The 263,669-nt window shown below is 35.5% G+C and overlaps 61 protein-coding genes, 1 long non-coding RNA gene, 4 other non-coding genes and 1 pseudogene across 88 annotated transcripts in view; 33 read left to right on the top strand and 34 right to left on the bottom strand.

The window, feature by feature from the left end:
• The window catches only part of LOC105953171 (uncharacterized), a 4,482-nt gene extending 1,121 nt beyond the window's left edge, over positions 1 to 3,361 (top strand). For both annotated transcript variants that reach the window (XM_012976805.2, XM_088824834.1), the window contains exons 2-4: positions 1 to 951; positions 1,357 to 2,363; positions 2,970 to 3,361. The exon at positions 1 to 951 is cut by the window's left edge. In XM_012976805.2, the coding sequence (XP_012832259.2) occupies positions 1 to 951; positions 1,357 to 2,363; positions 2,970 to 3,105 (2,094 nt within the window). In that variant the 3' untranslated portion in view covers positions 3,106 to 3,361. The remainder of the gene's footprint in view (positions 952 to 1,356; positions 2,364 to 2,969) is intronic.
• An 838-nt stretch (positions 3,362 to 4,199) lies between these two features.
• On the bottom strand, positions 4,200 to 6,959 carry CIPK15 (CBL-interacting protein kinase 15). 3 transcript variants are annotated; one of them, XM_012976804.2, is made up of 2 exons: positions 6,774 to 6,959; positions 4,200 to 6,134 (listed from the first exon to the last, which is right to left on the bottom strand). In XM_012976804.2, exon 2 carries the CDS (start codon positions 5,772 to 5,774, stop codon positions 4,419 to 4,421), a length of 1,356 nt encoding a protein of 451 aa, XP_012832258.2. In that variant the 5' UTR covers positions 5,775 to 6,134; positions 6,774 to 6,959; the 3' UTR covers positions 4,200 to 4,418. The 3 variants fall into 3 exon arrangements, with proteins under 3 accessions (XP_012832258.2, XP_088680961.1, XP_088680962.1); XM_088824835.1 differs by lacking the exon at positions 6,774 to 6,959 and adding an exon at positions 6,648 to 6,771; XM_088824836.1 differs by lacking the exon at positions 6,774 to 6,959 and adding an exon at positions 6,478 to 6,771.
• A 1,547-nt stretch (positions 6,960 to 8,506) lies between these two features.
• Positions 8,507 to 11,285, bottom strand: LOC105953169 (uncharacterized). Its single transcript, XM_012976803.2, has 6 exons — positions 11,091 to 11,285; positions 10,132 to 10,241; positions 9,708 to 9,877; positions 9,229 to 9,426; positions 8,961 to 9,020; positions 8,507 to 8,874 (listed from the first exon to the last, which is right to left on the bottom strand). The coding sequence occupies exons 2-6, from the start codon at positions 10,238 to 10,240 to the stop codon at positions 8,731 to 8,733; spliced, it is 681 nt and encodes a 226-aa protein (XP_012832257.2). The 5' UTR covers position 10,241; positions 11,091 to 11,285; the 3' UTR covers positions 8,507 to 8,730.
• A 258-nt stretch (positions 11,286 to 11,543) lies between these two features.
• LOC105953161 (WEB family protein At2g38370) lies at positions 11,544 to 14,083 on the bottom strand. Its single transcript, XM_012976795.2, has 2 exons — positions 13,663 to 14,083; positions 11,544 to 13,203 (listed from the first exon to the last, which is right to left on the bottom strand). Exons 1-2 carry the CDS (start codon positions 13,828 to 13,830, stop codon positions 11,740 to 11,742), a joined length of 1,632 nt encoding a protein of 543 aa, XP_012832249.2. The 5' UTR covers positions 13,831 to 14,083; the 3' UTR covers positions 11,544 to 11,739.
• Positions 14,084 to 16,650: 2,567 nt separating this feature from the next.
• On the top strand, positions 16,651 to 17,788 carry LOC105953167 (uncharacterized). The gene has a single exon (XM_012976800.2). It carries the CDS (start codon positions 16,836 to 16,838, stop codon positions 17,532 to 17,534), a length of 699 nt encoding a protein of 232 aa, XP_012832254.2. The 5' UTR covers positions 16,651 to 16,835; the 3' UTR covers positions 17,535 to 17,788.
• Positions 17,789 to 23,562: 5,774 nt separating this feature from the next.
• On the bottom strand, positions 23,563 to 25,302 carry LOC105953165 (cationic peroxidase 1). Its single transcript, XM_012976797.2, has 4 exons — positions 24,951 to 25,302; positions 24,542 to 24,733; positions 24,267 to 24,432; positions 23,563 to 24,170 (listed from the first exon to the last, which is right to left on the bottom strand). The coding sequence occupies exons 1-4, from the start codon at positions 25,161 to 25,163 to the stop codon at positions 23,785 to 23,787; spliced, it is 957 nt and encodes a 318-aa protein (XP_012832251.2). The 5' UTR covers positions 25,164 to 25,302; the 3' UTR covers positions 23,563 to 23,784.
• Positions 25,303 to 29,312: 4,010 nt separating this feature from the next.
• LOC105953164 (cationic peroxidase 1) lies at positions 29,313 to 31,108 on the top strand. The gene is made up of 4 exons (XM_012976796.2): positions 29,313 to 29,720; positions 29,929 to 30,120; positions 30,213 to 30,378; positions 30,485 to 31,108. The coding sequence occupies exons 1-4, from the start codon at positions 29,505 to 29,507 to the stop codon at positions 30,868 to 30,870; spliced, it is 960 nt and encodes a 319-aa protein (XP_012832250.2). The 5' UTR covers positions 29,313 to 29,504; the 3' UTR covers positions 30,871 to 31,108.
• A 1,359-nt stretch (positions 31,109 to 32,467) lies between these two features.
• On the top strand, positions 32,468 to 34,304 carry LOC105953166 (cationic peroxidase 1). The gene is made up of 3 exons (XM_012976798.2): positions 32,468 to 32,942; positions 33,259 to 33,616; positions 33,723 to 34,304. The coding sequence occupies exons 1-3, from the start codon at positions 32,730 to 32,732 to the stop codon at positions 34,106 to 34,108; spliced, it is 957 nt and encodes a 318-aa protein (XP_012832252.2). The 5' UTR covers positions 32,468 to 32,729; the 3' UTR covers positions 34,109 to 34,304.
• LOC105953168 (transcription factor BHLH3) lies at positions 33,611 to 35,808 on the bottom strand. 2 transcript variants are annotated; one of them, XM_088824979.1, is made up of 4 exons: positions 35,496 to 35,806; positions 35,226 to 35,399; positions 34,623 to 34,747; positions 33,611 to 34,089 (listed from the first exon to the last, which is right to left on the bottom strand). In XM_088824979.1, exons 1-3 carry the CDS (start codon positions 35,643 to 35,645, stop codon positions 34,646 to 34,648), a joined length of 426 nt encoding a protein of 141 aa, XP_088681105.1. In that variant the 5' UTR covers positions 35,646 to 35,806; the 3' UTR covers positions 33,611 to 34,089; positions 34,623 to 34,645. The 2 variants fall into 2 exon arrangements, with proteins under 2 accessions (XP_088681105.1, XP_012832255.2); XM_012976801.2 differs by having other exon boundaries at positions 33,963 to 34,089; positions 35,226 to 35,402; positions 35,496 to 35,808.
• A 3,777-nt stretch (positions 35,809 to 39,585) lies between these two features.
• LOC105953160 (D-mannose binding lectin protein with Apple-like carbohydrate-binding domain-containing protein) lies at positions 39,586 to 41,256 on the bottom strand. The gene is made up of 2 exons (XM_012976794.2): positions 40,678 to 41,256; positions 39,586 to 40,588 (listed from the first exon to the last, which is right to left on the bottom strand). Exons 1-2 carry the CDS (start codon positions 41,089 to 41,091, stop codon positions 39,608 to 39,610), a joined length of 1,395 nt encoding a protein of 464 aa, XP_012832248.2. The 5' UTR covers positions 41,092 to 41,256; the 3' UTR covers positions 39,586 to 39,607.
• Positions 41,257 to 42,340: 1,084 nt separating this feature from the next.
• LOC105953159 (DNA N(6)-methyladenine demethylase ALKBH1D) lies at positions 42,341 to 44,652 on the top strand. Its single transcript, XM_012976793.2, has 4 exons — positions 42,341 to 42,566; positions 42,977 to 43,666; positions 43,749 to 44,093; positions 44,199 to 44,652. The coding sequence occupies exons 1-4, from the start codon at positions 42,450 to 42,452 to the stop codon at positions 44,472 to 44,474; spliced, it is 1,428 nt and encodes a 475-aa protein (XP_012832247.2). The 5' UTR covers positions 42,341 to 42,449; the 3' UTR covers positions 44,475 to 44,652.
• A 6,082-nt stretch (positions 44,653 to 50,734) lies between these two features.
• LOC105953158 (alanine--glyoxylate aminotransferase 2 homolog 3, mitochondrial) lies at positions 50,735 to 53,694 on the top strand. Its single transcript, XM_012976792.2, has 9 exons — positions 50,735 to 51,448; positions 51,552 to 51,782; positions 51,863 to 52,033; positions 52,135 to 52,278; positions 52,413 to 52,592; positions 52,688 to 52,913; positions 53,005 to 53,118; positions 53,235 to 53,321; positions 53,411 to 53,694. Exons 1-9 carry the CDS (start codon positions 51,206 to 51,208, stop codon positions 53,452 to 53,454), a joined length of 1,440 nt encoding a protein of 479 aa, XP_012832246.2. The 5' UTR covers positions 50,735 to 51,205; the 3' UTR covers positions 53,455 to 53,694.
• A 2,897-nt stretch (positions 53,695 to 56,591) lies between these two features.
• On the top strand, positions 56,592 to 68,898 carry LOC105953157 (regulatory-associated protein of TOR 1). 4 transcript variants are annotated; one of them, XM_012976791.2, is made up of 23 exons: positions 56,592 to 57,504; positions 58,213 to 58,315; positions 59,613 to 59,695; positions 59,853 to 60,011; positions 60,114 to 60,230; positions 60,310 to 60,467; positions 61,141 to 61,295; positions 61,397 to 61,541; positions 61,645 to 61,723; positions 61,883 to 61,984; positions 62,410 to 62,493; positions 62,583 to 62,693; positions 63,831 to 64,184; positions 64,504 to 64,687; positions 64,870 to 65,484; positions 65,680 to 66,012; positions 66,094 to 66,217; positions 66,631 to 66,755; positions 66,845 to 66,990; positions 67,118 to 67,219; positions 67,780 to 67,865; positions 67,992 to 68,076; positions 68,192 to 68,898. In XM_012976791.2, the coding sequence occupies exons 1-23, from the start codon at positions 57,166 to 57,168 to the stop codon at positions 68,528 to 68,530; spliced, it is 4,128 nt and encodes a 1,375-aa protein (XP_012832245.1). In that variant the 5' UTR covers positions 56,592 to 57,165; the 3' UTR covers positions 68,531 to 68,898. The 4 variants fall into 4 exon arrangements, 3 of the variants coding, with proteins under 3 accessions (XP_012832245.1, XP_088680126.1, XP_088680129.1); XR_016033817.1 differs by having other exon boundaries at positions 56,708 to 57,504; positions 66,094 to 66,271; positions 66,354 to 66,755; XM_088824000.1 differs by lacking the exons at positions 67,992 to 68,076; positions 68,192 to 68,898 and having other exon boundaries at positions 56,715 to 57,504; positions 67,780 to 67,869.
• A 1,404-nt stretch (positions 68,899 to 70,302) lies between these two features.
• LOC105953156 (TOM1-like protein 6) lies at positions 70,303 to 74,438 on the bottom strand. The gene is made up of 9 exons (XM_012976790.2): positions 74,039 to 74,438; positions 73,369 to 73,447; positions 73,091 to 73,189; positions 72,396 to 72,509; positions 72,120 to 72,283; positions 71,952 to 72,033; positions 71,780 to 71,865; positions 71,392 to 71,685; positions 70,303 to 71,305 (listed from the first exon to the last, which is right to left on the bottom strand). Exons 1-9 carry the CDS (start codon positions 74,173 to 74,175, stop codon positions 70,567 to 70,569), a joined length of 1,794 nt encoding a protein of 597 aa, XP_012832244.2. The 5' UTR covers positions 74,176 to 74,438; the 3' UTR covers positions 70,303 to 70,566.
• A 2,019-nt stretch (positions 74,439 to 76,457) lies between these two features.
• On the top strand, positions 76,458 to 78,263 carry LOC105952820 (uncharacterized). The gene has a single exon (XM_012976398.2). It carries the CDS (start codon positions 76,569 to 76,571, stop codon positions 78,111 to 78,113), a length of 1,545 nt encoding a protein of 514 aa, XP_012831852.2. The 5' UTR covers positions 76,458 to 76,568; the 3' UTR covers positions 78,114 to 78,263.
• A 127-nt stretch (positions 78,264 to 78,390) lies between these two features.
• LOC105953155 (protein LURP-one-related 10) lies at positions 78,391 to 79,922 on the bottom strand. Its single transcript, XM_012976789.2, has 3 exons — positions 79,567 to 79,922; positions 78,778 to 79,005; positions 78,391 to 78,687 (listed from the first exon to the last, which is right to left on the bottom strand). Exons 1-3 carry the CDS (start codon positions 79,816 to 79,818, stop codon positions 78,541 to 78,543), a joined length of 627 nt encoding a protein of 208 aa, XP_012832243.2. The 5' UTR covers positions 79,819 to 79,922; the 3' UTR covers positions 78,391 to 78,540.
• A 1,091-nt stretch (positions 79,923 to 81,013) lies between these two features.
• On the bottom strand, positions 81,014 to 82,292 carry LOC105953153 (protein LURP-one-related 15). The gene is made up of 2 exons (XM_012976787.2): positions 81,785 to 82,292; positions 81,014 to 81,621 (listed from the first exon to the last, which is right to left on the bottom strand). Exons 1-2 carry the CDS (start codon positions 82,031 to 82,033, stop codon positions 81,250 to 81,252), a joined length of 621 nt encoding a protein of 206 aa, XP_012832241.2. The 5' UTR covers positions 82,034 to 82,292; the 3' UTR covers positions 81,014 to 81,249.
• An 846-nt stretch (positions 82,293 to 83,138) lies between these two features.
• Positions 83,139 to 84,448, bottom strand: LOC105952819 (protein LURP-one-related 15). The gene is made up of 3 exons (XM_012976397.2): positions 83,942 to 84,448; positions 83,548 to 83,775; positions 83,139 to 83,461 (listed from the first exon to the last, which is right to left on the bottom strand). The coding sequence occupies exons 1-3, from the start codon at positions 84,191 to 84,193 to the stop codon at positions 83,327 to 83,329; spliced, it is 615 nt and encodes a 204-aa protein (XP_012831851.2). The 5' UTR covers positions 84,194 to 84,448; the 3' UTR covers positions 83,139 to 83,326.
• A 316-nt stretch (positions 84,449 to 84,764) lies between these two features.
• LOC105952754 (pentatricopeptide repeat-containing protein At2g38420, mitochondrial) lies at positions 84,765 to 86,393 on the top strand. The gene has a single exon (XM_012976335.2). The coding sequence runs from the start codon at positions 84,812 to 84,814 to the stop codon at positions 86,249 to 86,251; it is 1,440 nt and encodes a 479-aa protein (XP_012831789.2). The 5' UTR covers positions 84,765 to 84,811; the 3' UTR covers positions 86,252 to 86,393.
• Positions 86,394 to 87,267: 874 nt separating this feature from the next.
• LOC105953152 (uncharacterized) lies at positions 87,268 to 88,084 on the bottom strand. The gene is made up of 3 exons (XR_016033893.1): positions 87,790 to 88,084; positions 87,665 to 87,716; positions 87,268 to 87,594 (listed from the first exon to the last, which is right to left on the bottom strand). It is a non-coding gene; the product is annotated as an uncharacterized LOC105953152 (long non-coding RNA).
• A 3,124-nt stretch (positions 88,085 to 91,208) lies between these two features.
• On the top strand, positions 91,209 to 97,209 carry LOC105953150 (D-alanine-D-alanine ligase family). The gene is made up of 24 exons (XM_012976786.2): positions 91,209 to 91,978; positions 92,074 to 92,145; positions 92,230 to 92,273; positions 92,351 to 92,462; positions 92,574 to 92,645; positions 92,807 to 92,869; positions 93,049 to 93,126; positions 93,208 to 93,300; positions 93,388 to 93,507; positions 93,643 to 93,729; positions 93,830 to 94,039; positions 94,128 to 94,175; positions 94,286 to 94,525; positions 94,624 to 94,730; positions 94,812 to 95,056; positions 95,144 to 95,212; positions 95,292 to 95,356; positions 95,465 to 95,634; positions 95,718 to 95,796; positions 95,890 to 96,145; positions 96,286 to 96,331; positions 96,464 to 96,572; positions 96,662 to 96,724; positions 96,998 to 97,209. Exons 1-24 carry the CDS (start codon positions 91,640 to 91,642, stop codon positions 97,076 to 97,078), a joined length of 2,868 nt encoding a protein of 955 aa, XP_012832240.2. The 5' UTR covers positions 91,209 to 91,639; the 3' UTR covers positions 97,079 to 97,209.
• A 518-nt stretch (positions 97,210 to 97,727) lies between these two features.
• Positions 97,728 to 98,469, bottom strand: LOC105952818 (Nuclear transport factor 2 (NTF2) family protein). The gene has a single exon (XM_012976396.2). The coding sequence runs from the start codon at positions 98,381 to 98,383 to the stop codon at positions 97,916 to 97,918; it is 468 nt and encodes a 155-aa protein (XP_012831850.2). The 5' UTR covers positions 98,384 to 98,469; the 3' UTR covers positions 97,728 to 97,915.
• A 1,946-nt stretch (positions 98,470 to 100,415) lies between these two features.
• On the bottom strand, positions 100,416 to 101,686 carry LOC105953149 (short-chain dehydrogenase reductase 2a). Its single transcript, XM_012976785.2, has 2 exons — positions 101,468 to 101,686; positions 100,416 to 101,347 (listed from the first exon to the last, which is right to left on the bottom strand). The coding sequence occupies exons 1-2, from the start codon at positions 101,554 to 101,556 to the stop codon at positions 100,531 to 100,533; spliced, it is 906 nt and encodes a 301-aa protein (XP_012832239.2). The 5' UTR covers positions 101,557 to 101,686; the 3' UTR covers positions 100,416 to 100,530.
• A 2,521-nt stretch (positions 101,687 to 104,207) lies between these two features.
• On the top strand, positions 104,208 to 111,359 carry SCAR4 (SCAR family protein 4). 3 transcript variants are annotated; one of them, XM_012976783.2, is made up of 9 exons: positions 104,208 to 104,791; positions 105,666 to 105,829; positions 106,081 to 106,204; positions 106,288 to 106,411; positions 106,910 to 106,971; positions 107,067 to 110,523; positions 110,622 to 110,705; positions 110,788 to 110,892; positions 110,985 to 111,359. In XM_012976783.2, exons 1-9 carry the CDS (start codon positions 104,637 to 104,639, stop codon positions 111,033 to 111,035), a joined length of 4,326 nt encoding a protein of 1,441 aa, XP_012832237.2. In that variant the 5' UTR covers positions 104,208 to 104,636; the 3' UTR covers positions 111,036 to 111,359. The 3 variants fall into 3 exon arrangements, with proteins under 3 accessions (XP_012832237.2, XP_012832236.2, XP_012832238.2); XM_012976782.2 differs by having other exon boundaries at positions 104,289 to 104,791; positions 106,075 to 106,204; XM_012976784.2 differs by lacking the exon at positions 104,208 to 104,791 and adding an exon at positions 105,059 to 105,162 and having other exon boundaries at positions 106,075 to 106,204.
• A 472-nt stretch (positions 111,360 to 111,831) lies between these two features.
• On the top strand, positions 111,832 to 113,594 carry LOC105952817 (uncharacterized). The gene is made up of 4 exons (XM_012976395.2): positions 111,832 to 112,255; positions 112,452 to 112,521; positions 112,608 to 112,681; positions 113,368 to 113,594. The coding sequence occupies exons 1-3, from the start codon at positions 111,965 to 111,967 to the stop codon at positions 112,655 to 112,657; spliced, it is 411 nt and encodes a 136-aa protein (XP_012831849.2). The 5' UTR covers positions 111,832 to 111,964; the 3' UTR covers positions 112,658 to 112,681; positions 113,368 to 113,594.
• Positions 113,595 to 113,845: 251 nt separating this feature from the next.
• Positions 113,846 to 117,590, top strand: LOC105953147 (solute carrier family 40 member 2). 2 transcript variants are annotated; one of them, XM_088823987.1, is made up of 9 exons: positions 113,846 to 114,192; positions 114,561 to 114,711; positions 114,812 to 115,008; positions 115,107 to 115,595; positions 115,677 to 115,848; positions 115,995 to 116,132; positions 116,279 to 116,389; positions 116,488 to 116,615; positions 117,344 to 117,590. In XM_088823987.1, exons 1-9 carry the CDS (start codon positions 113,990 to 113,992, stop codon positions 117,348 to 117,350), a joined length of 1,596 nt encoding a protein of 531 aa, XP_088680113.1. In that variant the 5' UTR covers positions 113,846 to 113,989; the 3' UTR covers positions 117,351 to 117,590. The 2 variants fall into 2 exon arrangements, with proteins under 2 accessions (XP_088680113.1, XP_012832235.2); XM_012976781.2 differs by lacking the exon at positions 117,344 to 117,590 and having other exon boundaries at positions 116,488 to 116,802.
• Positions 117,365 to 120,502, top strand: LOC105953146 (solute carrier family 40 member 2). Of its 2 annotated transcripts, XR_016033810.1 has the most exons (9): positions 117,365 to 117,500; positions 118,025 to 118,175; positions 118,286 to 118,482; positions 118,566 to 119,015; positions 119,097 to 119,268; positions 119,357 to 119,494; positions 119,599 to 119,709; positions 119,822 to 120,028; positions 120,431 to 120,502. XR_016033810.1 is itself a non-coding variant. In XM_012976780.2 (8 exons), the coding sequence occupies exons 1-8, from the start codon at positions 117,394 to 117,396 to the stop codon at positions 119,969 to 119,971; spliced, it is 1,476 nt and encodes a 491-aa protein (XP_012832234.1). In that variant the 5' UTR covers positions 117,365 to 117,393; the 3' UTR covers positions 119,972 to 120,149. The 2 variants fall into 2 exon arrangements, 1 of the variants encoding a protein (XP_012832234.1); XM_012976780.2 differs by lacking the exon at positions 120,431 to 120,502 and having other exon boundaries at positions 119,822 to 120,149.
• Positions 120,503 to 122,283: 1,781 nt separating this feature from the next.
• Positions 122,284 to 125,681, top strand: LOC105953145 (RNI-like superfamily protein). The gene is made up of 8 exons (XM_012976779.2): positions 122,284 to 123,274; positions 123,624 to 123,749; positions 123,862 to 123,966; positions 124,082 to 124,475; positions 124,562 to 124,691; positions 124,791 to 125,085; positions 125,167 to 125,418; positions 125,511 to 125,681. The coding sequence occupies exons 1-8, from the start codon at positions 122,624 to 122,626 to the stop codon at positions 125,559 to 125,561; spliced, it is 2,004 nt and encodes a 667-aa protein (XP_012832233.2). The 5' UTR covers positions 122,284 to 122,623; the 3' UTR covers positions 125,562 to 125,681.
• A 3,754-nt stretch (positions 125,682 to 129,435) lies between these two features.
• On the top strand, positions 129,436 to 132,099 carry LOC105953144 (putative WRKY transcription factor 26). The gene is made up of 5 exons (XM_012976777.2): positions 129,436 to 129,941; positions 130,018 to 130,167; positions 130,555 to 131,078; positions 131,168 to 131,329; positions 131,444 to 132,099. The coding sequence occupies exons 1-5, from the start codon at positions 129,579 to 129,581 to the stop codon at positions 131,841 to 131,843; spliced, it is 1,599 nt and encodes a 532-aa protein (XP_012832231.2). The 5' UTR covers positions 129,436 to 129,578; the 3' UTR covers positions 131,844 to 132,099.
• Positions 132,100 to 132,568: 469 nt separating this feature from the next.
• On the top strand, positions 132,569 to 135,807 carry LOC105953143 (Transducin family protein / WD-40 repeat family protein). Its single transcript, XM_012976776.2, has 11 exons — positions 132,569 to 132,746; positions 132,883 to 133,046; positions 133,364 to 133,442; positions 133,748 to 133,927; positions 134,032 to 134,130; positions 134,233 to 134,508; positions 134,604 to 134,743; positions 134,832 to 134,904; positions 135,047 to 135,162; positions 135,255 to 135,372; positions 135,465 to 135,807. The coding sequence occupies exons 1-11, from the start codon at positions 132,699 to 132,701 to the stop codon at positions 135,594 to 135,596; spliced, it is 1,425 nt and encodes a 474-aa protein (XP_012832230.2). The 5' UTR covers positions 132,569 to 132,698; the 3' UTR covers positions 135,597 to 135,807.
• Positions 135,808 to 137,638: 1,831 nt separating this feature from the next.
• Positions 137,639 to 139,974, top strand: LOC105953142 (methyltransferase). Its single transcript, XM_012976775.2, has one exon. The coding sequence runs from the start codon at positions 138,238 to 138,240 to the stop codon at positions 139,801 to 139,803; it is 1,566 nt and encodes a 521-aa protein (XP_012832229.2). The 5' UTR covers positions 137,639 to 138,237; the 3' UTR covers positions 139,804 to 139,974.
• Positions 139,975 to 140,966: 992 nt separating this feature from the next.
• Positions 140,967 to 143,254, top strand: LOC105953139 (Protein phosphatase 2C family protein). Its single transcript, XM_012976773.2, has 5 exons — positions 140,967 to 141,520; positions 141,603 to 141,926; positions 142,110 to 142,227; positions 142,343 to 142,566; positions 142,662 to 143,254. The coding sequence occupies exons 1-5, from the start codon at positions 141,278 to 141,280 to the stop codon at positions 143,076 to 143,078; spliced, it is 1,326 nt and encodes a 441-aa protein (XP_012832227.2). The 5' UTR covers positions 140,967 to 141,277; the 3' UTR covers positions 143,079 to 143,254.
• A 1,760-nt stretch (positions 143,255 to 145,014) lies between these two features.
• LOC105953140 (SEC14 cytosolic factor family protein / phosphoglyceride transfer family protein) lies at positions 145,015 to 147,443 on the bottom strand. The gene is made up of 4 exons (XM_012976774.2): positions 146,454 to 147,443; positions 146,245 to 146,369; positions 145,948 to 146,089; positions 145,015 to 145,475 (listed from the first exon to the last, which is right to left on the bottom strand). Exons 1-4 carry the CDS (start codon positions 147,255 to 147,257, stop codon positions 145,212 to 145,214), a joined length of 1,335 nt encoding a protein of 444 aa, XP_012832228.2. The 5' UTR covers positions 147,258 to 147,443; the 3' UTR covers positions 145,015 to 145,211.
• Positions 147,444 to 151,540: 4,097 nt separating this feature from the next.
• On the top strand, positions 151,541 to 153,806 carry LOC105953138 (vacuolar ATP synthase subunit D (VATD) / V-ATPase D subunit / vacuolar proton pump D subunit (VATPD)). 3 transcript variants are annotated; one of them, XM_012976772.2, is made up of 3 exons: positions 151,541 to 151,903; positions 152,551 to 152,589; positions 152,675 to 153,806. In XM_012976772.2, exon 3 carries the CDS (start codon positions 152,696 to 152,698, stop codon positions 153,479 to 153,481), a length of 786 nt encoding a protein of 261 aa, XP_012832226.1. In that variant the 5' UTR covers positions 151,541 to 151,903; positions 152,551 to 152,589; positions 152,675 to 152,695; the 3' UTR covers positions 153,482 to 153,806. The 3 variants fall into 3 exon arrangements, with proteins under 3 accessions (XP_012832226.1, XP_088681061.1, XP_088681060.1); XM_088824934.1 differs by having other exon boundaries at positions 151,726 to 151,903; positions 152,536 to 152,589; XM_088824935.1 differs by lacking the exon at positions 152,551 to 152,589 and having other exon boundaries at positions 151,701 to 151,903.
• On the bottom strand, positions 153,796 to 159,279 carry SIEL (ARM repeat superfamily protein). Of its 4 annotated transcripts, none has more exons than XM_088824933.1 (11): positions 158,489 to 159,278; positions 158,323 to 158,403; positions 157,620 to 157,853; positions 157,306 to 157,497; positions 156,906 to 157,046; positions 156,700 to 156,789; positions 156,179 to 156,488; positions 156,007 to 156,100; positions 154,546 to 155,629; positions 154,298 to 154,380; positions 153,796 to 154,178 (listed from the first exon to the last, which is right to left on the bottom strand). In XM_088824933.1, exons 1-9 carry the CDS (start codon positions 159,131 to 159,133, stop codon positions 154,708 to 154,710), a joined length of 2,709 nt encoding a protein of 902 aa, XP_088681059.1. In that variant the 5' UTR covers positions 159,134 to 159,278; the 3' UTR covers positions 153,796 to 154,178; positions 154,298 to 154,380; positions 154,546 to 154,707. The 4 variants fall into 4 exon arrangements, with proteins under 4 accessions (XP_088681059.1, XP_012832224.2, XP_088681058.1 ...); XM_012976770.2 differs by having other exon boundaries at positions 154,298 to 154,403; XM_088824932.1 differs by having other exon boundaries at positions 156,007 to 156,488; positions 158,489 to 159,279.
• A 1,655-nt stretch (positions 159,280 to 160,934) lies between these two features.
• LOC105952816 (uncharacterized) lies at positions 160,935 to 162,224 on the top strand. The gene is made up of 2 exons (XM_012976393.2): positions 160,935 to 161,164; positions 161,919 to 162,224. The coding sequence occupies exons 1-2, from the start codon at positions 161,054 to 161,056 to the stop codon at positions 162,144 to 162,146; spliced, it is 339 nt and encodes a 112-aa protein (XP_012831847.2). The 5' UTR covers positions 160,935 to 161,053; the 3' UTR covers positions 162,147 to 162,224.
• Positions 162,225 to 162,659: 435 nt separating this feature from the next.
• Positions 162,660 to 164,228, top strand: LOC105953136 (uncharacterized). Of its 2 annotated transcripts, XM_088823877.1 has the most exons (4): positions 162,660 to 162,865; positions 163,507 to 163,707; positions 163,797 to 163,855; positions 164,048 to 164,228. In XM_088823877.1, exons 1-3 carry the CDS (start codon positions 162,755 to 162,757, stop codon positions 163,848 to 163,850), a joined length of 366 nt encoding a protein of 121 aa, XP_088680003.1. In that variant the 5' UTR covers positions 162,660 to 162,754; the 3' UTR covers positions 163,851 to 163,855; positions 164,048 to 164,228. The 2 variants fall into 2 exon arrangements, with proteins under 2 accessions (XP_088680003.1, XP_012832222.1); XM_012976768.2 differs by lacking the exon at positions 163,797 to 163,855 and having other exon boundaries at positions 162,663 to 162,865.
• A 1,262-nt stretch (positions 164,229 to 165,490) lies between these two features.
• On the top strand, positions 165,491 to 166,614 carry LOC105953135 (PRA1 family protein B4). Its single transcript, XM_012976765.2, has one exon. It carries the CDS (start codon positions 165,701 to 165,703, stop codon positions 166,361 to 166,363), a length of 663 nt encoding a protein of 220 aa, XP_012832219.2. The 5' UTR covers positions 165,491 to 165,700; the 3' UTR covers positions 166,364 to 166,614.
• Positions 166,615 to 168,407: 1,793 nt separating this feature from the next.
• On the top strand, positions 168,408 to 171,315 carry LOC105953134 (putative leucine-rich repeat receptor-like protein kinase IMK3). Its single transcript, XM_012976764.2, has 2 exons — positions 168,408 to 170,359; positions 170,454 to 171,315. Exons 1-2 carry the CDS (start codon positions 168,748 to 168,750, stop codon positions 171,065 to 171,067), a joined length of 2,226 nt encoding a protein of 741 aa, XP_012832218.1. The 5' UTR covers positions 168,408 to 168,747; the 3' UTR covers positions 171,068 to 171,315.
• A 74-nt stretch (positions 171,316 to 171,389) lies between these two features.
• LOC105953133 (BRISC complex subunit Abro1-like protein) lies at positions 171,390 to 173,609 on the top strand. The gene is made up of 3 exons (XM_012976763.2): positions 171,390 to 172,353; positions 172,479 to 172,561; positions 173,389 to 173,609. The coding sequence occupies exons 1-2, from the start codon at positions 171,523 to 171,525 to the stop codon at positions 172,524 to 172,526; spliced, it is 879 nt and encodes a 292-aa protein (XP_012832217.1). The 5' UTR covers positions 171,390 to 171,522; the 3' UTR covers positions 172,527 to 172,561; positions 173,389 to 173,609.
• LOC105953131 (MATE efflux family protein) lies at positions 173,587 to 178,274 on the bottom strand. Its single transcript, XM_012976761.2, has 13 exons — positions 177,756 to 178,274; positions 177,402 to 177,523; positions 176,829 to 176,969; positions 176,562 to 176,692; positions 176,334 to 176,469; positions 175,838 to 175,934; positions 175,628 to 175,728; positions 175,147 to 175,310; positions 174,812 to 174,883; positions 174,596 to 174,712; positions 174,423 to 174,518; positions 174,218 to 174,339; positions 173,587 to 174,046 (listed from the first exon to the last, which is right to left on the bottom strand). The coding sequence occupies exons 1-13, from the start codon at positions 178,028 to 178,030 to the stop codon at positions 173,983 to 173,985; spliced, it is 1,638 nt and encodes a 545-aa protein (XP_012832215.2). The 5' UTR covers positions 178,031 to 178,274; the 3' UTR covers positions 173,587 to 173,982.
• Positions 178,275 to 183,927: 5,653 nt separating this feature from the next.
• LOC105953130 (protein BREAST CANCER SUSCEPTIBILITY 2 homolog B) lies at positions 183,928 to 190,716 on the top strand. Its single transcript, XM_012976760.2, has 19 exons — positions 183,928 to 184,215; positions 184,327 to 184,479; positions 185,243 to 186,334; positions 186,415 to 186,539; positions 186,625 to 186,779; positions 187,114 to 187,236; positions 187,311 to 187,508; positions 187,581 to 187,662; positions 187,762 to 187,812; positions 187,903 to 187,978; positions 188,092 to 188,203; positions 188,268 to 188,339; positions 188,697 to 188,892; positions 188,959 to 189,141; positions 189,272 to 189,414; positions 189,503 to 189,565; positions 189,645 to 189,855; positions 190,209 to 190,376; positions 190,463 to 190,716. The coding sequence occupies exons 1-19, from the start codon at positions 184,059 to 184,061 to the stop codon at positions 190,523 to 190,525; spliced, it is 3,423 nt and encodes a 1,140-aa protein (XP_012832214.2). The 5' UTR covers positions 183,928 to 184,058; the 3' UTR covers positions 190,526 to 190,716.
• A 1,677-nt stretch (positions 190,717 to 192,393) lies between these two features.
• TBL35 (TRICHOME BIREFRINGENCE-LIKE 35) lies at positions 192,394 to 194,793 on the bottom strand. Its single transcript, XM_012976759.2, has 6 exons — positions 194,251 to 194,793; positions 193,821 to 194,106; positions 193,569 to 193,740; positions 193,249 to 193,445; positions 192,989 to 193,144; positions 192,394 to 192,867 (listed from the first exon to the last, which is right to left on the bottom strand). Exons 1-6 carry the CDS (start codon positions 194,468 to 194,470, stop codon positions 192,534 to 192,536), a joined length of 1,365 nt encoding a protein of 454 aa, XP_012832213.2. The 5' UTR covers positions 194,471 to 194,793; the 3' UTR covers positions 192,394 to 192,533.
• A 1,265-nt stretch (positions 194,794 to 196,058) lies between these two features.
• Positions 196,059 to 198,359, bottom strand: LOC148767201 (protein trichome birefringence-like 34). Its single transcript, XM_088823865.1, has 6 exons — positions 198,335 to 198,359; positions 197,346 to 197,580; positions 197,049 to 197,223; positions 196,769 to 196,965; positions 196,519 to 196,680; positions 196,059 to 196,413 (listed from the first exon to the last, which is right to left on the bottom strand). The coding sequence occupies exons 1-6, from the start codon at positions 198,357 to 198,359 to the stop codon at positions 196,071 to 196,073; spliced, it is 1,137 nt and encodes a 378-aa protein (XP_088679991.1). The 3' UTR covers positions 196,059 to 196,070.
• A 275-nt stretch (positions 198,360 to 198,634) lies between these two features.
• Positions 198,635 to 199,686, bottom strand: LOC148767202 (protein trichome birefringence-like 34 pseudogene; annotated as a pseudogene). The gene is made up of 3 exons (XR_016033794.1): positions 199,484 to 199,686; positions 199,226 to 199,387; positions 198,635 to 199,117 (listed from the first exon to the last, which is right to left on the bottom strand). The product of XR_016033794.1 is annotated as a protein trichome birefringence-like 34 pseudogene (transcript).
• Positions 199,687 to 200,959: 1,273 nt separating this feature from the next.
• On the bottom strand, positions 200,960 to 202,622 carry LOC105952751 (protein trichome birefringence-like 34). Its single transcript, XM_012976332.2, has 5 exons — positions 202,252 to 202,622; positions 201,995 to 202,169; positions 201,714 to 201,910; positions 201,469 to 201,630; positions 200,960 to 201,332 (listed from the first exon to the last, which is right to left on the bottom strand). The coding sequence occupies exons 1-5, from the start codon at positions 202,620 to 202,622 to the stop codon at positions 200,987 to 200,989; spliced, it is 1,251 nt and encodes a 416-aa protein (XP_012831786.2). The 3' UTR covers positions 200,960 to 200,986.
• Positions 202,623 to 203,201: 579 nt separating this feature from the next.
• Positions 203,202 to 204,967, bottom strand: LOC105952750 (protein trichome birefringence-like 34). Its single transcript, XM_088824138.1, has 5 exons — positions 204,604 to 204,967; positions 204,338 to 204,512; positions 204,030 to 204,226; positions 203,783 to 203,944; positions 203,202 to 203,705 (listed from the first exon to the last, which is right to left on the bottom strand). Exons 1-5 carry the CDS (start codon positions 204,957 to 204,959, stop codon positions 203,378 to 203,380), a joined length of 1,218 nt encoding a protein of 405 aa, XP_088680264.1. The 5' UTR covers positions 204,960 to 204,967; the 3' UTR covers positions 203,202 to 203,377.
• A 489-nt stretch (positions 204,968 to 205,456) lies between these two features.
• LOC105952749 (protein trichome birefringence-like 34) lies at positions 205,457 to 207,081 on the bottom strand. Its single transcript, XM_088824015.1, has 5 exons — positions 206,720 to 207,081; positions 206,446 to 206,620; positions 206,157 to 206,353; positions 205,918 to 206,079; positions 205,457 to 205,796 (listed from the first exon to the last, which is right to left on the bottom strand). The coding sequence occupies exons 1-5, from the start codon at positions 207,067 to 207,069 to the stop codon at positions 205,457 to 205,459; spliced, it is 1,224 nt and encodes a 407-aa protein (XP_088680141.1). The 5' UTR covers positions 207,070 to 207,081.
• A 1,073-nt stretch (positions 207,082 to 208,154) lies between these two features.
• LOC105953128 (protein trichome birefringence-like 34) lies at positions 208,155 to 209,984 on the bottom strand. Its single transcript, XM_012976758.2, has 5 exons — positions 209,552 to 209,984; positions 209,295 to 209,469; positions 209,006 to 209,202; positions 208,768 to 208,929; positions 208,155 to 208,682 (listed from the first exon to the last, which is right to left on the bottom strand). The coding sequence occupies exons 1-5, from the start codon at positions 209,899 to 209,901 to the stop codon at positions 208,343 to 208,345; spliced, it is 1,224 nt and encodes a 407-aa protein (XP_012832212.2). The 5' UTR covers positions 209,902 to 209,984; the 3' UTR covers positions 208,155 to 208,342.
• A 372-nt stretch (positions 209,985 to 210,356) lies between these two features.
• Positions 210,357 to 212,111, bottom strand: LOC148767203 (protein trichome birefringence-like 34). The gene is made up of 5 exons (XM_088824802.1): positions 211,640 to 212,111; positions 211,382 to 211,556; positions 211,087 to 211,283; positions 210,849 to 211,010; positions 210,357 to 210,745 (listed from the first exon to the last, which is right to left on the bottom strand). The coding sequence occupies exons 1-5, from the start codon at positions 212,008 to 212,010 to the stop codon at positions 210,406 to 210,408; spliced, it is 1,245 nt and encodes a 414-aa protein (XP_088680928.1). The 5' UTR covers positions 212,011 to 212,111; the 3' UTR covers positions 210,357 to 210,405.
• Positions 212,112 to 212,318: 207 nt separating this feature from the next.
• LOC105952747 (protein trichome birefringence-like 34) lies at positions 212,319 to 214,094 on the bottom strand. Its single transcript, XM_012976327.2, has 5 exons — positions 213,601 to 214,094; positions 213,346 to 213,520; positions 213,041 to 213,237; positions 212,773 to 212,934; positions 212,319 to 212,668 (listed from the first exon to the last, which is right to left on the bottom strand). The coding sequence occupies exons 1-5, from the start codon at positions 213,963 to 213,965 to the stop codon at positions 212,338 to 212,340; spliced, it is 1,230 nt and encodes a 409-aa protein (XP_012831781.2). The 5' UTR covers positions 213,966 to 214,094; the 3' UTR covers positions 212,319 to 212,337.
• Positions 214,095 to 214,844: 750 nt separating this feature from the next.
• Positions 214,845 to 226,130, bottom strand: LOC105952815 (protein trichome birefringence-like 34). Of its 2 annotated transcripts, none has more exons than XM_088824225.1 (5): positions 225,548 to 226,130; positions 224,701 to 224,875; positions 224,410 to 224,606; positions 224,111 to 224,269; positions 214,845 to 215,178 (listed from the first exon to the last, which is right to left on the bottom strand). In XM_088824225.1, exons 1-5 carry the CDS (start codon positions 225,943 to 225,945, stop codon positions 214,860 to 214,862), a joined length of 1,248 nt encoding a protein of 415 aa, XP_088680351.1. In that variant the 5' UTR covers positions 225,946 to 226,130; the 3' UTR covers positions 214,845 to 214,859. The 2 variants fall into 2 exon arrangements, with proteins under 2 accessions (XP_088680351.1, XP_012831846.2); XM_012976392.2 differs by lacking the exon at positions 214,845 to 215,178 and adding an exon at positions 223,180 to 223,686 and having other exon boundaries at positions 225,548 to 226,127.
• Positions 215,809 to 217,573, bottom strand: LOC148767204 (protein trichome birefringence-like 34). The gene is made up of 5 exons (XM_088824226.1): positions 217,167 to 217,573; positions 216,906 to 217,080; positions 216,606 to 216,802; positions 216,357 to 216,518; positions 215,809 to 216,264 (listed from the first exon to the last, which is right to left on the bottom strand). The coding sequence occupies exons 1-5, from the start codon at positions 217,514 to 217,516 to the stop codon at positions 215,925 to 215,927; spliced, it is 1,224 nt and encodes a 407-aa protein (XP_088680352.1). The 5' UTR covers positions 217,517 to 217,573; the 3' UTR covers positions 215,809 to 215,924.
• LOC105952748 (protein trichome birefringence-like 34) lies at positions 218,896 to 220,519 on the bottom strand. Its single transcript, XM_088824127.1, has 5 exons — positions 220,164 to 220,519; positions 219,899 to 220,073; positions 219,598 to 219,794; positions 219,349 to 219,510; positions 218,896 to 219,243 (listed from the first exon to the last, which is right to left on the bottom strand). The coding sequence occupies exons 1-5, from the start codon at positions 220,517 to 220,519 to the stop codon at positions 218,904 to 218,906; spliced, it is 1,230 nt and encodes a 409-aa protein (XP_088680253.1). The 3' UTR covers positions 218,896 to 218,903.
• Positions 226,131 to 229,712: 3,582 nt separating the features above from the next.
• On the bottom strand, positions 229,713 to 230,616 carry LOC105952814 (abscisic acid receptor PYL4). The gene has a single exon (XM_012976391.2). It carries the CDS (start codon positions 230,544 to 230,546, stop codon positions 229,911 to 229,913), a length of 636 nt encoding a protein of 211 aa, XP_012831845.2. The 5' UTR covers positions 230,547 to 230,616; the 3' UTR covers positions 229,713 to 229,910.
• Positions 230,617 to 233,982: 3,366 nt separating this feature from the next.
• On the top strand, positions 233,983 to 235,838 carry LOC105953127 (uncharacterized protein At5g01610). The gene is made up of 3 exons (XM_012976757.2): positions 233,983 to 234,267; positions 235,075 to 235,129; positions 235,331 to 235,838. Exons 1-3 carry the CDS (start codon positions 234,181 to 234,183, stop codon positions 235,702 to 235,704), a joined length of 516 nt encoding a protein of 171 aa, XP_012832211.2. The 5' UTR covers positions 233,983 to 234,180; the 3' UTR covers positions 235,705 to 235,838.
• A 99-nt stretch (positions 235,839 to 235,937) lies between these two features.
• Positions 235,938 to 236,008, bottom strand: TRNAG-GCC (transfer RNA glycine (anticodon GCC)). Its single transcript has one exon. It is a non-coding gene; the product is annotated as a tRNA-Gly (tRNA).
• A 348-nt stretch (positions 236,009 to 236,356) lies between these two features.
• LOC105953126 (ferritin, chloroplastic) lies at positions 236,357 to 238,795 on the top strand. Its single transcript, XM_012976756.2, has 8 exons — positions 236,357 to 236,966; positions 237,377 to 237,460; positions 237,562 to 237,622; positions 237,752 to 237,839; positions 237,959 to 238,020; positions 238,134 to 238,199; positions 238,417 to 238,480; positions 238,589 to 238,795. Exons 1-8 carry the CDS (start codon positions 236,587 to 236,589, stop codon positions 238,621 to 238,623), a joined length of 840 nt encoding a protein of 279 aa, XP_012832210.2. The 5' UTR covers positions 236,357 to 236,586; the 3' UTR covers positions 238,624 to 238,795.
• A 3,814-nt stretch (positions 238,796 to 242,609) lies between these two features.
• LOC105953125 (small ribosomal subunit protein eS4z) lies at positions 242,610 to 245,139 on the bottom strand. The gene is made up of 5 exons (XM_012976754.2): positions 244,960 to 245,139; positions 244,002 to 244,079; positions 243,708 to 243,888; positions 243,429 to 243,526; positions 242,610 to 243,248 (listed from the first exon to the last, which is right to left on the bottom strand). The coding sequence occupies exons 1-5, from the start codon at positions 244,960 to 244,962 to the stop codon at positions 242,817 to 242,819; spliced, it is 792 nt and encodes a 263-aa protein (XP_012832208.1). The 5' UTR covers positions 244,963 to 245,139; the 3' UTR covers positions 242,610 to 242,816.
• Positions 245,140 to 245,675: 536 nt separating this feature from the next.
• On the bottom strand, positions 245,676 to 248,258 carry LOC105952811 (plectin-like protein). The gene is made up of 5 exons (XM_088824575.1): positions 247,787 to 248,258; positions 246,760 to 246,902; positions 246,567 to 246,667; positions 246,133 to 246,206; positions 245,676 to 246,005 (listed from the first exon to the last, which is right to left on the bottom strand). The coding sequence occupies exons 1-5, from the start codon at positions 247,962 to 247,964 to the stop codon at positions 245,911 to 245,913; spliced, it is 591 nt and encodes a 196-aa protein (XP_088680701.1). The 5' UTR covers positions 247,965 to 248,258; the 3' UTR covers positions 245,676 to 245,910.
• Positions 248,259 to 248,588: 330 nt separating this feature from the next.
• On the top strand, positions 248,589 to 248,670 carry TRNAS-CGA (transfer RNA serine (anticodon CGA)). The gene has a single exon. It is a non-coding gene; the product is annotated as a tRNA-Ser (tRNA).
• A 70-nt stretch (positions 248,671 to 248,740) lies between these two features.
• On the top strand, positions 248,741 to 248,822 carry TRNAS-CGA (transfer RNA serine (anticodon CGA)). The gene has a single exon. It is a non-coding gene; the product is annotated as a tRNA-Ser (tRNA).
• A 67-nt stretch (positions 248,823 to 248,889) lies between these two features.
• On the top strand, positions 248,890 to 248,971 carry TRNAS-CGA (transfer RNA serine (anticodon CGA)). Its single transcript has one exon. It is a non-coding gene; the product is annotated as a tRNA-Ser (tRNA).
• On the top strand, positions 248,896 to 255,115 carry LOC105953124 (ubiquitin-activating enzyme E1 2). 4 transcript variants are annotated; one of them, XM_088824028.1, is made up of 7 exons: positions 248,896 to 249,234; positions 249,445 to 249,751; positions 250,827 to 251,044; positions 251,538 to 252,332; positions 252,443 to 253,311; positions 253,400 to 253,832; positions 254,313 to 255,115. In XM_088824028.1, the coding sequence occupies exons 2-7, from the start codon at positions 249,559 to 249,561 to the stop codon at positions 254,907 to 254,909; spliced, it is 3,105 nt and encodes a 1,034-aa protein (XP_088680154.1). In that variant the 5' UTR covers positions 248,896 to 249,234; positions 249,445 to 249,558; the 3' UTR covers positions 254,910 to 255,115. The 4 variants fall into 4 exon arrangements, with proteins under 4 accessions (XP_088680154.1, XP_088680153.1, XP_088680155.1 ...); XM_088824027.1 differs by having other exon boundaries at positions 248,918 to 249,234; positions 249,417 to 249,751; XM_088824029.1 differs by having other exon boundaries at positions 249,030 to 249,234; positions 249,455 to 249,751.
• Positions 255,116 to 255,921: 806 nt separating this feature from the next.
• LOC105952746 (DELLA protein RGL3) lies at positions 255,922 to 256,946 on the bottom strand. The gene is made up of 2 exons (XM_088823867.1): positions 256,152 to 256,946; positions 255,922 to 255,996 (listed from the first exon to the last, which is right to left on the bottom strand). The coding sequence occupies exons 1-2, from the start codon at positions 256,944 to 256,946 to the stop codon at positions 255,922 to 255,924; spliced, it is 870 nt and encodes a 289-aa protein (XP_088679993.1).
• Positions 256,947 to 260,737: 3,791 nt separating this feature from the next.
• On the top strand, positions 260,738 to 263,421 carry LOC105953123 (xylan O-acetyltransferase 1). Its single transcript, XM_012976752.2, has 5 exons — positions 260,738 to 261,288; positions 261,384 to 261,555; positions 262,438 to 262,637; positions 262,705 to 262,851; positions 262,951 to 263,421. Exons 1-5 carry the CDS (start codon positions 260,888 to 260,890, stop codon positions 263,306 to 263,308), a joined length of 1,278 nt encoding a protein of 425 aa, XP_012832206.2. The 5' UTR covers positions 260,738 to 260,887; the 3' UTR covers positions 263,309 to 263,421.
• Positions 263,422 to 263,478: 57 nt separating this feature from the next.
• Positions 263,479 to 263,669, bottom strand: part of LOC105953121 (ARM repeat superfamily protein) — a 4,007-nt gene continuing 3,816 nt past the window's right edge. The window contains exon 3 of the mRNA XM_012976751.2: positions 263,479 to 263,669. This exon is cut by the window's right edge and continues 301 nt beyond it. The gene's annotated coding sequence lies outside the window, so the exon portion shown is untranslated.

Here is a 263,669-nt window from a genome sequence, read left to right on the forward strand (position 1 = left end):
TGGGGTGGTGGTTCTTTTGTTAGAAAATCGAGTTACTGGAAGAATGGTGGTGGCTTATTTGGTGGAGATGATGACCATTGTTTGGCGGAAAAATCTTATTCTCGTGTTTTTATTTTTGCTTGCAAAGCATTAACAGCAGTTATTTTATCTGTCATGTGGCTTTGGAGAAAGATTTTTAGGATTAGTTCTTCCAGCGATGATGCTTCAGCTGATTCAGAACGCAGATTGTTGGATAATCAGGGCGAGAATGGGGGGAATGGTCAGGAGAGTAGAGGTGAGAAAGCTAGGAGAAAAGCCGAGGAAAAGAGGCAGGCTAGATTGGAGAAGGAGCTTCTAGAAGAGGAAGAAAAAAAACAGAGAGAAGAGGTTGCAAGGTTGGTAGAGGAACGAAGGAAATTAAGAGATGAGATAATGGAGGCTGAAAGAGAACGAGGAAAGGGGTCCCCTCGTGCTAAGGAAAGAGACGGTAAAAAACAATCTGAAAGGAAGCGTCAGGATAAAAAGAAGGAAAGGGACAGGGGATCAAGTAAAAGCAACTCTGATGTTGAGGAGTTGGACAAGAGAGCAGGAAAAGAAAGTGACCAAAACAAGAAGAGTGAAAATAGTAAACGAGAGCAACACAGAAATACACCAGAAAATATGAAAGCTCATGGCATAGAAATGGGGCACGGGTTTAAGGGAGCTGCTGCAAACAATTATAACCGTGGCACTGGTGGAACAAGATACCTGGATCGCATGAGGGGCACCCTTTTATCTTCTTCTAGAGCATTGACCGGAGGTGGTTTTTTTGGAAAGAGTAATACTACGTCTAGTGTTGTAAGAGAACACAAACCTAGCACATTGGTAGAAAATGCTCAAACCTCGACATATAGGAAAGAAATAGTAACGTCAGACAGAGGTGTTTCTGGGAAATCAACTGTAAATGGAGATGACAAGAGTGCTAGCCACCCTGTAAGTTGCTTCATTTTGTGAATCATGTATACAATGCATTTGTCCGGGGAAATGCTATAAATGGCCTGGCAGTATTTTGTCCACAAAATAATTCAGTTTACACATGTTGTTCTTTACCTATATATCAAGGTATGCATGATAGAGTAGTTCTGCTCATGAGAGTCAGTTATATCACAGATTCACGTCCCTTCCTTTGATGTGATGGACTCATATTTTGTTGCATCTACTTAATCTACATTCTTTAATTGCTACATGGAAAACTTAGTTCATTGGTTTGTCATGTGGCTACTGTAGGGAGAAAGTTATGAACCCACTATTAGTGTCTATTACTGATTTTTTTTCTTCTCTCCCTTTTGTAGTTCCGTTTTCATGATAGACTTATTTATGAGAATGGTTTTACTGCAGGTGACAGTTGAACCTCAACCTACAGCCCCTAAAAAATCATGGCAACAACTGTTTACTCGTTCATCTGGTAGTTCTCCACCTAGTTCGAATGTTATAAGCAGACCAACTGGGAAGGTTAATGATGATCTCCAGAGCCCACCCTTATCTCATCCTACTTCAACTCAATCATTTAACAACCCTATTAATTTTGGACTGCCAACTCCGTTCAGTTTACCTTCAATTCCTTTTGGATCAACTAGTAGCAGTACAGTTCTTTCATTATCCTCCGATCCCATGCTCCCTAAATTGAGAGGTTCACCTCACCAGTTTTTACCAGAGGAGTCGGAGATATTTGAAGATCCTTGTTATGTTCCAGATCCAATATCCTTGCTTGGACCAGTTTCTGAGTCGCTCGACAACTTTCAGCTGGATGTGGGTTTTCTAGCTCGTACAGGGTTCGAAAAATCATTTGCTGTGAAAACTAAAGCTGCACCTTCCGAAGTTACGAAGCCATCGCCGATTGAGTCTCCTTTGTCGCGATCACGTGTTTCGGAGGAAAAGAATGCTAGTTCTTTCCATTTCTCTAATACTCCCAAGGCTCAGGATAGTTCCAACAATGTAAATGACAATGGAACATGGCAGATGTGGAATAGCACTCCTCTTGGTCAGGATAGTTTTGGTTTAGTTGGCGGTCCTGCTAGCTGGTTTTTGCATCCAGATATGAACTTGCCAAACAAGGAAGATAATAGTCATCAAGTGCCTCCTAGAACAATGGCTTCCCTGTTCAAGAAAGACGAGCAAACCATTTCCAGCACTCATGCTCCACAGAATGTTTTATTTGGAAATTCGCACAATGCTGGAACATTTAATACATCTGTTCCTGCTAATGGTCCGTGGGTGCCTACAACTTTTTTTGGGCCAACTTCAAGTCCTGAAAACAAAATTCTGATGAAGCCTAAGGAGGAAGCTGTTCGGAATCCCTTGATTTATGGAAATTCCGCTGGTCCTGCTGCTAATTCTTGGGCTAAGTAAGCACAACCTGCTCAACTCTATTCTTTACTTCTTTGTTACAGTTGCCATAAAAGGCATAGTTAAATATCAGAACGCTACTTACCGAAAGATATCTCGACAATATCTTGAACCATGATATTTTTGTTATTGTTTATGCTGTTGTATGTATATTGTTTTTGACGAGGGATAGGTCATTGTGGAAATAATGTCTTTTCAAATAATGAAGTAAAATCATAGCTTAAAGTTGTTCTGGGCAATTGGCAGAAGGAAAACCTGTTCAATGTCGGTGGTTAGTCTATCTTTTTTTGCGATTTTTCTGAAGGAAGTAAACGCTGCCTTTTTTGGGATTCTTCTGTAAGCTTGTGTATTTAAACATGCATGTCTCTCCATCTTCTGGTAAGAGTAGGATACATAGCTGTTATTTTCTGTTAGCTAGAGATGTATTGTAGGCCAGAGTCTCAACAGAAGTTGGAGAGCGATTGCAATTAAATTGAGGTCTGATAATGTTGGTTAGAACTATGTATTTCCACTTTTCTGTTGCTTTCCGATTTGTTTTACTTGTATTAACTCTTTAAATGGCGTAAATTTGTATATTGATATCCGGGTGTTGTTTCTATTTGCAGAAAAGAATGGAATCCGCAGGGTGGTCCGCAAGATGGATTTGCAAACCCTCCTCCAATCAGTAGGCCACCTCATATCGGAGGGCTGTACCCACCCTCAGATTCACAGTCTCTTTGGGCATTCGCGGATTCTTCATAGGAAAACCAAAAAAGAAAAAAAAGAAAAGGAAGGAAAATGACAGGGTTTTGAGGGCACACCTTACGAGGTAAAACATCTTCTTCTTCTTCAAGGAGATTATTATATATAATAGGACATTGTATCTTCCTTCTTTTTCTATATAAGGGAGATTTTTTTAATTTTAGTATGAAAGAAACTATCCATGGTAATATGCATCTGCTGTTGTCAAAAGAGTATAATTGATGTTAACAGGACCACTAAATTGATCTGTTTCTCATCTCTGCATGTGAGAAAAGAGAGCCCACTACTATGTATATGATACGATGATGCCCGGTTTCCACGTAATCTATACATACCATTTCTATCCTTCACCGGACATTTCACGTAAAAAAACTATTATTGATCTTAACTTGAGATAAAATGAATTCATCCAAACGAACAAATAAATAGTTTGAAATGTTTCGATCTAAATTATGGGTGGTTATATGTGGTTCCAGTTCCATTCGGTTTGATCCGTAAGGATCCGATACACATTATGTTTACGTAGAAATGAACAGGGCGCAAATAATATTAATAAAAAGTTATATGAACCTTTCAAGTATTCGTTGCAAGCATACGATTGTGATTTTGCTCAACTAATAAAAAAAATATTGAAACCATTTTTAGATGAATTATTTATTGATGGTTTATGACAAACATTTTCTTTACTGTATATTTGAGTATTAAAAAAAGATAAAACAATATAGTTGAATATTTCAGCTATTTTTAGAAGAAAAAAAAACGTGTGTTATATATAGTACACAATTTTTTTTTTTTTGTGATTTGGTAGATTATTCAAAAATTAGTGAAACAGTTTGCGAAAGAACTAATGCTTGACTACTCATGGATAAAAATTTTAGATACTCGATATTTGAGTGTTAAATAATATGTAAAAAAAATGAATATTTTACCTATATTTCGCAAAAAGCTGAACCATATCTTGACTATTTATGGATAAACATCTATTATACTATAAATTTGAGTGTTCAAAATTCATAAAATAAGATTTGAATATTTCAACTATTTTTACCAAAAAACGTGTACTGTAGTATACAATTTTTTGTGATTTTGCTAGATTGTTAAAAAATCATTGAAACAATTATTAAAGTGGGTTGGCAGGGACTAATAAAAGACTTACAATATGTAAAGAACATGATCCCAAATCAGTGGTTCAAATCTAAATAGCTAAACATCAGAGCGAAATCACAAAAAAATTCATTAAATAGATCCAAAACAAAAAAAAAAAAAAAAAAAAAAAAAGGAGAGAAAAGTTCAAGGTCATTCATCCATGAATTTTAAGGTAATTCAACATCCAACAATGGAACATCGGATGTCTGAAACTCCGGTAGCTGCTCCGAACGAGGCTCCTCGCCTTGCCATGTCCAAACAATGTCTTTCAAAGACGGCCTTATTTCCTGCTTCATTAGCTTCTGATACTCCAAAGTGTCCCCATTCGATTTTTTCATCTCGACTAAATGATAATTTGGGCTCACCTCGAATATCTCTGCATCAATACACACCACTCCTTTCCTCCCTTCTTTCGTTCCTTCAAATTTCAACAACCCTCCATTCTTCTTCGCAACCTTCATCTTCAAACGTTTCCCCAATTCCTCCAACTTCGAAACAATCGTCTTAGCAGATTGGTTCGACATAAATTTGCACTCTTTCTTTCGATCGTCACTCTCTTCAAACAATCCCGATAAATCGAAACCAGCCGAGAGCGAGATTATTTCAAAGGCATTCAAATTTACCGGCTCAATCTCCACCATTGGATCAACTGTTGCATCTGCATCAACAACTTCCTTCACCTTCCCACATTCAATGTTGGATCTGGATTTGTTGAAGCCTCTTCTGAACCAAGAATTCTGCATGATCTTCGATATGGAAATCCTTGTGTTTGGATTCGGATCCAATATTTTCGAAATCAGCCTACGAGCATCTGGATTTATCCAATTAGGACATTTAAACTCCGCCTTGCCGATTTTTTTATACATCTCCATTAAATTGGAATCACGAAACGGTAGATAGCCGGATAACAGAACAAATAAGATGACCCCACATGACCAAATATCGGCTTTCGCCCCATCATAGCCTCTCCCGTTAATAACTTCCGGTGCCACATAAGCAGGCGTACCACAAGTAGTGTGAAGCAGCCCATCTTGCCGCTTCGATTCCGCTAATGCACTCAACCCAAAATCGGAGACTTTAAGGTTTCCATTTTCGTCCAAGAGCAGATTCTCTGGCTTAAGATCCCTATGATAAACTCCCCTACTGTGGCAGAAATCTACAGCACTGATCAACTGTTGGAAATACTTTCTTGCAGCATCTTCTTTCAGTTTCCCCTTTGCCACCTTGTTGAAGAGCTCGCCTCCTTTTACGTATTCGATCACGAAATATATCTTTTCTTTGGTGGCCATGACCTCGTAGAGCTGCACGATATTCGGGTGCCGAACGAGACTCATGACAGAGATTTCTCGCTTGATTTGATCCATCAAATCGACTTTCAAGATCTTCTTTTTGTTGATTACTTTAATGGCTACAGTGGCTCCAGTCTTGATATCTCTTGCATGGTACACCTTGGCGAAGGTGCCTTGTCCGAGCAATTTCCCCAACTCGTACCTTTGCATTAAGATACTTCCCTTTTTCTCCATCTCTAGGTATGTACGAATCTAACTAAAACTCGAATGTAATAAGTATTTGTGTGGAGAAATATGATCTTTAAGAACGCAATAATAACTCAACCATCTTCAGAAATGTCAGGATATGAAACAATATGGTTTCTGAGATATTTTGGGGGAGTTTGCCTCTGAAAGCGGATTTGTATAGGGCTATGAGTTATCGGTCCAATCTCATCGAGGATAAAGGAGAGTACATCAGATGAAGCTTCAACTTCATCAAACTCAGGGAAATAGTGTCTCACCGGCAAGCACATCTTTCAGCATTCCCTGGTTCTTTTTTTGTTTTGTTTTTTGAACTAAGAATGCGGAAGGATTATGCTTTCGAAACTTGACCTGAAAATAATCAAGAACAGTATCATCAGAATATAAGAAAAATGAACATCTAATTAAAATGGAAAGTTACTTTGAGATTCAGAATCATAACAATTTCTCCAGAAGGCAATGACAGCAGATATTCTTAATAGTTAGTACCCATTTAATATGATAAAAGATTCACAAACTATAGAGATTAAATCCCAACAAACGTGATTAGTGATTTGTAGAATCATGTTTCATGTATATCAGAAAACAAACACCTCAGAAAAAATTCTACCAAAAAACAAATCACGTTTCTTCCATGAACAGGATTTCATCTCAGAAACTTAAATCTCTGAAAACCTCGATTTCTCCGTTTTACCTTTTCAACATTAAAAAAATAATATAAAAAAAAATATTTGTTTCGATTTTCTTCGACCAGGAATTTATGCGAATGAGAGAGATGCAGAACTCAGATTGAAGAAAAACCTAATAAACCCTAGCTACATTAAATTAAAAGAAGAAATACACCATAAAGAAAGAGATACGTACAGCAATCAAATTTTCCGAATAACAGAAATCGTAATTGCAATCAATAAACAAAGAAGTATTTAACAAAAAAAAGAGAGAGAGAGTGGAAAAGAAAGAGTGAATCTGCAACTTTTTTGTTGGGGTTACCTTTTGGAAGAAAATGAATTGATGATCGAATTGGTGAGGTGTGTTTGTTTAGAATGACGAACAGAGACGGCAATACATAATACTACATATTACAAACCCACCATTATATACTAATTCCGCCTTGACACCTAATTTTTATTATTATTAATTAAATCTTTTACATATTCAAATATTTCTTTTTCTTAATTTAATTAGAGGCCAGCCGGTTACTTACCAAGTGACCTGATTGGTGGAGGAGTAAGAAAAAATTGATTTATTTTGTGCTATATTTCTCCTTCCTCAAATTCGTATTTCCTTGCAGATTTTGTTTTTGGGAAAATATATAAATAAATAATATATAGTAAATAGTTTATGATGATTATAGTTTGATAATTTGATTAATGGTTTACAAAATTGCTAGGTTGGGTGGTGAGTGAATGGAAACGACAAATCTTAATTGAAAGCATTAACAATAATTAATTAGCTACACCAAATTATTATTGTTACTTAAAAATAAAGATTCTCAAGGTGCAACCGAGGAAAATAGTCAAAACCATTGCGGTCAAATATATATATAATTGAATTCAAAGAATAATTAAAGGGGAATTAAATTTATGTAAAGTTGTGGTGAGTTGTAGCATTTGAATTGTCAAACATATTACAATAAATAAAAATTTCAAATAAAATTATAGTTTTCATCTTATATAAAATTGATTCAACCTTGGCCTACTCGCACAATTTGCACATAATTATGTGAGTGAATGAGGAGGTGTTTGTTAATTGTAAATTATAACAACTAAATAAATTAAAAGCAAAGGAAAGGTCAACATATTTTTTTTTTAGAAATGTGAAATAAGAAGGCGACCAGTTTGTTAAGAGGAGATGGTTTGATTAGCTTTGTGCTTTGTCTTATGTGGGCACACTTGACACTCTTATCATATCATACACGCGTCATTAATTTTGTGTTAATCTTTCACTAATTGTGGCTCATAAAATTTTAATCTTTTCTTGTTTCATGAATTCCAGAATATTCCACATGCTTGTTTTCTCTTCTTCTTCTTCTTTTTGTTAGGGATGGGAACAGATAAACATGATATGTCAAGTTCAATTAATTTCTGATATCTCGTTTTCTCAATTAATTAAATTACACGATCGCTCTTTTACTCCATCAACCAATTACGAAGAAGATATACATATACCTAACTTTCGATTATTGTATAGATCGATCAAGATATACACATGCATGCCTAAACCTACGATTTTAAAATGGAACAGGTACCCAACTCGTCCCAATTAATTAATTAATTAATGTACTATTATATATACAACTCTTGATTAGACCACCCAGTAATTAACTTCAGTTATATCTAAGATGAGATCAAGACAATAAACAATTGTTAATGTCATTTCTTTAACAACGTGCAATCTTCTCGTCTTCCGTCTTAAACCCGGAACTTCGAATGAGACAGCAGGTCCCTATTACTTCACAAGTTAATCGAAAACACGTTTTCAATTGATAGCAACCGCAGAAATAGGTAATAATAATGAAGATGGATTCTGAATAAAATTATTTTAGATGAAACCGGACACCTAAAAATCAACCTAATTAATCTACATATGTAACATTATTTGGTGGGTACATAATTGATTTCCAGCAGTACATATGTGTAACAACTTGCCTTATTTGGGGATTGCAAATAAATCAGACAGATAACTGAACCAGAATCAAACCCAAAAACCATCAATACCAAATATCACAGTTTAAAATGTAAATATATTTACTCATTAAACATCAATTGACACAATTAAAAAAAAAAAAGTAGAAATTAATTACAACGTAGCAAAAGTTTTGATCTTACGAATGAAGCAAACGGGCTTAATCTTGGTTCAATTATAATGTACAACTTAGTAGAACGTAATAACACCGACATTCTTATAGCATTAACAAGATCAAAGTGTGCCAGTAAGATCACATCCCCTAAGATGCAGCATGCATGGATGCCTCTGCAGAAACTGGCTCTGAATCGCAAGCATGCAGTATTGTGCAAACGTCATTTGTTTCCAGGAATTGCTCGGCATTAACGAGAATAATAGGCGCATACTCGAAGACTAGTCTCTTGCACTACAAAAAGATCACAAAAAACAAATTAACAAATATTATTTGTATTATATTACGACTTCTACTGTGTGTGGTGAAGTGTTTATTACCTTTGTGACATTTTTTCCAGCAGAGCTGCATGCCTTCAGAAGTAGCTGAACTATTTCCAACTGAAACAAAGAGCAGAAATAAAACTGTTATTTATGCATTACATAATAATGATATAGCCGTAAGGGAAAACTTATCACAGGATGCGAAAAAACAAGTTTTAACTATGTGATGAGCAGAAAACGATTGAATCGGATGCATGGTCAAAAACTTTAATAATACTATCCATGTTTTCAAGAAAATCTACGTGAGCAATTTTAGAAAAGTTACCTCAGTGTCGGGATCTTTCAACTTGAGTAAAGCCTCTGTAACAACGTTTTGGCATAAATCACATTTATCCTTAGTGAGATGCTGAGCAACGGAAGCTTTTTTCTCACAAAGGTCAACCTTTAGACAGAAATCCTCAGCTTGGAGTGTGGAAACCTCTAAGAAAAATAGAGGGGCATAGTAATCCACCAAAACAATGCACTGCAACAACAAATTATCAAAAGATGGTGTCAGGATTACTTTTTGTACTAAGTAGCTTTCCCTTTGCAATATCATTCTCGTAACCTAACTTGCAGAGGCTAGCTAAATAACAATTACAAGATTTTTCGTTTTCCAACAGTCCAACTCATTTGAAGGTCTTAAAATAATGGTAGCTAATTTCGCATGCATGAAGTTAGATTTATACAGGTAATTCGACGCGGTAACTATGAATGGATTAATTTAAAAAAAATCCTATTTGAGAAGACAATCATGTTCAGTACCTGCTGCTTAAACGAAGGTACTTTAGAGCAGGATTTGTGAAGTGTGCTAATGATTTCTGTTTGGGTTTTGTTCTCGGCGAGGTAATTAAGAGCGTCAGAAGCAAACTCTTCACACAATGTACACAAATTCTCGTTCTTTCTAACTTCTTCCACATGCTGAGCTTCGCCGCCTGACATCGAAGAAAAAAAACGTAAAAATGTTAAGTTTCACGGTGGGATAAAGACCCAATTTAGTCCTATGTAGAAAACTATGGTTAAGTAGTCAATTTAAAAGCTACTGGATGGATTTCTGGTCAAAGTATAAGGCAGAGTAATTCTGTTTTCATTACAAAAATTATAATAAGTCATTACAAAAATTCTCTCTTCAATTTTGCCCGATTGTTAAAAGCTTTCAAGGAATTACTGAATAAATAAATATAACCACCTGTAACAATGTCACTTTTCTTGGTGTTATAATTAGCTGTGAGATCTCGAGCGTTGCAGCACCAGAAGCTGCTGACTATGAATAGAAGTAAGAGCACCCTTGTATCCATGCTGCAAAAAACGTAACGTTTATCAGCCTAACAAAACGAAAAACATTGAAATACATAAAAGCAGATATCAGAACATGAGAATCACATATTCAAGAGAGCAACGAAATCGCCCATGGCATACTTAGATGGAATCTAAACTATTTTAACCAAATTGAAAAAACATAGATAGTTGTCATATTGCGCAGTCGAACACGCAGATGATAGTCATTACACCAATGTTTCAAACCTATTGAACATCACCTCGTTGTGTTACTTTAGATACGAGCTCGACACAATAACACATTACAAGACAATATCGAAGTTATAGTTAACCACAGGTATCTTCCTTCGATCAATTTGCCATTTTTTTTTACGAATGAACTGATCCAGAATACATAGTCTACAACAAAGCACCAACCTTAGCAAATTAATACTCATTCATACTAATTGATTGTATCGAATCGCTACAGAAAAAAGAGGAGTTGACCCATAATAATAATAACAATCGGAAGCCGGAAAAAAAAAAAAAAAAAAGAAGAGGACAAAAGGTTTTCCTTGTTATGTAAATTGTAATACCCTAACGAAAAATCTTCACTCAGCCAAATTCAGAGGACATGATCGAAATTAAGGCTGAGTCAACTCGATTACGAATATAAATCTGTTCTAGTAGATGAAACAGCTTCCTCAATAAATTAGTCAACACGTACCAATTACCCAACTCTTTCCCCAAATCAAATTATGCTTATAAACAGATTTTATCGCACAAAAAACATAAACACAAGGGGGAAAAAAGGGGTAAATAAGAGTATTAAATAGACATCAATAAATGTAAAATTGGGCGAGGGAAAAGCAAGAAAAACAGGATCTTCACCTTATCGTATGAATAAAATTCTGAACAACAAGAATGCAATTTCAGGTCAGCGCGAGAGAGATAGGGAGAGAGGAGATAGTTGTTTGTTCCTTTAAGCAACGGGGTTCTTTATAAAGATGATTAATCAGATACATATTAGAGCTAGGTAACTGACGTGGACCATTTAGATAACGACACGTTAGCATAGGGTTGTTCGGTTCATAAACAACCAACATCGTGGATATTTATATATATAAACAGACGCAAACAAAGCATATTCCGATAATAATAATTGTAATTATTAATTAGATTAGAATAAGAACGAAAATTAAAGTCCATGACCATGAGAGCAACTGGTGGCGGTGGCGTGATCAACCCCATAAAATATATATTTATTTTAAAGGATAAGCTTTTAATTTAAAATATTTAATTTAACCCTGAAATATATTATACGATAATTCGAATTGGAAGTACTTTCGATGAATTAAAGAATTATGTTGATACTCATTCAAACCATACACATATTCATTGTCTTTCCCAACAAACCTAAGACAACACTCAGCACAAACCACTTATCTAAGACAACACACAAATATGCAAACTAAATACACAAAAGTTAGCCAATCAAACAACTAAATCACAAGACAAACAAACACTAGTTGAGAATGATTCAGGTCAACTTTGAGGCTAAATTCTTCTTGTTCTTCTTCTTGCTCTGTTTTGCCACAAGCAGAGATATCTTACCAAAACCGAACTTCTTTCTCTTCACAGGCACAACTACTTCACTGTTGTTATTCTCTTTCCCAGATTTCTTAACACAAGAATGCGAATGTATTTCACCGCCACTTGAAGGTTTGCTCAGCATTTGACCCAACGAAACCTTTCGTTTCCCAACGATTTTCTCCGTTTTCGTCACTCCATTCTCGTACTCCTCTGTCAGCAGCAATTTCCTACTCAATATTTGCCCAATCGACAGGGTCGATTTCAGAACCGGCTTCACCCCATCACCCCCAGCAGCAAGATTCAAACCATTCACATCGAGCATACGAGACGAGTTCTTGAATTTAGTCGTGTTCTGTACGGATCTTCGTTTATGCCCATGCTCGGATCTCCACACTCGAAGAGCCTCCTCGACAGCCAGTTTACCCGTGTTTGCTATTTCCACTCTGCTCAGTGCTTCCTCCAAGGCCCTCTTGCTCATCTTCACCTCCTCCGTTGCTTCTTCCACACTCTTCAGTATCTCACTCTTCGACACATTTGCTTCATCGATTTGTAGCATCGCATCCACAACTTTAGCCTTACATTCCTGCTCTGCCCCTCGAGCCTTACATACTAACGAAGAGTACTCCTTGAAGGAAAGAGTTACTACATCTTCGGGCGATTTTTGCTTCTTCCCAGTGCTTGAGAGGGCTTTTATTTCCGCAAACGCCACTGCCTCGGAGGCTCGTGCAGCTTCCTTCATTTTCTTGGCAGCAATCAACCTAATCTCAGCTGTCCTAATCTTAGTCTTCGTTTCTTCGATTTCCGACATTGCCCTTAAAACTTCCGATCTTGCAGCCTCACCTACTTTCTTGAATTGTTCGGTCTCGGAGCTTAGTTTTTCTAGCTCCTTCGTAATGTTGAAAGAATTACGAGAACTATCTTGGACTACTACCTCGGCTGTGTCTTTCACCTCCTCGAGCTTGTGTCTTGCCTGATTTAGCTCCTCCTCGAGACAAGAAATTTTCAAAGTGTTTGAAGACAACCTCTGACGTGTCTTTTCGAGAGACAGTCTCTCCTTCTCGATTCTCTTGTTGTACACATCGACTGTGGCTCGAATATCGGCAAGGTCGTTTGTGGTTCTTGTTAAGTTCAATTTAGCCTGCTTAAGCTCGAGTAGGATAAAACCAGGAGCTGCTGAGGGGCAAAGGTCTACACCACCACCATTGTTGGTAATTAGTGAAGTTTCTTTGATTGCAGCATTGATTTCGGAAGATTCTTGCTGTAGCTTTAATTTCAGTTCTTCGACGAAATTTTTGGTGGTCTCGAGTTCTTTCAAAACGTCGAGTGTTTCCCTTTCTTTAGCGATGAGATCTCTTTCCAATTGTGAAGCGTGTTCCTCCAATGTGACAACATCAAACACTTCTCCTTCATGCTACACCATTCACAAAAACAAACAGAGATTTAGTCAATTAAGTTAACCATAGAGTCATAACTTTGATTAAAATCTACTTTCCACATTCGTAATATTTAATTGATAAAATTAATGAACATAACTTATGCAAGTGAATCAAAGATGCATTGTTGTAGAAAGAAATTGCAATTTCGAGACTTCAATTTCAATTTGGGGTAAAGGGTTTTGTCATATATTCTCCACATAAACCCTTGTCTTTAAACCCTAACTCATTACAGTGAACTCTGTAATGAAATGTTGAGGGCATTTATCAACTCCAAAATTCGATATAGCTTATCCCCCAAAAAAATTAAAATTATAAAAGCAAAATCAGCAATATTTCCCAAAATGACAGTAGTTTTTTTCAGGCAAATATCACATAAACAAACATTAGTAAAAAAACAAACCCAGAAAAGCAAAGTAGCACACAATTCGGACAACCTCAGATTGAGAAGAAGGCTTGTGAGAAACGGGTTTCCAGAAACCCATTCCACCAAAGCGGTTCGCCGCCTCCTTAACCGACTCGAACGGAGCGGAGGTGTCGATTTCTGACCTCGCCGAATCAACCGGGTGAGGGGGTTCGAGAATTTCGGAACTTAGGGTAGCCATTGCAGAAGACAAGAGGAAACTAACAAGAAATTTATCCTTAAAAAAACTGAGAATATTATCTACTTTGTCTTGAGCAAGACCAGATTTGATAACGGCTTATAGAGTTTGTAGTGTGTGTGTGTGTGTGGAGTGGAGAGAAAACTGAAGTACAGTTGTGGGAGAGTACGGCCAACTGAGGAGAGGAGAGAGTAACGTTATATTGGGTTTGGTGATGATAATGTCCATTGTCCTGTCCTATATTGGAAACATAAATGTCTGATTCTTTTTCCCTAATTAATTATTATTATATTAATTCAATAAATGAAATTTTGTTCTTACCCCCCAATTTTCTAATTTTGTTTATAGATTTTTATTTCCTAAAACTATATTTCATCTAGATTCATTTCTATATTAGCAATTCAAATATTGAATTGTTTTTTGGTTTAAATATGAATAAATATATTGAGGCGGGGAACATCATTACTTGACCGTTGCAAAGAACAAATTGGATTAGAGCCGTTGCCCCCAAACACTGCTTTCATTCAAACCTATACTCCGCCTACTACAATATCTAAATATATTTAAATAAATAAATAAAACTTCAGAACTGACGCAATAATTTTTATTTTTCCTTATTTAAATAGAAAAAAATGTGGTATGTCGGTGGAGTTTTTTGTCCTTCATTGTTTAAAATTTCTAATTATTATTACATTTTAGAGTTTGTAGGTTAATAATTTACAATATAATGGTTATTAATATGAATTTTTTTGTACTTACAGCGGACAAATTTAAAGCTTATGATGCAAAGAAAAAAAAATCAAATTAAATCATATTCTAACAGATAAATAAATAAAAGTTAAAAAGTTTTATTTATCAAAATCCCAAGTGTAACGGGCTTTAATTTTTGTGTCCCTATGTAGTGTCAATAAAAGCAAAAGCAGTTGGGCCGGGGAATTTAATCGAGGCCTATGTTGTGTTAGCGTGTAAATTGCGCAACATAGGGTTTCTGACATGCAGAGCTGACTTGGCCCATCTTCACCACTATTCCCATTCAATCCCAAACAGCAGATTTTTTTATTTTTTATTTTAATGAAAATAAATAAATATTATTTATTTATCAAACAATAAAAATTACTCCTAAAATTGTTTATATCTTTTAATTAATTTGTAAATTATTGGAGCGAGTAGGGATGGAGATTTAGTATTTGAAATTGAACTATATAGTTGGTTGGTATAATATTCTTATATTAATTGACCTCCACCAATTTTTTCACATATTAAATTGAAGCTAGAAAGTAGAAAATGAAATAACAAATTACTATCTTTTAGGCAAAAAAGATAAAACTTGTCACATTAATTTCACTATCAAATTAAATAAACCAACCCCACAATAAAAACTTTTCATCGGAGGGTTGAGACGCAAGAATGAGTCCAATCTTCAGGGCCCATCCCCACCATATCTATCTCTTCATTCTAATTTCTCATGTTTTTTTATTTATTTTTTCACATCTATATTTATTAATTATATTATTCCTTATGCATTATATGGTCTGTATTTAATGAACATTTACTGTTAATTTACACATATATATAAATATATAATGTTTAAGCATTTTGGTCAATTCATAGATAATTATTATTGCATAATCTTAAACAATCAGTTAGTCAACTCTAACTAGAACATCACCACATTTCAACTAAATAATAAAATTTAAACTTATAACCAGTTGGGGTACTTGAATATTGATTTCAATACAATACATATTAGAATTTACATTATTGACTTCTAATGAAATGTTAATGGTATCAATTGATTTATTTACTTGTTTGATCAAAATGTTCTTAAAAAAAAAAAAATCAGTGATCATCTAAGTAACAAACTCGAAGGGTAGCCTTCACAATTTAATTGGAAATTAACTAATACCGTGGCATAATAATAAAATATAAAGGACCACATATAATATTACTATAAGTTAAATCATTTCATTCAGCCCCACACTTAGGACCACAACATCATAAATTAGAGCAGCAACTCCCTCACCTTGGCTTATAATTCTAGTTGTGATGAGTAGTCGACAAAAAAAATAAAAATAAAAATTATAATAAAAGGGCAAAGTTGTCTTTTGCACAATCAAGAAGTCTAATTTGAATTAATTAATACCTATTTGTAAATGAATTAGCGTACACCTTGATATACGGGTGTTGAAAATCAGAGCCTGGGAGAAAGTGTACATTATTAATGGGATATTCGAGGATATATATTTTTCTTATGAAATATAATTAATTAATAATTAAACATCCGTCTGACGATTAATTCGTTATAATCTGGTTTAAGATGACTAATGCATGGCCGCAATTTGGCATGATGACGATCATCAAATGCTAGTTGACTCGCCTTTGGCACCTTTCATGCTGTTTTAACTTTTAATTACAACGAATAGGCAGCAATTTTTTTTTTAATTTTTTGTTATTATTAATATTAACACTAATTAACAGTATTGAGCTGTGACCCAACTTCATATATCCCAAATAACAACAAGGCTAATAAAACCACTTCAAAACATCTAAGTGTCAACTCATTTACTTTATTAATTAATAATATATGTAAAAAATAATCATTAATTAATTATTAATTGTGCATATTAAAAGTAAAAATATCAAGTTTGAAATGAAATAAATCTAAGTAGTTCATGAAGGTAGCAAGTTGGTGGCAATTAATTAAAAGCCCTAGAGTACTGTGGGGTATACGTACCACATGTTGACACAAATCTTGATGTGTATAAACCAATCCCCCCATTTGCCCTATTAGCTTCTACTAGTATATATATATATATATATATATATATATTATGAACCCCAATGTGCAATTTAATTTAATATGATCCCCAGATTAAATAAATAAATAAATTTTGAGATCCCCAACTCTTATTTAAATACTACTGCGCCCAAGCTCTCTATTCAGTATTCACTAACTCCCACTATAGTACATGATTTGATTTTATCACTTCCAAAAACAAAAACAAAAAATGCCTCAAAATTGCGCATCAGATATAATTGAGCATGATCAGAAATCATTCAGAATAAAGCATGAAGATGACAAGTTCTTCACAAGGCTACTATCAAAGGAGAATTCAAAGTCATCTTTCAGGGTATATTACGGCGACGTTTCGAGTGCAGTTCCATTTACATGGGAAACTTGTCCAGGTACACCTAAGCATAATTCTTCTGATTATCATCATGTAAATTTGATGCCCCCTCTCACCCCTCCCCCCTCCTACTACAACAACAACAATTTGGATAATGATTCTTTCAAGAGAAATTCCTCGAGATCCAAGATTCTTCTCCATAATTTACTGAGGAGGATGAATCCCAAGAAACTACCTTCGTCGTGCCACGTGGCGCCAACGTCATCGTCGCCGCACGATGTGATCTCGTCGTCTTCTCTCTCGTCGCTGTCGTGGTCGTCGTCTGCTCGCTCCTCGTTTTCCGATCCGATTTCCACGCCGAATGTCTACGTCCGCAAACGGCGCCGTTTCTCCAGCTGGGGCTCGTCTTTCGACGACAGGGCGTCTGCTATCAGTTCCGTTCGTAATGATGACGTGTCCCCGCCGGCGAATTCGTGCTTCGGGATTGGCAAGGATAAAAGCGACGGCGGTTACTCGGTTTTCATAGTTAAGAAGGCTTTTTTGTCCATCGTCGGCCGCGGCCGTGCCTCTTCCGCCTGAGGTAATTAAATTAGTTACTTCATGTTGCACGTGCGACGTCGCACGCTCGTGATTTAGTCTGTCTTTTTTTTTTTTTTTATAATTTAAATTCGTCGTCGTGCTGAATTTTTATCCGCCTCGTGTTGTAATATAGTTAAAATTATATTTGCTCTGATTCGACTTCAATAATCCCAGTTGAAATGTATCGTACCTACTGTGAGTTTATATGTAAATTCATCTCCCAATTACTGCATTATATCACACCTTATATATAATATGCTGAGTTAATAGCACAGACCCCCCTGTGTTATTTCTAATTGGTGAAAAAGTCCTCATGTTAAAAGAATTAGCAAAAACCCCCTTATGTTTCATTTTACGAAATACACCGCCCCTTACTTTAAAATCAGTTGTTGACTTATATGAAATGTCCAAAGTATCCTTAATAAAATTTTAATATTATTTCAATTGTAAACAAAGAAAATGAAAAAATATAATAAATTATAATTATAAATAAATAAAAGAAATAAAAGAAAAGGAAAAAAACACGTCACCTCTTCTTCTACCTTCCCGTTCACCCCACTCAACTTTTTATATAAATTTCACCGGGGATTGAACTTTTTATATAAATTTCACCGGGGACCGGCGACCACCACATCTGCCGCCGCACCACCACATTCGCCGCTATAATACCACTTGAAAGTTGCCAATGCTCGAAAATATCCACCATTTGGGAACACGAATTTCAGATATTGAATAAGAGAAATTGAGAATCGTCATAATCAAACAACTTTAGCAACAACAAATTAGAAAAAATGAAAAAGAAGGGGTTTTATAATTTCTGTTTTTTCTCCGTTGCGATTCAAGCAAGGAGTCGGTGGTCCGTCGGTTTCTCCGGCTGGTTTTTGCTGGAAAATCAAGCTTGAGAAGATGGCTTTTCTGGAAATACGAAGGACTGAATTGAAAATTTCAAAACTTTCACATTGGTGCGGAAACTTTTAGGGTGAATTTGTAATTTTCAAAATTTGTAACTTTAAGGGTATTTAGGTCTTTTTTAGTTAAAAAAATGCACGCCAACTCGCATATATGGCGAGTGTGGTTCGCGATAAGCTGCTAGGGACCTATTTGGCTTTGACTAATTTTCACAGGGAGGTTCTTGCTAATTTTTTTAACACAAGGGTGTTTTTGGCAATTAGAGATTTCACAGGGTTGGTTTTTGCAAAAAACCCATAATATGCTTGTTTCTTTACTCACACATTTATAATAATTAATATTTTATATAAATAAATATATATATAAAAAGTAGTTTCTTTACCCATAATATATATATATATATATATATATATATATATATATATATATATATATATATATATATATATATATATATATATATATATATAGTTACAGATCTTCTTTTTGAGGGAAGAAAAAAGTAGGAAAGAATACACTTTGTACTAATAAAACAACCAAAAGAGACAAGTGTACCACTATTCATTTATTTTACTGTTGAGGAGAAATTAAAGAGAAACCCTATTTATTTATTTCTATTATATTCCGTTAACCCTATATATGAACACTACTATTCATTACGTACTTTGTCAATTTCTTTTTACTACTATTGTTTAAGTGCAATGCACTACTCAAATTAAGAATCTTAATTCCATTTTATGAAAGCTATCTTTTCTTGTTATATACAAATACGTACTCATTAACAATATAGGGCAAATTAATTTTAACTAGAAACATCGTAAAGTGACACTTAATACGAGGAAAAAAAAATTACGACCATAGTAAAGAACAATGAGATGTAGGAACTGCATGAGCCACTTAATCATCACCACTAACACGAGGTTGGTATTTTAATTTCAGACAGAGATAAAATTAATTTGTGGTTTAACTAAATAATATATAGCATTCATACATACATGATATAGTTGTAAATAAAAAATATATGAAGTAGTTATAGTTGGTGATCAAAGACAGAGGTGTAGCTTGTGTGAGTTACTGATCTTGTCTTCAGTGTAGTGTGACTATATTTAATGTAATAGAAACAGTTGGTTGAGGGTTTCTATCTACATTTAATTTTATATTTATATTTGATTTAAAATTGGAATCTTTTATGCTGTGTTGTCTTCTTCGTGTATTGAAGGAAGGAGGAAGCTTCTGTAGTTATCATACATTAATGTTGATTATCTGTCCCAAATTAGCACTTTTTATTTTATTAATTTAATTTGTCTCTAATGCACCGACGCTCATTTCAGATCTTCTCTTTTCACATATAATTACTGTTTTATTACCTGTACAATTTCAAAGTTTAACCAAAAAAAAAAAAGTAGAAAAAATAGTAAAAAGTTTTACATATATATGCAGATTCACCAACGTACAACTTTGTCGGTAATGAAAACATGAGCTAGATAATTAATTTGATATATAAACCTTAACACAAATAAAAAAGAATGAAAGAATTTCTGCATCTGCCCAAAGGACCCATGCATATCCATTATATTCAAAAATCTTAAATATGTCGGAACTGCAGATTGATATGAATTTATTAAAAATAAATAAAGATTATTGATATATATATATATATGTGCTTGAATGAAATATCTAGCATCTCGATCTGTATGTAGATAAGAAGTATCAATATCATGATCGACCCCCTCATAAATATTATCGTTTTTTTATTATGATCAGTTCATAAATTATATGTCCAAGAATAAAATAAAATTTAAAGAATAAGCAATGTAGTAGCTAGACTGATCAATCGACAAAGAAATTTGATATATTAATGGCACAAATTGCTCAGAAAAAAATGTATTGTAATAAACATTTTACTAACAAAAATTACACAGCACTTGGATTTTAATTAGTTATATATTTAGTATATCTGAATTCAATTGTATCCAATCTGATGCAATTGTAGCGAAAGCATCAGAATTAAACAACTCATGAATCATGATCAGAATGCAGCAGGCCTTTTCAATTTTCATCACCAAATTTAGTTACAAAATTATTTTAAAAGAGAACTACGACTATTCAAATAGGCTAAGTTATTTGGACTTTTATTCATGGCCCAATTGGACCATTTTGCTCTGTAAATTAAATTGAATTATTGAAGCTACGGCCCAACTAATATTGCTTCTCAATTGCTGTGACTGTATATATAGGACTAATTTTGGATCCTCAAAGTTCAATGTTGAACAAAACGAAACACGATCCAGTGAAGAATATTGGTGTACGTCTACTTAATAATTAGGGTAAATTCCACTTTACCCCTCGTACGCTGTCCAAGAACCACTTTACCCCCTCGTACTCTTAATTTCGTCGATTTACCGACTTGTACTTGTACAATTTCCCAATACAACCCTCTTCGTCAATTTTTTTCGATTTTCACTTTGACGCCATTTGGTCAAGAGTCAAAATATTGACGTAAATATTGAATTTTTTCGATTTTGACTCTCGAGATTAGAAAAGAGAAAGTTTCACACATTCATATATTTTTTTTCTTTGCACTGGGTGGAATCGATCAATTTTTGGGTCTTGATTTTTACTAAGTTAGGGGTTCAATTTGGGGATATCTTGGAAGGGGAAGTGGTGGGAGAAAAAGAAATGACAATATTGACGGAGGAGAAACGACGCTGATGATGCTAATTGTTTAGATCACCTGAGGTAGTGTAGAAAACGAGCTGGGAGAGCAAAACGGATCAGTAGCTTGACAACTTGATGATCCTGAGGTCCCTGCGAAATGAGCACACGTGAACTAAGTCGGGGGTTGATCCTGCGGAAACCCCTCCGACGCTCAAGTCAGATGTACGGATCGTGGAAATGGTAGAGAGAATAAAATTCTAGCTTGCTCGTGAATAATAGAATGTACCTTAACGAATGAATTCAAACCTTTATTTATAGCTTAGTTGAGATTTTCGGGTCCAAACCTTACTTGAAAGTGATTGGGCCTCGGTGATAGTGGTCTTCAATATTGGGCTTGTGGCCCATTAGGTAAATAATTTGTAGGCCCATAGGGTTGGCCCAATTAGGTATATCATTAAGCCCCCCACTCTCGAATCGATGTGGGGGCCATGTCGGAATGGATTCAAGATCGTGTCGAGAATAGAAATTGTAGTAGTCGCTCGTTGGCGTATGGTCTGATGGTGTGCGAAAACGCGGTGGAGCGTGTGTCGGAGGGGCGTGAAGGCGCGTAGCACAACTAAGTTGCCGTGATATAAGTTACTTGAGTCGTCGGTGTTGTCCCGCGACGATGTAGTAGCGAATTATCTCCTCGTGGGAGTTGTCTCGTCTACGGAACCACAACAAGATAACTCTCACGAGGAGACCACTCGCTCCGTCCTATAACCCGTTGCGAGGCAACTCCCACGAGGAGCCAACTCCCTCGGGTCTACGAAACCACAGCGAGATAACTCCCACGAGGAGACCACTCACTCGGTACTACAACTCGCAGCGAGACAACTCTCACGAGTAGCCAACTTGCTCGGTACTACGAACCCGCATCGAGACAACTCCCACGAGGAGCCAACTCGCTCGGTACCACAACCCGCAGCGAGACAACTCCCACGAGGAGTCAACTCGCTCGGCACTACAAATTCGTTGCAAGGCAACTCCCACGTGCAACCACCTCACTCGATAAAAACACTCGCTGCGAGACAATTCCCACGAGGAGACAACTCGCTCTGAGCGACCTCAATCGGCACGCTCCTCAGTCGCGCGTCATCCAATGCTCCTACAACTTCGCTGTAAGATAATGCTCTCGAGGAGACAACTCGCTCGCAATTCACTACACAATCGCAAGCTCAAGTTAGCACGATTACAATCTTAGAAACACTTAGAGATATTATGGGAATCTATATAGCCTGGCCAGCTTGATTACTCAAATTTCTCTACTTGCTTTCGACGGGTCCTTCATTAAAACGTGGCCACGGTCCAAACATACTTACAACCTACGAGGTCTAATAAGGGGCACGATCCCCATAAAAAAATCTTGAGAGCTTGATCCCCTCCTCAAGTACATCACGCACAAGGCTATATGTAAACACATACGAGCAACACGTCGAAACATTGACAATGTCAATAAATAACAAATCCCACGAGGAGATTACTTGATCCGTGCTACTACATTATCGCGAGACAACTCCCACGAGGAGATAACTCGACCAACTCTATTACCCACGACGAGACAACTCCCACGAGGAGATAATTCCCTACTACATCGTCGCGGGACAACACCAACGACTCAAGTAACTTACATCACGACAACTTGGTTGCGCTACGCGCCAACGCGCCTTCACGCCCCTCCGACACACGCTCCAACGCGTTTTCGCACACCATCAGGCCATATGCCAAAGAAAGACTACTACAATTTTTACTCTCGACACGATCGAGAACCCATTTCGACATGGCCCCCACATCGACTCGAGAGTGGGGGGCTTAATGATATTCCTAATTGGGCCAACCCTATGGGCCTACAATTTCTTTATTTAATAGGCCACGAACCCAATATTTAAGACCACTATCACCGAGGCCCAATCACCTTCAAGTAAGGTTTGGGCCCGACAATCTCAACTAAGCTATAAATAAAGGTTTGAACTCATTCCTTAATGCACGTCATATTATCTGAGTAATACTACAAAATGTATATTCTCTGGACTATTTCTATGATCAGCACGTCTGACTTGAGCGTCGGAGGGGTTTCCGCTGGATCAACCCCCGGCCTAGTTCACGTGTTCTATGATCGCAGGTATCTCAAGGACATCAAGCTCGTGAGCCAGTGATCCACTCTGTCCTTCCAGCTCATCCTACTTCTACTCACTAAGGTGATCTATCTCTAGCATCATCAGACGCGTTATAGGCAGTGACAATTTTGTAATTTACAGAGTTAACCAAACGGCGTCAGAGTCAAAATTGACAAAAGTTGAAGGAAATGACTGTATTGGGAAATTGCAAAAGTACAAGGGGGTAAATCGATGAAATTGAGAGTACGAGAGGGTAAAGTGGAATTTACCCTAATTATTAATGACATAAATGAAATTTCATTAAATATCAAAATATATTTCCATTTCTTTATTGAAATACTGAATGATGACACAATTACAGAATAATGAAACAATACTTATTAGGAACAAATTACACTTGAAAATAAATTACACTTGAACAACAATTTTTATTCATTTTGTCTCGGCAAATTATTGAACACACACAAAATTCGAGAAGAGGATCGGAAGAAGAAGAACACCAACTAATGAACGACGTCGTTAATTAATTAGTTTCTGAGTCTGCAGTTTCTCCTGATCTGGCCATTGGTGCCGGTGAGTGGGGTGAGGTTGGACATCTTAACCATAGCAGCGGCGAAGTCGTTGAAGAAAGAAGCGGAGTTTGTACTGTACGCTCTCACCTGCGCGTCTGTGGTTCCATTGTTGAACAGTACCTGGTCGGAATTGAGCAGACCCCTCAGATTCACCAAATTGGTGTAGTAGTCGTTGTTGAATGTGGTTGGGCTGACGGTGTCGAGCGGCGCTAGGTTGTTGTTTCCGCCGGTTGGCGGACAATTCGCCCTCCTTGTGGTGGCAAAGGCGGGATCTATGTTGGCTGCGTTGTAGATTCTGTTCCTGAATGTACTGCACCTCGCCAATCCTATTGTGTGCGATCCTGTATAATAGTTACAAAAATAATAATTAATTTATTTTATTTTAATTTGTTTACTACTATAATTAAATTAATGAAGTAATGAAATATTATAATTACCAGAAAGGGCAACCATTTCCCTAGTAGTGAAACCTTTGTTGGAGAATGAAGTAATAAGGTTGTTGAGACTGGATCCGGGTCCGGGTAGTTGACCGTTTGCTCCGGTCAAACTCGCGGTGGTTGAGTCTCTCCTTCCGAGTGAAAGCGCCCAACTAGGACCGCTTCGCTGTAATTATTTAAAAATAAATAAAAATTAGCATTATACTAATTAAATAATTGAAACATGCATGTGTAATGAATTTAATTAATTAATTAATTAATCATTAATCACTTACTGCAACAGTGCCGTCACGGGCGGCAACCGTGAGAATATCGGCGCATGAAACGATGCCGGGGCAGGCAGCCTCGACTTGGGTTTTGATGGTGTCGATTACATCAAACCCTCTCAATGAGTTGGCGTTGGGAGCGGCGGTCTTTTCTCCGGTGAAACCTGTTACGTCATCCAGTAATACTGATCCATCGCATCCCTGTTTAAATATATATTTAAAGTTTAGATATCAATAATCATATAATTAACAACGCTAAATTTACTAAATAATATCAATTATGTGATTTATAAATTGAAGGAAGAATGAAGAATAAAAACATCTCCCATATGCATGCACAGACACGAACATATTCGCATGCATGCATGTGTAGTAAATCATGAAATTAATTAATTAATTAATTAATTAATGATATTACCTGCACAAAGCAATCGTGGAAATGGAGACGAAGCAAAGAGGCGCCCATACGAGGGTCGTTGTTCACCGCAGTATTGACAGCTGTTCTAATAATGGTAAGAAGGTTAGGGCATGTTGTACTATAGAAATTGGGAGATAACTGTGCATTAGCTGCTCCAATTAGAACAAGAACAAACATTAACCGAGCCGAAAAAACACAAGTAGAAGTAGACATTGTCTAAAAATATATATATAATCTTAAGAATATATTTGTAATAAGAAAAGATATATTTGAAGACAAGCTGTGTTTGTGAGTTATGGTTTGCTATGAGAATGATAAGAACTTCCTTCATGTTTATATAGTGGCTGATCGATCGAGGTTCGTTTTTGCAACACTTGTTTTTTTTTTTTTTAAGTCTTCAGTCAACCCAAAATGATAGTTGCATTATTTAAAGATGTATACTGAGAGGGACAATATTGACTTTTTCCCTCATTTTGACATATAAGGGTAAGTGGAAAATTTAATGGGTATGTAAGAATTTTCATCATGTTTTTTTTTTTTTTTTTGGTAATTAATTTAGTATGTATATTTCATGCTATATATGTACGTACTAGCTAGGTGAAATAAATCGAGTATATTTGGAGTAATTAAGAGACCATAGATGGGCAGCTAAGAAATGACCCAATGAAAAAAGTAAATACTAAATAAAAAAAAAAATACTAATAGTAATAATAATAATCATATATAAATAATAATAATAATAATAATAATAATAATAATAATAAATAAATAAATAAAATTTAGCTAGCCATATAAACTTTTAAAATTCAATGATTTGCATATTTTATGGACACGCGCCATCTCTTTTTTCATAACTAAAAAGTAGCAATTTTTCTAATAGTTCGAAAAGAGTAATTGACTTTGTCTAAAGCTTAACAAATATAATGAAGCAATGATGGAGAAGGAATCTTCAAATATAATTGATTTTGAACAGTTCGTGTGTTATTGATTCATTCAAATAATTAACTGTGAATTATGAATATTTTAAATTCAATATAAGCAGTGTGTAAATTAGTTTATTTGCCTTATTTTATTTTTCTTATTTTTTTATACTCGAAAACCATGGAGTTGAACTACTCGGGCAGGACTTTTTGTAACCCAATGGCCAATTATTCTTTGCTACATCAATCTTTTTGTTATTTAACAATGTTTTAATTGTCACGGTATCAATTGGTTATATATATGTCCAGTCAATCAATATAGTATATATATGTGACAAGGTTTAAACAAATCTATTTAATTAATTAATGAAATTAAAATCACGAATTCTTACTTATTGGGACTTATATTCAAAGATAACAGCGGGCCGGGGATATATATTACTTAGACTTTCATTTGATTTTTGCTTCCCATTGATGGAGATCGATCAGACAACATGACAAAATCTAATTATTAATGTATACAGATTTGATTTATTCAAGAATAGTTGTTGCATTTGAATAATTCAATTTAATTTAATGCTCATTGAGAAGATTAATCAGCGAAAATGCTAAAATAAATAAATAAATAATATAAGAGGATAAGTTGAGAAAATTAGGAGTGAGAAAGTGTGATTAATTAGTAAACTATGCAAAAAAGTCTCTGATGTAATCCTAGTCAATGAAAGCTATGATTGCGACCGCGATCTCTAAATAGAGTTAAATTACAAACACCTTCTTCAGGTAAGATTAACTTAAAAGAAAATCCCCTATTTTTAGAAATTACATCGTCCAGACCCCTGTTGTCTGTAATTTACGAGCTTAGATAGTGACAAAAATAGTGTAGCACATGCAAAAGCTATACTTTTTTACTAATTCGTCAAATATTAATCTCAATCAGGACTAATTAAACGAACATTTTGATTAAGTGCGGTAATTAGTAATAATACTAGGGGGTATCCTGTTAACAATTTTCAATGGCATAACTAATTTATATCTTATTCAGTAAACGCATTATAGAAAGAAGAATAATGCAATGGTTGGCTAAATAAATCAGTGTTTTATTTAATATGTTCATTTGCTTAACTTAATAATGGGTGGGTGCAATATTAATTGTCGATCAATATTGGGCGACTCGTACACTCTTGAAAAGTCCAAAAAAATTTACCAAACCTATGAGAATGACACTTATTTTATTCAGTGCTGGCGTGTGCCCGACTCGTTTAAACATATCCTAATTTTGTGTAATCTTCAATTTATTATTAATTAATCAATTATATACTTTATTTTTTTGAATTAAAGATTATCAGAACATATCCTAAAAAGTAAAAACACATATATTTAGCTATCGATTTGGTAAAAAAAAATATATAATACGAGGATCTCAAATTATAAATTGTATTTATTAAATTAAAAAATATATATATATTAAAAAAAAGAATTAAAATGATTAATTAAGTATAGCGGTGATAATATATATACATCGGGAATTAAAATGTGAAGGCATAATTAATTGTATATTCTTGGCTGCATTAGTCAGGTCCACCGATCTAGAAAACACGTTTAGTTTTGCATGTGGAATTTTGACTGAACTTGTATACATGCATGCTACTTTAACTTAAGCTCCACTATATACAATATTCGTTATGCGTTATATATATTTTATATTTGAGATTTGAAAAGTAGGTTTGTAGTCAAAACTTTCAAACTGATATTTATTTATTTTATTGTGGGGTGGGAATTTAAATATTAGTTTGATAAGTACAAACTTGACAAAATAATAAATAATTCCAGGACATATCGATTATTTGAACTATTACTACCGCTAGGTAGATCTAAGCTTGGAATAAGTACAAAATCAGTTAATGAATCAAGGGTCGTTTATCTGATTTTTTTTATTTTTTAAATATGGATTGTTTGATTTTATTGGTTATGTGATGAGTCGTATAAAGTTGAATTTAAGCTTAATTTAATTAGTTAAATAGTTGTACTCAGACCTTTTCAAGATAACGTTTAATTTCAAATTCCCTACCACAGTTTAATCTCTTTACAAACAAACTAGGGCTCTGTATATTTTGCCATTTTCGGGTTCGTACTTACTTTTCGATATGACAAAATGTGTTTCGCGTAATTTCTTTTTTCAAAATTAAAATAATGTTAGTTTTATATATCGGGAAAAATATGTAAATTATTGTTTATAGAAAATGGGGTGTTTTTTTTTATTGAATGTAAGTTTTTGAAATATAGGGAAACATTGGCTGAATATGGGTTCTCCACTATTACAATGTTCACACTTATTACTGAAGAAAATTCAGTTTCTCTTTAGGAAAATATATATGATGCCTGCATATATGTCTTTACTCTTTAGACTTTTCTTATATGTCTGTTTTCAGAATTTCAACTCTCACTTTATTACTACTAATTAACTTAATTAGTCTTCGTTCAATTATTTTTTGAGATTAAATTCTGAGCGGATCAGCCGATATTTAATGTAAATCGGATTCCTCTAATTTTTTGACATGTGACACTCTTAAGTCTTAACTCTTAATAAATCACGCTGATTATAATTAGGGTTACGGGTTATGTTGGAGTTTTCTTTACTTTTCTTTTTTTTTTTCTTTTTTTTTTTTTTCCAATTATTAGAATCCTAATTATATTTTTATTTAAACTATCCACGTGTCAATCATTCTATGACATCCGATTTCCTTATTAAAACAGGCCATCCGGTCTAAATTTGCACGCTAATTTTTTATTTATTTTTTTTGGAAAAAAGAAACCCCACAATATACAAGAGAAGTCATTGCTTTGTGCAATGCGGATTCTTCCTCTAGTATAATTATAAAAAAAAAAATAACCTTAAGTTGTAATTTCGAGATGACGGTGAATTTGTTACATACTTTATATAATATACGAACGTCGATCACATTCATACATGTATAAATATTTATTGATTATAAAAAACGATATAAATATATATATAAAAGACGTAATTGAATGGAATGGAAATACTTCTTTTCCCGACATATTTACAGCTGGGAACTTACATACATACATAGAGTAAGCACATTATCTCATAACAAAAAATATTGTCAAATCTTATTACCACATTCGTTGAAATTGTATCGAGTATAACATCATCATCCATCTGTACATTAACATATACGCGCACTTTTAATTTGTATGTAAATCCATGGCCGATGATGTATATTTATACCCGATTTATTTCACCCAGTACGTGTATAATGGCATGATATATAAATATATATATACATTACCAAAATAAAAAAAACGTGATGAAAATTCTTACATACACATTACTTTTTCCACTTTCCCTTATATGCCAAAATGAGGGAAAAGTCAATATTGTCCCTCTCAGTATACATCGCTAAATAATGCAACTACCATTGAGGGTTGACCGAAGACTCAAAAAAAAGAGAGGCAAAAACGAATATTGAAAACATTATCCGCAACCCTTCCTCGATCACCCGCGGCTACTATATAAATAAGTGAAGGAAGTTCATCATTCTCACAGCAAACAATAACTTACAAAAATATCTCTTCTTATTACATAATTCTTAAGATTTTATATTTTTTAGCCATGTCTACTTCTTCTTATGTTTATTCGGCTCGGTTAATGTTCGTTCTTGTTCTAATAATTGGAGCAGCTAATGCACAGTTATCTCCCAATTTCTATAGTACAACATGCCCTAACCTTCTTACCATTATTAGGACAGCTGTCAATACTGCGGTGAACAACGACCCTCGTATGGGCGCCTCTTTGCTCCGTCTCCATTTCCACGATTGCTTCGTGCAGGTTATTAATTAATTAACTTCATTACATGCATGCATGAGTATATATGTTCGTGTCTGCACATGCATATGGGAGATGTTTTTATTCTTGATTCTTCTTTCAATTTATAAATCACATAATTAATATTTAGTAAATTTAATTAGGGTTGTTATATATATGTGATTATTGATATCTAAACTTTAAATATATATAATGTTATATATATAAACAGGGTTGCGATGGATCAGTATTACTGGATGACGTAACAGGTTTCACCGGAGAAAAAACCGCCGCTCCGAACGCCAACTCATTGAGAGGGTTCGACGTTATCGACACCATCAAAACCCAAGTCGAGGCTGCCTGCCCCGGCATCGTTTCATGCGCCGATATTCTCACCGTCGCTGCCCGTGACGGCACTGTTGCAGTAAGTGATTAATTTCATTAATTACACATGCATGTTTCAATTATTAATTAGTATAATGCTAATTTTTATTTATAATTTTTAAATAATTACAGCGAAGCGGTCCAAGCTGGGCGCTTTCACTAGGAAGGAGAGACTCAACCACCGCAAGTTTGACCGGAGCAAACGGTCAACTACCCGGACCCGGATCCAGTCTCAACAACCTTATCACTTCATTCTCCAACAAAGGTTTCACTACTAGGGAAATGGTTGCCCTTTCTGGTAATAATTATAATATTTCATTATTACTTAATTAATTTAATTATAGTAGTAAACAAATTAAAATAAAATAAATTAATTATTATTATTTTTGTAACTATTATTATAGGATCGCACACAATAGGATTGGCGAGGTGCAGTACATTCAGGAACAGAATCTACAACGCAGCCAACATAGACCCAGCCTTCGCCACCACAAGGAGGGCGAATTGTCCGACAACCGGCGGAAACAACAACCTAGCGCCGCTCGACACCGTCAGCCCAACCACATTCAACAACGATTACTACACCAATTTGGTGAATCTTAGGGGTCTCCTCAATTCCGACCAGGTACTGTTCAACAATGGAACCACAGACGCGCAGGTGAGAGCGTACAGTACAAACTCCGCTTCTTTCTTCAACGACTTCGCCGCTGCTATGGTTAAGATGTCCAACCTCACCCCACTCACCGGCACCAATGGCCAAATCAGGAGAAACTGCAGACTTAGAAACTAATTAATCAACGACGTCGTTCATTAATTGGTGTTCTTCTTCTTCTTCTTCTTCTTCCGATCCTCTTCTGGAATTTTGTGTGTGTTCAATAATTTGCCGAGGCAAGATGAATAAAAAATGTTGTTCAAGTGTAATTTATTTTCAAGTGTAATTTGTTCCTAAATAAGTGTTACATTATTCTATAATTGTATCATTGGGTGTTTAATTCAATAAAGAAATGGAAATATATTTTGATATTCAATGAAATTTCAATATTGAACTTTGAGGATCCAATCCTATACAGTCACATAAATTGTTTGGTTGAGAGATTAATCATAATTAATTAATTAATGTTTGATATACCATGTAATTTCATAGGTCGGACGATAAATATTATATTGTCATGGTTATCTTGCCTTTTTTCGAGATTTTTATTTTATTGAACCATCCATAATCCAATATAAACAAAAGATCTATGTAAAAGCATTATTGGGTTGCAGGAAGTCTGCCTGATTAGTTCTACTCCATGATTTTCGAATATAAAATGCTAAAAATAAGAATAATATATAAAATAAGGCAAGTAAACTATTTTACACACTTATTCAATTTAAATTATTAATATTTCATAATTATTTTGAATGAATCAATAGCATGAACTATTCGTCAAATAAAACTAAGATGTGTTCAACAAAGAGATTTGAAGATTCGTTCTCCATCATTGCTTCAATTATTAAACTTCAGACAAAGTCAATTACTTTTTTGGAAGTATTAGAAAAATTGCAACTTTTTTAGTTAATAAAAAACAGATGGTGCGTGTCCACCACATATGCAAATCATTGCATTGCATGAATTAAATTCAATATTTTAAACTAGTCAAATACGTGTCTTTTTCTAACTTTCCGATTTTTTTCTGCTGGATTTTTTGGTTTTCTTGTCAATTAAATTTTTTTATTTTTTTATTTATTATTATTATTTTTTATTTTTATTTTTATTATTATTATTTCCTTTTCTCTTTGGGTCATTTCTTAGCTAACTATGGTCTTGAGTGGTCGGTCCAATTTGGGCCTCTTATCATATTTACTGCCTTAAGAAATAGGCGGGCCTTATTATCTTTTTGGGCTTTTGCGTACAATAAATTAAGTGTAAATTACAAACTCGCCCCTATGGTAAGCTTTATTTATGAAAACCTCTCATTTTTCCATAATTACATTCACAATTTGTAGATTTTTTACGATAACACCCTCTTGTAGGGTGTCGAAGTAAAAAATTACTAGCTATAGGGGGTGATTGTAATTTCATAAAACAATAAGGGGTTTTCTCGCAGATGCAACCTTAGGGAGATGGTTGTAATTTAACCAAAATTTAACTTCATCCTATTGCCTTAGCATTTTCGCTAAATAAAAAAGTAAAGAATAAAAAACAATATTTTGACAATTTGACTTAATGCCCCATTGATTGTTTCAAAAAAAAAAAAAAAGAGAGAGAGAGAAACACTTATCCTCAATTGTTAGGTAGTTTACATGTTCAAATGTCATCATCAATACATCTCTGTATATCTATATATACATTATATAATTCCTGCATATATCTCTGTATGTAGACTTTTCTTCTATATATATATATATATGTTTAATTGAGAACATCAACTCTCAGTATATTACTACTAATTAACTTAGTCATCGTCCAATTAAGTAATGCAACTGTGATTTAGGGTTGACAAAAGACTCAACCACCCTCGAATATTGAAAACATCATACGCACAACTCTGCCTCGATCACCCACTATATAAACACATGAATGAAGTTCATTATTCTCACAGCAAACCATAACTCACAAACACAACTTGTTTTCAGAAAAATATATTCATAAGATTATATTTAGCCATGTCTACTTCTACTTGTGTTTTATCGGCTCGATTAATGTTCGTTCTTGTTCTAATTGGAGCAGCCAATGCGCAGTTATCTCCCAATTTCTATAGCACAAGATGCCCTAATCTTCTTACCATTGTCAGAACAGCTGTCAATACAGCTGTGGCCAATGACCGTCGTATGGGCGCCTCTTTGCTTCGTCTCCATTTCCATGATTGTTTTGTGCAGGTAATATTATTAATTAGTTTCCTTCGTCAAAACATAATTATGAATTGATTTGCATTTTGATTATGTACTACACAACTTAATGACATGCATGCATCGATATATATATCTTTGTCTGTTCATCATGCATATGGGCCGCCGGATCGGATTTATATTGATTCTTTAATCTTAATTTTTTTTTTTCATTTTGTCATACACTATATATATAGTAAATTGTTTTGATACCTAGTGGACCAACTTTTAATTTGTATAATATAATTTATAACATGTAATTAATGATTGGTATCTAAACTTTAAATATATATATATATATAAACAGGGATGCGATGGATCAGTATTATTGGATGACGTAACAGGTTTCACCGGAGAAAAGACTGCCGCTCCGAACGCCAACTCATTGAGAGGGTTCAATGTCATCGACACCATCAAAACCAGGGTCGAGGCCGCCTGCCCGGGCATCGTTTCATGCGCCGATATTCTGACCATCGCTGCCCGTGACGGGACCGTTGCTGTCGGCGGTCCTAGTTGGGCGCTCTCACTAGGAAGAAGAGATTCAACCACCGCGAGTTTGAACGGAGCAAACGGTCAACTACCCGGACCCGGATCAAGTCTCAACAACCTTATCACTTCATTCTCCAACAAAGGCTTCACTACTAGGGAAATGGTTGCCCTTTCTGGTAATTATAATATTTCATTAACTTAATTAGTTTCCGACCAAATTAATTTAATGATAGTAAACAAATTAAAATAAAATAAAATAATTTGTATTTTTGTAATTATTAGGATCGCACACAATAGGATTGGCGAGGTGCAGTACATTCAGGAACAGAATCTACAACGCAGCCAACATAGATCCCACCTTCGCAACCGCCAGGAGGGCAAACTGTCCGAGAACCGGCGGAGACAACAACCTGGCGCCGCTCGACACCGTCAGCTCCAACACATTCAACAACGACTACTACACGAATTTGGTGAGCCGAAGGGGTCTCCTCACTTCCGACCAGGTACTATTCAACAATGGAACCACAGACGCGCAGGTGAGAGCGTACAGTACAAACTCCGCTTCTTTCTTCAACGACTTCGCCGCTGCTATGGTTAAGATGTCGAATCTCTCCCCACTCACCGGCACCAATGGTCAGATCAGGAGAAACTGCAGACGTAGAAACTGATTTATAACGACTTCGTTCGTTCGTTGGTGTTCTTCTTATTCTTACGATCCGATCTTATGTAATTTTGTGTGTTTTCAGTAAAATTTGTTGTTTAAGTTTAATTTGTTCCTCATAAGTTGTTGAATAATTTTATAATTGTATCATTTCAGTGTTTTAATAAAGAAATTTCGAAATATATAATCTGATGTTTAAGGAATTTTCATTTTCATTTGATTATATTTATATATCTATATATATATATCATGTTGCTTCAATCGATTATATTTGTATATCATGTTGTACACAAAAAGAAAAATCGTGGAAAAATAACGGGATATGATATATAAATATAGAAGTACAATTATGCCTCGTTTGGTTGCCAAGATAAAATAAAAAATAATCTAATTAAATGCCAATCATGAACCTAAGTGAGATCTTATTGGAGACTTGTTTTCTTTAATTTGCTTGATCGATCAAATATCGGAATGAAAAAGTAGAAGATCGAATATATATATATGTATATATGTATATATACCAATTATATCTGACAGAGATTTACTAATCCTGCTCGTCCTTATGATGAACACTCCAATTGTTGATAGCTTGCAATACCGCTTGTTTAACCACCTGTGCATCTATGCTATCAGACTGCCCTTCAGTCTGCATTATATTAATCAAAATTTTAATTTATGTTTTTCTGAGTATATATATTAATAATATTTCTTGTACTTATACTTAATTAGTAAAAAAATAAAATAAAATGTAAGAATTAATTGGTTAAAGAAAAATGAGATGATCTGGATCGGATTAGCAATTAGCTAGCTAGTTACACAATACAAATCAACTTGTCAGGGTATGCAAAAAAAAAAAAAAAACATGCATACTTATAAAATGTGTGGTTCAAATTATGAGGCAGATTTTTACTTGTGGGTTGCACGTGATGATCTTATAACTATTATTATTTTATGATCCTTTGCATGATTTTTTATTTATTATTATGATATGTAAATTAACAGAGATAGGATCAGATTGTGTAATTATTTGATTAATTGGTTCATTGGGTGCATTTCTCAGATATTAACCCAATGAAAAACATAATTATATCGAAATATATAAACAAGTATTTAATTTTATTTACCTGAGTACTAACAGCTTCGAGGTGAAAATTGTCGGAACAAGAAACCCTAGCGTCGAGTACTTCAAGGCCTAAATCCTCAAACGCTTCTAGTACAGAAACAAGCAAACTCGGGCTATTTTTCCCTGAAAACACGTTTATTAGGAACCCTTTTTCTAGGGTTTCAACTTTAACAACCTGCTGTAATAAAAAAAATAAAAATAAAAGAATTAGTAATTAATGTATGTTTAGTGATATATTATCATACTTAATTAGTAATTAAGTGTAAAATACCGGGGGGAGTACTGAATTTTGTTGGGATGAAGAGGTTTGTAAGGTATTGACATCTTGATTTAGTTTTTCCACCCTTTCCTTCAGATCTTTTATGTATCTCGTTGCGTCCACTATTATCGATGCTTTCTTTCTCTCTCTAGAACCTGCCATCTTCTTCTTCTTCGCCTCAAACACACACCAAAAACACACACCAAAAATACATAGATATTAATTAATATTATATATATATATATATATATATATGTATTTAGACCAGAGACCAATGGATGAGAGTACTGGAGGATTTAATTTTGTAAAGAGAAGAGGAGCTCTCATATATATCAAGCATATATATAATATATATATGAGTTGCTTTGTTTGTTTCTCGTGCATGAGTACCACAAGTTTCACAGGAGATTATGACGTAACTGGAGTACCATAGTGCTGCAATGTCCATTCTGCCCTCCATCTGCTATTTACATTTAATTCAGAATAATATTTTTAATATATATATGATATTTCTCCATCACAAGACTTCAAGAGTCTTCCTTTGTCATCCATTCAATTATTTTTTATAAGTTATAACTCATTGCCAAATATTAAAGTCTTATATTTTTATTTTTATTTTCATTTATTTTGGTAGTAAATTATATTAGGTAGGCAGTGAGGACAATAAGGTAATTAATGGGAATGAGAAAATGAAAAATGTTGTATGCAAGAAGATAAATGGCGGCTAGCAGAGAATTGGGGTTGTCTAGAAATCCCCCGTGAGATGTGTTTGGACCTATTTGACAGCTAATATTAATTATTACTCCAATTTTACTACCAAAAATATAAATCAAAGTATGAAACCACACAACAAATACAATAGTATATACTCCTTTGCCCTTCAACGAAACGTAATTAAATACTAGATATAAAATTAAATTTTACATATATGCAGTAACAGGTTCCGTTATAGACTATATATACTTGCATTAAACGGAAACATCAATATATTAGGGTTAAAAACTGGCTTTTTTTATTATTATTTTATTTTGTTAGGACATACTATAGTTTATAGTTTATTTTTTTTCATTTTTCCTTTTGAATTATCTCCCACGTGCTTTCACAATTTACCAAATCTTCATTTCAACCATTAGTCAATTTTCTGTCTGTCATCGTCCGATGTGGCTCCTAATTAATTGGCGAAGCTTATAGCTAGCTCTTGATATTTATTTAAAATAAAATAAAATAAAAATAAAAATAAAAAAAATACTACGTTTTCCGGTACAAGTAATATAAGTGAAAAACGGGACATTATCCGATTATTCGCTTACTTTATAAAAGAGGCAACCACGTAATTATCAGTGACAACTGTATATTGCAATTTTAATGTAACATTTTTAACGTAATATGTAATATGTAATACAAAGAATGTAGGAGATTCCTGCTCAACTAACAGTGCTAAATTAGAAGACAAGCAACTATCAATCAATCCACAACTAAGGTTAACAACATCACTAATTTCGTTTTAACTTTTACTAATGAATTATGAATCATTCCCCCACCCAAAGGGTCCACGTGTTATTTAATTATCATAAATATTCATCATCACCCCCACAAAATTAATATTCCAATTAATTATTTCTTATAAATTATGGGAATTAATAAATTCAGATTTTTTCTAATTAAGTGAAACCCTAAATCTCATATAAAGGGAATTCGAAAGGTCTATTCTACGGTACACCGGGTGAAATATATCGGGTAGATCTTTACCATTCATATACACATAAACGCACACACATTCATATTGGTGTGTGTAGATCAACGGTAAAAAATCACCCGATGCATGCAATGCAGTCTTCACCGGATGTAGCATAGAAATAACCAATTCGAAACGACTCTACATACATTGAAAAGATAGTAAAAAATTCTCAATAGTTCATCACTTTAATTATTCTATAAGGGCAATTAGGGCATGCAAAATTTATTGATCTCGGTCTCCTTCTCCCGGTCAACTCTTCACCTCAACTCTCGAGCTACCGTGCAAACTCGAGTAATCTAATTTATTACGAACCAAAAGAAGACTATTGAAAAATATAATGAACTTATATTTGAAGATTTTGCAAAATTCCGAGACAAAAAAAAAATAAAAAAAAATGGAAAAGACATATGAACGAATTTTCGTGATATGTGCAAATATTTTTATAAATTTATATGTATATGTTTTTGTAATAATATATATAAAATGAGAATTAGATTATTGTCAAGTATCCACAAAGACAAAGAAGCAAGTACCCACCTACTCACATGTGTGCATTAATCATCGCAACAAAACAATTCACCCTTACAAACACATATCCAGCTCCAACCTTGTCTCTTCCCCTAATTCCAATTTTCCATTTGTATATAGGCCGCTGTAGCCTCTCCAACAAAAATAATTATTATTATAATAATAATATTAATAATTCCCTCTAATTTTCCGTATAATATTTTAGATTTTTATTCTTCAAAAAAATTGACACCACTAAAATTATTGATGTCGTCGATTTATTAATCCGTCGTAATTAGCTATACGACGATCCATCGATTCTTGCTTGTGTTGATGGCTACAAAACAACCAAACATGCTAATTGCATTATTAATTAATATTGATCTAAATGATACTAGATATTCAAGTGTTCGTTCGATCGTTTCAATGAAGATGACTTGTTATGTACAATTCTCATTATCAACTATATACTGGTATATATATTTAGGGTTTTGTCTGAAACTCTAAAACCCCAAACTCAAGGGATCGTAGTATTGATCTCCACTTAATTCGTGTTTTATATTTTTGTAACAGAGGGAATTATATTTTCTCGTCCTCGCATGCGGGTTTTCCGGAAATAATTTTCACGTAAATCTTACGTCATCTTTCTTATTTTCTTAATTAATGCCCAATGGTTATGGCACTTGCTCTAGATAACATTTTCTGACAATGTTGATCGACAAGTTCATTAATATTCACTCATTATATTACACCAATAATTAGTACTTTCTGGTAGATAATCTGATTGTACGTATGTGCAGAAAATCACGGGTTTTAATTTTGTGAATTATATAATAAATTAAATTAGACAGTTTATATTTGCATACGCCCTAGGCTAAGCGGTTATGGCGGACCAAGCTTAGTAGTTCAAAAACATAATTAAGGACGATGTACATGTGTGTGTGTGTGTGTATTTAATGTAAGAGAGGTCGATATATAAATGACCCATTCTAAATTTGGAAGTGTATCTCGTGACAAACCCTAGTTAGCTCTTTTACCTCACCAAAAGAAGATAGTTCTACTTCTCACTCACCTTCATATATATATATATATATATATATATATATATATATATAGCTGGCACATATAAATCACATTCGATTCGAGAAGAAAAAAATTTAAAATGAACATATTAAATGTATATAGGGAAATTGAAAAATAAAAGTGCATTTATTAATTTAATTATTCCCTTTAGAACGTCGTATATAATACTACTATACTGCAGGTGGATTCATTTTTGTAACCCGAATTATTTTTTTGGAAAAAACAACCAAACGTGTGTTGTCCTGATGTAATAGTTTTTACTCCAAGCTAAGTCACGGGCTATAAAATTCAAATAAGGATGAAAAATATTATTTTTGGCCTGGTGTATATTAATATGATTTATATATGGAAAATCAGAAAATAATATTTCTTGTAAAAATATAATGGTGAAGAAATTAAATTAAATTGCAGTCCCTTGTCCCTGAGTCACATGATACACTACAAGAATCCAAAAATCAAAACTCCCATAAACTCAACAATATTTTCCTAATTCATATAATGAAGTTGAAGAATTTTATTATTAGGTGGGGAAGATTTAATTTGTACGTTTGGATGCATGTATATGGACGGCTGAGATCTTAGCTGGCAGATGATGTCTTCTTCCCCAACAAATTTGGAGAGATTATTTCCAGGAGTTGGGCCACTTATTTAAGTGGGACCAATCCGAAAATTCATATTTGGGCCCAAAACTTTAACAGCCCATCTTCAGATAAAAAAAGCCCATCTTTGAAACAAAATCAAGAAAACAAATTAATCAATTTCAGAAAAATCCGATTGTAAATGTAAATCAATTAGATTAATCATTAACAAGTGAGTCCTTTCTTCTTTTCCAAATTACAAAATAATACCCAAGTCCTCCCAACACAAGTATAATAACAAACACATCAACCACTCCCACAACTATAATTACCCATCTCTTCAACCCATAATTACTACCATAACCCTCAATTATTGTTCCTTTAGCAACCTTAATCATGTACTTAATATCTCCACTCCCTCCTTCAACTTGCTTAATCCCTCTAACCATTTTATACAAATTACACTCCCCAAAATCAAACTCTGCTGCCACACAATTACAATCATCCAAACACAACTCTCCACACTCTTTTTTACCAACATTATTATAATTACCACTTCCATAACTAGAAACACTCTTAATTACACTAATCACACCTCTTAATTCAACCATTTCCGCATTCTTTTTCCCACAAAGCCCCTCGATATTCCCCTCGAAGCAATCGGATCGATGCGCGTTTACTCGAATACACGAGCATTCTCCCGACAAAGTGCAAATCCCGTAAGGCTTATTACACGACAAAGGAAGATCACAACTTAAGCTAAGTGCTTGATATGTAGCTTCGAATTTGCCCTTCTCTTCTGAGTAATGATAAATCTTTAAGTTGCCTGTGCTCTTCTCTAGCGAAAGAAATCGTGGGGGGTCGTTCGATTTTATCGAATCGAATTCGTTCTTGCCGTTGAATATTCCGAGCCCGGTTGAAGTTAGCTGCATGAATGTGATGTTTTTTTTAATTGAAGGCTGATATTCCCAATATGAATACTTCCACTTGCCATAGTTTAAGTATATTGCAATCTTGTCATACTGAATTTCCATTGAATAGAATAGTGTTGAGTTGACTGGGAAAGAAGTTAACCGAGTTTGCGAACTCAGTCTCTGCCCCCACAGCATTATATCAGTCGGAAAATTGAAGCTCTGCCATTTAATCAAGTTTAATGCGTCCACTAAAACCAAATTCCCTGTCCTTAGCAGATTTAATCTCTGCATTAATTAGTATATTTTATTTCAAGAATATATCAGAGACCTAATTACAAAAATAAAATTAATTAAATAAATAATTAATTAAATACCGTAACGCCTTGTCCGGAAGTGCCACTCCTCCATCCGACTCGTTCATTCTGACCCTTTAATCGCAAGTCGCCGTACTGAGTCAACTCGAGGACGCATTTTCCGGTGGTGTAGAATCTTGATAAATGGCCGGAAGTCCATACTCTAACATCTCCGAGCAGGATATCGAGTGAGCAGGAGTAATAATTATTTTCTTCTTCGACGGTGATTGCTGCCCTAAAATGCGGCGGCGCCGCCTGTTGTACTTCCGTCAGAAAAGCTCTCCCGACGAACCCTTTTGTGTACACAGTTGGGACGGCGAGTGTCACCTCGTACCCGATTTGTATGTATGATTCCGACAAGGCCAGATCAGCCATAATTAGGTTTAAGATGATGACAAGTGGTAATAATGTAATAAACACAGAGATGATTTTCATGTCAAAGTGTGTGAGTTTGGTGAAATAAACACACAGATTATATTCGCCGGTGATATTGAGGCAGCAGCGGAAGAAAGTTGTGGTCTTCCATGGGGGAATAAAAGTTTGGCAGAAGCATTAGCTGCTCCTTAATTAAAAGGTTTGATTTTATTTTTGCATATATATATATATATGCAAAAGTAAAATAAATAATGTATTTATTTTATTTTGATAAAAATAAATGATTTTATGGGTTATTATGGGCTTACTTTACACTCTGTAATGAACACATTGCCAACCAATTATTTATTGGATAAATTACGAAAATCCCCCTAAACTTAGATTAAATTACAAAAATCAACTCCATCTATTCGTAACTATTAAAAACACCCTGAGGTTTGTTTCCATCTTACACCAACTATTTACAGTGTGACTTTTCACGGATTTTGTTTTGATTTCAGGGAATAGACTATTTAACAGAAGGTATAATAGATTGTACATATTTTCTGTTAAAAAACTCAATCAATAGTTAATCAGAGGGAATTTTGGTTAATAGATATAGTGGGGGTGTTTTTCGTTATTTAGCACAAGTTCAGGGGTTTCTCGTAACTTTCACTTACTTATTTCCTTACTTCCCGTACTGCAAGTCTGCAACAATTTTGACCTGTAAAAATTTAGTGAAACGGTGTCGTGGAGAGAGTATTTACCAGTGGACCCCTATCATCAATTATGATTATTTACGAAACGTACTTATTAATATACTGAAATGATTTGTGCAGGCACAAGCAACAAAAATGAGTGCTCTGTTACTTTTTTCTGGTGGTAGGCATGCGAATCATCGAATTGCAGAGTCCTTAAAATCCGGATATTGGATGCCACGTCGGATACTATGATGCTTACCTCACGTATGAATGACATAGGATTACATGGATGCGTTTTGGTAAAATTCGGATTTCGAATAATAAATCAAAAAAATTAAAAATATATAATATAATTTCAGTGATCCGTAGTTATAAATTATTTATAATATTATATAAAAATACATGGATCCATGTCATCCAGACCCAAATGAATAAAATTCAGGCCCACACATGCAAAAATTATTATAGTAAGCCCAGAAAAAAGTCGGTCCAGTTGTCCACGCGCCAAATCGTTACAAATTCTAATTTAATTTGGTACCGGTTCACATTCGAGCCGCATTAATTTAATACGAAAAAAAAAAAAAAACCAAAAGTCGTTTGAGTACTGAAACAGCGACTATAAGATCAACGCTGCGACTTTTTCCTTGACAAAAAACGCTTCAGTTAGAACTCTGAAGAATCTCCCGATCGACGCTGCTACTCTGTGATTTGTCTGTACTGCTGGTGAAGAGTGGATTCATGCAGTTTGGGTTGTACCGTACAACACCTTTAGCAGCAGCAGCTAGGTTGTCTTCAGTATTGGGAAAGATGACCACCAACAGAGGGATGAAATCGTCACCCGATGCCAGGAAATCGGTAAATTCAAATAACCACGTGGAATTATATGAATCGTTTTTTGGCTTTTTGTGTGGTTTTTTTTTTTTTTTTTATTGATGCTGTCTTACAAGCAATTAGTCGAACACGTAGTGTGCAAAACTAGATTGGTGAAGTGAAATTTGCTGATCTCCCAACTGTTTGTGAAACTTAGATGAAGTGATTATGAGTTGAGCTAATTTAGTATTTCAGATGTGTTCAAAGTTCAATTTTGGAGTGTTGCGTTTACAGAGATACTGATAATGTAAAATATTTGTGCTTGTGTTAAATACTGATTGGGGTAACTTATATTTAACTAATGTATGTTATGTTTATGATTCAAAATGCTCTTTCTTTTTGGTTTATTGCATTTGTATTGATTGATGATGTAATGTCTGGAGCAAATGTTGCAGTTGACGGACAATGAACGAGGACAACCGTCGATATTGAATATGGAAGAATTTCCTTCACTTTCTGCTACTAAATCCATTCCTTACAGTAAAAGGAGAAATAAAATAGATTTAATCACTACTTCGGAACGAAGAACAGAGGCGATGGTGGTTCAGAACATTGGTCCATTGCATGGTGAAGCATCAACTTCGATAAACGACTCGTACGACACATCGTTGCCCGCCAATTTTGGAAAGACTCCCCCACCTTCTTTTTCTAGAAAACCGAAGGCTGGTCAAAATTACCAAGAACATGAAGCATCATCTTCGATAAACGACTTATACGACACCTCCTTGCCCGCCAATTTTGGAAAGAAGGCTCCACCTTCTATTTCTAGAAAACCAAAGCCTCGTCAAAATTTTCACGAACATGAAGCGTCAAAGAGAAATTCAAACTTCTCACGTGGAACCGACGTAGATGAACCTTTTGATATATGCTTCACCGAGCCTAGAAAATCCAGTCATCGTAGAAATTCATCACATGATAAATATAGTGGAAAGTGGGTCCAAAAGGTACAATCTTCTGAAGAGAATGTGCATTCGGAAGATAATACGGAGAAAATTGATGATGTGGAATACTCGGTTATAGAGTCGGGGAAAGTGTTGAGACCTGGAATGGTATTATTCAAGAGTTATATACCCCTTTCTGAGCAGGTATTTATTTACATTGTATTTTTTAAATCTTACGTTTTCCCACCAAAAAATCGGATACTAGTAATACATGCTATTCTTACAGGTGGCAATTGTAAAGAGATGTCAAGAATTAGGTCGTGGTCCAGGTGGTTTTTACAGACCTGGTTATGAAGACGGTGCAAAACTCCGCCTTTACATGATGTGCCTTGGTCTCGATTGGAATGCTCAAACAAGAAAATACGGAGATATACGCCAACACGACAATGTTGTACCACCTCATATTCCCGAAGAATTTGCTTCATTAGTCACCAAAGCGCTCGACGACTCTCATACTCTAATCAAACAAAACTTTCCGACAGAAAATGTCGAAGACATACTTCCTAAAATGTCACCAGATGTGTGTATAGTCAACTTCTATAACACTAATGGCAGACTTGGTCTCCATCAGGTTCGTTGTGAATTATTACATCCCGTGATTTTTCACATGTTAATTAATTATATGAAGAATTTAAAATAGATGTACTTACTGATGATTTTAATTTGTTCGTGAAAGGATCGTGATGAAAGCAAATGGAGTCTTCAAAAAGGGTTGCCTGTTGTTTCTGTATCTGTTGGTGATTCAGCTGAATTTTTATATGGTGACGAGAGAGATGTTGATGTGGCGAACCACGTCCTACTTGAATCAGGTGATGTGGTGATATTTGGGGGTGAATCCAGGCATGTTTTTCATGGGGTGAAAAGTATTATTCCGAATTCAGCTCCTCGTGAATTGCTGGAAAATACCAATCTTCGCCCTGGACGACTCAACCTTACCTTCAGAAAATATTGAAATAAATTTTCTTCTATTTTTTTTATCTTTTAATAATTTAATTGATGTTTAATTGTTCACCATTCTTGGTGTCTTTTTGTTGGTGTGATTTAGGTTGTTATATAACATTTGAACAATATTTATTGAAATTCTCATTATCCACAGTTTCAAATAAATTGACAAAATTATTTCTATTATTTGCCATGACCATTACACAAGTTCCAGTGTATAAGTTGTTTTCTCTCGCCTTATGTAACCACTTCCATTATTATTAATCAAAACTCGAACCACAATCAGCCATGAAGATGTCCGCTGTATCCAAAGACTTTTACGACTTCCGGGCAAAATCTCTTCCTCTCTAATTTCAATTCTTCTTTGGGCAAAATCTCTTCCTCTCTAATTTCAATTCTTCTCTCTTTTGATGGCTGGTTTTTTTTATTGCTGGTTTTCTGAACATCAGGCCTTTCAAGAAAGTTAAAGAAGATGAAGCTACAGAAGCAGTTAGAATGAGTAATCTACCGACAATTCTCTGAACATCAGGCCTTTCAAGAAAGTTAAAGAAGATGAAGCTACAAAAACAGTTAGGCTGAGTAATCTACCGACAGTTCTCTGAACAGGCCTTTCAAGAAAGTTAAAGAAGATGAAGCTACATAAACAGTTAGACTGAGTAATCTACCGACAGTTCTCTGAACATCAAGCCTTTCAAGAAAGTTAAAGAAGATGAAGCTACAGAAACAGTTAGACTGAGTAATCTACCGACAGTTCTCTGAACATCAGGCCTTTCAAGAAAGTTAAAGAAGATGAAGCTACAGAAACAGTTAGACTGACATGCTTCATCGATGAAAAAGTTACGGAGTTCCTCTCACAAGTTGTACACTCTCGCTACATTCACTTGTAACTTCTTCCCTTAACAACTTGTTCCCTTAACATTATTACAAATGAGGACCCTACTCTATTTATACTAGGCTTCTTCTTAATGGACGGTGGAGATCTATTTTATCTAACGGCTAGAAGTTGTTCACTAGAACTCTCTAAAATATTTCTACAAAATATCTACAAGGTAGGGTTCTAGAAAGCTTTCTAGAATCCTCTAAGAAACTCTACCTATCTCTATATATTTGGATCTAACCCTATTTGGATCTAACCCTATGTTCGTAACCGAGTTTCTTCAATGCGTTGTCAGTTTGAACGTTAAACATCTACTATAGATCCATGTATTTCTAGAGTACCTTCTTCATCTTCAGTTGTTCATATATTTTCTCATTCTCTAGGAAATTCCCAACAATTCCTTGGAAAGAGAATGAGTAAGTGAAGGAGTTCACCGCCATGCCAATTTTATTTTCACAGGAAATAATAATAATAATAATAATAATAATAATAATAATAATAATAATAATAATAATAATAATAATAATAATAATAATAATAATAATAATAATAATAATAATAATAATAATAATAATAATAATAATAATAATAATAATAATAATAATAATAGTTTTGTTTATTTTCTTTTAGGGTTTATAATAATACTAATAATAATGTTTTTCTTTTTAAATAAAATGTAAATATTATAAATCAAAAAAAAGTCGTAGATAATTACAACGGGTATACCCGAGGAAATTGCAGAACCTAATGCAAAAAGAAATAAACTAACATAAAAGCAGAAATAAAAGTGGGGAAAACCCACGAAAGCCTAGCATCTAGATCACACCTCATGGGTGCATAAGGTTGTCCGGTTGTCCGTTCGTCCTTGAAATCGCTAGCTCTGGGTGCTGGCTGAACATAGCCGAGTAAACATGTAGCTGAATCTTCCTTGTGAGGTCCTTCGGAATCGTTCCAATTTTCTCAAATTTCCAATTGTTCCGAGTCTCCCAAATGTGGTACACGAGACTTGCTAGTGCACATCGCTACGTCTTGCTGCGGTACGACTTCCCTCGTACGTCTTTCTTGAGCCATTTAAGTGCGGCATCCAATGTGGTTGGTCTTCGGCGGATACCTAATCATATCCGTATGTTGGTCCACACCTCTCAACACATGTTGCATGCAAAAAAGAGGTTCTTCCTAGTCTCGTTCTCCACACCACATAAGACGCATTTGGAGTTGACGACTTCACGTGAGCTTTTCTCCACTCGGTCCATTGTGGCCAGTCGATCCATGGTTGTCATCCATAAGATAAATGAGTGCTTTAGAGTCATAGATGGCGTCCAAAGAAGTTTACCCCACGGTTTGATCGGGGCCTTAGCCCTAATCCATTCGTATACATTGCTCACATTTAATTTGCCAAGCTCCGTACAAGATTCCAGCTTAGCAATAAGTAACTGAGTAGTCCCCGCGCTCTCCACCAGTTCGCCCCGGATCCGAATGATGCTCTTGAAGAAGGGTGAAGCTGTAAGTGGCGGATCCGAATAAAAACGTTTTGCATATTGTCTCTATACGATCGATAACTGCATGTGGGATCGAAAATATGGATAACCAGTAGCAGCACGTACCTTGAACCACGGTTTTCAAAATCTCCAACCGTCCGGCATAAGAGAGAGTTTGGCGAGTCCACGCTCCTATGGCTTGCTCGATTTTGTCGAGCAGTGGTTGATGGTTGAGCACTCGTAATTTAGATGCAGCGAGTGGAATCCCAAGGTATCGAAACGGAAACTCTCCACTGGAAAAGTGAAACTCGTTTCCGATCTTTAATCGGTCCCCCGGTTTAACTCCCGCTAAGAAGATATTAGACTTCGCATGATTTGCCTTGAGCCCCGAAACATGCCCAAATTCGTAGACCGTCTTGGCGAGGATACGGATCGATTCCACATCTCCTCGAGAAAATACCATTAGATCGTCCGCAAAGATCAGATGTGTTAATTGTGGAGTGGCACATCGGATGGTAGTTGAGTTCTTGTTCAATCGGACGTACATGGAGTAGTCGGGAGAGATACTCCATGCATATAACGAACAAGTAGGGCGATAAGGGATCTCCTTGCATCAATCCACGCATGGCTGGAAAAAACCCCTTCGTTTCACCGTTAACCGAGATCGAATAAGATACAGAAGTTACGTATTGCATAATCCATCCCGTGAATTTAACTGGGAAACTCAAGCCCTCCAACACAGCTTGGAGAAATTCCCAGAGTCATATGCTTTGTGTAAGTCCATATTCAACAAGCACCTAGGCGAAATACGCTTCCTCTCGTAATGTCGAATAAGATGTTCCACCAAGTGTATATTGTCCGTGATCGATCTCCCCCCACGAACGTTGATTGTGTTTTATCAATAATCTTTGGTAGAACGCTGCCTAAACGGGTCGTGAGGACTTTTGCAATGACCTTATAGATCACATTGCATCAAGCTATTGGTCGAAAATCACCCACTTCTTGAGCCTGTACTTTCTTCGGAATAAAGACAAGTACCCTGTTATCCCATTGCTTCAGTAAAGAGCCACTCCGAAAAAATTCATGCACTGCTTCCATCAAGAGTGGCCCAACCGTGTCCCATGAGTGTTTGAAAAAGTGGGCGGAAAAACCGTCCGGTCCCGAAGCCTTGTCGTCCGAGATATCTAACAACGCATCCTTTATTTCTGAGTTAAGGATTGGTCCCATAAGAGTAGCGTCATTATCCTCCTGAATCCTTGGCTCCAAGTCAATAGCTTCGCAAGGCTGACGTGTTCCTAAGAATTCCATGTAGAACTTCAAAAATTCTGTATGGACTTCCTCACGTGAGGTGGTCATCGTCCCGTCAGCACGGCGAATAGATGCCACGTGGTTTCGTTGAGCATAATAATGTTTGATCATGAAAGATATATATATATATATATATAGATAGAGAGAGAGAGAGAGAGAGAGAGAGAGAGAGAGAGAGAGAGAGAGAGATTGTGAGAATTGGAGTTGTAGGAATACAAGTCCGAAATTCACTTTATTCTGAGACTGTCCTACTTCCAAAGGAATACTTTTGATTGGCTAGATATATAATTTAAACCTACTAATTAATTACTCAAAGAAAAAAAAGAAACCTACTAATTAATTATGACTCCAATTGATTTCAATCATTCCATAATTCTACTGAGCCCAATTGGATATATTTTTCCATAATTTTTTATTTATTGTTTACATCAACAGAAGAGGAGTATAAATTTGTGTATCTGAGGTATTTGAGTATTATTAACAAATAACAATACATAACTACAAGTGCACGCTAACTTTTTTGAGATATCAAATTAACATTAACATACAAAAGTTAGAGGATGTTCGGCTGAGCTTATTTTAAACAGCTGATAATCTCATAAGATGTTTTAAGAGCTGATAAGTTGTTACATCTTATTTTTATGATTAATTTTTAGACTGTTTGGATAATGAGCTTATTTCCTATTTTTATTCATTATAAGATCTTAAATAAAAAAGTGGGATAGGGGTACTTATTTAAAAAGATCTTATTTGCTCTCCAACAGCTTATTTTAAAAAAAATTAAGATCTTTTTCTAAAAATTTACCAAACTCTTTGGAAGAGCTTATAAGCTCTTAAACATCTTATAAACTCCTTTTAGCATCTTATAAGCTTAGTCAAACACCCTTTAAGTATATGAAGCATCTAATAAACATATAAATTATGTGTATTCCAAAGATATGCTTCACAGAACCTAGAAAGTATAAAGCATCTAATACTATGATTTTTCACATGTTTATTAATTACATGAAGAATTTAAAATAGATGTACTAGCTTATTGATGATATTAATTTGTTCATAAAAGAAGCAAATGGAGTCTTCGAAAAGGGTTGCCTGTGGTTTCTATATCTGTTGGTGATTCAGCTGAGTTTTTATATGGCGACGAGAGATGCTGACGTGGCCGGACGGGGTCCTACTCGAATCGGATGATGTGGTGATATTTGGTGGTGAATCTAGGCATATATTTCATGGTGTGAAAAGTATTATTCCGAATTCAGCTCCTCGTAAATTGCTGGAAAATACCAATCTTCGCCCTGGTTGACTCAACCTTACCTTCAGAAAATATTGAAATAATTTGTCTTCTGTTTTTATCTTTTAATATAATTGAATTTGAGGATAATTATTATTTCATATTATTATTTGCCATAGAAATGTGTAGTGTAATCGTTGGGAGGTGATATGCTTAACTATGTAGTTGATAATAGCAAACATATTTATAACATTTATATATTGTCTGAGATAAGGTTATGGTTTGTTCATTAGTTTGAGTTTTGTCCAATATAATGATGCTGGATAATCTTTTTCTGTCATGCTATTGGTTGATGATTTGGATTACCACTAACTACATTTATTTAATTATATAATTATGATTCCCCTCTTTGGTTTGGTTACTGAATACAAAAGCTCTTTGTACGTCGATTGGTTGAATCCTATACGCTGGCAATTTTTTTTCCCTTCTTATATAATATTTTTAATGTGACTATAAAAGCCTTATTCTATTTAGTCTTTAATTTAACATTACTGTAATTAAACCTACTAATTGTGTATTAAGTGAAGTTTCATTTTCATATTTCGATTAGAAAACTAATTCATTCGATAGATGAAGCCAAATCAACACATCAATCATCAATCAATGACGTCATGACGTCAATTTATATTAATAAATTAATTAATAAATTATATTTGAGATACCACCCAAGAAAAAAATGTTCCATTTCTTGGCTAAAAGTTGCATGGCATCTTTTGTTGTTACGAAAAAACCGGGTTTGAGTACCAATATTTGTTGAATATATAACATGTAATTTGGCTACAACTTGGCATATATATTTAAAAATAAAAATATAATATTCAATAAGAGGAATAAATTAAGTACCATATTTCTTCACGTTGTTGTTTTGTCTAACATTACATAACTTGTAGTAGTTGATTGATTGGGATAAGTGGGAATCCTACAAGTGAATAAATCCAATTTTAATTTCTTAGGAACGATTGAACAAACAACTTGTACATGACTCATCATAGTTATCACTATCTCAGACATTACTTAATTAAGTCGATTTTAATATTAGTTCCAACCATTAATTATTGCAGCAAAACTAGAGCCACTAGTTCTCTAATCTTGTTTTCTTGTAGGGTTAAAATTTAAGTACAGTAAACACCATTATTAACCACGTTTACTTGCCTTTAATTACTTACTAGTGTATAAAGACACCACTTATTGGGTGCAAGTGGTGCAGAAACCCGGCCAAATTCATTGAAAATCATGTTTTACCTAAATAACAACAAATTTAATGATTCCTCCAAGTCATCACTCACTACTTAGCTTCTCAACTTCACTTAACATTTCATATACATTGATAATTTTGAAGGTATTTTGGGAATATTTTCCAATCTTCGTTTATATTTGACGAAATTACCCTTTGTAAATTCGGACAAAATAATTAAATTGATTGGCAAGACGCAAAGTACTACCTAATCCCCTACCCCTACCCCACCCAAAAAAACAAAATGAAAAAGGAAGATAACTAAATTAATGGAGGAAACAGTAATCCAAAAACCCCATACGTAAATAATGAACCTGGCATATATCAAGGGGCGGTTCAACTTTAAGTTATTATTACCTATACATATATGAAACGTCTATATATACAGGCACCCATACCTACATTCATTCAATATAATCTCCAACCGCACTTCTTTTTCTTCTTCTCTCTCTCTCTCCTGATATATATATCCTTGTCTATATAAACACTTGTGTAGACATATATACATACATATATTTACGTGCATAGTTCTTTACAATAATACCGAGGAATTAAGATGAAAAGTGTTTTGATGAGAAGGGCATTATCGGAATCCAGACATTTTCGGAGCTGCGGGCGATCGTATTCCCGGAGCGCCGATGCATGCGCCGCTGCCGCAGACGACTCCGCCAACACACTCCCTAAAATGCCAGCGTTCCGCTACACCCCTCCGCCGTACACCGGTCCCTCCGCCGCTGATATATCGGCCAAGCGCAAAGAATTCCTCAGCCCTTCTATGTTTCACTTCTACAACAAACCCGTGAGTACTCATAATTAATATCTTTAATTAATTTTCTCCTTATTTCAGCTATAATTAAATTCTTCATTTTGTAATCAAATAAACAACAAACTTATATATACAGGTAAACGTGGTTCATGGGAAGATGCAGTATTTGTTCGACGAAAACGGAAGACGATACCTAGATGCTTTCGGCGGTATAGCCACCGTGTGTTGTGGCCATTGCCACCCGGATGTAGTCAAAGCCATAGTCAAACAGACACAAAATCTACAACACTCTACTATTCTTTATCTCAATCATGCAATCACTGATTTCGCCGAGGCTTTAGCTTCTAAACTACCCGGTGATCTTAAGGTATATATATTTTTATTTATTCTTTTTTTAAATGGATTATTATAACATGGATTGATAATTTGATATATGTACTTATGTAGGTTGTATTCTTTACTAATTCCGGAACAGAGGCGAACGAGTTAGCAATGATGATGGCTCGTTTATATACGGGCTCTCACGATATTATATCCCTTAGAAATGCTTATCATGGTAATGCAGCCGCTACTATGGGCGCAACTGCACAATCTAATTGGAAATTCAATGTCATACAGGTTCAATTTTTTTTATTATTATTTAATATCTCATCAATTATTAATACTTCACTTAATTATGTTGTGAAAAATATTTATTCCAAGTCTCTTGTTCTAAACAGAGTGGTGTTCATCATGCCATAAATCCGGACCCGTATAGGGGTCTGTTTGGTTCGGACGGTGAAAAGTACGCTAACGACGTCGAAGATTTAATTCAATTCGGAACTTCTGGTCATGTTGCTGCTTTTATATCTGAAGCCATACAGGTTTAACAAAAAAACCTTACAAATTCTGCTTTATATATATATATATACACACACACACACACACACACACATACATATACATATATATAGTATATAATTTTTTTCGCATTTTTCATATTCAAATATGCAAACAGGGTGTTGGTGGAATAGTTGAGCTAGCTCCGGGATATTTGCCAGCTGTATATAGCAGCATCAGAAAGGCAGGAGGCCTTTGTATAGCGGACGAGGTTCAATCTGGATTCGCTCGAACCGGGTCCCACTTTTGGGGGTTCGAAACTCAACATGTTGTCCCTGATATTGTTACAATGGCAAAGGTGATTTCGATTATCTCACGTACATCAATCTTGATTGGGAATTGAACGGTGATTCGCTCATTATGAATTTTTTTTTTTTTTTTTTTTAAATGAAGGGGATTGGAAACGGGATTCCACTCGGTGCAGTAGTGACTACACCGAAAGTTGCCGAGGTTTTGACTCGAAGAAGCTACTTCAATACTTTTGGAGGAAATCCCGTTTGTACTGCAGCTGGACTTGCTGTGCTTCAAGTTATCGAGAGAGAGAATCTTCAAGAAAACGCTAATATAGTCGGTTCTTATCTCAAACAACGCCTCATTTCTCTCAAAGACAAGCATGAAAGTAAAATTATATCCTCCCCTCCTCATAATTTTTTTTCTCCAAATATATGAGTAATAAATGCAAGAGCATCTTGTATATATCGTATATGTAGTTATCGGTGATGTGAGAGGACGAGGATTAATGCTCGGCGTGGAACTAGTCACCGATCGCCAGCTCAAAACTCCTGCAAAGGCTGAAATTCTTCAAGTCATGGAGCAAATGAAAGGTAATTAATTAATAGTAGTAATATATTCTGTTTCTCGATTTTTTAAGCCCCGAATACACGATTAATCATATAATTATTATTATTTTTTTTTTTTTTTTTTTACATTTGTTATCAAGATATGGGAGTACTGATTGGGAAAGGAGGATTCTATGGAAATGTTTTCAGAATCACGCCTCCACTCTGCTTCAATCGAGAGGATGCCGGTAAAAAAGTTATTCGATATTATCTATTTTTGGTACTCTCAGCATCATACGAAAATCGACTTCCGATCATTAATTAATATTTATTGCAGATTATCTGGTGGATGTGATGGATTATGCAATGTCCAAATTATGAAGTTGCCATCACAGCATTTCTTTGAAGATCACTTAGCATTATTACATCTTCAAATGTTCATATAACTGTGGAACAAATATATATGTGTCAAGTTCCATCTTATATAAATATATATATGTATGTATGTATGTATCTTAATTCTTAGCTACAAATCTTGAAATTATTGTGAAATGTATAGCCCCTATTTCAATGTACTGATCTTTACATTCAAGAAAACAACCTTTTTCGAGTCTTTTTAAATGGACTATAATGCCCCTACAAGACCTGTAAAATTTTCAAGTTCATCAATCCTAAAATTGTTAAAGCAGAGTTATAATGTACTTATAATATCTATCTTATTAGCAGAAAAAAACACAGATCAAAACTCAAAAGTCACATAACTAAGCACAAATGATAAGATATATAACAGACGTAGCACAAATGAAGAACAGTACGAACACTAAACTTACATTGATGCTCAAGATAAAAGACTAATCTCACCAGCATAATTACGAAAAGGGGATGATCTATTAACGAAGACGAAAGTTGAAATTATCGGTTCGGATCTTCCCATATTGTACGAACCAGATCTCCCTACGGACAAGTCAGCAAATCGAAAAGAATTTATCGTTGAAAACACGTGGGCAGCCATTAATGCAAAATCACGATACATTGTGATGCTCTTCCTCAACATTACATGTATCATTGCAGACAATGCATCCACCAATATTCTTGCCATTCTTTTTTTTTTTTTTTTTTTTTTTTTTTTTTGCAATTTGATGTGATTGAATCGTTGGCAATACTAATATATTTTGAGATATGATGAAGATGCATTATTGTTAATAGTAGATCAAGAAACTTTAGGGTTTGTAGTTTACTGAAATGCCCCGTGTTTGCTTTTACTTTTACGAGTTGAACTCTTTCACTTACCTTGGAAAAGTACTATTTCCAAATCGAGATCGAAAGAACACGAGTTTTTAGGCTCTTATTTATTTATTTAAATTTTTTTCTAATTAAACTATTGAAATACTGAGGGATAGCATTGTCATTACAAATAAACTATAGGTAGTTGGTATGGTAAATAAGTGATGAGCACATTGTGTGGTCATCGTACGGTGGACTATATGCTATCTCATTCAATCACCCGTACTTAGCATTTTAATTAAAAAAAAAAAGTTAACTACTATATGGATTTGCGGCCAAAATCTCAATAATTAATTTCAAATTTACAGAACACGACCAACTGTAAAAATTATCATAAAATTTTGTCGCACACACCAAAAAAATCGATAAAAACCTGGCCTCGTTTGATTGATTAGATATGATTAGACAAGTAAAATTATAGATTTATACACTTTTTTTATCTACAATTTTTCGTTGGTTTTAAAAGTTATTCGACCAATTGACATCAAATAAATTTCAATTGTCTAATACATGATTATGATTAATTATTTTTTATCAGCCAAATAATTACCAGAAATGGAGAAGTTGTGAATTATTGTGCAACTGACAATAATATTCCTCCCATCATAAAATGGTGTCCTTTTCTATTGTAATCGTTTTCGATTTGATGTCCCAACTCAGAATCGCTGCATACAGCACATTATCAAAATGGTGCTAATTATTTGCTAATCATGTGTTTAATTAAGTAAACACAATTACCAAAATGTGTTTATTTTGGTGTCTTGTTTACACATTAATCAGTCTCTGTCTGTAAAAAGAAAAAGAAAACATATATATACATGCACACACCCCACAACAAAGACACGCCAGCATGAAATATTGATGGGCCCACACCACAGGCCCATGTCCACAAGTCCATAGAGCACACAACCCAAATCGACTAATAGTTGGCTAAGATCCAAACTGACCATGATCTAAATAGTTAGGCCCATATTAAATCATTTAGGCCATGAGAATATGCCTTCATATAAATAACTGGAAACCTCACAGTTAAAGTTACGTAATTCATAACTCCCGAACAGTTACTTAAAGTCTATGAATTATTCTTATCATACAAAGCTAACTTCAGCGTCGGAGGATTTTCTCCCTAACGACTTTTTGTGATACATGTAGTGTCCATGCGATGAATCAAAAAATGCTAGGGAGGAATTGCAAAACATGACGTGAAATCGTATAACGTCAAATATATATATAGAAGCTAACAAAAATGTGGTGTCATTGGTAAATAATTACTGTTGTACTTAGATGCAAGAAAGCAACATAATATTAGGTACAAGATAAAAGAGAAACACAACCAATGACAACATTTTCTTTAGTTATTTGGAAATATTCGATTTTTGAGAGATTTTAGTTTCGACTTATATGCATATATCTATAATAATATCAAGTGCATGAATAATGCACTTTGCAAGCATGCACCCTGTTGGACCACGTTAATTAATTTAGTATTAAAATTAGTTTTTAACATAATTAAAAAAATAAAAGTGATTTAGCTAGGTGTGGTCCTTGACCTTTTTTCTTTAATTAAAAAGTTCAAAATCATAATTTACCCTTCAAAAAGGAAATTAACAAATTTTCTCTTTATTTTTTGAAGATGATGGTCAATCACACTAAAATAAATAGAACTAAAAAGAATACTTCGAAAATAATTAACAAAATTTAGCTATTGACATTTACGACACGTGGTTAAGCGACACGAGTAAATAATAAATCCGTTAGCTAAGAGTTTAAAATACTTCGAGTATGCATAGATTACAATTGGATAATAATTTACTTTAGAAACGAGCTAGGGGAAAGATGTCCGTCTCTAGAATCTAATCGGTGACAATCTACTTTAGACGGAGAACGAGCTAGGAGAAAGATGTCCGTCCGTAGAATTTAGTCGAAAATAAATTAAGCCACGTATGTTATATTAAAAAAAAATATATTTATTTATTTAGGTTTAATTGTAATATATGAATTGTAAAGCACACAATATATATTTCCAGTGTACACAGTAATGACACCTGACACCTACCAAATGTAGGGCAGTGCGTGTACCAGTCGTCCTTCTCTTTGGTCAAACCATTTGCCTATTAGCCTCAATCCTACAACTAAATTTCATTAATTAAAAAACGTGTTTAAAATACAATTACACAATTAGTGGAAACATTAGCAAGAAAATTAAAACAAAACAATAATTTTAGGGTAAATATGGAACGGAAATAGGATTAAATGAATTTACTTACTAACTATTATAGGAAAAAGAAATAAATCTGATTAATAACTTTCAACGATTCTTATTAAAGTAATTAATTATTTACACAATATTGAATTTTAAACAAGGAACTGTGGAGTAATAAAAACCCCCGATATTACACTTCGCAGCCCCTATTTTGATTTCTCTCTCTCTCTCTCTCTCTCTTGGTACATATGTATATCTGCGCCTCCATCGTCTCATCTACCTATCCCGCCGCCGTTACCGCCACCACTTGAGCCACCGGTGTTCTAGGGTTTCACAGAGCTCGATTTCAATTTCTTTCTGCGCGTTAATCTCTTCACGCCGCTCTTTCACCGGCTTCGTCGATTAATCGTCACCGATTTCCCAAACCTAAATCTCCCCCGCTCCCTTTCATTTATCTTTTAACTCAACACTGGAAGTGAAGAATATCTAAAATCTCGCGTTTTTCTGATTAATCGGTGTGATTAGGGTTCTTGGTATGAGTTGCCCTCCGAAATCAGTTCGACTAGGGCAGGGCTGAAAAAAATATTAGATTTGAGGTACTTTTTATGGCATTGGGTGATTTGATGGCGGCATCGCGGTTTTCACAGTCTGGGGCGGAGGTTTCGAGTCATTTGGAGGAGTTCTCCGCCAACGGGAATCATGTGGAGGAGGACGGAGATATGAATGTTTATAGTAGCAATAACATTAATAATAATAATAGCAATGCTCGGGATTTATCTGAGATGGCAAGTAGTAGCTATGCTGCAATGACCACCACGACAAGCATGGCTTACTTGCCACAGACTGTTGTGTTGTGCGAGCTTCGGCACGATGGCTTCGAGGATTGCATGCCCTCTGGACCGTCAGACAGTGGTTTAGTCTCTAAATGGAGGCCTAGGGATCGAGTAAGTTCCCGATTCTCGTAATTTTCTGGTCAAGTTATTCTTTATTACACTGATAACTAGAGTGATTAGCTAATTTTGTGTGGTGTTGACATGATTTGCAGCCAGTGCAACTATTACTTCTACAGATTTAGTAATCACATTGTTGTTGTTTATGAGAATGTAGTTGCTTCACATTCTTGCTATTAACTGGCCTCTGTTTATTTGCTATGTGCCGAGGATGCAATAAAGGCATCGTTGAAGTTGCTTATTTAGATGGTTATATGTCTAATATTCGTGGAGATAACGACAGTTATTTCTAACATGTGATAAATGATTATGTCATTGATTGAAGTACTTATATTTTTTTTTCTGTTATCTGTTTGCCAACGTGTGAAAATTCCATCTACTCGAAGAATGCAAATAGTGTTATCAATATCATGGCATATCTTCTTCATATACTTCAGAATGTTGCCGTATTCAGTTTACTAACCTTCCGGTTATTTCCCATTAATAAGCTCAAATGGCAGAAGAGCTTCATAATATCGTTGTGTTCATACATAAGAAAAATATTTTAGTTGTATCAATGTGCATCAGATAGCATTTCCCGGAGAAGGCTTATAAAACCATACATTGAAGTTCTGGCTATTTTTGTTGTTATTTGGCCTTCTATTTAATGAAACATACTCTTCTTATATAATTGTTTGTGTTGACTTCTTACATTTATTGCAGATGAAGACGGGATGTGTTGCTCTAGTTCTTTGTTTAAATATCAATGTCGATCCACCTGATGTGATTAAGATATCTCCTTGTGCCCGGATGGAATGCTGGATCGGTATAATATTGTCCTGCCTCTTTTTGGTGATATTTACTGAATTGTATGATTACAGCGATGTGATTTAGTGGTACCTGTTCAAATTTGCTTTCTGTTTAGGTGGTCGTGTTTCTTAGTATAGAATCCCCTTTATCTTTTAACTTCTTGGATGACACGTGGATTTTTCAAAATCTTCTTTGAGCACTAATTTTTTTTCCGTCATTCTTATCCGTAGAAACCTCCAAGATGTAGCTTGTGCACATTTTACATATTTTTATGGGTCATCCATACACTTCCATTTATGGGGAAATGCCAGATATATGTATCATCGAGTGGTTTTTAAATCCATCTGGGCTGGTACGATAATGGAAAAACACCTTTAATGACAATGCACATCTTCACGAAGTACTCTGATTGTTTATATGTAACTAGATCAGGGTAATCTGTATAAATGATATTTCTGATGGGAGTTTGACCTTGGAGTTCGGCTATTAAATCTGCTTTAAGAAGTATAGCTCTTCATAGGAAGTTTTAGTAACTAAAAATTGATAATTAAAAACTTGTATAACAACCTTTGTAGATTAATTCACATGGAAAAAAGTGAAACTATGTCAATTTAGATACAAGACGATCAGATTTTTAGTGTGGATAACTTATCGATAGGCTGAGACGTCAGTTGCTCTTCTGGCTAGGAATCCCTTCAATTAAGACCCCGATTACTGTGGGTAAGGGCTGAAGAGGGTTCATGTTAGTCTATTCAAGAGAACTGATTTTATACCGGAGTAGGGAATGGGTCATAGGTATCGGAATATTGGAATAAGGAATAATAAGTCACCATGTCTAGGGAAAAGGGTTCGTGCACACCTACTTGCTTGCCATTGATTGGGATCCAACCTTACTCACCTTGAAATTGTGCTGAATCATGGTGAGATTCCACTATACATTTTATCCTTAGAAAACTCTCTTTTACATCCCTACAGTCTACTCTACTGATGCTACGCTGCATATGAATAACAAAAAACCCTGGTCTTCTATTATTCTAAGCAGCAATACATATGATTTATGAAGACTGACCTAGACAATACAGCACGATTAGTATTTGTAGCTTGATAATTTACGTGAAATATATATTGCATGTTATAGGGGATATGGAACAATGTACAACTTTATTTGCATTGAAATGGGCACATGATTTCTTGTCTATGGATTCTATTTGATTTCCTGTTTGCCTTGTGTGGCATGAGAAATAAGCTAATCATTTTTACGAATGTTATATAGTAGGTTCTCTTGTTGACGTGCTTTATCACTCTCTTTGTAGACCCATTCTCTATGGCACCCCAAAAAGCTATTGAGGCGATAGGAAGGAACTTGAATCAACAGTATGAGAGGTGGCAACCTAAAGTATGAAAAGTTGTATATTTTTTTTACATTTTTATTTGATTCTGTAATTTACTCTCTACTATATTATTTATTTTAGTTAACAAAAAAAGGCAGATAAAAAGGAGTGAATATTTAATATATCTGCAACCATAACTTAATATTGTGGACACATGGGCAGGCCCGTTATAAATGTACGCTAGATCCTACTGTTGATGAAGTCAAGAAACTGTGTACAACATGCCGCAAATATGCAAAATCTGAGAGAGTCCTATTCCACTACAATGGACATGGAGTGCCCAAACCAACTCCGAATGGTGAAATTTGGCTGTTTAATAAGGTCCTTCTTTTAGTAATTTCTTACGCACTTCTTCCTTAATACCCTTTCCCCTCTTCTAGCAAACCCCTCAGATTTTCTATTCTCATTTACCTATATATATAGAGTTATACACAGTACATCCCGTTGACGCTCAATGATCTGGATTCATGGATGAAGACGCCTTCAATATATGTTTTTGACTGCTCTGCTGCTGGGTTGATTATCAGCGCATTCGTTGAGGTGTGTTTTCCGTGGAAGACCACTAATGTAGTTATGATATAGTAAGTTGTTATTGACAATTTATCTTGTTTAATTGCAGCTCCTGGATCAGAGTACTTCAACTTCTGGACCTTCCGCGAAGGACTGTATTTTGCTTGCAGCCTGTGAAGCTCACGAGACACTTCCTCAGAGTGCTGAATTTCCTGCTGATGTATTTACATCCTGCCTCACGACTCCCATAAAAATGGCATTAAGATGGTGATTCATAACTCAAAACTCATATCTCTGGAAAAGAACTACCGTTTCTGTTTGCATTGTTTTTTTCTCACTAAGATATTCAGCTATCAGTATTGGCGTGTTATCTCTTCTGTGAAGTATCTTGCTAAATGCTGCCTGTGTTTTGGTGGATTATAAAAAGGATCAATTATGTTTCATGTAATTGTTGACATCCTATGTTTTTCCATGATGCCCCAAAAGGTGCCTTGGCTAGAAGTGCTATTACAGAATTTCTCTGAGTATTCTACTTAAAATGTTCAAAAGAGAAGATAAAACCCACTTCATTCTAAAAGCCAAATATCATTATTTCCCAGTCAAATTTTATTATCCTGTAATGCTGGTTGCCTATGGTTTTACTTTTTCTTAACCTCTCTGTTTATATTCATTTTCCCTGATGATTCCAACTTTTTACATTCGTCACTACTTTTTGGGTTGTTGAGGTTGTTGAAAGTTGTTCTATTTCTATACGTGTTCAGTTTTCTGTACTCTTGCAAGATATTTGAAATTGTTTGCAGTTAGATGCATATGACATGGCTGGTTGTGTGCTGCTGCACAACTTGCCTCTTTTCTATGTATCATGTCTTATATAGTCATGTCAATCTGTCTAAATTTTTTTTGAAGCAACTGCTTTGAATAACTTTATGCTTAAAATCAGGTTTTGCACTCGGTCTCTGCTCCATGAGTCCTTTGATTATTCGATGATAGATAGAATTCCTGGTCGCCAAACAGACCGGAAGACCCTTCTTGGGGAGTTGAACTGGATATTCACAGCTGTCACTGACACTATTGCCTGGAATGTACTTCCGCACGGTAATGGAAGAGAAATGTAGTTTCATATGGTTTTAGTATATTAATGTTGTATAGGATATTTAGTGGTAATTCTTAGACAAGGTCGACTTTGAATTCCACAGACTTGTTCAGGAGATTGTTTAGGCAAGATCTTTTAGTTGCCAGTCTGTTTCGGAACTTTTTGTTGGCTGAAAGGATTATGCGTTCTGCAAATTGTTCACCAATGTCATATCCGGTGTTGCCACCAACTCATCAGCATCATATGTGGTAAAGTATACGCATGCTCGTTTTCCTTTGTGAATGAAGAGTTCTGTATCTTTGCATGTCTTGATATTCATCTGTCTGCTTATTTTATTCTCTCACTCTGCAGGGATGCGTGGGATATGGCTGCTGAAATCTGCATTTCTCAGCTTCCTACTTTAGTTGATGATCCAAATGCAGAGTTCCAGGTCCCCATGATTAATTATTTTTCTCATTTGTATTTTACAGCCTGTTGTTTTCGGAGGATGGATATTAGAAAAAAATAGTAAATAAACTTTTGTGGCTATTTCATGTTATTAGTTAAATATACCACCTCGATTTGACGTTTTCTTTGCTTTCATCTTCAGCCTAGCCCATTTTTTACAGAGCAGTTAACAGCTTTTGAAGTGTGGCTTGATCATGGATCAGAACGTAAGAAGCCACCAGAACAGTTGCCAATTGTTCTTCAGGTGGGACTTATCATGCAAATTTTGCCTGCTTGCAAAAGAATTTACCACAAATGGAATTTAGTTCTTAAAATTTTTACACTGGTCTGAATGTTATATGTCCAGCTATGATGATTATGAGCAAGTGCAAAATATTTTTTTTCCCCAAATATGGAACACTACTGATCTATGGCTACAAGCCTACAATTGATTGGCCAGAGGGCTTGAGAAACATAAATCTTAATAACATCCTTTGGTACTCTTCTTCTGAATAACATGCACACTGCTCCTAACCCGATTTGACTTTTTATTACCCTGTTCTATCAATAGAACTTTTTTTATGGTCTTCTGATGCTTTATGTGCCTTTTTGGAAGTTATGCTGTTATTTTCATTAGTTTCCTGTTCTTTTGTATAGTTTGCTGAGATCTGCCCAATATTATTTTCTCAGGTGCTACTTAGTCAATTACATAGATTTCGTGCTCTGGTGCTTCTTGGTAGATTTTTGGATATGGGACCTTGGGCCGTGGATCTGGTAATATTTTTTACTCGTTTTTTTCTAATATTCTCATTGATTAATTTATGTTTCTGACACATTTATGCAATGATTATGTTACCCTTCAGGCCTTATCTGTGGGGATATTTCCTTATGTTTTGAAGCTTTTACAAACCACCACCCCAGAGCTTCAACAAATTCTTGTATTCATCTGGACAAAGATCCTTGCATTGGATAAGGTAAACTTAGTAATTCTGCTTATGTTCATTCATTTTATCTTTTTGTTATGGTTGTTTAAGTGCAAAATGAACTCTCATCAATATATAACTTGTGTAATCTCCTGGTAGACATCCCCTTGCATTTATCAACAGCTAGTTAGAATGTGATTCCGCTTACTAGTGTAGCTTCACGCAAGTGTCCCTATTAGATTCTGGAGCAACCTTAACATATTTTCAAGTCATGATCACAAATGAAACCCTAAATTCTTAAAATTCAATGTTTGCTCAAATATATTTTAGGGTAAATAGGAATTTGCCACCTGGACTTTGCACCGTTTTGCATATTGCCTCCTGAACAAGAAAAAGTTGCATGATTTGTCTGAACTCATTATTGTGTACCGCCTCACCATATGTTTTTTGGGAATGACCACTAAGGCCTTAAAAAATCAAATGGAACTCACGTGTATCAAATTCCAGCGAAATTGGCCTGAAAATTGCCAACATATGGCCATTTGGTACAAAAATAATGAGTTAAGGGCAAAAATTTGCACATTTTTTTTGTTCAGGAGGCAATATGCAAAACGGAGCAAAGTCTAGGTGGCAAAGTGCTATTTATCCTGGGATTACCTGCTTTGAGCATGGAGTTCGATTTTATTAACATTTATTAATTATGACAATATTGTGAATTATGTGATTTATGCGACTTCTATGGCTGTGCTATTTTTCAATAGCGAATAAGAAAACAATTTGTTTGTAATATGATCAATTTTTTTGGATTTTCAGCCAAAATAATGATAAAATTAAAACCGTTCGTACTTTATGACGGAAAAACAAAGTACCTTAGAGAATAACACATTTACAGTAAAGAGAGAAAGGTGTAGACTTTTTTTTTTTTGGTATTCTAAAAGGATAGGGGAGGAGGAACTAAAAATGTTCCTTCAATAGTTCTTTATTGGTAGTGATTTGATGTGCTGTCTTTATGTTTATTTTGTTGCTTCCATGTGTGTGGTCTGTTTTTATACATGCCTACTTTCCTACTTATTATATACACAGATTCACACAAATGCTGTGTATATAGTGAGGCTACTATTCTCTTATTATTCATTTAATTTTGAATTTAACTTTGAGATTTTAAAATATTTTCTGGTGTTTCGACAGTCTTGTCAGGTTGATCTTGTGAAGGATGGGGGGCACACATATTTCATTAGGTTTTTGGACAGTATTGACGCCTACCCTGAGCAACGTGCAATGGCTGCATTTGTTTTGGCTGTCATTGTAGATGGTCATAGGCGGGGTCAAGAAACATGTATTGAAGCTGGTCTAATACATGTCTGCCTCAAGCACCTTCAGTGCTCATCTCCTAATGATGCACAAACTGAACCTCTATTTCTTCAGTGGATATGCTTGTGCCTCGGGAAATTGTGGGAAGATTTTTCAGAGGCTCAGCTAATAGGTTTGCAGGCTGATGCCCCTGCTATTATTTCACCTCTACTTTTGGAGCCACAGCCTGAGGTTTATCTCTTTTAAATTAACATTTATTTATTCTTGTTTGCATTTGTAGAGTTAATAAATATTAAATGATTCACTTCACAAACAACTTAAGCTTTTAGATGAAGTGGTCATGTTAATATGGTAACAGTTAAAAATTTTCACGTGCAAGGCTTCATTAAAATATATTAAATGATTCACTTCACTAACAGACGATGTGATCATTCAATGGCATTATAGTTCTTTTGCTACTCAATAGAGGCAATTAGCAGGAAAAATGCAATTTTAAATGTACAACGTTCTGTTGAGGTGCACAATCGTAATTAGATAAACATTATTGAAGGTCCGTGCTGCAGCTGTTTTTGCCCTAGGCACTGCCCTTGATGTAGGGTCTGACACATCGAGAGATGGTCAAGGGGAAGAAGATGACGATGATGAAAAAGTGAAGGCTGAAGCCGGTATTGTTAAGAACCTTTTAAATGTTGTTTCTGATGGAAGCCCGCTAGTTCGAGCAGAAGTTGCTGTGGGTATGTACTGCTTCATTTTTCCTTACCCTTTGTTTCTGGCGATGAATTGTTCTGTCCCCCCAACTTCTATGATATGTTTGCTCTTCATCCTTGATATGCTCGCTCTTCAGTTGTCAACAATCGAAGTGACTCATTATTTTGTCATCTGAATAATAATGTATAAACGTTATTTCTGTGTGCAGCTCTGTCTCGTTTTGCCTTTGGCCATAACAAACACCTAAAGTCAGTTGCTGCTGCATACTGGAAGCCCCAATCCAGTTCCGTGCTCACTTCCTTGCCATCTTTTGCGGTCAAGGGTTCAAGTAGTGGCTATACAACTCCAACCCACTACATGCCACATGGAAGTATAGTTCCATCTCCTATTGCTCCATTACTACGAGTTGGGCATGACAGCCAGCCAGTATCTCGTGATGGGAGAGTATCCAGCAGTAGCCCTCTTGCAACCCCTGGAATTATGCATGGTTCTCCACTTTCTGATGATTCATCACAGCATTCTGATTATGGGGCACTAAATGACTGTGTTACCAATGGGGTTCTCAGCTACTCAAGGCGAAAGCCACTGGATAATGCACTATATTCACAATGTGTATTAGCCATGTTTAATCTGGCCAAGGATCCATCACCACGTGTTGAAAGCCTTGGGCGGAGAGTGCTGGCCATTATTGGTATAGAACAAGTAGTTGCAAAATCTTTCAAGCCTGCTGGTGTAAGCATTCGTCCTGGTGAACCAAGTACGAGTGCAAGCGCTAGTCTTGCTGGGCTAGCACGTTCATCATCTTGGTTTGAATTGACTGGAGGTAAGACTATTATTTTGTTCTATCATGGATCATGGGTTCACTATGCCCTTTCAAAGCCCATTGTTTTGTGGAAAAACTAAATCATTACAAAAACTGTATGGTGTGCTGAAAATGATATTGTTCTGCTATTTATGGTCTTTCTTGCTGTTGGTTTCCTTTTAATGCTCTTGTATCTATTTTATAATTGTTGAATAGGAGCCCATTTGCCACTGGCTTTTAGAACCCCTCCGGTTAGTCCTCCTAGACCAAGCTACATGACTGGGATGCGGAGAGTATGCTCCTTGGAATTTAGGCCGCATTTGATGAGTTCTCCGGACTCAGGATTAGCTGATCCACTTTTAGCTTCTCCTGGACCATCTGGGGTTTCAGATCGTAGTTTTCTTCCACAATCAATGATCTATAATTGGAGTTGTGGTCACTTTTCAAAGCCACTTCTTACTGCAATGGATGATACTGAAGACGTAATTGCGAGAAGAGAAGAAAGGGAGAAACTGGCCCTGGATCATATTGTTAAATGCCAACACTCCTGTAAGTTCGTAACTCACCTGTGCCCTCCCCGCCTCCTTCAAAAAGGTACTTGCTATCTTTAATGTTGGTTTTCTTTTGCAGCTTTGAGTAAAATGCAGAATCAAATTGCTAGCTGGGATACAAAATTTGAGACTGGCACCAAGACTGCTTTGCTGCAGCCCTTCTCGCCTGTTGTGATTGCTTCTGACGAAAATGAAAGGATAAGGTGGGTGAATATAGGTGCACGATGTTATATGCTATCTTCTATGGTTGATGGAGCGTTTTTCGATTCGTTTATGTTCAACATGTTAGTGGTGGCACTTATTTTGGCTACTTGATTTTGGTTAATATGAAATTATGAGGGCTGATAAAGAAAAAGCCCAATTAGCATACTAACCATTTTTTTCCTGCATGAAGGCATATATTGTGCTCCCTGTTCTTTAGTAGACATGATGAAAAGGTCTTTTGATATTGCTTCTTGAAACCATTGAAAAGAATGTTATTTGACATGGAGTCGAGGTCCATCGAATAAAGTTTACTACATGAAGTTGCTTTGATCGAAAAGTTTATCCTTTTGTCTCATGTTTTTTGTTTATTATGGAGAATGACTAACTGATTTCTTCATGTGTGATCTGTTAGGGTGTGGAATTATGAGGAAGCAACACTGCTTAACAGCTTCAATAACCATGATTACCCCGACAAAGGAGTTTCTAAGCTCTGTCTTGTAAATGAGTTTGAGGAGAACTTGCTTCTTGTTGCATCAAGTAAATCTCTTACCTCGAGTTCGAAGACATGACTGCAATTTTTATTGGTTATAAGTGAAGTTGAATTCTCTGTTTATATGTTTGTATAGATGATGGAAATATCCGGATTTGGAAAGATTACAGTTCAAAGGGACAACAGAAGTTGGTTACTGCTTTTGCTTCAATCCAGGGTCACCGACCTGGTGTCCGCAGTGTGAATGCTGTTGTGGATTGGCAACAGCAATCAGGATATCTTGTATGTTCTCACTCTATGATGACATGCTGTGTTATTGTTTAATATCCTAGGTCACTTGCACACATGTAATCATGCTACTTGTTATTATTAGATTCCACATTTATCTCTTTTATTCTATCCTACCTAGTTTTCTTCCGGTGAGATTTCGTCGATCATGGCTTGGGATCTGGATAAAGAGCAACTTGTCAGTACTATTCCCTTGGCATCAGATTCCAGCATCTCAGCGCTGGTGGGTTTAACTGTCACTATACTCACCTTTTGATTATTGCTTTATCTTGGGAATTACTAACTTTTTTATAAACATTCTGGTACTTTTAAAATGGTTTCTGTTGCCTGAACTGTCAGATATTGCTTTTGATTTTTTATCCTCGTGCCATGACAGTTGCATTATGTGTTGTCATATTTTATTTGTTGACTAAACATTTCACTATTTCTTTCTTTTCCTTTCCTTTTCTAAGTCGCTTATCTAATGATTGTGAAATACAGTAGCATATAGTAGCTATTGAGATGTGATACGATGCTGTTGTTTTTCTTCTTGATCCTTGGTCGAAAGCTTTCTAGAGCTTGGCCTTGAGATTTCTCTTACTAGTAGTTTGTGTAGGTAATCCTGTAATCCTTCTATCTGTCAATGAAGATTAAACTTACCCAAAGAAATACGGCATGTTACATTTTTGTGATTGATATCTTCATCTGGATCAAGGTTTATTTGTGTGCTGTATAGTTTGTAGAACTGTCTTTCCACAGAATGGTCATGAATTTACTGAACAACCAATCCAATCAATTATGTAGGCTGTTTCTCAAGTTCATGGAGGTCAATTTGCTGCTGGATTTGTGGATGGTTATGTCAGATTATATGATATTCGTACTCCAGAGATGTAAGTACTTGTAAAGTTTCTGGTTTAAGAACGTATCTTTAAGAGCCATTTTGAGCTCCAGTCATTTCTGGATTCGTTTCCATGTCTAGTTACATCTAACTCTGTATTTCACCTGTACTATTTTAGGGTTGTCAGTGCAACTCGACCTCACACTCAAAGAGTTGAAAGAGTTGTAGGAATTGGCTTCCAACCTGGTCTTGAACCAGCAAAGGTGACTACTCTCTCTCTTGCTTATTATATGGATTTATAAGCTACCATACTTTAATATTAAATCGAAGCGCATAATCAAGGTGTCCTCCATTATAATACACGTATTCTTTTTGCAGATCGTCAGTGCATCCCAGGCAGGGAATATTCAGTTCCTAGATATGAGAAGTGCGAAAGACAAATACCTAACAATTGATGCACATAGAGGATCACTTACAGCTTTAGCAGTTCATCGACATGCACCGATTATTGCAAGTGGCTCAGCCAAACAACTCATTAAGGTGTTCAATCTGGAGGGTGATCCATTAGGCACTATCAGGTATTATCCTACTTTTATGGCACAAAAGATAGGATCTGTTAGCTGCCTCACATTCCATCCTTATCAAGTCCTCCTTGCTGCTGGTGCTGCTGATGCATGTGTTTCAATATATGCCGATGAAATATTACCACCAAGATAATAACCATCTTTTCAAAGCATTTTACAGTGGTGGATGATTCGGGTTCTTTGTTTGACGGTGTATAATATATTAATTAAGCCTCCTCATTCTGGTATCTACTAGAAAAAGTTTACAGGGGAATCAACTCAATGGAGGCTTTTGGCAAATAATCTTTGTTTATAGGTGAAGAAAGGTGTAAATATTTCATTGTTTTTTCTTGTTTGTTTGTCATTGTGTTTCTGTTTAGTGTGCCTTTCTTTTTAATTTATGTTTTTTTGGCCTTTTAATTTATCTTTTTCGTACTAATTTACAGCTGCAACCCCTTTGTTCAATTTGTACAGTGAAATTTGGTCTTCAACTAATATAATTTAAATTGTTGACCTATGGCATTTTTCTCTCCTGTACTGCATATTTCCTGGTTTACTCTCTCTGTTTCATGATGCTGACTTGGAACCAAAAGTTCTTCCTGGATTCAGTGAGCTTGAATTATAGGATTATGTAAATATGCTCAGCAATTTACATGGTGCATTACATTTTAGGGAATGCTAATATTTCTAATTTCTCATTAAAATGTATTTATATTTGTATGCTCTTTACATTTTTTATATCATTTTTTTTTTTTTTTTTTTTTTTTTTGTGATTGTACTGTTAAAAAAATTTAGGTGAAGCAATTTTTAGATCAACTACTTTCTTATTGCTTATAGATAAAAATCATATATTTGAGCAATGTTATCAAAACCGGACTGGACACAAAATCGGGTAAGGTTTTGGGTTACGGTTGGACCGGTTCAACCGGGGTCAACCGGGTTTTTTATTGTTTTTATTTTTTACTTATTTTATTATTTATATAAATATAAAAATATTATTCTCTGTGAGTTTTTTATGATATTCCTCCTGTTTATTTCACCTTTACTCCAGTATTTTTAATTCAACTGTAATAGACCATTTTTTAATTTATTTTCCCTTCGTACCTCTTCACTAACCTACCCCACTCCCAACTTTTCTTTCATCTTCTTCTAACAGCAACGTCCACGCCCCAATCCCTTTCCTTTTTTTTTTCCCCTCCATTTTCTCCATGTGCAGAGAAAACATCACCTTCCTCATCTTCACGCTTCACTTCTTCATCTTTTTTGCTCGATTTTGTTTTTTCTTCAACCCACAGATCTAGCCATTCACAACTTGATGGAATCACCTGCGACCTAGATCTGACCGTCCAAGGCAATCCCCCGCCCAGATCCGACCACCACGGTGATCCTCTGCGCAAATTCGCCTATCTACCATCGTTTTAGCCTAAAACCCGTTCTTTAACTGGTTCCCGGGTCTACTGGGTTTTCCGATCGAACCGGGTTTTCGACGTACTGACCCCGGTTAATGAATTGTCCGGTTTGTGTGGTTGAACCAGACCGTATTTTTGGCGGGTCGCGGTCGAACCTGTCGGACCGGCCGGTCCAGTCCCGTTCTGACAACATTGTATTTGAGTATTAAAAGATCATAAAAAATAATTTGAATATTTCAATTATCTTAGAGGAAATGTATGATATATAGTACACGTTTTTTGTGATTTTGGTAGACTAATTAGAAAATAATTCATCATGTTTTGGATGAACAAATTCTTGAAAATATTTTAAATTAGGGTTTATATGGATCTTAATTAAATAATAATTAATATAATTGGGCTTAATTCACCTTGGCCCAATAATTTAATTAAGAAATTAGGCTTAATTCACCATGGCCCATCACAGACCTTTCACACAAACACACACACACTCGCACACACACATACAAGTATCAAGTAAATGAATATAAGCCAACACAGGCAATCCATATTTTCAATGAAGAGGAAGCAGCACATATTTCAGTCAAGAACCCCTCTTATTTGTCACCGACCGACTCGAACAAACTGCAAATATCAGCGTTATCGAGATTAAATCTCTACTACTACACCATTTACACTCCCAGTTCTTCAAGAAAAAAAAAATTAAATAAAAAAACAAATAAATCACTAAAAGGAAATATACACCAAATCAACACTCCGCTTGTGATGTATCCCAACCAAATCATAGTTTCCTTCCCCCAACCATACCTTGGTTGTTCGATCCAGACGCATTAGTCGTAGCTTTAAATCTTCCATCTGCACTACCCAATACATTAAGATCTTCAAACAATCTATAGGACGGGATAAACGGTCTCTGTCCAACATTGTTTGCAGCAGCAGCAGAAGAAGAAGTCAAACCAGAGTTGACCTGCGTCTCTCCATTAATGGCCTCAAATGTGGGCCTACCTGTCGAATATGTGTAAGCTGGACTTTGATTATTGGTAAAATATCCAGGAGTGGCCGCCCATGGTGGAGGAGGGTACATTGAAGTGTAATTAGCATATTGTGGCTGTTGTTGATAAGAAGAATTCAATGGTTGTTGCGTTGGATACTGAGGAAATTGTGGTTGATTTTGCTGAGGCTCGATCCGTGGTTGAGATTGAATCTGTTGATGCTGAGGCTGAGGCTGCGCCCACGGGGCGATATAGTTGTTGAAGCCTAAACCATGGTTAGCAGGATAACTCGACGGAATATTCCCCTGATTTTGCATTGGTGGAGTAGGAGACTGAGGGGTTTGGTCATTTGATGTAGGTGTTGATAAGGTGATGCTGAGTAGGTCTATGATGTCTTGTTCTTTTGTTCGAACCGATGTAGGAACATCAACCGGCACTAGGGCATTGCTTGTGGAAGATTCTGCAGGTGCCACGTCAGCTTTTCCCGCAGACGTGTTGTTAGAAACTTCGACACGAGCTTTTGAGTGCCTGTATTAAATGTCCGAGAAAGATGTTAGAATATATCCGGGAAGAAAAAAAATGTCCGAACACACTTGGTGAGAATGTAAGTTTACCTTCGAGCAAGAAGGGCGAAATCGTCTTCCTCTTCGTCGTCTTCTTCATCAGCCACGCCCTTCTGTTTTTCAGGTAAAACTGGTGGAGAGTTTTTTTCAGGAGGTGGTGGTGCATTCTGCACACTCGGCTCAGCAGATTTGGTACTAGTTGAGTCACGTTTTTCCGATTCTCCGTTTGTGATATTTCTCACTTCAGGGGGTAGTGGGGAACCAGAAGCTATCGCGTCGTGTTTTGCAAGCACAATTTGCAGGCTATCGTTCAGCTCAAGACCCTTGCCAAGAATTTCTTCATCCCTTTCAGGAAAAAAAAAAAAAAAATTTAGGAAGATGTAATAATGTAAAGTAGGCAGATAAATCATTAGAAGACGATTAAAAAAAGGTGGCTCACCCTGTATTTGCCAACAACTGCACCAGCTTCTTTTGATTGGCTTGACATTGCTCAACAAGGTCGATTATCACTTCATCTTTAACAGCCTACAACGTAATATAAAAACAATATTTTAAAATATTTCGCCAGTATTTTTCTAGTCACTAAAAAATATGATGAAAATGGCAGATACCGAGCGATCGCTTGGATCAACAGCTTGCAACATATCAGCCAACAGATCAAGAACATCGTTCATGGAGTTTAGGCTTGATACACTAAACCACCAAAAAAAAAAAATTTATATAAAAGATAATAATATACAAAAGCATAGGCGCCAATAATTAAAAGGTGTAATGGAAACCTTAAATTTTCTTCGGCAGCCATTGCTTGATCAAGTCTAGTGGAAGAAGTACTAGGCATTCCATAACCTGGTTGAAATTGATGCCTTGTTGGTGGATGTGTTACAGGTGGAGTAAATATCGGAACAGCATCGACTGAATTTCGAGGAAAGTCTACACCATAACGCTGCCATGAAATAAAATAAAATCCAACAATTACTACATCCATCATTGAAAAATATAATTTTCCGATACATATTGACAGTGCATAAAAGGGAACACCGTCTAAGAAGATTTACCCTCAGATCTTCGTAAGCCATGTAATACTGCGGATATTTTCCTCCAGCTCCACCAAATGCCTGATGCCAAGAGCCAATTAGGACCAGAACTTTATCTCTTACATTCATATCTGTCTGAAAAATACATTAAAGAAGCGACGTATTAGAGTGGGGCCCTTATAGCAAGCAATCAATCCAAAATGACTAAAGTAAATATTTTAATTATGCTCCTTATAGTTTAACATGAAGTCCGACCGTCGTTTATCTACTCTCATGTTGACATATACATAAAGATTAGCGTTAAAATTGAAATAAATAAATGAGAAATTAGAGATTAAAACAGAACAGAAATTGTTCACTCACAATCGCCCATATCAGGACCCAATATGTTTATGCAATTAGGCCTCGTTTGGTTGCCTAGATCATAGGATTAGCCAAGATAAGGTTAATTAATCTAATGAAAACCCAATTTTATTATTGGCCATTGATGGTCCAATAAATAATCTCCCTAAAAGGCAAGATAAGCCAAGATAAAATAATGTTTCCGAGTCTACTCGGAAATTATTGGGTTTACCAAACATCAAACAAAGTCTAATTATTTAGTTAACCATGGTTAATCTCCCCAACCAAACGAAGCCTTAACAGAGAATATCGAAAGTGGACGATACACTCTAATTCTATAACACCCGATCCACAGTAATGAAAAGAGAACTTGCCTTTTTCTTTGCAATCTTGACCATCTCGGGCAATATATTTCTTTCTGCAATTTGAAAATGCACATAATCGCCACAGTTTTTGACCATAGTCTCCAGAAGCTATAAAAAAGACAAAGGGAGTGACTTAATTGGGAATCAGACAAATATTACGCTCGCTTGTTTCAAAGGAAAGCATAGTTACAATAATTATAGAATCAAAACCTGCTTACGTAACAAATTGAGTTCTGTAATTAGCAGGAATACACTAAAAATGAATCATTTTTTTTTACTCGTAATACCGTTAAAGCAAGTAATTGAACTCTAGGGTTCTTGTGCTGCAACCGCTTCTTCACAGCTTTCACAACATCTTTTGCCAGCCTAAGCACTCAACCCAAAAAAATTCCACCTTAAAAAATGCTGCTTGCACACAAACACCAAAAAAAAAGCAACGAAAAAGTCGAAATCGAAAAAACAGATACAAATTCAAAAAAAGAAAAAAACCCTAATTTTTCCAACCACATCCCCAAATATGTGTGTGTGTGTTTTACAAAAAGACACACTGATCTTTCCTATTTCATTCTCACACACAAGAAATGTTCATCATAATATATTCCTTACACATAAAACTGAAAATCAAGAAACTGAAATGATCCACACAAAATTGAGAGTTTCAGACACCAAACAGATTAAGAAAACAAACAAATGAAGATTAAAACATACACCCAGAGCAATTGAGAAACAGGATCAATAATATCAACACAGATAAACACCAAATTCATGAAAATCCATATCCACAAAAGCAACCAAACTCAATCTTCACCACATAACCAGATAACCCAACACAAGCTAATTAAAAAACAAGTCAACTTTGCATGAAAACACAGGAAAAGCTCACAAAAAACAAACATGTGTATATTACACACACACACACACACACACACATATAGAGAGAGAGACGGATATACATACATCTGATTGGAATTAATAGTGTCGCAGATATCAATATTGAGAGTCCAATCGGGCCCAATCAGGAACTCGCTTGTTGCTTTCTCAACTCTCACTGTAGCCGAAGAAGATGATGAAATTGACGCCATGGATGAAATCATCTTTTTTTCTTTTTTTCTCTCGAGCCCTTCGATTCTGTAGAATAATCGGAACCCCAAGAATTTTTGTGGGTTTGACTATTGTGGTCTGTTTGTTTATCCCTTCCAAGTAAATTTTTCTTTTTAATTCTGCTGCTATGAAGTTTTGTTGCCCCTTTTTTCTTTTTGAAGTCTTTTTTTTTTCGTTTTGGGAAACTTTTACTTGGCCATTATCGAAGATTTTTCTTTCTTTTTATTCCTTTTTTTTTTTTTTGCCCCCTGTAATTGCAGAGACGTTCTCCCACACGCGCTCTTATGTTTCGCCGTGTTACACTCGCGGCCGAACACAGTGTCAGTGGTCCTCTCCCATTACTTTACTTCTTTTAATTTTATTATTATATTATATATTAATTTTTCGACATTTGTCCTTGGAATGAGAATAAAGATTAAAGATCTTTAAATAATTAATGATTAGTAATAATAAAATATTTCAAAAATTATACCATTAAATCCTTTTTACCATTCTTTAAATATATTTTTTAGATTTGTTTATAAATATGCATGCACATATTAAACTTTTAGGGAACAATGAGCATGCTAAAGTTAGCGGTGAATTTAAAATTTAAAGCTCTAAGATCCTATTTTAACTCATTTGCACTACTTAAACTCGTACGTATCAATGGTTTAAAATCATGCGATATATAAAATACACCTGGAAAATATAATGATTCAATTTTGCAGTTGTGATTGTGTTAAAAAAAATTATATACATGTGTATAGTAGAAGATAACACAATAAAATGTATTTAGTACGTTGATCGTAGAAAAGAACCATTAAAACGAAGGTGAGATAAAAAGAGGTAGCATGCATGACGAGTCAATACATATAGAATTGGACAAAAAAAACATAATAATTTGTGAATCTAGAGTTTGTGTTTATGCTGTTCTTACAACATGTGGTGTTGGTTCTTGTCAAATTGCAGCAAAGTACAAAAAGTTTCTCGAATTCAATCAAATTAAAAAGTTGGAATTTAATGAATTGTCTGTTTGGGACAACATAGAAGCTGCAAAATCGAATTTCTACCATTTACTATAAGTCATAATTAATTTTTTTTTAAATGAAATTATATAATTTAATTTTACAAATAGAGAGGTGGTCAAAAGTCAAAAACTAGTGGTCAAGTATTCTAGAACCCTAATACGACTATTAAAAGGATCAATACCCAATTGTATTAAATGAACTCATCCAAAAGGGCAACGAAAGTGATAATTATTATTTGTAGTAAGTAGGCCATAAATAAGGATAACGATTATTCCCTTACATGAACTCAACTCATTATTTTAATCAAATTTCATCATACAACTTTTGAATTAATACATATTATTATTATTATTATTATTATTGGGATGAAAATAGTATCATACTATTCTTTTAGAAATAATAATAAAAAACCTAGTATAATTGGTCCCAATCAGCTAAAGAAACACGCAATTGCCAACACTAAAGGTGGCAATTGATTAATGGTGGAAATAAGATCATCTTCCATTACCATTACTTCATTACCATCTTCATTGTTTGAGGGCCCTCCAAATACATGGACATCAAATTTTGCAAACCAATAATACATTCTAACACTTAATTTCTTTTTTTTTTTTAAGACATCGCAATTTTTAATCCTAGTACGAAAAAGAAAAACCTAGTTTCATCCCATGAAGTCACCATTTGATTTAAATTTATTATAGATATTGCCAATTTGTGATTGTGTGTAAATCGAAGATGGAAATCTATACAGCGTATTTTCTCGTTAGGTGTAAGATCTGTATGCGTCATCGAGTATTATTTGTATACTTACACTTATGATCTATATAAATACTTATATAGTTGTGTTAATATTAATCAAATACCTTCAATCAACAAATTTATACTTCTCTTTGTTATATATTAATTCTAAATATATAAAAAAAACATCCGGAAAATTTCGGAACTATTTTCGGATCCCCAAATATTACACATACAATTCTGATTTTGAACCGATTTTTTTTTCCGGAAAATTCGACAATCAGAATTTCTATAATAAGACTGCAAAACATCGTTCCAAAATTGAAAATATTCGGATAAGATGTGCGGTGCGATTAAATATAGACGTGTGTTAGGTAACTTCATCAATAATCATATTAATGTGGCAAGAATCAGAATCCAATAGGTAATAAATAATTAAGCTTTGTTCGGATAAGGAATGTCAAAGCTTTTAATCTTAATTCTAATTTATTTTATTTGCTAACAACGTTTCCCGTTCCTATATCAATTCCAACTCAGACATTATATATACATATATAATATACCCCTCTCTCTGTGTTTGACATTATATTATTAAAAACCCTAAAGTAAACAAATCGATTCCTTGTGAAAACAAAGCCATGGACCAAGGCAGCGATGAGTATCAAAGACTTACGTGGGATGCATTGACAAAGAGTATTACCCGGTTGGTCAACAAAGTCAACGCCGACAACATCAAGAACATAATTCCGGAGCTGTTGGCCGAAAATCTAATACGGGGTCGGGGTCTTTTTTGCCGGTCATGCATCAACTCTCAAGCAGCTTTTCCATCTTTCACCGATGTATACGCAGCAGTGGTTGCTGTACTCAACACCAAATTCCCCGAAATCGGGATCGTTTTACTGCGTAGGCTAATACTACAGTTTCAGATTGCGTACAAGGACAACGACAAGCCAAAATTAGCCGTTTCGGTCAAATTTATAGCGCACCTGGTGAATCAGAATGTAGTCAACGAGCTTATTGCTCTCGAGCTGTTGACTTTGCTGCTTGAAAAGCCAACCAACGATAGTGTTGAATTGGCTGTTGGCTTTGTTACAGAATGTGGGTCGTTGCTCTTGGAAGTTTCTCCACATGGGTTGCATGGCGTGTTTGAGCGATTTCATGGAATTCTTCACAAAGGAGAAGAAATAGATAATCGTGTTCTGTTCTTGATCGAAGACCTATTTGAACTGCGTATAGCAAAGTTCCAGGACTACCCTGCTATTTGTCCGGAATTGGTTTTAGTGGAGAAAGAAGACCAATGGACTCATGTTGGTTTATCATTGGCTGATAAGATTGATCCTCAAATCGCCGTAGATATTTTCAAACCAGACCCGGATTTCGTAGAGAATGAAATTTTATATGAAGAACTGAAGAAGGATATTCTAGGTGAAAAAGAAGAAGAAGAAGATGATCAAGAATTGGAATCGGAATCGGAATCGGAATCGGAATTAACAAAGGATGAGCCAGAGATGAATTTGATGAATCTTCGAAGAAGTATCTATCTGACAATTATGTCGAGTGTAGATTTCGAAGAAACGGGGCAGAAGCTATTGCAAATACTGAAAACGGCACCTGGTCAGGAGATAGAACTGTGTACTATATTGTTGGAGTGTTGCAGTAATGAGACAACCTACCTACGCTACTATGGGCTTTTAGGGCAGCGACTTTGCACGATAAACAAAGTTTACTGTGACAATTTCGAAAAGTGTTTTGTCCAGCAATACTCCACCATTCAGCGGCTCGAGACGAATAAGATACGGAAATTGGCAATGTTCTTTGCTCATTTACTTGCCACAAATGCGTTGACCTGGCATGTTCTGGCGTATATACGGTTGACTAAAGAGGACACAACTTCTTCTTCTCGTATTTTCATTAAGTTTCTCTTCCAGGATTTATCTGAGCAGCTTGGAATTCGCCTACTCAACGAACGTCTAAGTAAAGACTCGTTCGACAAATCTATATTTCCAAAGGATAATCCAATCAACACTAGGTTTGCTATCAACTATTTCACTTCCATTGGACTTGACGGAATCACAGAGAATTTACGAGACTATTACACAAACATGCAAAGGCTCGTCATCCAACAACAAAACTCACACGTAGAATCTGAATCTGCTGGATCGAAGAAGAGAAGAATAAACTAAGGCTTCACACTCAGTGGACATTACATAGAGCTTATAGTACTGTTTTAGTAACATTGTTCATATATATGATTAGGGATCATTTTAAATAGCAATACTTTTTCTAAAAAAATTCCGCTCGTTTTTTAATATCGATGTGGCTTGAGTACACTAGAATTCGACTTTTTTTGATATAACGGAACTTTAATTTATATCCTCTACATTTATTTAGTGTTTAAGAACTTCTGAAATAGCCAAACTTGATAGTTTTAGAGTGCAAATTATCTTATCTAGGTTAATCTTATCTTGGTAACGAAACGAGGCTTAGTAGACATATTAAGGTGAAATACAGCAAACATAGTACACTAATTACAAAACCATAAAGCCCTTAAAAATCAAAACAAAGGGTCAAAAGGACTTATTCAAAACGCAAACTCGTTAAATATAGACATTAATCCTCACCTGATCTGTCCTGGTTAATTTCCTCAAGGATGACGATAAGACAAACGACGAAGGCATAATCCACATTAGGATACACAGTCACCCCAAATGTATCTTTCCCGAGTAGAATACTTTGTGCACTGTGTTTCCTGTGCATCTGGATTTCCATCAAATTACAGACCAAAGTTTAATGAAAAGAATTTGTAAGATAAATGTTATGTTGGAAAATAAAAGAGATTTTGTTTACTTGAGCAATGATATTATTTGAGTTTCCAGCATAGATGACGCACGATCTCTCGAACCAGCTGCCTTCGATTTTGAAGTCACATATATCTTCTTTGGTGTTAGCAGCCATGAATACATCTAACTTGGTCTTCATTTGAAGAAGTGAAGACTTCCTCACACTGAAAAGCATATCCTTTGCATTTGTACTCTCTCCTCTAAACACTTGCCATCTTTGATGCGCAGAGAGTAGCTAAAAATCACAAAATGAAAAACGACACCACATTATCAACATCCATAAAACAAATGAAACAAATCCAAATGATGAAGGCCATACTCAAACTTATACAAATCGACTAAGTTATCGCAGTAGAATTTTTGGCATGTTAATGATTTTGGAGCTTGAATATGCTAAACTATCCTATACATAATTATGCTACCATCAAGTTAAAGGCGGTATAAAGAAACATTACTACAGCCAGGAGGCAAAAATCTGATATTGGTTAGATAATAATAAGAGATGCTCCGCTGCTAAGTAATTTGAATAAGTGAAAGATCATTAATGAAGTCATCCTTTTCTAAATCAATCCCTTTGGGGAATTTCATCAACCACCTTCCGTGCACAAAAACGAACAATAAATTGGATCATGCAATACAATTCAGAGATAATTATCACAGTTCCAGGGCGATTTCAAACAAGGGTTTTCGCGTGTTTTGATTCATAGCACCGATTCAGATGCCGAAATCGATAGACAGTGAACCACGGAGAAAACAATACACGCAGAATATATGTATGCATATTATACATAAATACCTTTTGCTGGAAAGTGATGATAGGGGTTCCGGCAGCATCAAGCAAGACGCGGCGATCGTGGATGCTGAGGAGTTTGCCTTTGATTCTGAACATGATGTTGCCATTAACATCAGTTACTCCGAAAGTTCCTTCAGATAAAGTCATCAGTTTACGAACGATGGTGAGATCAACAGGGTATCCCACGCAGAAATGAGGGCTGACCACAGCCACCGGAATCGGCGCCGCCGGATAGCTCGTTCCGGTCATCATCATTGATTCAAGCACAATATCAGCTTCTTTTTTTCACACAAATTGTCACGAACACACACTCGCTCGAGGCTGATGGGTCCTGATTTTATTTCATTTAATATTGAAATGGGTAAATTACACACACCCCCTGAGGTATGCTTAAATAACTGTAAGGTCCCTGTGGTATCGATAATTACACTTAGCCCCCCTGAAACGTAGTCAGAAACTCTAATGGGATAATGAATTGGATACGTTATTCCGATAGGGTTCTAACGGACTATTGGTTTCAGAAAGTGGTGGAGACAACAAAGAGCTATGGGGTGACATGGCTCCGCGAACATTCCCGAACATTTCTTAAATCACTCATAGCTCTTTGTTGTCTCCACCACTTTCTGAAACCAATAGTCCGTTAGAACACTATCGGAATAACGTATCCAATTCATCATCCCATTAAAGTTTCTGACTACGTTTCAGGGGGCTGAGTGTAATTATCGATACCACAGGGACCTTACAGTTATTTAAGCATACCTCAGGGGGTGTGTGTAATTTACCCTATTGAAATATTAGTTTTTGCAGTCAAATGTTGTGGCCTAGGGATTTATTGCATGACGCGTTACTTCATAAAAGATTTTGGATAAATTACGGTCATCTCCCTGAGGTAAGGTTAAATTATGAAAAAAAAACCCTCATGTTTGGGTAATTACAATCACCCTCCTCAATTATGAGTCTTCTTACACGTCCACCGTTATAATGTCAAATTCAACATAATCGTTATGAAATATTCTCTTGTTTGTACTCATCTTTTGCAAACATGCAGTTTCTGATGCACCACAATCTGATATTTACAAACCAAGAGACACATCATCTTATCATTATCTTATTTGAAAACACGGAACTCGAATGAAGCAAAACGAGTACAAATTGGATAATATTTCACATAATTTAGATGATTCCACTAAATTTGACACCTCAAGAACGAACAAGTTAGAAAATTCATAATTGACGGATGATTGTAATTATCCAAATAATATAGATTTTTTTTTATTTTTTTTTATTTGACATTATTTTCAAGAAAAAGCCGTAATTTACCCAAAAAAATATTGACGGAATTAGAATGTGACGACGCGTCCATCCAAATTAGCCAGGTCCACATTATCTAGTAGCTTTTAATTCTTGGATTTTCTTCTTTAATGCCCAACACTTTTTAACAAAATCAAAATCCAAACAAGGCCAAGCCAGAAACTTTATTAATCAAATCCATAATTACAATTTAAAATACAACAAGAACATACATAGTACATAAATTACAAACCACACAGCCCTTTTAAAATCAAAACAACATATTAAGGTAAAATAAATACAACAATATAGCAAATGAATTGCATCCAAACAAATCAAAACAAAGGCTCCAAAGGACTTGTTATTTCAAAAGGCAAACTCATCAATTACAGACTTTCAACTCTCGTTTCTGTCCGTGTTGATTTCCTCGAGGATTACGACTAGCGAAACGATGAAGGCGTAATCTACATTAGGATACACAGTCACCCCAAAGTTATCTTTTCCGAGTAGAATACTTTTTGCACTATGATTCCTGTGCATCTGAGCAATGATATTATCGGAGTTTCCAGCATAAATGGCGCATTTACTCTCGAACCAGTTGCCTTCGATCCTGAAGTCGCAAACATCTTCGCTCGTGTTGGAAGCCATGAACACATCTAACTTGGTCTTCATTTGAAACAACGACGACTTCCTCACACTGAAAAGCATATCCTTTTCATCTGTGCTCTCTCCACTGAAAACTTCCCATCTTCTATGTGCAGACATTAGCTGTTATATCATCATCAAACACAAGATTGATTACTTACGTCTCGAAACTAAATTAAAAAAACGACTAGTTTCATCAATCTCTTTGAGGACTTTCATCAAACAACTTGTGATCATTAATTAACGAACACTACGCTGGATCATTCAAGACTGAAGACACTACTACCTTTTGCTTGTAAGTGATGAGAGGGGTTCCGGCAGCATCAAGCAGGACTCGCCGGTCATGGAGGCTGAAGATTTTGCCTTGGGCTTTGAACATTATGTTGCCATCAACATCAGTCACTCCGAAAGTTCCTTCGGACAAAGTCATCATCTTCCGAACTATAGTGAGATCGACGGGATGACCAACGCAGAAATGCGGGGCCACCACAACCACCGAACTCGCCGCCACCGGATAGCTCGCTCCGGTCGCCATTGTTGATTCAAGCACAATGTATATCAGCTTTTTTCTTTTCTTTCCTTTTCTTCACACAGATTTTTTCTCTAACTTTCAATGCTTTGACATTTAGGTTGTACTTGTGGTGATTTATGTGCAGATGAAATCGAAATGGTCGCTTCTAATAAATGATTGCAGACGCGGTTCTTTATTTTGACTAGTACTTTTTTTTTTTCTTTTTAGTTTGATTATTTTCTTTTATGGTTGCAGTTTTGATTTTAAATAAATCAATTGGTTTATCATTTATGATGTGTGAATGGATACTTAAATAAATAAACAATTGAATAAAATTGTGTTTCACGGCAACTAATAGCCAATGTCAACTAAAAATGAAGTCTTCGTCTTCGGTGATGCGATGAAATTGACAAGCGTGTGCAAAAGTCGGGCCTAATCGAAGCCCGATGGCTCGACCCAACTATTATTCGAATTGAGTAATTTACTTGTCCTTTTTCAGCATGATGAAATATATTGAGATAAAAATCTGGATAATATTTGGGCTAGGTAATTTCTATGAGTCCATTGGGCCATAATCCGAACGACCCATTGTTCAAATCAGATTTTACCGCGTTAATAAAATATTAATCTTTTTTACAAATTATTAATATATTAAACCAGAAATCAAATTAATTTGGGTGGCAAAATCGAAAATGTTGAGAGGAGTAGCTCACTGCAAGCGATTCATAGTTCATCAATGGCGACAAGAAATCAATCCAAATTATTCCCTCTTCATTTCAACTGCATCGTTCTCATCAAGGAAATCTTCTTCTCTGCATAAGCATAACTACTATCTCAGGAAAAGAAGAAAATGGCCGATTCAGCCATTCGCAACACATCGATGCCGAAACTTTGCTCTGAAACTAGATTCATAGTTTAAGGTGATTGTAATTACCCAAACAGGAGGGGTTTTCGTAATTTAAACTTACCTCGGAGGTGGTCGTAATTTAACCCAAAAAAATGACTAAATTACCTCCAATGTATTGTGATGTGTCCATTCAAATTAGCCGGGTCCACATTATCTATTAGCTTCTAATTCTTGGATTTTTTTTTCTTTAATGCTCAAGACTTTAAGAAAATCAAATCCATATAAGGCCAAACCAGAAATTTTATTAATCAAATCCATTACAATTTAAAGTACAACAAGAACATACACAGTACATAAATTACAAACCACAAAGCCTTTTAAAATCAAAACAACATACTAAGGTGATAAAATTGAGCAACACAGCACATGAATTCCAAGACAAACTCATCAAATACAGACTTTCAACTCTTTTATCTGTCCGTGTTGATTTCCTCAAGGATGACGATGAGCGAAACGATGAAGGCGTAATCTACATTAGGATACACAGTCACCCCAAAGCTATCTTTCCCAAGTAGAATACTTTCTGCACTGTGATTCCTGTGCATCTGCATTCATTTTAATTCCATCAAATTACTGCAGACCAAAGTTTAATGGAAAGAATATCTTGCAAGATTTTTTAAATATTGTTTACCTGAGCAATGATATTATTGGAGTTTCCAGCATAAATGACGCATTTACTCTCGAACAAGTTGCCTTCGATTCTGAAGTCGCAAACATCTTCGCTCGTGTTGGAAGCCATGAACATATCTAAGTTGGTATTGATTTGAAAGAAGGACGACTTTCTCACACTGAAAAGTATATCCCTTTCATCTGTGCTATCTCCTCTGAATGCTTCCCATCTTCTACGTGCAGACATTAGCTGTTATATACCATCATCAAACACAAGATTGATTAATTACGTCTCGGCATTCATCAAAACGAAGCTAGTTTTATCAATCTCTTTGGGGACTTTTATCAACCACCTTGTGAGCATTAACGAACACTACACTGGATCATGCAAATCACTGGAATATATATATACATACCTTTTGCTGGTAAGTCATGAGAGGGTTTCCGGCAGCATCAAGCAGGACTCGCCGGTCCTGGAGGCTCAAGATATCGCCGCCTTGGACTTTGAACATTAAGTTGCCATCAACATCAGTCACTCCGAAAGTTCCTTCCGATAAAGTCATCATCTTCCGAACTATAGTGAGATCGATGGGGTGACCAACGCAGAAATGCGGGGCCACCACAACCACCGAACTCGCCGCCGCCGGATAGCTCGCTCCGGTCGTCATTGTTGATTCAAAGTACAATATATATCAGCGTCTTCTTTTTTTTCTGACACAGATTGCTCTCTAACTCACAGTTGCTTGAAATATTAGGTTGTAGTTGTCGTGAGTATATGCAGATGAAGTTGAAATAATAAATGATTGCAGACGCGGTTCCTTATTTTGACTGCTATTTTGTTTCTTTTTGGTTTGATTATTTTTCAAGGTAGCAGTTTTGTGTGAATGGAGACTAAAATAAATAAACAATTCATAAAATTGTCCTTCAGGGCAACTAATAATAGTCAATGTGAACTCAAAATGAATTCTTTGTCTTCAGTGATGAAATGAAATTGATTAGCTAGGACCCGCAAAAGTCGGGCCTTATCGAAGCCCGATGGCCTCGACCTGACTATTATTCGAGTCGAGTCTAATTTATTTGTCCTTTTTCAGCTATTAGGATAAAAATCTGGATAATATTTGGGCTAGGTAATTTCTATGAGTCCATTGGGCCATAATCCAAACGACCAATTGATCAAATCAGATTTTACCGGTGTTAATAAAATATTATTTTTTAAGAAATTATTAATATATTAAACCAGAAATCAAAATTTAAGCTCTCGAAGAATTTGGGTGGCAAAATCGAAAATGTTGAGGGGAGTAGCAGCTCACTGCAAGCGATTCATAGCTCATCAATGGCGAAAACAAATCAATCCAAATTATTCCCTCTTCATTTCAACTGCATCGTTCTCATCTAGAAAATCTTCTTCTCTGCATAACTACTATATCAGGAAAAGAAGAAAATGGCCGATTCAGCCATTCACAACACACCGCTGCGAAAACTTTGCTCTGAAACTAGCCAGGCAGCTGTTCAAACAATCAATCAGGAAATCCAAAACCAGTCTCCTTTCCGAACTCATCAACTCCTGCGCCGCTTTCGAAATCGGACCCACTCCCCAATCATACCATCTTCTCTTCAAAATATTGATCCAGCAGAAACCCTCGAATTGCCACGAACAAATCCGGCAAATCCTCGACCACATTGAGAAAGTCGAAAACTTTCAAACACCGGAATCCGTTTTTATTGATCTGATCAACTTTTACGGCGATAACAACATGTTTGATGATGCCGTGGATCTGTTTTTCCGGACACCGAGTTACAGATGCGATCAGTCTGTCGAAATTTTGAACGCTTTACTTTTGATTCTCTGTCGGAGTAAAAGGGGTGTCGATATGGTTCCTCGGATATTGATGAAGACTCAGACGATGAATATTAGGATTGAAGAATCTAGTTTCAGGATTTTGATTAGAACCCTCTGCAAAATTGGGAGTGTGAGCAATGCTTTCGAGCTGCTGAGCCATATGGTGGATGAAGGTTTTGATTTGGATCAAAAGAATTGTTCTTTATTGCTTGCAACTATGTGCTGGCAGTTGAATTGCAGCAGTGATAAAATCATGGCATCTTTTGAGGATTTGAAAATGTTAGGGTTTGTACCAAGAAAGGATGATTTCTGTAATTTAATTAGGTTTTTGGTTGCAAAGGGGAAGGGTAAGGAGGGTTTGGGGTTGTTGAAACAGATGAAAACGAGTGGACTCAAGCCTGATATAATGTGTTACAATTTGGTTCTTGATGGGCTGGTCGAAAATGGGGAGTTTACGAGTGCAGACAAGGTGTTTGATGAATTGCTTGTTCTAGGTTTGGCTCCTGATATCTACACCTACAATGTGTACATTAAGGGGTTGTGTGTGCAGAAGAAGTTGGACGATGGAATCAAACTGATGTGTGCTATGAAAGCGCTGGGCTGCTCGCCCGACCTGTGTACCTATAGTACGATTTTACGAGCACTATGTAAGGCTGGGGAATTTGATAGGGTGACGGAGGTGGTGACTGAAATGCGGCAAAAATCGATGCAACTAAATCCGAAAATATATGATATTCTGGTTGATGGATTCATTGCTAACGGTGATGTAAATGGAGCTCGCAGTTTGTTAGACGAAATGTTGAACGAAAACTTGGTCACTCAGCAAACGACTCTGGATAAAGTGACAGGCTGTGATCCAAGGATGTTATCTCAAGTTCAAGATTGACGACATCATTATCGATTTTTTATTTTTTTAAAGTCATGTGAATTAGCTTTGCTGTAACGATGATATTGGGAGTGTTTGATGTATTATTAACTAAAATAATCTGCTTCAGGAGCCTATAAAAACTTTATTTTTTTTTAGCAAATTAAAATCAATTTGGATGATAATCTAATCAATGGATGCAGTGATTATTCAACAGACAAGATTTTGACACAAGTTGAATTAGTATCTAATCAAACATTAATCAAATATTTTTCTTAAACTGTAGAAGCATCATGATGTTCTTCTTCCAAGGCTCTTATCCAATTAATTCTTTGTTTTTTTAAATATATAAATTCTAAATTATTGAAAATAATTTTCTAATGAGGATAATACCTACAAAGTCTAGATTTTCTTGTTATGAAGACAGCTACAGGTGTTAAATCTGAAAGGTTTATTTGATGTCAAACTAGTCTTTTTCTCCCACAATTTTAAGCAGATGGAATTACGTGTGATCTATGTTTTCGTTTATTACTACCAAAAAAAGTTACTGTCTCGAGAAAGGAAGATGCCGCTAACGATCCTTTCACAATTTCGTCACATTTCCGTTTTTCGTTTTCTGTTCTAACCTGAAATATTGTTTATTAATTTGTAATTTTGTCACTAATCTCATCCAGCTTAAGGACTTATAGTAATCGTTGCCGGCCTAAATATGGCTAAATTATAAAATTCAAATTTGGGTCAATTTGAAAATCGAACGTAACTCCCACCGGTGTAGAAACTAAAACAAGTATAGCAGCATTATTGCTAAACTTGAAAGCTTTTTTTCCACTGCATATGCCTTTCATTCCATTTTCTGCAGCAAATCAAGAACTCGGTATACGCAGAATATTAACAAATCCGGTAAATTAATGACAGTGGTTTATCGTTAGGTTGATCCACAGTCATAATGGCACTAAAAAAACATTTTTTTAAAAATATTATTGTTTCGATGATGATAAATTTATCACTTGCGCATGATCACTACAAGGTGGGAAATGATACTGCAAACCACTTTTTTTTTTTTTTTTTTTTTTTTGTCGGAGCTCGTTTCAAATTTGAGCAACGAGTGATTTAGTTTATTACATAATAGCCCTTTGGAATTTTTTAATTAGAGATGATGGATGGTCCATGTCTCTTTGAATACAACCAATGATGCATTATTCTGAAACGATCTTATAATATGATTCGATAATAACGTGACAGCTAAAAGTTATCGTGACAAGCTAAGATAAGACGTACGGCCATAAATTCAAACTTGAAGATGGAGGCCCCATAATCCACACCTATAAACGTCGACTATTGAATAATAATATGATTATATGTTCCTGCATTAAAAGTTAAATCCATTAAAATAAGCTGCAAAAAAAATAATATTAGATTGAATCAAGAACGAACATTGAACAGCCACATGTGCCAATGTTGAAGATCAAGACTCGGAAGAATTTCTCTGCACCGATAACAATATATTAGCCACATGAAGATTCAAGATTACATCAAAATTTATATATATATATATATACCTGGAAATTAATGAAGCTAATAAAAAAGCTTTCTTTTTTATCAGAAATTTTCAGTATATATAGAAATAAGATTGAGTGGTCATGATGGGGAAGAGGGGCACATGAAGGACAAACTCGTCATTCGTGCACGAGTTAGTAATGCACGTGCCCTGCTTCTCCATCTTGATCCACACTCATCTTCTCAATCGCCAAATCGAAGCTATATATATGTATATATGTGTATATATGTATATATAGTTTCTGAAGCTAAGGAAAAATCAGATCTTGAAAATCTGAGGGAAATTTGGCTGGCAATATATAAACCTCTATTTTCCGCAGCTATTTATAACACGAACGCCAAAATGGAGACGAATGCTATTTTCCAACAATAGCCTCGTAAGTTATACGAGAGAGCATGCTTTACGAATACTTTATACCTTCGATCCTACACTCCCCGGTAGGTATTTGCAACAAATCCTCTCAATGCAGGTGCATGATAAGAAAATTAAAATGCAGAAATATTAGTTGAAGTGGGGCCCCTTAATTTTTTGCAACCTAAAAAAGTTTTCCATAACAAAAAAAAAAAAAAAAAAATTGGACCACTTTCCATCACTATACAAATGATGTTACACCATTATTATTATTAACCTCCATCCAATATTTCATTTCCAACCTATATATATATATACACACACAGATATATATATATACTGGTGGTGAGTCTTGATCAAGATTTTATCCCGAGGTCTAAAAATTGTTGAATTTCGTCTAGTCGTACAAAAATTGATCTTTACAAAAACCCAAGCGTAATTTTTCAAAAAAATACGAAATTTTTATCGAACATGTGCTACACAATCCTCGGGTTAAAAACAAATATGTTCACGTCGTGGGGCAAAAAATAAAAAATAAAGCACGAAATTTACGGTGCTGGGAATATTGTAGCTTTTGAAACTATTTGTTTTTTAGCATTTGCTCTTTTCTTGTGAATTAAGATTACATGTGCAGATGCTTCCAAGGCAACCTCAATGATAGAACAACTAATACATCTTATTTCATTTCGAAACTATATACTATATTTAATATTATGAATCCTTAAAATTCAATTGTTTTTTTGCTTACATATGATTCAACCACCATATACAGATGGTGATTGCCTGATTACCAATCACTTGTACTATATGTGTTTGTGTGAGTGCTGTGTTTATGAGTAGATAATCCATTATTAATCTTCAAGAAAGGATTTCGAAAATCTTCGTCGGCCTATGAAAAAGCAGTGTCAGCTATAATATATCATAAAAAAGTTAGCTAGTTACCGGTTAAAATATTTGTGTACCTAATCGACGTCACTATACCAGGTATATACCGTTAAACAACATTTTCTAGCAATTCAAAATAATACAGGGAGGTTTTTGCAATTAACTCTAAATACGCAACAACTGTGTATTACTTTCGCTCTCGCCTTTTAGCTTAAAAGCGCGTTTTAGTGACCTGGTTTTCCATTAACAGAGGATGCAAGCAATCATATACAGAAACAGAAAATCAATCAAGAATTGATTTTTCATCTGGTCATGCATATTTTTCTAATGTATGATCTTACTAGTGAAAAAAATATTACTATATTCAGAGATGTCAATTTCAAAACTATACTTGACATCAGAAAGAATCTAGAGGGAATTATTTGCTGTTGTGAGAATAAGAAAAGTTTAATTAGTGGTTAATGAGTTGTTGCACCCCATGGATTAAGGAAAAGTAGCAAACATGCACACTAATCAAAGATTAAATGGCAATTATCTTTTTCTAATAAAACAAAGGGTGTCAAAAATTTTAGTGGGATTATTGTTTAATTGATGGGATGTGAGTAAAATTAAGGCCCTACTTCCTGGATTTAGTAGAACATGTTCTAATTAATTTATTTTGTTTGATGTGACTTGAGTAATGTACATCTTTTACTTTTTATCATGTAATTAAACTTTATTTTATACATATATTAATAAATGTCATCATTTAATAGATTTTTGGTAATGTGTAGACGATAATTTTGGGGTTTTAATTCAACGTTACCAAGATTCTAGGCCCCGTTTGGTTGGTAAAAATAAGATTAGCCAAGATAAGATTAAATAATCTAATGAAACTCAATTATTTTATTGGAGCTTCCAACGTCCAACAAAAAAAATTCACTAGATGGTAAGATAAGCCAAGATAAGGTTTAAGCCATAATTATATAATTTTGGCGGGTTGACCCGGCAATTTATTGGGATACCAAACATCAAATTAAGTCCAACTATTTAGTTAATTATGACTTATCTTGCCAACCAAACGGGCCGTATTGTGGAATTTTGCTTACATGTGCAGTGATCATCGTGTCGTAGTTCTGACTCGTATGTGACATATTACTGCTATTTTCCACTTTGTTATAAATTAATGAATATTGATTCAATGCACCAAGATTGAATGATATTTGAAATCTAAGTTTAAGATTAATTAATCAAGAAAATGACACCCATTAAAGATAAATTAGGGAGTCTAATCAGATGAAGGAGCCCAATTATGTGTTCAAGATTACCTAGAAATTTTATGTACCTGAAAATTAAACTTTATGGAAATTGAAATATCACCTAGAAATTTGTAAATCTTAATTGATAATGATGTGAGACTCAGTTGTTTGATACCGGCAGTGTTGGCACGTTACATCCAAATTGGACTATATAGGTTATGAAGGTTAATTGTGACATTTTGCTATCTAGTTTAGGGTTTAATTACTTCTCAAGATGCCCACCTAATTACAAAATTACAAAATAAGAATTCCACTTAGATGAAAGAGTTCACCTTCATTTAATTTCCGTCAACCTAAGTTACTTATGTTAAATTCTTTGATTTTCCTTTAAAAGCGTGAACTAGATTTTACGAGAACGAGGTAGACGGTTCACTAATTACTTGTCGAGTGGCATTTTTGTAATTACAATATTGAGTTGTATGTAATTACTTGGTGAGTGACAATTATGTAATTACTTGATGTGCATCAAAGGTGTTTATGTGTTTACGTGTAAAAAGTGTGTTGGACTGTGTGTATATATGTGTGGCATTTATGTAATTACTGTACCTTTGATAATTGTACAATTTTAATTTTTTGTGGCGGAGGCTTTATGCAAATCTGCCACATTTGGGATTATGGATCAATAAGACTAAACGAAACAGCTAATTTTGGGCCCAGATTGTATCATATTTAATAGCCAGCTGTAGCAACAAAACACCTAACTAAATTATGTAGGCCCAATATGAATCGGGCCCTCTTAGGCCCAAATAGCAATGCCAATAGATTATTATTAGGGTAAATTACAGCTACACCCCTAAGTTATGCTAAAATAAATTTAAGATCCCTGTGGTATTGATAATTACAGCCACACCAATACTAGAGGGACCTTGAAGTTATTTTAGCATACATCAGGGGTGTAGGTGTAAATTACCCTTATTATTATCATCATGGAAGCAGCTGTAGTTTTTGTTGTCTTACTCAGTGAAGATGACGAAAGAGATTCCACCAACCTGAATTAATTAACTTCTCTGATGGTTGCTAATTTATCGCTTCTCCCAGCACTTTTGTTTCAAATTCAATCCCACCATTTACATATTTTATTTGAGTTCGTCCTCAATCTTTGATTAAACAAACGGCTCAAATAAACATGGAAAAAGACAGACTAGTGCAAGATTCAAGACTGCAATCCAATAAACGCACTCCACGCCAACCCACACTCGCTGCCGGCCAAATATATATATAATACTCCGGCTATATATGTATGTATACACACCTCTATGTATGGCACCATCTCCGGTTAGTCCACTCCGTACGTGCTAACTCTTCTTCTCAGCTCCAATGGCTTCTTCTTCTTCTTCCGCCGCTTTGAACCCAACCCTCTTCCGCAATAACAAGGGCTCGCTGCCTCCCTTCTCTACTCGCCGTCACGGGTTTCTGAATTTTCCGTCAAACCCCACCGCCTCCTCCTCGAAACGGAGTTTGAACTGCGAACGCCGTTTTTGCGGCGTCGGGGTGGTGAAAGCTTCTGCCACAACGGCGGAGCCGGAGGTGGCCCGTGATCGCACCGCCGGTGATGAAGGTAGTAGGGTTTTGAGAGTCGGACTCATCTGCGGCGGCCCTTCCGCCGAGCGCGGAATTTCGCTCAATTCTGCCCGCTCTGTGCTCGATCATATTCAGGTACTCAAATTTCCTTCTTCCATTTTTTAGCTAACAATTTTAATTATGAACTTTGATTGATAGCTTTGAAAAATTTCTGTTTGATTTTGACTTAGGGGGATGATTTGCATGTCAGCGCATATTACATTGACTGCAATCTCAAACCCTACGCCATATCCTCTGCTCAGGTCCCTTTATTTATACCTTCATCTTTCATATGTTATTTTCTCCGATTGAAAAATATTACTTCTGATAATGATTTTCAATTGCAGGTTTACTCGAACACACCTGCAGATTTTGATTTCAAACTCGAAATGTAAGCTTTGTCCGGGATATTTTTACCATTTTGTTTTAATCAATTTTCGAAAACTAAGTTCAACATTATAATTGCAGCCTCGCTCAAGGTTTCGAATCATTGTCTGATTTTGTCGAACACCTTGCCACCTCCGTGGACATAGTATTTCCGGTTATACATGGCCGTTTCGGTGAAGATGGTGGCATTCAAGTGAGATTGTGGTGACTTACAAAAGTTGTTTATTTGTTGATACATTTTTCAATATAGTGAACTAATTGTCGTACATTTTGTGATATCTTTTTCGTATGAACTACTTTGCAGGAGCTGTTGGAGAAATCAAATATCCCATTTGTTGGGACGCAGTCGAATGAATGTCGCAAAGCATTTGATAAGGTAACTTTCTCGTTCACTGAGTCAACACGAGTCTTAAATTATATCTGAGATCCAATTTCTTTGTTCGATGAAAATTCTTTCTTGGGGTGAAATAAATTGCGGGGGTCCGACTCCTATTTGGTAATTGAGCTAATATGTCGTTTGCTTTGGACTATTTGCAGTATGATGCCTCTTCGGAGCTTGACAAACAAGGGTTTGTTACCGTACCCAGTTTCTTAATACAGGTAATTTTCTGGTTGTCATGTAACCCGCTTCTCAAAACTGTTGTCCTTTTTGCCGTAAATGATTTTTCATTAATTTTTTTTTCTTGAAATTATTCTCCTAAATTATTGCAGTAACAGCTTGCATTGGCATACTCTCTTCTATTCTTTCTTTAGTCTTTTATTTTTTTGGGAAATTTCAGGGAAGTGAATCGGAAGAAACTGAGCTGTCAACGTGGTTCGTCACAAATAATATAGATGTCGAACAAGGAAAAGTTGTGGTAAGACTGTTTATCGAATTTCAGCATTTAGAGATACTCGACAGTTTTGTTACAGTCCCATCTTTCGTGCAATAATATCAGGTGAAGCCAACAAGAGCAGGATCAAGCATCGGAGTTACCGTTGCTTATGGCGTTACCGATTCTCTGACAAAAGCTAATGCAATTATATCAGAGGTAATACTAGGCCTCATCCTCTATTTCGCCTAATGAATTTCTGGACTCACTGTAAATTTAATAAAGTGAAATGTAAATGTTTAACAGGGAATTGATGATAAAGTTATTGTAGAGATTTTTCTGGAAGGAGGTAGAGAATTTACAACGATCGTCCTAGATGTGGGTTCTGGTTTCGATTGCCAGCCAGTTGCTCTACTCCCGACAGAGGTATATGCTCTCGTCTCTTATCATGCTAAGAGTATATCTTCGAGTATCTGGATATTTATTTAATTGCTGATATAGGTTCGTACGACTGGTTTATTTTAGATTCACTTATCATAGAATCAATGTCTTTATTACTAGGTGGAACTTCTATCTCACGGCAGTGCCGATTCAAATGAAAAGGATATTATTTTTAATTATCGGCGGAAATATCTGCCGACACAGCAGGTATAGTGAGTCGAGTAAAATTTCACTGAAATACCTTTTCAAGGATATCTCATCTTGTTTCAAGCAATATCAGAAATAAAACTGATCACAAACTCTGCAGGTTGCTTACCACACTCCACCTCATTTTCCGGAAGATGTAATTACAAATATTCGTAAAGGAGCTTCTTTGTTATTTCAACGGCTTGGCCTACGAGATTTCACTAGAATCGATGGTTGGTTTTTGCCGCCTTCTGCCCATACTGCTTACCTCACAGGCAATAAGTTCGGACGGTCCGAGTCGGGGACGATAGTATTCACTGATATTAACTTGGTGAGATTGTTAATCGAATCTTGATTATGTTTTCCTTGTTAATTAATTCCTCGCATGTGATAAGATTGTATCTTCTTTCTCTCTCTAGATTAGTGGGATGGAACAAACAAGTTTCTTGTTTCAGCAAGCCTCGAAGGTATAATATTTGTATTATTTCACATCTTTCAAAACAAATGGTGATTTCAACTATATGATCGTATATGCTGCATCATGTGAATGCCATCTTATTAATCGTGTCACGTGCAGGTCGGATTTTCGCACTCCAATATCCTCCGCACAGTAATCCAACATGCTTGCTTGAGGTTTCCCGACATTCGACAAGTAAGTCCCTCTCCAAGAAAAGAATCTTCACAAACTAATAAAGATTTCCGAAAACATCAAAACCCAAGGAAAGTTTATGTTATTTTCGGTGGGGACACTTCGGAACGGCAAGTATCTCTTATGAGTGGCACGAATGTTTGGTTGAATCTACAATCATTCGATGATGTAAGTATTCAGTTTAGGAATATTCGGATTTTTAGAAACTTAATTTTATTCATTCAGTAGCTCACTCAAGAAAGCAACTTGGAATTTATTTGTTATAGCTCGAAGTGATTCCATGCTTGCTTGCCCCGTCAAATGGGTACTCGTCCAATATGGACTCTGATGAAACTAACTCGGGAGTAAGCTCAAGGATGGTTTGGTCCTTACCGTGAGTTTTCATCTCGCGTTACGATTTATATACATCATAGATTAATGGTTTTTAAATGAATTGGTGTTTCTTTATGCACAGATACTCTGTTGTGCTCAGACATACGACTGAAGAAGTTCTTGACGCATGCATCGAGGCAATTGAACCCGTTCGGGCAGCGTTGACTTCAAGGTTGAGGAGTCAAGTAATGGATGACATTCTAGAAGGCTTGAAGAAACACGATTGGTTCAGAGGGTTTGATATATCTGATGATTTACCAAAGAAATATTCGCTCGACCAATGGATCAAGCAAGCTAAAGCAGACGGGGGAACAGTTTTTATTGCAGGTTTGAACAATTTTACAGTATTGCGAGTCATCAAATTGAGTTCTTGTACATTGATTTGATTTCTTGTTTCATGGATCCACTGGACAGTTCATGGAGGAATAGGCGAAGATGGTACACTCCAATCGTTGTTAGAGGCTGAGGGAGTTCCTTATACCGGTAATAATAATAATAAATAAATAATTAATTAATTATTTATTCAATTTATACGATCATCTCCCATTTTTTCACATTTAAGGACCTGGTGTCGCTGCTTCAAAGACATGTATGGACAAAGTTGCAACTTCCGTTGCCCTTGAACATGTACGGTAACCTCATTGTGTGAATAAATAGTTACAATTAGAATATTCATTAAAATTTCCTTAGTATATAGTTTTAACGAGGATATAATTTCGTTAATTTTGGTTTCAGCTTACGGCTGAAGGTGTCCTCACAATTAGTAAGGATGTGCGTAAGAAAGAGGATTTATTGAAAATGCAGCCGGTCGAAATTTGGAATGAGTTGACATCGAAACTCCTGTCCAAAACATTGTGCGTGAAACCAGCTAGAGACGGTTGCTCGACTGGAGTAGCAAGATTATGGTAGGCGCACATTTTCCTCGGATATTTAAAATTGCATTTCGAGTTGACAGAAATTATACGATATATTCCACTTCATGGTACAGTTGTGTCGGGGATCTTGAGGTGTACATTAAAGCCCTGGAAAACTGTTTACCACGGATTCAACCTAATTGTTTATCAAAGGTATTGATTAATTTGATTATTTATCTTTACTTTGTTGTCTGAATTCTCGATTTTTGTTCGACTGTGTTAATATCATTTTGTGAATTTGTACAGGCGCATGGAATGATTGAAATGCCGATTCCACCACCAAAGCTCTTGATATTCGAGCCTTTTGTTGAGACTGACGAGATAACATTTTCGTCCCAATTAAGTTCTGGAAATGCAAACGAACTTCTGTGGAAAGGAAACAGCCGATGGGTTGAAATAACAGTTGGTGTTATCGGAAAACGTGGGTCAATGCGGTCGTTGACTCCTAGCGTCACTGTTAAAGAAAATGGAGATATTTTGTCACTCGAGGAGAAATTCCAAGGTACTAATAACAATTTTTTTGAATATGATTTTCATTAGGTTTTCGTATTACATATTAAGAAATTTATTACAAGATTAGGATACGTAACCCGACGGTTAAAAAGTTTTATGTTTGATTCGGTTATTTTCTTTTATTGACAGGTGGAACTGGCATCAACCTGACTCCACCACCTCTCTCGATTATAAGGTTTGCCGTTTTCGTTTTTCTTTTGGCGGAAATCTTCTTTGTTTCGTAATTAACTGCAGTATTATATGATACAGTGATATATATTTATTATTTCCTGTCGCTCCTGCTTAGAATTATTTTTCATGAAAACAGTAACGAGGCCCTCGATAAATGTAAAAACCGTATCGAACTCATAGCAAACACCCTCCATTTGGAAGGATTTTCAAGAATCGATGCATTTGTGAATGTTGATTGTGGCGAGGTAAATTTGAATTAAAATTTACTCGATACTGTTGACTTACGTGTATATATATTACTCGCTGTATCTAATTGCCGGTTTCTTCGTTGCAGGTGTTAATTATAGAGGTTAACACAGTTCCTGGGATGACACCTTCCACTGTCCTAATTCATCAGGTGATGATTAAATATCTTTTTTATGTTCATGATGGAAAAAAAAATTAAAATTAATTAAATTAAATAAAAAATAATATTAGTATGGATTTAAATTGAGAAATAAGAGGAGTGGGAAAACATCATATTCTGGTATCTAGCAATACAACGTGTGGTCCTGATCTTGCAATAAATCATTAATCATTGGTGATTTTAGTTATACATCAACATTATTATTATAAATGTCACAGCTTTAAAATCATTCCTAACTATTTTTTAATTGATGATTATGTGTAGGCACTTGCAAATCAACCTCCCATGTATCCTCACCGATTTTTTCGGTCACTGCTCGATTTCGGTTCCGAGAGATATTTGTAGATTTAATTATTGTAATTTGTAATCTATCCTCTGTTTTCGAATTTAGCCAAATTTCTTGTTTGCGATAAAAACATGGATAATATAACCCCTAAAAATATCTTCAATAACAAGTCTATTTCAGTGAATGAAAATACGGCTTTGTAGATGCTACACTCGATGAAATACATCGGCTGGAAATTAAACAATTTGCCGACGAAGTAATGAAATTAAGCACATAAAATTTGGTGGTTTAGTTGTCAGTATCAGTTCATATGGACCAGAAATTGATTGATTTTATTGCTGCCAAATGAATTCAAACCCTAAACCCCCAATCCTGCCCTATTCTGTGGGCCCCACCACGTCCAGGTAAGCCATTTTTGCTGAAATAATTCAATTTTGGGAATATTAATTAAATGGTCAAAAATATATATTCAGGAATTTTGGGACCAGAGAAATATGACACTTTATTTTTCTGGGATGAGAGTTGCAATTTGCAATTATGACATATATATGAAATGAATTTTTGTATAGAGACAAATCAAACATGCGTGTGCATGTTATGATGTGGACCAACCGAAATTAGGTCCCACGTAAGCAGAGATTAAAAGCGTTATTTTGGTCTTCCAGCGATTTTAGTTCAAATGTATTAATAACAATTAACAACATAATCTTGACTTAGTAACTAGATTAAGGTTTCATTTAATCAAACATTAAAAAACTTTTTAACCCTTAATTCCTAATTAAGTTCGAGATAAGGACAGCATTAATTACATATTTCACATAGGAAACAGCTTTCACTCCAACAACAGACGCACATTAAATATAATTACACGATGGATGCTCCGATCATCGCCGCCGTCAGATGGCGAGCATGAGCCCCGGCAACGACCGTTTGGCGAGGTCCTGAGGGTGGCTCTGCCACAGAGTACCGGTGCAGCTGAGAGGCCTCAAATCCCACACCGTCAGCCACGTGTTGAAGTACTCTCTGAACTGCGTTATAACGCCGTCTTCGTTGAGGGTCCACACGTGCACCCAGTACACCTGAGCCCCCTCCCACCCCTCCACTATCACGCACTCGCCGTCGACGGCGTCGATGCTCCGCGGCTCGAACTTGAACTCCGCCGGAGATGATTTTCCGGTCAGCATTTTCATCATGTGGTGGCAGTTCTGCGGGCCGTGGAACCACCACTCCAAGTCGCTAGCGATGAGCCCGGAGATTTGCCTGCTCCCGCCGCTCCCCAACGCCGTGTACAGGCTGCGGACGGTGGTGACGTTTGGGTTCTCCGGTGCGGCGGCGGCGGCGGAATTCGCAGTTGCGGGCTCCATTTGTTTGATGAGGGCGGAAATTAAATGGCAACGAACGACTCTTCTTTTGAAGTGAGAGTATAAGCTTTAGTTGTTTGATTCTTGCATGGTATATTCTTCAAGTGGAAAAGGATATTTATAGAACAAATTTGAGGTGTGAGGGGCCCACTGAATTAAATTTTGATGTGACATAATCATAAAATTATCTATATTAATTTTATTTCCTACTAATCTAAAATTACATGTTGCCCACACAAAATTATAAAGTCATCGAACAAAATTAATTATTTTAAGAATTAATTTTAAACTACTTCATATATGTATAGAATTTTGAAAGTATATAGTCATTATATTATCAATTATGTGTGGACAATTTATTTTATATACTATATGGTCGAATTATGTGGACAATAATGCATATATGTAAAGTAAAAGAAAATGGGGCATGGTGCATTTAAGAGTACCAGTTGGATCCAACTAGCTAGGTTTGCCGTTCGTGTACCCAATCAATTTAATTTGAACATTCCTCAACACCAACCCCACATCTACATTTACATTACATACAGTTTATATATATGTACAAACCTAATTAATTAACTAAACCATTATATATGTGTGTGTGACTGTATACGTACAATGAATTGGGTTACGTTCACAATAATTAATCCTAACCCCACCCCCAAATGGATGGGAACTAGTCATTCATTATACATTATTTATCAACCTATTTATAATAACCTATTTTTTAATATATTTGAACAATATATGTTCGACTAGCTACCTAGGTCTGAACCGACTTAGGTCGAATTGATTTGGATCTTGTTGAACACATCAATACGAGATAGATCAATTGTTATATGGGTTCAAATATAAATAAATAGGAAATTAAATTATTGTGTGAGAGTGACAGAAAATATAGTAGTGGAACCCTACATATATAGAGTGAGATATGTGCATTAAATTGGTATGCCTTGTATTTGATACTCTTATCTACAACCACTTGTTATGGGGAAGTTATTTGATGCACTATTCTGTCTCTCCATTCCCCTCCATTTTTGCAATGGCCATCCTTCAAATGTTCAGTACATGCATGCATGCATATATATATATATATATATATATATATATATATATATATATATAGACACATACGTATATGAGTGTCGTCAGTGTGTGTTGTGTGTGTGAATTCAATTTTCATCATAGCTTATGTAATTACATCTTTCTTCTGTAAGATTGGATCGGATTTGATTAAATGATTATCGGTTTACTCGTGTGTGCAGGGCTCCAACCATATGCATGCATGCATGCATGCATGCACAATTGGAAATTAATTAATCATTTATTTATTTATTTATAATATTATTATGTATTTGATTTTCTTATTTGTGTGACAACTACGACTAGTTTGACTGGTAAGTTGGCATTAGTTACCTAACATTTGAAATATTTTATTGCACAAGGACCCATTTTATGAATATTAATTAGGATATATGTATCCATATATATATGTCATATGTGTATAGAAAGAGACTCTACTGTACCAATAATTAATTTCATTTCTGCTGGTTATGTGGTTGTGACTAAATCATTGATACAGTAGTACTATACACATTAATCATTCATCTTCTCTTTCAATCTTATCAATTTGTAGGGTCTTCAAATTCTTAGCTGCCAATTTTTCTTTTTCATTTTCATTTTCTCAGAGAAAAGCAACCATTATTATTATTATTTGAAGCCCAAAGTAATAAAGCCCAATATAATTCGGGCCTTCTATAAACAAATTATTCACGGCCCGGTCTCAATTTCGGCCTTCTGTTAAATGATAATTGCTGAACCCAATATCAAAGATCTTCACAAAATACTCCTGTTTAAATTAGTATTTTCAATCCCGACTCGGTGACAATTTAATAGTTTAATATTCCGCTTAATTAATAAAATTTTGTTAGTTCCAAGTGTATAAATTTATAGATATTGAAGTACTGTATATTATATTATATGAGGTGAAAGAATAGTTAAAAGTAACATTGAATATTAAAAATTGAAAAAATTAAAATGTTCAAATTGTATAAATATACATTAAAAGAAAAATGAATCCTTTAAATTAAATTAAATTAAACAATGAATGAAGCGAAGTTTAAAGAGGAAAAAAAGAAATGATGAATTAATTACAAATTAACAAAATTCTTAAAAGTAGTGACGCCACCATCAACAACAAGATTATGACCACTAATATACCTGGATTCATCACTTGATAGAAAAACCACCGCCTCCGCTATATCTCTTGCTCTTAGGGTTACCCCTTTCAAATTCCCCAGCCCCCTCACAAACTCCTCCGTCTTCTCCACCTCCTCCTCACTCACATCGCCTCCGCCGCCGCCGTCATCCTTCCGCCACGCTGTCACCAGCATCCGTGTCGCCACCCCGAAGGGGGAGATGCAGTTGACTCGAATCCCGTGCCGCCCCAGCTCACAGGCCGCGTTCTTCACCAGACCCACGACCGCGTGCTTCGACGCCGTGTACGCGTGGGGGCCCAGCCCCCCCATCACCCCGGCCACGCTCGCCGTGCAGATTATACACCCGCCGCCGCCGCCGTTGATCATGGCGCGGGCGGCGTGCTTCATCCCGAGGGCTGTGCCCCTGACGTTGACCCTCATGACCTGTTCGAACTCGTCGGCGTCGAAATCTAGGATGCTCTTGTGCTTGGACTGGTCGCCGAGGACGCCGGCGTTGCTGAAGAAGACGTCGATCTTCCCGTGGTTGGAAACGGCGTCGTTTACTAGGGTTTCTATGTCTTGCTCAGAGGTGACGTCACAGTGGGCGTAGGTGACGTCATATGGGGATAGTGAGCTGGCAACTAAGTTCCCGAGGGAGTCCTCCACGTCAGCGATTATTACTTTTGCGCCGTGCGCCGCGAAGAGCCTTACCGTTGCCTCTCCGATGCCTCTTGCGCCGCCGGTAACGATTGCTACTTTTCCCTCCAATCTGTATATATGTGAATCAAAACATTGAGAGAGAGAGAGAGAGAGAGAGAGAGAGAGAGAGAGAGAGAGAGAGAGAGAGAGAGAGAGAGAGAGAGATTATAATATTGAAAAGAAAATGTACCTTTTGAAGGAGGGCTGAGAAGCCAACAATTGATCATTTCCATAGTTACCGGCAAATAAGCTCATCGCCGGTAACAATTGTGCCTGCATGATTTATGATTAATTATATATATTTCAGTTGGAGAGGAGAAAAGGTGTAGTTTTGCAATTGTAACAACTATACATACGAGGATGATTTATTAGTTATATATATACACACAGGTTACAACACGTTCACACACACACACACAAACACACATTTATATATATATATATATATATATATATATATATATATATATACAAGTAGATATATAGCTAGGTGACTAGTTCATCAGTGGACTTTATATTTCTCAAAAGGTAACTGGATTGAACAGATATTTTAAAACGACAAAACTGGCAAATTAAGTTAGATATTTTAATGTCTAAATCTGATCGAAGATTACGATTGAGATTAGATGTAGTAATTTATTTATAGTTTGCCGGAAGTAATTGGATGCTGCTATGGCTTGATAATCTTATAAAGATACGACCGTTGACTTTTTCCCTCGGCGCGACAATTAATGCTATTCCATTCCCATCTCCCAAAGTAGGTTTAAAATTAAATGGCATTCATATGATATGATTAAACCAAACTCCCCCTTTACTCGCATCATTTTCTTTGCATTCCACACAATTAATTATTAAACTAATCCAAATTAAGAGAGTTTCAAAGATATTCCACCAATACTCAATTTAATTTGCTAAAATATACTACTTACTACTTAGGCTCTTTAATTTTTTGATTAAGCAACTAAGATTAAGGTCAAATTGGAATAGATTTTATTTGTAACGAGGGGCACGATGAATGCGACAAGTTGATTTGATTTATAATTAATTAGATTGACTTGATTTTCCACGTCTTGCCAATCAACAAACGAATATTTTTTATGTACAAATAGATATTTGAAATATATATATATAACAAGTTCCTTAATTATTAATTAGGTATTACCTTTTTGTCAAATCTAAGCTAGTACTTACTACTTAATTGATCCAAGTGGCCATATGAACAAAACAAAATTGGACTTTATCATAGATTTTTTCAATTCGTTGATTTTACTTTAGGTAAATAGTTTTGATTTATTTTATTGTCTAGAAGTTATGCTTTGTATTTATCGTAATTCACTAAAAAAAAATTCGTGTTATTTTATTAGTAAAATCTTAATGTGATTGAAAAATAAAAATAAAAAACAAATAATGTATAGGTAGATACGTAACCATTGAATATACAAACATAAATTTCAGTTGCATGATCTCAATATATAAATACTGTTCAGAAAAAAAAAAAAAAAAAAAAAAAAAAAAGTACATAAATTTGCTTTGTTAATAATTTGTGCCTCCTACGAAACAGAGCGATCTTCGGTTTCCGAAGATTCTCCTGATTTAACATTTAATTCAAACACAATTAAAAATAAAATAAAAAATGCTCCAGGAATGCGCGGTGATTAAAAAAAAGAGAGAAAAGATATCCAAGAAGATCTGTACTTTTTGTTAATTAAGTCATAATTAGTCCTTTCGTGGTTATTAATTCATTAATTTATATAATGCATATAACTAAATAGTCATATAATATTATTTTTAAAAACTAATATTTTAGTAGTTCATTATAATTATAAATTACGTTAAGATGTACAAGTAACAACACTCTAATCAGAGATTTACTTTTCTTTGTGGGTTGCGTTGGACAACACAAGTTGTTGGGCCGAATGGAAAAAATGAGCCCATTTAAGAGGCCCATTAAAATCGTTTTTTGTACAAAAGCCCACTAAATTATCGAACGTCTCACAATATTATTTAAAATATATAAATATAAACCTTTACTAAAAAAAAATCTTATTTTTTCTCAAATCTCGCACCGATTTGTGAAAATTTTGAATTTGTCTTAGACTCAAACCCGTGGATATCTATTTCATAATCAATTCAACTGATGAATCTATTCGTTCGATTCTAACCTGACTGGTTGTTCTCGAATTCGATGAGTTCGACTTGTCTACCCCTACCTATCTATGACTAAAAAATTCTCAAATCTTACACCAACAATCACATTATCTAACAAACAATTTGTTGAACTTTGAGATTTGGTTGGTAAAAAGTAGTTAAATGATTTAGTTGGTATTTCCAAAATATCCAAAGTAGAAAACTTCGGACTCAAATAACCAAATCTTAAAAGCAAAGGTTGCATCATTATTTCTCCATTAATAGATACCAAAAAGTAATCCAAATTCCAACCCAATTACTCTAAGCAAATAAATCAATATTAATACCCTTTTTTTCATCTTGGTTTGATAAACAATCAAATACAGTTCAAACGAACTATAATCGAGCCGAACATTGAATAATCATTTTTAACAAACGAGCTCCGATTCGAGCTAAGTTTCATAATACATCAACCGAAAAAATACGTTTTCAAACTTTTTTCGTTATATTTGTTATAGTAATGAAGAAAGCACGACACGTGATGTGTCAATTATTAAGTGCCATAAACTTCTGGATTAGCACATCATTAATAAATGTAACTGTCTATTAACCTTAAATTAGGAAACATAAGCCCGAAAAGAATGACTCGTGTTTTAGGTGCGTGACCGTGACTCCCATGAATTATATAGTCAACAGTAAAATACAAAAAATAAAAGAAAGAAGAAAACGTGGTGGGCCCAAACACGACGTATAAAATAAAGGCCCTTTTAATATATTCCATTATATGGGCTTAGCCCGAAACTAGCCATAATAATGCGCACCATAGCCGGGACCAGGCGCGGCTGCCTAAACTACATTTTTTTGGGGGGCGTATTTTAGCTCTCATGCCCATCATTTAATTCGCTCATTCCAAAAAGTGGATTAATTATCCGCGGTGATAATTAAAAAAGAAAAAAAAAAAAAATCTAAATATACAAAAAAATTGAAAAAAAGGATTTAGTATTTGTTGTCAGCTATTTAAAATAGTCAACACCACTCCGCCTGAGTCTTCAACTCCTCCCCCCCTCATCAGTACATTCATCAAAATAAATACAGAAAAAGGTCTGTCTCTATCTATATTATATATACAGCATTTATATGTAACGGTGGTGGTTGACGGTGGTGAACCTGTCAGCTGAGAAAATTGATCAATTCAGTCAGTTAGGGTTTGATTTAAGCTAACTCACAGAAAAATGCCGATGAGTCGATACGAGATAAGGAATGAGTATAGTTTGGCCGATCCAGATCTGTACCGAACCGCCGATAAGGATGACCCAGAGGCTTTGCTTGAAGGAGTCGCCATGGCTGGCTTAGTCGGAGTTCTTCGCCAGCTTGGTGACCTCGCGGAGTGAGTTTTTTCTGTTTTACTAATTTTTTTTTATTTAATTTGTTAATTTTGTCGTTTTCTGGGTGATTTGTTTTGGTTGAATTGTAGGGAATTAGCTTATTATGCATGTAATTTTGATATTGATCTATCAGAGGTATTAATTTTAGTTTTTAAGTGTGTGTGTGTGTGTGTGGCTTTTTTTTTTTGTTTGAATTTGGTTTTTTAGATGAAATAGTGGAGAATTGTAAGTTATGTGAAGATAACTGATAAGTTGGCATCACGCTCAGTGAGTTATTAGTTTGGAATTTGATCTGTATTTTGTGTTTATTGTTTTTCCTGGTTGTCTCAATTGGGCTTTGATGCAATGTGAGGAAATCAGGAGCTCGATGGAGGTTAATAGCTTCAAATCCTTTTTTCTAGTTAGTCTACAGTTTTCCTGTAAATATTTGTTGTATGCCAGAATGAAATTTTGTGTTTTGATTTATATTTGTTTAATTAGTGTTTATGGAGGTCCGTTTGGTTTTGATCTTTGTGCCTTTTATTTGATATGTTGAGAAGTCCTTCGATAGAGATCTGTTTTGAAGTTATAGTCTTTTGTTTCAATGTATGTTACTAATATGAATTGGGTTTTCTTTGTTTTTGGTTTATGCTCTGTGAGCTCAAACTGGAGAATTCGTTTATTTTCTTTAGTATTTTTCTAAAAATTTGTTCAGTTGATTTATATGCTAAACAAGCAACTCCATTATGTATTTTGTAGCCCACTAAAAATCAGAAAGTTCCATAGTGCACTTTTTTGCTTAAAAGGAATAACAAAAATTGTTTTTATTTTGACTAAAACGACACTTAGGTGAAGAGCATCATAATTATAACTGCTTGTTTCTTGTGACTACTGAAGGTTTGCTGCTGATGTTTTTCATAATCTGCATGAAGAAGTGATGGCAACTGCTGCAAGAGGCCATGGCCTAATGATGCGAGTTGAACAGCTTGAGACTGAGGTCCCGTCAATTGAGAGAGCATTTCTCTCCCAGACAGATCATTCCTCATTCTTTTACCAAACAGGTTAAATCCTGTTTTTTGGTTCCATCTCTACATCAACCATTCTTCTCTTGTTTATTTCAAGCTATTCGTTAAAAGGTCTCCTTGTTTTATTACATAGTTATCAAGACTGCTAATAATGTTTACCTTGTAATATCTTGTTGCGTGTGGGTTGTCTATCTAAGCTTTTCAGACCTTTATTTTTTTAAGGAATCTGGGTCCTCTCTTCTGCTGTATCTTCTTTCAAATATCCTGAATATTCTTGTTAGATGCAGGTGTTGATTGGCATCCTAGTCTACATATAGACCAGAATCTAGTTACACAGGGAGATTTACCTCGATTTATAATGGATTCCTACGAAGAATGCAGGGCCCCTCCTCGTTTATTCCTTCTAGACAAGTATGATCTGCTATTCACTTTTAATGCAGCCAAAATTTGTTGTGCTATAGAAATATTATCTCGGCTAACATCATTAATTTTAGGTTTGATGTTGCGGGCGCTGGAGCATGTCTAAAACGTTACACAGATCCTTCATTTTTCAAAGTAGAAACTTCCGGAATGACTCGCTCAGATGTTCAGAGGGAGAAAAAGATCCGCAAAGGAAAGGTAGTTCCTGTAAGATAGAGTTGCTGATTTTTAACAACAAAGCAAGATTATTGATACCTTGGATTTTATTAATTGATAGCATTTTCCCAGTGATGATATGCCTAATAACTTTCTTTTCTTTCACAAAACTCAAGATACGCCCTGTAAAAGATAACAAGCTTTCATGCACATGTATATTCTTAGTATTCTTCCCTTTAACTAAATTTAAACACGTTAAGACCGACGATAATTTTTGCTTTCATGCAAAAGCTTTCATTTCTCTTAAATTTATTTATTTATTAAGTATTATATCTTATATGGCTTACATTTATTCACACCTTAATTGCGTGATCAGCAAATGATGTTTCCTCAGGTAGTAAAATTTAATCACGATATATAGCAGTAGGGTTCTAAAGTTCTTCATTTCTGCTATGTGCTCTTATCTCTTACAAAACTGCCTATGTTGCCAATTTACCGATTTATGAATTCCTTGACACTAATTGGTTGCATGTTTAACAGAAGAAAGGACCACGTTGGAGAAATGGAGACACCCCTGAAGGTTTATCGACATCGCATACCAAGTAAGATGCAAATCATACTTCTTTTGCTATATAGTTGTTTTTTCAGTTGATGCTGAAGAATGAGATACGACTCATTTGCATCATAATTCTTACAGACTCCATCAGCTTTTTCTGGAGGAGCATGTTGAAAATGGTGTTAGCAACCCTTCTCGCCGTGTTAAATTAAAGAGGAGGCTGAACGGATTCCCATTTGACTCAGAATCTGGGAAGACCTACATGGAGAAATTTCTGAGCTCTCCTACGCCCGATCATAAAGTGCTTCATGAAGTCACTGTGAATTCATCAGCACTTGTGTTGGCTACATATGAACATAACGAATCTGGGCTCGAAGTCAGACCAGTGAGCCCTGACGGAGAGAATATGGGGAGTAAAAGAAGTCCTCCTTCATCTCCAGATAGAGAGGAAATTATGCTGAATCCTTCCACGTATAATCCAAGTGGGGTTCCCACAGATGATAAAATCTGTGAGGTACCCAATTCATATCCTAGTATTGCAACAGATCACATCTCATCATCTCTTGATGAGGCGAGTGGTGAAAAGGTTATAGCTGTGGATACAGAAAGCAACAGAGAAGGAAGCTTGACTGGTTATCAATCCGATGATATTGCTAGTGAGGTAGACAATTATGTGGATGCACCTTCAACCATGGAGTCAGAAATGGATACAGACTCCGAATTGAGAGGGAAGAGTGATTTCACCTCCTCACATAAAAAAATTCAACCACTGATTTCAGAGGCACGTGAAGAACATCTTCACAGCCAGTCACCAGATTCTCAATCTACTGGAGGCTCAATAGTATCTGATAAGGGGAGCACTTCATCCAGAAATGAAATATCGAGTTTCTCCTCTGATTCTCTGAGCAGTCCAGCTGAAAACTCACGATCAGAAAAAAGTTCTGCCAAAGGATATCCATCTACTGATATCCCTAAAAATGAGGTAGTTGATGCATCATCTTACCAGAGAACTGCAGAGACGGATCATCATTCAAAATCTGTGATTTCTGATGATACATGCGTTGACAGGGATGTCATGACCAACTACGGGTTGGACTTTGAGATGGTGAATTCAAGTTTATGCAGTAATGAATCCGTACCTAATTCAGCGCATTCTGATTTAGGAGTAGTTGGGAGTAAGGGTATGTCGACGCGATCAGGGTCTGATGAAGAGGCCAATACCTTGGGTGACGAAGAAAAGAAGGCAAACCTGGTCATGGATCCACCATATTCTTCAAGTGTCTCCGATTTTCAACCGCAGTCAGAAGATGATTCTCCCAGATCCTCTGCTAGAGAACACCTAGTGGAGGAGCAAAATGGTGAGAGTCTACCTTGTTTATCTACTGTCCCTGATATTCAGTTGCATGAGGATGAATCTGATCTGGAGGATCATAATATGGTAGAAAATATAGCTTCCACGTCAGATATGTTTTCTCAGAAAACAGATGGTACTCCAGGGATGATGTTATCCAAAGACTTAATTCCATCGGAATTGGATGATGAGTTTCCAAAGTTACCTGAAAACTCTCTGTCCGTTCATCTTGATATAGCACATAATGAAAACGATATAAAATCAACGGTTTCCAAAGGAGAAAATCTAACTGAAGAGTTGGATAATAAGGATTCAAATGTTTCTGCTGAATCTCCAAATCATTTTCCATTGGCCCATTCCGAAGCTGGAGATGCTGAAGACAACCAGTCTAGTAACTCCCTCGACAATCAGATCACCTCGGAAAATTCAATATTGTTACATCTAGCAAACTCTCCTGATTCACAGCGAGCATGTATTGATGCACATGAGGTAGATGTTATTCCTGAAAAAGAGACATTATTAAATGAATCTACTGAACAAACTCCAAATGATTCAGAAGCTATCGAAAATTTGTATACTCCAGAAGGTCTTGAACAGCCTACAGGAGTTCCACTGGACGAGATGGACGCAGTCCCCATATGCATGAGTTCCACTGGACGGAAACTTACTGAAATTTCATGGTTTCCTGATTTGAAATCAACAAGTGAGGTTCATGCAGTGTCGGATGAGTCCGATTCTGAGGAACCTAAATCAAGTTCTGCAGATATGGTTTCTGCTGCTCCTGCAATTTCTGATAGTGTGACAATAGATGAAGTCAATGTACCAGGTCCTAATAAATTGGGAGAAGGGAATATTGACGACTCAGGTCTGGATGAATTCGAGAATGATAAGAACAGTATCTCAGGGAGTCATGGGGAATCAGGCCTCGTTGAGACAGTGGACCAAACAGAAGCTGCTACATCAACTTTTGGATCAGTCTTCTGCCACACTATACATAATGATCCTCCCATATCAGAAATATCAGATTCTGTTCCTAATTCTCACCTAGATTTAGAAGTTGTCCAAGCTGCTACACCTCAGTCATCGGTGGACGAAAGTGGCTTGGATAGAAGACAGGAATTTTTCCAGCAAAGTAGTCTTGAAAATCACATCGCAGATGCTTCATCTTTGCAAGTTGATTATGACACTGAAGAATCAAAAGTACAAGAAAAAACAGGGTTACCACCCACCCAGCCCGATCAAGAGTTACCGCAGTCTGCTGAAATAAGTTCAGAGTTGTCATCTTTGCTCTCTGTAGATCACCAGCGAACGCAAGATCACGTTCTTCATGAAGGAGACAGCAATTCTGCCTCCCCATTGCCACTTGTTGACAATCGAAGTCCACCTTCAGTTTCAGAGCTTCACACTGGTTCCCCTGGATATTCAGTTGATCCATTTGATTTCATTTATCCCTCAAGTAATCCTTTCTCCGAAGCAAATCAGATAAATCTGTCCGACTTACCTCCATTGCCACCTCTCCCTCCTGTTCAATGGAGGATGACAAAGCTTCAACAGGCCTCATCTTCTACAGAGGGACTGATAATGAAGCACAAGGGATTATTCCCTCAATTAATCCCCCCAATAGCAGCATCCACTAATGATGCTGGTTATCCTACAGCGACCATATCCAATGATAGTGTTGACTCTTCCCGACCGAACGAGTCCACTAATGATGTTAGCTCTTCCCCACCAACCTCATCCATTGACAATGTTGGTTCTTCCCCACCAAACACATCCACCATTGTTGATTCTTCTCCACCAACTGCACCCATTGATGATGTTGGTTCTTACACACCAACCGCACACACTGATGATGTCTGTGGTTCTTCCGCATCGACTACATCCACCGAAGATGTTGGTTCTTCCCCACCGACGGAATCAGTTAATGATGTTAGTTCCTCAGTTGAAGAGATGAAACACCCTGTGATTCAACTTGTCCCAGAAACCGCTTCGAAAGAAGAGATGACTGAAACTAGCTGTTCTAGTGTGGTGGAAGCCAACGTCATTCATGAGACAGTCGAACATGAGACAGTCGAACTTCCACCAAAGATAGAAAATAAGTATCAGCATTTCGTCGTACCAAATTCAACGAGTGAATTTCCATCGCCAGCTGAGGAAGATGGAGTAACAAATGGAAGTAGAACGGTGAAACTGCCTCGGCCTCGCAATCCTCTCGTGGATGATGTTTCTGCTCTTGATAAGAGCAAAGTAAGTATCTTATGGTTCGTCACTCTAGTGGAAGTCACACATTAGGCTTCCTTTTTAAGTCCTGTTGTTGTTATTCACGATCTTAAATCATTGTGCAGCTAAGGAAAGTTACAGAACGAGTCAGGCCTCAAATACAGAAGGTAGATGAAAGAGATTCAATCTTGGAGCAAATAAGGACCAAGGTAAGTGTGACAGAGATACGAGTATAGTTTTGCATTCGTAATTTATTGAACAAGCATCTAAGCTTCATCTTCATTTGGTCAGTCCTTCAACCTGAAACCTGCAATAGCATCAAGACCAAGCACTCGGGGTCCGAACACCAACCTTAGAGTTGCTGCAATTTTGGAAAAAGCAAATGCGATTCGCCAGGTCTCTTTTCATTTTATTTTTGCATGTTTTTTATGGTCCCGGTATTTTTTAGTTAGGTCAAGTTTATAAGTAAAAATCCATGAATATTTCAGGCCTTTGCTGGTAGTGATGAAGATGACGAAGATTCTTGGAGTGACTCGTAAGAAATTGTCCAGGGAAATACATACCTTCCCTAAAGTATATTATTGACAGAAAAAAAATGTGTGGAAGGTGACTGCTTTACTTTTCTCAACCTGGAAATCCTCGGTTCGTCCCGTCATCTGCCTTTTCGTTCTCTCTCGAGTGAACCAATTATAGTGCCTTTTTCAGCCCAACGTAGTTTCTGGGTTAAATATGTTTGATACATGAAAGAAGCGAAGGTTGTACATTGTATACGATGTAGTTTATGTGTAAATGTTTTATAGTATATATACATATTGAAGCTGGTGTAACAAATTGTAAGTGTAAAAGCATGCCATGTTCAATTTTGTCCTTGAGTGTATACTTCCAATTTTTTATTTATTTTTCATGTAATAATTATGTTCAGATGATGTACTCAGGAATTGTAATAAGTTTGTTGAAACTAGTTACATGCACATTTCAATCAAACCTATTTATCAAAAGACGAAACTGTCTCGTAGCATTCATATTAAAAATATGATCGAAAATCAAAATCTTATATATATTTCAATTCCGATCCAAAAATTTCAGAAAAAAATCGGGAATCAAATTATAAATATTGTTCCAAAATTAGAAAAAAAAAAAATCCCAATCCTTACCAAGAAACTACACGGCCCAATAAATACGGAAAAAAAGAACTAGACGGCCCAATATTAAAGCCTGGATCGAAGTTCTTTAACCTAAGGTTCTTTAAGCCGAAATTGACTTTGACCCGATCCAATTGCAGTCAAAGGCAGACTCAATACGACGTCGTATGTCTCTCCCTGATAGGGCCAGACAGTCTGACACGGAACTGGAGGGGGGCAATAAGAAAAACCCCTCCCAAAATCTCCCTATTTTTTTAATTCAAAAATTGAAAAAAGTACATCACCGCAATACAAATAATAATGTATATATAATTTAGAAAATTCACATGGGCAAATCATCTTCCCAGCTGAGTAGAAGGCGGCGGGGCCTCGACGACGACGACAACAACAACAGTGACAAGACGAAGAGGAACAAGGCGACCATGGAGGCCGGCGGTGGTGGAAGCACGGCCGCGGCTGAGCAGAGACGCGTGCCGCTGTCCGATGTCGTCTCCGATTGTGTCGAGCGGTGGTTTCAGGACACGCTCAAGGAGGCAAAAACTGGTGACGTCAGTATGCAGGTGCTCGTTGGGCAGATGTTTAATAGTGGCTATGGTATTCCCAGAGATGCTGATAAGGTCTAATTCAACTCTCTGTTTTTCTTTTCCCCCTTTTTTCAGATGCAAATAATTAAATCGCTTTCGTTGTTTTTGGAGTCTGATTTATTTATTTTTCTCCTTATATATGTGAAATTGAAAACAAATTTGTTTTCGTTTCTCTGTTTTTTGGTTAAGTCTTGTTTGGTTTATGAGTTTTGTGGTGTTTGGAATTTAGGCAAGAACTTGGATGTCAAGGGCTTCAAGAGTAAGATCTTCAGTGTGGAAAGTTAGCAATAAACGTCCCGGTGAACTCTCTAACCTTTTTTCGTGCTTTTCTTTATTGTTTGTTTTTAAAATTTAGATTTATGGAAATTGGGACTGACTCTTGTAGGTTACAACGCGAGTGATTCGGATTCGGATGACTTAGCTGGTAATTCGTGATCATTTTCGTTATACAAATAGAAGGTGAGCTGAACTTTTTTAGACAGATGCTTCATTACGCAAGTGTTGATGATATGTGAATCGTTTGATTTTGAAATGACTAGATTATGGATTTAATAGACGTTTCTTGATAGGCGTTAATTTGTTGTGCTGTTCTTTTATGGTGATGATGCCTGTGGTTTTTCTTTTAGTTAAAAAATGATTGTTTCTTCATCTCTTAGTCGAAAATGTGACCTTGTTGGTACTAAATTTAAGCAGTTGTAATTCTTACACACACCCTGCAGAAAAAAATAAAAAAATCATTCGTTGAAATTTACATGTCATCACTGTTCTTCGAGATACACCTTTTTGAGTGAGGAATGCATGTAGAAAGATATACAATAATGTCTGAAACAACGCCGAGCAAGATAGAATGGAGTTGTAAAAACGACGAAATTGGCGAACGATCTTGTTAGCAATAACTTGTGTGTGTTTAATTTTCTTTTAGCAAGTGGAAAACAAACTATGGGGATAGAATATCATGATTTTGCAAGTGTTTGAAGACGAGTAAATAAACCGTGATTTTGCCAGAACCGATTCTGTGTTTCTTGAATACATGTGTGTTTGGACTTTATAAGGTTGTCTTGAGGCCATCCTTTCGTTTCTGTGGATTGTTTGGCACATACATAATGTTTTCATTGATCGATTAATTATGTTTTACTGTTCTGCAGGGTCGATAATTGGCTTGTGCAGATCTCCTCCGATTCATTGTGCTTTGAAGATCTTTGCCATAGAATATACTCCTTTGACATACTCTGCAATGGGTGCAGACAATTGTTTTTTTCCTTTTTTTTTTTTTTTTTTAAATTTTAAGTTATTGGAATATTATGTATGATCAAACAATTGTTGTGAAGGTGGTATTACTATTATTAATTAAATATATACATTAATCATTTTATTATGTTGTTAAAACTTAAAATTGACACTGCTTTGATACCATTGCAGTCAAATGTTTTAGTTTTTTACCAGGAGCATTAATACCAATTTATCATACTAGATATGCACTGTAAAAAAATTACAATTTCACCCTTTTAATTAAAATTTGCAGTAAAATGGTTTGATACTAGTCTGTCGACATCTGTGAACCCTAGGTTTTTTTTTTTTTTTTTCAAAACCTATGACTTAAATGAGCAGATAATAAATTTGAACAATATACAAAATTCAATAGAAATTAAGTTGAGCTGCGTAATTTATGAAGAAAATATTTATTAAAAATAGAAATAAATAATTTGAGTCAAAATTTAGTCAAAATCAATTTGCAAAAAATAACACGATCAGGAGTGCATCAGTGTGATGGCAAAATCGGTGCAAAAACGACAACGTTGCATGCAGCAGCTTCACTCAGAAAGGGGAAGAAAAATTGAAAAAAATCCTATAGAAAAAGAAGAAGAAATTACGATGAAAGAATTTGATGAAGAAGAACAACCCCTTACATTCTCTTCTTCTCTACTCTTAAATCTATACGTCGGCCACTTTTTATCCAGATGGGGTGCCAGGTTTTTTATTTATTTATTTAATTTTTCTTATATTTTAAGCGAAAGAAATGTTTTAAAATTGGGGTCTTTGATTAAAGAAAGCATGTCACTGTGTAATTTGGATAAACCATTTCACAGTTTCCCACTGATTCATATGTATATTTTTGTTAACTAATATTTTTGTTGTACTTGTGAAAAAAAAAAGGAATTCTTGGGAATGTTTAGACTGAGAATTGTGCTACTGTTGTTTTCCGACATATGATTTTACCTTGTCCGATGCTGGGCAGATTAAAGAAAGCATGTCATTGTCTATTTCAGCTTATTTAAAAAATAAAAAAATAAAATAATAAATAAATCTCAAAGTAAAATGATTTATCTGGTACTTACAGGATGTGGGAATTCTCGATTGGTTTATACATGATCAACGTGTGGCCAAATTCGTTACTTCTCGCTGCAACTTACGGTGTCGTAGAATCCGCCTCCACTGCATTATTCGGTCCTTTCATCGGTCACTGCGTAGATAAGTTGTCGTATATTCAGGTTTTTATGTTACTTGATACTATGTATGTTTTCACATTGAATGGATGAATAAAAAGCTCGAAATCTCGAATAAGCTCCTGTTTTTTAACCTCCTGAACAGGTTCTCCGAGTTTGGCTGTTGAGCCAGAATCTCTCGTTTGTTATTGCCGGTGGTGCTGTAATTACGATACTGACCTTCGCAGATTTGAAGTCTGCAAATTATGCAGCATTCGTGTCTCTTGTCGTATTAATTAATATCTCCGGAGCAGTTGCAGTGCTTTCCACTCTGGCTGGAACCATTTTGGTTGAAAGAGAATGGTGGTTCCTTTTCTAGGCAACCGTAGTTTATTCGATTATAAAATTAATAAAATAAAATAATTTTAATAATGATAATAATAGCTATGTCGAAATTACAGGGTGGTTGTGATATCAGAAGGGCACCCTCCGGAAATTCTGACAAAGATGAACTCGATAATAAGAAGGATCGATCTGACATGCACGCTATTTGCTCCTGTAGTAACTGGCTTCATTATCAGCTTCGTATCTCTAAATGCATCGGCTGTGACTTTAGCACTGTGGAATGTATTATCTGTTTTCTTACAATATTGGCTTTTAACGTCCGTGTATAATGGGATTCCGGCTTTAAGATACGTCAGCCAAAAAAGGGTATCAAGATCTTCGATTACGGAAGTAGGTGAAGGCACACTCACTAATCAAGAACAAAAACAATTGATTTTTTCAGATACAAACGATTCCAATCAGCCCCTAGGCAGCAGCTCGAAAGGGACGATAATCGAGCAGTTTCTGAATCTTTCTTATATCAGTGCATGGAGATTGTATATTAAGCAAGATCATGTGGTTCTGCCAGGATTATCGCTTGCTCTGCTGTATTTTACTGTACTTGGGTAATTAACCAAGTCCTTAATTGTACTATAATCCTATGATTATGTTTGTCCTAATTACGATTTACAACTGCGGTTTTGCAGCTTTGGTACACTAATGACTGCTGCTTTGGAGTGGCAAGGTATACCTGCTTATGTCATAGGAATTGCACGCGGAATAAGTGCTATAGTCGGTATAGCTGCTACATTTTTGTACCCTGTTTTACAATCTCGTACTTCGACGCTCCAAACAGGTCATTGGTCTATCTGGTCTCAGGTACACGATTCTCATCCTTTTTTTCTATTATTATTAAATATCATTCCGCAAAAAAACAAATGACAAGGAAAAACTTTCTTGTAGAATTGCCTGCCTGCGTTATTTTCTTTTTTTGTTAGTTTTCTTCTAATGAGCGGTTATTGCAGTGGACGTGTCTCTTGTTATGTGTAGCTTCGGTATTTGTGAAGAATAAAGTAATATCGGCATATATTTTAATGGGTGGAGTGGCCTTATCGCGCCTCGGATTATGGATGTTTGATTTGTCCGTTATTCAGCAAATGCAGGTAAATGTGCAATATATATATATATATATATATATATATATATATATATATATATATATATATATATATATATATATATATATATATATATATATATATAAATGCAAGAGTTCGAATGTAATTAATTGCAATTGTATTATGAATAGGATCACGTAGCGGAATCTGATCGATGTATTATTGGTGGCGTTCAAAACTCGCTTCAGTCTATACTGGACTTGATGACTTACATTATGGGAATAGTAATCTCCAATCCACAGGTTATTTATTTATTTTAATAAGAATCAAAGTTGTTGGCACTTTTTTTTTTATTATTACATTTGATTCCTATTTATTTGGATTGATTTGTGTTTTTTAGGATTTTTGGAAATTGACAATGTTGTCCTTCCTAGTGGTGACGATGGCAGCTGCGTTATACTGTGTGCATGTATATCGTGTGAGGAAGCATCTTTTTCACTTTGACAAGCTATTTTCGATAAAACAGAGGTTTTTCTCTAAGCTATATGATTTTGTTTTTGTATAAATGTTTGATGGTATGTATGTATTGTAATAAATTGCTATTTAGAGCATAAACTTGTGAATCCCCTTTGAATAGACTTGTGTTGTAGGAGAGTGAAATAATCGAACCGAACCGAATCGAATCGAATCGAGTGAGTCTATTATTATTGTTCAAGTTTATTATTTTTATATATTTCTGGAGCTTCTTTACCTTTAAAAGTTGTACAATCTAAAAAAAATATGAAACAAGTCCCTTTAGTTTGATATCTTTATCAATCCGAGCCAAATTCAAATCAAACTTAAAATCTGATTTAATCTGAATTTTGATTTTTTTTAATTTAATCAGACATTATTTCTTTATATACTTATTTTCTTCATATTTGTTATATAATTATTTTTTTGTGGCATTTTTCCTATTTGTTTGTACATAAAAATATGAAGTGTCGTCACTCAGTCATTGACTAAAAGAAATGATTAAAAAAAACATACAGAAAAAAGGAGTAACAGAGATCTCGTACGAGATAAGACAAAAACTAATGATTATGATACTATATATTGTTTGTCAAACTCATGTTTCTGTCATTATACATGCCTTAATCCAATTGAATAATAATTGAAGTAGGGTTTAAACTAATATCACTATAGTATTTATTTATTTATTTGGATAAATATGAGTTGTATTAAACGAATCTAATATAACCCAACCCCAACTGCAGCAAATAAGAAGAAGAAGAAGAAGAAGAAAAAGAAGAGAGAGAAAGTAGTGATGGATGAACCATTGTTGGATCAAGAACAACAACACAACCCCACTTTCTCTTCTTCTCTACTTGTCAATCTTTATGTAGGCCATTTTTTAGCCAGATGGGGTGCCAGGTTTTTTTTTTTTTTTTTTTAATGATTGTATTGATTCTTGATCTTTTGCCACATCTGTCTGTCTGTCTTTTAATGGTTTGAATTTTGCCACATGTTAACTAATTCACTCTGTTTCTTTGGATGCAAGTCAGTTTCTTGTCTGAAAGTCTATGTTTTCAGTTAAATTTTGTGTTTTTTTTTTAATGTTTTGGCAATCATGAAATTCATATCCAAGCCTATAGAACTTATGTCTTATATGCAGAATTTACAGATTAATTTAGACTAGATGAAGAAAAGAAAAAAAAGTCAAAATCGATCAGCACGCACCTAAACCTTAATGAACATCTCAAGAATATGACATATATCTCCAATTTGATTTTGTTATGAGATTATTACATACATTAATTATTTTTCTTTTTTTTTTCGTTTCCGTCCCATGTCTCGCCTTTGCTAATCCTTCAGATCATGGTGTTATTATATCTCTTTTTATTTTTTTATTTTAATTTTTTATTTTTTATATATAAATCGGTTGTGAATCATCACAGGATGTGGGAATTCTCAGTTGGTTTGTACATGATCAACGTGTGGCCAGACTCTTTACTTCTTGCAGCAGCTTACGGTGTTGTCGAATCTTCCTCCACTGCATTGTTTGGTCCTTTAATTGGTCACTGGGTCGATAATTTATCGTACATTCAGGTTTTCTTAACAACTCTTTTCTGCATTATATGTCACACAATAACGAAATCGATTCGAATTCACACTATTCGGCTCCAATCTTTTCGTCTCTCTATATATATATCAAACAGGTCCTCCGAATTTGGCTATTGAGCCAAAATCTCTCGTTTATGGTCGCTGGTGGTGCAGTAGTTGCAATACTTGCCTATCCAAACTCGATATCTGCAAATTACACCTCATTTATCTCTCTCGTCTTATTAATTAATATTTCCGGAGCTGTCGGTGTGCTTTCCACTCTTGGCGGGACCATATTAATCGAACGAGAATGGTTAAAATTTTGAAAACACACTACAATGTCTTTCACTACTTAAAAAAAAATAAAAAAAATAATTTGTTTATTCCAACTTGCAGGGTGGTGGTGATATCAGAAGGGCAGCCACCGGAAGTCCAGACAAAGATGAACTCGACAATAAGAAGAATCGATCTAACCTGCAAATTGTTTGCTCCAGTAGTTTCCGGATTCATTATCAGCTTCGTTTCTCTAACTGCATCGGCTGTCACTTTAGCACTGTGGAATGTTCTATCTGTTTTCTTACAGTATTGGCTTTTAATGTCCGTATACAAAGGGATTCCGATATTAAGACAATTCAGCCAAAGAAGAGTATCAAAATCTTCGGTTATGGAAGTCGACGAAAGCACTTCTACTCATCAAGAACAAGACGAAAGCAGCTCATCGAAAGGGACTACAATAATCGAGCGGTTTCTGAATCTGCCTTATATCAGTGCATGGATATTGTATTTTAAGCAAGATGTCGTTCTCCCGGGACTATCGCTTGCTCTGCTGTATTTTACTGTACTTAGGTAATTAACTAACTCCTTGATTGTACTATAATCCTATGATTATGTCTGTCCTAATTACGATTTAAAACTGTCGTTTTGCAGCTTTGGTACGTTAATGACAGCCGCTTTGGAATGGCAAGGCATACCTGCTTACGTTATAGGAATTGCACGCGGAATAAGCGCTACCGTCGGAATAGCTGCTACTTTTTTGTACCCTGTTTTACAATCTCGTATGTCAACGCTTCGAACTGGTCTTTGGTCCATTTGGTCTCAGGTAACATCAATTCGAAACTATTTTTTTTTCTAACTAAAAAAAATATATATTGTTGGTTAATTGAATTTTGATGAATATGATGATGCAGTGGACGTGTCTACTGTTATGTGTGGCTTCGGTATTAGTGAAGGGTAAAATGGTCTCGGCATACATGCTAATGGGTGGAGTGGCGTTATCGCGCCTCGGATTATGGATGTTTGATTTGTCTGTTATTCAACAAATGCAGGTAAAAAAAATTGCAATTTATTTATTATATACTAAACTGTCGAATATAGATACCGTATTATTATTAGTTATTATCTTTTTTCTACAATGTGTTAATTTGAATAGGATCACGTTGCGGAATCCGATCGTTGTGTTGTCGGTGGTGCTCAAAGCTCGCTTCAATCAACACTGGACTTGATGACTTATATCATGGGAATAATTATCTCCAATCCACAGGTTATTTATTCAACAATCTTTTTTTTTTTTTTTTTTTTTTTTTTTCGGTTCTTGTTATATTTTGATTAACTCCGACTTACGATGAATATTGCTTGAATATGTTGCTTTGTAGGAATTTTGGAAATTGACAATGTTGTCCTTCGTGCTAGTGACGATTGCAGCCGTATTGTACAGTGTGCATATATATCGTGTGCGTAAGCATTTGTTTCACTTCGACAAGATTCTTGCACTGGTTCAATGGTCTGTAACAACATCTTCTTAAGGCCTGTAGTAAATATCTGTTCATATTTGAATTTGGAAACTAGAATATCTAATTGTTGTTTCCACTGAATAAACCATGCTCTATTTGTATTTTTATTTTTTTTTTGGTTCGATTCACCGGAAAATGATTTTAATATCCATCATGGAATAAAGTCGAATTGCTCCGTATTTTGTATTTATATTCCGACTTGCTATATATATAATTCAAATGTTATTATTATATAGATGCAATAAAATGTTGTACGGCTGTCAATGGCCGATGAAGACTTGATGCTTTTGCTGGTGTAAAATTAGTGCTATAATTGTTCTAACTTTGAAGTTTATTTCTTAATTAATAATTAACAAAGTCGCATTTGCCTAGCCAGATAAATAATCCCGTGCTATATGGGATGGAAATTAGAACAAAATTTCTGATTTGTCCAAAAAACCTTTGGATCATAATTGGAGACGATCGGAATAGATATGAGATTCTGATATAAGATTTGGTTTAAATGTACATTATAAGTGAAGAAAAATGAAATATTCGATTTCTGGCGATTCTGATTTGCATTTTCTTTTTCACTCCAATTTTTGAAATTCGATTTCGATTATTCTGAATAATCTTGGAATATAATCGGAATTAACTTTTCGTTCGATTTCCACCACCAATGTATAGAGACACCTCATAAATCACAAGGCTACAACATAAATGGGACATAAATTTTGCTATTTTATTTGCAAGTTGCATACTAAAGCTAACGCCGGTATTAGTTCCAACCTCCCTCACCAAAATTTCATGAAATATATATTATACAAATTAAAAGTCTATCTATAATAATGGTTTTAATGAGGTCAATAATAATTAAGCACGAATCATCTTAAATACATTATTTAACCTATAATAATCCTTCGATAATCTTGTTCAGTCAACGTCACAAATACTCCAATTCCTAAGTCAGTCACTTATTCGAGAGAAAACAGAAAAAAAAAAATCTCTAAGTACGTGAAAGATGATTAATAAAATAAATTAATTAGTTCTAATAAGTAATAATAATTTAGCTACTTATATGCTTCGTTAATTTACTTATGGGTTGAAGGCCCAAAAAATAAATTAACGAGAGCCTATAAATAAATTAGTCTCATGTATTGGATCTTTGCTTATAATTTATGAGTTTGAGCCCATATATTATCCACCGCGTTTATTTAAAAACTATACTCGATAAATTTCACTGGATCTAAACAATTACGTACCTCACATAATTCGCAATAATAAAAAAATATTCCGATATGTAATTCAAAATCAATTTCATTGAAAAAAAATATTGAAAATTGAAAAAATAGGAATCCAATTCGAAATAAAAGAGTAGTACAAAAAGGACAGGTGGCAAAGGAGAGTGGTGACGGTAGCAAAAGTTAGATGACAGACAGCCCATTTTGTTCCATTCCGTTCTTATCAGGGTAAGGTTGTCATAAGTACGGCCTTTCCCACCCACAATATTAATTTATTTAAATAAAAAGTTTTTTAATTAAAAATAATAGTGGTTGAAAAAAGAAAGTAGAGTAAAATGATCGTACTTTTCCTTACAAAGGGAATAAGTCCTTCCTCAAATATTTTCTCCACCGAATGAACCCAGTCTACTTATTGACCTCCCCAGATGGACCAATACCTTTCTTTTTCATGTTTCCCAAACTACCCTCGTCAACTTCCGCATCCTTTTTTGTACTTCTCCGTACGGCACTCCCTGTCATTTACCAGAATACCCCCCACTTTACATTTATTCTCCTTTTTTTTTATTTTCTTAACGGAGCACACGTTATTTTCCCAAAATAATAATAATAATAGTAAGGGAAAATTACGCTTTACACCCTTGAGGTATGCTAAAATAACTTTAAAATCTTTATGGTATTGGTAATTATATCACATCCCTGAAACAATTATCGGAGCCAAGATTTCATGTCTCAGGCACCGATATGCACTATATTTGTTTCACACGGGGCCGCTAATGCTGCTAGATAAATTAAAAATATATATATATACTATAGGAACATAAAATTATTTTAGCATACCTCATGGGAGTAGATGTAATTTACCCTAATAATAATAATTTTTACTTTAGAAGGAATTAATTATCTTTTGATTTGTTACTAAATTATAAAGGAATTAAATTCATTCTTATATAAACACTGAATAGTAATTAATTAATTAATTAATTTGTATCTAAGAAAGGTAGAGAAATAATTAAAAACGAAAAATGAAAATTGTTGCCACGTTTCAGAAATTCTTTTAGGTGAGAGGGTAATTTACGTCCTCGGAAAAGCCGATGCGATCATTCCACCAAACTCCTGCAAAAATGCCAAAAGGGCAAAACAGTAATTCAAACAGTCTTCTTCCTCAATCGATACCTTCACTTCCTCTCTCTCATTGCTCAACTGCTCAGATTCCATCGCCAGTGTTCTTCCTTCTGTTAACGGTTACTTCCAAATTTCTGCAACATCCTTTCTCGTCACCATCGAACAAATTACACCCACCACCATTACAACAATATATATACATACACTATACTTACAGTCTCCACCTTAATTCATCATCTACATCTCAAACCACCATCGAATAAATCCCCAACCAGAAATTAGAAAAAACCCACAAGAAAAGAAAAATATATATTTCACTAAAATGAAGAAGCAGAAGCAACAGTTGGTCACTGAATCAAGCTTCAGCCGCTTCGATCTCCTCTGCGAGGAGATAGTTTTCGCCATCCTTGACTTTCTCGAAGAAAACCCACTTGATAAAAAGTCCTTCTCTCTAGTTTGCAGGTCATTCCACGCCGTCGAGTCCCGTCACCGGAAATTACTGAAACCCCTCCATTCGGAGCACCTGACGAAGGTTTTGCACAGATACCCTTCCGTCTCGAATCTGGACCTTTCGTTGTGCCCGAGGGTAACGGACGTTTCGCTCTCCGTTATCTCTGTTGGTTGCAAGGAAATGTTGAGGTCGATTAATCTTTCTAGGTCCAGGTTTTTTTCTCATGTTGGGTTGTCGGATTTGGCCACAAACTGCCGGAATTTGGTCGAGATTGATCTGTCGAATGCTACCGAGCTCAAGGATTTGGGGGCGGCGGCCATAGCCGAGGCGAAGAACTTGGAGAGGCTGTGGTTGGTGAGGTGTAAATCGATTACGGATATCGGGATCGGTTGTATTGCTGTGGGTTGTCGGAAATTGAGGCTGCTCAGCTTGAAATGGTGTTTGGGTGTCGGTGATCTCGGTGTGGGGTTGATTGCTATCAAGTGCAAGGATATTCGCAGTTTGGATCTCTCTCACTTGCCGGTAATTACCCTAGATTCGGATTCGGATTTAATTCGAGATCGTTTTTGTTTATCGTATTTGGCATTTCTTCATGTTGACATGTTATATCACAACCAGAGACTTTATTGTTTGTGTTTGCTAAAGATACGAAGTAATGAAAATCAACACATTTGTTCTATGAACACGAGATTCTTCGCCCGTATTCTTGACAGGCGTAGTATCTCTAAATTCGAGTTATTTCTGGCTTTTAAAGATCGATTGTCTTGTTTATTCGGGGGTCGTAGTGGTGTCGGATACTACTAAGCTAGTAGCATAATGTAAAATTCGAGCATTCGCACTAATTATTTATGTCACTTATTTTCTTATGCAGATCACCGACAAATGCTTATCACAAATCTTGGAGCTGCAACACCTTGAAGATTTGTCTCTCGAAGGTTGTTTCGGTATCGATGATGACAGCTTCGCTGCTCTCAAACTAGGATGCAAGTCATTGGAGGTAATGATTTCGTGACTAACTGTTGAAAAATCTGTTTGGATGTTGTGTGATTTAATTACCTGTTTGGTACTTCAATTGTAAGATAATAAACGACGATTTTTCTTTCCCACAGACACTCGATATATCAAGCTGTCAGAACGTAAGCCACGTGGGTTTGTCTTCTCTAACCACTGCAGCTGGATGTATTCGTCAACTCATCTTATCATACGGTTCTTGTGTGAGTCTCCAGCATATATATTTTCCCTCTTTCCCGAGCATTATATATATATATCCAATAAATAAATAAATAAATAAATAAATAAAGAACTCATTATCTACCTTAATTTTGACAGGTGGATCTTGCTCTAGCCGATAGTTTACAAAAGCTTTATATGCTGCAATCTATAAAACTAGACGGGTGCGAGGTCACATGTTCGGGGCTCAAAGCCATCGGAAACTGGTGTGTGTCTCTTAGGGAACTGAGCTTAAGCAAGTGTGTGGGAGTTACGGATGAAGGACTTTCGTTTCTCGTTACTAAACATAAAGAATTGAGGAAATTAGACGTCACTTGTTGCCGTAAAATAAGTCACGTTTCGCTTGCCCACGTAACAAATTCTTGTACGTCACTAATTTCCCTCAAGATGGAATCGTGTAGTTCGATTTCAGCCGAAGCTTTTGTTTTGATTGGGCAGAGATGCCACTTTCTTGAGGAACTTGACCTAACCGATAACGAAATAGATGATGAAGGTAAACAAACTAGTGTAAGGTTAACGTGTGGTAATGAATTCGTTATGTGTTTTTTGCGGTGAGATGATTCGATATTTTTTATGCAGGTCTGAAATCCATTTCGAGATGCACAAAACTCTCGACCTTAAAATTGGGGATCTGTTTGAATATAAGTGGTGAGGGGCTAATTCATATTGGCGTTTGCCTTTCGAAGCTCAAAGAGATAGACTTATACAGGTCTGTGGTTCGTACTGTCGAGTAATTAGTATCCGGGTTTTTTTTTTTTTTTTTTTTTTTTATATCTATAAGTAAAAAAAATTCTTTTGTTTGTTACAGATCAGCTGGAATTACAGACTCGAGTATTTGGGCAATTGCTCGTGGGTGCCCTGGCCTTGAAACGATCAACATAGCCTACTGCAAATTCATTTCCGACCACTCGCTGATGTCATTGTCAACATGTTCGAAGTTGAAGATAATCGAGAGTCGAGGGTGCCCTCTTATTACATCTTTAGGTCTAGCAGCTATTGCGAAAGGGTGCCGGCAAATAGTTAAATTAGACATTAAAAAATGTCACAATATTGATGATTCTGGAATGATTCCTCTTGCACACTTCTCTCAAAACCTCAAACAGGTACGTTTTTTTTTCTTGATTAAAACTGCATCGAATAATATTCGTTTAATTTTGTGATTAATGATTAATCGACATATGCAGATAAATTTGTCGTATACGTCTGTGACGGAAGTAGGGCTGTTGTCACTTGCGAGTATAAGCTGTTTACAGAGCATGACCGTGCTTCATGTGAAGGGGTTGACACCCGGCGGAGTGGCGGCGGCACTTTTAACGTGTAGTGGATTAAGTAAAGTGAAGCTTCATGCTTCGTTTAAGTCGGTTTTGCCGCAGCTTCTTTTTCAACATTTGGAGGCGCGTGGATGTAATTTTCAGTGGAGAGACAAAACATTTCAGGTATTCATTGTTCTTTAGATTGAAATTGTAACAAAGTTAATTATGTAGGTAAAATTGATATTATTTATTTATTAATTTAAATTTATTGACAGGCTGAATTAGATCCCATGTGTTGGAAACTACAGTTGGGAGATGCAGAATAAAAAGGTGATTAAAGTTTTGAGCTAATTTGCATGTAATTTGTATTGAAGTTTTAAGTCAATAATTGTAAATTATATTATGGTCTTTATATAATTGAAAGTGAATTTAAATCACTTGGATAATATTTTCTTTGAATAATAATAATAATAATTAATTAATTAAAATTGGTAACAAGAATGCACGTTCTGGAAATGCATCCACTTACATATCCATTAATTAGTACTTACCTAGCAACCATATATCACATCGTTAATAGTACTATTTGAATTATTTGAAATGTTAATTGTTGTTTGCATTTTACTAATACCGTTTTGACTTGGAATGTGATTTTGACTGTTTTCTAGTTCGATATACAAAATACAAAAATTCTAGTTATTTGTGTTAGCTTTCTGATTCAACCCGATTCAAATAATTAGGGTGTTGGATGACAAAGTTATGCATGAATGAGTTACGTTTTGAATTTTAGATAACTCAACTTATCAAATTTGTGGGAAGTGTTCATTGATTCACTAATAACTTTCTCATCCGACCTCTAATTCTAGTGATTCAAGTTGGATTATAAATCTAACTCGAAGAACTACAAATTTTGTGCCTTGAGCTTTGCCTAATTCATACTAAAAAAATTGTCAAAATTACGTTTCAAATTTAAAACAATATTATTAAACTGAAACGGTATTTATCATATCCCATTAATTAATTATTATTTTAAATAAAAGATAAGGGGTAATGGCAAATAGGCCCATGACAAGGGCACTTAATTAAAATAGGGACATCCAATTTTTTTGTCTTTCAAATAAATCCACCCCATTCAAACTTATTTGCAAATAAGGAAAATCCCTTTATATATACCAAAATTACCCCCAATTCAACTCCAATTTCATGATTTACACCCCAATTTAGCCCAATTTCATCAATTAATCAATTTTAACCCAAATTTCAATTTTGACCCCAATTTTAACCCTAATTCGTATCAATTCCACCCATTATGCTCTAACTTCTTTAATATTACACATTGACCCCGGATTTTAACAAATATATCACATTAACCCCCAAAACTTTTTTTTTTTCAGAAAATAATTTTTTTTCTGAAATATTTTTTTTCCGGCCAGATTCCGGCGTTGACCGCCGGTCTCCGGCGTTGACTTTTTTTTTTTTTTTTTTTTTTTGAATTTTGTTTTCCTGAAAAATTTTTCCGGCCGGTCAACGGCCGTTGACCGCCGGGTCTCCGGCGTTGACTTTTTTTTTTTTTTCTTAAAAAAAATATTTTAATTAATTTTACTGTCTTGGCTGCTAAATTACTGTCTCCGGCAGCTATTTAACTGTCGGAGACAGTAATTTAACTGTTAATTGACTTTTTTATTCTTAAAAAAAATATTTTTAATTAATATTACTGTATTCGTTGCTAAATTACTGTCTCCAGCAGTTATTTAACTGTCGGAGACAGTAATTTAACTGTTAATTGACTTTTTTATTCTTAAAAAAAATATTTTTAATTTAATATTACTGTATTCGTTGCTAAATTACTGTCTCCAGCAGTTATTTGACTGTCGGAGACAGTAATTTAACTGTTAATTGACTTTTTTATTCTTAAAAAAATATTTTTAATTAATATTACTGTATTCGTTGCTAAATTACTGTCTCCAGCAGTTATTTAACTGTCGGAGACAGTAACTTAATTGTTAATTGACTTTTTTATTCTTAAAAAAAAAAATTTAATTAATATTACTGTATTCGTTGCTAAATTACTGTCTCCAGCAGTTATTTAACTGTCGGAGACAGTAACTTAACTGTTAATTGACTTTTTTTTTTTTTTTTCCCTTAAAAAAAATTTATTTTAATTAATATTACTGTCTTGGATGTTAAATTACTGTCTCCAACAGTAATTTAACTGTCTTAGACAATAATATTAATAATATTACTGTTCGGAAAAATAATATTCACAATATTACTGTCCCAAACAGTAATATTACTGTTTGAGACAGTAATTTAGTAGTCAAGACAGTAATATTAATTAAAATATTTTTTTTCTAAGAAAAAACAATTCAAAAAAAAAGTCAACGCCGGAGACCGGCGGTCAACGGTGGTTGACCGGCCGGAAAAAAAAAATCAGGAAAAAAATTTCAAAAAAAAAAAAAAAAAAAAAAAAAAAAAAAAAAAGTCAACGCCGGAATCTGCCGGAAAAAAAACAGTTCAGAAAAAAAATTATTTTCTGAAAAAAAAAAGTTTTGGGGGTTAATGTGATATATTTGTTTAAATCCGGGGTCAATGTGTAATATTAAGGAAGTTAGAGCATAACGGGTGGAGTTGTTAAGAATTATATTATTGAGGGTATTTTAGACTAAAGACATGGGGATGGGCTTAATTGAGAGACTGTTTTTTTTGTGGACTAAAATGCATTTAAGTCCCATGTGATGGGCCTTTTTGCCATTTGCCCAAAAGATAATGGTCCGTCACTTTGTTTAAGTTGGATTTAATGCTACTACCAAACTCTTTATATTTGGGACAAAAATAATTTTGCTCTAACTCTATTTTAATAATATATATATATATATATATATATATATATATATATATATATATATATATATATATATATATATATATATATATATATATATATATATATATGTTATTTAATCCTTTAATGCCGTGTTCGAAAGAATTGATTGGCAGTTTATTGATCAAACCAAATTTTCAACTGATAGTGTGGTACATGTATTATTGTTGATCCCTCAACATTTTCAAAGTAAGCTTGAAAATGAATCTTGTTAAGATGACTTCATGTTGTATCTATTTTATATCAAATGGAATATAACCATCTATTGGCAACATTAATTAATTAATATGAAAAAAAATCGAAAATAAAAAAATAATCACAACTTTTAATGCTCTCAAGTATCCATATAGCCAAATTTTACTTTTTCAATTCACAATTATATATTAGAGGCCAAAATATTTGAAATATAATATGAAGAGAAGTTAGTTTCTAAATATCATTTTGTCAAATATTAAATCTATCTTTGACTAAACACTAAAGTTTGACCAAAACTCTCCAGTTTTTAGGTTATAAATATAATCTGCAAATCATAGTTGAGTTTATCTGGACACCTGATGCAAATCACAGATTTTGTTCTATTTTGTAAAATCACTAGATGTGTGTTACAACTTGGAAGATTAAATTAACACATATAATCCTATTTTGTTAAATTTGAATTGGTTCAATTCTATTTTTCAAAATAAAACACACTCCTTTAAATGGAAGTTGAAATAATGCACTACAGCCACTACTAGCTATGGATGAAAATTGAACGAATCGGATCGAAATTAATACTTTTGATATTTTTTGGAATTAAAATTTACTTCCAAATTTTGTTGCAAAAAATAAACGAAAATTCGGAAAATACGAGTCATAAATTGAAAGGAAAAAAGTCGTTCCAAAATCAGAATTGACGGAAAATCTATAAAAATACATAGTAAAATCAATAATATACATGTCATTTTTGGATATTAAAATCATATCGAAATTGTAATCCTAAATACAATCCAATTCAAATACAAAAATACCATAAAAATCAAAAAAACAAAAATCATGAATACTTTCCATTTCGTAAAAAAATTAGATCGAAATTTACGGAATTCGGAAAATCAAGTGGCAAATTAGAGTTTGATAATGTGGAACCATCCACAGAGGAACACAACTCCCTCCCGTTTGATTTAGCCGCCGAGGGAGACAGTCAAACCCACAACCTTTGACCAAAAATGTCTTAATTTTCCACAGTCAAACCTCATGTTGCCTTCTCAGAAGCAACTATACATTTCTTTTTCCTTTTTTCTTTTCCACAACAATTTATACATACCCCCTTTTTATATATATACACACACATATATTCTAATCTTTCTTACATCTCCAACAAGACTTTCAAACACACCCCTCTCTCCCTCTCTCTCTCTCTCTTCTTTCTCTCACACACACTAAAAACACACACTAAAATCAAGAAAGAAAAAAGAAAGAAAAGAAAATGGCTTCTTCAGGTGGGAGTAGCTTAAACAGTTACCACACCATGTCTAACTTCTCAACATCACAATACATTTCTTCTTTCACTGATCTTCTTACAGTCAACGGCAAAGACCAACAGGATCAAGAACAAGAACAAGAACAAGAACAAGAAAGAACCTCGTACTTCTGGGAGATGAACTCTGAACCAGCAGTAAACAAAAACAAAAACACTGAACAAATTATAATCCCAAAGTATAAATCATTCCCACCTGCTTCATTACCTCTCTCTCCTTCGCCTCTCTCTCCTTCTTCTTATCTCTCTTTCCCTTCCAATTTAACCCCTTCCATCTTTCTCGATTCCCCTGTTCTTTTCTCCTCCTCTAATGTAAGTTTCTTTTTTTTTTTCTTTTTTTAAAACTGATCATTTTTCGATATCTTATTTTAGTGATGTGTTTGTGTAGGTTCTTCCATCGCCGACTACCGGTACCTTTTCTGCGCTTTTCTCAAAGGATGAAGAATCAAGAATTCCCAACTTCTCTTTCCCTTCCCAAACACGCCCTTCCGATTCTTCCTCTTCCATTTTCTCCTCTTCGGTTCGAATCAATTCAACGGTATGTACTGTGTTATTCATCTGTTTATGTTTCATGTTTTTCAATTGGTGGTTGACTTTGTTGCATTTATTGCCCACTGTTAACACGAAACTTCTATATATAGTGAGGTTTTTAGGGGGCATTTTGGTAAAAAAAATGAATCATAGGGGTGTTTTTGTTATTAAGGGGCAATTTGTTAAAAAAAATTGAATCGAGGGGTATGTGTTTTTGCTATTAGGGGGCAATTTGTTAAAAAAAAATTTGAATCATAGGCTATTAGGGGGGAATTTCTTTGTTATTAGGGGGCAAATTGTTAAAAATATTGAATCAGAGGGGTGTTTTTGCTATTAAAAAATATAAATTTGTGTTAGTTATTGACAGTTAATTAACTAAAAAAAACTGAAACAGGATTCATTTGATGATTCACTGAACAAGCAAATGGTGGTGATGAAATCAGAAGCAGCAGCATCTCTGCCAATCCAAATGCATTACCCTCAACAACCACAGTACATCAGAGACCAGAAGAAATCCGACGACGGTTACAACTGGAGGAAATACGGACAGAAACAGGTCAAAGGTAGCGAAAATCCTCGTAGTTATTACAAGTGCACTTTCCTAAATTGCCCCACGAAGAAGAAAGTCGAACAGAATCTGGACGGACACATTACGGAGATCGTCTACAAAGGTAGCCACAATCACCCAAAGCCGCAATCCACTCGAAGATCGTCGTCTTCCAACAATTCGATTCACAACAATTCGTCCTCTTACAACAGCCAATCGAATAATTCGTTTCTTGAAAATGCTCAAGTGGACCCCACCGCAGAGAATAATAATAATTCGTCTGCCTCTTTTGGAGACGATGATTTCGAACAGGGCTCCTCGATGAGTAACTCGAGAGACGATGATGAGAATGAACCTCAAGCCAAGAGATGGTGAGTACATACATTTTATATACATAGTTAAATTAATTGTAAAAAAAAAAAAAACATTTTCTGACAATTTTTTTATGGGATTTTTTTAGGAAAGGGGGTGATGAAAACGAGGGAATATCGGCATCCGGAAGTAGAACAGTACGTGAGCCGAGAATTGTTGTTCAGACGACAAGCGACATCGACATTCTTGATGATGGTTATAGATGGAGGAAATATGGGCAGAAAGTGGTTAAAGGCAACCCTAATCCTAGGTAAATTAAATTAATTAACCATCAATATTTATTAATTAGTTGTTACAACTGTTTCAATCTACATATATAGATTCTTGATCTGAGCTAATAATAATTATTAAAATATTATTGCAGAAGCTATTACAAGTGCACTTTCAACGGGTGTCCGGTCAGAAAACACGTGGAAAGAGCAGGACACGATGTAAGAGCAGTGATCACCACATACGAAGGGAAGCATAACCACGATGTACCTGCAGCAAGAGGCAGTGGCAGTTATTCGATGGCTAGACCGCCAATTATGAGCACTGCTATAAAGCCTTCTGTTATTAACGGACACATTTCCAACGGGGCGAATTTCGTTAACCAAAACGGTGGGCAGAGAATGCAGAACCAAACACCGTACACACTTCAGATGCTGCAGAGTCATAATAATAATAATACGGATAGTTTTGCGTTTTCTGGTTATGGAAACTCCGGTGGAGGAGCTAAGGAAGAGCCTAAAGATGACTCGTTTTTCGACTCTTTTTTGAACTGAGGTTACATTATATACGACTGGCAAACTCTTGATCTTGTTCTCGTATGAGAAGTGATTTACGATTTTTTTATTTTTTTTCGTTTGTATATTTTGATGTGACGATAGGAGCTAGGTGCATTTGTTTAATTTTTTTTTCTGGTCACTGAAGCTGGGACAGTGGCGTCATATAAGGTTGTATATTTCCTCATGAAGGGAAAATATAGAATAAAAAACACAATGTATTCATACTTATTAATTTTCAGGATTATTTTGTTTACTCCTACTGTCAACAAAAGCCTACAAATCGTTATCGAAAAAAATAAAGAGATCGATCGAACAATATTAAATTGAATAAAACTATTAAGGTTACCATTGTTGTTACAATTAATTAATAGCCATAAATAAAGCAGAGCAAACGAAGGCGAAGATCCGCAAAGCGGAAGATTCTTCCTCGAGAAGTAGTTTCATGATTGTTAAGAGTTCGCTCGAGTTCGATTCTAATTTCTAATGGTGTGTACACTATATATATCGCATGCCCAGGTTGCATGTAACATCATTTTACATTTCATTTTAATTTTTCATTAATTTCCTGCAAACACCACAATATTAATAACAAAAAAAAGTACATTAATAATAAAATAAAATAAATAAAAATTAAAAATGAAATTAGTACAAACCTCTTGGACCTCAATTGCAATTTTGGGTATTTTTTAATTAAATCTTGGGCCAGGCCCATATATGTATAAAATTAATTTTGGGGCTTTTCTAATAAACCCTATTCGCCAAAACCCTACTGCGGAAAAACAATTGCTGCTGCTTTCTCCCACCATTTCTCCTCGCGTGAACCTCTAATCCTTCCATATTCGAAGCTTGAAAATGGTTCGAAGCTTGAAGAATCCCAAGAAAGCAAAACGCAAGAGCAAGGTTCAAAATACGATGTCTTTATTCTAATTGAATACTTCTTTTTGTTCATCTGCGTTGTCCAATTTTTGTAATCACGTTACTTTTACTCGTTTCTGATTAATGGAAATGGTTAAAAAAATAATGCAAATTAAATTAGGGTTCGAAGAAAGGTGAAGGATCATCATCAAATGAGGCGCCTGCAGTAGAAGCAAAGGTGTGGCAACCGGGTGTAGACAAATTGGAGGAAGGAGAGGAGCTTCAGTGCGATCCTTCTGCTTACAATTGCCTTCATGCTTTTCATATTGGATGGCCTTGTTTGAGGTCACTTTCTAATTTATATATATTTTTTATTTCTAATTTTGGTGTGTGTTAAGAATTAAGATGTATCTATTCATCGTTAAGAACCTTACTGCAGCTCTGTCTATTTTGTTTGCAAAGTTTTTTCATTGAGTGAATTTGGTATGCTGTATAGAAGAAGTTGAATTTGGGAGTTATTCTATATACAATTACGACCCATGTTTTTCTTACCTATTCGATTGTGTAATTTTGGTCTCAGCATTGAGAGTTTCTTTTAATTATTTTTCATGGAGATGATGCATGTGAGTGTGGACCTGATCATTTGTTTGTGTATGGGACAGTTTCGATATATTACGTGATTCGTTGGGGCTGGTGCGTACCGAGTTTCCTCATACTGTGTATTGCGTTGCCGGAACTCAGGTGAGTTTTGCTCGTATTGTGTTAATGCTTGCAGATGCTATTGTCAATCTTATATGATATGATTTTATTGATATTTTCTTGATGAAAATTTAGTTAGAATATGGCAAACATGTTTAGTAGTTGCATCGCCTATTTTTTCCGCAAAGTTGTTATGTTTCTTCAGAAGTCATAGTTCAAAGCCCGTTTCACTTTTTCACTGAGTACAACTCCTAGATGCTTCCAATGGCCACACGCACAACATATCTAAAGTATGACTTTTATCTCTAATTTTCTACTAATCAATTTTTTTTTTCCTATATTGGTAGGCAGAGCAATCATCCTGGAATTCCATTGGAATATTCAAGGTATTAAAACTCTCTGGGAAAAGACGTGATTTAGTGCCCAACAAGATAAACAAAGATGGTTCTGACATGGACAGTGAGAGTAGTGACAGTGACGAGGATGATGAAGATGACAGCCGTGGATCCGGACCCCCAGTTTTGCAGGTATATATATTTGTATAAAACTGTAGTTTGTTCAATTTTCATTCAACTTCCATGCAGTTATTTTTTTGTGAGTCATTTAATATCTTGTCTGAATCCATCTACAGATACGCAAGATCTCTCACGAGGGAGGTGTGAATCGTATACGCGCTATGCGTCAAAATCCTCATATTTGTGCTTCGTGGGCAGATACTGGTCATGTTCAGGTACCACTCTTATTTAGTATTATTATCGTAGTACTCAAAATTGGAATAAATTTGGGGATATATTCAATGTGGTATTCTATAACTATATCCAATCCTGTGCAGGTTTGGGACTTTAGTTCTCATTTGAATGCTTTGGTGCAATCAGATGCTGAAGCTGTTCATGGAGGGTCCACTGTATTCAATCAAGCTCCTTTAATTAAGTTTAGTGGACACAAAGATGAAGGCTATGCCATGGATTGGAGCCCTCTCGTTCCTGGAAGGCTCGTCACAGGTGATTGCAAGAGCGGTATTCATCTATGGGAGCCTGCATCTGATTCGACATGGAATATTGATTCTAATCCTTTTGTCGGTCATACTGCAAGTGTCGAAGATTTACAGGTAATAATATCTTCAGGTTTGCACTTGTACACTTTTACAATTACTATGTATTCTGTAATGATGGGCTTTTTTGTTTGTATTGTTTTTATTTGCAGTGGAGTCCGACAGAAGCTTTTGTATTTGCCTCGTGCTCGGTTGATGGAAATGTTGCGATCTGGGATATTCGTCAGGGAAAGTCTCCTGCAGTTTCTATCAAAGCACACAACGCAGACGTAAATGTTATAACATGGAACAGGTGTTTAAAACATCATTTTACTCGAAATCTCAGTCGGAACAATGATTTCCCGAGTATCTTTGTTCATATTTGCTTCTTTTTTGTCTAGCCTGGCGAGCTGTATGCTAGCATCTGGTAGTGATGATGGTACATTTTCGATCCGAGATCTTAGATTGCTCAAGGTATATGTAATCTCAGTATTTTTATTTTATTTTTTTTGTTTTATCATCTGTAAATGGGGAAGAAACATTATAAGCATAAAAATCCAAGTTTGTCCTTGCATTCGTTTTCTTTGTTCATTCAGCTGTGTGTTTCCTTGTACAGGAAGGAGATGCTGTCGTTGCACATTTCGAGTACCATAAACATCCCATTACATCGATTGAGTGGAGCCCGCACGAGGCGTCCACCTTGGCGGTGTCTTCATCAGACAATCAACTAACGTAAGAAACCTCTCCGGATTGTGCTTTTATATAATCCTGCATTTCCTTTGAACTTGAAATTCATTGTCTTCGTTCGTTATGTTCATTTTCAGAGTGTGGGACCTATCTCTTGAAAGGGACGAAGAAGAAGAGGCGGAGTTCAAAGCTAAGACAAAAGAACTAGTAAACGCACCCACTGATTTGCCACCACAGCTTCTCTTTGTTCATCAGGTAAAACGACTATTATAACTTGTTATTGAAAGTAGAAAATCGATTTAGCATAGATAAATCTTAAAATTAATGTTGTTGGTTAAACTGTGCAGGGTCAGAAGGACTTGAAAGAAGTTCACTGGCATTCACAGATACCTGGAATGCTCATATCAACTGCTTCAGATGGTTTCAATGTACTAATGCCGTCGAATATCGAAACTCCACTTCCTGCCGATAATGCTTGATATTCGACAATTTTGTCTTATGTAAAGAATTTATTAAAAGGAGAAAAAAAAAAGAACAAGAATCTTGTGATCTATTTGCTTTTTACCGCAGCATTGAAAAGTTCTACTACTTTTTAAGTTTTTACCCTATTGCATCAAATTTTGCCCTTTAAAAAAATGTTGTAATGGACTCCGATTTAACTTATTTTCCAACCGTTTTCATTGACCAAAATTGTCCACCCATATGTCTCTAAACGTGTCTTTGTTTCCTTCTGTCATATTGCAGAATATCGATAAATTCATAACATCGTAATGTATTAAATTAGTAGTTCGATAATTTAATATTTTGTTAAATTAATTGAAGTTTACTCTTTCATAATGTTTTAATTTGTAGAGGTTTAATTGTACTGGGTTATCTTGAAATCAGTCTTGGATTCCCTGGAGGGAAGCATAGTTTATGCTATCATATAAAACAAAGTACATTCTCATTTATTTTCTATATATTTTTTCTGGTTAAAATATCAGAGTTAGATACAAGCTAAGTCAACAAGATACAGATTACATTTAATGGAAGAACCTAGTTCATCAATTTGTCTCACTTACGATACTTATTACTACAACCCATCATTAATTACTTTGTCCATTATTAATTACTGGAACACAATTATTATTATTTTATTTTTGCAAATCAGATTATCTAGGTAAAATTGGATCCATCAACACCTCCATACACAAAAATCTAGAAATATAATTACTAATTACTAGTAATTTACTCTGATTAACTTAATACATGACCTGGCGTGCACAATATTTGTTCCTATCTTGCAATTAATTAATCTTTTCAATCTTTTTCCATGGCCCCTCTCTTTTATTGCAACATGCAATTTGCTAACTACTTCACAAATAATTGTTAACAATCCTTTTTATTTTATTAATGCTTGAAAATGAAACTTGCAAATTGTCACAAAAACAGCCCAAAATTCTATTATTGCTTCAAAGTTCTAATTTCCTAATATAAGATTATTTAATTTAATGCTAGATCTTAGAAAAAGATTATTTCATTTAATTTAATGGTGTCACGCTCATACAACTTTTCCTTAATATTGACGCGTGAAATCATATTATTCCCCTAAAAAAGCTCTTAACTAAATTAATGAAATGAATTCTTGTAATTTTAGGAAAAGCAACGAAATTAACGGTAAAAGCACTTCCCTTAAATGGGAAAGTGAACTGGGAAACGGAAACAGAATCCCGAAATTCCAGCTGGCAAATGGCATAATCGTTATTTACCCCCAAAATCGGTGCTAGTTTCAACACCACAGTAGCACTTTCCAGCTCCCTTCTTTACGCGTGTCTATCGCGGAAAAAAAGGTATTGTTGTGCACGCGCTCACTAAGTTCAAGTGGACCGTTGCATAGAAACCATCAATTTCTTAATCTAAATTAAGCTCCCTCATAAGTCATACCACATGCGCTTCAAAACAACCTTTTTCTAATTAAAATTTTACTTTTATCAATAAAACTATTATATAGTATTAATTTTGACAATATATATATAATATGATTAGATTACCATTTCAATTAATTTTATTTTTTTGTGATAAATAATATTAGTAGAATTTTGGAGTCATAATGGTAACGATCTCACAGTTTCAAATTATATATCGATTTAGAATTTTCTTTTTCTTTTTAAGTTATAGTAACATTCGAATTTCAATGATTTTTTTATTCTCTCTTTTTCATAATTAATGGTATTTCAGTTCATTAAATGCATTTTCTCTAAATTATGTATATTTATTAGTTCTCTTAATGAATATATTCATACGAATATTAGTATTTAATATTTCTACTTATCAAATACAATGGGTAACTAATATTTAATTAATTGAAACTAATCTCAATTAAAGTTGACATCCATCATGAAAGATATGATAATAGAGTTTGTGGAAAATAATTACTTCCCCCACTTAATATCTACTTATCAATAATCAAATTCTTTAATTGAGTAGCAAAAATAAATAAAAATAAAAAGAATTATCACTAATCAAAGAAGAGATTACAACAGAATGCAACACAGCACGTGATCACTACCCTCCCTCACTTGGCATAGTCAACCGGTTCATCCGGTCACCCACCCCCCGTCGTCTTCCGCACCGCGTTATCTCTCTCCCCCATTTTCCTTTTTCTCATTCGCCTTCAAAACACGGGAGCAAAATCCAATTCATTGACTCTCTCTCTCTCTCTCTCATCTTTCTCTCTCTTAATACTCTCATATTTTCTCTCAAACAAATTATCAGAGCAATTAATTAAATAAATAAATAATACTGAGAGTAGAGACAAAATACTATGAACAGAAATTTCGTCATCAACTCATCGGAGTGAATTTCGCCGGCCGAATCGAATCGAATCATACAGCTGAAGCATGTTATCCCGTTTTGCCTTTCCCTTTACCTTTTATTTACCATTTTCGAACTCCTCTCCCCTCCTCTCTCTCGTCGGCGGTAACCACACTTCTGCTAGATTCTGCTCCCGTTGATTTTTTTTTTGTTTTTATTCTCTCCTTTTTAATTTATACAAGTGTGCTGTTACACATACATCACAGAATATTTTTTTGATTTTTTTGATTTTGCCCAATTTTTTGATTTGATTTGTTTGTTCTTCTAATGGAGCCGAGTGTGGGGAAGCCGAGTTTTCTGAGAAATATTCTGGTGCGTTTGTTTCTATTCTGCGTCCTCGTCATCGCACTCAGATTTGCTTATGTGGTCACAATCCGAGGTGAATCGTGTGACCTAGGCGATTTCTGTTTCTTCGCCCTACCGGAAAATTTCAACGTCGTCGCCGGCGTAGGTCAGCTCGAGAAATCGTCGTCTTCAGCTGTCATATCATCAGCCGGCCGAGCTACGCCGTCGATGCCGAATAAGATCCCCGATCTGTGGGCGACCAAGGGTTTTCAAAAATCCGTACATTTTTACTCCTCGGTTTTTCAGGATCTGATATCTGAAGCCGTTCTGAGCCCCAATTTCAAAACCCTATGCGTCGATACAGCCATGGGAGCCGATGTTTTCGCTCTGAGGGAGATCGGCGTGGAGGACTCCATCGGTATTTCCAAGAAAGCTTTCAAGCCGTTGGTAATTTCAGGGCAGGGTTTTAAGCAGCCCTTTGGTGATGAGACTTTTGATTTCGTGTTTTGTGGAGCTGGGGTGGTGGAGAAGTCAGTGAGGCCAGGTGCTATCGTGGCGGAGATTGGGCGGACACTGAAGCCCGAAGGGTTTCTAGTCGTCCACACTGCCTCAAACGATACATATAGTTTCGAATCATTACTTAGTTTGTTCAATTTTTGTAAATTGGTGAGAAGTAGGGATATTGGTGGTTTTGTTAGAGAAATTGTTCTGCAGAAAGATAGCGAAGAGGGGAATATCAAGACGAGTATCGAAAAATCTAGTGGGGATTCGGTGATTAAATGCCCTGTTCGAAGTTATAAACAGGAATTGATAAGGAAAGCGGAGCCTCTGATAGAGGAAGAGCCCAAGAAACCGTGGATTACACTCAAGAAGAATGCTCAGAAGATTAAGTACTTGTCTGCAATGGTGGATATTAGTTTTAGTTCGAGGTATGTATATGTCGATGTTGGTGCGAGAAGCTACGGCTCGAGCATAGTGAGCTGGTTCAAGAAGCAATACCCGAAACAGAACAAGACTTTTGATATATACGCAATTGAAGCAGACAAGACCTTTCACAATGATTATAAATACAAGAAAGGGGTTACTTTGTTGCCTTATGCAGCTTGGGTGAAAAACGAGAGCCTGTTTTTCGAGATTAACGAGGACCCTGGTCATAAAAATGTTGAGAAAGGTAGAGGGATGGGCAGGATTCAACCGGTTCAGTCTTCCTCTGGCGGTGATGATGGCGGTGGTTTGAAATCCTCCGGCGATGTCGACCAGATACAGGGGTTTGATTTTGCTGATTGGTTGAAGAACACAGTTACGGAGAGGGACTATGTTGTAATGAAGATGGATGTTGAAGGGACTGAATTCGATCTGATTCCTAGGTTGTTTGAGACAGGGGCAATATGCTTGATTGATGAGCTGTTTCTTGAATGTCATTACAATAGGTGGCAGAAATGCTGTCCAGGTGAGAGGTCGAAGAAGTACGAGAAAACGTATGGACAGTGCCTGGATTTGTTCACCTCTCTTAGGAAAAGTGGAGTTTTAGTGCATCAATGGTGGTGAAACTGGTAACAGTTATCTCTACTCCTTTGTACCATTTCTCGTTGTTTCAGTTTCCCTCTTTGCGATAAACGAAGATGCTGTGTCATTTTCTTCCTCTTATGTATCTATTGTTCTTTTAAAGAAAAAAAAAAGTTAAATAGTTAAAAGTTTTAGTAATTCTCTTTTCAATGATATGTTGTGTGCTGTCTCATTATTATCAGATAGTTTCAAGAAACAATTCATAATTTTATACGCATCATTTCCAAACAACCCTAGTGGAGCATGATCGATGAATCTGAATCATTGCTTCTATAAGTTTATAGATTGTTCAAGATGGAGATTGCAGTTTAATTAATTTAGCTGTGCCAATTGACGAATAAATTTCGAAGTCGTGGTTTTGTTCCTTCGTTAGCAATGTTGTTTTCGATTAATGAGTTATATTGTGTGGGTGAAGATTGTATGAGTTGGTTGAGACATTAAATTGCAAAGCAAAGCTGTTCCAGTTGGGAATTTTTGGCTCTGTTAACTTTTATGGTTCAGGAAGTACTACCAGAAATGAAATGCCAGTCGTTTTAGCCATGCTGTCATCTAACAGTTTTTACCAGCTTTCAACAAATTCATTCTTTTTCCTGCCAATCATTGAAAACAAAAAAGTTATTCCAATTTTGAAATAATTCAATGATGGAATTTAAAATGTAGAAAAATGAATCTTCAGATTTTATACACCGAATGTAAGGTCAAATTATAAAACCGCCCTATTTTGGGTAATTACAACCACCCTTCTCAATTATGAATCTTCTTACACGTCCACTCTCGTGGCGTCAAATTTAATGTAATGTTCTAGATTACGTGGAATATTCTCTTGTTTGTACCCATTTTATCCCATTTGAGCTCCACATTTTAAAACGAGATGATCATAAGATGTGTCTTTTAGCTTGTAAATATCAGATTGTGGTGCATTAGAAACTGGATTTTTGCACAAATTGAGTATAAACTAGAGAAAATTCCACGAAATCTAGAAGATTCTGTAGAATTTGATACCATTGAGCTGAAAAGGTGTAAGAAGATTGATAAATGAATTCAATCTATATTCGTAAATATGGATGCTCATAATTTAATATTTATTAGTGATGGGTGTAAATAAATATAAATAGTAATAAAATAATTAAAATAGAGAGGCAGCATCCCAATCCTAAAACGGGAAAAAAGGAGTAGTTGTGGGAGAAACAAAGGGGAGAAAAATTAAAGGAGAGAAAAAAGGGAATGCATGACATACACAAAATTATTACACAGCCAAAAAAAAAAAAATAGAGAAAAAGTTGAATTGGGAAGGCAGATCATGTGCCATTTTGGCATGCTTCAATCTGTCTTAATGGCCATTTTCTCCTCCTAATTCCTTTCTTCCCTGCCCTAACTCTGTCATTACATTGTACATTTCGTCGTAAATGAGACAAGATCATAATTATTAATCCCAACCGAAACAAAAAACAAAAAAATGGGTGCTTGTTGTTCGTGTCATAGGGGTGGCAGATTCGATAGTTACCTTGTCGAAGAAGAAAGAGATCATCACACTGGTGGAGGAGGAGGAGGAGGAGGCGGAGGAGAAGAAAATGGAGATATTGTATTGAGAGGCGATGCCGGTGCTCGTATTCGTCTTACGGGCTCGTCTAAATACGTATCTATGTTCTCTCAGCAAGGTCGAAAGGGTGTCAATCAAGACGCCATGACTGTTTGGGAGGTACATTAATTAATTCAATTCAACACGAAAATTTATTTACGATTTTTTTTTAAATATTATTTATATATATTTTTGTATGCAGAACTTTTCAGGGGACAAAGACATGTTCTTCTGCGGTGTGTTTGACGGGCACGGGCCTTCGGGCCATAAGGTGGCCCGTTACATGCGCGATTTTTTGCCGGCAAAAATATCGTATTTATATAAACAGCCGATTGTTGTTGATATCGAAGCTGATGAACCCGAAGATGAATGTGGGAATGTTCCGGAATATTCCAGGAATCCTTTGTTCTTGTCGTGGAAAGCTCGATTGACCAAATGCTTCCATGAGATGGATGATCAGCTTGAGGGTGATGCTTCCATTGAGAGCTATTGCAGTGGAACAACTTCTGTTTGTGTCCTTAAAAAGGTATATATATATATATATATATATATATATATATATATATATATATATATATATATATATATATATATATATATATATATATATATATATATATATATATATATATATATATATATATTTATAATCTTGTTTTCTTTATTCATTATTATATATGTATAATTCATTTTTTTTTTCAAATTTCAGGCTGAACATTTGATCGTTGCGAATTTAGGCGACTCTCGTGCTGTTCTTTGCACGAGGGATGAAAACGATCATCTCGTTTCCGAACAACTCACTGTCGATTTAAAACCGAATCTTCCAGGTTTGTGTGTGTGTGTGTTTATATATATGTACGTGTTTATTGCAATTAGTACCCTTGTATTATATCAAATCGCCAAAAAAACTACCCCGTGTTATTCTATTGGCAAAAAAATCAGGTGAAGCGCATCGAATAAGAAGTTGCGAAGGTCGAGTATTGGCCATGGACGAAGAACCGAACGTGTACAGAATATGGATGCCTAATGAAGATTGCCCGGGTTTAGCCATGGCCAGAGCTTTCGGAGATTTCTGTTTAAAAGACTTCGGCCTTATTTCTACACCTCAAGTTACTTACAGAAAACTCACCCAAAAAGACGAATTCGTCGTCTTAGCAACCGATGGGGTAATTAATTAATTTTGCTTAATTAAAATTTAAAAATGAAATATGTTTGTTTGTTTGATTTTTTATTTTTTGATGTGTGATTATGTATTGATTAGATATGGGATGCGTTGTCGAACGATGAAGTGGTGAAGGTTGTGGCGTCGGCGGGGAGCCGGTCGGTGGCGGCGAAGATGGTGGTGGAGAGGGCCGTACGGACATGGAGATACAAATACCCACGCGCGAAGATTGACGACTGCGCGGTGGTGTGTTTGTTCTTCAAGAGGCAGAGGCCGGCGCTTACGAAATCGGTGTCCGAGGTGACGCAGTTGAGTTTGAACTACAACGGGATAGACGCGCGCAGCTGCACCGAGAGTATGAAGAGCGACGACGCGCTCGACACGGTGTTGAATTGCGATGTGAAGGAAGGCGGTGGTGATCAGAGTAATAATACTAATACTAATAATAATACTGAAGGCAACCGTACGAGGAAGAGGAGGCCGCCGGTGAAGAAGATTGAGCATGTCGGAGAGTGATTATCGTCGTCGGTTACTAGGATTAATCGGACTAATCGGGTTTTATTTTAATTTGTGCTGTCTTTATTTATTTGTTAGTTAAATCAAACTTAATATGGACAGAGGATTTTTATGTACTAGTATTTTTCTTGAGAGTGTTGTTATGTATATTTGAAGGAGAATTATTTCATGGTCCAGTGGCAAGTTTTCTGTATATATATATTATATTTATATAATATATATTGTTTTTTCTTTTTTTCCTAGAGTGTATTGTTGTTAATAATTAAGAAAGCTAATACAAACGGTAATGAAAGGGTAATAAAACGGCGTCGTTTGAGAGAGTGAAATGAACTTGGGTATTGACTTTTGACTTTTGAAGTTGGGCCCAATTTTATTAACAGGCTGGGCTCAGTGGCAATTATGGGCCGACTGATATTGCTATTTTTGCTTCTGGATCTTTTTGGAGCAATTATGGGCCGGGCCATGTTTGGGCCCATATTAGTTGTTCATTGGAAATATTATTGTACATGTAATTAAGTCAAATGACTGTTTTAAGTTTAGGGTAAATTACAGTCGACCCCTGTGGTAAGGTCAAAATACGAAAAAATTCTTCATGTTTGGGTAATTACAAGTTACAACCATTCCCTCAACTTTAAATGTTCTTACACGTCCATCATTGCAATGTTAAATTTAGAAGAATATTCTAGATTATGTGGAATATTCTCTAGTTTGTAGCCGTTTTACCTCATTCGAGCTCCACATTTCGAAACAAGATGATCATAAGATGTGTCATTTTCCTTATAAATATCAGATTGTGGTGCATCAGAAAATGTATTTTTGCACAAAAACGAATTCAAATTAAGAATATTCCACGTAATGTAGAAGATTATGTTGAATTTGGCGCTTTACAGGTGAATGTGTAAAAAAATTCTCATAGTTGAGGGATGAAATCTATGTAGAAGATTATGTTGAATTTTCATCATTTTGGCTTCATTTTTGCCAATATAACTATTTTTTGTAATTTCACTTGACCTCCATAATTTACCCTAAATTTGAATATTTGCCATAAATAGCAAAACCATGAGAAAGGAAAAAAGATTTTTAACTATATGATACGATGAATATAAAATAAAATAAAAAGACTGAATTAGGAAAACAATAAATGGACGAAAGGCAAAAGGGTTAACTACTAATCCACAACAGCTCTAAAACAGTAATTCTGACTAAAAAGAAAAGGAAAAAATTGCTGACAATTCAAAAGGAGAAGATATGTCACATTTCACATATCACATATTTCATCAATTCCTCCAACAAGCAAGTAATTAAATAATTAAATAATTAAATAAATAAATTTAGATAACTATAAACAGTACTATGTCAAATAATACACAATTGTAGTTAAATTACTAGAAATATGAAATCTTTCAAATTTCCCAAAAAAAAAAAAAAACCCATCAATATCACCCCTCAGTAGGGGGCCCCCCTTTTCACCCCCACCCCCCAACTTTCACGGCCCCCAAGAAAGCATGCATAAATTCAGAAAAAATCAGAGATTGAAAATGAAGCAAAACTGATGTGTTGATTTTTTCCCTTTTATCTTTTCTTTAACTCAGTTCTCTCTCTCTCTCTCTTTCTCTCTCTACACACTGTCTGAAAACAGACACCATGCTTCAAAAGTCCACACTCCACTGACCCACCCCACATGTTCTTTTAATTACTCTTTTAATCCCCCCCTAATCATTCTTACAACCTTAATTATTACTACCTCATTTTAAAGAAACTTTAATCCCACACTTTTTGACTAAACTTACATTCATTAATAAAGAACCCTGAATAAAATCAAAAGCACTTAATTTTTATTACTATATCTTAAACACAAGAATGATGATCCCAACACACTTTTTGTTCTTTAATAAAATTCTAATTAAATTGAAATAATTATTGAATAACACTCTACTAAAATCAAAATTAAATTAAGTTCAATAAATCAGATTCATCAATTCATGCTACAATACCCACCATTTTTACATATGACATGACAGGAGAGTACATATATAATAATAATTAAATAATATAAGCAGACAATCCCTGGAAATAGCAAAAGCTGTAAACCAAAAAAAGAAGGAAGAGCAAAATCAAATTTTATTAAAAGTATTAAATATTAATTTGGGATTTGCGGACCACGTAACGGTAGGCAGCGACCTTCCGCTTGCGAGAGGCGGTGTTATCAACGGAGAGCACCAATTTTCCGGCTTCCCTGGTGGTGTAGGAGTTGTGCACCGCCTCTTCATTGGCCGCAATCCGCCGTGGCTTCTCCACCGCCACCGTGTAGCTAGCGTCGGAATTCGGTACGAATTCAGCGCTGTATTCTAATTCCCAGCCTCCCACCACTATGTCCCACGTTATTGTTGCACCACCCTAAATAAATAAAAAACCAATTATTTAAATCAATTTGAATTTAATTAATTTAAATTTTTTTAATTTCCCCAAATTTGAAGAATATTCCAGACAGGAGAGGATTTTTTGGTTTGAAATTTGTCTTCTCTGACAAAGGTGTGTGAGTAAAGCTGTGTGGAGTCTGTTTTGAATTTTAACAAATACACAACTATTTACTAATTTAACACTGTAAATTAAATTAATTAATTAATCTTGAGCAAACAGACAAAAAAAGGAGGGCAAAAAGGTCAAAACCAACAAGAAATCTGAAATCAGCATATCCTATTATTTAAATTTAATTTCAGATTTTGTTTCTCAGAAAGATCTATCAGTGTATTATGTACTGTTTCACTGTAACTCTAGCGTGCACTATTTAATGAAATATTTTGCATACGATTGTTCAGAATATACTGCTAAATTACCAAAAGGGCATAGCCATTACTATTGTATTTACCTCAATGCCCTCGATTTGAATGTTCACCCTCTCCCCTCCCTTGACTGTGAACTCTGACGCCGGTTTGGGCGGACCGGAAATATCATCACCTGGCCGGCTGAGTCCGCCGTACTGAACCGGCACATCCTCCGGCTTAATGAATCTGATCCATCAAAGAACAAAATCAGTATCACAATTCTGCAGCAGAACAGAACACTGCACAATCTTTATTCCATTAATGGAAAACCTAGATATATACGAAATTCTTACAGCATTAAAGAGAGAGAGAGAGAGAGAGAGAGAGAGAGAGAGGATCACTTGTAAAGGGTTTCAGCAGCATTTCCTTCCTTGGAGATGACAAACTTACTCTTGGTTCTCTGAGTAAGAAACGGACTAAACATTGAATACAGCAAGCTGAAGTACCAAGGTACATTAACAAAGATCTGCAATCAAAACAAATAAAAATTCAATCTTTAAAAAAAAAAAAAAGAACAGAGTAATTGACCAATAAGAAAGGGACACGTCACCTTCCGGGCAACCATCTCAGGATAATTGTCTTGAAAGAGAGAGAGAATGTGGTTGGAAGCCGATCTGAGCTCTCGTTTAGGCATGTCTTTGAGATCAGTGACCTGGATAATAGAATTAACGCCGCCAGGTTTGAAATGGAGAAGCTTGATCCCTCTCTCAAGAACCTGAACCCTCCACCTCAAGAACTTTGTCAGCTTGACGTCATCATCGTCATCTCCGAAGATTTTGTCGTACATTTGCTTGTCCTTGAAGACGCCGTACGCGTTGTAGCAGACGGGGTGGCCTTCCCTGTCGAATGCGTGCATGTAGGCGACGACCCCTTCGAGTTCTTTGAAGCCCAGCTCCTCCTCCGAAACGACGTCGGCGCCGAACTCCTTCCTCCAGGCCAGGCATTTTCTGAGCATGGCGATGGAGTCTTGGACGCGGAAATCACGCGCGCGGAGGAATTTCAGGAGGATGACGTCGGCGCGTGGGTCGGAGGTTCCGGTGAGTTGGATGCCCCACATGGAGGAGTCGGGTGGGAGGTTGAAGAGGATGGTGTCTTTCAGTTCTTTGAGTGCTTTCTTCTCGGAGGTTTTCAGGTGGGAGATTAGGTATGTGTCTTCTTTGAAGGACGGTGTGCGGCGGAGGACGGCGGCGGACTCCATTACGGAGGCGACGAAGCTTTTCAGCTTGGTGGGTTTTGACGAGGAGGAGGGATTATTTGGGGTTTGTGGTAGTTGACATTTTTGGTCTTCTTGTTGGAGGGTTAGTGTTTGCTGGACTGAGAGCGGCGGAGGTGGTGGTGGTGCAGTAGATTCCATGGAAATTAATTATGTTGGGAAGAAGAAGATGTTGGAATATTTGGGGAAGAAGAAGAAGAAGGAGAAGTGTGATATGATTAGTGTGTGTGTGTGTGTGTGTGTGTAAGAAAAGTTTGAATGTGTGAAAATAAGAATGAATAAAGTGGCTTTTAAGCAGGAACAAAGCTGAGGTGTGGTTCTGAGTTCTGGCCCATGTGTCCAATATTTTATTTTTATATTATTTTTTTGAATAATGTGATTGCTTGAGTTTTCATCAACAAACAAAAAAAATATTCAATTTTTTTTTTTTTGTGAAATTTATAATTGAAGTAATAATGATGAAAAAATATTTAAATGTTTGTTATAATATTTTGTAGTTGAAGAGTCTTAACGATGAATAGGGGAGAGAGTCTGGGCTTTGCCATATTCAATTAGAGTTTCCAAGCCCAATGTCTCATATGCGGCCCTGGGCAAATAATTTTTTTTCGAGGCTTCTTATATTAATTTTTTTAATTAGAAATTAAATATTTTTGGTATTTTCTTACTATTTTAAGTACAAATATTAAAATTATTAATTCTCATATTATATTTTCTATATAAAATATATTTAGTTTAATGAACATTTAAAATTTTATTTTAAATTTGGAGGCCCTAATTTATAATATACATAATTTAGGAAGTCCTATTTATTTTAAGCATAGTTTGGGAGCTTAAGGCCTAAGTTGTCTATGCACTAGAGCCGGTCCAGCAGAAATCCGTATATCCCACTTTTCATTCACTTGTAAGTACAATCCATGTTCAATACAGTTCAATGTAGACATGGAAGAACTATATGCCACGAAGCAAGAGCAAACACGCTTGATAGAAATTTGGGAAAACAAATTGGTAATGCTTGCTAAGGGTGAGGAAAAAAATCCGAAAACCGAAAAGCCGATACGAAATATGCCGTCCCGAAGCAAGAACTGCATATACGGTTTTTTATTTCTGCTGAACCGAAATTTTCGATTCACGCTCAATTTTTCGGTTCACACTCGGTTCACACCCAAAACGACTTCGTTTTGATAGGGCCTAATATATATTCCTGACTTTGTTAATGTTGTTTGTGATTTTTTTGTGTATGGGCTGATTTTGTCCTGAGTTTTGGGCTTTTTTTGACTCTTTTGGACTTTGTTGGTTCAAAATGGCTGAATTATTTTTAGCATATTTTGGGCTTATTTAGATTTATTTTAGAGAAAAAAAAGGCTGAAAATCGACCCGAAAACTGGAACCGTTAAGAAACCGAACCGAAAACCGAAAAATCGACCCGAAATATGCCGTCCTGAAGCAAGAACCGCATATACGGTTTTTTGTTTTCGCCGAACCGAAATTTTTGGTTCACACTCGGTTTTTCGGTTCACACTCGGTTCACACCCAAAACGACGTCGTTTTGATAGGGCCTAATATATATTCCTGACTTTGTTAATGTTGTGATGTGATTTTTTTGTGTATGGACTCATTTGTCTTGAGTTTTGGGCTTTTTTTTTACTCTTTTGGACTTTGTTGGTTCAAAATGGCTGAATTATTTTTAGCATAATATTTTGGGCTTATTTATATTTATTTTAGAGAAAAAAAAGGCTGAAAACCGACCCGAAAATCGGAACCGTTAAGAAACCGAACCGAAAAACCGAACCGAAAACTGAAAAACCGAACCAAAAAAAAAACCGAAAAACCAACTAGAAACGAACCGACATGAACCGACCAATTTGGTTTTTGGTTCTTCGTGAACCGACCATTTCAGTTCCATGTTTGGTTTGAGGCTAAAACCAACCCGATCCGAGCCGATCTCACCCCTAATGTCTGCACTCACAATTAAGTTTCTATTTAAGCTTTTACTCAACAAGTTAGAAGCAACAATATATTTTTTTGCGCATATCAATCAAGGGCAACACAAACATGTTATATTTTGAAAAACCAGACATCCGATGCTACCAAAGTTTAAGGGAATTAATTTTTATAGTGGGCGGACACTTAATTTTATAGTGGATGGACACAGTGATTTGTCATCTTCGACACCGTCCTTGGACACTTCTCACCTTCAGCTGATATATTGAGATCTTTTCACCCGATGTCGTGTGTTCGAGCACATGCCCTGTTGCGAGTTTAGATGGACTATTATATGTATTTGGTGGAGGAGTGGGTTCTAGTTCTTCAACCTATTATGATACAGGTAGTCTCTTATCTCTCTCAATATCAATTTCAATCTCAATATATTATTTTTTGCCTGAGTTATAGTTGAGTTTTACGATGCTGTAACTGATCGATGGACTCTGCGTACATCCCTTTGCCAAAAGAAGTCCAACTTGGCTGTTGTGTCCTTGAATGAAATTTTTTTTGCCATAAGTGGCCAAAATAGCACCGGTGCCATTGCGGAACTTGAAATATTCAATCCAACTCTTGGAAAGTGGATCCTTGGACGTTCAACTTATTACACATTTAGCTATCAAGTTTTGAATAAGAAGACAACGTCGAAATAATAGTACCTATAATAATATGGAAAATGCCATCCAAAATTTTAATTTGGTGGAATTTCAACCGATATCACCAAATTCTGAAATTCAATGAACATCTAGCTACATATTTGAATGGGAACAAGACAAAGTGAAAACAAGATGTAATAATATGGACAATGTCACGAAATACTATTACATGTTCTCAAATTGCTCAGATTGTCATGATTTTTTTTGTTGACGAATCTTTCGTGTGCATTTTATGATGTTGGTGGGTGTAAGTAACACTCCTACTTATAATAACTGAAATTTGTAACCAATAATTAGGATTGTATTAATCTAATGACTACAATTTAATATACTAGAATTTAATATATTAGAACTTTTATTGAAGTATCTAGACTAAGTTTCTAGAACACAGACCTAACGGACAATACCTTATACAATATGGACTAAAGGCTATTTTGGTTCGTTGGATTTGATAGGATGGATCCTCTAGGTATGATCCGCCAATTGGGGGCTATAAACCTAGAATACGAGAGCTCAAAATGAAAAGAATTCCTAGCTGAAATGTGAGCCGTCATTTTGATTACGCCTACACCAAGATAACTTGGATTGTAGCTGAAAGATGAGGTTGCATACTAGTCCTCTTAGAGGTGAACGATCATCTTGTATGTTGGATTTTATGATAGAGACTGCAATGGCACAATCCGACTCAATGAGAATGTTTGTGAAACCTTGACGCAACCAGATACAAGCTGATCTAAGAGCAATAACCTCGACCATAGTAGCTTCAACGATACCTTTAAAAGATTGAGACCCGACTTTGTTAATTTCTGGATAAATATCAAAAAAAAATGAAAGAATTTGACAATCCTTAATGACCATTTAAAATGCATGGGAAACGGTCTTTTGAAAATATAACAAGGACTAAAAGAGTGTGGTCTTTCAATTTCTTACTACAATTTATTTACCCATGAATACATAATAGATTCCTAAAATAAATAAATAAATAAATAGGTTGTAAGGATTGAGGAGGCAGAAGAAGAAAAAAGAATCAATTGCAAATGAAAAAAATCATCGGGATGGAGTATGTACATCTAATTGCAATTTAGATACCGGTGAAGAGCCAAGATTCAGAATAGTATCGAACGGTCGAACGGTGGTCTTGAACTCATTCCACCATCGTTTTTAACATGGTACCTTTTTTTTTTTTTTGGTTGATCGATTCAAATACATAATAAAACCCAAGAAAACACATGCGTGTTTGGATTGGTGAAAAAAAGACATAATTTTTCTACCTTTTCATATGCAGCAATTCTTCTTACTATGTTTTGGTTTCTTGTTTATTACGGTGATTGATTGATTGATTAATGTGTCGTGCAAATGCAGATTGAATGTTACGAAGAAGGTGAAGGATGGAAGATAACTGACTTGAAGGCTATCGGAAGGAGATGTTGTGGCTCGGCTATTGTTTTTGGACACGATTGAACAACCGAGACCAAGTTTACATTTTGGCCTCGTCCGTAGATGCTAATTTATAAATGTTCGATCTCTCTGTTTGTTTTTTTTAGTTGTTGAAGTCTTTGGATAATGAAGCTTTTTAAGGATGTCGGTAATGACAATTTGGGATTATTAATATAAAAAAACAAAATTAAAGAATTTGGGAGTTTGGCCTAAGGTAATATTTGTGTAGACAAGACAAAACTCAACTATTGTATGTGGCATGAAATGTGTGAACTATGTGGTGAGCACGATTTTAATATACGGCATGGCGCTGTTATAATCTCAACTAGAGCCCTCTATAATTAAGTAATTAACAATCACGATTTTCTGATTATTATATATTACAAAAAAACAATTATTTATGTGACGAATAATTAAAAAAAAGAAACAATTATTAGAGTAATTAAAAATTAAAATGTCACAAACTTAATTTTATGATAGTTAAAAGACTCCAAAAATTTACAATTACTTCGGAACTACATAAATCCGTTGTTGTTGTACATCTCTCTCTCTTTCTTTCTTTCTCTCTCCTCTTCTCGCTCTTTTCTAAACTAGTCTCTCTCTCTCTCTCTCTCTCTCTCTCGTCACTTGAATCGCAATTTCTCGGTCTATTTCATTATTATTATTGTTATCGAGTTTGTGTTCCTGGAGGAGTATTGTCTGTCCCTAATTAAGGTATTCTCTAAAACCTAATTTTATTTAATGGAATCGCTATTTGCTGACTTTATACACTGTTGTTCTTCATCATTGGATTTTGGATCTGAATTGTGTTGGCATGTGTTATGTTTTTTATTCAACTCTTTTCGCTGGATTTAGATTGAGGTGTGTCTGTAGCATATGCGATCGACGAAATTGTTCAGTTGTTCCAAAAGTCTCTCTTTTTCTTAATTAAATTTGTATTTTTTTTTTGAGGATTGGAATTGGATTGGTCTTCAATCGGATCTGGACTTGGTTTTATGTGATCTAACTTTGTTTTTCGAATCCGGGTCACAGTTGAAAGAAATCACGATTGGTAGATAGATATATTTGGTTCATTGGTGAGAAAATTTAGGGCAAAATTTAGTTTCTTAAATCAGAAACTAAATTCTGCATACCAAAATTCTCTTCATTGGATACTAAACATTGTTGAAAAACATCGTCCTCTAATCTCTGCCTGTTGGACAATTTGGCTGTATCAAGTCTTGCCCTTGTTAAAGAAGGGCAGTAATGTAAATTAATATTTTTTGGAAATTTTATTTCACTATTTGTTTTTTGCTGAGTAATACAGATTAAGAAACATGTGAATTTTATAAAGAATATTCAGTTAGATTTTGCGGTTTCAGGTGTATTGGAAGAGTAATAAAGAATAAGAGAGGAATTTGGTAATGCTCTTTTCCCATATTTTATCTGTTATGTTACAGTTTATAAATCCCCCTTGTCGATTAAAGTAAATCATATTTCTTACAGCCTTCAAAAAAGTTTGACAAGATGTCCGGACAGAGCCAGCGCCTGACTGTCGTTCCGACCGTGACAATGCTCGGAGTAATGAAAGCTCGGCTCGTGGGGGCCACAAGGGGCCACGCCCTGCTCAAGAAGAAGAGCGATGCACTAACTGTGCAGTTCCGTCAGATTCTAAAGAAAATTGTCTCCACAAAAGAATCCATGGGCGACGTAATGAAAACCTCCTCATTCGCACTCACAGAAGCTAAGTATGTGGCGGGCGAGAATATCAAACACATTGTCCGCGAAAACGTCCAAACCGCATCTCTCAAAGTCCGTTCGCGCCAGGAGAATATCGCCGGTGTGAAACTTCCGAAATTCGAGTATTTCATGGACGGAGAAACTAAGAATGCCCTGACTGGGCTAGCGAGAGGTGGGCAGCAAGTACAAGCCTGTCGTGCAGCGTATGTGAAAGCTATTGAGCTGCTTGTTGAGCTCGCTACTCTCCAGACCTCGTTTTTGACACTCGACGAAGCTATCAAGACCACAAACCGGAGAGTCAATGCGTTGGAGAGTGTTGTGAAGCCACGTTTGGAGAATACGATAATGTACATCAAGGGAGAGTTGGATGAGTTGGAAAGAGAGGATTTCTTTAGGTTGAAGAAGATACAGGGTTACAAGAGGAGAGAGGTCGAGAGGCAGAGGGAGGCTTCAAAGGCGTACGCCGAAGAGAAATTGGCAGAGGATATGTCTTTGCAGAGAGGTGTTTCTATTAACGCAGCGCATAACATGTTGTCCCAGGCTATGCACAAAGACGAGGACATCATCTTTTGAAATGTTCGATTGATGCTGTGTCTGTGTGGCTGTTGCTCGGTTCGTTGTTTTTTATTTAGGTGTGATAATGTTTATTTGGCGGACGTGGGATATTTATTGAAATAAAAGCTTTGTGTATGCTCGTACTTGCGCTTCAATGTGTGTACACGTTGTGAAGATAATGAGGGGTTTTGTAATTTTTTTGTCGACTGATTGATCCGTCATTATGGTAAATGCTTCCCTTCTTTTGACGGATTAATCATGTTATTGGATCATTGTTTCATCACTTTATTTATTTGGATTTTTTGGATTTTGCTATGAAATCAAAGCTGGTATTCTTACACAATTGAGTTATTGATTTCATCGAAACCACATGTTCGTATAACAATGTACTATATATCTAAAGACTTGCTAATTCTTTTCGTGAAGCTGGTCTAGTAAGCATAAGGAATAAATACTGTATGTTGATCCACTTCTGAGTTTATTTCTGAAATTCGATAATAAATGGATTAATCCTGAGCACAAACTACGATGTACTGAATCATGGCGAAAACAAGTGAATTCGTGTTTAGAACTTCTTTGAGAGTGCTCGACAGATGTTTGCAGGGCTTGAAGCTGTACATTATAGCTGCTCTTCGGGTCGACTCATCATCCTTACTGATTGATACACATTGCAGAACACGTGGAATCGCCTGCCCTTTATTTCTTTTTCATTTACCTTAAAAAATAAATAAATAAAAAGTCGTTAAGGTTTTGTAACAGGGAAAGGGAGTGCATTTGGTCGAAATCACTATTCTAATAAAATCAATCATATGCATGAAACTGCTAAAAGCTGACCTTGAGAGAACATGCCCCCCAGAGAGATGCATCGGTGGCAACCTATAACTTTCGTGTATTTTCCAACACCGAAGTAGAGGGCTCTGTTTTAACATGGTACAGGGCTCTGTTTTAACATGGTAAAAGCAAAGCATAATAGAATGTTATTTCTCAATCAAATTGCACCGAACTAGTAGTCAGAACCCAGTAGTTACGGAAAAATAAAAACATATATGGTTAAACTAAGATATTATGTCTAAAACAGTTACCTGGGATTATTGGCAGAATATCTTGAAAATCGTCTTATATTCCCACCACAAATTTTTAAAGCCGCAACTAACGGAGTATCACCGAGATTTCCACAAGTCTAAGCAAGCGGCCAACACAGATTTTTGGACAAGTCTATGCAAGCGGCCATACGATACTGCCAATTATTTTTCAGCCGTGGATAGATGAATTTCTTTTCCGTTGGAAAGGTAAATAAAATTTTGTTTTGGCCCGTTGAGATGCTTAGAATGTTGACCCTCGGACAAGCATTCCATGACAACAGAAACCTTCAATACGAAGTGTTTCACTTTCGGTGTCCTAAAGAAAGGAGCGACGAATGCGGACTTCCTTATTTCATTGCAACCTCCAAACTCATGCAAATCCAGGAAAACAAACTGAGTTGATTTTTCACCATCAGTTATCGCAAGCCACAATCGGGTCCCAAGAGAAATGTTGTGCAAGGTGATGTCAAACGGTATACCGACAGGTAGCCCTGAAATGAAAGGAAGAGGGTTTTGAAAATCGTTGTCGAAAACATCAATTTCCGCATCAAGGTAGTCGAGTTTTTCAGACACCACAATTTGTTTCAGGGAGAAAAGGTTAAGAGACTTCTGAAGCAGTTCCGGCTTGTGAATGAACCCATCTCTCGAGTTGCCGATTTCATGTGAAATATTTTGAAGATCAATTAGAAAAGGAAAAGGTTGAGTTGATTCTTCTTTACCGAGGTTTTCCACACGACAAAACACAGAATTAACCTTGCTGGTATAATCCTCAAAAAAGATTGTCCCTCCTCCATAAGGTAATCGCAATGTATAAGTCACAAGCATTAGCTCTAGGATATGCATTTCCACCCCTCTGCTCAGACCTGTGAACCTGTGTAGCATTTCTTTTAGCCTCCTTTCTGTTTTACACAACAGAGCCTCTAAAATTCCTATCCCATTGAAGTGGAGATTTCTCTTAGAAAAATAGCATGCCCAAGCCTTTCCGAGCAATTTTATGACGTGCAAGTATTTCAAAGCAAAAACCAAGACACCAGCAGGTGGTCGTGAGTCCAAAGAAAAAAATTGCAGCTCTTCTTTCCAACTTCTGCACATGCAAACCAGTCACTGTTACAGTTACAAATATAGGATATAAAAGCATTCTTAGAAACGCATAGCATGCGGAAAGATACAGAGTATGGGTAGAATGTTTGCTGCAAGAAACTGAAAAAATAAAAATTCAAAATCACAGGTTGGATGTGAAACTTATACAGCAATGCCGCTTCCTTTCTAAATGTCAAAAAACTTCATGAAATACAGAACAAAATTATTATCCTACCAATATGTTGTAGCACCATACGAATGATATTCATGTATTTGTTGCATTAGATAAAACTAAAGCAACATTTTAAGCACTTCAAGAAAATTACTATTTTGACTTTAAAATAGCAAGGATTTAATAGTTTTGAGCACAATAACATTTACCTCAATGTTCGAATTACTTCATTCATGCATCCAAGTTGTATCAGTGGCCATAAATCTACAATTTTTTGGAAGACAATTTCCACACAGGTTGTTTCTGAAACATGGAAATTCAGCAAGCATGAGTGTGGGGGTAAATTCCTTTGGCACAGGAAAAAAAGGGAAGAGATTTTACCACTCCTTTTCTGTAATTGAAAATAACTATCCTTCAAATGAAAATCCAGTACTTCTCCAAAAGATTCAGAAGTAGAGCCAACGGTGAATCTGCTACAGTGAGATAAATAATCTAAAAGGGCATTCTGGTCCGTCAAACCACCAAGACCACGGGTTAATCTACCCAATAGTGTAACCGCGTACGAATATATTTCTGGACGAATAGTGGAGATCTGCCTTTCCAGTGACACTGGAGCTGAGATGGCCAGCACCAATAATGCAATGGTCCTCACTTTGGTAAACCCCAACTTGCCATAAGGAGAAGGCTCTAACTGGTATCATGCATAGAAATCAAATAAGAAACGATACAACATGTACAGATTTTAACTATTTTAACTGACCGAGTACTTGCACTTTTTTCTTGTTGTGTGTGTGTGTGTGTAAGAGGGAAGGAGGGAGGGGGGCAACGGTAATTATTAACATTCTTTATGAAAGTAGCAACAGAGGGAAAGATTTACGGAGAAACATTGAACATCTACTGACCTCTTGAGAAACCTCATGTATGATTTTGGTCACAAATTTTCCATGCGATCGACCAATTTTATATAAAGCATAAAATACATCAGCTTCATCCTGCAATGTTTGATCAAGCGATTAAATTTGAAGAAGCTAAAGGAGCCGTAAGTGGCTTATAGTTGCACCTACGTATTGATTTTCAAAAGAGCAATGAATTGTGAAAAGAAACAAACCTGTGGACAGAGTTCCAAGTTCTTTATAAGAACATCAATGCATGATCTAAACATTGCCAACTTCTGAAACTTAGTTAACTGAATAGTCTTCCTCGCAGCAGACCTTATCAAGGCGTTGCCATCGACTAAAGCACCAAAGAACTGCAATGAATTATAATTTGGTTAAATCCCTCAACATACATATCCATGCATCAGACATCAGCTTAGCTACTTTAAATATAAATAGAACAACGGAATGCAAAAGTCAAAGGAACAAGAAAACATATTATTGAATCACCAGGTATAGTATTGCGCCCAAAACATATTGTGTTGATATGAAAAAAGAATTCGCCATTCTTTTACACCAAATAATCATACTGCATTTTAGGATGAATCAAAAAACTCAGCATGTACAATTTACCATGTCTAAGTGAGATTCTTCGACTTTGAGATGGTCATGCATAGCCATATGATGCAGAGTTTGAAGAGCTTGTAAACGTACAACCACTGAATCCTCATTTAGTATCTGCATCAATATATAAACAACCTCACCAGCAAATTTAGCAGAGAGGACTGTCATTTTCTTCACAGCATGACAAGCAGATTTCCTCACCTTAAAGTAAAGAAACAACAACCAGAATATTCTTCAGAAATTATAAGCACAAAGTGGAACTTTGCATTGAAATTTAACAAGTAAATTTTGAATGGAACGATTAAAAAGCAATAAGATGTTACCTGGTAAAATTCATCCTCCAATCCATTAACGAAAATAAATACAGCAGCAGTTGCAGGTAACTTAAATAACTTAGCAGTGTACTGGCCTGGGAATGTTTTTTCATTGGTTCCCGACAAAGCCTTTTTAGCTAGGGTTAGCATCAGGATATCCTCAGAAACGGTTCGAATGTTTCCAAGTGCACTAAAGGCAGCAACCCTTATCTCCATCTCCCTATCTCTCACCATTAAACAAAGCTGTAGCAATATCATGCAACAAAAAATTAAAATAAGAACAAACGGAACTTAATAGATGCTGACCATCAATATAACCCCAAAAATATTAATAGCAAAATCTTTAATCATGAATCAAATTCAAGAAGACCAACAATTTTTACGGCATGAAGATAAAAATGGCACGTATACTTCAAAACAAATTCTCTATGCAAAAATTGCAATAGTCCTAGAGAGAGAGAGAGTACATAATCATGAATTTTTAAACCAAGTATTACAATACCTAAGTCCTCTAAGTAGGCCAACTCCAAGAAAATCTACAACTAAATATTAACAACAGTTTAACATTCATAAGATGTCCATGCTTGGATTCATGAAATTCAATCCGAAACTGTATAATGTACGGCCTCCAGCCAAGTATCATGAATTTGCATAGCGTCGAAAATTAGCATACTCGACTTGTAAATTACACCAGAAAGGAGAAACATGGAACCTGCACAAATAATGCATCGGACCAATCTGCTTTAGTTTTATCCGGGCTCAATGCCACGAGCAGCTGCCCCCACGCACTGACCTGAAACCAAACGGGTAAAGATTTATTTCATATCAAACAGCTATAGTATAAACATCGTTCATGGTTCGTACTGCCAACATCATACCGCACGAACAGCCGAACATCGCACCGAGTTCTCCGCATCGAACAGAAGCTCCACGGAGCGAAAATAGCAGCATTCAATCAAGCTCCGATCATCCACCACAATACCACCATTACTCAACATCACCAAACCATCCAATGCAGCTTCCCTAATATACGGATACGGATCCTTCGTTAAACCCAGGAGTACAGTAAGAAACACCGACGGCCTGACGTGAAATTTACTTACATTTCTCAGTGTCCATCTCCTTGTTTTCACGCACTGCCAGAAGCAGAGAGAAAGGAACATTGACTCGTCGGAGAACGGGTCGAACGGAGTTAGCTCGGCCGGTTCGATGAGGGAAAGAGCGTGCGGCAAGGTGGGGGTGGCGGTGGTCGGGAGGAGGACGAAAGCATGGGCGGCGGCGGAAATACGGTGGCGGAGGCGGGGGTGGTGGTTTGATAGAGCGGAGAGAAGAGAGAATAGTGTGGCATGGTTAATATCAGGGTTTTGGAGGTGCGCTACTAGGGTTTCTAGAAGGGAAGTAAGGCTCTGTTCGGAGGTAAATGGGTTGCTGATGAGAGAGAAAGCGGCGTCTGTGAATTTAGGAGAGAGAATAAGGAATTCACCGAGTTTGGAGACGACGTCGGCGAGGAGGCGGTGCTCCATCGGTGGTCGCCGGCGAATCGCAGTAGACTAAAGAAAGAGCGGTGTTATTATTTAGGTTAATTAGCACTATGCACCTTCAACTATAGCTATTTCATACATTGCACCCTCTAAATAAAGCATTTATCATATTGCACCCCTATTAAACATTTTCTTGACACAAAGCAACAATATCTAAATTACACCCCTATTCCGATTTGGGCCGACTGTCAAATTACGAATATCCAATTCCAAACCCAATGGGCTTATCTACCCAGATAAAAGAAAAGTTCAAGAGAAAATGATATTTATAAGGGTAAATTACAAACACCCCCCTGAGGTATGACCAAATTACAAAAACACCCCTCTTGTTTGGATAATTACAACCACCCCCCTCAACTCATCAAATTTAGTGGAATCTTCGAGATTATATGGAATATTATCACTTTTGTACCCGTTTTATCCCATTCAAACTCTACATTATGAAGCAAGATGACCATAATATGTGATTTTTAGCTTGTATATATCAGTTTGTGGTGCATCGAAAACTGTATTTTTACACAAAGAGTACAAACTATAGCACATTTCACGGAATCTAGATGACTATGTTGAATTTGGCACCATAAAGGTAAGAAAAAATCATAGTTGAGGGGGTAGATGTAATTCTCCAAACAAAAGGGGGGTTTTTGTAATTTAACCATACCTCAGGGGGTGTTTGTAATTTACCCTATTTATAATTATATTATTATTTTTTATTTTTTATTCACAAGAAACATATAATGTGTGTGAATTTAATAATAGTGGCATGGCTTTTAATAGCAGGTAGTACGTTCTTTGAGAAAAAAAAATGTCATCCATTTATGAACTTATATATAAATGACAATTTTGACCCACTGTTCGTATACACTATTGAATGTTCACCCGAAATATGTAGACATAATTAAAAGTGAAAAAAGTAACAATTACATAATTCAGGTGAAATTTCAATATTCTATACAATCGGTTGGTCAAAATTAGGTTGGACGGTAAAGAAAAAAAGAAAGAAAAAACAATTTAATTCGTTATTTTACGCACTTAACTAAAAACTAATAAAAAACAAAATTACCCTCGTTAAATTTAAAAATTGTGAATTTGGGACGAACCCAGTGGGAATTGGAAGGACCAATCGGAGTCGTGATGTATGAGTGGGTATGGGCGCGTGGCCCTTTGGGGTTATGGTCTTTGCTTTTATAGTGAGTCTCTATATAATATAAAGTTATAAACACACAAATCACAATCACGCAATTATTATTCGTGAATATACTAAAATTGCCATAGTAATGATTCAAATATAAAAGGAAAAAGTCAACTTTGTTAGACACAATACATTATAACTTTTTGAATAATTCAAATTAAATGAGCCGATCTAATCTAAGCACCCAAAAATTAACTAACTGCACATGTGTATGCATCACAACTCGGTTTGTAATAAAATAATACACCAAGATCGAGTAATCAGCGTTGATGTCAATTTACGTGTGCAGATTGAATATTTCCATAAATAAAAATTAAACATATATGTATATATAGTATATGCAACTGAAAATATTTGAACTAGTCGTCTAATGAAATAAAAAGAAATGAGAACAATATTTTAATGAAATGTATATTTTCTAAATAAGTTGACAGTAAACATATATGTACTGCTGTATATGAAAAACATAAAAATATAATAGCAACCCTTGGTTGAAACTGGTAATTAAATTAATTTTATTTATTTATTTGTGGGGTGAGTGTGACACGATATATCCAGGTCTATAAATACTCATCAGTTGCAAAGAAGAAGGTCAAAGCAAAAAAACAAAAATATATTAATAAGCCCACAAACACATTAGCAACACATATATACAGACAATATATATCTATATATATAGCCGCAAGAAAATCAGAGGAATATATAGGAGGATGCCTTGTCTTGATATTTCAACTAACGTTAGCCTCGACGGAGTCGACACCGATTCCCTCTTCTCCGAACTCACTAAAGCCGTTTCTCAGATCGTCGGAAAACCCGAAAACGTAAGTCACCCTCTCTCTCTCTCTCTCTCGATCTCTCTCTCTCTCTCTCTCTCTCTCCCTCTCTCTCTCTCTATAATATATAAATACAGATACAGTAGAACCTATAGATATTTGATAAATTTACTTTATGGATGTTGACAATGAAGATTGGAAATTAAAATGGGATATATCCGTCATCATGTATTATATTTTAATTTGGACCACCCAATTAATATATATCCTAAGTTTATCTTTTTCCCAATTATTGAAAAAATATATATGATTTTTTTTCATAAAATGAAGCTTCAAATATTGTCCTCCTCTAATAGTCTAATTTGCAGCACGATTTAATAAATATTTTTTTTTTAAATATTTTATAATTAGAAATTGCCTTGATTAAGTTTTTGGTAAAAAAAAAAAAATCATTATAAATAGTATATGGGAGAACCACAAGCAATAATTTGGCTATATAACTTAGTGTTAAATTAAAGGGTAGCAAGTCACATGCCACCTTCCCTACTACTGAACAAATTTATGATGGACATCAATAAAATATTATTAAACTAACACTAATCAAGATGCCACCTCATCTCATGTTATCTTGCATTATACATATATCACCATGCATAATTTAATCTTGAGATTAGCGCGCGGCTATTATTTTAATTGCAATTATTTCCTTAATCGTGGTTGTGAAGCGGAGAGCAAGGATTTCTAAATTATATGTTGCTAATTACTATTTAAAAAATAAAATTAATTAATTATTTATCTGCAGTTTGTGATGATTATGGTGAAAGAATCAGTAGCACTTACATTTGGAGGGAACAAAGAACCAGCTGCATTGGCTGAAATCGTGTCAATGGATGGAATTAAAACTGAAGTTAAGAGAAAGCTGATTATTACAATTGGTTCCATTTTAGAAAACACGCTTTCTATTCCTAGAACCAGATTTATTCTCAAGGTGTTTGGTGCTACAATGGCCCCAAAAATTTCCAAATTGTAATGCTACTTACACTATTTAAATTATTTTTTGTAACTTTTAATTTTTATTTGAAATAAAATTCATGAATTAATTTTTTTATTTATTTTTATAACATGGATTGAGAACTCAAAAGCCCACAACATCACTGGAACGAGTTGGGCTGTAAATGGACTTGCTATGGGTTAATACTTAAATACTATATGCTAAATTGAAGCTTGGACACATATTAAAAAAATTAATGAATTGGACTGGGCCCAATAACTTGGGCTCGTGCTAAAACTATTGAATTGGACTAATCGAATTATATTTATTTGGATTAACTCCATAATAAATAATTGTTTAATTGGTAAGATGTTTGATTACTTGAATTTAGCTAGTATTAAATTTATTAAATTATGAAATTAAATGTGATTTACTTATATAATTCATAATTTAATAATTAATAATCAGCAATGTACGAAAGGTGAGGGTATTATTGGTAAAATATGGTTCAGGGGCAATGTGGGCAGAACAACTCCAAACCACAAGTGAAATGGCTCCATTTTATCGGTGGAAATCAAACACAAAAAGAGTAAACTCACAGCTGAAGAAGAAAGAGTGAGAGAAAGAAGCAAGGGTTTTACGAAACGATGCCGTGTTTGAACCTCTCCACTAACGTGAGCCTGGACGGCGTAGAAACCTCCTCCATCCTCTCCGAGGCCTCCTCCGCTGTTGCCAAGATCATCGGCAAACCCGAAGCTGTATGCGCCTTCTCAACACTTTACTTTTTACTGTTTTTTTTTCCGATTTGAAATTTTTATTCGAGAAATAGTATTTTGTTCCTCAATAGTATTTGGTATCGTCGATTTATGTGCAATTGATTGTTTATGTTGAAAGATTTGACGCCTTCCTTGTTATATGATTTCCTCTTTCGTGGTATTTGTGAAAATTCCGATTACACGTGTTTATGTGTAGAATTCTAGTGGGTTAAATTGGTGAAATTTTCTCTATGTTGGTGAGATATGCTCCTTCCGGTGCAGTATGTGCATTGCACGGTCGAGATTCAGCGAAAATCAGATAATTTACTTTGAATACTTCTCAGGCCTCAGTGACTGTAGATCGAGGATTTTGATTATGTGCTTACATTTTTTAGTTTGCTAGACTTAGGGATCGTTTGTATGTTCGTATATATTTAGACAGTAGATTTATTCTGTGAACATGGAAGCATCTCAAATACATTTTTCAGAGCAAAATTGTCAGCCACTGATTACGTATTCGCTTTGAGAAGTATTATTTCGCATTCCATATAATCTTTATTTTGTTGGCTAATGTAAGATTACAATCTTGATTTTCCATGTTAAAAACGGAGGCGTTAATCTCTAATTTTATTGGTTTTGGGCAGTATGTGATGATTGTGCTGAAGGGATCTGTGCCCATGGCATTTGGAGGGACGGAGGAGCCTGCTGCTTATGGGGAGCTGGTCTCCATTGGAGGTTTGACCTCCGATGTGAACAAGAAACTGAGTGGTGCTATTGCAAACGTACTCGAGACCAAGCTGTCTGTTCCAAAATCACGATTCTACCTCAAATTCTATGATACCAAGGTAAGCAAGCTGAACTACTCGATTTGTTTGCTCAAAACGGTCTCAAACGTGCACCAGTATCTTCTCATTGCATTCTTCTGCTTGTTTAGGCCTCTCAGATTCAAGAACATGCACAATGTCTGCATGCTTTACACCAGTACTAAATCATGTACATGAACTTTCACTTTTTAGAGCCGTGATTAGAGGTTCTAAGCTGTAACGAATTTATTCAGTTCTGCTATGCTTGCGTTTGTTTGCAACTGAACGTTATAATCTGCTCTTTTTTTTGTGTCTTGAATGTCTGTCTCGTGCGTTCTCTGACTTATTATTGCAACTCATGACATCGATTTTCTTTTTGCAGGGCTCCAACTTTGGGTGGAATGGTTCAACCTTCTAGGTTTCTAATGTCTAATTACCTAATCATATCTATCCTATGAATGTATTCAGGGAAATCACTCTGCTGCATTATTTGTGTTGTATCTCCACTTTAATTTATGGATCTTGGACGTATTATGTTGCTTATGTGCATCTTTTATCATGAATTTTCGGTGAACTTGCATTACTTGGTGCTTTTACTAAGGTTTAGACGTTACGAAAGAATATGCTTAGCGCTTATGTGATTTGCTAATTGCCAACGAGAGATTCTGTCCAATCAAGTATCTTTCGGACTTGAATATCTATGCAGTCTCATAGTTCCTAGTAGGTTCTAGTATGTCATGTTATTGATCTGTGATCATATATATTTAATATCCGCAAGAGAAGTTACTAAATCTTTGGATTTAAGAAGCATAAGCTACCCGATCTTTTTAGTTTTTATGCTTCATTATATAGTGATTTAGGGATTGCAACTGCTTTCTTGACCTCTTGTTGTTTTCTTGACCTCTTGTTGTTCATTGACCGGAAATAGATAGCTTCAAGTGGCAATGCAATTCTTATGGATGTTTATCTCTATGGTTATGTTTTGTCTCCGACTTCTTGTACAATATTAAAGGTGAATGTGATTTCTATTTGGATGCAGTGCACTTTGTGTATGAAAGACACTATTATAGTTGGTTATGTGATGATAATCTAAGTTTATACTTTAAGGATCATCATACGCGTTTACAATCCCACATGAGTGGGAGGTATCACGACTTTGCCCATTGCAGTTGACCTTCAATTAGGTCGGTGGACGATGACGTTGCATTTACTTGTTAGCGGAGTTTGTTCCATGTTACATTTGTTCAATTTGACTGGATTAAATGTGTGTGAATGTCAACTCCCACATATGAAAAAACCTAAATGATGTATTTCATTATATATAATATATAAGAGATTTGTTAGAGAGAAACTTATTAGAGTGTAGGAAGGATTTGACTGAATGTCAACTCCCACATATTTTGATCTCAATGAAGTCTTGCAGAAATTGTATTATCTCTTAAAACGATACACGCGTAGTATATCTACGTGTATAATAGTATGTACATAAATTTTAACTTTGGCTTTGCAATTTGTACCGAATTTCACGCGGCAATAAATGCAAAGTTATAATATTTTTAGATTTGTTTTCCCCTTCAATTATTGTGGCAAAGGTCGTGGGCATGTCTGGCGCAGCTAGTGATAGTGCATTAGTCATTCAATCAAATTGAAATAAAATAAAAATAAATATATTCATGCCAATTCATAGATCAACCTTGAATAAAACTAATATATTGGATGTTTTTTTTTTATATATATAAATTGGTGGTCTAATTATTTTTGTAGGTTGTGTAATGTAATGGCTTTTCTTATAAGACCTGCAGTATATGTTATATTATATATTTAAATAAATAATATAATGTTAATTCGTTGAAATGGGAGCATCCATTATCAACCGGCTGACGTGGACCCGTATATGAAGTTTCCTCGTGCGCCCGTTCTGTACCTTTGGCATTAAGCAAAACCGAGTAAACACGTAGCGTGTGTAAATATTCCCAGTTTTTATATGTATAACCTCTCTTCACCCAAAATTCAATTTAGAATAACCTAAAAAAAAATGGCTGGTAATTCCTCCCCGGCGATCCTCCCAATCTCCAATTCCCAAACCGCCAACGCCGCCGGCGCCGACGGCCAACAATCCACCATCAACCCCGCGCGCGCTTTCTTTACCGGCATCTCTGAAACTGTCCGATCTGGCCTCTCCAGCCGCCGCCCATGGCCTGAGCTCCTCGACCGCTCCGCCTTCTCCAAACCAGAATCCCTCGCCGAAGCCACCGTCCGCATCCGGAAGAATTACGCCTATTTCCGCGTCAATTACCTCACCGTCATCACTGCGGTGCTCGCCGTCTCTCTCCTGACGAATCCGTTCTCGCTGATCACCCTCGCCGGCCTTCTCGCCGCCTGGCTGTTCCTCTACCTCTTCCGCCAGTCCTCAGATCCGCCGCTCACCGTCTTCGGCCGCCAATTCTCCGATCGCGAGACGCTCCTCTTCCTGATCCTCTCCTCCGTCGTCGTCATCTTCCTCACCAGCGTCGGATCCGTTCTCGTCTCCGCTCTCATGGTCGGTGTGGCCATCGTCTGCGCGCACGGTGCTCTTAGGGCTCCTGAAGATCTCTTCCTCGACGAGCAGGAGCCACAGGGAGGGGTTTCCAACTTCTTCTCTTTCTTCACCGCCGCCGCCCCCATCATCTCTCAGCCCGCCGTCGCTGCTAGGGGTTGATGCCCTTCCACAGGTTAATGAATGAATTCAATTCGATTCGTTTTTTTTTTTCTGTAGTAATATTCCTGGCGATTAGTTAGACGAACGAATACGTTGCTATCTCTTTCTTTCTTGCCCCTTAATGTTTAGGGGATATTGGTATTGTAATTTTTCTTTCTGAACCTATCAGACCTACCTATATAATTTTCTTTGAACAGTGTATCTTGTGTAGTTATTTTCCCCTTTTATATTGCGTACCTTCTCGACATTTATTTCTGTGCAATTTGATATTAACATCTGATTTTCAACGAGCCAAACATGATGTTTATGGTGAATTTACGACGTCGATCGAGTTATTCTAATAGTTTGCATCTATAAAATTACAATTGCCAATGTTGATCAGTTTTGATGCAATCTAAGCGTAGGTGAACGGTCCCTTGCAAATTTATGAATATGAATTTGGTTACTTACTTGATTCATTGTTGTTGTTTTTTCTGATTCCTCTTGTGGTTACTGTATTCGTCGGGATTCACAAATTGGATATACCTGCTGTTGTTTTACCGTGAAAATGTAGCACACTTTGGTCTTTTTTCGATTAAACAGTGATCATACGTGAGCGATGATAGTTACCATGAGTTTCTTGTATGATGTTCTAGAACATCACTAAAATAATATACATATTCTTGTTATACATTTTTGTTTCGTGTGATCTTGTTCTTGCTTATGAAACAGCGTGATTTTGTTAGTTATGTGCTGGTTCTGTTATATGAGGTCTAAAGTTTTCTGTGGAGGTTTATTATTTCCATTGCTTACAGATGTCATTCGATAACAACGGTAGCAATAGCATATTTGTAGTTCTAAAATCATATCTCAATTATTCAATGTGAATTTGTCTACTCTATTCATTTGGAGTAACTAGTAATATAAGATCGCTTTTGAAATCGAGTGATTATATGGGAATATTACGGTTTGTATGGAGTTGTGAAGATGATTGTTGTGATTTCACTGCGTAAGATGGACAAGGTGTGTCGGTGTGTGTATGATTGAAAAAAGCCACTATTTATTCTATGTTCGAACTGCATTAATTAACCCTGTAGTGAGAATTTGCGTTGCATGATTCTTTCTGGATGCTGACCATTCCTTGTAATAGGTCCATGTTTTTTTGTTCTATGTGGTTCATTCCTACTAGGTTTTGTTGCTGTAATGTAATGATGATTTTTCATGTTCAGATTACATTCTATGTTTTGGACAAGTACATGTTTGCAGTGCTTGGAGTTAAAATTGCATCTGTATCTGTAATATAATGCCGAAAAACGCGACGTATACTGCTAGTTGCGAGTCATCGTTGGATTGGAATTTGGAGCCTCCATTTCCTTAAGCTACTAGTATTTAAAAAATAGAACCATTAAATGCTTTACGTGCGCGAATATTGATATAGTGTAGAGATGAAACAACTCAATGTTTCAGCTTCATCTAAATCTTTTGCCTTATTGCTCTTGCCAATGAATATCAAAGACAGATCAAGAAATCACCTGAAAAATGGTTAATTTGTTATTTTTGTGCTATGCTACACTCGATTAACTTTACCGTATTATAGTCTACGGGAGCGGTCTTGTAAGACAAAATTAGCCAAAATAAGATTAAATATTCTAATGAAAATCTAATTATTTTATCGGATTTCGGGACGTCAAATAAAAAAACTCCTTGAAAGACAAAACATAATATTTGTGGGTCGATCCGAGAAGTTATTAAGAATACCAAACATCAAACAAAGTTGAATTATTTAGTTAATTATGATTAATCTCTCCAACCAAACAAGACTTACATGAATATCAATGTAAATAAAAAAAGATTATATTAAAATATGATTTCATCGATTAGTTAGCTGGTTTTAGATGTGTATTAAATCTAACAAAATACTATATGTTAAATGTAAGAACAGCAATAACTAGGCATGGAGGTTAAAGAACTTGGTAAGTAATTAAATTTTTTTAGAAAAAAAAAAAAGAAAAGGAAGAAAAATGATGGTCCGAATAAGTCAAAGCAAGAGAACGTTAACCAGCACATGACATGGCCCCAACAAGCCAGACCAAAAATATAGCCGTTACATTATAACCCTAATATTCTTCCCGCGGTGAACACGGGCTGTTATTCTACTCTGCATCAGCAAAAACTAGCCGTTGTGGTGGTGGTCAATCTTATGCTTCCCTTCACTCTGACCAACCAACCGACTCACTCTCCCCTTCAACAAAACCCCTCCTTCCTATCTCCCTTCCTTCTCAATAAATTTTCATCTCTCTGTTTACTGTTTTTGCAGTGATACAACAAATTAAAGTAGAGAGAGAAAGTTTCTCTCACTAAACTATCATTTGCAGTTACTCTCTCTCTCTTCTCGTTCACAGCCCATGGGCAATCGAATCCAGCTGCGGCTCCCATTTCACCTTCTCCTCCTCTTCCTATTTGTCGATTTCTGCCACGTCACAGCTAAACAATGGGATGGAATCATCGTAACGGAATCCGATTACCAATCCCTAAAAGCCCTAAAGCACGAGTTCATCGATCCTAAAGGGGTTTTGAGTAGCTGGAACGACACGGGCCCCGCCGGAGCTTGTTCGGGCTGGGCCGGAATCAAGTGTGTGAATGGTCAGGTTATCTCCGTACAGCTTCCATGGAAGGGTTTGGGCGGCAGAATCTCCGAGAAAATCGGCCAGCTCCAATCCCTCCGCCGACTCAGCCTCCACGACAACGCTCTCGTAGGCCCCGTTCCGACCTCGCTAGGGTTTCTGCCCAATCTCAGAGGTGTCTATCTCTTCAATAATCGTCTCTCTGGTTCGATTCCTCCTTCAATTGGTAACTGTCTTCTTCTCCAAACTCTCGATCTAAGTAATAATCAGCTTGTTGGGATTATTCCACCTTCAATTGCTAACTCCACTAGATTGTATAGGCTTAATCTGAGCTTTAATGGCGTTTCGGGTTCGATTCCGATTAGTTTGTCTCAATCTCCCTCCCTGACTTTTCTCGCCCTTCAGCATAATAATCTCTCTGGTTCTGTACCTGATGATTGGGGTAGTGTATTAGGCAATTATTCTTCTTATAATCTTCAATCTTTGGCCCTTGATCACAACCTTCTTTCCGGGAATATTCCCTCTTCTCTGAGCAAGCTCACCATGCTTGAGGAGTTGAACCTTAGTCGTAACCAGATCGTCGGGAGTATTCCGGACAATATTGGGAACATTACAAGTATTGTTTCACTTGATTTGTCTGGAAACAATCTGACTGGGGAAATTCCGACTTCGTTTACCAATCTCTCGAACCTCACTTCGTTCGATGTTTCGTACAATAATCTCTCGGGGGCTGTCCCGTCTTTTCTCGCCGAGAAATTTAATTCTAGCTCGTTTCTTGGGAACACTCAGCTTTGTGGTTACAGTAATTCAACCCCTTGCCCTGAAAATCTACCTTCACCTTCCCCTTCTTCTCAAGGGTTGGTTCAGCACCGTCGTAAACGAAGATTGAGTACAAAGGATATAATACTTATAGCAGCTGGTGCACTTTTAGTTGTTCTGTTAATTCTGTGCTGTGTTCTGCTCTGCTGCTTGATCAGAAAGAAGGCAGCTTCGAGAAACGGCAAAAATGGTGGCGTTGTGAAAAAGTCGGTGCCAGCTGTGGGGGCAGAAGTGGAATCGGGGGGTGAAACGGGAGGGAAGCTAGTCCATTTCGAAGGCCCCTTTGTATTCACAGCCGATGATTTGCTGTGTGCAACTGCAGAAATAATGGGGAAGAGCACTTATGGAACTGCATACAAGGCAACTTTAGAGGATAACAACGAAGTTGCGGTGAAGAGGCTGAGAGAGAAAATCACGAAAACGAAAAAGGAATTCGAAATCGAAATCGCCCAACTTGGAAAAATTCGACACATGAATATATTGGCAATGAGAGCTTATTACCTCGGCCCGAAGGGAGAGAAGCTTCTTGTCTATGATTACATGCCTCATGGAAGCCTTGCATCTTTCCTCCATGGTAATATAAAAAATAAGCTAAAAAAATTAATAAAATTTAGCATTTCTTGAAATTTGTGATTAAATTGCTAAATTCGTGTGATGATTTCTTGCAGCTAGAGGACCGGAAACTGTAATTACATGGCCGACGAGAATGGAAATTGCTATCGGAATTGCACGAGGTTTGTGCTATCTTCACAACCAAGAAAACAACATAGTGCACGGTAGTCTTACATCCAGCAACGTACTCCTCGACGAACAGAGGAATCCGAAGATTGCCGACGTGGGATTATCCCGGTTAATGACGAGCGCTGCAAACACCAATGAGGTGGCGACAGCTGGCACGACCGGCTATCGTGCACCGGAGTTCACGTCAAAGGGGAAGAATGTGGGGACCACGAAAACCGACGTGTTCAGCCTTGGTGTGATAATGTTGGAGCTGCTGACGGGAAAATCTCCGAGCGAGGCGATAGACGGGCTGGAACTGCCGCAGTGGGTGGCTTCGATTGTGAAGGAGGAGTGGACTAATGAGGTGTTTGATGTGGAGTTGATGAGGGGTAAAACGGACATCGGAGACGAGCTGTTGAGTACGTTGAAGCTCGCGCTTCATTGCGTCGACCCTAATCCATCTGCTAGGCCTGAAGCAGAACAGGTTCTTCAGAAGCTTGAAGAAATAAAGCCCCCACAAGTTGTGAATATTACCACAGAACCACCTTCTGTTGATGAATGAATGAATGAATGAAGCAGTTGCAGCAAAGAGAGAGTGAAAAAAGATTACAACAATAATAATATATATATGGTTATTTAAGTAGTATTCAGCTTTCTAAATTTATTAATTTTTTTATTCAATTCATTTGTTGTTTTTGTTTTCTTTTTGTTGGTTGAAATTTTATTCATTTGCTCAAGTAATGTGTATAGATATATTAGCAATTCTCATATGTATTGAAACTTTCAATTTAGTTAATTTTATATTTTTATTAAGAAGCTACTAGTTTCAGGAAATGTGCAATGCATGTCGATTTAAGAGCTCGTTTGGTTACCAAGATAACATTAGTCAAGATAAAATTGAATAGTCTAATGAAAATTTAATTATTTTATTGAATTTAACAGCTTTTAATTTTCCACATTAAATAAATATATAAAAAGGAAAAGAAAAAAACACACACACACACACACACAGCAAGCATGGACGACTTTCCAATTGACAAGATCCAAATATCCGGCGCCACCTTAGCATCCCTCCTCCACCGCTCCTCCGCCGCCGCCGGCGACATCCACGGCTATCTCTTCGGGTACGCCACCGTCTCCACCTCCAACTCCCTCTCCGACCACCCCAGCACCACCGCCGCCACTTCACTTCTCATCGCCACCATCACCTCCTTCATCTCCCTCCCCTCCCACCTCCCCCTCCCTCCTCCACCCCCCGCCACCAACTCCACCGCCCTCGTCGGCTGGTTCTCCGCCCGCCGCAGAACCCCTCTCCGCCCCTCCTTGAAAGATTCCACCACATCTATTTCCCTCTCCTCCTCCCCAACCCTAGCCTTCACCCCACAAAATTCCACAATTACCCTCCCCCCATCTCTCTTCCTCCTCATAACGACGCCGTTTCAAGATCAATTGATCCACACCCACGAATACAAAGCCTTCCAATGCAAGGGCAACGCCTTCGACCCCAAGAGTATATCCATTGTCAACATTGGGCCGTCGTTCCGATCCCAATACGATTCATTTAGCCCTAATGTGCAGTTCCCAATGATGGATTGTGAGTTAAGGGGGTCGAACGCCATGATTGAGGATTCAAGAGGGGAGAGTTTGGCTGATGGGAAGAGAAATTTGAAGGACCAGAAACAATTGGATACTTTTTCCGATGGGTTTGAAATTAAGAGATTGGGTAAATTGATGGGCTCCGAGGCAGCTTACACCGACGAGCTCGAAGATTTGTACGATAAAATGCTCGCTAAGTTTGATGGTTTGTCGAAATTGGTTGAGCAGACCAATGCTAAAGTACTTGAACAGGTGAGAAAGCTAATCGACATTCGTTCTTCGAAGATTTAATTTCTTACGCCCAAGAATTGCAAAAAACTAGCTAGTCATTACTTATTTGAATTTAATTTGATCTAATCTTTTATATGTTTTGGCAGGAAAATCGTAACATGAAGTTGAGGTATAGAGTTGCTGGTTTGGAATAAGTTGCTGGTAGTTTCACGGCGTTTCTTTTTTGCTGGTAATGAATCGTCTCGCTCGTGTCCTTTTGTTCGGTTAATGTTTGTTTCGTTTCGAGTACATGAATTGCTGTTTGAGATTCTATATTAGCATGGCGTGTTGTGCTGAGTCTTTCTAATTTGGTACATTGTGCTATGGAGGAAATAATCTTAGTACGGGATTACATTGCCGTTTTATTAGCTGTTGTGTACTTATAGAACGGCATTAAATTGGTAGTATGTTAATTGGTCCGTAGTGGAAATAATGTGATGGCAAAATCACGGTTTGCATGAAATGTTGCCCCTTTAATCAGTGACTATACTCTGTTCGTTTGAATCGAATTGAAAGCTGATTTGATGTGCATAGCATTATAATGTTTCTCGAACATCTTCCTCTGCATGCTGCTGTATTCATCAATCTTAGGTCAGGAGTTAATATGTTGGGAAATAATACGTTGGAATTTCGAGTATGTAAAATTTCCTCCCCTTTTATTTTACCGATTAAACTGTAGCCGCCTTTTTGAAATGATAATGTGATCAAGTTCTATATTTACTAAAAAAAAATTGTTTCTCCTTTATGATTTTTTTGGTTTAAAGATTCTCAAGGTGAATAAAGTCTTGTGTCTGATCCTGGTAATCGACTTATCTATAGTAAATACTACAGACGTTTGGTGGTCCTTTAACATCGTTTTAAGACAATACAATACAATATTTGTATATGGCTTCACTCAGTTAAACTAAGATGATTTTTTTTGTTGCCAAGAAAAGGTAAAATGCAAGTTTGTTTTTTAATGGCTTGCCTTTACTAATATATATAATTCAGTTTCTGTTTTTTTTTTTTTATTATTAGATGTCGATGGAAGCTTAAGGCGCAGGCGTAACTACATCTTCAAGCTTGATGACATAAATTTTCCAGAAATGTTGTTAAGATTTTTCCAGAAATTATTCAGATTGTTGTACACTAGTTATGTTGTATGTGATCGATACTAATCCACTGGTTTCTGTAATGAAATCATATTACGTGATCGAAAAGCAGAAAGAACCAGACTTGTTGATATGCAGTTTTTGGTATGCCGTTGTTATTTCCCTTTTTAAATAATTTCTGCATTACAGTATATAAATCTGCAAGACAATTGTCTGTTGTATTTACTATACTACAGTTGAGATCAACGATGAATGGCAGTGATTGTGAAGCCGGTAATAGAGATATATCCTGCCTCGATGAACGAACCACCTGACCTTATCTTCGTTTCCATGATTATATCTGAATTGATTTGCCATCAAAATGCAGCTTCAGTTTTCGCACAAAAAAAGTTCTCGTGAATATATATATGTTCAATAGTCGACCCCTGGCTCAACAACTGACTGTAGATTCTTCTGCATAAACTCGGTATTGATAGAGATCATGCGAATGCAGCCGGATTTCTGAATAATTCTGTAGAGCTTAAGAATTTTCCTCTTCGGGATCGGGATTGAGCAATTTCCATGGTCCACTTCTGCTGCTTAGCCTAAAAATAACGAGGATTTAGCTACGTAACTAAAAATTGAGTAATAACTCGAAATCAGCAGTTCCATTTGCATAATTGCTTAATTAAATGGGTCCTAGACAAAAAGTTTGGTTGCTCTGTATCTTGATCAAATGCAAGGGCAATTTTGTAATATGTTTCTATCCTTCTTACCTCAAGAATCCAGCCAACACTCGCAATGTCATAAAGAGAAACAGGCCACCCCATACACCAGCAACACCAAACGTAGGGGCAGTTAACACTATGAAGGCAGACGAGATAAATCCAACGAGTACCTACACATGGGAGCAATTAATTTTCTTACAAACACAAGTCGTGAGACATATGCAGAAAAAGAACGAGGCGAAATTGACATTACCATGGAATATGCAGCAAATCCGAAGTCTGAAACACCATAATATAGCCCATCAAGAACGAACGCAATAGCATTCATTGGCTGAGATCCGGCAACGAACTACAACATGTGAAAACAAGAGTTTAAAATTATTTAGTCTGGAGAGGCTACACCAGCTTAACTAAGAAGATTCTCACCAAGGTTCCAGATCTGGCGATTTCCAGAACTTCGGAGTCTGTGCTAAATAAGCTGGACAATGCACCAAATCCAAGGAACAAAATTACAGCCAAAGCTACTCCCATTATTAAACCAACCTGATTATTCATACAATAATACGTATTAAGTCGGGCAATCATGCTCATTAATAAACAGAGGCATCGCCATAATTGTAATTGAGAATCGGATTTTCAAACCTGTAGCACTTTGTAAGTCACCTGGCGCGCCAGATCATAGTTCCCTTGAGAGTAGTCACTAGCAAGGAGAGTCTGTGAAAAGAATGTCAGCAAATTGGAGAAAATATGTCCAGCATAGAGAGAATGTTTGAGAGAATTGAACTATTTCTCGCTATTATTTTACCATACAAAATAAAATAAAAAAAGTTACGGGGTTTTAGTGGCTGTTACTCGTTAGTATGAGAGGAGGTCAGCATTATTTAGGAAGACGAGGAATCTACCTATATCAAACTTCAGCAGAGATTCCTGTAATTATCCTTATCTAAATTATCTACGGCAAACTGCCACATGTTTACCTGACCAGCAAGGGCTAAAGCATCATTTAGCAAAGACAAAGCCAACCAGATTTCGAAACATATCTGGTAACCAGCCATTTGTGTGGGGCCCCCTTTTGCTGCCATAGATGTAGCTAGTGTTGTGGTTGTAATAACTGCTATAGTTCTCCCAGTTAAAAGGGCACCTGGTAAATGAAATAAAGAAATTACTATCACAAATTCGCGGCTCGTGCAAGTAGAGAGAAACTAAACATATTTCCGTGAAAATTATGTGCAGCAAAATGCAAACTAGACCTTGTTACTGCACCAAAAAATCCAGGTTAATGTTTCATTTTATATACCTGAGCAGCAGATTTTTGTCGTCTAATAATGACCTATTTCTCAACTTTTCAAATACCCAGTATAGTTACAAGGCTCCACTAAACAATATACTTTCAACAATCAGAACGGCAAATAATAAAGTTATATTCAGCAAAGATATGCATGTTTTCTTGGAACATACCGGATTTAAGATACTGGACAACCCTCTTGCCGCCGATACTTGGAGCAATAAGCAGTACTTCATCGTTCAACTTCCATACAAGAATTATAGCAGTTAAGTACCTGATAAATAATAAACAGAAATTCAGGTGAACCAAAGGAAACCATGTGTTATCATTTATAATGTGTGTGATGCAGCTGTAGTGTCAGTTTTACCACATTGTTGACGTACTCAGAAATCACAGTAGCAATGGCAGCACCACCAATGCCAAGACCAAAGGAAAATATCAATATTGGGTCCAGTATTGCATTAACTAAGTTGCCAGCTCCTGAAAATTACAACAGATATAGTCAGAATTTAAAAAAATTAAAATTGGCACTCAAACAGAAACATAAGCTGAAAATATAGTTAATGATGATTACATTCAACTAAATATTAGTGAAGAGTTACTTTGCTTCCACTTAAGAAGTGAATGTTAAATTAGTCATACTCAGAATCCTTCGACTGACATTCATTTGGCCAAATTAATTTGCAATAGTTGGTATAATGATCACCATAGTGAAAGACAAAAATGCCACACTTCGTGTAGTATGTGCTAAATGTTCTTAAAGGCTGTTAAGGGGATAAATTACTTAGAGTTAAGTCAATAATAAATTATTATTTCTTTTATGAGATAAGAAAGAAGTCAGCTTAACAACCAAAAGAAACTATTGGTTGCAATACTTGCCGACGGCATATAAGGGTTTCTTTGTATCCTTAAATCCACGAAAAGTTCCTTGAGCAGCGAGTGCTACCACAATTGGTGGAGCACCAAAGGCCCTCAGCGTAAGAAATTGTTCAGCTGGCATGCGCATCGGTGAATCCTGCAAGAGGCAGAAATATGAGTAAACGGGATCCATAAAAAAAATATATATCCATAACGAAAAAATAGCTTGATTAGCTAAAAAAGACATACAACAGGTATACCCATCGTATTCATTAAAAAACTGGAGCCTGTGGAAAGTGCAACAGCTTCTAAAATGCCAAGGACTAAAGCCAGCACTATAGCATTTGATACTGAAGGAAGGAATATCTTGCTCTTCTGATCTGCAACGAACTAGGAACTATTACGAGAAAAGCAAAAGACGGAGATATGATATGAACTAGTAATGAAAAATGACCAGAAATATAGAAGAGAAAACGCATTGTATACGGGGATACAGATGGTATGGTTAAAGAGTACCTTTGGCAGTTTGCTTTACAGCCAATGACTGCTCTTCCGCAACAAAGGATGTAGTAATATTGAGCAGAGGTACATTAAATAATTTAGAAACAAGGTTGAAAACAGCACCAGATACACCAACTGCTGCCAGCTCAGCAGATCCTAAACAACATGACAGAGTAAATTCAAGACACGCATGCAAGAATTTGAGGATATCCTGAATCAGAATTTAACTGATTTATAGAGAAAGCCATTTTAAAAACAACCGAAAATAACTACAAATTCATTGAAACATAGTAAATACTAGATATTTTTTCCTTTTTATTTTTTTCAGTTCTCAATCTTAAGTCAAATACATACCAAGGGTAGCATCAGTAGCCACAAGTCACTGATCACATGACATTTTTTTCATCTTCTTGACATCATTAATCGAGAATTTAAGCATTCCTTTTCTCGGTGAATTATGAATAGGGTTCAAATCAGCTATCAATCAGAACATAAACCAAGTATTTACTTGTAAACTCTTCCATGAGATCAACTGAAGTTGCTAAAACAGAAGTACCATTGAATGCTAAACGAAAGAAAGGAAGGTACCTAAATGACCAACGAATCCCGTATCGATAAGTGAAGTAATCGGGTCAGCGGCCAGAGCCAGAGCTGCTGGCAGTGCAATCGAAAGAATGTCCATCCCAAGTCCACCCGGTTTAAATTCCTCTCTACAAAATCCCAAATTAATAAACGCTCGTTCTTGAATATGCAAAAACAATTCAATTCAAAAACTTCAAAAGTCTAACTGAATGCTACTGCAGCTTCTTTACTAGATTTTTCAAAAACAGACCAAAAATAAAAGGGTTTTCTTAGAGTTAATGTTCATACAGAGGAAAATTAAGCCCACCAACTAATCACTTCCAAAATATACTTCCACAGAAAAGCAACAACAAAAGCTACCTCAGACGATGCAGAACGGAGAGGGGATTAAGCTCCCTATCACTTGAAACCCGAGACTTGGTTTTCTTGCCTGCGGTGCTGGGGTTTTCATCAGCTGATGCTTTCGGTGTTGTTCGGAATCGAGTTGGATTATTATATCCATTGGGGTATTTCATCAAACACTTGGAGGGCGAAACGCTGGAATTTAGGGAACAATTGTTGGAGGTGAAGCAGTAATTCGCCTGAACAGAGAAGAGGTAATGGCAATGGTGGTGATTCATGAAACCACACGCCATTGTTGAATTTCTGAAGAGAGATTCTTGTTTCAGCTGTAGATTTTTGAATGGCTGTAAGGCGATCTCAGTTGCGAAATATCTTTTACTTTATTGGAACTATTTGGAGCATGCAAAACCACAGATACCAGACAACCTTATTTGGCTATGGATTTCATCTAAATTTAATATTATTATTTTAAATCCTTCATTTTAATTTTTAAACAGAATTTTACAAAATAAAAAATAATTAAAATTTGACTGTAGAAGTGTAGATTCCTTGTAAATCAAAATCACATTTATGCACCATATATTTTATGTGTCATTTGATTCTTCCATTAAATCTGTTGTAATAAATTTAAGGGTAAATTACGGCCACTCATAAAGTAAGATCAGATTACGAAAATACTCTTTATGTTTGAGTGATTACAATTATCTCCTTAGTTATGAATTTTGTTACACCTTCACCCTTGCGACGTCAAATTTAGTAGATCGGAATTTTCTAGATTATATGGAATGTTCTCAAGTTTGTACTCGTTTTAGTCCATTCGAGCTTCATATTTTGAAACAAGATGATTATAAGATGTGACTCTTGGCTTGTAAATATCAGATTGTGGTGCATCAGAAAGTACATTTACGAGTACAAGCTAGACAACATTCCACGAAATTTAAAAGGTTATGTTGAATTTGACACCATAGGTGTAGGCGTCTAAGATGATTAATAGTTGAAGGAGACGGTTGTAATTATCCAAACATAAATGAATTTTTTTTCATCTAATTTGACATAACGACCTTAATTTGACCTAAATCTAATAAAGTAAAACAAAAATGTACCTGATCTCTCAATCATATACCTGATAGTAGGTAAATGAAAACATCAATTATCATAAATTTTTGGGAAAGAATGAATAACCTGTCACGACTTGTCAATTTACTGTTAAAAAAAAAAACAAACATTATTATTATTATTCAGCTCAGATTAGGAAACCTAGCTACTCTAATTACTACCAACAAGAAAAGACTGATCAAAGCTGTGTGAATTAAGTTGCATGCATTTAGGTGTCACTCATCTTTATTTTCTGCTTTTCAGCTTCCTATATATATATATAAATAATATTAAATAAAATAAAATAAAATAAAGCAGATACCTTGTACAATTATATTTTTTATTAATTACGCAAAAAACATATTTTTATTAATTAATTATTAAACTTTTAAGTTTAGGTGAATCCAGTTCAGATTAATTTATTTAAAGAAACAATTAATTAATATGAATGTATGTACATAATGCAGGCACGTACCCACTTGTCTATATATCAATTATATTATTTTATTTTCTTTTGTGATTGGCAGATAATTAAATGATGAGAGACTCAATTTCAACCATACGAAACATCAATAATTACTATAGCAAGTACGAAAACAAAAACCCGTGAAACTCAGGATGGATAGCGCAGTCGAGATCTAATCTTAACACCACAGCCCCCCTGCCACCGCCGCCGCCAGCGGTGGCGGTGGAAAGCCGTAATTGACAGCTGGCAAGATCGTCGACGGCGCTATCCCTCCTGAGCTTTATGGGTTCTCCATACTATTTATTTTCATTATCTGCATGCATGAACTCTGCAAATTCACACACACATACACGCAGTGGAGTGTGTGTGTAGCATAAGAGAAGAGAGAGAGAGTGAGATGAGTGGTGAGGGAGAAGTGTGAGAAAATGGTGTGTATTTATAGGCGCAAACTAACGTGGGGAATTTCAGAATTACGTCATCAATTTTTTTAATTCCTAGAGAGAGAGAGAGAGAGAAATCTTTGACTAAATATTGCAGCATGTGTACGTTGTGGATTTTGTTATTTAATTTTGTGTGTTTTTATGAAATGGAGATCTAAAAAAAAATACGTATATAAGTACAATAATATAATATAATAATGGTAATATAAAAGCCCCCTGCCGACTACGTTACTTTTATCCCTCTCTTGAAAATTGAAATAAGTAGGGTTTTAATTTCCTGCTCGAAATTGGTAATTACATAGTATTTCTTAATTATTACAACTTTGTCCTTTGAATTATACAAGAGGTGCAACATATTCTTAGTTTTTGCCTCATCATTACTTACTTGGTCATTCTCGACTAATCCTTGGGGTTAATTAATTAATCATGTGGTCGTAAATTTAAAATATTTGATTAATTACAAAAAAAAAACATAATGAAATTACTAATTTACCCTGCATGGCTCAATTAGGTGTGACTTGTGAGGGGGCCTTTGGTTAGGAATTGGATTGGACCCGTGCCAAATATCTGGTTTGAGCCTATTTGAATGACTATATAGGGGTTCAAATGATAGCCACTTGTTTCAACAAATAAATGAAGTTTGATCAGAGCATTTATCAAATTATACACACATCAATAATCAACATTGTACTTTTAATTTGAATGATAAGTAAATGTAGCTCCCCGTGACATGATAATATATATATTTTTTTTCAATATTTTTTAAATTCATGATGTATCGTGAAAGATAACACATGTTCGAAAGAGTTGAATTATTTTGAGTGACGAGCTATTTTAGTTGAATCGGTGCTTTCTCTTTAGGGGAAATATTGAAAGATATTTCTTTAAATTAAAATGACGACAATGTTGGATTATTAATCGAAAAAATGAACAATTGTTTTCAAATTTGTAGACCTATGCCGGCTCGGACACTATTTTAAAACATTTTGAATATACTCGAAATTGTGAATATATATATATATATATATATAAACAAAAGTGAGGGGCCCATACCCAAATGCCTATATCAACAAGCTCATAGAGCCACACAAATCAAATCCAAATCAACTCAATATAACAATACAAGTCCTAGTTAGGTAAGGTCTAAACTCACATATCTAAAAAGGCCAACGTAAGTGGTTCAGGCCCATGAGAATATATATATCTCCATATAAATACTTTAAAACCTCACAATTAAAGGTACGCAATTCATAATTCCCGAGCAGTCTCTTAAATTATCTGAATTCTTCAATCATACAAAGCTGACCCGACGCCCTAACGACTTTTTGTGATGTAGGTAGTGCCCACGAGAGAAATCAAGAAGTGCGAGGGAGAAATTGTAAAACATGGAGTGAAGTGGTACCAGATCACAAGGTGATTTGAGAAGGACAAAAAGGACATTACACATAGAGGTGGCTTAAAATTGAAAATAAAGAAAGTAAGAGGGGTCGAAAGGTGAGAATGAGAACATTTATGGGAAATCCCACATTCCATCACTCTCCACTGACTTGGAGGTACTGGGCGCTTTGGGAATTGTACCCTCTTCTGACTCTCACGCCAAATAACAATTAATATTTGCCAGAATTATTAATTATTAATTATAATAATAAAGTTGGAGGAAGAAAGAGCCAGAAAAAAGATGACCAGAATTCCAGACTAGACTAGTTTACGACTTTCCAGGCTCCATGTGATACGGGTTCAATGATCCATCATTTTCAACCATTTTTTAATATTATTTTAAATAAAATTTGATTAATTAATTATAATGGAATTCTATTTTTTTCATATGACCCAAGCTCATTTACTAATTGGGTCAAAAATTAGAGTGGATTTTAACCCATTTACAATTTTTCTATTTCTTTATTAGAAGATATTCAATTTGTTGACTTCGTTTGTTGGGCCCCTACTTTGTGAGTTTACGAGACTCCATGCCCGCTCTGTAAAATATTGGATGATTTTGAATCGTATATCTATATATAAATATCTACTCTTCATCAGGACGTATAATAATTTACGAATTATATGGGTCAAATAAGTTGTAATTAACTATATCACGAATTCATTTTTTTTCAAGTAATCACTATAAAAGAATCCTATGGATCAAAATTGCAAAAGAAGAATATAAATTATCTCAACTTTTTAAGTAATCATTATAAAAGAAATCGTATTAACAAATAATATATTTATTTACCATCCAAAAGCACGATTATAAAGTGAAAACGATGGGGCACTTTGCTTAATTAGGAAACCATGTAGGTAACGTTTTTAATTACTTCAAATTTGACCACAAAATTAAATTAAAATATTGATTAGTTGTTGGGCGAAGCCAATAATTAATTAATTAATTAATTCAGCCACCACTTGCTGGCCCAAGCCGAAGGGTGGATTGGCCGAAAGCTGGTGGCAAAATCAGGCCCATTTTTCCTAATCAACCACCGGTCGACACGTGGAAACAATATACAGTAATAAGTAGACGTAATTTTTTCAACATCCTCATAATTTAAAGAAAAGGATAATTAATAATTTGACCATCAATTATTACATTCTTAATTCCAATTAATCAGATTCATTCTACATAATGATGAAAGCCAATATATATTGGAGGACAACAAATCGTCTGTGTGAAAATTCATGGTGGAAGCTCCCATGCATGCACGAAGATTTGTCTATGATTACTCTGTTCATTTCTTTCTAATTAAAATTATAATAATTAATAATTAATCAATTCCTCCGGCTACATAATTAATAATGGAAATTTTAATAATATCATCAAATAAAAAATGGTCCCAACTAAAGGAAAAAAAGGGCAAGTAAATGAACGTAAATGCGATCATGATTAGTTGATACAGAAAATGGGGCCCACAAATTAATGGGGAGAGGGGTATAATTAAGGTCGCTTAAGCATTGTCGGAAATCAAGTAATACGGCAGACGGCAGACCCGGATCAGGCGCCCCCTTGCCCCTACCCCTGCCCCATTAATATGATTGCCTTCATTTAACGCTAAATGGTCCTTCCTTCTATCGTTTATTTTATATTACACTCGGTGAAAATTACAGGTGAAAATTACAGTGGGTGAATTTTTATAGTTGATTTACACACCAATGTTGGTGTGTGTGTCTTTGTGTGCTTATGAATGAGAAAGATATATATAGAGTACTATTTCACCTGATATAACATAGTATAAACTTTCTTTCTCATATTCAAGTGTTTTTTTAATTTCTTTATTTTTTATCATTAATTTGCAATTTATTTTATTTTATGATAATTCTTCCATCGACGCGCGAGGAGAGTATTAGTAATTGTTCTTATAGTTGTGGTTCATTTTAATGTTGTACAATGGTTGCTCCCATAAACACGAACACATGCCGGTTTGACCTGCAAATAGTCCCGAATCGAACCATTGATTGGTTGTACATTGATCTGGAAGTGTGAACCGGCACGTGAAGTGGTCACTGTTCACGATACCTCGAACTCGATTTCGATTGTCAATTTGAAAAAGAAAATCATAAAAAAATGGAATATTAATTGCTTTGCCGTGCATTTCAAATTGAAGTGTCGATTTAATATTTCAGGATCTCTATTAAGAAAACTAATAACTAAAAATCTACTTAAAAAAAGTAATAAAATAAGATGACTAAAATACCTTTCTTGGTCGTTATATGGTTCCTTCGACCCTACACCCGGTGATAAACACCGGGTGGGTCTTCTGCTGGCACGTGTCCCATTTTTTATTTTTCTAAAACCCCTAGCGGGAAATATATTATAAAATATAAAAAAGAGACACGTGGCAGCAGAAGACCCACCCTGTGTGTTATCACCGGGTGTAGGGTCGAACAAATCGTGGTTATATATCTATTAACACTTCTTCTATTTGAGAAAATCATTGTTTGAAATAATCTGTATGAATAATAAGGAAAAAATTGATAAAAAGTAATTACTGCCTAATTGTAATTCTAAAATTATAAATAATAATATAAAGTATATTTTTTTCGTTCAAAACGACAGTTAATTTGAAACGGGCCAATTAGGCAATTACTGTTTAATAGGATAGGGCCGTTGAGCCCAATAAACCTTAATGAATATTAAAACCCAAATAAATTCGTAGGCCCTACGAAGACGCGAGCGAGAGCCCAAACTTATCTCACGCGCCACTAATTTCAAATTGTTTCCCGGCTCTTTTAGAAACGCCAGATACACAATTCCAAATATTTTATTTTTATTTTCTTTACTCTACTCGAACTGACCTTGAAAAAAGCAAAACCCTAGGCGTCGGCCGAGAAATGTCGACGTGGCAGATGTTTTCCGATGCCACGAACAATTTCCGGTGGGAAATTGCCGATCAACAGCTCCAGGAAGAAGAACAACGATGCGACGACGTACATCAACAGCATATTGACACTCCTCGCCTCACTTCCATGGCCGATCTATTGCTTCTAGGCACGTCAATGCTCTTACATCTAATTGCTGAATTACTTTGAAATATACGTTCGCAAATCAACATTTCGCACCTTTTCATTCTCTTATTTCTTTGTTTATGAATTCGTGCAGGTTATTCTAAGTTAATGGAGAATGGGGAGGACAATTTGGGGAACCCACCTATGTTTCGGACTGGATTGGGAAAATCTGTTGTGGTGAAGCAGTCTTCAATTGCTAAGGCACGTTCAGTTCTCGGTGGTATAGACGACTCGTTAAGTGAAACAGGTGTGGATTTTTGATTGGGTTTCGGTTAATTATTTTTTTCCCCGCTACCATTCAACTGGGGAAAAGTTTGATTGTTTAGTAAATAAAACTACTATGGAAATATGATTATTTATCTCTGCTATATTCAATTACATGAGGTGAGATTAATGATTAGGGAACTGAGTTCAGTCATTCGAAATGAAAGAGAGTAGATTTGGAACTTCAAATGCTATTACTTTTACATTGTTTCGACTCAAGTTGGTATGTAGCAGATAGAAGATTGTTGGTAGTTTGTGCTTTAAATGTTCTTTTTTAACTAGTGCTGTATTGCTTTGGCAAACGTACTTTGGTAAATGCAATTTGTCTCATAAATTTTGTAATCACTAAGGTTGTATTTGGATCGGAAGATTTGGATTTGAAGAGAGAATTCTCGGAAGAATTCCAAATGACTCCAAATGAGATGGATCTGAAATCCACCACAGTAACTCAAAATATAACTTAAATTTGAGAGCAGTGGGTTTGAAATCCATTTCAAAATGAGTCAATGCAAACAACTCCAATGGGTTTGAAATCCTATTTCTCCCTCCAAATCCTTCAATCCAAATAAAGCCATATATCATTGAAATAAACCTGGTTTTCAGTGTTTTTTTCATGCTGACAAAATTTATAGTTGTAACATTGTTATATAAATAGGTTTTTATGAAAATGCAATGGGCTACTACTCCGGCAAAAGACGAACCCTTATAAATAATGCATTGCTTACTTAAGAAAATATATCATACAGGCCTCTTGGATGGGAGACAAGATGGATATTCTTTATTGAAACCAATGTTTGAGATGGATCCAGTGAAACCAGCTGTTAACTTGAAGTACGGATCGCAGAGTGGCCCAGAAAAAGTAGTTAATATGTCAAATTCCATGTTTCAGACGGGGTTGGGGAGAACCGTAAACATATCTTCGGCTGGCCTGCTTAGAGCAAAATCTCTGTTAGGTCTGGATGAAGATTGTGATCAAGAGTCTCTCTACGGATCCGATCAGAGACATAAACAGTCAACTTCCACCGAGTTCATTGCTCGGGAAAATCCATCTTGTTTTGAGACCGACCTGAGTAACTTAAGTTTTAGCAGCTCTACCAAGCCTGTGACATCTTCCAGTTTTAAGTCTGGTTCCTGCAGAAAGAAATCAACAAAGCTACCCGATTTCACAAATGCTGACTCCAAGCCTCCTCCAGTGAAATTTCATACTGCTGGGGGAAGATCCATATCAGTTTCCAATGATGCATTGCAACGAGCGAGGAGTTTGCTTGGAAATCCTGAGTTTGATTTTCTAGATGAAGCAAGCACAGCTGACCCACTGTTTTCAGTAATTGATAATGGAAAAGCCAGTTTTTTATCAAGTCAAAGAGATGAATTTAACACACCATTTTCGCATCAGAAGACTGAAAGCAGTGGCAGTTCCTTGACGAATTTTACTTCTCCCACTCGGTCAATTTCAAACCAAAAGCAGTTATATGGTAAGTCTGAGAAACTAGGACCAGGGAATAACTTGATTGCGAAGTTTGATGCCGAGGCAGCAGTGAGCAATTTGAAGAGACCTTTTAATGGCCTTACTTGCGACAGAAAGCCCCCAAAAAGAAACTCATACTCAGAAAAAGTGGATAGTTCGGAAAACACACTTCAGCTGAAAATTAACCCCGCCAAAAGGTCCAACGGGGCTCTGGTGGATATCACAAATACCATGAACATAGATCACAGCGGAAGTAAAGAGCATTTAGTTGAAAAGAGAAGACTTCGAAGGATTAGCTCTGTTTCTCCATTCAAGAAGCCCCGGACTTCATTTGTCACTCCTTTAAACAAAAATAACTCTTCAGTTAATGGTAAGGTATCAAGTTCTGAGCATAATTCGTGCTTCATAAAATCTTTCTTTGAAAGTTCTAAGGCATAAATTATCTTCTAGTTTTGTCTAGGCTAGCACCAAAAGAGCCCCACTGCAAACAGAGAGTTTCCATGAGGTACCCGCTTCAAGTTCCACGAGCATATCTCAAAGAATATGTTTTACAGCCTCCATCACTTAAAAAAAAGGTATAATGTCCACAAAGAAATTCTTATCTTTACTAATTGCTTTTCCTTTTGAAATTAATAGCTTACTCTATTTACTATGAAATAGTTGGAGAACTTGCCAGAATATGTGAGAAAAATGAACCCAATTGCTGCTGAAAGTTATACATTCGCCAGTGAAGTACCAGCAGATTGCATTGGACCTGAGGCTTTTTACTGTATGTTGTCTCAGTCTGGAGCTTCCGTCCAACACATGACTAAAGAGTAAAATTTCTCTTGCCATTTATCTTTATCATTCTTATTTCGTGGAAGGCGACTATTAGGTTCCTGTAACGTATTTTCCCATCTGGATATGTCTATACCCGTGAGGATAGCGTTAATATGGAATTGGGAACAAATACATGTTAATCCGATTGGCTATGATGAAAAAAACTTATTTTTTCTTTTCAAAACTATTGAACCATCCTCGTGTTGTGTGAACTGTGGTGGTATACTTAATTCATATTTTAATTTAATTTATATCTTCTCTGGATGTTTTGGTTCATTTATTATCCTCCATCCTTTTATAGTATTTTCATTAGGTATCTACAAAATATAGGTGGGTATCAAATCATTATAAGTGGATTGTTTGGAAACTTGCCTCTTATGAGAGGTGCTATCCTGCCAAATTCGCTGGAAAGCTATTGACAGTCTCTAATGTGCTTGAAGAACTACGGTACAGGTATGTAAGCTTCATCTTGTAATTTTTCTTAGCTAATTCTTTCAGGAATCTAACTGCATTCTATCAATGAGTAGGTACGAGAGAGAAGTTAATCATGGTCATAGATCATCAATAAAGAAAATCTTAGATGGAGATGCACCACCGTCTTCAATGATGGTACTCTGCATTTCCTTTGTTGGTAAAGGATGTTACCCAGAGTTTGGAAATCAACCTGTTTCGTTAGAGGAGGATGGCAACGATAGAGCTTCACAAGTAGAGTTAACAGATGGGTGGTGAGGAAGTTTTCACATTAATGATTTTCCTACCAAGTTGATTTCCAAGTGTGTAACTAATGAATATATTAGGTATGCCGTGAAAGCTCGGTTGGATGAACTGCTATCTCAGAAGCTTGCTTCAGGGAAGTTGTTTTTGGGGCAAAAGCTCAGGGTACAGTTTCTTTTCATGTATCTTCATAGTGCATTGATGTCATTTAAGGATTATTTGTCAATATTTTCTGCTGCTTACAGTTTGTATTGTCATCTGAAGATCTGTGGAGCAAGATTTTGTGGGTGGAATGGGCCTGTTTCACCTTTTGAGGTCAATGTGCAGTCTCATTTTCTGCTTATTCTGTTATGTTGGATATTTTGTTCTCTACTGTTTCTTAAGTAATGCTAAACATGATTTCAGGCATCACAGACAGTTAGTTTAGTCTTGCATACAAATGGCACGTACAGATGTCACTGGGCAGAACGGTTGGGATTCTGTAAGCATTTGCCATATTACAGCCCCTCATTTTGCATTTTGCTATGATATTTTTTTCTACAGTTTGTTTAATGGTTTCCTCAAACCTGAAGAATGGGCTTTCTGTGTACATAGGTAAACGTGTTGGTCTTCCATTAGCATTCAGATGCATCAAGGGTACTGGAGGGGCAGTACCAAGCACGTTAGTGGGGGTAACAAGGATATATCCAGTTCTCTACAGGGAAAGGTATAATAGTCACATAAAATAATCTTCTGTGAATTGAGTTTGACTGGAATAACATATCATCCAGGTTAAGTGCCGGTAGTTTCGTTGTGAGGTCGGAGAGGGAGGAAGCTAAAGCGCTGCAATTATATAACCAAAGGTGACATTTGCTTTGACACGTCTTACTCTTGTTAGGTCCCATGCCATCTTGACATAATTTTACAAATTTGATTCTCCTTACCTGGAAAAAATTTAGCACCTCCCGAGTCTTGACTTAATGTTGCCCTATTGCACTAAATATAGTTGGTCAAACTTTAGAAAGATAAAAAGTAGATAATAGTTGAAGGTCTGATCGCTTGATTTGACAAATATCACCTTTTTTTTTACCGCTCTCGACGCCAGTCTCAATTTTATGGTATAATTTCTATATAATTAAAGAAAAGGTTTATTTTTAATGTTACCTAAATTATGTTGATGAATACTTGAGACCTGATTGTTGAGTTGTTTTTGTGTTCAGACGCGATATTGTGGCTGAAGGAATCATTTCAGCATCCCAAAGAGAAGTAGAATTTGATGTTGGATATGATCATGAAAGTGAAGAAGGTGCCAGACTTATGAAGCTTCTTGAGACAGCTGCAGAACCAGAGGTTCTAATGGCAGGGATGAGCTCTAAACAGTTAACTTCTTTTGCTTCTTATAAAGCTAAGCTGGAGGTATGAAATAATTATTTCTTTAATGTACACCTAGAGGAGTTCTAATATCTTTTCCTGTGATGTAAGGCAATGAGGCAGACAAATATGCAAAAATCCATTGAGGACGCTGTGGAAGCTGCTGGGCTCAGTGAGAGAGATGTCACTCCTTTTTTACGGGTTAGAGTTGTTGGTTTGACAAGTAATTGTCATTCACGAGAGTCTTGTCCGAGGAAAGGCTTGATAACAATATGGAATCCAACTCAGAAGCAGGTGAATTGGTTCATGACAGGTTTTCTAATGCAGATGCTACACCTTACATGGAGCCAAGTTTCTTCACACTCTAGATCTTTTTCCGTTGCTGATTTTGCGATTGATCTCTTGTATTTTTGTTACTTCGTAGACCCTAGAGCTGTGTGAAGGGCAGGCATATGCTGTTGGAGGACTTGTACCATCTAGCTCCGATTCAGGCATCCTTTACTTACAAGCAAGAGGAGCGACAAACAATTGGTTACCTATGTCTCCGTTGAAAATGGAAAATTTTGCGTAAGTGAATGAATAGATACACATTTCTTTCTGTGTGCGTATGAGAAATATATTGTACTATTGGAGGGTCAAGAAATCAATTTTGCAGGCCATTCTTCACTCCTCGTTCATCAACTGCAGTATCAAGTATTGGTGAAGTTCCTCTCTCCAGGTACGTCTTGTGGGCGATGTCCTGGAATTGCTGGTGCTTTTCTGAAATTGCCTGAGGTTTGATTCACCCTTTTGTACAGTGAGTTTGACATTGCGGCTTTCGTAGTTTATGTGGGAGAGGTGTATAGACAAGGTAATCAACAAAAGCAGTGGGTCTTTGTGACAGATGGAAGCACATCTGAATTTTGTTCGGAGGAATCATTAGATGCATTGCTGGCAATTAACTTCTGTTTGCCTTGCATTGGACTTGATTCATCTGCTCCAGTTAACTCAAATATTGCTGGATCTGTGGTAAGTATTTTCAAATATCTGATCTATACAATTTTTCGCAATTGATTAATTGGTCGGTATAGTATGTCTTCCACTTTTTAAATCCAGGGAAGAACTTCAGAACTAAAATTGTAGATTTAAAAGCGAAATCCTGCTAGAAGTTTTCTTTAACTATATATAGCACAATCCTTTTCTGCAAATCAAACTGTTCTTTGCAATTACACGAATTAGTCAATTAGGAGTTAGTGTAATAATTCTGTCAATCTCATCACATTTTCAAGGATACGAACCTTCAATTCTTTTGGTAGATTACAAGGATATCATTCTTAATATAAGATCGGGAAAAAAAATTAACTTTTGTAATCTATGCACAGGTCGGGTTTTGTAATCTCACCAAGAGATCAAAGGATCATGTAAATGGCATATGGGTGGCTGAAGCAACAGAGAATTCGGATTATTTTTTAAGTTATGATCGCGCAGGTCGCAACCATTTAAAAGATGTTTGTGCTAGAGTATTAAAATGGGCAACTACATCAAGTTCGGTATGCCTCGTCATATTTGATATACCGTCTATTTTATTCTCCCTCTTATTCCCTAATATAATATCTCTGTAAATTTGTTGATGCAGATAATCGAGAAGCTTAAGGAAAGAGTTTTGACTATTATCAGAAATTCGAAAGATGGGTGTTGAAAGAGCCTATTTAAGCACATAAAACCGAGTGTGTTGAAAGAGTTTTTGTATTTTGAGATTCTACAACCAACAACTAAACCAAGTGCGCGAGTATGAGATGGGCATTGTGAATGTATATCGTCTGAGCCTCGTTTCAAGTTTGCTTATTACAATCGGCCTGTGTTTAGCCGTTAGCGGGTCGGTTTTCGTTACTTTTGATGTATAGCATTTCTCTCTCAAACATGTAAGAATAATTACGGCAATGTAAATCTTAATTCTGAAGTGATGTATAATTAGCTGAGTCAACATCAATATTAACATATAATTAGCCGAAAAAAAGAATTGCAAAATTCCAGCTCAGCTCAACAGGCTCAAGAAACGAAGGGCAATATCGACTATACACATTGATTTAACACAAATTGAATCATAGGACAGATTTCCAATCTCGATCGTCATCATTGTTATTAAAAAATATTCTACAGAAAAAATGCCCAGGCCTCATTTGTGTGAACCTTCTACGACACGTGGCACAAGTAGGGTGGATTTTATCGTAATTTTTGTCTTATCTTATGTTCCCTCAACTGTAGCATGTTTTGATTTCTTGCAGCAGCCCAATATCTAAAGTGAAAAAACTGCAACCCTTCAGCGAATCGTTGCCAGAAAATCAAACTATCGAAAAAATATTGGAATTTTGCCATGTGTTTGTCTCAGATACGTGACCGCACACCAGTTTTCATACTATAACCAGTAATATCAAATATCAATATATCACAGTCAATCCCTCCAAATTACTTTTTCCACTCCAAACCCAAAAACTAGAGAGAGAAACTAGAGAGATAGAGAGAAAAGACAAACAGTGGTGTAAGAAGACACACCAGATGAAAGGCGAGGGAATATCTCATAGTACGACGTCGTCCTCTAATTTTCTTTTTTTCCTTTTTCTCTGTCGGAAAAAAAATGCATGAAAGCCAAAAGGAATATCACAACTCCTTAATGTTTTCTTCCACTTCTGTCCTCATCTTCTATATAAACACTACTCCCATGCCAAGTTTGAAACCCTAGAACAAAAAAACTCAAGAGGATAATTATATATATATGGAGCAAGGGAAAAGCAGTGTGTTACGAGGATGCATCAAAACAAGCAAAGGGCCGTGGCTAGTTCGCCGGCCGACCAAAAACGGCGGTCTAGTGACGAAGCTACGTTTTCCTTCAGACAAGGAGCGTCTGAACAACAAGCAGCGAGAATCCAGGAGGAGATCTGTGGCCCATAAAATATTTTCGGGCTTACGGGCCCATGGTAACTACCTTCTTCCAAAGCATGCTGACTCTAACGATGTTTTAAAGGCTCTTTGTAATGAAGCTGGTTGGCACGTCGATGAAGATGGCACTGTTTCTAGAAAGGTATATATTATTTATTTATTTATTTATTTAATTAATTAATTAAACTACTATTTATATAATTTTTTTTGGGTTAGGTATGTGAATCGAAAATGCCGAGCTTGATCGAAGACGAAACGAACCGGGTTTCCGGATGTGAGTTTGGGTTTGAAGATGAAGAGTTTTGTAAATGTGGGCGTAGTATGGATTTGCAGTGTGATGGCCACCTTGATACTACCCTCACCCTTTAATTAATTAATTGTTTTTTTAATTGCTAGTAAAAATAGAAATTAATAGATTATTATATTAGAAATGAAATTAAATAGAAGGGTAAAAAGGGTATGTTATTGTGGATTTTCTAATCTCGTGTTTGAAGCATTATTTTGCAAGGTAGAATGTTAATTAATCCAAATCTTTATAAACATGAAGCTTCTGGAATTATGATGTTAAAACGAAATCGAAGACGAGTAGAAACTAAAATTTTCATCTAATTCGACTTCCGCAAATCGATATCTCGTCACGAAACGCCAAATTCCACTCAAATTTTCACTCGATCGTTCGAAATGTACATAATAGATAGATACAATACAACCAAAGATCATATTCATTCATGCACAAATTAAAATAAAACCCTAACTTAATTAATTTTTAATCACAAAAATTGGAATAGTAATTGGTTCCAAATATCAGGGACACCAGGCAAACACCAGTGCATGCAATCGGAATACGTAGAAGGATTTGCCATATTCTCGGAGCTCAACGCCTCCCAAAATTTGCGATAAATTGTCGGGTGCCCGTCTTTTCTATACTCCGATAACTGAGTTATATTTAAAACCGAAACTTTCGAACCTAATTTACTCAATATTTTCTCCACCACACGCATTGTCGGCAAATCCGAACCGCTTCCCCAGTACCTCTCGTTGTTCATAATCGGCTCTTTCTCGTTATAGCAATTCCCTTCACCTTCCGCCTCCCACTCTTCTTTCCTGTTTTTCGTTTTAAAATAGTAAATTAAATAAAAAATCTTGATATTTACTCATTAAGGCAAACTTTATTTGAATAATACAAATAAATAAATAAATAAATAAATAAAGAAGCTTAATTTACCCTAAATGAGTAGGCGACATGGTAACGAAGAAAACCTTCTTTTGAAGTGGATCGGTAACACGAGAGTCGACCCAATCAGCCCATTTTTCCATAGCTAATTCCATTCCTCCAAGACCACTAATTTCTTGACAAACATTCTTCTCTTCATTGCTCCATCTAAAATCAACACGATTTTTCGTAAGCCTTTCATATATTTTCTCGTTTAAGATGCTATATAATATATACGGGTATATATATACATATATTACATATATACTTACAAGAGCTTAACTGGACCCTGTCTCCACCACAAATACGAATTGAACACGAGTATGTCAGCATGCTCCCATCTTGACGAATGCCTAAATATTGAATCCGGGCGCAGTATCCTCTCGTTCATTCGATGGTCAACTGCGTCGTCGCAGTTGGATTCAACAAGAAGTGGGGCCCACAGAAACTCAATCGTAGCATTATAATTCTGTACAATAAACAAGAATGGCCTAACTTTAGAAACTTAGCCGATAAGCATATATACGTAAATCAAGAAACAAATGAACAATAGTATTTCTCGACAGAGTAATTTACGTTTGCAGTTTACTACCTCTGCTCTAAAAATCGTAAGTTCCGAATTCGGTGTGATCGACTGTTTATCGGGCGGAACGGAAGACTGCAACAAACACAGCATCGATATCCATTGCCCTCTATTCAAAGAATCTCCGACAAACATTAATCTCTTCCCCCTCAATTTCTCCCACATTTCCGTCGAATTCCACCTATTAAGTAAAATGCAATTCAAAAACGCAATTCTCCGACATCGATCAAGTAATGTAATAGAACAATGTAAATCGAGTACCGTTTCAAATTGCAGTTCTTGGGTTGCCATCTCCAGAACTGGTAATCTAAATCAGGCCTCCCATGTTTGTGGCAAGCCAATTGATCAGACATGTACGGACAATTAGATTCTTTATACAACGGATACGAAACGTTGTCGAAAACCCATTTCCCAGAAAACAAGTCACAGCCTTCCACCGCCGGAGCTGCCGTTCTGCCGCCGGAATCCGCCCGACGAACGGCTGAAACAGCTCTCCTGCCACTATACCTTACCGTGGAAGCGCATTTAGTAAATTTATCCAACCCCACTACAACAAATCCAACGAGAAAAACCAAATCAAATCAAATCAAAACAAACCCACTTCTGATTTAGGTTTCAAGAAATTGCGCAGTCAAAATCAGAAAATTCAAATTCGAAAAACCCAGAAACAATTTAGTAAGAAAAAACTCACCTGGGGGTTTTTTGGAAAGATTAAAAATCTGGGGCGGAGCGGAATTGAGCAAAGAAGTATCTTTGATGATAGATCGCTGCTCGTCGCCATTGCTGACGTCACTGTATTCTTGAATCACTTGAATGTAGGATTCGTTGTATAGAATCGAGAAAGCTATGAACACAAAGAAGACGAGCGCAATAATTGGGTAATGGGCTTTCCTCTTCTGCCATCTCTGCATTTTTTTTTTTTTTTTTTGAGGTTGAAAGAATCTTTGGTCAGCCGACAATGACTCTTGTAGTTGAATATGAGAAAGAAGAAGAAGTAGGATTTTTAGTAAAGACTAATTATGTAATTAAAATATATAATCCGACCACTAAACCCATAATTGTATGGTACAAGGAATATTTGGTGATTATGTATTTTTTTTTTAATTATATCGAGGAAAAATGTTTTTACGCATTGATTGATGTTGCAGCCTGCAGTGATGGAGCTTTAATCAATTAAATATTTGATCCCAAATAAAAAATAAAAAATAAAGAAAATAGTTAATTAAATACATGTGATGTGGCAGACGAAAGAAGACACTCGTAATAATATAAATGAAATGTTAAATGTCATTTCAATTTTACTAATGTCGTTTTAACTTCGAACCTGATTTTGACATATTTCTATTTTGATTTTGGCAAAATTGGAAACACGAAAATTGTAGTCCTTTGGGTTAGCTTTCTAATCAAACTTAAATCCGCTAGATTGGATGTCGTATGACAAAGTTATGCATGAATGAGTCACATTTTGAATTTTAGATACCTCAATACATCAAAGTTGTGGGCAGTATCCATTGATTCATGTATATCTTTCTCGTTCGACATCCAATTTTAGTGATTCAAGTTGGATTAGAAAACTAACTGAGAATACTACAAATTCTATTTTTTGGGTTTTGCAAAATTTGGAATTAAAAATGATCAAAATCACGTTTGAAGTCGTAATGGTATTATTAAAACTCGAACGACATTTATCACATCCCTAATATAATAATATCAAATAATAGAAAGATTAATATATAATTAAAAAAGAAAAGAAAAGTGCGATCTTTCAATATAAATATAGTACGTATAGATATAGTATTTGTTACTCGTTTGCAGAGAATCAAGTCTATAATTATAAGAAATTACTTTCTATAAATTGGGAAATTCTTGACATTTTTTTTCCATCATATAAAGTATTTTTCAAACAAAATGGTCAGATTGGTACAACTTAGATTTTAATAAAATAACTAAAATTATCAGTTTCTCTTACCCACGAAAGTCGAAACACACAATACACATGGGTGTCTATGTTATTATGTGTAGATCAATCGTGATTCGTGCATGATCACCTGGTGTATTTTATTGAGTGTAGCCTCTACAAAACTCGACATGGACCCATTTCTTTTATCTTAATTGGTCGATTCTAGGTGTTGAAATTGGTAATAAATTTTCGAATTCTATTAATTTTAATCTCCCCCCCCCCCCCCTTTTTTTTCTTGCTTCCGTAAAACTTTTCCTTCTGAATTCCCAAAAATTCAATTTATTTTTGTCGATTTTTTCGAATCAACTGAATATTTATATAAGATTTCAAAAATTCCATTTTTTTAAATATAAATTAAAAATTCCAATTTTTATATCATACGTGAATAGAGAAAATGAAAATTTTGATTTTTGTCCAGTTCAATCCGAAAAGCCCATAAAGAATCAATTAGAGAACAAGTAGTATATTGCATTAATATTTCTTCTTCTCCACATTAAGAAAAAAAAACAAAAAAAAAAAAAAAAAAAAAGAAAGACTGAATTAACTAATGATTAGGAATTGATAATATAAGAATAAAGGATCTGATTCCAAACATCAGGGACACCTGGCAAACACCAATGCATACAGTCTGCAAATAGAGTTATGTTCTTCAATTGTTCCTTACTTATTGCATTCCAAAATGTCCTATGTACCGATGGATGCCCATCTTCTCTATAAGCAGACAATTGTGTAATATTCAAATATTCCACTTTTACCCCTCTCTTCGACAACTTCTCTATCGTCGATTCCACTATTTCCATCATGCCCCGATTCGCCCCACTCGGCCAATACTTCTCGTCCCAATTCGGCTCCGTTTCTTTGTAGCACGTGTGATCCGTGCTCCACATTGTACTCCTACATACAACATTATTCACGTCCGATACAAATTTTAATCTATTAAAATAACTTTAATCGCAACAATAATAATAATATTGCATTTCGGAAGATTTTTCAACATACCCTACTCGAAAAGGTGATGCGCTCATGAAGAACAACTTCGTTTTCGTTGTATTAATATGCATTTCCACCCAATCGGACCAAGTGCTTATCGCCAATTCGTAACGACGTAGTTTCATCTCTACTCTTTGGTATATTGCATCTGGGCTACCGAACGATCCCCACCTATATATACATATACACTAAGAAATTAACGAAAATTAAAAAAAATAAATTAAAAAAAAGAAGATTAATCATGGTTTATGGTACTAACAACATTGTCATTGTAGTATCCATCCACCAAGCAAAGGAATCAAAGATGAGTATATCAGCATCACTCCATTGTCTACCATGCTCTTCTATATTTTTTATTCTTACGACACGCGGCCGCACCCTGTGAATCTTTATATCGTCGCAATTAGACTCCACAAGCATCGGCGCCCAGTAAAACCCAATCGTCGCGTTGTATTCCTTCATTTTCATCAATAAAAAATGAATTCCAAAGAGAGAGATCGAAAGAGGAGAGAGAAAGAGATCGAGAGAGATTTTATTACAATGGAATGAAAAGAGTACAAGTTTCCCTCAAGAACCACCGATTTATTCGACAATGGAGGAAGATACGAATCGATAAGGCAAAGCATCGACTTCCATTGGTTTCTATTCAACGAATCCCCGACATATATAAGCTTTTTTCCTCTTAATCTTTCCAACAACGCCGTGCCATTAAACCTATTCACATGTCCGAAAAATATATATATAACAAATATATATATATCTATATATATATATATATATCTATAAAAAAGTATCAATAAGACAAAATAAAATATGTTTAAATTAATTAAATAAACCTTGGAAGATTACAATGATGAGGTTGCCATCTCCAATTTTGATATTTCAAGTCCTTTCTACCATAAGACTCACATGCAAAATCATTCTCCATGAAAGAACATTGTTCCTCCTTGTAAAGAGGGTACGACGAATTATCGTAAATCCATTTCCCTGAAAATAAATTACACCGGCTTGGAATTCGATTATTTTTTTCACCTCCATTAATTTTTTCTTTCTCGACGAGATTTTGGCTTTCTACGTTACCGCGTGTTAGATGAATAACTACAAGAACAAAGGCTAGAAGGATTAGGGTTGCGAAGTGAGGGAATTTCAGCACGTGTTTTGTTTTCTTAATAGCAATTTTTTCAATGTGATCTTCTTTCATTTTTTCTTCTTGCATATTGTAGTTTACTTTTGATAACTTTCAGTTATATACTTGTGTATATATATTTATAATAATAATAATACAATGTATAATTATCCCACGTTGATTATGAATTATGACATGTGAAAGTGATGGAAAGTGATATGAGACGTTATGGTGTAACTACACCCAGTTAATTAATTAACAAAGATATTGTTACTTTATTTTATTAGTAAAATTTAATTGTGATATCATATGTAATCTTAAAATTAATTGAAGGTTTTATATATGTTTTAAGTATATATTGAATAATGTACATGTTGCCCCTTGCCTCATCTAGTTTAGGGATTATTCATTATTGCATAAGAGATTGATAGGAAAATATATTTAAGCTATAACTTAATTTAAAAAAAATTAAATTAAATTATGCAGATCAAGTAATTTCATTAACTCATTACCAGGGGTTTGTATTATATTTCACAAAATAAGCCTGTCGTTAATTATAAAAAATACCCACATCTATATGTAATCACCAAAATTCCCCCGAAATTTGTTTTTTTGTCTTATACTAATCCCCTTACGGTGTGATTTTCACGGAATCTTTTTGAATTCAGGAAATAATATTCCCAAAAGTCCCGATTCTACCCTTGTACGCATGGTATTCCTTCATGTTATTTTAAAAAGATAAAAACTAGCCTTAGGGGAGCCTTTACGCGAAATTTTTATTCTTTTTAAATTACACATTTACAATTTTTTAGTATTATCATTACCCCTCTGAGAATAATTTTTGTCTTTAAAAAATATCATAAAGAAATGCAACGTATGCATGGTGTGTTTTCGTAATTTAACCCAAGTTCTAGGGGTGTCATAATTTTATCTCAATTTAATTAAGAAGGACATTAGTGAAGTAAACTAAAAAAACCAATAATGCAAACAATCTGGAATATTAATCAACTAAAAAAAAGCATAGTTGGATTAATGAAGTAAACTATCCAATATTAATCAACGACTTCTCACATACAAAAAGAGAAAAAAAAAAACTCTTAAATTAATTAAAAAATACAGAATTAAATTAAATCTAACTATAATTTCATAATATAGGAATAAAGAATCTGATTCCAAACATCAGGTACCCCTGGTAAACACCAATGCAAACAATCTGAGTATTTGGGAATCTCATTTTGTATCTCTTCTTTAGTCACAGAACGCCAAAATGGCCTATGTATCGATGGATGTCCGTCTTCTCGATTAGCCGATAATCGTGTTATATTCATATATTCCACTTTTACCCCTCTTTCCTTCAGCTTCTCTATCGTCGATTCTACTATACACATCATGCTCATGTTAGCACCACTTGGCCAATAATTCTCGTTCAAGATCGGCTCCGTTTTATCGTGGCATGTGTGGTCCGTGCCCCACGTCGTATTTCTGCATGCAGGCAATAATTTTTCGTGTTTTAATTCGATCATAAATATATATATATATATATATATATATATATATTTTTTTTTTTAATTTAATTTTTTTAACACATACCCTACACGATAAGGCGAGAGGCTCATGAAGAACAATTTGGTTTTATTCGGATTAATGTGCATTTCCAACCAATCCGACCAAGTGTTTAGAGCGATTTCGTATCGACGAAGCTTCATCTCTATTGTTCGGTATATTGCATCTGGGCTCTCAAATGATCCCCATCTGAAAAATTCATTTTCTCAACAATTTATTAAATATGAAAAGGAATTTTTTTTAGGGTTTTTCGATATATAGTACACTAGAGAATATTATTCTTACACGAGTTGAATTGTCTCATCCATCCACCAGGCAAAGGAATCGAATACGAGTATATCAGCATCTTTCCAGTGCCTCCCGTGTTTTACTATAGATTTAATTCGTACCGCACGAGTTTGTTTGCGGTGAATAAATATATTGTCGCCGTTTGATTCCACAAGCATTGGCTCCCAATAGAATCCGATTGTCGCATTATATTCCTTCATTAAATTATTAGTTTAATTTCATCAACAAAATGTATAAGTTTTCTAGATAGATAGTAGATATATAGCCAGCTTAATAGTAACATGGAAAACTATATATGTAATGAAATAAAGAAATATATATATTAGGGTTTGATTAATTACAATGGAATGAAATGAGAGTAAGTTGCCCTTCACGCCCACTGATTTCTTCGAAGATGGAGGGAGATATGAATCGATAAGGCAAAGCATCGATCTCCACTGATTTCTATTCAACGAATCACCGATAAATACGAGCTTTTTTCCCCTTAATCTCTCCAATAACGCGGTGCCATTGAACCTATTATTCTCATTTTCGAAAAATATAACAACAATTACATAATACTAACTAAGTCGTGGGGAGAGAGAGAGAGAGAGAGAGAGAGAGAGAGAGAGAGAGAGAGAGAGAGAGAGAGAGAGAGAGAGAGAGAGAGAGAGAGAGAGAGAGAGAGAGAGAGAGAGAACCTTGGAAGGTCACAATGATGAGGTTGCCATCTCCAATGCTGATATTTCAAGTCTTTTCTTCCATTAGTCTCACAGGCAAAGTCATTTTCCATGAAAGAACACTGTCCCTCCTTGTAAAGAGGGTACGACGAATTATCGTAAATCCATTTTCCCGAAAACAAATTGCACACTGGAGTTGAATTATTTTCGTGTCTGATTCGATCTTCTTTGTGGAAAACTAGGTTTTGTAGATGTACGATGTCATCGTTGTTTCGTGTCAGATGAAGAGCAACGACAACAAAGGCTAGGAGGATTAGGGTTGCAATGTGAGGAAATTTCAGCATGTTTTTCCATGTATTAGGAGCTATGTTCTCATCTTCTTCCTTCATTTTTTTTTTGTCTTGCGAGTTTACGTTTTGCACATGCCCTATATCTAATAATACGCGTATAATGCGGGGATTGATTCTTTGTTCGAATAACCACACGTGTGGTTTATGAATTTGCACACGTGAAAGTAATGGAAAACGGCACGAATTTGTTGTATGTGTAACCGATGTCCTGTTTTTAATAACCGAAATGATTTGTTACTTTATTTCGTGCATACAATTTAATTGTCGTCGTCTTTTTGTACGATTTAGGGTTTACGATTAAATTTGTTGCCTTTTGTCAATAATCTCATGTAGATAAATGTTACATAAATACAATGAATAACATATATTACACAATCACACATACATATACTCACATGTGGAAACAAGTTTGGAAATAAATATGAAATTTAATACATTATTAAATTAAGAATCTCATGATTTGTTTGCGTTCTTGATCGAACATGGTACATTTACGAAGATTTAATAATGTATGAATAAAGGATCTGATTCCAAACATCAGGCACCCCCGGTAGACACCAATGTATACAATCCGAATAGCTTTTGGGATCTGTTAATTGTTTTTCATTTGGAGGATGCAAGAATTTCTTATAGATTGATGGATGAGCATCTTTTCTGTAACTCGACAGCTGCGTTATATTCAAATATTCCACTTTTACCCCTCTCTTCCCCAACTTCTCTATAACCGATTCTAACGTACGCATCATCTCAATATTTGTCACAATCCCCCGATAACCCTCCTTCAATATTGGCTCACTTTCATTGTAGCAGCTCACTTTCTCACTCCATCTTTCACCGCTAAAAACGGCATAAAATAATAATCATTAATAATTAAAACAAATAAGGTTGAAAATAATTAATTAAGCAGATCAAATAAGTTATGGAAAAGGGCTTTTTTTTTTTTTTTTTTTAATCTTTTTGCATTCGAACGTACTAATAATAAGGCGGCGAGAAGCTCATGAAGAACAACTTCGTTTTGGTTTGATTGACATTGATTTCCAACCAATTTGACCATGTGTTCAATGCCATTTCGTAGCGACGTAGCTTCATTTCTACTCTTTTGTAAACCGCATCGGAGCTCCCAAACGAACCAAATCTGATATATTCATCGAATTTGGTGAATTTATTATTAATAAGAAATAGTAAAAAAATATATTTTTTTTTATTTTAATTACTTACAAGATGGTCATGGTTGAATCAAGCCACCAAATAAACGAATCAAATACAAGTATATCCGCATCGATCCAATGCCGAGCATGTTTCTCGATAGAATTTATTCTAATTATACGGTCTTTTACTCGATGATTCTCGGGATCATCCGCATTAGATTCCACGAGCAACGGAGACCAATAGAACCCGATTGTTGCATTGTATTCCTTCATTAAGTTATCAACCATGCATCAAATAAATATATTTAATTAAATAAATCACATATTAAAAAAAAAAAAAGTTGATCTTACAGTTGCATGAAAGATGAACAAATTGCCGTTTCTGATAACCGATTTATGTAACGACTGATTGAGAGAAGATTCAATCATGCAAAGCATAGATACCCATTGATTCTCATTCAACGAATCACCGACAAACACAAGCTTCTTCCCTCTGATTTTCTCCAGCAATTCCTCGCCATTAAACCTGTTAATTAACAATTAACAGAAATGATTAACGGAAGCTAATTACGAGATTAATTAATCAGGAAAGAGGATTAACACAAAACCTGGGAAGATCACAGTGATTGGGCTGCCATCTCCAGTTTCGATACTTGAAATCCTTTCTGCCGTATTTCTGACAGGCGTACACATTCATCATGAAAGAACAATGTTTCTCCTCGTACAGAGGGTACGATGATGTGTTGTCGAAAACCCATCTGCCTGAAAACAAGTTGCAGCTTTGATGATCGGAATCGGCGATTCTGTGTTTCTTGTGTGATTTTCGTTCTTCGTAGTTTGTAGTGTATTGTTCTTCTTTTTGCGTTTTGTGATAGTCGTCAAGTGTTCGATAAAATGCCACAACGAACAAAGTTATGAGGAAGAGACCAACAAGATTGTTGGACGACTTGAATCTTGATTTCCATGTGCCGAGGTTCATTTTCATTTGTCTTCAGTCAGTAACTATGCTTCTGATTTTTTATTAATATATATAATATATAATTATATTTCCCCACCCAAATATTTAATTTTTCCTTAGAAGTCATCTAATAAATAAAAATAATTTATTATATATTTTTCTAAAAGTCCATTAATAATTTTTGTTTGCATATAAGTTTGAAATTTTATTCAGGATATAAATAATTTATATAGAGACTAGACAATTCTATATTTTGGAGCCACTTATAATATGTAAGTTCTGTTATTGTACGTTTTAAAAGGATATTAACATCCTGTTTGGCTAAGCAGCTGATAAGTTTTTATGTCTCATAAGCTGTTTTACGAGTTGATAAGCTGCTACATTTATCTTTAGAATTAAATTTTAAACTGTTTGGATAATGAGATTATAAGCTCTTTTCACTCATTATAAGATCTTAAATAAAAAGATGGGATAAATGTATTTAAAAACAAATTCTTATTTGCTCTCTAACAACTTATAAATTATTTTTTAACAGCTTATAAGCTCAGCCAAATCCAGAAAACTTTTTTTGATAAGAAAGTTGTCTAAGTTGGCTTGCACTTGATGGGGATAACTCGTTACATTCGAATAAAATTGTGTAAAAATATAACTTCAAATAATTCATGACTCCAATAAAACTAAGCTAAAGATCAATAAAAACTCTAAAATAAAGCAATATAAATACATACTTAAATATTTCATATTATGCTCAAACAATATTATTCTTAAAATTCAGACTAATTGATGATGTAATCAGAAAGAATTTGATTCCAAACATCAGGTACACCCGGAAGACACCAATGCAGACAGTCGGAATTGTTTCGAGGATGTTTTTTTTCCTCTTCGGTTAAAGAATCGGAAAACCTACTATAAATAGAAGGATGTGCATCGGTTCTATATTCGGACATTCGTGTTATATGCAGATATTCCACTTTTACCCCTCTTTCCTCCAGCTTCTCTATCGTCGATTCCACTATGCCTCTCATGCTCTTCTTTGTCGAAACCAAATACTCATCCATGAATAGTGGCTCACTTCTATTTAAGCAGTTCCTCAAAACATCGCCCCTGTACAATCATTATCTTAATCGTATTTTAATCGAAACAAATCACTCGTTTATCAAATGAATTAAATATGTATATACCTATAGAGATAAGGCGAGACACTCATGAAGAACAACTTAGATCTCGTTCGATTGATGTTCAATTCAAGCCAATCGGACCATGTTGTTAATGCCATTTCGTAGCGACGAAGCTTCATATCTACTGTTTTGTAGATTGCTTCTGAGCTTCCAAATGAACCCCACCTTACATATTATTACATACATTTTTTAATTAGGAGTAATTAAAAAAAATAAAAAATCATTTAAAAAAATTGTTATAAGTTCTTACATGAGTGTCATTAAGGGATGTAACCACCAAGCATAAGAGTCGAAGATTAATATATCGGCATCGTTCCAATGCCTTGCGTGATTTTCGATCGACTCGACTCCAATTACACGGCCAGGCACACGGTGGTCCCATATGTTATCCGCGTTAGATTCGACTAGAAATGGCGACCAATAGAATCCGATTGTGGTGTTGTATTCCTTCATACACGAGTATTTTTTTTTTCTTCTCAAGAACGCAATATTTTTATGTCGAATGCAATCAAGTATTTACATAATTAAATGGAATTAAAGACAGAAAAAATTTCTTACATTGTCATGAAAGAAGTACATATTGCCATCCAAGATTAATTTCTTATTTGATGATGGAGGAAGAAATGGCTCAATTAGACAAAGCAAAGATACCCACTGGTTCCTATTCAACGAATCTCCAACAAATATAAGCTTCTTCCCCCTTAATTTCTCCAATAATATTGTCCCATTAAACCTATTAAATAAAAATAACCACAATCATAGGATAATTAATATTCAAGAAAAATAAAAAAAATAATAATAATGTTAAAGAATTAATTAATTACATAGGAATGTCACAATTGTGAGGCTGCCATCTCCAACGTTGATATTTCAAGTCCTTTCTGCCATGTTTTTCACAAGCAAAAGTATCATCCATGAAAGAACATTCTCTCTCCTTGTAAAGAGGGTACGTCGATTTGTTGTCGTAAATCCACGTGCCTGAAAAAAAATCACAACGACCACTACTACTACTAGTACTAGAATAATTTTTGTCGTCGCTATGTAATTTTTGTTGATTTTTCAAGAATTTCAAATAATTTACGTCGCGAGTAAAATACAGAGCAGCAGCTAATAAGGATACGAGGAGAAGGCATGTGAGATGGTGGAACTTGTAAAAAAAATCCCATGTCTTGTTAACCATTTTTCCTACATAAATAATTCATTCGGGTTTTCGATTCAGACATGAATTTAAGCTTTATTGCTTTTCGGATTAAGTAAATTTCTTTATTATGTCACGTGGTTTAATTTGCTCTTTTATGATGATTCTTTATACACTATGATTCTGATATTCTGTTTTATTCTCTTCTTTATACAGATATGCAGTGGGAGTACTATTTATTAATTAATTAAAATAATTAATATTTTTAATAATATATTTTAAGTTAGTGCAGTTTCGGGCTGCAGTTTCTAAGCCCATCTTGACCCATACATTCCCAGGCCCAATAGAGTCAGCCCAAGAATCTAGGGTTTGACTTTGACAGCTCAGCTGATCGATCACATAATTTAAAAATTAAAAAAAATCAAAACAAATCAAATACTATATTCTAACATCTGCATTTCAGAATTCAGATCATACAACACTTTAACTGTCATGGAAATTAAATTCAAATTTCAACTATTTTTTTTTATTTTGTACATTTATGAGGAGTTGATGATGTAAGAGTAAAAAATCTGATTCCAAACATCAGGAACTCCAGGAAGACACCAATGAACACAATCCGAATAGCTTTTCGGATTCGATAATTGCTCGTCGCTTAGATGGAAGAATTCCCTGTAAATCGATGAATGTGCATCTTTTCTATAGTCCGATAAATGCGTTATATTCAAATATTCAACTTTTAGGCCTCGTTCCTCCAATTTTCGTATAGTCGATTCCGCAATGTGCATCATATCAACATCCGTCGCAATTCCCCAATAGTCCTCCTTCATTATTGGCTCCGTCACGTTGTAGCAGTTTCCGTCGTTCAAACTTTCACCCCTGTAAATATCATGTAGTAAATCAAACGGGACTAATTAGTAATTATTACGTCGAAAATACTTTTGTACACTATAGGGGAAAAATAAGTAAAATTGGGATTTTAATTAATTAACGTACGTACTGAGAGTGATGAGGCGATAGGCTCATGAAGAACAACTTCGTTTTCGTTCGATTAATGTTTATTTCCAACCAATCCGACCATGTGTTCAATGCCATTTCGTAGAGACGTAGCTTCATTTCTACTTTTTTGTAGATTGAATCGGAGCTCCCGAACGAACCCCATCTGATGTATTTATCGAATTTAGTGATTTGATAATTTATTTAAAAAAAGAAAAAAAAACTTTAGTTTGAATTACTTACAAGATTGTCATGGTTGGCTTATGCCACCACATAAAGGAATCAAAGATGAGTATATCGGCATCGGTCCAATGTCGAGCATGTTTTTCGATTGATTTGATTCTGAGTACACGGTCTTTGACGTAATGGGAATCTGGATTATCGCAATTGGATTCTACGAGCAACGGTGACCAATAGAACTCGATTGTGGCATTATATTCCTTCATTAATTTAGTTAATCAATCAAATAATCATAAACACATGTTTCTTAAGCTACTTCTGCTGAAAATATTTACCAAAAAAATTGTCTTACAGTTGCCTGAAAGACGAACAAATTGTCGGTTTGGACAACTACTTTAGGCGAGGATTTACGAAGAGACGATTCAATCATACAAAGCATCGATATCCATTGATTCTTATTCAATGAATCTCCTACAAATACGACCCTTTTCCCTCTTATTTTCTCCATAAACGCCGAGCCATTGAACCTACTTTTTTTTGAAAAAAATTACTAATCAACTTTAAAAAAAAAAAAAAAAAAGACGAAAACTAATCGGACAAAAAACGAGGATTAAAAAGAAAATTACCTAGGAAGATGGCATTGATGAGGCTGCCATCTCCAGTTTCGATATTTGAATTCTTTTCTGCCGTACTTCTCACATGCAAACTCATTCATCATGAAAGAACATTTTTTCTCCTCGTATAAAGTGTTCGGTATATCGTCAAACACCCATCTCCCCGAAAACAAGTTGCACCTAAAAACCGAATAATTATTCGAAAGTCCCGTTTTTCGATCCACGTTTTTCGCAATCTCCTCTACTATAACAACGTCGTCGTTTCGACCCGTTAGAAACAGAGCAGCTGTGAGCAAAGCTATGAGGAAAAGAGCAGCAAAATAATGGGATTTGACTCTAATTTCACATTTTCCATGTTCCATTTTTAATTTGTTCTGAATTTTCTTGAATGCAGCCAAGAATTGGAGGGTACTTAGTAATATAGTAATTAAGGATGCAATAAAAAATGCTAATTTTGCACTAATTTCACATGCATGGTTGTCTTGTTACTTGGGCCACAAAGTCAAATTATTTGTTTAAAAGAATAGAAATTACCACTAGTCTTCCCCTTTCTTGCTCATATGCGGCGGTGAAATTCGAACTCAGGATCTTTTATTTGACCTTTCTGATAGTATGTTGAATGACCAACTTAATCAAAAGTTTAAGCTATTAGTGAAAATGTATTATGTAATATTGTATTCAAAACGAGAAAATAATCAGCATGGTTTTCAATTGAGTCAACTCTTCCAGGACGGCCTTTTGCCCGATAGGTCAACACAAGATCAGCATTCGATTCGACGAGATACGGCGACCAATACAGCCCAATTGTGGTGTTGTACTCCTAATTCATACAAGAATTAATGATTGGTCAAGGCAATCGAGCCCAGCCTAACCGAAACGCGATGACTCGACCCGATTATACATAAGTTGAATTTGAGCCTATGAGGTCCGTTGAAATATGAACTTGAGTCAACACAAACTCGATTCACATGGCCCGATTAGCAGCCATAATCTTAGTTAGTGTGGTTTCGGGCTGCGGGCCCTAAGCCCATCTTGAGCCATATATTACCAGGCCCAACAGGGTCAGCCCAAGAATCACTCCGAATCTAGGGTTTGACTTTGACAGCTCAGCTGATCACTGAAATTTAAATAAAAATAAAAAATTATAATCCTAAAAAAAGAAATAAAGTTAAAATAAAAGGTGATTGTCATTACCAACAACCCTCATTGAAAACTAAAACAGTTTCCGAATTTCAAAAAATATATAATAATAATAAATGTAATCTTCTTTATTATTTCTATAGTGTGGGACAGAATGTCAAAGTTTGTATTTTATTTTTTCTTGGCAAGTGTAGTAATTGAACTGTTATACTTATATAGTAGTTGGCACATGCGTTTGATCTTGAACACTTCAAAATCAATAAATAATTTATTTTTAAATAAAAATTAAATTTAAAAAAAAAAAAAAAAAAAATCAAAATCCAGCAGCCAATTGCGGAATATGTATCCTTCTCATGAGACAAAATCCTAATCAAATCAAATACTATATAGTATATTCTATGCAAATCAGGAAATTCGAATTTGAACTAGTATATAACAATTTTTGTAATATGTTTTTTTTTTCTTTTATAAATATTTTTCTATTATTTTGTAAATTTATGAGGAATTGATGATGTAAGAATAAAATATCTGATTCCAAACATCAGGAACTCCAGGAAGACACCAATGAACACAATCCGAATAGCTTTTCGGATTCGATAATTGCTCGTCACTTAGATCGCCAAATTTCCGGTATATCGACGTATGTGCATCTCTTCTATAATCCGATAAATGTGTTATGTTCAAATATTCGGCTTTTAGGCCTCGTTTCTCCAATTTCTGTATAGTCGATTCCGCTGTACGCATCATATCGATATCCGTCGAAATTCCCCAATAGTCTTCCTTCATTATTGGCTCCGTTACGTTGTAGCAGTGTCCCTCGTTCAAACTTTCACCCCTGTAAATATTACTAGTAAATTAAAAAAAAAAATTAAGGATAAAACTAACTAAAAAGAAAGATTTTAGTTAGTTAATTAACATACTGAAAATGATAAGGCGAGAGGCTCATGAAGAACAACTTCGTTTTGGTCCGATTGATGTTTATTTCCAACCATTCCGACCATGTGTTTAATGCCATTTCGTAGAGACGTAGGTTCGTTTCTACTGTTTTGTAGATTGCATCGGAGCTCCTAAACGAACCCCATCTGATGTATTGATCGAATTTAGTGATTTGATGATTTATTTAAAAAAAAAAAAAAAACTTTAATTTGAATTACTTACAAGATAGTCATGTTTGGTTCAAGCCACCACATAAAGGAATTAAAGACGAGTATATCTGCATCAGTCCAATGCCTAGCATGTTTTTCGATTGATTTGATTCTAACCGTACGATCTTTGATCCGATGGGAATATGGATCGTCGCAATTGGATTCAACGAGCAACGGTGACCAATAGAATTCGATTGTGGCATTATATTCCTTGAAACAAAAAAAAAAAATTGTTTAAAACATGTTCATTAGTTTCTGCTAAAAAATGTTAACAAACAAAAAAGTAGTAAAAATTGTCTTACGATTGACTGAAAGACGAACAAATTGTCGATTTGGACCACGGCTTTCGATGACGATGGATGAAGAGAAGACTCGATCATACAAAGCATCGATATCCATTGATTCCTAATCAATGAATCCCCGACAAATACGACCCTTTTCCCTCTTATTTTCTCCATAAACGCCGAGCCATTGAACCTAATTTTAAAAAAAAATTACTAATAAAAAAAAAAAGACGAAAACTAATCGGACAAAAAACGAGGATTAAAAAGACAATTACCTAGGAAGATCACATTGATGAGGCTGCCATCTCCATTTTTGATATTTGAATTCTTTTCTGCCGTACTTCTCACATGCAAACTCATTCGTCATGAACGAACATTTTTTCTCCTCGTATAAAGTGTTCGACACACCATCGAAAACCCATCTCCCCGAAAAAAAGTCGCAGCTAACAACCGAATCATTACTCGAAGGTCCCGTTTTTCGATCCACGTTTCTTGCAATCTCCTCTACTAAAACGACGTCGTTGTTTCGACCCGTTAGAAACAGAGCAGCGGTGAACAAAACCATGACGACGAGACCAGCAAAGTAATGGGACTTGATTCTAATATCCCATTTTCCAAGTTTCATTTTCTTTGTTCTGAAGTTTCTTGAATGCAGCCAAGGAATGGAGGGTACTTAGTAATAAATATAGTAATTAAGGATGCAATTAAAAAATGTGTTCTTTTGTACTAATTCCACATGGTTGTTTAGTTATTTGGGCCACAAAGTCAAATTATTTGTTCAAAAAGTTTGGCACTCCTCTTCCACTTTCTTGTTGAAATATTATTGATAGCAATTACTACTATAGACTATTATTGTAACCCAAAGTAGTAGCAGTTGATAATGTGGTTAGTATAATTAATAAAACAACATTGAAAAATGCTTTTTTATTGTTTTTGTTACATTAAAAAATGTTGTAATAAGATTTGGCTAGCCAACTTGCACCAATCGCAAATCGAACGACATACGTGGATCAAATGTGGCTCGAAAATCACGCGTAAAAACTAAACTATACAAGAAATTTGTATAATAATTATAAAAAAAAAAAAAAAAACCGAAATTATTCTTCGGATTGTAGCTCGATTTAAACTATTAGGACTTGATAATGTAGTCGTAAATAATTTGATTCCAAACATCTGGCACTCCAGGAAGACACCAATGAACACAATCGGAATAGCTTTTCGGATTCGATAATTGCTCTTCGTTTGGAGGAGGCAAAAATTCCTTATAGATTGATGGATGAGCGTCTTTTCTATAATCCGATAAATGCGTTATATTCAAATATTCGACTTTTAGGCCTTGTTTCTCCAATTTTCGAATAGTCGATTCCGCAATGTGCATCATATCAGCATCCGTTTCAATCCCCCAATAGTCCTGTTTCGATATTGGCTCTGTTACGTTGTAGCAATTTTCTCCGTTCCAACTTTCACCGCTTTAAAAATAATAGTAGTAAGTCAAAAAAAGATGATTTTTAAGGGTAATTACTATAGGCAAAAAATAAAAAAGATGGGATTTTATTTAATAAATTAACATACTGAAAGTGACTGGGGGAGAGGCTAGTGAAGAACAACTTCGTTCTGGTCCGATTGACGTTTATTTCCAACCAATCCGACCATGTGTTTAATGCCATTTCGTATAGACGAAGCTTCATTTGTACGCGTTTGTAGATTGCATCGGAGCTCCCAAATGAACCCCATCTGATATATTTACCGAATTCGGTAAATTTTTTTTTATTTAAAAAAAAAAAAGAATCTTTGAATTTTAATTACGTACAAGATAGTCATGTTTGGTTGAAGCCACCATGTAAAGGAATTAAAGATGAGTATATCTGCATCAGTCCAATGCCTAGCATGTTTTTCGATAGATTTGATTCTAATTACACGATCTTTGACCCGATGGAATACTGGACTATCGCCATTCGATTCTACAAGAAATGGTGACCAATAGAACTCGATTGTGGCATTGTATTCCTTCATTAAGACAATCAATATAATCAACCAAATCATCTTTAAACATTTTTCATAAGTTAATTTCTGCTGAAAATATTAACAAAAATAAATTGTCTTACAATTGCCTGAAAGACAAGCAAATTGTCGTTTTGGACCACGTCTTTAGGCGAGGATTTACGAAGAGACGACTCGATCAGACAAAGCATCGATATCCATTGATTCCTATTCAAAGAATCTCCTACAAATACGACCCTTTTCCCTCTTATTTTCTCCATAAACGCCGAGCCATTGAACCTAATTGACGGAAAAAAAAAACATTACTAATATTAAAAAAAAAAAAAAAAAAAAAAGATGAAAACGAGGATTAAAAAGACAACCTAGGAAGATCACATTGATGAGGCTGCCATCTCCAGTTTTGATATTTGAGTTCTTTTCTGCCATACTTCTCGCATGCAAACTCATTCGTCATGAACGAACATTTTTTCTCGTCGTATAAAGGGTACGCCACATCATCAAAAACCCATCTCCCCGAAAACAAGTTGCACCTAGAAACAGAATCATCACTCGAAACTCCCGTTTTTCGCTCTACGTTTCTCGCAATCCGCTTTTCTTCTACCCGAGAGTCTTGTTCTTCTAAAATGACGTCGTTTTGATCTGTTCGAAGCAGAGCAACAGTGAGCAAAATTATGAGGAATAAACCAGCAAAACAATGGGACTTTATTCTAATTTCCAATTTTCCGAGTTTCATTTTTCTTGAATGCAGCTAAGAATTCGAAGATACTTAGTAATACATATATAGTATCAAGAATGCAATAAAATATTGAGAGACTTACATTATGCCAAAGTAGTAGTCGATATTCGATAATGAGGCTAATATAAAACTGTAAGCATGCTTAATTTTTAATTTTTTTGGTAAATTTAAATATTTTGTAATAAGATTTGATTTGGTTAGCCAGCCTATCCACAAATCATAAATCGTGGCTGGAAGTACTATACTAAACAAGATATTTATATAATAATTAAGTAAAAAAAAATATATGAAATTATTCTTCGAATTTTCATATCATCAAAACTATCACGACTTGATAATGTAGTCGTAAAGAATTTGATTCCAAACATCGGGAACTCCGGGAAGACACCAATGTAGACAGTCGGAGTAGCTCCGAGGTTGCGTTTTTTCGTCTTCGGTTAGAGGAACCCAAAATTTCTTATAAATAGAAGGATGAGCATCGATTCTGTCTTCGGACATTCGTGTAATGCGCATATATTCCACTTTTACCCCTCTTCTCTCCATCTTCTCTATCACCATTTCCACTATGCCTAGCATGCTGTCGTTTGTTGCCTTCAAATGCTCCCCCGTGAATATCGGCTCGCTTCTATTGAAGCAGTCGCTCAAACCATCAACCCTGCATTATATTTTTTTTTTCCGTTGGTCGAATGTTTTTTTAGTTGTTATTTCAAGAAAATCAAACAAAATACTTATTGAATCAAGAAATACATGTATACGTACCCGGTGACGTAAGGCGAGACACTCATGAAGAACAATTTAGTTTTCGTCCGATTGATGTTCAATTCGAGCCAATCGGACCATGTTGTTAGTGCCATTTCGTAACGACGAACCTTCTTTCCTACTGTTTTGTAGATTGCATCAGGGCTCCCAAATGAACCCCATCTTATATATATAACCACACATATATATATAATAAAACCTTAGGAGATACAAAAAAGAAGAAAAAAAGAACAGAGAAAAAAAACAGAGGAATTCTTCTTGTTCTTACATAAGTGTCATCATAGGATTGGACCACCACACATAAGTGTCGAAAACGAGAAAATCGGCATCATTCCAGTGTCGTGCATGGTTTTCAATCGAGTCAATTCGTACAGCACGGCCTTTCGCCCGATAGGTTAACACAAGATCAGCATTCGATTCGACGAGATATGGCGACCAATACAGCCCAATTGTCGTGTTGTATTCCTAATGATCCATAAATTCATACAGGACAAATTTTCTCAAGAATATGCAATAATATTTCTAGTGACTATATATAAAAACAGAGTCGTTATCGATCGATTTTTTTCTTACGGTGTCGTGAAAATAGTACAAATTCCCTTTCAAGATCAATTTCTTGTTTGATGACTTAGGAAGAAATGGATCAATTAGGCAAAGAAACGAGACCAATTGGTTTCGATTCATCGAATCGCCAACAAATATAAGCTTCTTCCCCCTTAATTTCTCCAACAATGCTGTCCCATTAAACCTATTAAAAAAATTCACAATAATAGGATAATACATTCAAGAAAATTAAAAATAATGTTAAAGAATTAATTAATTAATTACATAGGAATGTCACAATTATGAGGCTGCCATCTCCAATGTTGATATTTCAAATCCTTCCTGCCATGTTTTTCACATGAGTAATTATCCTCCATGAAAGAACATTCTCTCTCCTTGTAAAGAGGGTATGTGGTCGATTTGTTGTCGTAAATCCACGTGCCTGAAAAAAAATCACAACGAGCACTACTACTACTACTACTAGTACTAGAATAATATCCGTCGTCGTTATGCAATTTTTGTTGATTTTTCAAGAATTTCAAATAATTTACGTCGCGAGTAAAATACAGAGCAACGACTAATAAGGATACGAGGAGAAGGCATGTGAGATGGTGGAACTTGTAAAAAAAATCCCATGTCTTATTAACCATTTTTCATACACAGTTCATTCGGGTTTTCGATTCAGACATGAATTTAAGCTTTATTATTGCTTGTCGGATAAAGAAAATTTCTCGATTTCTTTTTTTGCTATTATTATGTCACGTGGTTTAATTTGCTCTTTTATGATGATTCTTTATACACTACGATTCTGATATTTTGTTTTATTCTGTTCTATATATACAGATCTCATTCTGTACAGTATGCAGTAAGGTACTATTGATAAATTAATTAATTAATTATATAAATAATTTATTGTTTAACACTATATTCTTAGTTAGTGCAGTTTTGACCCTAAGCTCATCTTGACCCATATATTACAAGGCCCAACAGGGTCGGCCCAACCATTAATCCCAATGCAGTGTTTGACAATTCACCCGCAATTGTGCTGAAAATTGCACAAATCGCCCCCAAAATAAATATCGTAATTATCGTATCGTATCCCGATATCAAGTGATATTTATGGGAAAATTACAGTTTTCATCCCTTAAGTTTGTATTGATTTCACATTGGGTCCCTCATGTTCACAAAAAACTCATTTGGTCCCTCGTGTTTGAATAATTTAACACTTTTGGTTATTTTCGTCAATTTAGCGTTAGTCCATCAGTTAAAGCAGTGACGGTCACAAACATGATTCCGTTGGTACTAACGGAAAATTGACGGGAATGACTAAACGTGTTAAATTTTGAAAACATCAGGGACCAAATATGTTATTTTGTGAACATGGGGTCAAATGTTGGTGCAAATTTGAGAGACGAAAATTGTAATTTTCCCTGATATTTACCGATATTTGAGTATAATCAATACATATGCAGAGTTATATCGTATCACGATATTGACTACACTGGTTCACCCGAGTAAAAAAAAAAAAATCCCTTGGTAATTAATCAATGGGCATTAATTACAATACCAGGCAAACACCAATGTATGCAGTCTGAGTAACCAATTGGATTAGAGATTTGTTCTTGAGTTAAAGGCTCCCATTGTTTTCTGTAAATTGAAGGGTGCCCTTCTTTTCTGTACTCTGTGAGTTGTGTTATATTTATCATTTCCACATTTAACCCTCTCTTATGTAGCTCTTCAATTGTGTTTTCTACTATTCTCATCATTTTTGGATCTGTTCCTCTCCCTCTGTACCCTTCTTCCGTTATTTGTTCCGTTTCGTTGTAGCAATTTTCTCCTACGGATTTTCCCCATTCTTCCGCCCTGTGTGGATGGAAATCGAACGGATTTTATCGAATTAGTCTTTTTAGGGGAAAACAAAATTTGATTTTCTTGGAAATCTTTAATTTCAATCATAAATTGGTCGAATTCAAAAATTCTATTTCGATTTACTCTTAATATAAATTAAATAATAATATAGTGTAAATATGTGTTGGTATATATATTATTGGGCAACTATGGTCACCTCCTTAAGGTAAGGTCAAGTTATGAAACAACCCCTCATGTTTGGGTAATTACAACCACTCCTTAACTTTGCATGGTCTTACGTGACAATTCTTACGGTGTTAAATTTACATAGTGAATGAGGTGTTTTTTCGGAAAATACATAGTTGAGGGGTTAGTTGTAATTACCCAAACATGAGGAAGTGTTTCGTAATTTGACATTACCTCAAGGAATTGGCCGTAATTTACCCGTTACATTCATCAGTATATTTTTTGAAAACAAAAACCAGGTTTTGCAGAATAAAATTTTGATTTTAACTCCGATTGCGATTCGAATATTTTGATTTGCCCCCGAACCCCCGTAAAATTTTACATTTTTTACTATATTTAATTCCGAACACCCTTGGCAAAAAATTTTGGTTAGCCAACTTCCACAAATCACAAATCGAACGACACACGTGGATCGAATGTGGCTCGAATCATGCGTATAAACTAAACTATACAAGAAATTTATAAAAAAAAAAAAAATTGAAATTATTCTTCGGATTGTAGCTCGGTTTAAACAATTAGGACTTGATAATGTAGTCGTAAATAATTTGATTCCAAACATCTGGCACTCCAGGAAGACACCAATGAACACAATCCGAATAGCTTTTCGGATTCGATAATTGCTCTTTGTTTGGAGGAGGCAAAAATTGCTTATAGATTGATGGATGAGCGTCTTTTCTATAATCCGATAAATGCGTTATATTCAAGTATTCGACTTTTAGGCCTCGTTTCTCCAATTTCCGTATAGTCGATTCCGCAATGTGCATCATGTCCACATCCGTTGCAATTCCCCAGTAGTCCTGTTTCGATATTGGCTCCGTTGCGTTGTAGCAATTTTCCCCGTTCCAACTTTCACCGCTTTAAATAATTCAAAAAAGATGATTTTTAAGGGTAATTATAACTATAGGCCAAAAAAAAAGTATGGGATTTTATTTAATAAATTAACATACTGAAAGTGACTGGGGGAGAGGCTAGTGAAGAACGATTTCGTTTTGGTCCGATTGATGTTTATTTCCAACCAATCCGACCATGTGTTTAATGCCATTTCGTATAGACGAAGCTTCATTTGTACGCGTTTGTAGGTTGCATCGGAGCTCCCAAATGAACCCCATCTGATATATTTACCGAATCGGGTGATTTTTTTTTTTTTTTTTTTTAATTTAAAAAAAAAACAAGAATCTTTAATTTTAATTACTTACAAGATAGTCATGTTTGGTTCAAGCCACCATATAAAGGTATTAAAGATGAGTATATCTGCATCGGTCCAATGCCGAGAATGTTTTTCGATAGATTTGATTCTAATTACACGATCTTTGACCCGATGGAATTCTGGACTATCGCCATTGGATTCTACGAGCAATGGTGACCAATAGAACTCGATTGTGGCATTGTATTCCTTCATTAAGACAATCAATCAAGCAAATCATCTTTAACCATTTTTCATAAGTTCATTTCTGCTGAAAATATTAACAAAAAAAAAAAAGTAAAAATTGTCTTACGATTGACTGAAAGACGAACAAATTGCCGTTTCGGACCACGACTCTCGACGATGAATGATGTAGAGAAGACTCGATCAGACAAAGCATCGATATCCATTGATTCCTATTCAAAGAATCTCCTACAAATACAACCCTTTTCCCTCTTATTTTCTCCATAAACGCCGAGCCATTGAACCTAATTTTTAAAAAAAGATAAAAAATTACTAATGAAAAAAAAAGACGAAAACTAATCGGACAAAAAACGAGGATTAAAAAGACAACCTAGGAAGATGACAATGATGAGGCTGCCATCTCCAGTTTTGATACTTGAATTCTTTTCTGCCATACTTCTCACATGCAAACTCATTCGTCATGAAAGAACATTTTTTCTCCTCGTATAAAGGGTTCGACACACCATCGAAAACCCATCTCCCCAAAAACAAGTTGCAGCTAAAAACAGAATCATTACTCGAAAGTCCCGTTTTTCGATCTGCGTTTCTTGCAATCTCCTCTTCCAAAACGACGTCGTTGTTTTGACCTGTTAGAAACAGAGCAGCGGTGAGCAAAACCATGACGACGAGACCAGCAAAGTAAGCGGACTTGATTCTAATTTCCCATTTTCCAAGTTTCATTTTCTTTGTTCTGAATTTTCTTGAATGCAGCTAAGGAATGGAGGGTACTTAGTAATATAGTAATTAAGGATGCAATAAAAGAATGTGTTCTTTGGTACTAATTTCACATGGTTTATTTATTTGGGCCACAAAGTCAAATTATTTGTTAAAAAAGTTTGGCACTCCTCTTCCACTTGATAGGAACTACTACTATAGACAGTGGCGTATCCAGTGTGGTCCTAGGGTGTGTAACTGCACACCCTTGATTTTGAAAAAAAAAATAATTCCCTATATATTTATATATTATATAACTGTAAATATATAAATTGTTGATGAGATGTTGTTGCTGAATTGGTAGAGCTCTCCTTACAAATACAGAGAGGTGCAGAGTTCGAGACTTGGATAAGCCTTTCTATTTTGAATATTTCATAGTTTTTTTATTTCTAATACATATAATAATTCAAACTATGAAATATTTGTCCGCGAGTTCTATGCCAACATCCGTATCCACCAAACTTCGGATAAGAAGACGAGCACAGTTCGAGGAAAGAGTAGATTGGAGTGCCAAAGTCATCAACTCCTTCTACAACATCCGACATGAGGCATTCAATTCGGCGAGGTATTATGCAATGGGCCCCCAATTTGGCCCGAATTCTCCAACGATATGGAATACAAGTTGGAGTGGAAATGCATCCACCAAATAGGCAAGGCGTGCCTTACTTTCATATGAACTCAAATGAACCATGAAAGGTGTGCCCTTGCGTATTACATTTTAAAGCGAACACCGATCAACATTGAAGAAATCATATCCGACCGCTTTTGGATCTCCATGACCAACAACTCCAAAGGGCTTTATTTCCCTTACCTCGTTACTGGCTTATGCAAGAAATCAAAGGTTCCAACCAAAACAACGGATATTGACACACTAATCTGGAAGCCGATTAGTGACCTTGCGGCCCGACAATTCAAGGCACCCATCTATGGTGGCGAGCAACCCGTCGATGGCCAACAAATCGCTCCACCCGTGGGTCCAAGCACAAGTTCGGACCACCGTTTTCAAAGGCGGATGGAGCGGGAGTTGGTTATTACTCGAAATCGGTTAGCCACAGTGGAGCACAAAGTTAGCACAATCGAATACCTTCAACGGTGGTCGAGGAAGATGCTTCAAGCTATTGTGCGCCATTTAGCGTGCGGTACCCCCGAATGCGCCAAACCAGAACCATTGCCCGCCAAAAGCTCAAATAAACTTTTTAAGCACTAATTATCGTTAAAACACACCAAAAGCTCAAATAAAAAGGTACGATAAATTGTAAAAATATACACTTAACAACTATACAAGAAATTTGTACAACAAATTAAAAAAAAAAAAAACGAAATTATTCTTCGGATTGTAGCTCGGTTTAAACTATTAGGACTTGATAATGTAGTCGTAAATAATTTGATTCCAAACATCTGGCACTCCGGGAAGACACCAATGAACACAATCGGAATAGCTTTGCGGATTCGATAATTGCTCTTCGTTTAGAGGGGAGAAAATTTCCTTATAGATTGATGGATGAGCATCTATTCTATAATCCGATAGATGCGTTATATTCAAATATTCAACTTTTAGGCCTCGTTCCTCCAATTTCCGTATAGTCGATTCCGCAATGTGCATCATATCAACATCCGTTGCAATTCCCCAATAGTCCTGTTTCGATATTGGCTCCTTTACGTTGTAGCAATTTTTCCCGTCCCAACTTTCGCCGCTTTAAATAATAGTAGTAAATCAAAAAAAAAAAAATTGGGTTTTTAATGGTGATAACTATAGGCAAAAAAAAAAAGATGGGATTTTATTTAATCAATTAACATACTGATAGTGTTGAGGTGACAGACTAGTGAAGAACAACTTCGTTTTCGTTCGATTAATGTTTATTTCCAACCAATCCGACCATGTGTTTAATGCCATTTCGTATAGACGGAGCTTCATTTGTACGCGTTTGTAGATTGCATCGGAGCTCCCAAATGAACCCCATCTGATATATTTTAATCGAATTCGGTTAATTTTTATTTTTTTTTAATTTAAAACAAAGAAAAAGAATCTTTGAATTTGAATTACTTACAAGATAGTAATATTTGGTTCAAGCCACCACGTAAAGGAATTAAAGATGAGTATATCTGCATTGGTCCAATGCCTAGCATGTTTTTCGATTGATTTGATTCTAACCGTACGATCTTTGACCCGATGATATTCTGGACTATCGCCATTGGATTCTACGAGTAACGGTGACCAATAGAACTCGATTGTGGCATTGTATTCCTTCATTAAGACAATCAATCAACCAAATCATCTTTAAACATTTTTCATAAGTTACTTTCTGCTGAAAATATTAACCAAAAAAAAGAAGTAAAAAACTGTCTTACAATTGCCTGAAAGACAAGCAAATTGCCGTTTCGGACGACGACTTTAGGCGAGGATTCACGAAGAGACGACTCAATCAGACAAAGCATCGATGTCCATTGATTCCTATTCAAAGAATCTCCTACGAACACAACCCTTTTCCCTCTTATTTTCTCCATAAGCGCCGAGCCATTGAACCTAATCGACAAAAAAAAAAAAATTTACTAATAAACTTTATTAAAAAAAGAAAAGAAAACAAAAGACGAAAACGAGGATTAAAACGACAACCTAGGAAGATCACAGTGATGAGGCTGCCATCTCCAGTTTCGATATTTGAATTCTTTTCTGCCATACTTTTCGCATGCAAACTCATTCTTCGTGAACGAACATTTCTTCTCGTCGTATAAAGGGTACGCCACATCATCAAAAACCCATCTCCCCGAAAAAAAATTGCACCTAGAAACAGAATCATCACTCGAAACTACGTTTTTCGGATTCTGCTCTTCTTCAACCCGAGAGGCTTGTTCTTCTAAAATGACGTCATTTCGATCTGTTAGAAACAGAGAAACAGTGATCAAAATTATGAGGAATAAACCAGCAAAATAAAGGGACTTCATTCTAATTTCCAATTTTCCAAGTTTCATTTTCTTTGAATTTACTTAGTAATATATTTATTTAGCATTAAGAATGCAATAAAATATTGAGACTTACATTAGGCCATAGTAGTAGTCGATAATGAGGTTGATATAAAACTGCAAGCATGCTTAATGTTTAATTGTTTTTGGTACATGTGTGTATTTTGTAATAACATTTGATTTGGTTAGCCAGCCAACATCCACAAATCATTAAAACGTGGCTCGAAGTACAAAACTATACACGGAATTTATATAATAATTAAGGGAAACAAAAAAAACAAAAAATATAATACGAATTAATTCTTCGAATTTTCATATCAAAACTATCACGACTTGATAATGTAGTCGTAAAGAATTTGATTCCAAACATCGGGCACTCCCGGAAGACACCAATGTAGACAGTCGGAGTAGCTCCGAGGTTGCGTTTTTTCGTCTTCGGTTAGAGGAACCCAAAATTTCTTATAAATAGAAGGATGAGCATCGATTCTGTCTTCGGACATTCGTGTTATGCGCATATATTCCACTTTTACCCCTCTTCTCTCCATCTTCTCTATCATCATTTCCACTATGCCTAGCATGGTGTCGTTTGTCGCCTTCAAATGCTCCCCCGTGAATATCGGCTCGCTTCTATTGAAGCAGTCGCTCAAACCATCAACCCTACATTATTTTTTTTATTTCAAGAAAATAAAAATGAAGTACCGATTAAATCAAGAAAATACATGTATACGTACCCGGTGACGTAAGGCGAGACACTCATGAAGAACAATTTAGTTTTGGTTCGATTGATGTTCAATTCGAGCCAGTCGGACCATGTTGTTAGTGCCATTTCGTAGCGACGAACCTTCTTTCCTACTGTTTTGTAGATTGCATCAGGGCTCCCAAATGAACCCCATCTTATATATATATATATATAATCACATATACATATAATAAACCTTAGGAGATACTAACGAAAAAAAAAAAAATAAGAGAAAAAAACCAGAGAAAAACAGAGGAATTCTTCTTGTTCTTACATAAGTGTCATCATAGGATTGGACCACCAAACATAAGTGTCGAAAACGAGAAAATCGGCATCATTCCAGTGCCGTGCATGGTTTTCAATCGAGTCAATTCTTACAGCACGGCCTTTCGCCCGATAGGTCAACACAAGATCAGCATTCGATTCGACGAGATATGGCGACCAATACAGCCCGATTGTCGTGTTGTATTCCTAATGATCCATATATCCATACAAGACATTTTTTTTCTCAAGAATATGCAATAATATTTCTAGTGAGACTATATATAAAAACAGAGTAGTAATCGATCAATTTTTTTCTTACGCTGTCGTGAAAGTAGTACAAATTGCCTTTCAAGATCAATTTCCTGTTTGATGGCTTAGGAAGAAATGGATCGATTAGGCAAAGAAACGAGACCAATTGGTTTCGATTCATCGAATCGCCGACAAATATAAGCTTCTTCCCCCTTAATTTCTCCAACAATGCTGTCCCATTAAACCTATTAAAAAAAATCACAATCATAGGATAATATATTCAAGAAATATAATAATAATGTTAAAGAATTAATTAATTATTACATAGGAATGTCACAATTATGAGGCTGCCATCTCCAATGTTGATATTTCAAGTCCTTCCTGCCATGTTTTTCACATGAATAATTATCCTCCATGAAAGAACATTCTCTCTCCTTGTAAATAGGGTATGTCGTCGATTTGTTGTCGTAAATCCACGTGCCTGAAAAAAAATCCACAACGAGCACTACTACTACTACTACTAGTACTAGAATAATATTCGTCTTCATTACGTATTTTTTGTTGATTTTTCACGAATTTCAAATAATTTACGTCGCGAGTAAAATACAGAGCAACAACTAATAAGGATACGAGGAGAAGGCATGTGAGATGGTGGAACTTGTAAAAAAATTCCCATGTCTTGTTAACCATTTTTCATACATAAATAATTCATTCAGATTTTTGATTCAGACATGAATTTAAGCTTTATTATTGCTTGTCGGATTAAGTAAATTTCTTTATTATGTCACGTGGTTTAATTTGCTCTCTTATGATGATTCTTTATACATTATGATTCTGATATTTTGTTTTATTCTGTTCTATATACAGATCTCGTCCTGTACAATATGCAGTGGAGGTACTACTTATTAATTAATTAATTAATTAATTAATTATATAAATAAATAATTTATTTTTTAATACTATACTCTTAGTTAGTGCAGTTTTGACCCTAAGCCCATCTTTACCCATACATTAGCAGGCCCAACAGGGTCAGCCCAACAATTACTCCCAATCTAGGGTTTGACAAATCACCTGTAATTATGCTGAAAATTGCACAAATCGCCCCAAAAGAAATATCGTATTGTACCGCGATATCAAGTGATATTTACAGGAAAATTACAATTTCCGTCCCTCATTTTCACAAAAAACATATTTTAGTGACTGGACGGGATCAAAAAAAAAAAAAAGTGTTAAATTGAGGAAAGGACTAAAAGTGTTAAATTTTGGAAACATCAGGGACCAAATGTGTATTTTTGTGAACATGGGGTCAAATGTAATATTGGTTCAAACTTGAGGGACTGAGTACAATCCATACATATGTAGAGATATATCATTTCCGTATAATTTTGTATCTTAACGCAATATTGACCAAGGCTGGTTCGGTTGAGTAAAATTAAAGGAAAAAATCCCTTGGTAATTAATCAATGGGCATTAATTACAATAATAATAAAAAAAAATAAAAAAAAAAAAGATTTCACCTTTGTAAAATCTTTAAAAAAAGAAAATTTGCAACAATTATGCAATGTTGAAATATGGTACAAAATTAAGAATGTGAGCATACAAGAGTTCATTCCAAACATCAGGAACACCAGGCAAACACCAATGTATGCAATCTGAGTATCCAATTGGATTAGAGATTTGTTCTTGAGTTAAAGGCTCCCATTGTTTTCTGTAAATTGAAGGGTGCCCTTCTTTTCTGTACTCTGTGAGTTGTGTTATATTTATCATTTCCACATTTACCCCTCTCTTTTGCAGCTCTTCAATTGTGTTTTCTACTATTCTCATCATTTTTGGATCTGTTCCTCTCCCTCTGTACCCTTCTTCCGTTATTTGTTCCGTTTCGTTGTAGCAATTTTCTCCTACGGATTTTCCCCATTCTTCTGCCCTGTGTCGATGGAAATCGGACGGATTTTTTCGAATTAGTCTTTTTAGGGGAAAAAAATGATTTTCTTCGAAAGTGATCATCTAATTTTGATCCAAAAATAATAATAAAGGATGTGTAATGGGAAAAAAATCATCGACATTCGGAAAAATAATAAAGGAATTACTCGAACATGAGAGCGTGTTTCGTAATTTGACATTACCTCAAGGAGGTGACCGTAATTTACCTTTACATTTGTCAGTATATATTTTGAAAATAAAAACCAGATTTTGCAGAATAAAATATTGATTTTAACTCAGATTACTATTTGAATATTTTGAATTAAAATTGGAAACAAGAATTTTCAGAAATTGAAATGAAAATATAATAAATTGAAAATAAATAATTTTGTGGATAAAATGTTTGAATAAAAAAGAGTGTATGTAACCTCTCATGAGTAGGGGACATGGTCATGAAAAAGAGTTGACTTTTGGTACGGTTGACATGAATTTCCAACCAATCAGACCACGTCTTTAGTGCCATTTCGTAGATACGAAGCATTTCTACTTTCTTGTATATTCCATCTGTACTATTAAACGAACCCCACCTGATCACACAATTTAATAATATTAATTATTATTATTATTTAAAAATAATAAATAAATAAATAAAAATTAAGACGATGGAAATATATTAACATTTGTAGTAGATATGGGCTTGGGCTTTTAATAAGTACAAAGTACTTACAAGACATCCATTTGGGGCCTTCGCCACCACAGGTAAGTGTTGAAAACCAGTACATCGGCGTCGGTCCAGTGGCGCGCGTGCTTCTCAATCGCTTGGGCTCTCACTATGCGTTCCGGTAACCGGTGGCTCACGGGGTCGTCTGAATTTGACTCCACCAGCAGTGGGGCCCAGTAAAATTCTATTTTTGCATTGTAGTCCTTCAATTAATTCACAATTAATTTTAGCTATAATTATAATAATGAAAGATATATATATATATACATAATATGGAGTTAATTAATTAGTACTCACTTTAGCCTTGAAGGTGATCAAAGAGCTGCCATTGTTGTGCATGTATTTCCGGCCTTTAGGGATTGCCTTATCAAGCAAGCAAACCATAGATACCCATTGCCCTCTGTTTAAAGAATCCCCAACAAAAACAAGCCTTTTGTTCCTCAATCTCTCTAACAATGCTGTTGCATTGAACCTTTATTAACATACAAAAATAAATAAAATTATTTTAAGATGTTCTTTTTGGTTTGTATATATCAGATTGTGGTGTATATATCAGAAACTGCATTTTTGCACAAAACGAGTACAAACTAGCGAGTATTCCACATAATTTAGAAGATTTCACTAAATTTGACACCGCAATGGTGGATGTATAAGAACATTCATACTTGATGGGTGGTTATAATTACCCAAAGAGGAGGGGGTTTTCGTAATTTGACCTTACTCAGGAGGGTGGACATGTAGAAGATTCATAGTTGCGGGTGGTTGTAATTACCCAAACATGAGGGTTTTTTTTGTAATTTGACACTACCTCAAAGGGTTGACGTGTAAGAAGATTCATAGTTGAGGGGTGATTGTAATTACCCAATCAAGAGATGTTTTTTCGTAAGTTTACTTTACCTCAGGGGTTGGCCGTAATTTACCATATAGTTAACGAGGGTTTATTGAAATGGACACCCCTTTGCTTTCTTTAATTTTTAAAAAACTCCTTATGTTATTTTTTTTAGCAAATTATCCCTACAATTTATAATATAGGGTGTTCTCTTAGCATTTTGATATAACATAGGGGTACTAAATGCAATAAAGTCATATAATATAAAGAGAGAGAGAGAGAGAGAGAGAGAGAGAGAGAGAGAGAGAGAGAGACCTAGGTAAGTCACAGTGATGAGGCTGCCACCTCCAATGCTGATAATCCAAATCATTTCTTCCAAATTTTCCACATGCCAATTGATCCGACATGAAACTACATTCTTCCTCTTTGTACAACGGGTAAGACTCGTTATCAAAAACCCATTTCCCCGAAAACAAATCACACCGGCCGGAGTTCTTTGTCGTCTCCGACAACGTGCTGTTACCGGCCGTAGTCTGATCAACATTCCCACCTTCATCTTCTTGTACTAAGTAGCCACTCTCCGCCGTCAGATATATCGCTCCGACAACTAACGCCGCCACGAGTACAGCTACTAGTGTCTGAAAGCTGCACCTGATATCCATTGTTGTTGTCCCGGAATATTCCCCCGGGAGAATGCTGTTTTTCTTGGCCATTTTATTCGGCTTTTCTTTCGACTGGAGTACTGTGTGTGCATGTGCGTGTTTTGTGTCGAGCTAGGGTTTATATTTTATTGTATGTGAAAAAATGGATAATTAGGTAAGAATGAGCTTTCGTGATTTGTTAATGATGAATTCAGTGGAACAAGTACGTAGTTCTCAATTGTTGCTTTGCTTATATTTCTTCTGTGCAACTGCTTTTTTGCAATTTATATTACACACACAAAAAAAAAAAAATAATAATAATAAATATTGAGTATTTTAAAAAATTAAAATTTATAAACATTACAATTTAAAAAAAACAAAAAAATATTTATAGGTATGGCATTGCTTTCATGCATAGATAATAGAAAATGGGAATTTTTGCCGAAACATACATATAAATATAAAGAAATTGTTTTTTATTGCATGGTTCTGTGTATTATGTATATATGGATTAATTTGCTTATTATTGCAAAGTTTAATGTATTTTGTTGGTAATAATAAAAAGTTGGATGTAAAATTAGGTAAGAGCAGTTGAAGTGTTGGGTGAGCGGTTGACATCTTGAGTCGTTGAAGTCAAGGCAGCTCCCACAAAACCTCTGATACATAATTAAATTAAAAAGTAGTACATCATATATATATATATATATCCACTAGACATTGGACTGTGACATATATAAGTTAGAATTTTTTTATTTCATTGATAATTAAATGAAAATAAAATTGGATAATAAATTATGAGATTCAACTCTTTAATCTAACATTTCCTTATCATCTCCATGTGCCTTGCTATGATCACAAATCTACTTTTCTTTCCCACCAAGCATTATATATGTGTGTGTGTGTGTGTGTATATATATATATATATAATTGGAGAGTTTATTAAAATGATTTTTTAAAGTATATATATTCATCCAAACACCAAAAGTAATGGAAAACTACTAGATTAATTGAAGATGTGATAGTCCCCAAATATGTATATTTCTTTACATATTTTACACACTCAATGTGTACGTAGTATGTGTATATATATATGTCTAATAAGATTGTTAATTAATAATCAAGCTCGATTCAGCACAACTGTTCGGTTTGAACAAATCACAATTAAGAATAGTTCATGCACAAAATTTCAAAGCAAACAAGAACCCTAGTATGAGACATTTAATCTAAATTTGTTGACTCAATTGTAATAGAACACAAAACAATTGGAGAATGAACGAGATCTTTATTCAATCAATAAGAACAAGAGTTTACAAAACAATCAATAAGAAGATCGAACTACAAAGAATTTCTTCAAAAAATTATCTATATTATATTGTTTCTCTCTCTCTCTCTCTCTCTCCCTCAAATCAGCTACTCCGTTTATATCCTTCCAGAAATTAACTCGATCCCTAAGTTTTCAGCACGCGTATCTTGAGTTTCACCTCAACAAGACAGTTAGTTGTTATTCTGATCATGTGATCAATCATCTAGTGCATATACAATTAGTTGATTGCATGACACTCATCAGATTCTATAACGATCACAGCCACTCATCTTGATGAACCGATGATCAAATCCAACAACAAGATTTTAGAGGAATCGATGAGATTTTTTTCAAGGGCAAAACAAAAGAAAAGGGAAGAATATTATTTAGTGCAAAGAAAAAGGCCAAAAGAGGTGACAAGAATATAAACGAGACTACCTATATAGGCCACCCACAAATTAAAGGCCCACAACTTGTATTTGGTATTGGCCATGAAATTGTAATAACATAAAAGATAATCGAATGGCCTTATCTTTTTTCAACACCTTATGATATATTTATTACAAATTGTAATATCAACATTTTATTTATTAGGTTGTGGTTATTTCTTTATTTTCAAAATTTGTTCTTGCGTGATAACTGCCAAATAGAATGCTATCTTTTTTTTATTTATATACACATAAACACACACATCCACGTTGGTGTGTGTAAATCAGCGAAAAAATAATTTAGTGTAACATTTATCGAGTGTAGCATAGAAATAACTCTTCCTAATATTGTACGTTCAATTTGTCAATTTGTGAATTTTCGAAATATTCCGAAATGTTTAGCCATAAAAAGTGATTTTATAAAGTAAAAGATTCTCCAATTCAAACTGAAAAAAAGAGATATTGACTGATATTGGTCTTTGGAATATTTCCGTACCATAAAACAGCTCTTTATCATCTACATGAGCCAATTAAAGACTTATCTCTAAATAATAAAATTAAATATTAACTATTAAAACTAAAAAGAAAATAAAAGATTAAATTAAAAAAATAGGAGATTTTTTAGTGGGATACCGTGAAGCCATTGAAAGACACCGCATGGGATTATTTAAAGACCCCTCCAGATTCCAATTTCCAACTTTGCACCCCCTAAATTCGACTTATCTCCTAATTACCTATTTAATTATTTTTTTTATTTTTAACATTTTATTAATTGTTTAATTAAAGAATGGCTATTTATTTAATTTTATAACTGTAGTCCCTGGACTAATGAATTTAATTTTAGGGCTCCAATCCACTAACTAAATTTAATTGGAGACCGTAATTATAAATTGATTTTGAAAGTTAAGTGACGGAATTTAATTAACAATTAATCTCATTTATGAGTTTAATTAGCAAATTTTGGTCCATGCTTAGAGAATGTTCCGCTAAGCCTATAGTAAAATGTTAAAAAGACATTTTTATTTAAGATCTTATAATAAGTAAAAATCGTTACCTAAACACTTAAAAATTACTCCAAAAAATATTTATTAATTAATTAATTTATTTGAGGCATATAATCACAAAAAAGAAAAGGGGCAAGTTGCATGCATATTGTATGATGTAAAATAGAGAAAAAGAGGAAAAAGATAAAAACAAGTTGCACAAGTTGCAGTACTTGCCTACTTTAATTTATTTTTTATTTAAACAGCTAATTATGTCTCACTCACACCAAAACCCCAACTTGCACCGCTAGCTGTTTTGATTCCTTTCATCTTAATTACTACTATTTATAGCCTTTTCTTTTTATTTATTTTTTTATTTTTTTATAAACAATATTAATTATTATATTTATATATCAAAAAAAAAAAAAAAAAACAGCAAATTATTACATGCATCCATCCCCCCTATTATCTCATCCCCATGCATTCTAAATTTCTGTACTCTGTTATTATTATTATTGTTACTTGAAATTAGCCATGTTATAATTAATTAAGCAACGTTTTAAATTAATTGCAATCTGGATTAGCAAATCCATACTGTATAACCTGGTCAACGTTTGCCGTAGACTAATTAAGTTTTTTTTTTTTTTTTTTTTTTTGCCGCTACAAATTTTCTGTTATGTTGCCAAACAGAAATTAAATACTGCTTTGACGCAGTTAAATGAATTTATTAATTATTACTTGCGATTTGCAAACGTTAATGAACACATCGTACTCGTGAACCTGAAACTAAACTAACACACTCCACTAATTAATTAATCAACCAAATTACATATATATGATCACCTGGTCACTGTTGATCGAAGCTAATTGGTTTTAATTATTCAACAAATTTTATTTATTTATCTACCAAAAATCAACATGTATATCTTAATTCTCATCCAAAACCAATCGGTTAATTTGCTTAATTATTATAAAGAATTTTACAATATAATAATTAATCAAGAAGTATATATATATATATATATATATATATATCAAAGTATTCAAAAATATAATTAGAAGATTAAAACATAATTAAGCGAGATTAAAAAAGATTAAATTATTAAAAAGAAAAGTAGAAGACTATTCTGGACAAAGAACGATTGATGATTGATCATAATTAATTAACAGCCTAAAAGCGAAGATATTAAAAAAAAAAAGAACATAAAAATTATTACATGTTCCTCGAACAAAAAAAAAAGAAGAAAAAAAACATCGGATCGATCGACCAAGTGTGTAATAATAGTTTAGATTTTGCATGTCTGTAATTAAAAATTGTTTTATTCAGGAAGAAGAAGAAGGGTTTCGTCTGGAAAGATTCTGTGCGATCTGAGCCAATGACTGAAGATTGCATTTAACAATGGTGTCAACGAAAACGCAGGTTTCGTCTTTCGTGTTACCTTGCGGCACGTCTACTACGTACGACTCCACCACCACGGTGCCTCCGCCGCCGCCGCCCGCCGCCGCGTGTAGTGTTGTGACGGATCGGTAGTTGGCGAGGCGGTGGTCTCCGCCGACGACGCTGAAGCTGATGACGTGGCGCTCGTCGTCGAGGATCTCGAGTCGCTCGGTGCTGCTGACGGCGGGGAGGCCGGAGATTACGCGGACCTCCCGGAGGGTTCCGACGTCGCCGTCGCCGAGGACGAGGTGGCAGCTCTTGACGAAGTGCTTGTACGCCTGCGGGTTGTCGAAGCGGCGGACGACCGACCACACGGTGGACACCGGCGCCGAGATGTGCTGGCTCACGGAGCTGCAGCACTGGTTCGGCCCCACCGCGTGTGTGTGGTACCGGGCCACGTTTTCCGGTACCTGGGCGGCGTCCGGGTGGCGGTATGCTTGCTTGCACGCCGCCGCCGCGGCGGTGGTTGGTGTTTCGTTGATTCTTTGGAGTAGAAGAGAGGATTTCGGAGACATTTTCATGGAGGTTTTTTTCTCTGAATTTAATTCTCTTTTTAATTCTTTTTTTTTTTTTGTCGTCGTTCTTCAATATAGCTAAAGAAGAAAGAGATGTATATATATATATATATATATATATATATATCAAATCTGTGTGTGAGAGAGTGGTTCTAAAGATTCATGTGAGGGCAATTAAAATAGGATCTACTTGCATTAGCAAAATTACCAAAATAGCCTTGTAAATTCAAAAGAATATAATTTTATTTTATTTTTGAATTATTTAAAGAAAATAGTGCAAGTCTCAATCGACATGAAATTGAATTTAAAAATATATAAAAAAAGATTTTAACTATTTCTAGGGTTTGTAAAAGGGCAAGTGGGGTTTTGATCAGACTGTCGTTACCTTGAAAGAAAATATTTTTATCCCACCATGCCAAATTGGAGGATAATCCAATATTAATTAATTAAATAAATTTGGAAAAAGAAAAAAGAATATATAAAATGGCTCAACTGCCCCTCAATCAATTTGATTTAAAAAAATTAAATGGGCGACGATCAACTTGTTCGACAATTGTGTACTACACAGTCCTCCTCTCGTGGTTCATAATTCAGAAATTGGACCAGATTCAATTTTCTGATTTATTTATTTCTTTCTTTCCAATTTGAAATATTTTTTAAATTAATTACTATTATTTGTGCAAGTGATTGTTGTACAATTGTACTTGGATTTTGATCACTCTCGTGAAATTATTTGACACTAGCTCTGGATTTTTGGTCCATTCCAACTGTTCCACCTCGTGGGGCATTCAATTGAACAACATTTCTGCAGTAAAATATGCAGCAATTAATTGATATCTTAAAATTAAATAATTTAATGAAGCTCAATTATATTATTAAATTTTTAATAAAAAATATGACTAGAAAATAAGATAAATCATAATAACATAATATTTGTGGATCGGCCAAATAAATTAGTGTGGATATCAAAAATAAAAAAAATCTAATTATTTAGTTAATCATAACTAATTTTCTCAACCCAACGAGGCCCAACTGAATATATTATATATATATACACACCCTCAAATACCAGTATAAAAAATATTTATCTCAAATATGTGAATTACCCATATATAAAGATATGTATAACATTTTTCTAGGTAGACTTTGAGTTGAAACAAAATAAAAATTGTGAAATAAAATATCATGTTATTCTACAAAATATTTAATTTTTCTGATGAAGTGATCATTAAAAAGTTTAATTTTTTTGTATAGATTTTGAATGAAAAAATTGAAAAGCTATACTTGGGATCTGATTCTCGTCCCATAGCTCAAATTGGTGTATGGAACTTCTGATAAAATTGATCAATAAAAAGTTAAATCTTTTGTGACAAACTGATAAAAGCGAATTTTCAAAGATTCATAATTCATAAATAAAATAATAATACCGTGTTGGGGTCGACCTACAAATATTATGTACTTATCTTATCTTCTATATGTGTTTTGAATTGGATCATCGAATATTCAATAATATAATTATATTTCATTAAATTATTTAATTTTATCAGGACAATCAAAACGAGACCTTATATTATTTATTTTAATCTTTTGGGGCGCCCTTTAGTCCTTATTAAATAACAGATGATTAAGAATAGTTGTGCTTTGTATTGACTCGTAAAAAATAGTGTTTTGGTTTATCAAATTGGCAAAATTTAATCAATAATGCATTTAAATTTGAAATTAGTTTGCTTGACTAATTAAGTTGGTGACATGCACATTCCCAGATACATGATTTTGAACTTAATATATATTTAATTATTTATCAACTGGACCCAGTCTACAAACATTAATATTTATATATTAACGTAATTATTGTATCATGCTTAATGGAGTATTATATATTTATATGATCAGGAGGTTATTCTATTTAATTAAACACAATTACAAACATTAATCCTCTCATAATTAACATTGTGTCACGTCCCAAGAATTTAAAGCGTATATAAAACGAGATTCATCCCCCATTGCATTGGTTAATCCTCGAGACTTGTCAATTTTTATTATTAATTATTTTATTTTATTTATTATATTTTCTTTTTTTGTGAGGGGGAGAGTATTGACATTTCAACTATTGAATATGACACATCTTATCATGACAGTTTCAAGATATATTATTTAATATTGCAAATTGCAAATTGCAAATTGTTCATAAATAAACATTTTTTCGATATTTCTAGAAAACCCCACATCTCAAATGACAGAAGTAGGGCTCTTCTGTTTTGATTTTTCTATATTTTATTATTTGAGTTTCGAAATAAATAAATAAATATTTAATCCATTTCATTGACATCTTCTTTCTTACACCTTGGTTTTAGTTTTATATTATTTCTGTAACTAAATTAATTCATTTTTAGCATGTTGGAAACGTTAAAATTATGAGAATTTTAATTCTAATTATTTGGATCTTCATTTAATATAATTTTTTTCTATTTAATTTAATTACAGCATTTTATAGAATGAGATGTTAAATATATATTAAACTTTTCGGTAATTTTGTATGGAAAATAAATAGATAAAACTCATATCCTCCCGTGATAATGCAACTAAATAAGAGTGAGAGTCAAAGCTATGCTAATTAATTTCTTGAATCTTGATTATAATTTTCACACACATTATACTTGTGACACTATCTTCATCTCGAATTTTACCATATATATTTGATTTAGATAGGTAACAAAAATCTCACATGATTCCTCTTCACCTTTCATTTACGATAGCCATTTTCATATCTTCCGGGATTCGGTCATTCCTAAATCATAAAAACACCACTCGAACTAAACAGTTAACGAAGAATACGCAGGTCACTCACTGCACACACGCAGGTCACTCACTGCACACGAGCTCCAAGATTGACCAGATCGACGAAAAATACAGGTTCGATCGATCAATAAGAGGAGGTATTGTGTATTAATTAAGATTAATGAACTTTATTTGGGCATAAACCATCAAGTAGAACATGCAATTGAATCGGACCTACCTAAAGCCCGATGGTTTGGCCGAATTTTATTTAATCGAAGCCCGATTAATTGTGGGCTGAGCTGAGTTTGAGCCGATCCAGACTCGGCTCACATGGCCCGATTGCCAGCCCTACCATCGAGTATATAAATTTTGTGTGTGACATAAATTAATTAATTAAAAGTTGGATTATTATTGCAAGGAGTTTCTAGTAATTTCGCAGAAATGAAAAGATTTAGAACAAAAATATAAATAAAATAATGAGTATTGCAAGTTGCAAGTTGTGTGTAGATGTGAATAGTGATATTCAGACGTGAAGAAGAATGAGTCAGCTGACTGACATGCAACCCTATATTTGAATTTTGACCCTAATCGAGTAGTAGTCTGCACAATTTGGGCTCCACCCACTTTCCCACCATATATATAAATTATAATAAATAAAAATATCAAAAATTAAAATTAAAAAGGAAAAGAAAAGAAAAAACAAAAAAGAAAAAAAAAGGACAAGTCGCGAAGAAGAAAACGGGGACCTCGCTCTGAAATTAGGGCTCAAATAGTGTGAGAGAGGAGCAACAAAATTATCTTCAGATCTGAAATTTTTGCAAGTTATACCAATTGATTATTCAAATTGAGAGTATTTCGCTGAATGGATCAAATTATGAACAAGGTTGGTTCTTATTGGCTGGGCCAGAAAGCCAACAAGGAATTTAGCTCCGTCGGCGATGATATCAACGTAAGACTTTCAATCATTTTTTGTTTTTAATTTTGTGGTTTATTGATCTTTCCTGTTTTCGAGTAACCTCAATTCTGATTTTTTTTGCTGTTTGGGTAATCGAGTTTGCTGATTTTTGTTTATGAATTTTGAAGATGTTTGATCTGCGAATCTTAAGCGTAGGTTTGATTCTATTATATTTTGCATTCGAATTACTGGATTTTTTGTACAATTCAGTCTAGACTCTGAGTTTGCTGACTTTAATATGAAGATATTCAATTGGAATCTTAATAATTGATGTCGAACAGTTATTGTTTTGCATTGTGGAGTGTAGCAATTACGTTTACTTCAAATTTGGGTGTGTGTTGGAATGGAAATTTATGTGGGAAAATTCATGGTTTTTCCTTTTAAGTATGTAGGGTTTGACCGGTACCTAGCAATTGCTCTTTGATCGAATTTTGTGCGTGTTGAAGGAACCCGTTGAATGATGAAAGAATAGTCGTCTAACATTTCGATTTGTCGATTGTTGGGATTTACAGTAGAACTTTGAGTTGTTCTGCTTCTGATTTTGTTTCTTACGGTTAACATTTTTTGTGCTTATCAACGAGTTTATGCAATTGTATGAATTGAACTTCTTGATTTGTTGACTGAACAGAACAACATTGGCAAGTTACAGTGAATCGGTTTACGTAGACTTCAATTGTGTTTTATGGTTTAATGGCAACTTTTTAGGAATTAATAAGTTAAATTTACCGTAAATGAGAATGAGCGGACCTGCATTTGCCTCGACACTAACTTGCTTTTCTTTCTGATTCCGTCTCTTTTTAGTCTTTTTCGAGCAGTGTTGAAGGAGGGGCCAAATGGTTGGTTAACAAGTTAAAAGGTTAGAATTCTATTTTTTTTACGATCAAAAGATTATTGCTTCATATTTTACTGCTATAAGCTGTAGCTTAGCTTGTTTACTTGTAAATAATGAATTGATTTTTTTACGCATATCTTGAGGACTTTAAAGCAGCATCTTCGTCAATGGCGAATTGAATTTTTGTGCATCACTTACGAACTAAAAAACTGATATTTTTTTCAGGGAAAATGCAGAAACCATTACCCGAACTCCTCAAGGACTACGATCTGGCAGTAGGTATATTCCCCCGCGATGCCACCAATTACGAATTCAACGAGGAAACTGGAAAGCTCACTGTTTACATTCCATCAGTCTGTGAAGTTGGGTACAAGGATTCATCTGTCCTGCGTTTTTCGACCATTGTGACTGGTTATCTTGAGAAAGGTAAGTTGGCTGACATTGAAGGAATCAAGACTAAGGTTATTGTTTGGGTAAGAGTGACTTGTATTTCTTCTGATAACAAATCGAAGCTCCATTTCACTGCCGGAATGAAGAAAACCAGGAGCAGAGATGCTTACGAGGTTCTGAGAGATGGAGTTTGTGTAGAGAAATTCTGAGACCGTAGTTGATGTTTGATTGTCTCGAATTGTAATGAATTTCACAGTATTTTTGGACCCTTTTGTCATGGCGTGATTGCGTAATGTAATGATGACTCTAATCGGTATGGTAAATAATTCTTTGTTGGCGGTGAGTGTAAAGATCGATACATATTTCGTTGAATTAACTGTGCCGAATGTCGCCACCCTCTATATTTAATCACCTGATATTTAAAAAAAATGGCAAAAATATATGCACCAGCCGGGAATCGAACCCGGGTCTGTACCGTGGCAGGGTACTATTCTACCACTAGACCACTGGTGCTTGTTGTGAATAAGTTCAAATATATTTTAGAACACTTATTCAATTCTCTCATTAGACAACAGACAAATGAAATAAACCTTTAATCTACATAAAGTTAGTGTGACCACAAGAGGCACATGACATTGACACTATACCTTCTTGTTTTTGATCTCCTCCGCTAAATATTTCAATATCAATAATTAGTAATTACATTGCAAAAATTACCCCAAAAATCCCAAAAAAATAAATAAAAAAATAAAAATAATATTCCACGTAGTGTGAACAGGTTAAAAGAAGGCAAGATACTTTCCGAAAGGTTGAAGGGGATAGGCTACGGATATTTGTTCAGATACCACTAGATATCGGATCAGGACACAAGCCTGCCACACGCCTCTGCCCATGTGGACCAACTTTCTCTCTCTACGTGTCATTTCTTCAATGGCCCTAATTCAGTAATTCTTACCCAAACCCCTTTCCCCCATTTCTATATAACCAAACCCTCTCATCATTCATCAAAATTCAAATCAATTCCTCCCTGTTAATCCCAGATCTAATCCATTCCTCATTTCTGATTTCTCTGCAAATCTACAGAAGAAAAAATGTTTGTAGAAGCGATTTCCGCTGTTTCGATTCAGGGCTGTGCTGCTAGTATTTCACCATTGTCAAATCTTCCCAATCGTAATGCCTTATCATCGTCAAGTTCGTTTCCCCATGGCTTGAATTCGCTCTCTGGTTTTTCTTCTTCTTCTTCTTCTTCTGCGTCGACCTTCAGTGGTATTGCTTTGGCGAAGAGGCGTGATAATGGATTCGCGACTGGTGCATCGAACGAAACCACGACTTTGCCACTCACGGGTTTGGTGTTTCAGCCATTTGAGGAGGTTAAGAAAGATGACCTTATTGTCCCTGTTGCTTCTGATGTTTCTCTTGCCCGACACTTGTTCTTGGATGATTGCGAGGCTGCAATCAATGAGCAGATCAAGTGAGTTTTCTCTTTTTTTTTTTTTTTTTTTTTTTTTTTTAATTTCTGGTTCAATTTAATTAGATTGGAAAGAAATTTAGGGTTTGATCAGAATTAATAATATTAAACTAGCTATTTTGGGCTTATGGAGCATTCTTGCTCAAAGTGTTTGATAAGTTCAAAAATGTAGTATGTGATGTGGTTTAATGTTTACTGCTAGTGCTATGTTTATTCTATTACAACTTGCATAAGAATTACCGATTGTGAAGAAATCGATTTTAATTTTAACTAAATTCGATGTATAAGCTCCGAAGACTATTGACTCGGACTTAAGAGCAACGTTTTATTCGTATAGTACTGCTTCTCTTCGTATGCGGTTACGACAGTATGTATAACAGTTGTATGTATTGATCTTCCCTTTGGTTTTCCAGTGTGGAGTACTGTGTATCATACGTGTACCATTCTCTGTACGCTTACTTCGACAGGGACAATGTTGCTCTAAAAGGCCTCGCTAAGTGAGTATACAACAAACTCGAATTTTTCGTTATCTTTTATTCTTTTTTTTTTTTAACTTGCTTCTTATAACCTGTGTTTAATAATGATTGTGTGTGGTCAGATTTTTTAAGGAGTCGAGCTTAGAAGAAAGAGAACACGCAGAGAAGCTAATGGAGTATCAGGTAATTTCCGTAACATGTTCTTGAAACAGGGCAAATTTTGTCTCTACACATGATCGTGTATTTTACTTTGTTCTTGATGAAAAATACTGACATGATTTTTTATCTTTTTAATTTTCGATGAAATTATAGAATAAGAGAGGAGGGAGAGTGAAGCTAAACAGCCTAGAGATGCCACCTGTTGAGTTCGATCACCCTGAAAAGGGTGACGCACTGTATGGTAATAATAACTTAACTTTCTTTGTTCTTTTGTCTTACGATTTTTATGCAACTGTTATGTAATAATCCCATATTAGTTTTAAATACTTATTATTTCATTTTTTTGTATCTTTGATTCAGCGATGGAACTAGCCTTGTCACTGGAGAAGCTGACCAATGAAAAACTATTGAAGCTTCACAGTGTAAGGCTTTCTCAGACATTTGTATACCGTTTATTTTCTTGAAAAGCTTTAATTTGCTTGCGATTTGAATTGGGACTCTGTTTGATCATATACTCGTTTTCTTGATGTTATAGATTGCTGATAGTAACAACGACCCCCAGCTAGCAGATTTCGTAGAGAGTGAATTTCTGGAGGAACAGGTAAATCCAAAGATATTTATTTGTCTTATTCTAATGTTAAAATGTAACCATTCATTTGCTGATTGTGAAATAACGAATAATGTGCTAGTATATATGAAAAATAACGAACAAAATGACATGAGTTTTACGAATCCTCGGAAGAAAAACTACATAAAGAGCACATGAGTAATAATCATATCTCTAATTAGTACTTTTTAATTTCTAATTTATCGTCCAGGTGGCATCCATCAGAAAGATTTCTGAATATGTTGCTCAGCTGAGGAGGGTGGGAAAAGGACACGGTACGATAATCTTTGTCTCCCAATTATTAAAATATTCGAGTTTTTTCTTCGGTCTCAACAAAATTTCGATCTGGCTAAATGAAGTCACGTTTGTTTGTGTAAATTCAGGAGTGTGGCACTTCGATCAGATGTTGCTTAATTAAGGAGATGTGGCAGCATAAACTAAGGTGTGACGGTGTTATTTCGTAATAGATTTAAGGATGTGCAAGTTTAGTTTAATCGATGTATCGTACAATGTTTAGCAGAAATCCCAGTTACTACTTAGCTTGTTGTCTAAATAAAAGAGATCATGAAAATTATCTCCCCTCTTGTGTATGCCTTTTAGCTGAGTATCTTAAACTGTCAAATGTAAGGTAGTACTTATCCGGGAGCATCTCCCTCGGCCCCTTTAGTAGGCCCACGACGAATTGGCCCAAAGCGGGGTGGGCTCGAAGATTTGGAACTTCTTGAACTGGTTTTTGAACCACATCATTATGAATTAAAATCTTCATTGCTATATATTCGATTGTTAAAATCTTTTATAAGAAATATGACAATTTTAGCCATTTTTAGCAAAAAATATGTGAGTTATATACACGCAATGAAAAATACACACTAAAGAAAAATACACACACGACATAGAAAACACACACTAAGAAAATACACACACACGGCATAGAAAACACACACTAAAAAAATACACACACACACTACACCGTAAACACACTAAAAAATTAGTGTGTGTATTTTCGGTGTAGTATGTGTTTTTGGTGTAGTGTGTGTATTGTTTTTCGTGTGTGTTTACGGTGTAGTGTGTGTGAATTTTTTTATTGTGTATTTTCGGTGTAGTGTGTGTATTTTTTTAGTGTATTTTCGGTGTAGTGTGTGTATATTTGTGTGTGTCTATTGTTTTAGTGTGTGTTTTTGATGTAGAGTGTAATTTTTTTAGTGTGTGTTTTCGGTGTAGTGTGTGTAATTTTTTTTGGTGTGTGTTTTCGGTTAATTGTTTGTATTTTTTTGTGTGTGTTTTTGGTGTAGTGTGTGTATATTTTTTTAGTGTTTTTTTTTGGTGTAGTGTGTGTAATTGTTTTTAGTGTGTGTTTTCGGTGTAGTGTGTGTAATTCTTTTTAGTGTGTGTTTTCGGCGTAGTGCGTGTATTTTTTTTAGTGATTGTTTTCGGTGTAGTGTGTGTATTTTTTTAGTGTGTGTTTTCGGTGTAGTGTCTGTATATATTTTCAGTGTGTGTTTTCGGTGTAGTGTGTGTATTTTTTTAGTGTGTGTTTTCGGTGTAGTGTGTGTATATTTTTGTTGTGTGTGTTATCGGTGTCGTGTGTGTATTTTTTTTAGTGTGTGTTTCGGTGTAGCGTGTATATTTTTTTAAGTGTGTGTTCGGTGTCGTGTGTACACTTTTTTTGTGTGTGTTTTCGGGGTAGTGTGTGTATATTTTTTAGTGTGTAAATTTTTTTTTATGTGTGTTTTTCATTGTAGTGTATGTATTTTTTTTTAGTGTGTGTTTTTGGTGTAGTGTGTGTTTTTGGTGTAGTGTGTGTAACTTTTTTAGTGAGTGTTTTCGGTGTAGTGTGTGTATATTTTTTTAGTGAGTGTTTTCGGTGTAGTGTGTGTATATTTTTTTAGTGTGTGTTTTCAGTGTAGTGTGTGAATTTTTTTAGTGTGCGTTTTCGGTGTAGTATGTGTATATTTTTGTGTGTTTTTTATGTAGTGTGTGTCTTCGGTGTAGTGTGTATTTGTTTTAGTGTGTGTTTTTGGTGTAGTGTGTGTATATTTTTTAGTGTGTATTTTCGGTGTAGTGTGTGTATTTTATTTAGTATGAGTTTTTGGTCTAGTGCGTGTATTTTGTTTTAGTGTGTGTTTTCGGTGTGGTGCGTGTATATTTTTTTAGTGTGTGATTTTCGTGTAGTGTGTGTAATTGTTTTTAGTGTGTGTTTTCGGTGTAGTGTGTGTAATTCTTTTTAGTGTGTGTTTTCGATGTAGTGTGTGTATTTTTTTTTCAGTGTGTGTTTTTGGTGTAGTGTGTGTAAAAACAAATTTACGATCAAAATCACCAAAAACTGTATAATATAGTACACAGATTTTAGTTAAAATTGGTGCTATGTCCAAAAAACTATTTCACGACCAAAATCACCAAAAACTGTATATTATAGTACACAATTTTTTTGATAAAATTTGAATCAATTTTTTGTGATTTTGGCAATGAAAAAGTTTTTTGGACGTTTCACTAATGTTACCTAAAATTTGTGTGCTGTGCCTGTAATATACAGTTTTTGATGATTTTGATCGTGAAAGAGGTTTTGGACGTTCCACCAATTTTATCCAAAATTTGTGTACTATAACAGTTTTTGGTCATTCTGATCGTGAAATATTTTTTGGGACGTTCCACCAATTTTATCCAAAATTTGTGTCCTATATAGCATATAGTTTTTGGTGATTTTGATGGTGAAATAGTTTTTTGGACGTTCCACCAATTTTACCCAAAATATGTGTACTATTATAGTGTACAGTTTTTGTGATTTTGATCGTGAAATAGTTTTTGGGACGTTCCACCAATTTTGCTCAAAATCTGTGGACTATTGTACAAATTTTGGTGATTTTGATCGTGAAATAGTTTTTTGGACGTTCTACCAAATTTTAACTAAAATTTGTGTACTATAATATACAGTTTTTTGTGATTTTGATCGTGAAATAGTTTTCTGGACGGTGCACCAATTTTAACTAAAATTTAGTATACAATTTTTTGTGATTTTCATCGTGAAATAGTTTTCTGGATGTTGCACCAATTTTAACTAAAATTTGTGTACTATAGCATACAGTTTTTGGTTTATGTACTGTAGCGTAGGTGATTTTGATTGTGAAAAGTTTTTGGTACGATACACCAATTTTACCCAAAACTGTGAACTATAGTATAAAGTTTTTTTGTTATTTTGGTCGTGAAATAGTTTTTTGGACATTCTACCAATTTTTACTAAAATCTGTGTACTATATAGTATACAGTTTTTTGTGATTTTGATCGTGAATTTTTGTTTTGTACTTTCCACCAATTTTGACCAAAAACTGTGTACTAATAATAGTCTACAGTTTTTGGTTTGTGTACTGTAGCGTACAATGTTAGATAATTTTGATCGTGAATTTTTTTTTTTTGATGTTTCATCAATTTTATCCAAAATCTGTGTACTATAACGTACATGTTTTGGTGATTTTGATCGTGAAAAAGTTTTTGGGACATTCCACCAATTTTACCCAAAATTTGTGTATTATAATATACAGTTTTTGATGATTTTGATTGTGAAATAAATTTTTGGACGTTCGACCAATAAAAAATTAGTGAAATCAAATTTAGAAGAATTATTTGTTGACTAGTAAAGAATATATATATATGGGTAAATTACACACACCCCCCTGAGGTAAGCTTAAATAACTGTAAGGTCCATGTGGTTTCGATAATTACACTTAGCCCCCTGAAACGTAGTCAGAAACTCTAATGGGATAATTAATTGGATACGTTATTCCGATAGGGTTCTAACGGACTATTGGTTTCAGAAAGTGGTGAAGACAACAAAGAGCTATGGGGTAACATGGCTCCCCGAACATTTCTTAAATCACCCATAGCTCTTTGTTGTCTCCACCACTTTCTGAAACCAATAGTCCGTTAGAACCTTATCGGAATAACGTATCCAATTCATTATCCCATTAGAGTTTCTGACTACGTTTCAGGGGGCTGAGTGTAATTATCGATACCACATGGACCTTACAGTTATTTAAGCTTACCTCAGGGGGGTGTGTGTAATTTACCCTATATATATATATTTGAGTGTCAAAAACTATTAAAAAACTTATTATTTATGTTATTTTTAGCCAAAATATTATTTGACTTGTTTAATTAAATTGTATTGGGTTGAAATTGGGCTACGAAAATGGACTTTTCAAAGAAAATGGGTCTATTTTTCTCTGATCATGGCCTCGTTCACCTATTATTTTCAATTTTTCTACAAAATTAACAAATTTAATAATTTATGTCAACAATTTGATTTAAGAAAATCTAATGCTGCTTAATAAGTAACAGATTCAACCAAAAGACTGATTGAAAGGCACACATTATTAGGCAACAACTAAAAATTCGAACCAAACACCCAAATTAAAGTGTCCAAAATGAGAAGCTCAATTAAATTTTGCAAATGAAAAAAACAAAACCACAAATTTTCTCCAGTCAAAATCCTACAATAATAAAAACGACGGATAGAAGAATATAGCAATGGTCCAGTCTCGATAGGATTGAAAAATGCATGCTCCAACAAATTTAAACTAACTTCTAGTCATGCAAAGAAGAAAAATAATATTACTATTAAGCAGTTGCCGATTGGGCAGCGAGCCTCTTCCTGGCCTCCTCAATGATCGTAAACTTAATACCTTTCCCCTTTGGAAGAGAAACCCACGGCTTTGTACCCTTTCCAATGGTGTACACATTGCTCAATCGAGTAGCAAATTCATTGCCAGTTGAATCCTGAATGTGAACAGTCTCAAAGCTACCCTTATGCTTCTCACGATTCTTGAGTATTCCAACACGGCCTCTGTTCCTACCACCAGTCACCATCACAACATTTCCGACATCGAATTTGATAAAGTCGACAATCTTGTTGCTGTCCAAATCCAGCTTGATGGTGTCGTTTGCCTTGATAAGTGGGTCCGGGTAGCGAATGGTCCTTCCATCGTATGTGTTGATGTACGGAATACCCTTCTTTCCGAACTGAACTGAGCGGACTTTGCATAGCTTAAACTGCACGTTGTAATACAATGTATAAACACATTTGTAATAAACATATCAAATATAAAATATATGCTTCAGCTGCAGCTACCAAGTTTTAGCTTCTTAGAGAATTATTTTTCAACAAATAAAATGTACTTAATATGTATGTTAATAAGCACCATTAGTAGAAGGTGGTAATTATATACGAACCTTGGCTTCCTCATCCCTGATTGAGTGTAGCCTGAACCTTCCCTTAGTGTCATACAGAAGACGGAAGTTCTCGTTGGTCTTTGGGATAGAGACAACATCTACGAAAAAATAAGGCAAAAAACACCTATTAAATAAATCTTCACAAACAATAAGAAGTCCAAAAGTACAAGATCCCTATACAAATATTACCATCCATGCAACTTAGCTTTGCTAAGAAAGAATATCTTTAGAACAAAATAACCTCGAAAATGCATAGGAGTAAAGAAAATAAGGGCATACCCATAAAACCAGCTGGATAAGTCTTATCAGTCCTGACTTTCCCATCAACAAGGATGTGACGTTGCATCAGAATGGCAATCACCTCACGGTATGTAAGAGCATATTTCAGCCTATTTCGCAGAATGAGAATCAAGGGCAAGCATTCCCTTGATTTGTGGGGTCCAGACGAAGGTTTGGGGGCCTGCATAAATATATAATTAATACAGCCTTACGTAAAATTATCAAGAGAGTAGACATAATTTTGAGGAGGCATACACCCGTAAGGGTGAAATACAGACAGTATAGAATACTTACAAAAGCACCACCAAGCTTGTCCAACATCCAATGCTTTGGGGCATTGAGCCTCTTCAAGTGTTTCTTCAAACCTCTAGCCTGTTTTCATTACATGACAGAAAATTAGATTCATTCAGAAAATGACCTGGAAATAGAAGTTGCATATGCCAAGGACATACGAGATAACAATGAAACAATCCATAGCTTACGATATTATACAATCACCACAAGTAGGAAAAAGTAGAGAAATATTACACATCCACTGCATCACAATACAAAATATTGTAGAAGATCTCCATATTGCATCTTGATAGAAGTCCAATCAAATTTTCAATCATAATATTAGTAGTGTGATTATGCTAAGGCTAAACACGAACCAAAGCCCAAAATCTATAAACAATAGTTCGGAAATTCAGAATTTCTATGAAAATTAGTTTCCAATAAAAACCAAAACAGACCACTGTACACATTTAACAAACCCTAATTTTTTTACTACACTTACAGACACAATTGAGATAGTTCTCTTCTTTATTCGAGAATGTTATTTTCTCTAACCCTAATTGCCAAGGAAGGATGCATTTAACTTTTACAAAGATTTTCAGTTTGTAAGGTTAACATAAAAATAAAAAAACGTGACTGCAAATTCGCATTTCCGAAGGTTCTCCTCTCCAATCAGCATCCAGGTGTATTGATGTAAATTGATCTGTTACTGTATTACATGAATCCTAAACAAGTTTCAATTAAAAAAAATTCCAGAAAACCACAAAATCAATCTCATGTAAAACGAAAAGAGAATAATCAGTTAATTTCATGGCCGTAAGAAAACAAAATCAAGCATTAAATCCAGAAAGCACGATCCAAACATCAATTCCACTCGGAAGAGACGTTCCAAACCAACGAACGAAGGAAAAAAAATCATGCTTTCACATCATTCGATAACGCAAATAAACAAACAATTGAGGTTCAGAAATCGACTGACCATTTTGCTGGTGGATGAAGAAGAAGTAGACGGCGGCGCCTCCCTGTGTGTGTAGCTGAAGGATTGAAAGTGAAGGAAAATGTAAACCCTATTTGCCTAGTTATATGGCCCAAGGTTTATAAGAGAGACAGAGAGAGAAGGGTTAGTTTCGGTGATTTCAGTCAAATTCCTTTTGGGCTTAATATCGAAACATGGGCCTACGTTTTCCTTTCAATTTGACATAGGCCCAGAATATATTCTTTTTTCTTTTAATCAGGATATATGTAAGGTTTAATTGCGAAAAACCTCCTTATTGTTCCCTATTTACATCCAACCCCTGCAATTTGTAATTTTCTTACACTAACACCCTTATGTAGGGTGTTGATGTAATAAATATACAAAACGTAGGGGGTTGGATGTATTTTAATTGGAAGCATAAAATTTGTATATCCCATACAACAAGTTGCAGTCAATTATAATACAAGATTGTATGAGTAGTTTTTCTTTTTTTCTAATATTGCTAGAAGCCTATCTGGTAATGAACGAACCAGCAACAAATCTGCTGCAACTGATGCGTCATTCCTTGTTGGACGGTTACATCTATTTATACGAATAGGAAACTATCTACGATTAGGGGTCTAAAATCACTCTGGAATGTATATAAACTAATCTATTTATATCAATTATATTTGTAACACAAATGAAATATGAATTTGCAGTTATTTTTACACCTCAAATCAGAACAAGATTTCACCAACTGGCATAAATAGTAGAAGCATATACATACATATATCTTACTTTGCTTGCTCAGCTGTTCATCAGAGCATAAACAAATAGAAAAACCCTAAAAAATAAAATAGAAAAAATAAAACCCTAAAACATTTCAACTTCAAGAACCAAATTTGAATTCTTGTCCAACTTCCCAAGCAATAAATCAGAATTGAGCATATTTGCCCACAATCTAGAGATTCTTCACAGGTTTATCATCTTCCAAATGGTGTTACAATTATCTTTTGATGGATCCAACTCAAACTTGTCAACAGCTCTCTTATCTCTCACCACGATATCTGATGAAGGTTAACGAAAAAAAAAAATCTTGGGATTTATGAATATATTGTAAATATTGAAATGCTTGATTACGAATACCAAGCAAAAAATATTCTGAAATATATGTATGCAAACTAAGAAGGATACGGCCTGATAATTTGGATTCATCATCCAAGTATGGAATGGTATTTGTCACAGAAGCATACATTGAAAGCTTCATCCTGCAAGACCAAAGAAAATTGTATAAGCTGCTGCTTGTAAAAAAAGAAGTGTTTTAGGTACTTTCTCCGGAATAAAGTCAGAACGACATTACAGAGCTACAATGTAAAGTAGATCATATCGTTGTGTAAATGCATATAGTAACTCATTTCATCAAATTGCAGTTAAATCCGCACAAGTTTGCAACAATAGTTATGCAGTGCACATTGTTTATCGGAATGGGACAATTTTCTTGAATGTGAAAGACTTAACAAGAAATCAGGTCACCACAAAATTGGGGGTGGTGGGGGGTTGTTTGGTGAAGAATAGAAACAGGTAAAGAATAGCCTGATCAAATTTTGATCAAATTTCGGATGACTTACTGAGCTCGAAGTTCATTTTGATCAAATTTCTTGTTTTTTTGAAATTCTTCTTCAATATAGACCCTTCGATGGTCTAGATCATCAACTCCATTGATAATTACTGTGTTTGTCACAAAAGAAGTCGTTAATTTATACTGTTGGTAATAAACCAGGAACCGGAAGATAAATGGCTGAAAACAAACCATAATACTTATCTAAGATCCTCCCTATGCCTCCGTTCCAATTGATGTTCCTCATCCAATACTTTCTGCAACGAATCTAACTCAGCATCTGGTACGGTGTCAGATTCTGCAGCTGCCGTTTCTTGCTTGGATGTATTAATCTTCCTTTTATAGTCTGTGATAAGGATAAACTATCAGCATACTGAAACTAACAAATATACGATATCCTACCAACTTGTTTTGAGCAAATTCTGTTTCCATGACACATATGCTACTCCATTACACCACATTGATATAAGTATGTCACATATATCCAATTCAAGAACAAGGCAATATATTAAGACCTCGTTTGGTTGCCAAGATAAGATTAGCCAAGACAAGATTAAATAATCTAATAAAACTCAATTATATTATTGGACCTTCGATGATTCAATAAAAAAACATGACTAAAAGGCAAGATAAGGCATGATGATTACATAATATTTGCGGGTCGGCCCGGCAAGTTATTGGGGATACCAAACATCAAACAAAGTCAAATTATTTAGTCAATCATGGCTAATCTCCCCAACCAAACAAGGCCTAAGAATTTCAAAAAGCTCTTTCCTATATCACACAACGGGTGGGATTTTCAAGAATCAAGAAGCTCATAGAAGTTTTAAACACTCTAATATATAATAACAATGGATATACTTCACATTCTGTTAAGCAACTCAATTCCTTTTCTTACTTGTGGTTTCTCCCCCAATCAAAAGAACACAATGCTTGCTGGTTTCTACACATGATTTATGACGTACATAATTTCGTATCAATATCAATATTGTGCGATCCAGTAAACTAATGAAATGCGAAATATCTTATCCACTAGGAATTTCACAATTTTGCCCCCTCATCAACATAAGATCTAAAAGACCCCTATCAAAACCAATTATTCCTAACTAATTAAGTAAACTTCCACAGCATCAGAGAAAATATTCCACAAACAATTTTAAACCACACTGTCATCTTCTGTAAAAGAGATTGGAAGGGGGGAAAAGGAAAACACTAATGAAAAGATATGACCTTCAATGGAGCTCGCAACTTCGTTGTGGTGTTTCGCCCATTGCGACTGAGATGCTTCCGTATGGCGCAGAAAATGATCGAGACCAATTGCATCCTTCTCCTCTTTCAGAACTTCTATCAGATTGTTGCTGTAATTCATCAGCTCTTCCATATCCAATTTTCGCGATTTCTCTCCCATTGTATACTCTGAAGATTCAATAATGCGCGATGACGAGGGTTTATAGGGTTTCGAATTCTGCTGATTTTTTAATCAAATGAACCGAATTCAACGAGATCTGGACAAATTACTTTCAGTTGGATTTTATTTAATTTTTCCTTCGGTAATGGAAAGAGATTTGAACAGGGCGGAGATGATGGATTTACAGTGAGCGGGAGAAGGAAGAATCGGAGAATTTGAAGATGGGGTATAATTGCTGGAAAAACATTGACGCCTCTGTGCTTTACTTTTTTTCTTTTACATATTGGTCATTCAAATATGGGTAATTAACATTTTGTGCCCATATTATAGATGATTCACACATTCAGTCCATAAATATATAAAATGACATTTTATTTTTATTTGTACCCACAATTGGGCCCTTAAAATTATAAAACGATATTGTTTTCTAATTTCATTTCAACGTCTTTTTCTTCAAGCGTAGCCCAGAAGGCTATATAAGCTCAAGCCCAAATTTCTTTCAAATGGAAGACCAATTGTGAAGCCTATCAAGTTTAATTAGTCCAACTCGAGCCCATATTAGACTACCAAATAAATACTCATTAATAATAAAGAGAATTTACAGCTTTACAAATTATCATTAATGTCGATATGTCCGAGTGGTTAAGGAGACAGACTCGAAATCTGTTGGGCTTTGCCTGCGCAGGTCCGAATCCTGCTGTCGACGATATTTTCCTTATTGAACACTTGAGAGTTATAAATTCTTTAATTGATGTCTCCGACAACCAAACAATAAAGTCAATATGTCCGAGTGGTTAAGGAGACAGACTCGAAATCTGTTGGGCTTTGCCTGCGCAGGTTCGAATCCTGCTGTTGACGTTTTTTTTCATTTAACATCTGCGAGTTAACATGTTTTAGTATATGTCTCCAAAGATTAAACATTGAAGTCGATATGTCCGAGTGGTTAAGGAGACAGACTCGAAATCTGTTGGGCTTTGCCTGCGCAGGTTCGAATCCTGCTGTCGACGTAATTTTTAATTTCATAAATTTACAACAATTTTTTAATTCCCCCCACCGCCTAACAACACTTGCGATTTACGACACACGATTTTACCATTCCATCCGCGCAGACCAGACCAGACCAGACAATCCCAGTTCCGAGCCTCATTTATCTCTCTCTCTCATTTTCCTCCCAAGCCTAAAACATTTCACCACTCCATCCAAACCCCCTCCTCAAACCCTAATCATCTCATCACACGCAAACACACATCCGTAATCTGTTCCTTTTCTGGTACGCTCTCCCCCTTTTATTTTGTCGCTCATCCCTTTTATTTTCCTCTTTCATCCGACTGTATTTTCCCCTTTCCCCTGAATTTTAGTTGATCTGTTTTTTTTTTTCTTTTCATTTTTTTTTTTTGCTTCTGAGCTTTGATTGTTTAATCGTTGAATCAATATTATGTCGAATTCAAACAGTTCACCGGACTTTATGCTTCCTGTGAAGAGAACAGCAGCTGGAGCGGCGCTAGGATTTGTTGATTCCGAGTTGACCAAAAAGCACTGTACCAATTTCGCATCCGCAGCTGCCACGTCATCCGCCGCTTCATCCACGTTTAATATGGCCGGAGGTGACAGTATTAACGGAAACAACGGCGTCAGTAACGGCAAGGCGCCGATCGGTGGTGCTCAGTTGGAGATCGACGAGGATCTGCACAGCCGTCAGCTTGCCGTCTATGGACGTGAGACCATGCGCCGACTGTTCGCTTCTAATATTCTCATTTCTGGCATGCAAGGCCTCGGTGCTGAAATAGGTAACCACTATCTGTTTGTGTATATACGCGCCTGTATCTCTTTTCCGTGTTTTTATTTTTATTTTAATTTTTGTAGTTCCATGTGTTTCTATCAAAGTAGATGTACTTTTGTGGTGAATCCTTATATTTTTTTTTCTACTGCTGCGTTTGAAGGTAGATGTATGCTTTTAGAATGAATCAAGCTATTTATATCAGCTGAAGATATATTCATCTATACGATCAGTTGTATTATTCAATTTATGGTGCTTAATCTTCGGCTACGAGGAATTATTGGAATAGAAATACATTATCGTGTACGGTGTACATCTCCCTGGCCTAGCATAGATAATATGTTCCATTTATGTCGTTTAGTATCTGTGTGTTTTTTATTTGAGATCTAAGCTTATGAGGAATCGTTGTCTATAGCATTTTCATTCAGCATCTGTTTACTATTTCCGTACGTACTATCTTTGTCTGTGAATGTATATCTGGTAGTAAGTCATATGTGGCTTTATGCTCTTCTATATGTGATTATATGATAAAAATTCTAGATGGTTTTACTACTGAACCATTAACTCAAGTTGGATCATATTATTTCACTAACTTCTTGATTGGCCAAACTATCCCATAGGCAGAAAGTGCATACTCTGTGCATGAGTGATTTACTTGCTCTGAGTCTGAGTTTGGGGAGAGTAAAGTTGAACTTATCCTTTCTATGTAATCTTGTGAGCTGTGTCAACTCAAATCTTTGACCTCCAACTTCGAGTCACTATGTTTAAGCACCCAAAGCATTTCCACTTTCCCAAGGCCTACCCTAGTCATATAAAATAAAAGTACATGGTAAAGATGGGGATGACAGTAGTTTAATGCGTGGTTTACTTGTTCTACGTCTGATTCCCTTGAGTATGCAATGGTTTCACGTCTGACACACGTATACTTGATTACAGTAACTTCATCACTTTTTTTTTTCTTATCAATTTTCTTTGTATATAAGGAATGTGCATATATGTTATTTTTTTGTTCTCTTTTCATCTATTGGAAGCCATTGTATAAATTTGGGAAGTTGTTTTATGATGTTGCCGATGTTTGTTCACAGCTAAAAACCTTGTTCTTGCTGGTGTTAAATCTGTCACGCTGCATGATACGGGTACCGTGGAGTTGTGGGATTTCTCTGGCAGTTTTCTTTTCTCCGAAGAGGATGTGGGGAAAAATAGAGCTCTTGTATCTGTACCAAAATTGCAAGAACTCAACAATACAGTGATCATTTCTACAATAACTACTGAGTTGACTAAAGAGCAGCTATCTGATTTTCAGGTAAAATTTATTGCATTTTCCTTTTTACTGCAAAGACTTGATTGTATTTTGTTGTTTTGCTAAAATGTTTTAACGAACGTATACTATGGCCTGGTTGTTTGACTATCCTTATATTTGTGAAGTTATGTTTCCTTTCTATGTTTTAATTGTTCAGGTCGTCGGTTTGAATTGTTTGGTGCTCTCTGCGAGCCCAGCAGTCTGGGATTCTCATTGATGCTTGTATAATTACTTAGCACTTTTTTTGCCTCCACTTTTTTTCTGTGTTGCCACGGTAATTATGTGAATTTTGTGGGCAAATTAGACACTTACATACACAATGTACTAAAAGATGTGGAGAATGGATACTTGCATAGCATTTCTAGAATCACCATTTTAACTGACCTAAACATTCTGTCCTTTTCTTAATGAATTTATCCTTTTTGAGACATCTCTTCTTTATCAATCTGCTAAATTCATGTTTGATGCTCGCTCACTGTCAATATATGTTTTGCAGGCCGTTGTATTTACTGATATCAGCTTAGAGAAAGCGATTGAATTCGATGATTACTGCCACCAGCATCAACCTCCAATTGCTTTCATCAAGTCTGAAGTACGGGGTCTTTTTGGCAGCGTATTTTGTGATTTTGGCCCCGAGTTTACAGTTCTTGATGTTGATGGTGAGGAACCCCACACAGGCATTATTGCCTCTATCAGCAATGACAATCCTGCCATTGTGTCTTGTGTTGACGATGAGAGGCTGGAGTTTCAAGATGGAGAGCTAGTCGTATTTTCCGAAGTGCTAGGAATGACTGAACTGAATGATAGAAAGCCAAGAAGAATAAAGAATGCAAGGCCTTATTCATTCACCATTGAAGAGGATACAAGTAACTATGCTGGGTATGAGAGAGGTGGTATAGTCACACAAGTAAAAGAACCTAAAGTGTTGAAATTCAAGCCTCTGCAACAGGCACTTAAAGACCCCGGCGATTTTCTCCTGAGTGATTTTTCCAAATTTGACCGTCCGCCTCTCCTTCACTTGGCATTTCAAGCACTCGATAAGTTCATAGTGGAGGTGGGGCGGCCTCCTCTCGCTGGATCAGAAGAAGATGCCCAAAAATTAATAGCCCTTCTTGCTGATATTAACAACAGCCTGCCTGACGGTAGATTGGAAGAAATTGACCCAAAGCTTATTAGGAGCTTTGCTTTTGGTGCTAGGGCTGTGTTGAACCCCATGGCTGCTATGTTCGGTGGTATTGTCGGGCAGGAAGTTGTGAAGGCTTGCTCAGGGAAATTCCACCCGCTTTTTCAGGTTATGATAGTTAAATTTCTGCATTATAGCTCTGTCATTTTTTCATGAATTAAAATCCAGCATTCGTTGAATATTTAATTATTGATTCATTATTTTTTTCTGTTCAACAGTTCTTCTATTTTGACTCTGTTGAATCTCTTCCGACTGAATCCGTGGATCCCAATGACTTGAGGCCCTTGAATTCTCGTTATGATGCTCAAATTTCAGTATTTGGATCGAAGTTGCAAAAGAAACTTGAGGATGCAAAAGTTTTCATGGTCGGTTCTGGTGCATTGGGATGTGAATTCCTGAAAAATGTAGCTTTGATGGGAGTTAGTTGTGGTGATGGGGGAAAGCTGACTATTACAGACGATGATGTCATTGAAAAGAGCAATCTTAGTAGACAGTTTCTGTTCCGTGATTGGAACATAGGTCAGGCGAAGTCAACAGTTGCTGCAACAGCTGCCTCTTTTATCAACCGTCGTCTTAATATTGAAGCTTTGCAAAACCGTGCAAGCCCCGAGAGTGAGAGTGTTTTTGATGACACATTTTGGGAGAATCTTAGTGTTGTCATCAATGCTCTGGACAATGTTAGCGCAAGGCTTTACATCGATCAAAGGTGTTTATACTTCCAAAGAGCACTCCTAGAATCTGGTACCTTGGGTGCAAAGTGCAATACACAGATGGTAATTCCTCACCTAACTGAAAATTATGGTGCATCGAGGGACCCACCTGAAAAACAAGCTCCTATGTGCACACTGCATTCATTTCCACATAACATCCACCATTGCTTAACGTGGGCTCGGTCAGAATTTGAAGGCTTGCTTGAGAAGACACCAACAGAGGTTAATGTGTATCTCAAAAAACCAAGTGAATATATATCTGCTATGAAACAAGCCGGTGATGCACAGGCCCGAGACACTTTGGAACGGGTTCTTGAATGCCTCGACAGTGACAAATGTGACACATTCCAGGATTGCATCACTTGGGCTCGCTTAAAGTAATAACCACCTTTTATTCTATTGTCAATATTTTCTATCAAATTTCCTTCCACTAATTCTATGATCTTTTTCTCTTGGTGAAATCAGGTTCGAGGACTATTTTGCCAACAGGGTAAAACAGTTGACCTACACATTTCCTGAGGATGCCGCCACTAATAATGGGGCTCGATTTTGGTCTGCCCCAAAACGTTTCCCACGCCCACTCGAGTTCTCGAACCAAGACTTGAGCCATATTAACTTTGTCATGGCTGGAGCTATATTACGTGCAGAAGCTTTCGGAATCCCCATTCCAAACTGGGCGAAGTCTTCGGAGAAATTTGCTGAGGCTGTTGACAAAGTGATGGTCCCAGATTTCCTGCCAAAGAATAACGTCAGAATTGTGACGGATGAGGCAGCGACTAGTCTTGCAACTGCATCCATGGATGATGCCGATGTTATAAATGAGTTGGTCATGAAGTTAGAGGCGTGCAGGGAAAAGTTGGCTCCTGGTTACAAGATGAATCCCATCCAGTTTGAAAAGGTCCGTTTTTTTTTCTTTTTTTCCACTGTGAATAAATTTCAATGTGTTGAAGTGTTAACTATATTTTCTAGTCCATATGAGAAATAAGTTATTCCTAGTGGTGGTGAGGTCAGATTTCAAATTCGCCAGGATATTGCTAAGTCACTTACTAGTTCAATGCTTGCTTCTTTTTTTATTTATTATTATTAATTTTTTTTTTTAAGTGAGGGTAGTCAGCATGTATTTGAACTATAATTTTTTTTTTTAAGTAATCTAAAACCTTTTGATATTGGTAATTAAACTATATTTGCATCTATTTAACCTTTTGAAGAATCTACTAGTTTGTAATATTATATCCAGTTATCAATGTTGGACATTAATTCAGCTAATTGTATCCATGCTTAAATTCATCTTTTAATGTCGATTTAACAAAGACCTGTCTTGGATCCAAGTTCGTAACATAGTTAAATTCATCTTTTTTCTTTCTTACTTTATGTGCAGGACGATGACACAAACTACCACATGGAACTGGTTACCGGACTTGCCAATATGAGGGCAAGAAACTACAGTATCCCGGAAGTTGATAAGCTCAAAGCCAAGCTTATTGCAGGTAAAATAATCCCAGCAATTGCAACCTCCACAGCTATGGCAACAGGACTCGTCTGCCTCGAGCTGTACAAGGTGATTGACGGCAGCCACAAAATCGAAGACTACAGAAACACTTTTGCCAATCTTTCCCTTCCTCTCTTCTCAATGGCCGAGCCTGTTCCAACAAAGGTCATCAAATATCAGGACATGAGCTGGTCTGTGTGGGACCGTTGGATTCTCAAGGGAAGCCCTACTCTTAGAGAGCTGCTTCAGTGGCTCAAAAACAAAGGCCTGAATGCTTACAGCATCTCGTTTGGAAGCTGCTTATTGTTCAATAGCATGTTTCCGAGACACAAGGAGCGAATGGATAAGAAGATGGTGGATTTGGTGAAAGACGTTGCTAAGTTTGAGCTGCCTCCTTACAGGAGTCATTTTGACGTGGTTATTGCCTGCGAGGATGATGAAGACAATGATGTCGATATTCCTCAGGTTTCCGTGTACTACGAATAGGGTTTGATGGGCTCTCGTTTTTTATTCGTGGAATTGACTTGACACTTAATGATTTTAGTTCATTCAACAACTGAGTGTTGTACTGTGAATTTGTGCGTATAAATTGTTAGCACCCTCTGCTGAAGCTTTGCTTGGGACCACCATTGTTTGGTTTTCCTTCTGTTACACACTTGTTCATGATATGGTAGAAATGTTTAATCCTGCTCTGATAGTCGATATTGTTAGTGTTTACTTTTCGTCGTATTGATGTCAATCTTATACGCGTTGGTCTTCATTTGCTGTTTATATACATAATATTGCAATGCGGGAGAAGTATATCTAGTTAACGCGTACATTGTTTTATTTTGGGAACAGGTTGAAGGTAGATTGAGTTCATGGTATATAATCTGCATTATTTTATATATTATGTGAAATGTGCAGTTGATCTGCCAACTTGTTTTAATCTACATCTTAAAATTTGTACAGAAACATATATATTTCTACAGAAACATGAATCTTTACAAGGCTGCCCGACTCGCCCGCCAACCCACCCACCACGGTCGGTTTCCGGTATGTTCACATCCAAGTGGAAACTCGTACAAGTGGCGTCCCCTTCCACTGCAACACCATCTCATTTTCTCTCAGCTTCTCGATTTTGACCGAATAAGAATTCTCTCTTTCATTCACCAACACCTTAGCCTCTGCCAAGTTTTCTTGGCTAATCTTTCGCCCTTCAAGCCAAGAAGATTCTTCTCGAAAAACCCCACTTTTTCGCATCTCTTCCCAATCTTGAAACCAAGCCAAAGGGCACATAAACGGTGCTAGAAAGAGCCTTTCCATAACCGTTCTTGCTTCTGTGAGATACACCGGAAAATTCCCCTCCAACGATTCAAACACGGCTTGGTAATGCCTCACAAGATTCGCAAAATACGAAGCAAAATTGTTCAAACTCTCCCCTACTTCTTCTCCATCTCCAATATTCAATATTCCTCCATAATTAGCTAACATTTCTTTAGCTACCTTAAGAAATTCATTAACACTCCTCCTTGACCTTCTCCTTCCCATGTGTGGAAGCCCCACCGTGCAATTGTACACCACCCACTCTCCACTTTTGACCATCATTTCACTAGCAAAATCCTCGATTCTTCGTTCTTCAATTTGCAACGCCACACCAAACTGCCGTGCGTGAGCTAAAAGCCGTTTCTTCGTACCCTCGAAGCTCCAACAAGAAGAGGTGGATTCGGATTCCTCTTCTAATTTTACCGACGTAATTTTCATCAACTTCACTTTCCCCTTACTCAAAGCCTCGATCAATGGAGGCCATTGAATCCCTTCTCCCATATCGAAATCCACTATTTGTATCGCCACTGCATCTTTCGGAATAGATTCAAGAATAGCCGAATTAGCTGCAAAATGAGCAAATCTCCCATTAGGGAGGCTTTGGTACAACACATTGAATGCCACTTCGATATTCTTGATCGACTCCTCTCTCAAGAACTCTCCTTGGCTTTCTCCGGACTGGAATAGATTGTACGCAACGCGTTCCACGGTGTTCCCCTGTGAACTACTTTTGTTGTTTATCGATTTTACGATCACCTCGGATAGTTTCTTCTCCCCATTCTCTACAGCTTCTCCGTAAGCCCTCAACAGATGAAGGAGGCTCAAATGATCGTCCACTGCCACGTCATCACCCGGAAATACCAACGACATGTCTGTAATATGAATAGGAAGCAGTGTCGAATCACGGCTCGATTCTTGACAAAAAGAAGGACTCCATTCATCTTCTTCAATCGTTATCGGAGACGAAGAGTTCCCTTCTGTTTCGTCTCCGTTTATCCACTCACAGATTTCGTCCATAGCCGAGCATATGTGGATTTCATCACCCAAATTTTCTAGATCAAAAAACTCATCTTGGAACGTGTTTCGGAGATTTGACTTTGAGGAAATTTCGGAGGAATATTCTTCCAGGGAGGCGAATGAAGAAGAGAAATCAAAGCCATCAATCTCGCAAAAATCGAAGATTGGCCACGAGGGCAGAAGTAGCTCTGGTTGCATCATCTTCTTGGTGATTCTTCTGCAGGCAAGAAGAGACTATTGAGCTGTAAGTAATCAACTATATGTATATAAATATATATAGATATATATAAAGTTGGCCAATACATACAATAGATGTTGACACAAAATAATATAAATTCGAGACGAAAGAAGGAAGGACTACTCTATTGGTCATATATTATACAAAAAAATTAATCTTCGTAAAGTTCTCGGAGAAGTCTTCTCTCCTTTTTGACGTCTTCTTGTTCGTTAAATGCCGAATAATTAAATAATTATTATCTATATCTTTGAAGGTAACTTTCGTATTAATAAAAATTAATCGATGGCTTGAAATTAGCGGTCCATTTGTGTCCATCATATGTCGTCATCATGGTGAACGAACCACCTTAATAGTTAGAAACACGTACGGACAAGAATTCCGAGAGAATTATTTTAATCCCGGTAAGTTATAAAAAACTTTGATTAATCGATACGTAATCCGGGGAATGTAAGGCCGGCATTTTATCAGTATCTGCTTGTTATTATGTGAATGATATAATAAACTCTTATTTCGGAAAGCGACGCATACTTCTGATTAAGTCTTGATTCCTTTCGACATGTTGTCGTCATACCAAATAGTTGTTTTTAAGGTAAAACAAATAAGTATGTAATAACAATATTAAATCATGATATCATAATTCATAATGCATTCAACTGTCTTTCATGTTGTTCTGTTACACGTCACGGGGGCGTTTTAGTCATTTGGCAAGTCGCAACCAAAATGAAATTCAAGCAGATGATGAGTTTAACTGATAACATTTTTTTACGAGGTTTACGTACACTCCAAACCGTATATATACTTGCTTGCATGAATTTGTGGGAACAATTAAATATATGAGATGTTACTTTGGATTGGGAAATATATATCGTATTTTAATCCGATTTCTACGGAAAAAAACAATTTTTTGTTTGTTATTTAAATTGGTTGAATGACTGTTGTTATGGTTGGTTATTAGATTCCTTTCTTGAAAAAACCAGAAATTAGTATCTCCTCACCTTATGGAATCAAGTCCACTGTATTATTACCTATCTTCTTCTTCACCTAATTAATTATTTTAAAAATAAAAAAAATTAAAAAACATTTTCCATGAAATTGAGGTTGAAAGTGAACTATAACGTCTTCTAGTGACTGTTGTTTTTCATATCTTCGTAACGAGAAATTACCACTTCAATGTTCAACATGGTACACGAAATTACTGAGGTTTCGCCATTTTTTTTCTTTTTTGGAACAATTGAATCATATGACGAAATGTGCGATAATCAACCATTTGAAATAATCGAAAAATAATCTTCAAATACTTACCCTAATTTCCTAAATAATCGACATTTCTCGACAAACTGCCAAGAAGTTAGATAGATGCTTCTATTAGGCCTTAGCTAGCTAATTATTTATAACAGCCTCTTTTCATATATCTCTCTATATATATAGTCCCCAACACATGAATGCCTCATCAAAATTCGATCTCGAAAATCAAAAGTTCGAATTTTCACACTTTGTCCGAAAAAATGAGCCTTTACGAAATTTACCGACCCCCAATGCCACGTTTCGAAAACGTCAATCCATTTTCCATAGACGAATGCTCATTTTGTCCTTCGTTTCACTTAACAACAGAGCACTTCCCTCTCCAAATCAACGAGCCACATGCCAATTCTCCAATACACGATTTTCCGTTCGATCTCGATGAATTCGACCGCATGTTCATCGATCACGATGCACATGGCATGGTAAGCGAAACATGCATGAACATGCATACATCACTAATTCTTCCGTTTCAAGGCATGGAAGTCGACAACCACCTCTCTCTACTCAATCTCATCGTAGCCTATGCCGAAGTAATGGATCGTAATCAAGAAATTACCGGCCTATCTGAAGTAATCGGTCGAAGCATAATCAAGAAAGTGAACCCCTTTGGTGGGCCCACCGAACGCGTCTTGTATTACATGTTCGAACACCTTAACAAGAAATCAAATCATAACTACCTTAAAGAAGAGTCGTTCAAGAATTTTTATCCGGCCTTCAAAGCATTCTACCAAATATTCCCATACGGGAAATTCGCTCATTTTGTAGCCAATTCGGCCATCATGGAATCCTTGCCTATTGACGCCGAAATCATTCACTAAATCGATTTCGACATTGGAGAAGGGGTACAATGGGCATCGTTCATAGAAGCCATCAAACATCGACGTACAGAAGTAAGAGTAACATCAATAAAGTTCGACGAAAAAGACGAAAGTAGCCCTTTTCGGTTTGAGGACACAAAGAGGAGGCTACGCGACCATGCATGGTCGTACGGCCTAAACATGATAGTCGAAGAAGTGAGATTTCAAGATTTCGAAATTTTCACGAATAACATCGAGAAAGGAGATTATGGGAGAAAATCTTTGTATGTATTCAACTGCCACGTGGCGCTCCCACATATGGGGAGGGTTAGGTCGAAAAAACACGTTTTCGAGTTTCTAAGAGTGGCCGAGAATTTCTTACATCAAGTCACGTGTTGGGGAAGTACTAGTAGTAAGGGCATCATAACTTACGGCAATGGAGATGTGTTTTACGACAAAACTACTACACTAATGACAAAACTACTACACTAATGAGTTATAGTACATTCTTGGATGCAAATATTGCGCATTACCAAGCTTTATTGGAGTCAATGGAGTTCGATTTTCCGAAGCATCTCGAAGAAGCAAGAAGGGCCTTAGAGTGTCTATTTGTGGGGCCCTCGGTTTCTTCGATCGTGCGGGATCGAAAATGGGAGGAGATAAGGCAATGCGGTGAGATTGAATTTGGATTAGGGTTAGATGGATTGGAATTGAGTGAAGCAAGTGTTGATGAAGCTAAAGAAGTTGTGAAGGAAGGTTTAGTTTATATGGAGTGAGAATTGAAAGTCGGAAGAAGAATGAAATGGTTGTTGAGTGGAATGGTGTTTCAATTGTGAGAGTTTGTTGTTGGAAAAGTTAAGAAAACTTACAAAAAAAAAAAAAAGTATTATTCAACTTGAACTATAATTTCAGAATTTTAAATTAAATGTATTATTAAATATGAAACGTATTAGAAGAGAGTGCATTGAAAATTTTGCCCCTTTCGGAATTTGGATCAGCGAGCTGAGGCTAAAAAATAATGTTGGACCAAAGTTTATTTTGATAGCCTTTGGCCCAACATTTAGCCCATTTAGATCTTGCCGAGAAACATTATTAAATATTAAGGGTAAATTCCACTTTCCCCCTTGTACTTTGGATCAATATCACTTTACCCCCTAATACTCTCAATTGCATTATTTAACCCCTTGTATTTGAAAAATTGTCTCAATGCGGCCATCGCCATTAGTTTTCAGACATTAGACTAACACCATTTAATTTAAGTCTGAAAATTACAAAAATGTCGTCACTCCCAATTTAAATAATTATTAAAAAAAAAAAAAAAAATTGTGGCTGGCGTCGTGGACTATGATTTCTAGTTGTCTTGAATTTTATTATTATTATTATTATTATTATTATTATTATTATTATTATTATTATTTTAATAATTATTTAAATGTGAGAGGTAGTGTTTTTGTAATTTCAGAGCTTAGATCAAACAGTGCTAAAGTCAAATGTCTGACAACTAACAGCGAAGACCAAATTGAGATAAGTTTTCAAGTGCAGGGGGCAAATCGATACAATCGAGAGTAGGAGGGGGGAAAGTGGAATTTATCCAAATATTAATACAACATCTTAAATTGATACTAGATCTAATTATGATTAAGGAACTAACAATTAATTAATAAAGTACCTCGTCATTGATCTAATTAATAAGTGTCATCTATCTTCTTCTTCCTTCTCAAAATCTCACTCCAAACTTAAAAAAAAAAAAAAAAAAAAAAAAAAAAAAAAAAAAAAAAAATTAATAATAATCTCCTAGCTCCTCGATGAAGCACAAGAAAGAAAATAACAAAAACAGAAAATGTACACCAACTTCACCGTTGACCATCACACTAATTGCAATCTCTATTTTTGGTGTTTTGGTGTTGAAAGATATAACTTTGATCACCAAAATCAATTTGATCAGATGGCCTCCTCTCCAGCTCCAAACTGATCAAGAAAACCAAAGTACCACCATTCTTGAAAGTCAAAGTCAACATCCAAAGAATGAATTGGCGGCCTGTGATTTGTCACAAGGAAAATGGGTATTTGATAACGTCACCCGGCCTTTATACAAAGAAGAAGAATGCACTTTCCTCACAGCTCAGGTGACATGTATCAAAAATGGCAGAGAAGACACACTTTACCAGAACTGGAGATGGCAGCCAAATCACTGCTCTTTGCCCACGTAAGCATTTCAATTATTATTATTATTACAGTACTCATAATTGTCTGTCTGTTTCATAATTTAGTAATAATGATCGATGAATGTTGTTAATTTAGGTTTGAAGCAAGAAAATTATTGGAGAAGTTGAGGGGGAAGAAGATGTTGTTTGTCGGTGACTCGGTGAACCGGAATCAATGGGAGTCGTTGATTTGCTTGCTCCAGACCGCGGTTCAACCCGGCAAGGCTACTTGGAAGATGGGGGCCCCACTCTCCGTTTACTCTGTTCAGGTTCTCTATTTCTTGCATTTTCCTTCTTTCTTTTTTCTTTCGAAAATTATTACTATTCATTTTAATTTGTGGCTCTCAAAATTAGGTGTCCGTGCCTGATTTTTTATTATTAATACAAGGGCAAATTACGCCGTGAATGTTGTGCCGTGAGTGTTGTATGGTCAAATTACGAAAAAAAACCTATTTTATTTGGGTAATTATAGCTACCACTCCTTTTAAATATTTTTACATAAAACTTGTGTAATTCGGTTATTTACCGAACCAAATCGTATATTCAGTTCAGTAAAAGGTAAAAAATGTTGGCGTATCGAAATTTCGATTCGTTTTTTTACCGATTTAACATTCTTGAATTTACGTCTGAATGAGTATTTTTGTAAAATAATATATAGTTGGGGGTACGGCTTTAATTATCCAAATAAAAAGGGAGTTTTTACATAATTTGACCATAGCTAAAGGGTGACCTGGGTGACCGTAATTTATCCTTAATATAATATCAGACTATGTTATCGTGGCCTGTGCAACATTTAATGCTCCATCCAATTTTGTCCTCCAAGTGCTAATTTTAAATTAATCAATTGCACATTTAATGCTCCATCCAATTTTGTCCTCCAAGTGCTAATTTTAAATTAATCAATAAATTTGAAATCAAGCTTAGATCGTGTTCAAAAATAAATCACAAGTTACATGATTTTTTTATTTCTTTTCTATTTATTATTATTTTTTCATTTTCAGATGATTCTGGGGAGATTTTAATTCAATTTTAAATCTCAACAAAAAAATTCAATTTTATTTTATAGTCATTTTAAATCTTTACCCGTTTATTTCATCAAATTCATTTTTTTACCAACTAATTAATTAGCTCATCCAATTTAATATGTGCAGGAATACAATGCAACAGTAGAGTTCTACTGGGCACCATTTCTGGTAGAGTCCAACTCAGATGATCCAAGAAACCACAGCATTTCCCAGCGAATAATAAACCCCGACTCGATTTCAAAGCACGGAATCCATTGGAAGGATGCCGATTTCCTCGTCTTCAACTCCTACATATGGTGGATGAACGGTCGCAACATTAAAGTCTTGTAAGTCTTTTGCATTTACTATTATTGCATCTTTGTATACCAATGGGTCTGAATTCAATGTGATCAGACGGTCAGGATCACCCGAATACGATGAAATCGAACGCCCCATTGCATACGAAAGAGTTTTGACAACATGGGCAAATTGGCTAAAGCACAACATCAATCACAGCCGTACATCAGCCTTCTTCATCACCATGTCTCCAGTTCATCAGGAGTACGCTAATATTATTTCCCTTATTTTTCTCAAACTCGCAACTTATAATAATATGTAAATAATAATCCATGACGAAACAATATATATATATAAATGTAGGAGCTCGAACTGGAACAAGCCTGAGGGAGCCGCATGTGCCGGTGAAACTGATCCGATCTCAAACACATCAACACCGTTGGATATGGGAACTGATCGACGGCTTCTTGAAATTACAAAGAACGTGATAAAGACAACAGGTGTCGCTGTGGGATTGGTAGATATCACCACCCTGTCTGAGTACAGAAAAGACGGTCATACATCGGTTTACACAATTCGACAAGGCAAACTTTTGACACCAGAACAGAAAGCTGATCCAGCTACATATGCAGATTGTCTGCACTGGTGCCTACCTGGTGTGCCTGATACCTGGAACGAGTTGCTCTACGCCCATATCATTTCATTGTCTTCTTCTTCGTAGCAAATAAAATAATTCTTTTTTTTTTTAGGAAAAGGAATTGAATATTTTCTTTGTCATACATAATTTTTTGACATAGCAAAACATCACAATAAATGCTAGTTAGGGAAGTGAAATATACGAAGTTAGGGAAACAGAGTAGGAAATACGAATCAATAGCTTCGAATATAATATAGACCAAAATAACCCTTTTATGAAAAAATACGAACAAAAACAGGCCACTGAAACATGGTGACCAACCGAACGCATACACGAGAAGCAAAACTTGTCATAATTAGCAGATCAATGAAAAGTATTTTCATCATTTCTGTCTATTAAATCTGCATAACACAGGACTTGTGCATACGATGACTCAACGAACCAA

This window comes from Erythranthe guttata, chromosome 10, assembly GCF_056151865.1.
Source record: "Erythranthe guttata isolate IM_541 chromosome 10, IM_541, whole genome shotgun sequence".
Lineage (NCBI taxonomy): Eukaryota > Viridiplantae > Streptophyta > Magnoliopsida > Lamiales > Phrymaceae > Erythranthe > Erythranthe guttata.

Excerpts from the sequence above, each read along its gene's own strand:
- LOC105953131 (XM_012976761.2), bottom strand. The coding sequence starts at position 178,030 with ATGGCGTGTGGTTTCATGAATCACCACCATTGCCATTACCTCTTCTCT. Across the intron at positions 176,970-177,401 it reads GGGATTCGTTGGTCATTTAG|GATCTGCTGAGCTGGCAGCA; the intron begins GTACCTTCCTTT and ends CATGTTGTTTAG. Across the intron at positions 174,047-174,217 it reads GTGTTGGCTGGATTCTTGAG|GCTAAGCAGCAGAAGTGGAC; the intron begins GTAAGAAGGATA and ends CGTTATTTTTAG.
- CIPK15 (XM_012976804.2), bottom strand. The coding sequence starts at position 5,774 with ATGGAGAAAAAGGGAAGTATCTTAATGCAAAGGTACGAGTTGGGGAAA.
- LOC148767203 (XM_088824802.1), bottom strand. The coding sequence starts at position 212,010 with ATGAAACTCGGAAAATTGGAAATTAGAATAAAGTCCCATTGTTTTGCT. Across the intron at positions 211,557-211,639 it reads CATCAATGTGATCTTCCTAG|GTTCAATGGCTCGGCGTTTA; the intron begins GTTGTCTTTTTA and ends TCCGTCAATTAG. Across the intron at positions 211,284-211,381 it reads TGCTTGTCTTTCAGGCAATT|GAATACAATGCCACAATCGA; the intron begins GTAAGACAATTT and ends GTCTTAATGAAG.
- LOC105953169 (XM_012976803.2), bottom strand. The coding sequence starts at position 10,240 with ATGGATACAAGGGTGCTCTTACTTCTATTCATAGTCAGCAGCTTCTGG. Across the intron at positions 9,427-9,707 it reads TACCTTCGTTTAAGCAGCAG|TGCATTGTTTTGGTGGATTA; the intron begins GTACTGAACATG and ends TTGTTGTTGCAG. Across the intron at positions 8,875-8,960 it reads CTGGAAAAAATGTCACAAAG|TGCAAGAGACTAGTCTTCGA; the intron begins GTAATAAACACT and ends ATCTTTTTGTAG.
- LOC105953128 (XM_012976758.2), bottom strand. The coding sequence starts at position 209,901 with ATGAAACTTGGAAAATGGGATATTAGAATCAAGTCCCATTACTTTGCT. Across the intron at positions 209,203-209,294 it reads TGTTCGTCTTTCAGTCAATC|GAATATAATGCCACAATCGA; the intron begins GTAAGACAATTT and ends TTTTGTTTCAAG. Across the intron at positions 208,683-208,767 it reads CTCTCGCCTTATCATTTTCA|GGGTGAAAGTTTGAACGAGG; the intron begins GTATGTTAATTA and ends TAATATTTACAG.
- LOC105953157 (XM_012976791.2), top strand. The coding sequence starts at position 57,166 with ATGGCATTGGGTGATTTGATGGCGGCATCGCGGTTTTCACAGTCTGGG. Across the intron at positions 64,185-64,503 it reads TTTTGGAGCCACAGCCTGAG|GTCCGTGCTGCAGCTGTTTT; the intron begins GTTTATCTCTTT and ends ACATTATTGAAG. Across the intron at positions 66,218-66,630 it reads GACGAAAATGAAAGGATAAG|GGTGTGGAATTATGAGGAAG; the intron begins GTGGGTGAATAT and ends GTGATCTGTTAG.
- LOC105953145 (XM_012976779.2), top strand. The coding sequence starts at position 122,624 with ATGAAGAAGCAGAAGCAACAGTTGGTCACTGAATCAAGCTTCAGCCGC. Across the intron at positions 124,692-124,790 it reads AAAGAGATAGACTTATACAG|ATCAGCTGGAATTACAGACT; the intron begins GTCTGTGGTTCG and ends TGTTTGTTACAG. Across the intron at positions 125,419-125,510 it reads GGAGAGACAAAACATTTCAG|GCTGAATTAGATCCCATGTG; the intron begins GTATTCATTGTT and ends ATTTATTGACAG.
- LOC105953161 (XM_012976795.2), bottom strand. The coding sequence starts at position 13,830 with ATGGCTACCCTAAGTTCCGAAATTCTCGAACCCCCTCACCCGGTTGAT. Across the intron at positions 13,204-13,662 it reads AGCCTTCTTCTCAATCTGAG|CATGAAGGAGAAGTGTTTGA; the intron begins GTTGTCCGAATT and ends TGAATGGTGTAG.
- LOC105952750 (XM_088824138.1), bottom strand. The coding sequence starts at position 204,959 with ATGGTTAACAAGACATGGGATTTTTTTTACAAGTTCCACCATCTCACA. Across the intron at positions 204,513-204,603 it reads CACAATTGTGACATTCCTAT|GTTTAATGGGACAATATTAT; the intron begins GTAATTAATTAA and ends TTTATTTAATAG. Across the intron at positions 203,945-204,029 it reads CATCCCTTAATGACACTCAT|GTGGGGTTCATTTGGAAGCT; the intron begins GTAAGAACTTAT and ends ATAATATGTAAG.
- LOC105953165 (XM_012976797.2), bottom strand. The coding sequence starts at position 25,163 with ATGTCTACTTCTACTTGTGTTTTTTCGGCTCGGTTAATGTTTGTTCTT. Across the intron at positions 24,734-24,950 it reads TCCACGATTGCTTTGTGCAG|GGATGCGATGGATCAGTATT; the intron begins GTAATATCATTA and ends ATATTTAAACAG. Across the intron at positions 24,433-24,541 it reads CCCGTGACGGCACTGTTGCA|CGAAGCGGTCCTAGTTGGGC; the intron begins GTAAGTGATTAA and ends AAATAATTACAG.
- LOC105952749 (XM_088824015.1), bottom strand. The coding sequence starts at position 207,069 with ATGGAACATGGAAAATGTGAAATTAGAGTCAAATCCCATTATTTTGCT. Across the intron at positions 206,621-206,719 it reads CATCAATGCCATCTTCCTAG|GTTCAATGGCTCGGCGTTTA; the intron begins GTAATTTTCTTT and ends AAAAAAAAGTAG. Across the intron at positions 206,354-206,445 it reads TGTTCGTCTTTCAGGCAACT|GAATATAATGCCACAATCGA; the intron begins GTAAGACAATTT and ends AAATTAATGAAG.
- LOC105952817 (XM_012976395.2), top strand. The coding sequence starts at position 111,965 with ATGGGCAAATCATCTTCCCAGCTGAGTAGAAGGCGGCGGGGCCTCGAC. Across the intron at positions 112,256-112,451 it reads TTCCCAGAGATGCTGATAAG|GCAAGAACTTGGATGTCAAG; the intron begins GTCTAATTCAAC and ends TTTGGAATTTAG. Across the intron at positions 112,522-112,607 it reads AGTTAGCAATAAACGTCCCG|GTTACAACGCGAGTGATTCG; the intron begins GTGAACTCTCTA and ends TGACTCTTGTAG.
- LOC105952747 (XM_012976327.2), bottom strand. The coding sequence starts at position 213,965 with ATGGTTAATAAGACATGGGATTTTTTTTACAAGTTCCACCATCTCACA. Across the intron at positions 213,238-213,345 it reads TGTACTATTTTCACGACACC|GAATACAACACGACAATTGG; the intron begins GTAAGAAAAAAA and ends ATGGATCATTAG. Across the intron at positions 212,935-213,040 it reads AATCCTATGATGACACTTAT|ATGGGGTTCATTTGGGAGCC; the intron begins GTAAGAACAAGA and ends TATATATATAAG.
- LOC105953125 (XM_012976754.2), bottom strand. Across the intron at positions 243,889-244,001 it reads ACAAGCTTGGTGGTGCTTTT|GCCCCCAAACCTTCGTCTGG; the intron begins GTAAGTATTCTA and ends ATATTTATGCAG. Across the intron at positions 243,249-243,428 it reads TCAGGGATGAGGAAGCCAAG|TTTAAGCTATGCAAAGTCCG; the intron begins GTTCGTATATAA and ends TACAACGTGCAG.
- LOC105953168 (XM_012976801.2), bottom strand. The coding sequence starts at position 35,645 with ATGGCAGGTTCTAGAGAGAGAAAGAAAGCATCGATAATAGTGGACGCA. Across the intron at positions 35,403-35,495 it reads AAAATTCAGTACTCCCCCCG|CAGGTTGTTAAAGTTGAAAC; the intron begins GTATTTTACACT and ends TTTTTATTACAG. Across the intron at positions 34,748-35,225 it reads TCGAAGCTGTTAGTACTCAG|ACTGAAGGGCAGTCTGATAG; the intron begins GTAAATAAAATT and ends AATATAATGCAG.
- LOC105953139 (XM_012976773.2), top strand. The coding sequence starts at position 141,278 with ATGGGTGCTTGTTGTTCGTGTCATAGGGGTGGCAGATTCGATAGTTAC. Across the intron at positions 141,521-141,602 it reads ACGCCATGACTGTTTGGGAG|AACTTTTCAGGGGACAAAGA; the intron begins GTACATTAATTA and ends TTTTGTATGCAG. Across the intron at positions 142,567-142,661 it reads TCGTCTTAGCAACCGATGGG|ATATGGGATGCGTTGTCGAA; the intron begins GTAATTAATTAA and ends TGTATTGATTAG.
- LOC105953153 (XM_012976787.2), bottom strand. The coding sequence starts at position 82,033 with ATGGCGACCGGAGCGAGCTATCCGGTGGCGGCGAGTTCGGTGGTTGTG. Across the intron at positions 81,622-81,784 it reads TCATCACTTACAAGCAAAAG|CTAATGTCTGCACATAGAAG; the intron begins GTAGTAGTGTCT and ends ATGATATAACAG.
- LOC148767204 (XM_088824226.1), bottom strand. The coding sequence starts at position 217,516 with ATGAAACTTGGAAAATGGGAAATTAGAATCAAGTCCGCTTACTTTGCT. Across the intron at positions 217,081-217,166 it reads CATCATTGTCATCTTCCTAG|GTTCAATGGCTCGGCGTTTA; the intron begins GTTGTCTTTTTA and ends TTTAAAAATTAG. Across the intron at positions 216,519-216,605 it reads GAACCAAACATGACTATCTT|ATGGGGTTCATTTGGGAGCT; the intron begins GTAAGTAATTAA and ends TAAATATATCAG.
- LOC105953147 (XM_012976781.2), top strand. The coding sequence starts at position 113,990 with ATGGCAAAATCGGTGCAAAAACGACAACGTTGCATGCAGCAGCTTCAC. Across the intron at positions 114,193-114,560 it reads TTATCCAGATGGGGTGCCAG|GATGTGGGAATTCTCGATTG; the intron begins GTTTTTTATTTA and ends TGGTACTTACAG. Across the intron at positions 115,596-115,676 it reads CTGTATTTTACTGTACTTGG|CTTTGGTACACTAATGACTG; the intron begins GTAATTAACCAA and ends GCGGTTTTGCAG.
- TBL35 (XM_012976759.2), bottom strand. The coding sequence starts at position 194,470 with ATGCAGAGATGGCAGAAGAGGAAAGCCCATTACCCAATTATTGCGCTC. Across the intron at positions 193,446-193,568 it reads TTACGATTTTTAGAGCAGAG|AATTATAATGCTACGATTGA; the intron begins GTAGTAAACTGC and ends TTTATTGTACAG. Across the intron at positions 192,868-192,988 it reads ATGTCGCCTACTCATTTAGG|GAAAGAAGAGTGGGAGGCGG; the intron begins GTAAATTAAGCT and ends AACGAAAAACAG.
- LOC105953127 (XM_012976757.2), top strand. The coding sequence starts at position 234,181 with ATGGATCAAATTATGAACAAGGTTGGTTCTTATTGGCTGGGCCAGAAA. Across the intron at positions 234,268-235,074 it reads CCGTCGGCGATGATATCAAC|TCTTTTTCGAGCAGTGTTGA; the intron begins GTAAGACTTTCA and ends GTCTCTTTTTAG. Across the intron at positions 235,130-235,330 it reads GTTGGTTAACAAGTTAAAAG|GGAAAATGCAGAAACCATTA; the intron begins GTTAGAATTCTA and ends TATTTTTTTCAG.
- LOC105952820 (XM_012976398.2), top strand. The coding sequence starts at position 76,569 with ATGGACCAAGGCAGCGATGAGTATCAAAGACTTACGTGGGATGCATTG.
- LOC105953126 (XM_012976756.2), top strand. The coding sequence starts at position 236,587 with ATGTTTGTAGAAGCGATTTCCGCTGTTTCGATTCAGGGCTGTGCTGCT. Across the intron at positions 237,623-237,751 it reads AGAAGCTAATGGAGTATCAG|AATAAGAGAGGAGGGAGAGT; the intron begins GTAATTTCCGTA and ends ATGAAATTATAG. Across the intron at positions 238,481-238,588 it reads GAGGGTGGGAAAAGGACACG|GAGTGTGGCACTTCGATCAG; the intron begins GTACGATAATCT and ends GTGTAAATTCAG.
- LOC105952748 (XM_088824127.1), bottom strand. The coding sequence starts at position 220,519 with ATGAAACTTGGAAAATTGGAAATTAGAATGAAGTCCCTTTATTTTGCT. Across the intron at positions 220,074-220,163 it reads CATCACTGTGATCTTCCTAG|GTTCAATGGCTCGGCGCTTA; the intron begins GTTGTCGTTTTA and ends TTTGTCGATTAG. Across the intron at positions 219,244-219,348 it reads CTGTCACCTCAACACTATCA|CGGCGAAAGTTGGGACGGGA; the intron begins GTATGTTAATTG and ends TATTATTTAAAG.
- LOC105953124 (XM_012976753.2), top strand. The coding sequence starts at position 249,400 with ATGTCGAATTCAAACAGTTCACCGGACTTTATGCTTCCTGTGAAGAGA. Across the intron at positions 252,333-252,442 it reads AATTCCACCCGCTTTTTCAG|TTCTTCTATTTTGACTCTGT; the intron begins GTTATGATAGTT and ends TCTGTTCAACAG. Across the intron at positions 253,312-253,399 it reads ATCACTTGGGCTCGCTTAAA|GTTCGAGGACTATTTTGCCA; the intron begins GTAATAACCACC and ends TGGTGAAATCAG.
- LOC105952754 (XM_012976335.2), top strand. The coding sequence starts at position 84,812 with ATGTTGAGGGGAGTAGCAGCTCACTGCAAGCGATTCATAGCTCATCAA.
- LOC105953160 (XM_012976794.2), bottom strand. The coding sequence starts at position 41,091 with ATGAAAATCATCTCTGTGTTTATTACATTATTACCACTTGTCATCATC. Across the intron at positions 40,589-40,677 it reads CTTCCGGACAAGGCGTTACG|AGATTAAATCTGCTAAGGAC; the intron begins GTATTTAATTAA and ends TAATTAATGCAG.
- LOC105952815 (XM_012976392.2), bottom strand. The coding sequence starts at position 225,945 with ATGGCCAAGAAAAACAGCATTCTCCCGGGGGAATATTCCGGGACAACA. Across the intron at positions 224,270-224,409 it reads AGGCCCCAAATGGATGTCTT|GTGGGGTTCGTTTAATAGTA; the intron begins GTAAGTACTTTG and ends TTGTGTGATCAG. Across the intron at positions 223,687-224,110 it reads ATGTCCCCTACTCATGAGAG|GGCAGAAGAATGGGGAAAAT; the intron begins GTTACATACACT and ends CCATCGACACAG.
- LOC105953138 (XM_012976772.2), top strand. The coding sequence starts at position 152,696 with ATGTCCGGACAGAGCCAGCGCCTGACTGTCGTTCCGACCGTGACAATG.
- LOC105953143 (XM_012976776.2), top strand. The coding sequence starts at position 132,699 with ATGGTTCGAAGCTTGAAGAATCCCAAGAAAGCAAAACGCAAGAGCAAG. Across the intron at positions 133,047-133,363 it reads ATTGGATGGCCTTGTTTGAG|TTTCGATATATTACGTGATT; the intron begins GTCACTTTCTAA and ends TGTATGGGACAG. Across the intron at positions 133,443-133,747 it reads ATTGCGTTGCCGGAACTCAG|GCAGAGCAATCATCCTGGAA; the intron begins GTGAGTTTTGCT and ends CTATATTGGTAG.
- LOC105953156 (XM_012976790.2), bottom strand. The coding sequence starts at position 74,175 with ATGATTTCATCCATGGCGTCAATTTCATCATCTTCTTCGGCTACAGTG. Across the intron at positions 73,190-73,368 it reads TTCAATTACTTGCTTTAACG|CTTCTGGAGACTATGGTCAA; the intron begins GTATTACGAGTA and ends TCTTTTTTATAG. Across the intron at positions 72,510-73,090 it reads TCAAGATTGCAAAGAAAAAG|ACAGATATGAATGTAAGAGA; the intron begins GCAAGTTCTCTT and ends TGTATTTTTCAG.
- LOC105953158 (XM_012976792.2), top strand. The coding sequence starts at position 51,206 with ATGAAAAGTGTTTTGATGAGAAGGGCATTATCGGAATCCAGACATTTT. Across the intron at positions 52,034-52,134 it reads GGAAATTCAATGTCATACAG|AGTGGTGTTCATCATGCCAT; the intron begins GTTCAATTTTTT and ends TGTTCTAAACAG. Across the intron at positions 53,119-53,234 it reads AGTCATGGAGCAAATGAAAG|ATATGGGAGTACTGATTGGG; the intron begins GTAATTAATTAA and ends TTTGTTATCAAG.
- LOC105953140 (XM_012976774.2), bottom strand. The coding sequence starts at position 147,257 with ATGGAATCTACTGCACCACCACCACCTCCGCCGCTCTCAGTCCAGCAA. Across the intron at positions 146,370-146,453 it reads CTGAGATGGTTGCCCGGAAG|ATCTTTGTTAATGTACCTTG; the intron begins GTGACGTGTCCC and ends TTTTGATTGCAG. Across the intron at positions 146,090-146,244 it reads GCTGCTGAAACCCTTTACAA|ATTCATTAAGCCGGAGGATG; the intron begins GTGATCCTCTCT and ends TTGATGGATCAG.
- LOC148767201 (XM_088823865.1), bottom strand. The coding sequence starts at position 198,359 with ATGAAGGAATACCATGCGTACAAGG. Across the intron at positions 197,581-198,334 it reads GGAATACCATGCGTACAAGG|AAAGCCAAAATCTCGTCGAG; the intron begins GTAGAATCGGGA and ends GCGGTAACGTAG. Across the intron at positions 196,414-196,518 it reads GCATCACCTTTTCGAGTAGG|GAGTACAATGTGGAGCACGG; the intron begins GTATGTTGAAAA and ends TGTTGTATGTAG.
- SIEL (XM_088824932.1), bottom strand. The coding sequence starts at position 159,133 with ATGGAGCACCGCCTCCTCGCCGACGTCGTCTCCAAACTCGGTGAATTC. Across the intron at positions 157,047-157,305 it reads AAGAATCTCACTTAGACATG|TTCTTTGGTGCTTTAGTCGA; the intron begins GTAAATTGTACA and ends AATTCATTGCAG. Across the intron at positions 156,790-156,905 it reads ACTTGGAACTCTGTCCACAG|GATGAAGCTGATGTATTTTA; the intron begins GTTTGTTTCTTT and ends CAAACATTGCAG.
- LOC105953136 (XM_088823877.1), top strand. The coding sequence starts at position 162,755 with ATGCCGTGTTTGAACCTCTCCACTAACGTGAGCCTGGACGGCGTAGAA. Across the intron at positions 162,866-163,506 it reads TCATCGGCAAACCCGAAGCT|TATGTGATGATTGTGCTGAA; the intron begins GTATGCGCCTTC and ends GGTTTTGGGCAG. Across the intron at positions 163,708-163,796 it reads TCAAATTCTATGATACCAAG|GCCTCTCAGATTCAAGAACA; the intron begins GTAAGCAAGCTG and ends CTGCTTGTTTAG.
- LOC105953159 (XM_012976793.2), top strand. The coding sequence starts at position 42,450 with ATGCAGTTTGGGTTGTACCGTACAACACCTTTAGCAGCAGCAGCTAGG. Across the intron at positions 42,567-42,976 it reads CACCCGATGCCAGGAAATCG|TTGACGGACAATGAACGAGG; the intron begins GTAAATTCAAAT and ends CAAATGTTGCAG. Across the intron at positions 43,667-43,748 it reads ATATACCCCTTTCTGAGCAG|GTGGCAATTGTAAAGAGATG; the intron begins GTATTTATTTAC and ends CTATTCTTACAG.
- LOC105952746 (XM_088823867.1), bottom strand. The coding sequence starts at position 256,946 with ATGATGCAACCAGAGCTACTTCTGCCCTCGTGGCCAATCTTCGATTTT. Across the intron at positions 255,997-256,151 it reads AGTTGATGAAAATTACGTCG|TGGAGAGTGGGTGGTGTACA; the intron begins GTAAAATTAGAA and ends GATGGTCAAAAG.
- LOC105953123 (XM_012976752.2), top strand. The coding sequence starts at position 260,888 with ATGAAGCACAAGAAAGAAAATAACAAAAACAGAAAATGTACACCAACT. Across the intron at positions 261,556-262,437 it reads TCTCCGTTTACTCTGTTCAG|GAATACAATGCAACAGTAGA; the intron begins GTTCTCTATTTC and ends TAATATGTGCAG. Across the intron at positions 262,852-262,950 it reads ATGTCTCCAGTTCATCAGGA|GAGCTCGAACTGGAACAAGC; the intron begins GTACGCTAATAT and ends ATATAAATGTAG.
- LOC105953150 (XM_012976786.2), top strand. The coding sequence starts at position 91,640 with ATGGCTTCTTCTTCTTCTTCCGCCGCTTTGAACCCAACCCTCTTCCGC. Across the intron at positions 95,797-95,889 it reads AACCTAATTGTTTATCAAAG|GCGCATGGAATGATTGAAAT; the intron begins GTATTGATTAAT and ends GAATTTGTACAG. Across the intron at positions 96,146-96,285 it reads ACTCGAGGAGAAATTCCAAG|GTGGAACTGGCATCAACCTG; the intron begins GTACTAATAACA and ends TTTTATTGACAG.
- LOC105952816 (XM_012976393.2), top strand. The coding sequence starts at position 161,054 with ATGCCTTGTCTTGATATTTCAACTAACGTTAGCCTCGACGGAGTCGAC. Across the intron at positions 161,165-161,918 it reads TCGTCGGAAAACCCGAAAAC|TTTGTGATGATTATGGTGAA; the intron begins GTAAGTCACCCT and ends ATTTATCTGCAG.
- LOC105953164 (XM_012976796.2), top strand. The coding sequence starts at position 29,505 with ATGTCTACTTCTTCTTATGTTTATTCGGCTCGGTTAATGTTCGTTCTT. Across the intron at positions 30,121-30,212 it reads CCCGTGACGGCACTGTTGCA|CGAAGCGGTCCAAGCTGGGC; the intron begins GTAAGTGATTAA and ends AAATAATTACAG. Across the intron at positions 30,379-30,484 it reads GGAAATGGTTGCCCTTTCTG|GATCGCACACAATAGGATTG; the intron begins GTAATAATTATA and ends CTATTATTATAG.
- LOC105952818 (XM_012976396.2), bottom strand. The coding sequence starts at position 98,383 with ATGGAGCCCGCAACTGCGAATTCCGCCGCCGCCGCCGCACCGGAGAAC.
- LOC105953133 (XM_012976763.2), top strand. The coding sequence starts at position 171,523 with ATGGACGACTTTCCAATTGACAAGATCCAAATATCCGGCGCCACCTTA. Across the intron at positions 172,354-172,478 it reads ATGCTAAAGTACTTGAACAG|GAAAATCGTAACATGAAGTT; the intron begins GTGAGAAAGCTA and ends ATGTTTTGGCAG.
- LOC105953146 (XM_012976780.2), top strand. The coding sequence starts at position 117,394 with ATGGATGAACCATTGTTGGATCAAGAACAACAACACAACCCCACTTTC. Across the intron at positions 119,016-119,096 it reads CTGTATTTTACTGTACTTAG|CTTTGGTACGTTAATGACAG; the intron begins GTAATTAACTAA and ends GTCGTTTTGCAG. Across the intron at positions 119,269-119,356 it reads TTTGGTCCATTTGGTCTCAG|TGGACGTGTCTACTGTTATG; the intron begins GTAACATCAATT and ends ATGATGATGCAG.
- LOC105953167 (XM_012976800.2), top strand. The coding sequence starts at position 16,836 with ATGCCTCAAAATTGCGCATCAGATATAATTGAGCATGATCAGAAATCA.
- SCAR4 (XM_012976782.2), top strand. The coding sequence starts at position 104,637 with ATGCCGATGAGTCGATACGAGATAAGGAATGAGTATAGTTTGGCCGAT. Across the intron at positions 105,830-106,074 it reads CTCATTCTTTTACCAAACAG|ATGCAGGTGTTGATTGGCAT; the intron begins GTTAAATCCTGT and ends TATTCTTGTTAG. Across the intron at positions 106,205-106,287 it reads CGTTTATTCCTTCTAGACAA|GTTTGATGTTGCGGGCGCTG; the intron begins GTATGATCTGCT and ends CATTAATTTTAG.
- LOC105952814 (XM_012976391.2), bottom strand. The coding sequence starts at position 230,546 with ATGAAAATGTCTCCGAAATCCTCTCTTCTACTCCAAAGAATCAACGAA.
- LOC105953155 (XM_012976789.2), bottom strand. The coding sequence starts at position 79,818 with ATGATGATGACCGGAACGAGCTATCCGGCGGCGCCGATTCCGGTGGCT. Across the intron at positions 79,006-79,566 it reads TCATCACTTTCCAGCAAAAG|CTACTCTCTGCGCATCAAAG; the intron begins GTATTTATGTAT and ends TGTGATTTTTAG. Across the intron at positions 78,688-78,777 it reads CAAATAATATCATTGCTCAA|ATGCACAGGAAACACAGTGC; the intron begins GTAAACAAAATC and ends ATGGAAATCCAG.
- LOC105953144 (XM_012976777.2), top strand. The coding sequence starts at position 129,579 with ATGGCTTCTTCAGGTGGGAGTAGCTTAAACAGTTACCACACCATGTCT. Across the intron at positions 129,942-130,017 it reads TTCTTTTCTCCTCCTCTAAT|GTTCTTCCATCGCCGACTAC; the intron begins GTAAGTTTCTTT and ends GTGTTTGTGTAG. Across the intron at positions 131,330-131,443 it reads AAAGGCAACCCTAATCCTAG|AAGCTATTACAAGTGCACTT; the intron begins GTAAATTAAATT and ends ATATTATTGCAG.
- LOC105953149 (XM_012976785.2), bottom strand. The coding sequence starts at position 101,556 with ATGCAGGCACAATTGTTACCGGCGATGAGCTTATTTGCCGGTAACTAT. Across the intron at positions 101,348-101,467 it reads TCTCAGCCCTCCTTCAAAAG|ATTGGAGGGAAAAGTAGCAA; the intron begins GTACATTTTCTT and ends ACATATATACAG.
- LOC105952811 (XM_088824575.1), bottom strand. The coding sequence starts at position 247,964 with ATGGGAGAGAAATCGCGAAAATTGGATATGGAAGAGCTGATGAATTAC. Across the intron at positions 246,903-247,786 it reads AGTTGCGAGCTCCATTGAAG|ACTATAAAAGGAAGATTAAT; the intron begins GTCATATCTTTT and ends TCCTTATCACAG. Across the intron at positions 246,207-246,566 it reads CAAAATGAACTTCGAGCTCA|GATGAAGCTTTCAATGTATG; the intron begins GTAAGTCATCCG and ends TTGGTCTTGCAG.
- LOC105952819 (XM_012976397.2), bottom strand. The coding sequence starts at position 84,193 with ATGACGACCGGAGCGAGCTATCCGGCGGCGGCGAGTTCGGTGGTTGTG. Across the intron at positions 83,776-83,941 it reads TCATGACTTACCAGCAAAAG|CTAATGTCTGCACGTAGAAG; the intron begins GTATGTATATAT and ends GGTATATAACAG. Across the intron at positions 83,462-83,547 it reads CCAATAATATCATTGCTCAG|ATGCACAGGAATCACAGTGC; the intron begins GTAAACAATATT and ends AAATGAATGCAG.
- LOC105953142 (XM_012976775.2), top strand. The coding sequence starts at position 138,238 with ATGGAGCCGAGTGTGGGGAAGCCGAGTTTTCTGAGAAATATTCTGGTG.
- LOC105953166 (XM_012976798.2), top strand. The coding sequence starts at position 32,730 with ATGTCTACTTCTACTTGTGTTTTATCGGCTCGATTAATGTTCGTTCTT. Across the intron at positions 32,943-33,258 it reads TCCATGATTGTTTTGTGCAG|GGATGCGATGGATCAGTATT; the intron begins GTAATATTATTA and ends ATATATAAACAG. Across the intron at positions 33,617-33,722 it reads GGAAATGGTTGCCCTTTCTG|GATCGCACACAATAGGATTG; the intron begins GTAATTATAATA and ends TGTAATTATTAG.
- LOC105953134 (XM_012976764.2), top strand. The coding sequence starts at position 168,748 with ATGGGCAATCGAATCCAGCTGCGGCTCCCATTTCACCTTCTCCTCCTC. Across the intron at positions 170,360-170,453 it reads CCTTGCATCTTTCCTCCATG|CTAGAGGACCGGAAACTGTA; the intron begins GTAATATAAAAA and ends GATTTCTTGCAG.
- LOC105953135 (XM_012976765.2), top strand. The coding sequence starts at position 165,701 with ATGGCTGGTAATTCCTCCCCGGCGATCCTCCCAATCTCCAATTCCCAA.
- LOC105952751 (XM_012976332.2), bottom strand. The coding sequence starts at position 202,622 with ATGAACCTCGGCACATGGAAATCAAGATTCAAGTCGTCCAACAATCTT. Across the intron at positions 201,911-201,994 it reads TGTTCATCTTTCATGCAACT|GAATACAATGCAACAATCGG; the intron begins GTAAGATCAACT and ends AACTTAATGAAG. Across the intron at positions 201,333-201,468 it reads TTCTCGCCGCCTTATTATTA|CGGTGAAAGATGGAGTGAGA; the intron begins GTACGTTCGAAT and ends TGCCGTTTTTAG.
- LOC105953130 (XM_012976760.2), top strand. The coding sequence starts at position 184,059 with ATGTCGACGTGGCAGATGTTTTCCGATGCCACGAACAATTTCCGGTGG. Across the intron at positions 188,204-188,267 it reads CCAGTTCTCTACAGGGAAAG|GTTAAGTGCCGGTAGTTTCG; the intron begins GTATAATAGTCA and ends CATATCATCCAG. Across the intron at positions 188,340-188,696 it reads CTGCAATTATATAACCAAAG|ACGCGATATTGTGGCTGAAG; the intron begins GTGACATTTGCT and ends TTTTGTGTTCAG.